This window comes from Acipenser ruthenus, chromosome 2 (genome assembly GCF_902713425.1).
Source record: "Acipenser ruthenus chromosome 2, fAciRut3.2 maternal haplotype, whole genome shotgun sequence".
NCBI classification, from domain to species: Eukaryota; Metazoa; Chordata; class Actinopteri; order Acipenseriformes; family Acipenseridae; genus Acipenser; species Acipenser ruthenus.
Genome location: NC_081190.1, coordinates 32,916,700 through 33,205,057, shown reverse-complemented (window position 1 = coordinate 33,205,057; position 288,358 = coordinate 32,916,700). Strand labels below are relative to the sequence as shown.

Sequence of the window (288,358 nt, the reverse complement as noted above, 5' to 3'; positions counted from 1 at the left end):
TAATACACCACTATTTATCTAACTGGTCTAGTCATGTAGATTGGTTCCATAATTACCTTACCAATCAGGCCACTGTTTTCCCCCCACATTCCTGGTATTCTCAAGCTAGCAAACTGGGACACTAGACAGGGAACTCTCTGACATATGTTTCAATCCAGTCACTTAGTGAAATGCGCGATACAATAATAAACAAATATTGAAACTGCTGTACCTGTATTTTTTCCATTTAGGCTCGTTTTTCTGTGCTTTATTTAACCTGTAAAAAGTAGTCAAGTATTTGTTATTCTAATTATTATAAACATGTATTATTTTAAAAAAAATATATATATATATATATATATATATATATATATATATGTATATATATATATATATATATATATATATGTGTATATATATATATATATATATATATATATATATATATATATATATATATATATATATATATATATATTACAGCCCCACATAGGTCTCTGTCTCTGAATATGGGTATTGTAGTGGCCCTGGGGGTTAGCCTCCACAGAACTACAGTATGTGACAGAATTTAGGGGTGACCAGTCATGGGTTTGACACTAGTTCATGGTCATGTTCGCGGACCAGCTGGAGTGTTTGGGCTTGTGTAATTGTGTGCTAAATTAATCCCAGTGTTTTTCTTTTCATTGCGTTGCTTTGAGAATCATTCTTGTTCTAGCACGTGTACAATATAGGGGGGACCGAAGGCCATTGCTGGCTGGGCCATGACGTCAGCGATAGTTAGATAGAATCTAATGGAGCAGGAGAAGAGGGTCTATGGGTGCAATACAAAAAATGATTTAGCTCTGGTCTGGAGGGCCTGTACCCTCAGCTAAAAGCTCCATATATTCTGGGATCAATAAGCTACTAACAACCAAAACAAGCAAGATGGGCCGAATGGCTTCCTCTCGTTTGTAACCTTTCTTAGGTTCTTATCTCTAAATATTTTAAGATATCTTAAAATGCAATTTTTTTGCTATTATGCATTATTCTACTATGCTTAAAAAAAACTTGTCGTGATAAAAAATACAATTTGTTGTCTTCAGAACAATCCAATAATAAAAAAAAACATCACAAGTGCACACTGTTTTTTAATGCAGACTATGTGCCAAATATTCTTGATAATTCAACAAGTTGTGAAAACAAAATTGTCCATAATATTTAGACCAGTTAAGTATAAAAAATATTTAAATACATCAGATATTAAATATATATACATTGTTTCAAACTAAACAAACCAGACCGATTCCGTCTGAAACGGACCCAGTGTGAATGCAGCCTAAGTGAAACACTTACATGTAGAGATTCTTTACTGTTTAATGAGATGATTTTACTACAGTCTCCTCAGTAGGAAACACTGGACATAAAAACTCTCTGGGCTCTTCAGCTATGTGCACCTATCAAATCTGGTGTCTGGTCTTCATGTTTTTGAGGATGAAATTATAATAATGTCTGTTAGCTATTTATTAAAGTACTAAAGCAATGTATATTATGTACAGTCGATTATTTTTCCATCAGCAATCTAAAGCACTGGCAATACAATTAGCTTGTGTAACACATTTTGCTCCTGTAACCACCAAAGGCTGTACTTGGCAATAAGATAAAACCAGCTACAATGACATAATGCATTTTATCATACTGTTTTCTGAAATTGGTATATTCCTTTTACTTTGTAAAAATAATAAAGCGGGATTATAGAATTGAGTGTTCAGTGTGTGCAAGTGAATTGGCCTGGGCTATAAATTGATATAGTCTGAGATACTCAAAGATGCAGTATATATATATATATATATATATATATATATATATATATATATATATATATATATATATATGTAAGACTCAAATGCATGAAATATTGTTAATACAAAATTTAGATCATATATCAAGACATTCTACCTCCGAATTCTCTCTGTTTCTATTGACTGCTCCATCACAGTTCTGTTGACCTTACAGTGGCTCTAATTAAAGTTAAGGATCTAAAAATTCTACAGTTTACTGTTCCACTAAGCCCTTGGTCCTTGATATGTTTCTGGTCAGCTTGCTGTCCCCAGGGTCCAGCATGAATCTGTTTTACAGTACATTGAGTTGTTTATCCTTTATCAGTCATATTATTGCTACGCTTTGGGATGATGAGTACAGCGCCTTGGGATATTAGTAAATAAAAGATGCTTTTTAAGTAAAAAGTGGTATTGTACTATACAATATACAATATATAAATAACATGTTTTTTATTAAATGCAACAGCCATAGAACATTAACCAGTAAGCACTAGATCAGAAAACATATTCTGTTTTGTATCAGGGCCAGTATGAACTGTATTTAGATCATTCCATGTCAGCACAATGGCTGCTGCTGTAACTTGAAACCTTAGACACAATTTTAAACTGAACATCCTGGGGCCTAAGTATAAAGAAACTGGTGGAAGTGGTGATTTGAAATGTATAGTTGTATTTAGTCACGGGGATTGCACACTTCACTTCACAAGCAAATAAAATGTGTATTAGTATTTGGGCATGGGAGTGCACAAAGTAGTTCACGTGCAGACGGTGCCGAGATTCAATTGAATGATTGAAAGTTCACCCAGAGTTTACCAATGAATTGACTTTTAAAAGTCAAGAGAGCATTGCTTTTAAACACAGGAGCCACGTGTTCAAGCTGCAGGTGACTGACTAAGCATTTCATTGCTAATTCTTATTGTATTCTGTACATTCTCTTAAACACACTGGTAGCTCTAATTTTGAATTTACAGTCATGGAGGGGATGCATGTTATTGACATACTTGGCACATTTTACTAGTGTTTCTGTGCAGGGACTCCATGTTCTTTAATTAAAACAGACGAGAACAGACACCTTCCCAGTTCCAAATTAAAGGTAAATGTGGGTCTATTACTACATACCCCGTACTTAGACCATCATCTTGGTACTGTATTTATTTCTAAAAAAGAAAAGTTTTTCTTTCATATAAATCTATATTTTTTATAGCAACAGTAAGTATCTTTCTGTTCAATATTGTACAAATACAATTTCTGCATTGTACCCAATGGAAGCGCCTGTGGTGGGATGTATACCTTAATGGAAAAAAAGAATGCTTTTTTTATTATTATCGAAAAATCACATAAAACACGTGCACAGTAAGAGGTATTCCACATTAAAGGGAAAGTCAGTTTCTTTTGATTTGAAAACCCTTTCTCCCTCCCACTTTCCATAGATTGACCAGCGGCAACAAAATCATGCCAGCGTCCAGCATTTACTCTGTTCAGAATCAGAAATGGCTGGACTCAAAGCAAGCTAGCTTGAGTTTGCTCATTGCATTCCATTTTTTTGTGTGTTTATCAAAATTGGGCCTAGTGTGTTTTAAGTTTAGAAGTGTAGTCTGCAGGATGTAAACATTGAAATTTAAAAATGACAGAAACAAAACTTGGCTCAACACTTAAGTAAGGGCGGCAGTGTGGAGTAGTGGTTAGGGCTCTGGACTCTTGACCGGAAGGTCGTGGGTTCATTCCCAGGTGGGGGATACTGCTGCTGTACCCTTGAGCAAGGTTGTTTACCTAGATTGCTCCAGTAATATCCCAACTGTATAAATGGGTAATTGTATGTAAAAAATGATGTAATTGTATGTAAAAATAATGTGATATCTTGTAACAATTGTAAGTCGCCCTGGATAAGGGTGTCTGCTAAGAAATAAATAAAAAAGTAAGTATACATTTTTTTTCTATTTTCTCTTTAAATTTGACTGTATTGGCTGATGAAAACCAGTTGCCAAATTTATATTCACCAGTTATACACTGTTAATAAAATGTCAATGGTGATTGACAGAAAATCTATGGGATGTGTGTCTTCAAGTCAATTGGTTAATTTTATTTTAAAACATTGTATAATTACACCATTTATTTTTAGTTTCCATTTCCACAGAGAAAATGTAATGTATTACAAAATAGCAAGATACATTAATTAAAATTGCTTTATATACCATATTTCTTCTAATTTAAGACGCAGGCGAGTACAGTAGTGGTGCGTGTATTAAAATCAACAACAAAAGACTACCCGAGTACACAAACAGCAACGTGACTGACTGCCGAGAAAAGACGAACAAAGTATTACTGCCCCATCTCGAATCATCCACATCCATTTTCAAAGAAGCGTCATTAGCTTCCTGAGGAATTCAAAGAGAAGCTTTTACAATTTCAGAATTTCTAACAAACAGTACCAGCTTAGACAGGAAATGCTGATCAGACCCCTGTTTTTTTTGACATGTCAAGCAATACCACAGTTCTCAAACTGGGAGAAAAACAGGTGTGAGTAATCACGACTGGAAATGAGAAGCAGCACATAACTGTAATGTTCTGTGTGATGGCAGATGGCTGCAAACTGCCTCCATATGCGTAACTGAGGTTGTATCTTTGTAAATGTATATTTATTTGATGTTCTATTTTTTCCTCAAATTGAGGGTGGGAAATTCGGGCTGTGTCTTAAGTTTGAGGGATACAGTACATCATATGTATCTATGAATCTGTCATTATACAAAATGAATATGTTTAATGACAATTTAAAACTTTCTCTACTACTAGAATTGCTTCTGTGAGCAGTTTTTTTTTTTTTAGATTTAATAAATATTCGTTTCAGAATATTATTGTGTATGTGTGATGGGGTGCCCGCCCCTTTTATTTATTTATTTATTTATATTTATTATTATTATTATTATTATTATTATTATTATTATTATTATTATTATTATTATTATTATAGTTTGGTGTATATATTTGCATTATGTATTATTATTTTGAATTGTGTGCTATGGCAAGGATGGGGTTAATTCCCCATCCAATAAAAAAACCTTGTGAAGAATGTGGCTGGAGCCTTAATGAGGTAATTGATTGACTGATGGGTAGTTAAGGCTCCAGCCACAGTATAAAAGGTTGGAGAAGGCGAGAGACTCACTGAGACAGAGTGTCAAACAGATGATTGCTGTAATTTGTGTGAAATTGTTACAAAGGTACTCGTTTGATTTTTTTTTTGTATTTTGTTTTGTGTGACCGCTTCAACCCCGCACCCCTGGTTGTTTGTGTGCTGCTTCCTGGATGCTGACGTCACCACCCACGCCACTCAAGCCATCTTTAACACAGTATGTAATTGATATTATATGTGCACTTTAATACTGAAAGGGAAAACAATTATATCCGTTTTACAGGAATGTACAAACATTTAATAAGACCACCTTATAACCCTCACTTGCATATTGGTAATTAACTAAAATGATTTACTTTTCATGAGCAGCCTTGATAAAGTATAATATTATTTCAATGGCTTATTTCAAGTAATGTGTACTTGCATGTATTTTTTTTTAAAAACAGTTAAACTGAACTAAACCCAGTGCTCACATTTGCTTTCCAATCTGTTATACTTGAGCTTGGGCCCAAAGTGAATTCTGAAGTACATTAAGCTAAATATATTTACACCTGCTGTAAACCAGACCTTTACAGACACTATTTGGTATTCATGTCAGTGTAGCCAGGCTGGAAGATACTGATGATCAGGACCCTAAAATGCAGGTCATGCTTTAAAGCAGTTATAAAGACATACAATATATACATAAACCAAACAGTTCTTTACAAAACCAGTTGTTATCAGAATATAAATCACACACTACTGTCTAGTATGTGATACTGTTCATTGATTTACATTGTACAAGGGATAATACAAATGAATAAAACATTTAAGGGACTAAATATGACTTTTATAGCACTACCTTGACCATAAGAGTCTATGCCCAAATATTGCTGCTCATAAAATGTGCTTTTCCCTTCAGGTAAGGCCTATATATGTACTGAGTGCAACAAGACAAGGTTGTGATTTGATAGGTCGCTCAATGTATAAAAATACCATTGTATCATGATGTCCCCTTGTAGAAACATGAATAAACCACAGAACACAAGACACGTGTCCTGATGTATAACCACAATGAAATTCCATTATGATGCCAATGGTATGGTAATGTAAAAAAATTAAAATATGATAACTTTGATACAATTCATTATAACTGTCCTTGTCCAAATTATTATTTTTAGACTGTTACAAAAACAAGAAATACTATATGTAGTAGCCAATATCCTTAAATGCTTATATTTTGGCTTTTAACATTTGAATTGAACAGGAGCAAATACTTATCTGGCTCATCATTTTTAATGAGCATGCTGTTTTTCTTTTTTCATGTGTGGGCTACCTACTGTATCCGTCAAAGCCTCACCTACTCGTACTAATGTTCTGTAGCTACATGTACAGACTATCCCCAGTGGTTTATTTTCAGTTGCAGTGTAATCTGAATGTGTTATGGCAGTAGATATATGTTTTCTGAATAACCCCACAGCCACTACAAACAATTAGGCAGAAGTTTTATGATATTGGTGGTATGCCTTAACATCCTGGGAGCGATATACACTGCACACATGTGGCCATTAAAGCTGTAAAGCACCCCCGGTAATGAAAGTGTGCTCCTAATTGGAAACACTTACATTGTATCAATGTGCAGGTCACATGTGATGGCAAGTGCTGTGTTACACATGTTGTAGCCTTCAAGTTCCTTTTAATGTTTATTACATAGTTACAAAATTAATCTCTAACAGTTAATTGACAGGGAGGTAATGGAAGAATCGTGGCTATACAGTAGGTCCCTTTTTACTTAACTGAGTGACCACATAGGGTAATCCTTTATATACAAATTATTTGCTCGAAGGTAACATGGTTCATGATTCAAGTTCAATGCATTTAATCAGCCTGAAAAGAGAATATATGCCAACATTCTGTATTTCTCTAGTACAGTATTATAAAATGTTTTCAAAGTGCTTCAGAATATAAAAATATTCTGCATTGAGTGCAAAGATTCAGCCCTAAAGTTAAATTATCAATAATAATGTATAGTGAAGTTTTAATTTCCTTAACTGCACTTTTTAACATTTATTATCATTAAGTATTTACTTAAATGCTGAGGGACACTAATTTACAGTAATAAACTAGTTTATTGATCCCTTTTGATGATACATTTAATTACTGTACATTTGTTTTATTGATTAAGCCGATGCTCTGGGGAGTTCTAACTTCAAACCTTATCAAATACGCTATTCCCGTCACTGCTACAAGATGGCCATTGAAATATGAATACTGTATTCCTATAAATTTAAGATGCATTTTAAACCAATTTTTCTTAAATGTCCTGCATCTTAAATTTGAGTATTAAAATCGCCAACAAATGAAGTGACTGCCTGAATACATAAACAGGAACATGACTGACTGCCGAGCAAAAACGTCCCTTCCCGATCTCAAATCATCCATGACATACAGGCAGCCATTTTCAAAGAAGTGCCATTAGCTTCCTGAGGAATTCGAAGAGAAGCTTTTACAATTTCAGCGTTTCGTTATTAGGCTCCGTTCTAACAAACAGTACCAGCTTGGACAGATCAGAAATGCTAATCAGACCCCCATATTTTTCGACATGCCAAGCAATACCACAGTTCACAAAAAGGGAGAAAAACAAGTGTGAGTATATCACAACTGGAAATGAGAAGCAGCGCATAACTGTAATGCTCTGTGTGACAGCAGACGGCTGCAAACTGCCTCCATACGTCATTTTCTTCTATGCGTAATTGAGGTTGCATCTCTGTAAATGCATCTTCACTTGATTTATTTTTTCCTCAAATTTAGGGTGGGAAATTTGGGCTGCGTCTTAAATTTGAAGGAATACGGTACACTTTGGAACACCCACACGTGTTGTATAAAGTCACCCTTAAAGGCATCAACAACTGGCCACTATGTAGGAAGCAGAAACTGTAGGTAAACTTTAAAAAAAAAAAAATAATGAGGAACATTGCATTTGTTAACAATTCTTTTCAGCCTTTATCAAATGATATGCTATGTTTAAGAAACAATCAAAGCGGCAGCATTCTGGTTTCATTTATTTTAAACAATCAGTGCTTGTTCTGAAGGCAACATGCCAACCTTTTAGGAAAAAAAATATATCTATTTTTTTCTAGTTAATTTATTCCTCGGAAGAATGAATTATGAATTCAGGTTTTTTCATCTTGCTTACAAGCAACACATTCTGAACAGTACACTTGAACATCTGTTCCTATTTATTTTAATTGTTTTTAACTGCTGCTCGTGACACAAAGCAGAGACATTGAAAAACAACTTATCTCAGCATTGAAAATGCAATATAACAATTACCTGATGGTGTCATTTCCCTGCTCCAGCGATTTCGATTTGTATACCGTATGCAAGACCATTTTAAAGGAACAGTGAACAAAGAACACCTTATAGTTCAGTGCTCTGTCAGGTGTTATCAATGGCATTGTCAGTCATGTCGATTTCTTTTCAGACGGAGTACAGTTGTTATTTTTCTTAAGCCTGAACAAGAGCTCTTTAAACTTGCAACAGTCTCTTCTTCTATCCATGTTTGTGCAAGGACACAGTCTGAAAAAATGTGTCTAATGAACCACAACCATTGGTGAATCAATTCAAGGAACACAGAAATGTTACAAATAAAATGAAATATTTATAAGAAATAAAAATCAATATAGAAGTAAGATAAAGAAGCCATGGAGAAGGGTCCTGGACAATTCTTGCCATTAAGGTGGTTTTTGAAGTGTATCCAATTTTAAATAAATTGACATTCGCATGAAGATACCGAGCAATAAATTAAAGAGATTAAATAAATAAATTCATGTTAATATAGTGTCTGGGATTGTGTCTGATGTGAATAAGCAAGATCTTCTTGAACACAATGCTGTATTCATCTTAATAACATTGCTTATTTTAATTTGTCTTCCCTGCTGTGCATCTTGTGTAGCTACTGTAATTGATTTACATTAGTGCTCATTCTATTGAGTTGGTAGATGTTCTTGTTTTAATTAATGGTTTTAACACATCCACCAATACGGCAGTACCAATCATTGAGTCTTTGATACAAAACTTAGTTTGAACCTGTGGCAGGGCTGAGGCCTGCCTCTATAAATAGTGTATTTGTGGTGGTGGTTTATAAATAAAATATAGTTGAGCATAAGTGAACATTTTTAATTTTAGGAAACAAAGTGTGACGAGATATGGCAGGGCTGGGAGGTTAGACTTCCTTCCCTGCCTAATTGAAATGGAATGTGCAGCAGCAGGTGGCAATTACATAATTGATGATCAATTACCACTGATCTGGAAGCCAGTCCTTTTTTTTTTTTTTTTTCGCATGCTCTGCTTTTGTTTGGTGTTTGTTCTGTTCTCTGTGTACCAGCATGAGGACTCATGACTGTGCGGATAACCAGGGAGTGGGAACCAAAGGCACGACGGAGGACCACAGTGTGTTTCTGGTAGGGATTAATTTAGGGGAATTTTAATCCCTCCTAAATTTAGTTAGTTTGTATAGGGAGCTGTTTCCTGGTGCGGGACCTCCGTTTTAGTGGGAGCAAGGCACGACCAGACCTTGGCCACCTTTTGTTTGATAGCTGTTTTTCCCCACTGTTTGGCCTTTTTGTATTTTGTATTATATACACTGTGATTGTGTATTCTCCAGCACTAGAGATACCATTGCTGGTACCCAAGTGGTGGCCACGTACAACTGCAACTGCCTGTGATTGTTAATAAAACCTGGATGTCTGAGCGGCGGTTTCAATCTCAAACCCTCTGTGTCTTTCTCGTCTATCGGCAGATACTCACACAGTAACAGAACACCCCTGTTACAGAACCCCACAAACTTTTTTTTGTTTTCAATCCTGCCAAGGCCAGTTAACTGTAACCTAATTATACATAAAAGAATATGACAAAATGCTCTGTATCTGCAAGAACTACTTGACAAATATGAGCCCCTTATGATACATCATTTATACCATTAATTGTCAGTACATCAAAGGTCAATTATTTATAATACAAGCAGGGTCGGCCTTACCTCTTTGTGGGCCCTGTGAGGTGGACAAATGGGGAGCCCTCCTTTCAGCCACGGTATGAGTGGCTAAACAATGGCTTAAAGGGGTGGTAGCCTAGACTTGCAGTTTTATTGTAGTTTATTGTAGTTTTTCTGGTTAGTAATCTAAAGCAAAGCAGTCTTGCATAACTATGTACAAATAATAAGCTTGTGTTGCACCTGAAAATGTTGCTATAAATTCAGTACTGTAAGAAATTAACTTTTGCTTTTTGTGCTGCAAAATTGTTTTCCTGTTTATTGAGGATTTCATTAACTTTTGCTTTCCTTTTTCTCTTTGGAGATCAAGAGAGGTATTTATGACCTTTGTTGCTCTTTCTTCCACTGCCTGAACTCATAATTAAGGCTACGATTTTGGCATGGCCTTAACAGATCGGCAAACCTTTCACCTGGCATTCTACCTGCATCTCTCTAAATGTTTGAAATTCTCCCTTGGGTTCTCTGTTGGTTGAGAGGATGGAGCAATGATGTCGCTTTTGATTTTATTTTTAATCCTCTTGTATAGAGGTACAAACTCAGCACATCTACTTAAATGAAAATGTATCTAATTTTGCGAATGCAGTCTGTATTTAAAGTATGAACAACAGCTGCAACCACTTTGCGCAGTTAAAAGGGCTGATTTTTTGAGCATTTTATTAACTTCTGCTCTCCTGTTTCTCTTTGGAGATCCAGAGAGGCATTTATGCCCTTTGTCGCTCTTTCTTCCACTGCCTGAACTCCTAATTAAGGCTACGATTTTGGCACGGTAATTGAGTACATTTCACAGGCGAGGTGCAGCAAAAAAAAAACAAGATTTCACGGAAAGTTCACCAAATGTAGTTTTAGCTACATCAACATAAGAGCTTTTAAATAGTATACCAAAACCAACATTTATTTGCTTGGTGTCCAGTTCCACTCGCCCTAGTGAACCAGACGTCGCTGCAGAGTCGCCAGGGCTCTCACCACGCCCATCCACTTCACCTGGGTCTCCTGTCGCCAGTTCTCTGTCTCTTGCTGGAGGCACCGGCATGTGGGCCTACCCTCAAGAAAAGGACAAGATGGAGAATGTGGGGCATGAGGGAAGATGGTTGTGTTTTTAAAGGGGGAGGTGACCGGTAAACAAAACACTACAAACAAACACTACAAAACACGTCCAAGCTTTGCTCTCATATTAACTTGGTAATAGCTGTAGTAGATATGTGCTTTAGCAAAGCACATTAAGGTATCCCTTTTGGGCTACAAGGGAATCTTAACAGAAACATTTGACAAATAGAAGATGACCAGTAGAATGCTCCAGTTACATCTGCTGTAAACCCAGGTGACCACTATTCGTTAAGTAAAATTGAAACATTTCTGTAATATAATTTTAAAATATAGAAATTTGTTGTAAACTTCTCTGCTCGATCTCCAATCGTCCATGACATACAGACAGCCATTTTCACAGACGCGACATTAGCTTCCTGAGGAATTCGAGAGAAGCTTTTATAATTTCAGCATATTGTTATTAGGCTCCGTTCTAAGAAACAGTACTAGCTTGGACAGATTGAAAATGCTGATCAAACCCCTATATTTTTTGACATGCCAAGTGAAGATGATCTCAAAGTAGTGAGTTGTTGTTTCTTGATGTGACCTAGATGCAAAGCAATGCACAGTCATTCTCTTCAGATATTAGTTTGGTTTATTCAGTATATGCAGGGAATCGTTTTCCCAGTACAGAGCAAAGCAGATTCAGAAATGCAGACAGAAACAAGCTCTTTAATATCCATTTGCACCTGGGCTTCCACTCCCCAGTTCCTTTTTACAATAGGTATTTGTTTCAAAGTCTCTGTCATGAATTTCCAGTATAAATTCATGAAATGCTGATGTCCCCACTTATACAGAATGAATGTTGATGAGCCCAGCACATTTATACTATTAGAAATGCTTTACATTCCAAATTAAATGAGGACACACTTCATTAACTTACAAGTATACCCACTCAGCTGTTTTAATGGATTTTGTTCATTCTCACAAATCACTTTTAGCCCTGTGACATTATTCAAGCCTGCTTGGTACACGCAAGGGACGCCTGTTACAGCACAGGACTTGGGGGTGGTGTTGGAAGAGCTGACTTTTGGGATGAAGTGGGAGCTACGACACTGTGCAGCAGTAGAGAAATCACAGTGCCTGTGATGTGTTTGTTTGACTGTTTTATTTTATACAAGTGTTTTCTGTTTACCCATCTTCACACAGACATGCCGCTTCTGTACTTATGCAGTGCACTTGATACGCACTTGCCACAGCTGTGGTTGTTTGTTTCTGTCCCAAAATGTCTCATCACTTTCACTGTCATGATCACTAACCTCATTCGGATCAGAGTAAGTTTCATCACTGTCTTGGTCTGGCGCATTTTCGTGTCCAGATTGGCCTTCCGATACGTTATGTTGGACTGTTCATTTTCACTAGGCAATAATAATTTTTGTTGATAGTAGTTCATAAATCATGTATGAAGAACTCTTCAAGGTCAGCAGCTCGATCATGTGATCGATCTCCCATGCACTAAGCCAAACCCACTGTTTTTACTATGACAGTCAAAATGACCACTCTGGTAGTTCTAGGTATAACGTATTATATCTCCATAAGTTTCTGCAACCTGGGTCTACTGATGCTTTGATGTTTAATACATATATTTGGGGCAGCAGTGTGGAGTAGTGGTTAGGGCTCTGGACTATTGACCGGAGGGTCGTGGTTTCAATCCCCAGTGGGGGACACTGCTGTTGTACCCTTGAGCAAGGTACTTTACCTAGATTGCTCCAGTAAAAAAAAAAAAAAAAAACCCAACTGTATAAATGGGTAAGTGTATGTAAAAATAATATATGTAAAATGATATCTGTATAATGTGAAATAATGTATAATGTGATACCTTGTAACAATTGTAAGTTGCCCTGGATAAGGGCGTCTGCTAAGAAATAAATAATAATAATAAATAATAATAATAATATATTTAGGAAAAGTTAAAGAGGCACAGGCTGCCTGTGCCAAAACACTATCTAACAGCGTTTTCTTTTTATGAGTAGAAGAAATAAGATACTTGCAAAAAAAAGAAAACGCTATTAAATACAGTTTTGTCAAGGTTGTCAAAGTTTTGATTTGGTCCCGGCCCTAGTATGGTTTCACTAAAATTTATCTTTTGATTCATTTATATAGATTTTCTCGATTATAGCAAAAGACTACACCTTATTTTACAGCATAGGCATTGTGTAGATAGGTGAATTCCACTTAAACTTTAAATAACAGTTAATATTAGTTGGAGTCAAGTTGGTGATAAATATACATTAAGCTTTGATTTGTTGATATATTAAGGTTAATTATGTTTTTTTTTTTTACCAAAACCAATGAATTAATGTATCAATTTAATGTGTGATAGTTTTATTAAATATAATTGATCAGTTAAAGTTACAAATGCGAAAAGAAGCAATATCTGTACTTTATAAAATGCATATCAAACATTCTAATTTGAATTACTATTTGTCCTAAATATATTTAAATTAATGATATTTGATGTAACGGTACTACTGGTACTGTTATTGTAATCAATACAACTGTAACTGTATCATTGCACCGTAATTTCAATAACAAGAAACATAAACATCAGAGGGAAAAAAAAACAGATTTATCTAATGGAGACATTCCCTTTGATCCGGGTCAATACAATTCAGTTAAGAGAAGTACTTATTAAAATATTTATGTATTTAACAGATCTCACAGCTATAACTACAAACTCTGTTAAACAGTAATCTCCACTGCTCCCTGCCTGATATTTAATTTGTTGCAAAACATATTTTGTCTGAAATATGTTAACACAACTTCTAACAGGGGGGTCCAGGCAATTTGACATGCAATTTATATTTATATATTTTATTGTCACAAAAAAAAATCCATTCATAGGACAGGAGCAAGGGCTACGTGGAGGAAGAACCTCAGGAATTGAAATAGTGCGTGTGAGATATATGCTTGTGAAAAAGGAGAGGGTTTCCCCTTAGCTCACAGAGCTTGCCTTGCGGAGGTAACACCGAACTGATCAGCCTCCAAGGTGAAACAAAAATAGGATATATTTACTCTGATGGGGAATTGGAGAGAAAAAAAACCCTTCTGGGAGGAAACCTCTGGCCCCCACTCCGAGCATACTAGCAGTACTCTGATGCTCAATTGCCTCCACCAACAGATGATGGAGGGAAGGGTATATGGGCATGACTTTGAATGCATTTGAAACGTCTGCTTTAGTGAATCAGGACCCCTGGAAGGTTGATTTAATGGAGTGAATACCCTCAAATAGTGATATAGTGGAGATAGGGTTCATTTGGAATTGAGAGAAGGGGGAGCTGGGAAGGGGCCCTCCATGAAGCCCTTGGAAATCTCAGAAAATATGAGGGAGTCAGACTTCTGGTTTCTTTTGTGTGTTTTCTTACTGTATGACAGACATATTTTGAGGTAATTGGTTTTTACATAAAAAAATGTAAGCAGATTTAAATGTGCAGTTGTCTATAGTATACTGTGTGTTTTCACTTGCGTTGGGAAATGATTCCTCCTCCATTAGTGTTTGTGTGGTGTTTGTGATTTTCTTGTTATCCGTCTCTTGCAGGAATCACCTTTTACCAAACAACTTTATAAACTGGTCTTAATATTATGTATAAGCCTATACTTGGGGGTAGCAGAAAGAAGGCAGGAAAAGTTAGATGTATTTCAGTTAAAATCCTTCAAATTCCAGTTAAACCAATCGCACAATGCAGCACCCTCGAGTGTGCTGCAAATTCTGCTGGAAGATGTTGTGTCACTGTGGTCAGAACATGCAGTTTCTGCTGTAGTTTTACATAACTCGCCCTTTCAGCTGCCAAAATGAATTCATATGTAGTTTTTTGTAGTAGGTTTACCACAATGGACCACATTCACAAATGTATGATTTAATAATTCATTGATTTTGTTTGTCTATTTTAATGGAATACATAAGGTCTGATAATTATGAAACACATCACTGGAGAACATACCATGAGCTCCATGAAAGGCACATTCTCCTGATGCTATACAAATGAAAGATGAACTAGTCTTACACATTTTATTTGGAATTTTGTTCATCGTAATAATAAGAATCGTGTCATGTAGTGTGCACCTGAAAATGGTATGATTGCTAGGTTTTTCCTTTGTGTTAAATTAGTAGAGAATTCTTAATTCATGCTTTTAAGCAGAGACATTTTCACTTTATTTACTCACATCGTCTCTGAGTATCATATTCTCCCATAATATTCCACTGTCATGCCATTTAGTGTGAAAAGTGAGCCCTGATGCCATGTCTGACAATAGCTTGACAAATATATTTTAAGACTGTGTAATCATGGCTACTCCTGGGATGAATGACAACACAGTAAACACTCTAATTGGAGTCTTAACAGGAATATAGTTTTTAAAGGGTCAATTTGCACTTCATACTGTAAATAGGGGGAACAATCTATAATGCAGACCTTGAGTGCTCAGTAATGTAAACCTTTCAGGAGCTTTCAATATTTCTCATTCCAGAAAAAAACAACTGTGAATTAATTAGTAGTTTGTTGTATAAAAACTAATACGGTGACTGGTAGTCCGAAATGTTTTCGTGAACATCAATGGTTTGAGGGGGGCTGCAGAATTTACAGAAATATTCTCTTTCAAGTGACCTTGACACCTGACAGGCAATGTTGCCCAGGTAAGGGGAACAACTCATGTACATGAATGTTGCTGTTAGGTTCTTGGGTTTATTTCAAATATATAGAAACTATTTTATGTGACACGGTTCAGTTCAAACACAGCCCACCTCAGTTTCGTTATTAAAGTTCCATAGCTACTGCGGCCTAGCCTTCTTTAACCTGAACTCACAGCATCAACCCTTTCTAAAAACACACAGATAAATTGTTAACTTGAAGATTCAAAGCTTTGCATAAATGAAATAAATCAAGCAGATTCATCTGGTAATCTCAGGAATGACTACACTTGGCCAGTGGGAAAAACATCAGCTCTATCTTATCCAGGGCTTACAATTGTTACAAGATATCACATTATTTTTAAATACAATTACTCATTTATGCAGTTGGGTTTTTTCTAGAGCAATCTAGGTAAAGTACCTTGCTCACGGGTGCAGCTGCAGTGTTCCCCCACCTGGGATTGAACCCACGACCCTCCGGTCAAGAGTCCAGAGCCCTAACCACCACTCCATTCTTCATTTTCATTGCCCAGTATTATTCAGTATCACTCAACAGTGATTCATTACAAAGAAGAATTGTGATTATAAGGAGAATTTCTCTATGGCTTGAGCCAAGAAATAGTGGGAACCCTCGCTCTAACACTATTGTAATCAAACATCCCTTCACCCTAGATCCGCCGAGGCAGTCATTTTGACGGTTTTCATTTTTAAAATTTAAATTGCTCTGCGTGTGTTGCAGATCCACGGTTGTCTGTTCTTGACTTTTCCTAAATACATGTATTAAATACCCTGACGGCGTTTGAAAGTCAGAATCGCACTTCTACCTAGAACTACCAAACAGCTTATTACAATGCATGCTTTTATTGTTAATATAACCTACAACATACTAAATATTATATCCATACAAGCCAGTTTGTTATCTCTGCCTCCGCTGAGTATGTATTTGAATAGAATATTGCTCTTAAAGTCTAGATATGTGTTAACCAAATATCTATTGTAATCCTATCAATTCCTTGGAGAACTGCCGTCTGGCTGTCTACGTGAGCATATATAGTCTGCTGTCTTATATTACTATTACAAGAATGTTTTTGAGAAATCTTGAGATTTTTGCGTTTTGATTTGAGAGCAACATCAGATATATTTTGCCTTGGCATCAGAAATTTGGAACGACTTCATTGAAAACAACATTGCCTGCTTCAAGCTAAACATAAAACATTACATGGACAAGCAGCTGTTTCTGACAAAAGCACAGTGTCACTGGACACAATACATGTCAAACAAACCTGTCAAATTTGGGATAAAGTTTTGGCTGGCAGTGGACCCTACCTCTACCTGTGCAAAGATGAAACTCGCCCAGCTGGTCAGACTGGGTGACAATGTGGTACTTAGGCTGATGTAACTGTACTTGGGACAAAGGCTGAATGTTACCAATGACAATTGTTTTTATTTCACTGTAAACAGCCTGGTTGGAACAGTAAACAAAGCAAGAAGAGCGTTTCCACCATCTGCAATCACTGGTGTCCAGTTGCTGTATTTTACAATGTACTGGACATGGCAGCAGTGTGGAGTAGTGGTTAGGGCTCTGGACTCTTGACCGGAGGGTTGTGGGTTCAATCCCCAGTGGGAGACACTGCTGTTGTACCCTTGAGCAAGGTACTTTACCTAGATTGCTCCAGTAAAAACCCAACTGTAAAAATGGGAAATTGTATGTAAAATAATGTAATATCTGTATAATGTGAAATAATGTATAATGTGATATCTTGTAACAATTGTAAGTCGCCCTGGATAAGGGCGTCTGCTAAGAAATAAATAATAATAATAATAATAATGGCAGCCATCAATTCCTTCATTTTGTACAAGGAATGCACTGGGGAAAATATCATTAGTAGAGATTTCATCTTGATGCTAGCCACGGAGCTTTGGCAGAAACATTTTGATCAGAAAACTGCAAAGCGGCATGGAAAGGCAGCTCAACCTGGATACAGTGCGCATCAAGTGACACACGCAACAGAAAACAATGCCGGGTAACTAAATGCAATACAAATACAGTCATCCGTCGCATATCCGCCTGCCGTGGGACCAGAGTAAGGGCAGATATGTAAAAAGGCAGATAAATTAATCCTGTTTTAAATACCATTATACACAGCTGTAACAATTACTATTGTAGCGACCCGGTTATTATGTGTTGTACGCTCTGTGTGTATTGTTAAGCCGGGAGTGAATGGGGTTAGTCAGATTGCACAGCTGCGTGTGTGAATGGTGGAGGAGGAGCCGTTAAAGTGTGTGACAGTTTTTTGAGTGAGAAACAGTACCTGCCTACAGCGTGAGACTGGAAGCCAGCTATAGTTGTTTGTGGTTAATAAATAAGACACTCTCCTTGTCCGCGACTTCATTGCTGGCGCTGCAAAGAAAAGGCACGGCTGTACATTATATTTACACAATTATTGTTTTGAGATTCAGCTTTTATAAGCAAACTCCCCTAAATTCCTTGTTTAGAAAGATGCAGGGTATTAATGCTTGTGACAGAGTAGCCGTCTGCAGTGTGGGTGCGTGCATTCGCTGCTGAGTGACAGGCAGGAGAGCGAGACGGAGGTTGAAGTTGATACGCCCCCTGCAGATGAAAAGGATTTATTTACATATCAAGTCAACACACTGAACAGCAATAGTTGCGCACAGAGCACATACAACAGTGTACAAAAACTCTGGATCTATAATCTCTGAACTAATCTTCTCTGTTCAATAATAAACTAACGTTGCTGAAGAGCTTGATCATGGCGGATAAACGGGTAGGGCGGAGATGTGACGGGCGGCTACGCGACGGATTACTGTAAAACGTCTGATATTTGTGCCCAGTGTGAAAGAGCAGTATGTGGTAAATGCACACGACAAGTAGATAAACGTTACATCTGAGTGGATTGTGCTAATATGGGGGCTGCTTTGAAGTATGTTTCCCTGAATGCGCATTCACGTTACACAATGGGAATTGAGTTATTTTCTTTTTTTTTTTTTTTTATAAACGATTACTTTGTTTCTGCTATTTTGTATGTACATATACCAGTTTACACAATATTCTATTTTCAAATGTTTATTTTATTATAGTTTTTCATTTTTTGAAGTTATGCGTTATATGTGCTCATTTTGTAAATAAAGCCTTTTGTTTATTTTTCATTTAATACGGTGTTTCTGCTATGCAAATGTTAGATATGATGTTCATGAATACATGTTTTGAGTTGTATCTGAAAGTTTCTTTCATTTTCATATCGAAGCTGTTTAAAATGTACCTCTCAAAGTGACTGCTGCCGGCGGTTCTAGGTAGTAGCATAAACCTGCCAGTTCTAGTGTTAACAATCATATCTGGAAATGTGGGTTTAAAAAACAAATGACAAAATGGCAGAGTAGATTCCCAGCACTTGTACTTATTGCCTTCCTACAGTTTATAAATAAGTTGTCTCATTAACATAACTTAGTGGTACAGATTCTACACCATTTGCACTTTCCATGCGTATTGTTTTAATTATTTATCCCCCACATATGTAAAACCCACACCCACACTAAAGGACTGAAGATATTTAATTGATTTAATGATAATGGCAAGCATGCATACAGAGTGAGCAACTCAGGAAGCTGTGTTGAGAGATTTTGTTTGGTATTCTCTTTAAAAGATGTAAGCTATAGAAAATACAAAATCTGTCTTATTGTAAATCCTTACAGAAGCCCATATAGCCATTGTTTTCAATAAACAGAAAAATACATTTACTTTTGCAGTCTACTCCAACTGTCCATTGGAAACCAACTCCAATCCATATGAATTCTAAAATGTCAATATGATAATATTCTACATAAAAAGGTTATATATTGAATCTAAATGGAACCATTTTACACCATAATTAACGGTTCCCAATGTGAGGCACTGAATCATCCAGCCCTTAGGTTCTACGAAATACAGAAAATCCAATACCTACAGTAATATTAAAAGGCACTTATGCTCATTTCTGTAGAGTAAGGTTGTTGAAATGGGCATTCAGTTAGTATATTAAAGTGTTTCTATATCCTTGAATGGCTGAATAAGACTTTGTCAGAGGCTGAACTTGGAGAGCCTGGGGACATAGTGTAATTCCAATGGTCCTATTCTAAAGCATGTGCCAAGGCAAATTTTCAGAGAGGAATAGTCAATACAACAGCATAAATCTAGCATGAAGCATGAAACAATGGAGTTACAGGTAGGGGTAGTTAAAGTATTGTTCAGAGAAGATGTATTTAAAACTATTTTATTTGTCTCTCAAAACTTGCCTTAAAATAGGGCCCTGAATGCGTATCTCTCAAATCCTACAATTGTGTTTCTGGTTACTTGAATCTATATAATGAAATTAAATTGTTATTTGGAACCTACAGTATATATTTGGTTCCAGATCAATATCTCACTGTATTTCTAACCCAAAGATTTTTGGATGGGTACTTAAACATGTGTGTTACCAAAGTGTAAGGAAACTCTGATAGATCACGCTGGAGTGCTATTACATGAATTAGAACATTGTCCCCAAGCAGTACCTGAACCATGATACTTTAGTTTAGTGGCAGATATGCTACCTTATTTTATAGATGCCTGAAACACATTGAGTCTGAAAAACTTTATTTACCATCCTTGTGGATTTCGATAGAATATTGAGCAAGAGAAAAAAAGGCAGAAAACCATTTATTAAGTGATGATCTGTTCCAAAACTAGTCTGTAGTGATACAACTGTGTTACGAAAATTATCCATTCAGATTAATTAAGTACATGTCTTGAGTTTAATTCTAATTGGGGACTGAGAGAAATGTTTTGCCTAGATGTATGACCCTCTAGGGACTTGGTTTTCTTAACGTTTGTCTTTTTTGTTGTTGTTTAAATGTCAAGGATCCAGTAGTTGAAACTACTAGATACACATAAAAGCTCATTTAAGTTATTAAGTTTACAACTTGAATAATCTTTCACATATTCCCCCCAAAAATAGTGCAGAATTAATGCTCTAGAGCAAAAGCCAATAAAATAAGGGCCATAAGTTGTTTTTTTTTTACTTAAGTTGCCTGTTACTGACCATAATTGCCAAGTATGATACAAATGACATTTCAAATTAGTTAATTAAAAAAAAAATGTTACTGCTCAGTAATTCTGTTGCATATAAATGCATGATCAAATTCAGTGTTATGGTCCTTTGCAGCTGTTTATTCTGTTGAACATAAACAATGCCATAAACACCCATTAAGAATACAATTGTCATACATATAAAGCAGAGTTGAACATTTTATAACATAATAGATTGCAGATAATAGATTGATGGTTATATTAGCTGGAGCTGCTCTTTACACAATTCCAGTCTTACATTCTGCTTTTGCTCCTATCTCTTTGCTCAATTGACTGCCATTGCCCTATTGAGTAGGAAATCGACCTAAGTACAGCATACACTGTGACACAGTGGTTAACAGTGTGCAGGTGCCGGAATGCAGCGGTAATCAAACAGACAGACAAGGATAATCCAGGTGCAGTGATGTTTTATTTGTACAATCCAATTGGTCTGATGACAAACGGCAGTAAATAATAACAGTGGCGTGTATTGCTCTGTTTTTATCCCTGGGTTGGTCCCATATTAATAGTGCCATTCCTAAACACCCATACGTAACACAAAACAGTGAGTGCTATAGTGCTTGTGGTGTAAATACAGTTGTTCGTGAACAATGGTGCAGTGTTGTCTGGGTAAGTGCTGGCCTTTGGTGACAGCTCCGGATCGTGTTAGCCGTCTAATAATAACAAATAAATATTCTTTAGACAGTAGAAACAAAACACTCACGATAACGATATGGGGTTTCCTTCCGGTTCAGCATTAACCACACAAAGGAACAGATCACTTCGCTACGTACCCTTTTGTACCATCAATCATGATGTTGTTTTTATTTAGCAGATGCCTTTATCCAAGGCGACTTACAGAAACTAGGGTGTGTGAACTATGCATCAGCTGCAGAGTCACTTACAATTACGTCTCACCTGAAAGCGGAGCACAAGGATAAGTGACTTGCTCTGGGTCACACAATGAGTCAGTGGCTGAGGTGGGATTTGAACCGGGGACCTCCTGGTTACAAGCCCTTTTCTTTAACCACTGGACCACACAGTTAACAAGTGGAACCGCTCCTCCAATCCGCGGCTGCCACATAGTTTCCCTTCCGGGTCGATGATTTAGTGTACCGTAGCTCCGCCCCCTTTCTAGATGTCCGACTTCTGTCTAACCCTGGGAATGAATTCCCTTTACAAAGAGCCCTCACAGTTCGGGAGAGATTTATCATCAAGAATGATTCTATCTCTGTCACAACACCAATAATCATATATATCGAAGTGCATGTTTCACAAATGAACATGGGAAAAAAAGGAACAATTCAAAAATGCCTTGGTTTTTAATGTTTTGTGTCTTAATTTAAATTATTGTATAAGATTAACTAAATTAAATGGTTTTATTAGTAGCTATGAACTTATGAGGGATCACATTGGCGGTTTCAATATATAATGGGCATAGAAATAATTAATTTGCATGCTGCTGTGTGGAATCAGTGAAACGGCTTGTAGTGTACAATTGGTGGAAAAAGTGGTATCTGCTTTGAAGTAACATGAGCCAGAAAGGAAAATAATCCAGAAAGTTCAACCTGTGATGAGCTGCAGTACACCTGTAATTATCTGTTATCTACATGTTTAAACTGGACAAAAAACATCTGAAATGTTAAGTGAAAATAAACAAATGGGCAGCGGTGTATTAACTAGATGTGCTGTTTGCATAACTTGGGGAACCCTCACCATATGAATATGATTACTGTTAGACATTCAAAATGCATGCTTACATATAAAACGTGTAGACACTGGAGGAATAAGGCCATGAATAAGTCAAGAATCTGTATCTTTGAGCTCCAGCTATTATTCAAAAACAATTAACAAATAATTATTAGGTGATATTTCAATTGATAACATTATGTTAACTTAAGTCTTCTGATAAATGTTATAATGTAAATTAAAAAATTAAACAGATTTAATTGTTAGTAGAGGACATTGAATACTATCTTTCAAATCTCTTCCAAATCAATTGCTAAAGAAATATAGAAATATGCAGTATATACTGTAACATCTATTTAGCATGATATGTAAAATAAGCTCTGAAACAAAACAGACAATCCATTCAAAATCTGAAAGTGAGTGAATGTGAAAACCTATCGTAGCTCAGGTGATTTCAATGCATTGTGTTTTGTTTTTGGATGCATCGTTATTACAGCACACTACAAAAACAGCCTCTGTGTCTGATTTTGACAAAAAACAGAAAAAAACAATCAAACAAAAAAAGCCTAACAATATCAGTCCATCTCGCAGTTCCTTTATTTAAAGTGTCTCAGTTCATTACAGTTGTACTATGCAGGCACGACTCTGCAGTAGGAAATAAGCCTTGGGCTTCATACATTTTAGTTATGCTTTGAAGATTGTAGGGTTCTTAAATATAAAACCCAGTCACTTACAATAAGTTTGTGTATGTATTTAAAAACAAATCTTCTTGTTTCATACAAACCTTTATTTTTCAGAGCAGTAACAGTTATTGAAGGCACGTTCAACATCACGGTTCGCAAGGTTACATTATTTATTGTTAGAAGTGCAGAGCGGTTTCCAAACATTTGTATTCTTTGATGAACCCAAACTGAAATGAGCTTGTAGAAGGGGTGTGCTGTTTGAAAAAGTGTGTTTTTTTTTCTGTTTATGTTCAATATTAAGATGCTCTTTATTTAAGTGCTCCCAGTTATACCCTGCATTTAATACAACCACCCTTAACTAATTAATATCCTAAGTATTATAGACTGCAGAGTATCTTTCAAGCAGTCAGAGTGCGACACACATTGTGAGTGAGGAGCAGGAAGACAGTGACAGCAGTGGTGGGGGCGTTTTGGAATTGTTTACAGTGTATACTGTGAGTGAAGGGGAAAAGGGAATCTCCATTTCATTGTGCTTAGAAGATACCCCAGTAAATATACAGTTAAACACAGAAGCAATAGTAAGCATTGTCCCAGAAGCCCAGTACCAGAAGTCTGCTGCACAGGCCACTAGAAAGTAGTAACTTGCAGCTTAAGACCTACTTTGGAGAGAAAATACCAATACTCTGACAGGTTAAAGTCAAGGTGAAATACCATGAACAGTCTGCCGTATTGCCTTTGATAGTTGCAAAGGGGGATAGACCTGCACTGCTGGGGCGAAATTGGCTGAGGAATATAAAACTGAACTAACTGGTCAAACATTTTCCAAGTGTCTAGAGCGGCGAGTACCTTGAACAGCACAGTCAAAGAGCTGTTAGAGCACCATAAGGCAGTGTTTGTGCAAGAGCTGACACCTATTAAAACTTTCAAAGCTCAGATTAAAATACAGCCTGGAGCAGAGCCATTGTTCCACAAACCCAGACCAGTAACGTATGCACTGCGAGAACCCGTTGAGAAGGAATTAGACAGACTGGAAGCTCATAACATACCTTCAAAGGTCTACCATAGCAACTGGGCTGCACCAATTGTAGTGGTGCCCAAGCAAGACAAAACTATCTGAATATGTGGGGATTACAAGGTTACTGTCAACCAGTGCATATCCAAAGAAACATATCCTCTACCAAATGCAGAAGATTTATTTTCTAAGTTAGCTGGGTGAGTTTACTTCAGTAAACTTGATTTATCAAATGCATACCAGCAGCTCAAGTTAGAGAAGACCTCAGTAGAGTTTTTGACCATAACCACACATTGGGGCTTGTACATGTATCGTAGACTGTCCTACGGTGTGTCAAGTGCTTCTGCTATATTTCAGTCTGTCATGGACCAAATTCTACAGAGACTAGATAATGTAGTTAGTTGCTTAGACATTCTGATCACTGCCAAATCGGACCATCTGAAGACACTAAATGAAGTCTTAAACTGCTTAGAACACCATGGTGTACATGTTAAGTCATCAAAATACAGTTTTATGCAACCTAGTCTAGAATATCTGGGTCATGTGGTAGACGCAGAAGGTTTACAGTCTACAGAAAAAAAGGTGAGTGCAATCAAGAACGTGCCTAAACCTAACAATGTATCAGAACTGCTTTCGTTTCTCGGATTATTAAATTATTATGGTCGGTTTTTAGAAAACATAGCCACTACACTGAACCCATTACATGAGCTTTTACAAAAAGAACGGCACTGGAGTTGGACAAGCAAATGCGAAGAGGCATTTCAGATCTGCAAGCAACAGCTGCTAACTAGTAACATACTAGTTCATTATGACACGGGAAAACCGCTCAGATTAGCCTGTGATGCATCTCCATATGCAGTAGGAGCCGTTATGTCCCATGTCATGGAAGATGGAAATGAATGTCCCATTGCATTTGCATCAAGAACACTAACTAGCTGTGAATAAAACTATGCGCTGATAGAGAAAGAGGCGCTTGGTCTGATTTTTGGAGTTTAATAAATATCTAAGAATATTTTAAGAAATTTAATAAATATCTCTATGGTCGCAAGTGTACACTAGTTACCGATCATAAACCATTATTAGGTATCTTGGGCCCAAAATCAGCCATTCCCACACTGGCCTTTGCCCGAATGCAACATTGGGCACTATTACTGATGGCATACAAATATGACATTGAATATCGAAGGTCTGGAGAACATGCAGATGCATTATCTCAATTGCCATGTCTTAGTACAGTACCAGTAGTAGAAGATGCTAAGTTTCATCTAGAGACATAGCAGAAGAGACACGAAAGGATCCTGTCCTTCCCAGAGTTTGGGAATTCACCTTAAATGGCTGGCCTACTACAGTGAGTGACTTCCGAGTTTATTTCAATCAGAGAGAGCAGTTATCAATGCAACAAAATTGCATATTGTGAGGGTTAAGTGCAATCAGACCGTCCACATACAGAAACCGCTTGCTGGAAGACTTGCACAGAGAACATCCAGGTATGTGCATGATGAAAGCAATAGCAAGATTCTATTTTTGGTGGCCGGGACTAGACAAGGAAACTGAGCAGAAAGTTCGAAATTGCATGGTGTGTGAAGCAGTGCAAAATTCTCCTACAACAGCAGCGTTACATCCATGGACATGGGCCACGAGAGCTTAGCAGAGAATCCACATTGATTTTGCAGAAAAGGACAAGCAGTATTTCTTTGTGGTGGTGGACATCCATTCTTAATGGCTGGAAGTGATCCTGATGTCAAGCATCACAACACACAAGACAATTGAAACACTCCGCCATCACTTTGCAGTTTATGGATTACCAGAGGAGGTGGTTTCGGATAACGGACCACACAGAGTTTCGACAGTTTATGCTGGGGGATGGCATCAAGCACGACACCGGCCTATCACCCTGCGCCAAATGGAGCAGCAGAGAGAGGTGTACAGACTCTCAAGAAAGCATTAAGAAAACAAGTGCTCAGTGTTATGCACAGAATTATTCATATTACACTGAACCACCGCTTGGCAAACTTCTTATTCCAGTACAGAAACACGGCACATACTCGCATAACTGGCTGCTCGCTGGCTGAATTATTTAAGCGCCAGCTAAACACTAAGTTCAACCTCTTACGACCAAATATACACAAGAATGTGGAAGCAAAACAGATTAAACAAAAAGCCCAGCATGATAAAGGCAACAAGACACTTCACCAGTTTATCACTGGAGAATGTGTGTGTACGTTGTTTCCAGCAAGGGAAGGAATAATGGGTACATGGAACGGTCATCCGCGGATGTGGACCACTAGTGTATATGGTCCGCCTCAGAGACAGGGTGCGCAGAGTGCACATTGACCATTTGCTGTTGTCCAGGGCAACACATTTACCAGAGAATGAGGAAGAGGCACAGTTTCCCTGCTTTCCAGGAGGTGCCCAACACCCTAGAGGAAAGGGAAGCATGTTCACCTGCCTCAGCTGGAGATGGACTGGACACTCCTAATGGACCTGAACCAGCTGTTTCTGTTGATGTTACTGCGAGAAGAATACCTTCGGAGATTGATCCTATGAGAACCACTGCAGAGTAGAAAAGTTTTCAGAAACGCTATCCTGTGAGCAAGAAAACCACCAGACAGGCTAGACTTATACTAGTTTGTTAGGAACAAGTTCAGTCCAGGGGCCAGAATAATGCCCAGAAGTTGTACAAGGACAGGGTAGTTCACCCCTGCTTTGTTAGCTAGTTTATGTTATAGTTACTAGTAAGCTTAAAATAAATACAATAACAATAATAATACAATAATAATAACTTAGTAAAAGACTAAAATGGGAGGGATGTTGTAATGTAGTAGGTGGGAACCTTTATTACAGAGAGATGGGGTCTGGTAGGAAGGTTATTAAAACGTATTCATAGAAGTAACACACTTTGAGTCTAATCATTTGTTGAACCGCCCCCCCCCCCCCCTCCAATCTACAGCAACGGCCTTATAATATTATAACAAAGTTTTAAATCAATTCAAAGCAGTGTGATCAGTAGGAATTAATACAATTCAAACATTGTTTAATGAAGTAAAACATGAGCAATTTATCATTTCAATAATGATAGTGTCCTATGTTGTGTACCTGCCATTTACAGGATTGCTTCTTTGCTGGTTTTATTATTTCTTACCTGCTGCCTATTTTAAGTTTTTTTTTTTTTTTTTCCCCTCTGAAATAGGTGACTAATGCAGAAAGTAATTTAAGAGTGTATCTCCATGGGAGGTCTAGGTAGACAATTCTGATTTAAGTTCATACACAGTTTCTTTTACCTTCAGGATAAAACCTATTTTAATCCTGTAATTTGTTCCCAACTTAAATTTGTTGCGCTAAACCACCAAAACCATTTATCTCCATATGCGACCATTAAAAAGCCAGGGTAGCTTTTAAGTACATTCTGCAAGCCACTCTCAGTTCCTGTTCATCATAGGATAAAAATCTTTGGAAACCACACTGCACTTTCATGCAAAATGTAGTAAAATTAGGCTAAACCAAAATGATATGTTACAATACCAAAATATTTGGGGAAAAACACATTACAAAATGCTGACAATTTTATGAAAAATGAAAGGGGATATTTATTTTCTTCTCTATTACTTCAGTCTTATCATTACATTCAATTTTGTTATAGTCAAATACATATACTGTATTTAAATAGATTAACCCTGCAGGCCATGTGTTTATATCTCTTTCCAAAATTTCCTTTCAAACGTTAGGACTCTCTTTTAAAACGTCTCATAAGAATTATTAAACAATCTCCATCTAAAAAGTCTGGCAGAATATATAGACATTTTCTGTACCATTTAAGTTCCAAAGATCAGGGAACAAATGCCATGGTTTCCAAATACTTTATTGTACTGTATCACAGCCTAATCATTTAGGATACTTTGCATAGACAGCAACATCTTCTGTGTGTTGTACATATTTGTGTGAATGTTGCCTTCCCTGTATGTAGTCTAATATCATTATATTCTGTCTCATTTAAAAAATAATGAAACTTTTAGTCAGACATCGAGAAAGACAGCTTGTCTAAACATTTATAGGCTTAATTTGAAGTCTTGTAGTTATCTAGTTATTGACACATGCAGGGGTGAAATTCTGCAGGTACTCTGTACCGGGACTTATTTTAATGCCAGTACTGGGACTTATTTCGTCTGCTTTTCATCCAACGTGCATGCATTCCACCCACTCACACAGTCCACTAGTGCAACGTTCTCAAATGCACTTTCATTAAGCACAGTTCATGCTGCTTGCTTGCTGTTTCCTCATACTGCTTCTGTGTCTGTTAGCTGCTATTGGCCACCATTAACGTCAGTAAAAATCATTCTGAACAGATTTAATTTTGGCATGCGTCACAAATCTCTGCACATTTCGCTTTGTTTCAGAGCTCATTGGTTGATCAGTGAGAGAAGACTGTAGCTGTGCGAAATGAAAACAGTGGCGTGGAGTAATTATTATTTTCTTAAGTGCAAAGAAACTGAATATTCTAATGAACACATGCTGCACATGAATTTGAAGGCAAACATCCATGTCAGAGTCCGCCATAAATTACATAGTTGATACATATTATAAATAATTATCACAGCACGCTTTGCACCAATTTCCTTGCCAGAATGTGTGTGAAAGTTTCTAAAATGGCAAAACATTAAAGACATGATCAACAACGTGCTGCTTTAGATTTGGCAAGCGAGTCAGAATCGGGATACAGATCCAAACACTGGCCCAATTTGCAAGGTAAATGCTAAGTATAGTGATTAAAGTGTTGTTGTGATCCTAGTTGGAGGTGTTTTTTCTTAGTAAAATGCACCATTTTCTATTTGTTTATTTAAGTTAAATTTGAGTTTTCACTTGGCATAAGGAAACCACAGTAATAATATTACTTTATGAAAATGTGGCTCTTGCCACGTTGCTTATTGTGTAGGAACCACAGTGCCAGGTTTTTTTTTTTAAATCTGCCTGAAATACACTCTTCTGGAATTGTCACAAGGATGGCTTGAGTGGCGTGTGTGTGGTGACGTCAGAAGCAGGAAGCAGTACACCTCAGACAGAGGTACGGGCTGAAACTGCCTCAGCAGTATATTTATTAAATATAATAAAACAATACTTTTTAAACAAAGAAAAGGGCACGCGGACCAAACAAAAGGTTCACAAAACAAACAATAACAGAACTTTACAAAACTGTTACCTTCAAACTTAGCAGTCTTGGTAGCATTCGCTCTCTCTCAGTATTACCTTCCTTCTCCTAAGCTCTCTCCAATAAGCCCAAAGCGGGTCCTTTTATATTCTGTGGCTGGAGCCTTAATTGCTTATTACTCAAACAATTACCTTAAGGCTCCAGCCACATTCCCACAAGGTTATAGGGATGGGGATTTAACCCCATCCGCGCCAACTAAACATTGTCATGCCGGCTTTTCGCCTGTCTCAAATAATAAATAATAATGACGGGCGGTTTTTGGCTGCCCGCATATAAATACCCACAATACTATAGATAATATATACAGTATATATCCATAAAAGGGACGGGCACCTCGCCAAAGAGTAGATCATGATAATTAATCTACATATAAACACAACAGAGAAGCACACATACTATATTATTGTAGGATAAGTAATAAGTAAAAAAAAAAAGAAAAAACAGGGATATATGTTCTAATCCAAGGCTGTCCTGGTCCTGTTGTAGGGGATTACCCAGGTTCTGGAAAGGGATGATTTCAGAGAATACTGGCGAGTTAAGTACATCATTTTTCTAAGAGTAGTGCTTGGTACATAAAAAAATTAGAGGGATATTTTAGCCCCTATTGTGCATTGTTTGATTTACCTTTTTGTATAATTTTTTCATAGCACATTTTTTATACAATTATTTATTAAGTCATCTTGAAACAAAACTATCTACAGCAGTTACTGCATATTTTAATATTTCCTAGTATGTATCGTTTAAGGTTTAACTTAAGTGTTATATTACAGTACATGGCTGAGTTACATTCAGAGGGTACAAAGCTTTCAGTATGTTCAGCTTCTTTGTTTTTGGTGTTATTTTTAAGGCTTATTTTGTATTCATAAATGTATCGATACATTTTAAATGTTTATTAACTGTCACTCAAATTGCCTCCATTTTTTAAATGTTTACCACTGGCTGCGCATATGAGTACCTGCACTTTTTTGTTGAGAATTTCACCCCTGGTAACACAATGTGTTTTGAGTAAATAATTAGTAGGGGTGGGCAACGATATGAAAATGTTATATCGATATCGTGCATGTATTTCAATATCTTCCAAAACACAGAAATATAATAACACAATTGAAATATCAAACATATGGTCTCATTTACTAAGTGGTGGTAATTTGGCCAGAATTGCAGGAGGAAAATTGAGATGACTGTGCGTGGCATTTCCCAAAGTCTCACGCCCTATTTACTAACTAATTAGAAGCAAAAAAATTCTAATTAACATACACATTGTGGGTGGTGAGTTGCGCATGGTATTTATTCCATTGACAGCAGGTGAAGGAGCTTACTTACTGGTGGTGGCAGGGATAAAAATATGAGAAAATATTCTGAAATTTAGTTTCAATTTAAAATAATTTTATTATGTATTTATTTCTTAGCAGACGCCCTTATCCAGAGCGACTTACAATTGTTACAAAATATCACAATACATAGTATCACATTACAAAATATCACATTGTAAAGTATGACATTTCAGAATATCAGCAGTTGTAAAGTACAATACAATCAGTAGCAAAAGATCAAATTCAAATAAGAGCAAAGGGTAAATGATACTGTTGACTTTGAATATTAGCCAAAGGATTTGTAAAAAATAAATTAAAAGAATAAAACGTTAACTAGATTCACACTTGTCTTTTTTACTGAAAAACACAAAAACATTAAAATCTTAAATATGATACTATGATAATCATATGCATAGGTTTTTGTGGCTCCGGAGCTGGAGCACCAGTGTGGAGCAGCACCGGAGCGGCTCTGGAGCTGGAGCAGAGGCTGCTGGAGCCAGCCTGGAGCTGGAGCAAGAGGTCTCTGTCAGCTCTGGAGCCAGCCAATCCTAGTGCACAGTGTGGAGTAGTGGTTAGGGCTCTGGACTGTTGACCAGAGGGTCTTGGGTTCAAAACCAGGACACTGCTGCTGTACCCTTGAGCAATGTATAAATGGGTACCTGAATTTGTGTGAAATAATTAATTGTAACAAGCTTTGTAAAAAAGCGTCAACCAAATAAATACATTATTATTTTTATTATAAATAGGCGAGAGTGCCATAGTGCTGACGAAAAACCAGCCGAACCGACCTTTATTTCACATACCTTACGATAAATACCTACCTTTATTCATAAAACTGCCCGGAACTCTGTTCCGAAGTTCTATTTGGGATGAAAATGATGCACTTAATAAAACTAAGTGAGTATAACATAGGACCCAAATGACCCCCAAGCGCATTTATCTGTATTTTAGTTAGTTTGTTTGTCATGTATTTGTATATACAGGTAGTGGACAAAAAAATGGAAACACCTGGGTAAATGAGGGACACCAACTATATTGAAAGCAAGGGCTTCCACGTAGGTGTGGCTCATGCGTTAATTAACATCCCAGCATGCTTAGGGTCATGTATAAAAATGCTGGACAGGCCTGGTTGCCTATAATTATGGCTAGCATGGCTGCAAGAGGAGACCTCTGACTTTGAAAGAGGGGTGATTGTTGGGGTGCGTTTGGCAGGAGCTTCAGTGACCAAGGCAGCTCAACTTGCTGATGTTTCACAAGCAACGGTGTCTAAAGTGATGTCGGCATGGAACTCCGAGGGAGAGACATCATCAGCAAAGGGCAACAGTGGGTGGAAGCGCATACTCCAGGATCGTGATATCCGTGCATTAATTCGAAGTGCAAGGCAAAACAGACAAGCAACTGCAGATCAATTGACTGCAAATTTCAAACTGGGGCACGAGCAGCCAGTTTCATCAAAAACAGTCCACGAGAACTCTATGGGATACCATAGTGGCCCAACGCCTTAAGTGACTTTACATTGGTGTTTCGAATTTCTTTTGTCCACTACCTGTACATATATACTGTATATGGGCACCTGGCTGGCTAATAATTTTTATATACATATATATAAATATGCTCTCTTACTGCCACATGGATGTGCTGTCTTGGCTGGAGCTGGATCCTTTTCAGGAGGTTATTTTTGCTGACTGTTGAAGAGACGGCTTTTAAACCGCAGATACAGGAATGTTGACATCTGAAAATGAAGGTCATTCTCATAGATTGAAAGCCTTGTTGAGATCTGACTCAAAAGGTAGACATTCATCTTTGTTCCAGGTTCAGACTTCACTTCAATCTTGCCAAGTGCTCCGCGAATTCCAACCAGTGTGGGCATAATGAGAGATGCTGTAGGATACTTTGCCCCAGAAAGAGGTGGTTGCTTCCTGAAATGGCTTCAGCATCTCACTCACTTCTTTCAGAAGCATCTTATCCTCAGCAGCAATGTTTAGTGCTGGTCTCTTCAAATTCAAGGCTGCAATTTCTAAGTGCTCGCTTGTTGGATCACCTTTTCAATCATTGGCAAGCTTGAGCTCCATCTTGTAATGCAGTCTCTCGCAATCTTCACTGGTTCAGATCCAGTTTGAGCCAGGTACACCTTTGAATAGGCATTTCCAAACACTAGGTGACATTTTAAAAAGTGTGGCTATGGATCGACATCTTTCAATCACTGCAGATATTTCCTCTAGTAACACTTGCTTTCCTTGCCTGGGAAAAATAATCTCCTGCAGACAGAGGTGCAATGTATGAGCTAAACAAGGGTGCCGTTTCACTTAAGAAGTTGTTTTGCACTGAGAAGGCAATGTTCTCCCCAGTATGGGCTTCATCAGCAGGAATGCAGCCAATTAATTTTGCAATCAAATTCCACTTCTGGTCAACAAAGTGGCACGTTACTGCTAGAAATTGCTTCTGATTTTTGGTAGAGGTCCACAGATCAAATGTAATGGCAATGTGTGATGCAGACATTAGTTCATGCTTTAAAGTAGCTACAATGACTGTCTTTCTTGAGGGGGGTTAGTAGCTTGGACAAAGCAGATTCAGGATCTATATATATATATATATATATATATATATATATATATATATATTGGGACCGGATCCAGTTAGGAAAAATGAAAGTTAGGATCATCAGGAGAATACACATTAACTGTTCAATAGTCAGCAATAAAAAATTTAAAAAATCAGAATCGGTAGAGTTTCTCATTGTTATTTTAATGTGCAGACAGCTGCGTAATGTTTAAAACAGCTGAGCCATGCGAGAAAAGGAGCAAAACATCCACCACTTATTTAAATTACAGCATATGAAAACCTTAGTTTTAGAAAACAATACCGGTTTTCTAATAATAATAATAATAATAATAATAATAATAATAATAAAGCTTAACGTAACAAACTGGCAATTGAGTAAAGTACTGTAGTAAAACTGTACTCACGTTTATAAAGACTGGAAAAAAAAAAAACTGCTGCTCCAAGTACTGTAAGCAGTGGTTGCGTGGATTTGACATCAGTACTCAGTTAAAAAAATAGGGTAAAAGCACCGTTTAGACTTTCTAGCACTCATGGGTCCATGTGTTACACGAGACATTAAAAAAAAAAAAAATACATTTGGAGAAGCCATGCCATCAGGGTGAGCAAGTGAGTAATAGCGTTTTCGTGTGATGTTGTTTACATCAGATGATTCCTTACTTTTGGTAAAAACGTATGAAAAAAAAAAACAATCACGAAACAGAGTAGCCTAGTGTTCATGTTTGAATTCATGTTCATGTTTTTGCTTTGCCAATGACTCTTAATGCAATCTTGTGCGTGCCTCTGGCATTATACAGTACCGTGAAAGTATTTGCCCCCTGTCTGATTTTCTGCATTTTTGCATATTTTTCCCATTGAATGTTATCAGATCTTCAACCAAAACCTAATATTAGATAAAATGGACCCTGAGTGAACAAATAACACAAGGATTTGATACATATTTAATTTATTTATTAAAGTTATGCAACACCCAATGCCCCCATGTGAAAAAGTAATCGCCCCCTTAGACTCAACTCTGTTTATATGAATATTTTTGTGTTCTTGTGACAAAGGGGTTATTAATTCCAAAGGCTGCCTTTTTTTATCTGGTTGGCTTGTTTATCTGTTAACAGTATCACTATAGTTTATGGATACCTCATGTCTCTCCAATACAGCTTTTTAGGACGTCTCCAAAGTGACACTATAGAGGTACAATTACTTACACTGTAGTGCTGTTCTGAAAAATTCTGATAAACAAAAACTTTTCTTAAATAATATGAAGCCCATACTTAAATACATGTGTGAAAAAATGTATTCCAGATCAGGTTTTTTTTAAAATAATCTTTTCTTGTCAGTTTTGCAAAATAGATGTATTAATTGGAGCATTGAAAAAGTGTGTTCTTTCTTTCTCTCTCACTTGCTCTTTCTCCTTCAGCACTTGCTGTTTGATGGGATGGGGTGAGTAAGCACTTCAAGTAAACCTCCCTGTACCTAGTTAGTTTGAGATGCAGTCAACCCCCCTCTGCACCGTGCAAAGCGAACATGTACACAAGACCACACCTCTTATGCTGACCACTGGCACAAGCACAGACGGAAAAACGGAACATCTGGAAGTAATCTCTCAGTTCCTATTTTACTGAATGCTTTTTTTCATTCATAAAACTAAATTGTGTTCTCTGCAGAACAACATGATCACTCATGAATAGATTTGTTTGCATATGCGCAGTATTTAGGATGTCATTTTTGCATAATGTAGCATCTCTGAGCGAACATCCACAAATGACCAGCGCTGGTGTATACTGGTCAGAGCCGGTGGTTTGTTACTTTTCAGCTGGTCGTGTTGGTTCAGGAAACTTGCAGCTTGTTATAGAGCTGTTTAAGCCAATCCATTTAAAATCTATTTACTTTAAATTCTAAAGTCAACAGCTCACCAGTTGATTCTGGAAATTTTCAGAATGATCAAAACACTTCAAACAAATATCTGTAATGTAGGGCTGTACATTTAAGGACCAGCGACTGAAATGGGCATTTTAATTAAAATGCAGCAATAGATGCAAATTGTTCAATTTGTCCCAGAGACCAGAATAATAGTTAAGGATGTATTGTATAGCTATTTAATGTAAAATCTGTTTTTTACAATTCTAGATTGTTGCATTTTCATTTTAAATTCCCATTTTGAGCTATGGAACAAGTTAAGCCTTTGTGAAAGGTGGTATTTTCAGGTTCTATATCCACATTCCTAAAAAAAAAAAACTACACTGGTGTAACTCACTAAAGGACTGGACATTTCTCACTGTTAGACAGGTGGCCTCTTAATGTATTGGTATGATTTAAAATAGATATCGAAGTATTTCAGTCATTGTAAGCATACCTCTACTCCATGCTTCACTGAATGGGTAATGAACCAACATCACTTATTAGATCAGCTATCCTATATATGACGGATGCCATCAATATTTACCCTTCATGGTGAATGCTCAATTGTCATTTGTTTTGGCACATTCCAATGACAGGAGTACAAAAATTATGATTTTTTTTATTGATCAAAATATCTGTATTGTTTTATTAATAGTTATGTTATGACATTCCAAACTCTCAGTAATTCATGATTTAACTGCTGTATTTGCAGTACAGGAGCTTTTAAGTCTTTTTGTCTAAAAACAACTGAGAACAATAAAAAAAAAAAACTTTCATAAATATTACCAGAGCTTAAAAACTTAAATCTAAGCCACGTGACATTTTAATAAACACAGTTGACTCAAAGTAGCTAATCCACATCTAAAATATATCTGGAATATAATAACCACATTTGTAACGCAGAGAGACAGAATCACTGACTCAATGTAAAGCTGAACCAGTCAGTTAACATTTCAGTTTATTTTCCAGCTATAAATAGCTCAAACATGAGTTTTAAGCCTTGCTGGCCATAACCATTATTCAGTGTTGATTTAGGCTTGTTCTATGGGTCAAGGGTTTAGATCCTTTACGGGCATTTAGTGGGGTAGGTCCACTGGGATTAATTAGCTTTACCACATTCCGCACATGGTAAAAAATATGAATGAAAAAAATGAATAAAGCGCTGCCCTGTTTACACATTCTGATTTCCATTATTGTTGTGTTTAAGAACATTAAAGTGGTTGAAATGTCACACCATGTTGACGATTAATCTTAATTTTTAGCTGGAGTTATGCTGATGAGTTTGTTGCTGCTCAAACATATCTTGGTTGTTGATAAATGTTATCACCTTACCAATATTTGACACTAATGAACATAAATTGGTTGATACATATGAACAGTCAGACAAGCGTTTATCAACTCCAATTGACTGATTTGTGCAATAATCATAATCTCATTTCTATTATGCAACATCATCCCGTTTTGTTATACATTATTAATATATATTTTAAGTGTTTGTTTCACTCTTGTCCTGTATAGTCATTTGGTGTATTTATAAGATTACACTGGCTTTTTTAAAAATGTCATTTTACATTTAAGTAAATATATGGTTTACCGTTATTTGCACCCAGTGTAATGTTACAACCAGGAAATTATCAATGCAACTGTATCTGAATACGTAAATTATATGACAGCTGACCTCTACTGTAGATTTTATTTGAATTACACAAATAAAAACCTAAGAGTAATCATGAGATGTTGGTTTAGAAAATGGCATATTAGATATTACATTATTATTATTATTATTATTATTATTATTATTATTATTATTATTATATATTTTTTTATTTATTAGCAGATGCCCTTATTCAGGATGACTTACAGTTGTAACAAAATATCACATTAAACAATATCGCATTACAAAATAGAGTAGTTATAAAGTACAGTAAAATCAGTAGAAAGTAAGATCAAATTCAAATAGGAGCAAAGTAAAGAATACAGTAAATAATTACATATAAGAGCGAGTTCGACTAAGAGCAGTCAACTTATAGTAAAGATATTTGCTTATAAGAGAACTCCATTAAAAGCATGTAGTAAGTACGATAAATGGATAAGAATGATTTAAAATAAGAACAATTACAAAAAAGCGTGGATACGGATACCTTTAAGAGTAAAATCAAGTGCAAGATGCAATAAAGTTTCCTTATGTGATTGCGGATTTGCAGTGTGTCCTTAGCTTTTAACACCTGTGTCTAATCCACACAAGAATGAACAGGCGTACAGTAGGACACACAGATGTTCATGTACGCCTGGAATGTGATCGACATAATTGACATGGATTGACGCAAGTGTTAGCTTCTAGCTTAAAGTAGCGGGGGGGTTGCGCCCATTGAAACACATGGGGGAGCATTGCCTCATTAACAGTTATGATAATATAACGCAGCTAGTGATATACATTTAAGATGAGAGAATGCATAACATTTCTTTTTATTTATATAGATGTGTATATATACAATGGTAAGTATTTAGCAAATACTATAGTGCACAGCTTTTTCTTCTGAAATGTTTTTATGACTTTTTTTTGTATTTGTGAACCACTAGTCTGTAGAACTCTGACAAACATTAAAGTATACCCTCCTGTATTTTAATATTAATGAGATCATTTGCATTTGGAAGTAGAATCTCTCTCACTAAAAGAACTACATGGAAACCCAAATTACCCAAAAGGTAGTAACAAAAAAGCATGAGAAAAAGGTGAGACTTATTTTTACTGTTCCATGGAAACCCTGCCAGTGATAACAGACCCTGCCCACATACTGAGTAAATATCTGCATGAGTGATATTCTTTGGTTTTGCAATGCGCACATTTTCTCGATTGAGCATACATTTATTAGCACAAATATTATTGGATGAACATTAGGTGCAGTTACTATCTAATGCATGCATTGTATTTTTATTGATTGCCTCTTTTCTGTGTCAACCTCTGGCAAACAGACTGTCAAATCCAGTATAAGGATTATGTACAATATTGGTGTTTGTTTGGTTTTCCATAAGCTCCACTTAAAGTTGCACATGAAATATGAATAATGCAAAACATTGATAGTTTGTAACCTGATGGAGACACTGATGTGTCAATGTGTTCTACGCTTTTTGAAACAAATGGATATCAATAAAGATTGGTTTTAATGAGATACCTTATTGAACTGTTCAAAATTTAAAGGATCTACAGGAGTGTGCTACTGGGGACAAGTGGATATTACAACCAGCTGTATCGGAGACAATTTTTTATATATATATATATATATATATATATATATATATACAGCTCTGGAAAAAATTAAGAGACCACTGCAAAATTATCAGTTTCTCTGGTTTTACTATTTATAGGTATGTGTTTGGGTAAAATGAACATTTTTGTTTTATTCTATAAACTACTGAACATTTCTCCCAAATTCCAAATAAAAATATTGTCATTTAGAGCATTTATTTGCAGAAAATGACAACTGGTCAAAATAACAAAAAAGATGCAGTGTTGTCAGACCTCGAATAATGCAAAGAAAATAAGTTCATATTCATTTTTAACACACAATACTAACGTTTTAACTTAGGAAGAGTTCAGAAATCAATATTTGGTGGAATAACCCTGATTTTCAAGCACAGCTTTCATGCGTCTTGGCATGCTCTCCACCAGTCTTTCACATTGATGTTGGGTGACTTTATGCCACTCCTGGCGCAAAAATTCAAGCAGCTCGGCTTTGTTTGATGGCTTGTGACCATCCATCTTCCTCTTGATCACATTCCATAGGTTTTCAATGGGGTTCAGGTCTGGAGACTGGGCTGGCCATGACAGGGTCTTGATCTGGTGGTCCTCCATCCACACCTTGATTGACCTGGCTGTGTGGCATGGAGCATTATCCTGCTGGAAAAACCAATCCTCAGAGTTGGGGAACATTGTCAGAGCAGAAGGAAGCAAGTTTTCTTCCAGGACAACCTTGTACTTGGCTTGATTCATGCGTCCTTCACAAAGACAAATCTGCCCGATTCCAGCCTTGCTGAAGCACCCCCAGATGAGTCCAATTTTCAGCTTTGCCCAACACCTGGTCGTCTAATGGTTAGACGGAGACCTGGAGAGGCCTACAAGCCACAGTGTCTCGCACCCACTGTGAAATGTGGTGGAGGATCGGTGATGATCTGGGGGTGCTTCAGCAAGGCTGGAATCGGGCAGCTTTGGCATGAATCAAGCCAAGTACAAGGTTGTCCTGGAAGAAAACTTGCTTCCTTCCACACAGCCAGGTCAATCAAGGTGTGGATGGAGGACCACCAGATCAAGACCCTGTCATGGCCAGCCCAGTCTCCAGACCTGAACCCCATTGAAAACCTCTGGAATGTGACCAAGAGGAAGATGGATGGTCACAAGCCATCAAACAAAGCCGAGCTGCTTGAATTTTTGCGCCAGGAGTGGTATAAAGTCACCAAACATCAATGTGAAAGACTGGTGGAGAGCATGCCAAGACGCATGAAAGCTGTGCTTGAAAATCAGGGTTATTCCACCAAATATTGATTTCTGAACTCTTCCTAAGTTAAAACATTAGTATTGTGTGTTAAAAATGAATATGAACTTATTTTCTTTGCATTATTCGAGGTCTGACAACACTGCATCTTTTTTGTTATTTTGACCAGTTGTCATTTTCTGCAAATAAATGCTCTAAATGACAATATTTTTATTTGGAATTTGGGAGAAATGTTGTCAGTAGTTTACAGAATAAAACAAAAATGTTCATTTTACCCAAACACATACCTATAAATAGTAAAACCAGAGAAACTGATAATTTTGCAGTGGTCTCAATTTTTTCCAGAGCTGTGTGTGTGTGTGTGTGTGTGTGTATATATATATATATTATAGTAGCTTATTACTGCCAAAAAATGTTTTAGGACAGTTTCCAACATCCAGAATACAGAGATGACCTTGAAATCTACACATCCAAAAAATAATGTTTGTAAACTATTTACGATCATCATCTTTGGAGTTGAAAGCACTTGAAAAGCAAAATAGATTTTGAAGGTGACTGCCTTAGGGGTGTTTCATTGAGTTTATAGCAAAATAAATTAAAAATACATCTTGTGTGCACTGAAGATGAATTATGATGATAATATTAACATTTTAAGTGGCTTGGCTACATGTGTTGTATATCAAATTCAATTTAAGGTACCAGTGGAACATGTGATATAATTGATGAACCATTAGAAGCACATTATGAATTATAAACTGGAACTGGCAATTTATTGATCTAGACAAAGATCAGCCACAAACCCATAAGAATGACATACAATATAACAGTCTACTTTTCTTGCTGAGAAATTATATATTTCTCACACGTTCTGCTTAAAACAACGCCCGGCTATTGCATTTGAGGTGGAAGTTGAATCAGTTTGTTCTATGCCTCTGAATAGTGGTAAGCACTACCTTCCAGTTTGCTTCAAAGCAATAAGGGTCAGGTTCACATTCTGAAAGAGGTTCTCGTTTCTATCAGAAAGTGCATGTTTATGGGCTAGTGCAGTGAGTCACTCAAAGTAATTGAGCCCCCTGTTTGCTTTGATAGTTGCTTTAAAAGATGCGAGTTAAAACTCCTGTGATCAACTGAGAAGAATTCAAACAGATTCTACATCTTGGAGCCAGGTCAGTAGAGTGGACCATGCCAATCGAGGAGATTGCGTGAAAATAAAGGAGTTTGAAAAAACAGAATTGTCAGAAGCAAACAGGGGAGTTTGTCTGATGTTAAATATGTTTTGGAAGATACATCAATTAGGAAATAACCATGCTCACCATTAAATTGCAATGTTGTTGTGTGTGGTTTTTTTTTTTTTTTTAAATGTCAACTTCTCCAGTAATATTTAACATATATTCCTTAATAATAATAGTAATAATAATAATAATAATAATAATAATAATAATAATAATAATAATAATAATAATAATAACAAGTAATAGTAATAATATAGTTTACATAGCAATGAAACATTGTGACATTTTCATAATGATTTTGTACAGTGAAATTCAGATAGGAGTCAAATCAGCTTTCCCTTTCCATTAGACTTCATGAATGCTTTCCTTTTTGCTCGCAATTCAGAAAATGGGTGCCACATTTTAGGAGCAGCTCATTCCACTTAAAGACAGATGCAACTGGATTGATACGAGACAAAACCTCTGTAAATCAAACCCCAGGACAGAGTTCAAGAGGTTAAAACTGGTTGGTCTTAAACTAAATCTCTAGATATATCTGCATCATGGCCTGTCCACCTTTTTTCAGTAATTTTGTGGGGTAGTTCATTTGACCCGGTCAGTGACATACTATAAATCTGGTTACAAAATAGAATTGAGCTGTTCACACACTAAAGTGTTTATTAAATCAGCCATCACAGATATGACAGATGTAGTCATGAATTGCACGTGTGGAGAATACGAAACGTTATACTTTTTTTCAAGCTCTTTATAAAATAATCCTGCACCCAAATACGAAGTTCAATACAAGTTTCAATTAAATGAAGATGTTTCTAATGAAGGTGTTTCTTTGGACATATTACTTGTTTGTATTTATGTTTGTTTATATTGAGTCAACAAACCAAACCATTACTTGCTGAAGAACGGACAATGGTTTTAAGCACATTAGTGCTTCATTGACTCTCAGACATGTTAAAGATTTAAAGGATTATTGGTTTAAAGATTAAGCTTTAAGAAATTATTTTAATAAAGATTTTTTTAAGCTAAATGCTCATCAATAACACTCATATGATGGGGGAAAATGTAAAATAAATGCCACATCCCCTAAGCAATGTTTTGCAAATATCCTATTTAAAGAATTTGACAACAAAAAAAAGTAATTTATAAGACTCGGAGTCAAGAAAACTGCACATTTATTGATCCCCAAAATGGGAACAAAGGAAAAATAATTAAACAGGAACAGCCAGCCAGCCAGCCAGCCAGCCACCCACAGGCCAGGCTGAGCCACACCTTCACTGGCCTATCTCCTTCCACACCACCCAACAAATGATTTTCTCCTCTTTATATACCATGTGGCTGTAGCCTAATTAACTATCAATCATTAAATTAAGGCCCCAGCCACATTCGCACATGTATTTTGGCAAGAAGGATTTTAACCCCCTTTCTGCCAACCCTAGATCTCTCCCCCCCCACCACCACCACCACCACCACCACCACCACAAACACACACACACACACAAACACTATTTACATTTAGGGTTTTCACACTCCACACTGCCCATGCAACCCGGTCTTCCTTAAACACATTGATTGTATTGCATCAAGACAGTCTCCCGACTGTTCCTGGAATGTCAGCATTTACTGAACCACCACCGGAAAACACAATTATAGTCGCAAACAGGTCATGATGGATCAAGTCCACGGACATGTGCTACACATTGTGACAAACAACAGACACACTACAGTGACACACATCACAGAAAATGTAAAACACTGGACAGGACACATCTGTTTCCACTCGAACAGTGCACTAGAAGCAATTTTGTGGTCAGTCAGTTTGTAGTTATAAAACAATCTGTAATTAACATTTGTAACAAAACTGCTAATGCCTTTTAAATGGATAGCGCTGTTATAAAAACTATATTCCATGCTAGGTATACAACCTTGGAACTGAGATTTAGGTTCTGGTAATCTGAAATGCCGTATTTAAATGAATAATTAAACACAAAAGGGTTAATTTTCTAATTTGCCACATATAAAGCACTACTTCAAAAAATGAAAAAACTATAATAAAATAAACCTTTCAAACAAACTAGAGTGTAAACAGGTATATGTACATACAAAACTGTAAAAACGAAAGTAGTTTTTAATTTCAAATGAAAGTAACATATGTTTTCTCTTGCGTGTGTGTCACTCGGTGCAGCACAGAATCCAGGTTGAGCTGCTGCAGCCTGCAGCTTTGCAGTTTTCTGATCGAAATGTTTCTGCCGAAGCGCTGAGGTTAGCTTCAGGATGAAATCTCTCCTACTGAGATTTTCCCTGGCGCATTCCTTGTACAAAACCAAAGAATTAGTGGCTGCCAGGTCCAGTACAGATAACAGACCTTGTATATAAAAATAAAATAGAATATTGTAGGCTATATTCAAAATAAAAAACATGTATTGTAAAAGGCAGACAAAATGACTACTCTGGCAGTTCTAGGTAGAGGGGACTAACTTTTTTTTTTTTTTTTTTTTTGCAATCAAGTGCCATCATGGTATTTAATACATGTACGGACAACCGCGTATCTTTCACACACGCAGAGACTGTCATGGCGGTTCTAGTGTTAAATCAGTCAATATAATTAGCAAAGGTTTATATTCAGAATATTTTTTTGTTTGTGATTTAACAGGGTTTGTTCTCATCAATGGTATTCATCTGCATATCGAATGTATTCACAGCTACTGGTTGCCTTTCGAACTGTTGTTACCTTTCCAAATGCTGTCCATTGAATGTCACCAAATATAAGCCTTTCAGACTTGGCTAATGATTTTTTTTTTTGTTTCTGCAGTTGATAATGGACAGCCCTGTTTCGTGGTCTAAATGGGATATAAAGCCAATTGTCTAAGGCTCTCTTGCATTAATTCCATTCAACCCCAAACAACATGCTAATGCAGTATGTTACCTGTTTGTATTTCCAGTTCTATGCACACTAGACTCAAAAAAGGATCAATAACCTTGAGATTGTCTGAACTGCATTTATCTATTCTTAAACCTCCAAAACCATGCTATAAGTAATACATGGAAAGGATTGCTCCACAGTCTGGTCAATGAAAGGTAGTCAAACAGGTATTGTAAAACCTTTACAGTAACCCTTTAGAGGACAGGCTAATTCCAATCCTCAAGAGTCGCATCCAGTTGATTTTTCAACCACTGGCCACTATTTTAAACAGTCCACAGTAACGTTGTGTAATTTTAACTGTTCTGTAGGCCACACTGCATTAAGGGGTTTTACTTGGATTACAATGTCTGTAAAGGTATTCAAATTGTTTGTGGACAGCTCCCTTTTAGATAAATTACTTTTTGAAAAGTGAGGTAGGACAAGTTAAGGATGTTTAGTATATTCTGAAGTAATTTTAATAAATCAAAACAAGCGTAGCATTTCTGTTTGTCTCTAGTAATTCCTGACACATAATTACTGGGGGGGAAGGGGAATCAGTCATGCTGTAGTTGCTGAAACCTTTTAAGGTGTCAATAACAATTGAGCTCCTGTACTAAATTACTTAAAATACTGATTTAGATGTATACTTTTTGGTACATTATATATTCACCCTGCATAGTGCAGAGCAACTATTATGGCTGGCCTTGATTCAGAGCCTCAATTTATGTTTCATTTCAGTACAAGTATTAATATTTTCTTATGTTTAAAGTACATGTTGAAAATACCTGAAACACATACATATTTATTAATTTACAAGAAGTACTCCATTAAAGTATAAACATCTTACTGATTAACATGATCACGGTTTAAGCTCTGCTTTAAAAATCTGCAAGCAAACAACAAAGGACCAACACTGCCAAGGTGATCAGAAATCCAGAATCCCACACAGAAATGTTGGCAGCTGCAAACCCCAAGGGAGAAAATGCAGTATCTGGAATAAAGGTATTGCTCTTCTATCGTTGCTTTTAGGATTATTCAAATTTCAAAGCTGTGTGTAAAGTTAGTCAAAACACCTTTTCCTATGACTTGTTAACAAAGTCCCAATCTGGTTTATTGAAGTTAAAACAGAAAAAGATGAGAAAGTACTGTCTGGATGAACCCACATTTAATGAACATCTTTAAAGCTTCCGGTACACTTACTACATTGTTATCAACTCAACCTGTTTGAAATCCCAACAATGACTAGAACTGATTTATCCTAGTTTATACTGTTTTTCAACTATTTAAGCTGGTTAAGAATGTAATGTTGATGACACAGCAAAGAGCTATACAAACGCTAATACCACTGTATACAGCACTCTTAAAAAGTTTTCATTTGTCTGGCTAAAACTGCATTTATGTTGACCTGTGTTTTTAAAGGGACAGTACACACAAGACTTTAAGACTGAGTGCTGCTGAAAAGTCATAGAGGTCAGAGCACGGCAAAACCACCAAAGGTGTCTAATATATCCTGCTGCTGAAGGACTAGGTTTAAGGAAATGAAGCGACCAACTCTTGCGACGTCCAGGTGTATCTCCAGGGTCAGGAGTTGGTCAGGGGTTTGTCCCGGAAGAAGAAAGCCGCAACAACCAGCGACCATGTGTATAATCCAGGGTTGGGGTTGGATGAACTGCCTGAGGGACAGGGAGTTTGTTTTGGGATAGTAGATCCCGCCCAGTATAGCAGACAGGTGTATAAGTGGGACCTCCATTATTTAACGGAGCAGTGCTCGCCGTATTCACAGCACCTTTTGTTTGTAGTTTTTGTGCTGTGTTTTATTCTGCATTTTGAACGCCGGACCGTGTGTCCCACACAAGCTACCATTGTTGGTAGTGTCTCGTATGAGTCTCAGTGTCTGTTTATGTCAATCCCAACCTTCTGAGTCACTCCTGGCATAGCAGTAAATATGCATCCACCTCTCCACTGTTATTATTTGGGGCATTTAGCTTTGTGAAGGGCCTTCATCAGTATGATATTCTAGGCTCATTATAGTTGTCCTATCACCACATAAAGCTGTGGAAAGTAGTGAAAGGTGTTACCAGTTAATAAAAATATTCAAATTAACCACTTATCTTTTACTTAGCTTATTTACTGGTCAGGGCAGCAGACCACTGAGTGTGATATATATATTTTGCCATATGTAAAATAATATAAAATTAACAGTTAAATAAATGTACTATTTGGGATAATAGTTGAATTCAAGAGATTGATTGTGGATTACATTTTACTTGAGCTTGTGTTTTTTTTTAAGAATTATATCTATCTATCTCTCTATGAGAGAGACAGAAGGACATTAACCCTTTTAAGTACAGTACCTGTTCTGACTTGTAGTACTGTATGTAAACTGATTATAAAGTTGTAGTGAAATACACATTTTAGGAATATTTATTTTTTTCCTATTTAATGTCCTAATATGTGTGTTTTGTAGAAGTTTTTTCCTAATTTGTGAACAAGGGATTTCTGTTTTTCTCATTTGTAACCAATATGATCATTACAGGACAGGAGAAAAGCCCAAACCATTGACCAACACTGGTTCATTGGCAAAAATCAAAAGCCACTTTTCAAAATGCTACAATACATGTACACTACTTTATAGGCTGGCTGTCATTTTAGCACCACTGATAACTTTCCAGACCGACACATATTAATGGTGTTCGGTAAAATAATCAGTTCTGTCTTCTGCTTAAGAAAAGTAGAAAAACAGTAAAAACATTTCTGATATCCATTAAGTTATATGTACAATATAACTTATGAATAAGGTTTTCGAAGACAATAAAGCGACTAATATATCAGAAAATCTGGTAATAGGAAGACTCAGCTGTAACACTTGACATTCAGGGCTCCCAGAACCTTATGAATTTGGTGGCACACCCTGTCTTCTAAAAATGATGGGGGGCTGTGTTCAGCTGGTTGCACCCCTTACAAGAAAATACTGCAGTAAATTACATTTCGTACTGTGTGGTAGTACTGCAAAATGTCCATAATAATCCTTCAATAATTTACTGTGCTCAGTAGTCTGCAAAATAATATGACTTAGTTAAGTTATGCTGTAGTAGTTTTTGTAAGGCTCCAAACTGAAAATAAACTGCAAATATATACACTGGAGTTTACCAGAGATACCTGCTAGCATATCATAGAGAATAAGATTACAGTTTATTTGCTTGAGCAGTCATTATGACACGTAAAGTACAGCTGATTGGCTTTACTGATAGAAAACTATAACCATACACATGTAGAATATACAGTACCACGACTTATAAATAATGAGAGCATATAGAACAAAATACAGGCACCTCAGCAATACAGAAAATAACATGCATTCAAAAATCTCCAGCAAAAGTGCAAAATATATTGCTGCATAGTGATCCAAAACCCTTTTCAGGTAGACATGGCTGGTATGAAAAGCCACGGACTGGAATTAAGTCTTCACTATTAAGCACTTTTGTTCTGCCTTCTTAAAAACAGCATCATTTTATCATGTGTCCTGTCTATTGTGACTTGTTTTTGCTCACCAGTAGGAAACATATACATGAAATGCTAATACAAGTCTTCTAGCTCTCAAAATACATATTACCTTTTAATTATTTAGTGTTCTCAAAACATTTGCATTTGAATTATACACATACTTTACAATCTCAATAGAGGACCATACACAAACATAGTTTTGTGGGTTGCTTCATAAGTCATTATCTTAAAACACTGAAATATATGTACTGTATAAAGCACAAGTAGGTTACTGGTAGATCAAGTATTTAAAAATAATATATTCTTCTGTTTAATAGAGGATATACAAAGAGTATGATTAGGATTAATGTTTTCTGTTGCTCCATACATTTCTTTCACAATATATATAAAAAAGTGGGGGGTAAAATACTAAAGCTTTTTAACATCTATGATTTAGTTCCAAGCACAAATGATATACAGTTATTTACAAGAACAAAACTTTTGAAAAAAAAAAAAAAATTAAATACGTTTTTGCTCAGAGCCAAATATATATATGTGGTAACGTGACTGGCAGTCAAGGCACACTTTTATTTACACAAAATAAACAAAACACAGAAAAAAATAAAGGTTTAAACCAAAACACTACAAACCTTTAAACACAAAACAAAACAGAAGCCTATCTTCCCTTGAAGATACTAACTGTAGAACCGGACGGCTAAGTCGTTTACCGGTTACAAAACACTTTTCTCACAGTACCTTTACGTCAGACTACACAGGTCTCCACACGGGTCACTCTTCACACAGCTCCACAACAAACATTTCGACCTGCTTTTATACACCTGCTTCGCTTACCAGCAGGTGTCCGTCATTATCTGCTTAATAGCCCTGAGGCCTTTTGGGGAATGCAGTCTTGTACTAAGCTCTGGACTACATTTTCACCCTCCCCCTACTCTTTCACATATCCTCCCCCTTGCGTGCAGCACACACGGCCACTCCAAGCCCCCACCCCCCACCCCCTTTAAAACACAACCATCTCTCCCCCGAGTCCATTATTGTCCACTTCCAAACTCTCTCTTGTGGGTGGGATGGATGGCAGGCCAGTCCACCTTCCGGCGCCTCTTGAAAGGGACCGAGGACTGGTGACGGGGGGGACCCAAACGGGGTGGCAGGGGTGACTGGAGCGCCGGCCGGTGACCGGGCGTTTGTAACGGCAGGCAGAGGCAAGAGCCCTGGAGCTGGCGCAGTGATGTCTGAAGAAGGAGACCAGGTGAACAACTGTGCCTGGTGGTGCATCGACCTGGGATCTAGGCCCAGCAACAAGAGGTCCAGATACCACAGCAGGGTGTCTAGGAGCACGGGGCAAGGAACCTCACCTACTGGTCTCTCCTAATAATATATATTATCTTCTGTTGATGAGTGCTGCACATTTTGCTTCATCCATGCGGTGTACATCCCTCACTCCACCCCTCACTTGGGGTTGGAAAGACGGGAGCACAAGCACATTTTTCCAATATTAACCATCAAAAAGATTGCATTGATTTTGTAGTTACAATTTATAGCTAGTGTATGGCTGGCCTGCTGTATTTTAAAATGCAATCCTAGGGTTACTTTGCAGTGCTACTATGATGGATTGGCAGATGCTGCCTAATGTATGCGCCAGGAAACATATTCTATTAAGATTGATCACCACTATGCTGCACAAACAACTGCTTGGCTAAAAGAACGATTGAAATCCAATATACACGTTGAGCTAATTTGACTTGCCATTATCTCTGCTTGTAGAGTACCATTTAATGCAAAGCAAGGGCCCTAGTCTGTGTATTTGTTTTAACCATACCATACATTACTTAATTGAATCAATTAAACATCTAGCCAGGTTCTTAAGCAGTTTTATGATAAACTATAAAACCTGGAGTGGAATGAACCAGAGCATTGGGGTTATGAAGGTAAAAAATAAGTTAATTACTTATAATAAATTAGTTGTAATACAAATGTACTGTAGAATGTAAGAACATAAGAACATAAAGTTTACAAAGGAGAGGAGGCCATTCGGCCCATCTTGCTCGTTTGGTTGTTAGTAGCTTATTGATCCCAGAATCTCATCAAGCAGCTTCTTGAAGGATCCCAGGGTGTCAGCTTCAACAACATTACTGAGGAGTTGGTTCCAGACCGTCACAATTCTCTGTGTAAAACAGTGCCTCCTATTTTCTGTTCTGAATGCCCCTTTATCTAATCTCCATTTGTGACCCCTGTCCTTGTTTCTTTTTTCAGGTAGAAAAAGTCCCCTAGGTCGACAGTATCATTGATGCTATGACAAAAGTCTAGTCAGAGTTCATTAACATTGTTTACAAGATTTTATTCCACATCATAACTAATAATTCCGTATTTTATTGTAGGAAATGGATAACATTAGTGATTTGAATTGAATTATCGTATTATACAGTAAGTAGTTTCATTACTAGATTTTTTTCACATTACTTTCAGCACCAGAAGATTCAACACCAGATTATTATTATTTAATATTTTTATGTTATTGTTAACTATCAGCAGCCTCAATTAATCGTCAAAAGATAGGCATCTGTCATGGATAAGAATTGTTACCAGACTGCCATATATGAATTATTATTTTATTATTATTTATTTCTTAGCAGAAGCCCTTATCCAGGGCGACTTACAATTGTTACAACATATCACATTATTTCACATTATACAGATATCACATTATTTTTACATACAATTACCCATTTATACAGTTGGGTTTTTACTGGAGCAATATAGGTAAAGTACCTTGCTCAAGGGTACAACAGCAGTGTCCCCCACTGGGGATTGAACCCACAACCCTCCGGTCAAGAGTCCAGAGCCCTAACCACTACTCCACACTGCTGCCCTGCTTGTCTTTTATGTTTTGTATTTGTTTAAACAGTTTGTACTCGGAAATTGTCCCCTTTTTATGATATCTGCAATACTTCAGATTTTTTGTATTGCAATTACTCAAATAGTGAACATGTTTCCTACTGTATTAATATACAATACATAGCAGAGCAATCGATGATGCTGTCACTGACAATATTATAATTACTATTGGCACCCCAGAATAGAACGTTCTTTTTCTAGAATTGTACCGTCAACATACTATACTTTTCTAGATTTTGGAAATGCGCGTTCCAGGGGGTTGGCCAGTGCCAGTTTGGTACAATTAACAACATTCCATGGGTCAAAATGTCTCAAATTCAAGGGACAAATTGAAGAATCATCATCTTACTGAGACAGAAATACACCTCCTTGTCCCCCTTAAATCTTGTGTTAAGAAATGCATAACACAGAACATCAAAACAAATAACGCAAGGGCCAACTCGCTGTCAAAAAAAGTGTGCCAACCAAGGGAAGGGCACAGAGCTACATCAGTGCTTCCCCGAAGACTGTCAAAAGTACATTATTAGCAATTTCACAACATACAGGTACTTCTCTGAATAATCTCAAAACAGGTTAATCTATTTTACTCTACATTCTTATACATGTAAATGATAAATACAGTATAGTCGAAATATACATACCGCCAGACTGTCGCTGATAAAACCATCAGCCCCATGCAGAACTCTCCGTGGAGCTTAGTCAGTAAAAAGCCTTCGGTATCATCGAATCCGCTGTTGGAAAGAATGTTAATACAAAGGTACTACTCTTACTATAAGTCTAGTAGTTACAACCTCCCTCTGATTTGGTGTTAAGAATTATATGCCACATATTTTGTTTTAACGTAAAGCTGTAAAAAATTCACCAAGGTTTTATTACATTACAGTGAAGCTATTGGCCCTGATGATTGCATTGTTGACAAGAGAACCTCAAGAAACATATATTAACAGTGCATAGTTAAAAAAACTTTCCTACTAAAGCAATTAGTAGTATCAGAAACATTTAACAAATAATTACATTCAATCCTAACTCTTGGAGACAAGTAGAATGATCCAGTTACACCAGGACAGCCACGTGATTAGGTAAGTAAAATTTGAATGTTTTGGTAATATCATAGTAACATCTTAAAGTTGTTGTAAACACCCTTTTTAATACAAATTGTGTTTAATTTATAGCACAGATCTTTTTTATGATTGTCACCCAAAATATGACACTAGCCCATCCTTAATTATCATAAAATGATAGAGCAGTTTGTTGTGAACCCATACGCATGTCATAATAAAAAAAGTACAGGGTCAACTATATTTTTTTCACAAATCATTTTGCTACAATCATAACGTGCTACCTCTTCTTTTGTTGTAAATGTTGCCAATGTCTATCAATTATTATTTATATCTATATTCTCTGTGGCTGATCATGAACTCTGGTAAAAGCACCTTAACACAGATTACAATAAGAAGCATTCATAAAGGTAACAGAACAGTAAAGATGAAAATATATTTTGAAGCTACTTACTGTTTACGTTATTAACTAAAATTGTGATAACCTCTGTGAACTGGTTTCACGTTGAAAGACTGAACAAAAGAAAGGAGCAAAAATATAAATTGAATGAGGAATTTGCACATTTTCTAAAGTGTTATACATTTTTAAAGAATTGGAAGCCAACTTTATATCTAGGTTTTACTTTGCTACTTGACATCGGTGTGCTCTGAACAAAAACCCTCCTGTAGTGCAGTGCTGCGCAAAATGTGGAGCATTTTTTTCCAGATTGAATTGTCATGCTGATTTTAAATGTTGAATTTGTGATACACGTTTTCAACATTTATAAATGATATCTGAAAGTACAAATTTCTTTGTAAGTGTGTTTGTTAAAATTTCTGTAGCTAAATCTGTACTTTTTTGTCACTTCAGTGTTGGAATAGCAATATTTTGCTGCTGAGTGACAAAGTATCTGCATTTCGCAAAAAAAACTTGTGCTGTGGAAAAATCAGTTTGAGAATGCCTTGAGGAAAATAAGTTGAATCATAGTCTTATTCATGATGTTTAATGAGTTGAATCACAGTCTTATTCATAATGTTGTTTCTACTCAAAGATTCAGCGTTAATTTGCAGATCAATTTCAAGAATCGAAGAAGAATACGATTGGATCCGGAATCCATTTGATGCCAGCTTAGCAACAACTTCCCATCTGCCAATGGCAGCTCATGAAAAGCTCATAGAACTATCCAGTGATAGAAGTCTATGTTTAAAGTTAAGTTGTAAGGTTTTGATATGTGTGTCACGGGGGAGAGCTGGCCTATTTTTAAACCTAATTACAGCAGTTCATATCTGAGCACAGTCAAAATAAAACAGGTCATTACTATACAAGCTAATTTTATGAAACCTAAAGACTTGTGGCATTAGCAGTCAATATTGTAGACATAGAAGATATTGGAGCACTTATAAGGTCAATGAAAGTGCATTACAAATAATAATTACAAACTTGTATTTTTATATTGATGCTCTCTCTTGCTGTGAGATCTGTGGGATTAAGGTCTGGCCTTGTCAGTTCCTGGATCACTGTGTCTTTGTTAAACAGCTATTGAAGGCACTAGTTTAGCCTTATTAGCACTAATTGTAAGTCAGACCCACTAGCAACTACAACTGTCTGTGACCTTCGGTAGGTTAAAGTTCGCATGTTTCCCAGCAACACTACACTGGCTGAAATTACCAGAATGTCTGGGGGGATTAAGGTCTAAACTCTAGGGTAATATAACAAATTATTTTATGGTAAATATATTATTTGTGTATTTGTTGGCTGTAGTCTTATAGAATTAAGTCAATAGAGGCAGCCAATATGAATGTGCACTTCAAGCATATTTAACAAGGCTTTTCCTGTGAACTTTTTTTTCTAAATTAAAATAAATATAAATGCATCAAGGGGTCTTTGTTGGAGATGTCATTAAAGTGTCTATTTTAAAGATCCAGTATCAATACAACTAACCTGTCATTCAGATACTGCCACCTGGTCAGTGGGCTAGAATGACAATCAGATTCTAAAACGAATAGTGAAGGTATCATTTCTTTGAATCATGTTTGTTATAAATATTTGCAAATTATTTATTAGCTGAGGTAGGGGATTTATTATTCTAGGCACCACAGCTATTACAGTGGAGTCAATAATAATAATAATAATAATAATAATAATAATAATAATAATAATAATAATAAAGGAAACATGAAATGCTGTTCTGTTTTATTTCTTGCCGCCTCAATATACTGAAAGATAGTTTTAGTTCATTAGTGATTTTCCTTTTTTCTAGACAGGACCAACTTCAAGCAGTGCAACATTCACTAGTTCTAGCATTGCAGTTTACTGTGAATTCATAATTAACTGAAGCTTCCACTTAAACGATATTATAACAATGAGCTAATTATTCATTGGGCAAGTAAACAACCTTGCTTGACAAGTATCTACACCAAGTAAATATGTGATGCATATCCTGCATCAAAATTGATTATGGGAAAAGTCTAATGATACAACTGCAAGCCATTAACACCATTAGTAGCAGAGGAAGAGGCAGAGTGCATAGTCATATTTATTTTTCCTAATTGAAAACAAGAGCCGAAGTCCTAATAGAGCAATCATTGACTGTCAGTAGAACAAGTATGGCACTGTAATGCTATGGGGTGTGTTTATCTTATTGTCTGCCTTTCAGAAAACAAATGGTTATACACTCACTGCTATATAGGGGGATCCTGGGCTTCACATCGGTTTCTGAGCAACAAGAGTTAGTAACCGGCACTGTGTGCTGAGAGAATGAAGCAACCATCACTATCCTGAGATGGACAGATTACGCTTCGATTCTAATGTAAAATTTCTAACAAACTAAGTCAGGTAAACACATGTTTCTGCTAGTTCCTTCATCAGTGTCTTTTTAAAGTTTTACATTAGATTTAGTTTTACTTTTTGAAGTTATGGACGGCTCTTTTAAGAAACATAAAGCAGATGGAGCCAAGCATCAAGCAAGTGTATGTACTTTCTACAATAATAAATATACAAGGGTATCCTAAATGAGTATGGCAATTGTGTCGTTTGTTTACGTGCATCAGGGTTTAGCCATGCTCACTTCCAGCATTCAAAGATACACATTTGGTCTTCAAAACTATCAATTACATTCAAACAAGTGATCACTTTGTGAGTGGCAGAAATGTGTTTTTACTTTATGCAACTTGTAACCTGAAGTATATTGATTGTGATTTGTGTTTGACAACTTTACAAAATCAAAATGTTCAGCCTGGGAAACAGTATCATACTGCATATGGTATGGAGATAGTTAAATCATACAATCTATGCGATAAAGAAATTATAAATAATATATATTGTCATACTTTTTTAAGCTTGCAAGCTCTGATGTATATTTAAATATACAATTTATTGAATAAATGTCAACTGATTAGAAGCTTTTTAAACAGAATGCTTCAAATGACTATTGGCATTTAAATCATTTGAAATCCCCTGTAAAAAGGTATAGATTGATTTTAGGAAGGATTTAGTTTTTTCTTATTTCATAGATTTCACAAGTAAATACATTTATTTATAGTTTGAATACCTTAACATTGTACATAAATGTCATTAAAAAAGGTTACAATTTGAATTGAAACATTGTGCATCGAAAATGATTTGCCAAATTCTTATTTAAGATACAATATTGCAATTAATGGTATGGAAGTGCTGCATGTATATTTATAGCCATCACTAAAAAACAGTTCCAAAGTTCAACATCCAGTAAATGATGCAATGTTTTCATCTTTCTGAACTTCTCATACATATGCAGTAAACATTAAAATAATAATAATAATAATAATAATAATAATAATAATGAAAAGTATGCTAACATAAATAACCAATATCCTGTATGGTATAGGCATTATAATCATTTAATTTGACTTTAGTTTATGGAACAGAGAAATTCTTAGCCGTGTGCAGAGAACCCATTACTCGTAATTGTACATGGAAACCAATGCTCATACGGATGCTCGTAGTCAGACTGTACTTGGATGACATCATCAGAAGCGGGTAGGGCTAAAACCGGAAGTGACATGAAATGCATCTCTAGCACTGATTGTCAGCCAGACAGTGATTTAATGTATCTTTTTGATATCCTAATGTGTTATTATATATATATATATATATATATATATATATATATATATATATATATATATATACAGTACTGTGCAAAAGTTTTAGGCAGGTGTGAAAAAATGCTGTAAAGTAAGAATGCTTTCAAAAATAGACATGTTAATAGATTATATTTATCAATTAACTAAATGCAAAGTGAGTGAACAGAAGAAAAATCTAAATCAAATCCATATTTGGTGTGACCACCCTTTGCCTTCAAAACAGCATCAATTCTTCTAGGTACACTTGCACAAAGTCAGGGATTTTGTAGGCATATAGTCAGGTGTATGATTAAACAATTATACCAAACAGGTGCTAATGATCATCAATTCAGTATGTAGGTTGAAACGTAATCATTAACTGAAACAGAAACAGCTGTGAGGGAGGAATAAAACTGGGTGAGGAACAGCCAAACTCAGCTAACAAGGTGAGGTTGCTGAAGACAGTTTACTGTCAAAAGTCATACACCATGGCAAGACTGAGCACAGCAACAAGACACAAGGTAGTTATACTACATCAGCAAGGTCTCTCCCAGGCAGAAATTTCAAGGCAGACAGGGGTTTCCAGATGTGCTGTCCAAGCTCTTTTGAAGAAGCACAAAGAAACGGGCAACGTTGAGGACCGTAGACGCAGTGGTCGGCCAAGGAAACTTACTGCAGCAGATGAAAGACACATCATGCTTTTACTTCCCTTCGCAATCGGAAGATGTCCAGCAGTGCCATCAGCTCAGAATTGGCAGAAAACAGTGGGACCCTGGTACACCCATCTACTGTCCGGAGAAGTCTGGTCAGAAGTGGCCTTCATGGAAGACTTGCGGCCAAAAAGCCATACCTCCGACGTGGAAACAAGGCCAAGCAACTCAACTATGCACGAAAACACAGGAACTGGGGTGCAGAAAAATGGCAGCAGGTGCTCTGGACTGATGAGTCAAAATTTGAAATATTTGGCTGTAGCAGAAGGCAGTTTGTTTGCCGAAGGGCTGGAGAGCGGTACACGAATGAGTGTCTGCAGGCAACAGTGAAGCATGGTGGAGGTTCCTTGCAAGTTTGGGGCTGCATTTCTGCAAATGGAGTTGGGGATTTGGTCAGAATTAATGGTCTCCTCAATGCTGAGAAGTACAGGCAGATACTTATCCATCATGCAATACCATCAGGGAGGCATCTGATTGGCCCCAAATTTATTCTGCAGCATGACAACGACCCCAAACATACAGCGAAAGTCATTAAGAACTATCTTCAGCGTAAAGAAGAACAAGGAGTCCTGGAAGTGATGGTATGGCCCCCACAGAGCCCTGATCTCAACATCATCGAGTCTGTCTGGGATTACATGAAGAGAGAGAAGCAACTGAGGCTGCCTAAATCCACAGAAGAACTGTGGTTAGTTCTCCAAGATGTTTGGGCCAACCTACCTGCCGAGTTCCTTCAAAAACTGTGTGCAAGTGTACCTAGAAGAGTTGATGCTGTTTTGAAGGCAAAGGGTGGTCACACCAAATATTGATTTGATGTAGATTTTTCTTCTGTTCACTCACTTTGCATTTTGTTAATTGATAAATATAAACTATTAACATGTCTATTTTTGAAAGCATTCTTACTTTACAGCATTTTTTCACACCTGCCTAAAACTTTTGCACAGTACTGTATATATATATATATGCACTGCACAAGACCGTGAACAAAATTGTTATTTGTTTTTTAAAGGCAGTTCAATTGTTTTGAGTTAATTGAACCACAAGAACTTCAGTGACAGACTGACAGTGCTCAAGACTGGAACACACACTGCAATAGAACAGGTCCAGCACTGTGGGGGTCTTTGTGTTTTTTTTGGCTCGATTGAACAAACCTTTAATTCATGCATTATAAATAGGCTAATATTAAATATCTTACAAAGTATTTGCAACTTTTCAAAGCGCATATAGCCTGGTTAATGGCTCAATTGCTTGATTTCACTCTACAAAAAGAAGTATTTCAATAATAGTTTTGAATGTTTAAAGCATGCATACCTATTACTGGATATTCCAGTTAAACTAGTGCCTTTCATACTAAGTACACTGGGCCATCACAATGATTATTGAAGCATTTTTGTAAGCTTAAAAGTAATGCTATGGAACAGTAACTGAACCTTTAACCACTGTGAAAAGTTGGCAATAACTTAAACCTCTTGAAGAGACTGAATACCTAAATAAAGTAAATGACTGTAGCAAGTTGAAAAGGTTAATGTGGATTTCTATCAATAAAACATAAGCACCCATTAAAAGAACTATCTAATTGAAAGAAAGTACTGTTATGCAACATGCTATGATTTGTAATACATAACACTGTCATGTGCAGTTATGTGATAGCTCAAATAAGTGTTGGGCACATAGTGAATGATTTGATCTAATATTGATTACTATTAGCTTTGGTGTCGCGTGGGACCAGAAAAAAAATGTGCCAGATAATGGTGTGCTGGTTTATACAGGTAACTACAATAAAAGACTGTCACCTAGACAAAAATATAATGATAAACTATTTTAACACTTTGAAAAATTCTCCAACCGTATATACAATAGTAATACTATCCAGGTATACCCTGCAATTCAAGGATTGAATTAATGTCAGTTTTACCCTCCATTATGTAAACAAGTATTTTACTGCAGACGCACCATACCCTCAGGACATGTGTGTAATTACACAATATAGTATAAACTTAGAAAAGAAAAATCACAGGAGTTGATTGCAGACAGCACAGGTTTGCATTGGTTTTAGACATCCAAGACTTACAAATCATTTCATTCCATAATCGACAGTTTTCAGATTGTAGAGGGTATCTCGCCATTATTTTCAATAGGGATTTGGTTGAGACCCCAAAATTATCGATACAGTATGTAAAGGCACTGTGTATTTGGTTACTGTCTCTTTAAATAATAAAATCAAAACAGAAGTACAAAAGTCAATGTATATTCTTTAAAATGTTATGTTTACACTTGTGTAGTCCATAGTTGTGTTTGCTGGTATAATATACTGCCCATTTTATAGGTTGTGTTATTGTTTTTTTAATATGAATTTTCAAGTGTGCTTTTATAAGAGCAACTTCAAAGCTGTCTTTAAAAAAAGGCAGAAATAATTAGTGGACATTTGAATTCCAGACTAAAAAGGCTGCAGTACCAAAAACTGGCATTACAATGGCAATACAATGGTTCTGGTAACACCAATTGGAGCTACAATGTTATGACCTTCAGAATCGTGAACATCCAGTTTGGATTTTGACATATCCAAACTGTGCAATCCATTGTGTTGCCATAATAATATTAATGTGTCTGCTGTTTTTTAAGGTTAATGCAGGTTAAGGCCTGTTGGCAGAGGTGATCAGTTTCTATGAGGTGTTGAGAGTGATCAGGGGCATTACAGAGGAAGTTCAAACTCCTGAATACTTACACAACAGTAACTTTCTGTTCCTAGTATACAGTACAGACTTAAAGACAACCTGGACAAATCTGAGAACTGTGAGGAAAACTCCCATCGGTTGATTTCTTACATCTAAAACAATTACATTTGAGATATCACACCAGTGTTCTGATTTATTTCAAACTATGTGAAAGGGATATAGCTTACTGACCCAACAAAGTCTTGTTTACCTGCATGGTGAGGTGGGCCATTCATTGAACCATCTATAAGCAGTTTAGTATCTAATCAATCATGATTTATCGGTCTGTAATCAAAGAAGTTCTTTCCCATGGATGGATAAAACCAAAAGCCATAACAAGCTGCATTAACAAAGCCCTTTTCCATTTCCTCAACAGTATGTTTAGGAGGTGAAGTAGTTTTATGGCCACTGCCCTTTAACATCATTAACAAGACACAATTGCCCATTGACATCTTGAAGGAGAGCAACACATGTAGCTCAGACCCTTGCGGATGGTAGTCCACAAGTATGGTGCTGATTTCCTTTTCCTTTCCTACCCCAAAAACTACCCAAGGGGGCTGTAAAACTAACAGCAGCCACATTCCTTCTGGCCAAACACACTTTATCATTTCTTCCAAAACAACTTTGAAGCTCTCCTGTGAACAATAAGAGCTATGGGTATCAGGCAACCTGACAGAGTCATGTCTTCCTTTGGGCCCCCTTTCAGCACCATCAGTGCTGACTTTACTTTGAGTATACTGTCTATCTTCAGTCCAAAAGAGTAATTAGGTCTGATAACAACTCAGAATTCTCACTGGGCTTTAGAGAGTGCTACCAGATCAATGGCAAGTGGTGAACTGATACAAAATGCAATGCATATATCACATATATCATATTGTCTTAAAAGTACATGATACTTTCTAATGACAGCTGTACATAGTTAAATGTATTTCACACATATATCTGCATTTACAACTATTGGAGTGAGTCCACATCACATTATCTGCAAACAAAGACAAGGTTATATAAATGTTGCAGTGTGTATATTGTGACAGGGCAGAGACCATGCACATGTAAATGTTTTGTATTTTTTTGTTGTGTTAATAAAGTGACCAGGAGGAGAACTGCAGAAAAAAATTGAAGAAATGTTGAGAGCATTGATACAGGCAACTGCCAACAGCAAGAGAGCAATCAGTGACTGAGGGATAAGTTGTTGTTGCCAGAGCGAGAGTTGCTGTTGCCATCCCGAGTGCCAAAAAGGGCAGACTTGCTGTTTCCAGAGCCAGAGGGAGAAGCACTGCCATCTATAGAATCAAAGGTGGAGGAGCCGCTGTCTTATTGTATTAATTGTATTGTAACACTTGAAATGTATTTGCTTACAATTGTAAGTCGCCCTGGATAAGGGCGTCTGCTAAGAAATAAATAATAATGTGGGAGAAGCCGCTGTCATCCCGAGATGTGGGAGGAGCTGCTGTCATCCTGAGAGGGGGAGGAGCTGCTGTCATCCTGAGAGGGGGAGGAGCTGCTGTCATCCTGAGAGGGGGAGGAGCTGCTGTCATCCTGGGAACCAGAGAAGGAGGAACCGTCATTTACAGAGCAGGGAGAGGGAAGAGACCTGTTAAGTGCTGTGTTAATAAACATGTTTTAAATTAATGTTTGGCACGGATGGGATTAAAATCCCAGCTCTGCCAGATCCAGGTGCAGAATGTGGCTGGGGCTTAATTGAAACATTGGTGATCAATTAAGCCCAGCCACATACTATAAAATAGGAACTAGAGAAAAAAAGAGATGTTCAGTGACGGCGTTGCCCAGCCTGAACAGAGGAACAGAGAAAGAAGGTTAGACAGGGTTGTTTATGCACCGTGATGGCTGACCTTGGATGCTGTATTATTGTGTTTAAATGATTTGTTTTGTTTAGTTTTGTTCCTGCCTCTGGGTGTGCTATTCTTCCTGCTAACCAGCCTTGGCCGCTGCCACTTTACCATAACATATAAAGAGTAAGTATCTTAATTTTCCTATTCATTTTTTTTCTTACTGTCGCCTTCACCTTTTTCATTAAGTTTCAAATTATTTTCCAATATGTTTTGTTTTGCTTTTTTTTTAATTTTTAATATTGTCTTGTGATAGGGGAGTAGGTTATTCAAGGCTAGTGGTGGGAATAGCAGAGATGGGAGTTTACAGTTTCAGCGCTTCTCGCGCACCTTTATTTTACAAACAAAATGTTTGAACAAACAAGATCAACGAAATCAAGCACCCAAGCTAAGGCTATCTTGGTGCAGCAACAGGGAGCACAACCTGCTGCTCCCAGTCCTTTTTCTGAAGTAACCACTCTCTGGAGCTATCTCCCAGTTCCGCTTTTATAGCATGTGGTCAGGTGTAATTGATCCTCAATTAATCAATTAGCACCTGGCCAAGTACCACACGTGTTTGCAGGGAGGAGATTCTAACCCCAGCCTCGCCCTATTGAAAACATTTTGTTTTTCAAAAAAAAAGAAACAACGAATGTTTACCATAATTACATGTACAGGGATCCTGCCCTGTCACAGGTCTGTACTATGGTGTTTTGGCATTTAGAGTTTAGAGGTTGTTCTTCAGTTCCAGTTGGAAGTGTGCCTTGTGGTTGATCAGAAGAAATACAACTGAATAAAAATCTTAAGTTGTATTTAAAAAACACATTTAATCAATTAGTAAAACATTTCTGTGACATCACCCTTTGATCTTTGGATTGCTTAATTCTACAAATTGTCTAACTACTGTACCTCTCTCCCTGCTGGTCTCCCTGCTACTATAAGCCCCCTTCAGCTCATCCAAAGTTCTGCTGCTCGTCTTGTATTGTCCCAAACTCGCTACTTTCATGTTACCCCTCTGCTTCACACCCTCCACTGGCTACCAATCTCTGCTCGCATTCAATTCAACGATCAATAACTTTACTCTCCATTCCTGGTTCACATTCCTTTGTTTTTTTATTTTTCTATGCCACTTTCATGTTCTGCATCTAAAACATAGTCCTCACTACTATAACTACTATATTCATTTACAACAGAAACTTTTATCTGGGTAAGTGGGATTTCAAACTCAAACTCTGAGGAACTCATGACAATATTCCCACAATGTGAGATACAAACATTTTAACTGTTTGAACTAAGCATAACAAAAGAGCAAAAACCAAACTCTAGGAGAAAAAGTGTACCTAGCAGTGCAAACAAGAATTTCATAAAAAGTATATTTATTTTGCTCATAGCCCATAAATAATTGTTTTGTTAATTTACTTACTTAACATGTTGAACTTACTAAATGTATTAATGTGTACTTACTGTACTGTATAAATGGCTAAATCACTTGCAAAATCTAAAAACAGCCCTTTATTAAATCACAGGGTTCCAGTATACAAATCACCATGAAAACTTTCTTAACTGACCATTTTTCTGCCCTACAGGCTGATTTATTTAATCAGTTTCCTGTAAACTTATTTCCAGACAGCATTGTGGTTCTCATAAGACTTTATGGGGTAGAAAGAATTTCTAAAGTGTTGCGCCTGTCGCAATAGTTGCAACCCGTCGGAACTCTGGGGTGGAATGTACTAAACAAGCGCAATGCTATTTGCGACATTGTAGAATGCTTTGTGTATTAAAATAGTATTAAAATAAGTAAAATGAAGACAGAACAGAATGCATTGTACAGATGATGTTTACATTTAACAAAATTGCACCCTTGCATGTATAGACGTTATCTTTTGGGCACCCTCTGCTGCAGCAAACCACAACTCAACTCCTGCTATTTATTTGAACAATGTCGCACGACTCTCGCAATATAATGCTAAAGATCTCGCTAAGAAGATACAACAAATGCAAACTGTGGTGTATATATATATACACACACACACATATTTCCAAATATCATTATTGTGCCTGCATTAGCAGCTATTGAGAACAGAACAAAACAGATGGTGCTGTTTCTGGGGAAGGCCATCGTGACATCTCCTCTAGTATGGCTAGCTTTTCAGTATAGAGATTAAGATCCCAGTCAAAATGTGTCACTGAATAAAAATAGAAAGTCAATTACTCAGAAAACCACATCAAAACATTTTTTTCCTTTTCTTCACAAAAAAGTAAAGGGAAAATCAATACCTTCTGTGTATCCACACATGCACCACTGTGCCATTATTTTTTCTTGCGGTTCGCTTCAACAACCATTTCCTTATTGAAAAATATATAATCCTGCGCCTTTCTAGGTCTGTTTCACATAGACTTGCATCTGATATGATTTCAAAACAATCCTCTCCTACATAATGACACACCACTTCACACAAAGGCATATGTGCAAGAGGATTGTCTTTCCACTGTTTAGACCATATAAGGGAGGCTATGCCATATAAAAAAAAAAAGAAATACTGTATACTGTTTAGTTTTCCTGATTTACAGCATGGCATTGATTTTTATACTGGAGAATTGATTATTTTGTATGCCAAATATAGTGGAGACAGAATCAATCCCAACTAATTGGGATTGACATATATGTACCTAATAAGCAGATAGTGCATACAGCTTTAATGTACTGATATTTTATTAAAAATGAAACATGCACTACAACATGTAAGACAAGTGAAGTACCACATTAAGAGAATTAGGAAACCATAGAAATAAGAGCAAGATATCAGCCTTTTGAAAGAGACTGGGAACATAAAATGTGCAACTTAGCAAATGGATTGAATTAAAGTCTCTTTGTTGCACATCTGGCCCATTAGACAAGATGAAGCCAAGAGTCTGAGTTCACATTTCAGCCCAGTGTATGATCTTTCACACTGTTAAGCCAGCTTTAAGTGATTGATAGTGTGTTGATAGAAAAAATGACATGTCTTCCTTTTGAATGGAAAATGGCATCTGTTAACTGACAAGTCACAAACAAATGTTTTAACTGACAAAGTAGGATGTGGTCACTAACAAATGTAGGGATAGCTAGAGGTCAAAGAGTTTGTACACTTTCCCTTTCCAAATCTCTCTCTGTGTGACAAGTGTGTTCCAGTTAATAGTTGTCCGAAAGAAAGTTTTCCTTCTTAGTGCTTTTTCTAAGGTATTGTTTGAGTATTAATTACATTATATGATAGTAAATGGGTTATCTAAGTTCTATTGACAACTTCTTAAATTGTAGTCAAATCTGATACTGTCCACATAATTATGTTCATGTGGCATGACTTTTGTGAAGGGATATGAGCCCATTCCTCAACTATTACTCCAAATTCCTTTAGTTTGAGAAGCTAGCTTTGCCCACAAAATCATCATTTTTCCTGTGAAATATCACTAAATTAAGCAGTCATGGCCAAGAAGACACATTGTGGTATATATTGAAGGCCTTCACAGCTTTTTATCCAAATAAATTAATAACATTTAAGGTTCTTATCTTACAGCCCTTACAGAGTAAGTAGCGGGGTTCTGAAAAATAAAGTGTTATACGTCCCCAACTGTTTAAATAACGTACCTGTATTCTTTCTTTTCATTGTTAACATCCTGACAACTTTGTACACTCATAAATTGAAAGTCTGTTTCAAAGCTTTTCAAAATGGCTGCTCTAGTGCACCGGGGTTTGAGATCTGTCAGGAAGAGTGATTTAAAAGAAAAAAAAACAACAAATGTGGACAATAATACTTACACTAGCCGTGCAGTAGAACGGCCATTTTGAAAAGAGCTTTGAAACAGACTTTAAAGTTTCTAAGTGTAAAAGGCTGCGAGGATGTTAACAATGAAAAGAAAAATTGCAGGCAAGTTATTTAAACAGTTGTAGCAACACGTGGAGAAGTGTAACGCTACATTTTTCGGAACCCTACGCTACTTACTCTAAGGTCAATGAGACCACCCACAATGAAGATCAGTTTTCCAACACAAACCATGGACATGTTTTATTTTCTCCTCATAATGCGGTTTGTACGTAGAACATAATTGCTATTTATGATTAATGGGTTGCTAAAAATGAATCAAGCACAGCCCTGTTTTTATCATGTTTCCACATATTGAAGTTAACAAAATCTGTTAGAAGTCAACAGCCACATGAAAGGAGCACTTGCTTATGCATTTGGGAAAACACTATGTCATGTTGCTGAGTATGTACTGCCGGCAGCCTGTCAGATGAATCTGAAGAGGACGGCATATTTTGCCTTTACTGTCACAAGCCTGCCTGTATAGAATTATACAAAATGGCGGCGTTCCACAAACACTCCAATAGCAAAGAAAAATTGGCCGGCGACTTGTAACAAACAACTTTTCTACTCTGTCGTAGTAAGCCCCACTTCTCACTTTTCTTGATTTTAATTTCTTTCTGTTTTAACTATATGAAATGCTCATTTGTTCAGTTTATGAACATATTGTTTTCAGACGGCGAATACAAGCCGTTGCTACATTTAATTTATCCGAGGGTCAATTGTACGACTTACAGCTCTGGGTAAGCAGCTTTGCAAGTTTGAATTATTCTGAATTGTATGTTTTTAACTTTGTTGCTAAAGCCACTATAAAATCATGTGTGTGGGTTATTTTGTTTGTATGTGTTTTTGAAGATACTGGGTTAATGTTTGGTGTGTTTTATCCACATTTGGTGTGTCTGCTCAAACTAAATCATTCATGTGTACAGGTTGGTAATCATTTTTAAATTAGTCAGACTGTAAACTTTGAGCTGCTAAACAAAAATGAAATATTTATGCACAATAGTTCTGGCTACCGGGGTCACAATCCCATATAGTGTGAAACCTTTTACCCGGGTTGATCAGCGTCGGCAGCGACCCACCTCCGGATGTGGGTTGACACTCTTTGACCCAGTCGAGCGAGACCAAATGTATGAAGTACAAAGTAACAAACAGCTATGCCTGCGTGAAGGTTTCCACAAGGAACATTTGTTTATTCTGTTTAGCCATATTTCTGTTGATTGAGACACCATCAGCCAGCTGCTCTAATCAACATTTGGGCCGACGATTCAATCCAGAGATGCTTGGATGGAAGCGTCCCTAACAAGCTGCTTCTGGGGCTTCTGTCACCTGGGTCAACCCTGCATCTTTAAAAAGGATGCCAGTGTGCAAAGGGCTCTAGAAATACCCCCAGTTGAAAACCCCTGCACTAAATAAAATGGTTATATAATACATCTAAGCACAATGTTGTAGTGCACAGAAGTAATTAAATATTGCTTATATAAAGAAGTATTATAATAACTATCCACACTTGTGTTGGGAAGTGTATGTGGACGTGTTCACTATAAAGTTTAAAAGCATGGTTTTAAATGTGTCTCTATGATGTGTTCATAATGCATATATAATTAGGAAGAAAATGGATTTTAACATAGGTAATGCCTATGAATAGAGCCCCGTTTTTTTCACAAATACTAAATAGCATGAAATAAAACAAAATGTAACATATAAAATGAAATGAAAATATAAAACAAAATAAAACGAAAAATCATTACAAAGCAAACACAGAATGACATTTTTAAATTGGGAGGTTTATACAAAAAATATTTGCAATCGTAGTTGTCAAGGCTCAGCCGTTACCACAGACACGGTCTGAAGGGAAACATCTTTCCTCCCCCTACTCTGCCACACTATGTAATCACAAAATCTTCTCTCCTAATGGTAACCTTAGGATTCATTGACCTTGAGCATTTATCTCTACCTACTAGGGCCTATATATACAACCTATATGAAAACCCCAATCATGTTGCCTTAAGTGCTTTCAAAATAAAATAACTATTTTTCTTATTACAATTGTACCCAAGTCTCATTATTCAATCTTTAATCTATGTGCCCTGTGACACCTGGTTTATTGTGTGTGTAAATAGTTAGAAACTCATAAGAACTGAATTGTAATAGTATATTTCATGGACTTTGGTTCTTCAGAAGGTGCAGATTTCTTTAGGAACGGTACAGTCTCTGTGTCCTACCTGTGACCTTCAATTTCTTCTTTCTGTACCACAGACACGGACGCTATGCTTCAGTGAAAAGCTCAATGGCATCTGATGATGATGATGATGATGACGGGCCACAGACAGCTGAGAAATAAAAAGGAAACAGAAGATGTTCCTTCTAATAGCAGTGTAGTAGCTGGGGTCTTATTATTAGAAAATAAAGAATCCATTCTTGAGTAAAAGAAAAAATACAATACGTGTCCCTATGTGCAAGTCATGATATGATATGTATCGCGATAATGTTTGTAATAGTATTTTGTTAAAAGGCACAGCTTAGAAGAGATATGGGGATCATGTATACATCACATGTATTCATTATTCAAGAATCATTTGGATCAAAGTAGAGGCAGGATGTTCTTTCATCATCCATCACCATACAAATCTATATCACAGTACAATATACTGAATCATGTAAGGAGGGAATATCATCCTTTTATCAAAAAATTATGAAACACAACATGACTACCAACACGTTATCCATACCTGTACTTCACAATATCGGTGCTAGAATAACATAATACAAAGACAATACTGTTAAAAGCATGCTGTGTATTTACTACTTATAGACTCATTCAATAATGATTTTTTTAACTGAGGAATGGTCATTTGCCCTTTATTCGATTTTAAAAGAATAATATATTTCTTCTTGCATTTAAATGTACTGTTCTGTTTGCAATTTATTAGATGTTATTGCGTCTTCAGAGCACTCTATAAAAGTCCCAAACACAGTATGTAAAGTCTGTTTTCAGTAACAAACCAGAGGCGTGTGCGTTTTTTCTTACTTATTCAGCAGGGCAATTTAATAAATCTCAGTTTTCTCTATCTGCAATACTTGTTTGTTGTATTTACAAGTAACTATTTAAAGAATTCATCTAATAATTTCAAAACACATTGGTGACACCCCACAATCCATAGTCGTTATTTTTTTTAAACTTTCACAACATTGCTAATTATAAGCAGATTCAATATTTTTAATTAGTAATTGATGATACATTGTTACTCAGGAGCACTGAGGAATTCTACATTACAGTGTTAGCCGTATTGAATTTCCATTTCAACGATGTTTAAACTTGCCATTCTATAGCAGGACAGACGGTGTGCAAGGGTAGCTTGACAGGCGAGCAGCAAGAACACATAGATTCAGGAGATGTGGCTAAGCTTGGTGAGTGCCCTATCATCTTAAAAAAATGAACTGCCCTTTTAGGTAGTGTCAGGAATTTTAAATATGTACCCAAGCAGATGGCTATCACGATGTCCAGAACAGCGAGCACAGGTAGCTACTTTCTTTGAGTTGAACTGAGGAGCTGTTTCTCAGCTCCTCCTTTGTAGATGTGGCCAGGCTAAACTGGCAATCAATTATCTAATACAGCCTGCACACATTCACGCCTGTTTCTGGTTCATTAATAACACAGCAAAAACTGAAATATTTACATTTGCAGAGCGTCTGCCCTGTAATAGAAGACTTCTTCTTTCTCTAATGTTTTCTGTAATGTAAAGATATGCAATTGCAAAAAATGAATTTGGCTTTGGCTATTGCACCACTATACATTTCTTGTAATCAGGTGTTTACAACAGAAAAGATAACCATTCCAAATACAGTACTTCTTTTGAAACAATTGTTCTACATAATAATACAATTGTACAGGGTGCATATCGTACATGGATGTATCAGTTTTGTCAGGTAAAATCCACGATACAGGCAATGTTTTTGTAGTTATAGCTATAACTGTATAAATGCTTTGATCTTTCCTTTTCTAAGGTCCTGGATTTTAATTAAAAAAAGGTTCCTGCTTCTCCTTAGAGTCTGGCTAACTGCTATGCTATCAATGGGAGCTTTTGTAACGTTTATTGAAATTTCAGAATAATAGGATTTGGAATCAGGGAGCTTCCACTTGTCATGCAATACTTATGTACATTTCAAAAAGTGTTATTTTAAATGCATGAAACATTCATTTCCAGCACTTGGATGACATGTTTTTTTCTTTACAGCAGGTTCTTAATGATTGATTTTGTCTTTTTAAATTGTTATGCCACCAGCAAACCATGTCAATTGCTTTATCATGTCACTGAATGCCAGTGAGATACTTATAATATTTCTTAGTTCTGATGATCACTAATGAAATATTCCTGAAGATAAATGAAATGCAAATTACATCTCTGAAAGAAGTATATTTTAATGGGTTTCTGATTTGCAGGTGCTGATGCGTAGCATACTATAAGGGGACGATTCTCGGTCTTTTGGGTAATTTAGTTTGGATGTTGCAAATTCTGTTTCATGTAGACATATAAAATGGAAGCAAGTTATCAAAATAAGATTAAAGAAATAGCCTACTGTGAAAAAATCATCAAAACCATCAGGTAGGTGCTAGGTGGCGTTAGTAGGTGGATAGAATACACATTAAAATGGGTGATATTATATACTGTACGAAATTAGGTAGACATCATCCTTCAATACTAGTCAATATAGCATAGGTAAAGTGCCTTTACTAAATGATCCTCTGTGGCAATCAGTGATTTTGTTGACATTGCAATGATATAACACTTAGAGCTACAGCAAGTTATTCTTCAGAGTTTCAAACTCATGCAAACAGTGCTCTGTAGGCTCACTCTGGATATGCAGCCTTTTTGGCAGCATTCACAGAACTTAAACTCTGAAGCTGCCAGTGAGTGTAAGCACAGTAAGAAGACATGCAGGCCTGAGAATCAGCTCTCAGTTACTGAAAGAACTGAAAGCCAATTAATGAAACAAGAAAGAATGGAATCCCAATATAAAATAAATTATATATACATTCATTTTTTACTGAACTGATCCTTAAAGAGAGTTTTTCCAAGCTTGTACAGCTCTAAAAACAATGGTATGAACCAAGACAAACTAGTATTGGTCCACTGCAGTGCATGGGGAAGTCTGAGGGGAAGCAGGACAGAACAAATCAGTACCCTGTGTGCCTCCAGGACAGTTGTTCAGTATTTGTTCCAAAATCGCTGTGTTGTCATTGCTGGTAATGGTGGAAGTAACACTCCTTTTTCTTCAAGGTAATACATTGACATTATAATAGTACGCCAAAGTATCAAATCTTTAAAAGATGATCATTCTTCAATGAAGATTAATGTTTTTCAGAAATTGTAACCTATTAACTATCCTTTCATTTTAGTGTGTTTAGGTATAAACTACACTAACCACATACTCTTCAAATTCCTTGCCAGTTAAATATATACTGTATAGTACGAAACATACCTTTTGTGTAATGGTCTTGCAATTTTAAACAGTATTGCATTTTCAACAAACTGATTTAGCAAACAGAATACCACATTATTATTAGTTTATTTAGCAGACGCCTTTATCCAAGGCGACTTCCAGAGACTAGGGTGTGTAAACTATGCATCAGCTGCAGAGTCACTTACAATTACGTCTCACCCAAAAGACAGAGCACAAGGAGGTTAAGTGACTTGCTCAGGGTCACACAATGAGTCAGTGGCTGAGGCGGTTCTTGTGTCTGGTTGCTTTATCATTTTTTTTTTTTTTTTACACTCTTATTAAAGTATCATTTACAGCTGGTTTCACAGATCCAGATTCACATTCACATTCATTCTGGACCACTTTCTCTGGGGTAAAATTAGGTAGTCTAAGATTAGTGCTAATTGTGGCCTGTGGAACCAGCCATTTGTGTTTTATTTAAAGCATGTATTACAAAAGTAGTTGTATCTTGCTTATCAAATTAATTTGTATTAATTTATCATAGTATCTGACACAGCGGTGCATGGAATAATATAAGGTTATATAAGGTCATTTATCATGACTGAAGCAGAACATTCTGAAAAATACATCTTATTATTGGTAGAATTCCTAATGTATTCCTCTACAACTCCACTATTTCCACTAAGACATATTTAGAATTTTAAATCCACACTACAGCAGGTTACCAGGCAACGGGAACAATAATACGTGGTCATAGTTGCAGTAATGGAATTAAGCAATACTAACTGACAGGCAGGTCGTTTCCTGGCCTGGAGGTCATTATAAACTGTTTAAACCTTTAACAGCAATAACATTAAGATTTTTAACTTTTTTTTTTTTTTCTATGTGTCCTGCGGTGCTCTTGTCCGTGCTGCTGCAGTGGTTCTTCGACGACGGCATTTTTTCTCAACAAACACACCAAACATTAAAAAAAAATGAAATAAAGTTTATTTTTTAATTTACTTGAGATAGGGAAAACATTTATACAAAAGACAGTTGTGTTTCATCTGCTATTAGCAAAGAACAGTAACAGTTTTAAATAGGTAAATATAACAAACTGATTCTACAAAGAACAGTATTAAACTAATTAATTTATTACTAAAAGAAAGGAATTACATTCGTAATTTCAATATTTTATTTATGTATTTTGTAAACTTCATTTATTTATGTATTTTTTTTAATTGCAGGTTTCCTGTGAAAGCGGAGTTTTGAAACATAGCTGGTATGTTTGGGGCTGCGATTTCTGGGGGTGGAGCAAATCATTGAGGCTTTGGGTCTTGAATGTGCGGTTGGGGGGGGGGGGGGGGAATCTTATGTAAGATTCAAAACAACAAGACAATGTATTAACTAGGTTGCAAATCAGATTTACTGTCCTTAGATGTCTTTTTAAAATAAATACAAATAAAATACATTAATCTTTGGCACTAAAATGCTTTCATTCTATTCAACACATTTATAGGTCTATTCACACATTTTAAATTGTGCTGGTCTCTAACTTAACACAGATCACACTTGAAAATATGTTACAGACACCCATGCTGATCAGGAAAGTTTTGCCTTTTGTACATTCGTTGTGTAGACGCATTGGGAAACAAAGTTACAATTTTAAAGGCAGTGCTCTACTGCTTGGCATTTGGTAGCAACTGTTACTTTTTAATATAGGGTTGGTAGATTTTTACATTTATTTATGTTCTCTCTACCTGTCTTTAAAGCTGTAATTAGCATTGTTTAACCATGGGCTGGATTAAATTGAGCTCAAATATTTTGTAGCTCTACATTCCTTAATGAAAACTGGTGGCTTTCCTTTCACTGTGAGGAGGATGTATTCACTACACTACAGACTGCTGATTTCGTAAAATACAGATATCCTGTCTGGATACACACGGCTTGTTAAACTTCACAAATGGCAACCGGGGATGCAGAGCAATGAACCTGTTAGCAAACGAGCTAGTCGCGTGAGCTTTTATCTGCGAGTAATTCTTTATTGTGAAAGAAAGACTGAAGTCAATATCGTTGTAAATTGATTTGTATAGATTTTGTTTTTAATTGAATTGTTTTATCTCTTAGTAGTTTCACCCACTCCCTCCTTTATAAACGTCTTGCATCCCTCCCTGCCTTCCTCTTATATACATCTTGCATATCTTTTTTACATTTTGAAACTCCCCCATTACATTGCAGTCAATTACAAAATATTCACCTCAAAATGTAACAATCAACAATGGTCAATGAAAAAACTATTTTCTACTGGAAGCTAAAAATGAAAACAGCATTTATACATCCATTAAAACAGACGTAAGCTTACCTTGTTTATCTACCTTACTTAATGATTGAACGTCTCTTCTGAGTTCCAAAAACATAAAATGTTACCAAAAACATAAAATGTCACTTTCAACTTGAATCCATACTAAACAAAATCTCAAATTCCAAATACAGTACTAGTATGAGCCTACTAATGGAAATTATCATGCCTCACTGGCCTGGGCTGTTGCAGTAACAGTTATAAAAGGGCATAGTGAATAAAAAACAAAGGACACGACAGAGAAGACAGCACCACTAATAGTACAGTTTAGAGTACGATTTCTTTGGTTTAATTAAATTAAAGTAAGTGGCATGCAGAACGTGGACTGGTTGTTACTACTAGTAAAAAGAAACGCAGGAAGGTTATGATTTGTTTATTGAGAAATATATTGACACATGTTAGCTGTTAAATGTCCTTTATTCTCGACCGTTTTAAATGTGGTTCTGGAAGTTACAGAGAATAATTTTTGATGAATCTCTGTAACGCTGTCTCTAGCATGACAGTGGTTGGTGCTGATACTATCAGTGATAGGTTGGAACAATGAACACCGCCTCGCATAGCAATGCTTAGTGCTAATTGGTTGAAACACTAAAATGACAGCACGCACAGGGCAATACTAATTGGTTGAAACGTTGATTCATGACTTTCTTGCAGGTAGTGCAGATGCTCATTCATAAACTAAAGTTAACAAGAAAAGTTTCCGGTGAGGCCGTACCACCACCGCATCCCTTCCTCAGCATGTGGGGGTGCGGCTGCACCACCAGCACCCCACTTCCAGCGTCCCTGATATAAACTGGAAGATATAACAAGATACCTTGATGTCTTCAGTATCTTCCATGACAGCAGGTATTTTGACAGGTGTTTTCGTTGATTTTGGTGGCGCAGTGATACGTGGTGAGCACAGGTGCAGTGATTTGTCTTTGTTCCTACGTAGTTCCTAATCGTGACATTGTGCTTGATATTGGAACACTGATGGATCAATCAACATGCGGCATTCTGACAATCCGTTTTATAATTATAAGTATAGCACTATTAAGTGAAATAAATATATCATAGAAATAAACAAAAGAAAAAACATATTTTATGTCTGCAGTATTTGATGGAGCCTACTGTAAATATTGCATGCATTTTGGTAGAAAAACACACCTTCTTTATAAATCTGGGGTTCAGCATACAAAACTGAAAGAACGTCAAGAAAATCAGAATTCCACAAAGCAGCTGTAATAGTTGGCAATGAATATGTGTCTGTGATGCAACAAACTAAAACACCTGTACATCAGGAGTTGAATTCAGCTTATAAAGAAAGAGTGGAAAAAAAAGCAGAAGCTATTTTTATATTTTAATAACTTCCAAGTACTTGTACTCTTAGTATGTTACTTAAAATGTACTAGCAAGTGTGTTCCAAACTGCACTGAAAGAAACATTTCCTTAAAGTATGTTATAAATTTGTTGAGGTTTTTCTAGCATTTTGTCCCTTGGACAACAAGTTTTCTTTTTAGAAATTGGCCACCCCTGTAGATATATGCTATTTGAAAGAAAAAGGTAGATCACCACAGAAAGCCAATCTTACATTCATAACATGATAATTTATATAAAGTAATAGTCACCCATAGTTTGTTATATTAGTACAGCAAAATACCAATGTTTTAATTGAAAGGTCGAACACTGGTGCGGTAGGAGAGGTTTTTTTTTGCTACAATTGTTTGCAATTTTCTATAATTATTTGTTAATCGTTTAGTTTGTTTATATCTTTGTTTCATTGTTTTTGTTTGCATTTTACTGTTTACTGGGTAGAGTTTTGTGTGTGTAGATCGTTATGGGGTCTCACTCTGGGGTTGGGGGCTCTCGGCCGTCGACACAGGGTTAGCTGCTTGCCGGATACTGGTGTGTCGGTGGAGGAATGCTTGCTGGCGGTAGGGGAGGGAGTCGGGTATGAGAACGTAGTGTCGGCATCCCGCATAAATAAAAGGTTTGTCATATTTTTAAAAGAGGCATCGTTGGTCAATCAACTAGTGGAGGAAGGTTTTTCAGTCAAAGGAGATTTCATTCAAGTGTCCCCCTTAGTAACCCTTATTACCAAGGTAATTATGTCTAACGTGCCACTGTTTTTAAAAAATGAGACCCTGGAGAATGAACTTGCCCAATATGGTAAACTGGTGTCCCCAAGTAAAAATATTCCGTTAGGGTGTAAGAATACCAATGTAAAACACATCCTGTCTTTTCGAGAGGCATTTTTACTGCTGAATAACCCGGGGCAGGTGATTGATGTCACTTGGAGCTTCAGTGTGGAGGGTACGGGTTGCGTTGTATTTGTTAGCTCTGATACAATGCGGTGCTTTAACTGTGGGAAACAGGGACACCAAAGGAGAGCCTGCCCGAGGAAAACTAGAGATGAGGCAAGGCAGGAGCAGGGTACTGATGGCAGGGAGGAGGCTGGGGATGTTGGGGGTGAGCGGCAGCCGGAGTCTGTAGAGACCAGGGAGACGCTGAATGGGATGGAGCTGTCGACACCACAGCCGAGGCTGAAGAGACTCAGCCGCGGTCTATCGCAAAATAAAGTTACTGAAAATGATGAGTCATTTGTGGTTGTAACTAAAAAAAAACAAGGGAAAAAATAAAGAACCTGCAGGTCTGCCTAACAGCGAATGGGGAACGGAGCAGAGCCCCAAGTCTGTGCTGGAGGGGAGCCTGCAGTCTCAGGCAGGGGTGTCTGTCCCTCCTGGCATAGAGGGAGAGGAGAGCGGCATGGCGACGGGCTCCAAACCCGACGCCTTGCAGCGCTCTTCTCTCTCTGAACCCCAGCATGCAGAGGCAGCAGTGACGGCTGTGGCTGTGCTGGGAGGAGAAGAGGAGAGCGGTGCTGTGAAGGTGGAGAGAGCTGCGGAGGAGCTGACAGCCGTGGACGGCAGAGCAGACAGTGAGGACGGAGCAGAGGAAATGGAGGGGGAGCTCTCTGACTCCTCGCTTATGTCTGACATCCCCGATAGCCAACCCATTAACAGAGGGAAAAAAGTTTATACCCTTGAACAATTTAAACAGTTCATGGAGAATACAAAAGGGAAAAGGGGGGTTGAAATTGAAAACTTCTTTCCAGATTTAAGATTTTTCCTCCACTCAGCACACATCGTCACATGAAAGGCAACATTAGAAGAATTTGACCATCAAAAAAGGTAACGTCTGTGTTCAAATATTAATTAAGATCGCTAATGTTGCTAAATAATCATTTTAAAATGGATACTTCTTTTAAGAATTTTTTTTATTGTTGCTTGTTTTACTCTGTCAGTTTTATTTGTTTTAGCTGCTATGGAAAAGTGAATTTTTATTTTAACGTGAATGGCTGCAGACAGTCTTTTAAAAGAGCGCAGCTGTGTGATTTTTTAGAGCAGAAGTGGGCTGGGGTAGCACTACTGCAGGAGACACACTCAGATAGGGAGAATGAGGCGGCATGGCTGGCAGAGTGGAGGGGGCCATGTGTGCTGAGCCATGGCTCAAGCACTTGTGCAAACCCTGAGTGAGCAGAGACATATGCTGAGCAGTCTGCTGAAGGAGAGAGTGAAGGGGGCGCTGGTGTCCTCTCGCTTCATGGAGCTCAAAGACATGGACACCCCTCCAGCTTCTTCTTTGGCTCCGAGATAAAGAACCTCATCTGCAAGAGGGCAGTAATCACACAACTGCCCAAGAAAGGAGACCTGTGTTTATTAAAAAAACTGGAGACCTGTTTCGCTTTTATGTTCTGATTTTAAAATAATTTCAAAATGTCTGGCCAATAGACTAAAAATGTGTATAGGAGCTGTAATTCACATGGACCAAACTTACTATATACCGGTATGTTCCATTTTTGATCATTTGTTTTTTAATTCGAGACTTTTTATCAATAGCTAATATATGTGATTTGAATGTTGGGCTGGTCTCTCTAGATCAGGAGAAAGCGTTTGACAGGGTCGACCACACATACCTATTTAAAACCCTTCGGGTTTGGCCCTGCTTTGATTTCTTACATCCAGCTTTTATACTTAAATGTTTTTAGCATTTTAAAGATCAACAATGGGCTGAGTTAGCCCTTCCCAGTGGGCAGGTGTATTAGGCAGCGCTGCTCCCTGTCTGGCATGTTTTATTCGCTGGCCAGAGAGCCCCTGCTGCACCTGCTGAGGGGCCGGCTGGGCAGTGCCCTCCTCACCCTCCCCTGTCACAGTGAAGGTGTCTGCATATGAAGACGATGAGAACGTGTTTGTGTGCAGTGACGGAGACATCAAGGCGCTGCAGCAGAGCCTGCACACATTCCAGAGAGCATCTATGGCAAGAGTTCTTGGCAAAGTGTGATACCTTCCTGTCAGGCAGTTGGCATGATTGCACACCCCCTGTCCTGCCCGAGGCACTGAGATGGGACAGGACAGGTATAGAAGTGCTGGGGGTGTTTTTCAGAGTGGAGATCTATATCCAGAAAAACTGGGAGGGCCTAGTGGACAGGGTGAGGGGGCGGCTGCAGAGATGGAGGGGACTGCTGGCCCAGCTGTCCTTTAGGGGAATGGACCTGGTGATCAATAATCTGGTGGCCTCCATGCTGAAGCACAGGCTGGTGTGTCTGGACACTCCCCACAGCATGGTGCTGGAGTTCTTCTAGAGCGGGAGACATTGGCTGATAGACAAACACCTGTGAGGGAGGCTGTGAGGGAGAGGACAGGGACAGAGACAAGACTTCATCTTTCCAGGTCCGCTAGTGTGTCCAGCAGTAGGTGAAGGAGAGGGGGATGGAGGGAATGAGGGAATGCTACTAAACTTAAACAAAGTTAAAGACTTAACTCTTCACACAGCAGGCAGTAAGACAATCTACCAGTTGTGTGTGAAGGCATCACATTTTCACCAGTTAAGGGGGTTGGTGGATTCAAGGTGGAGGGGATGTCTGGTGGTAGAGGAGGGGTACAGGCCAGTGTGGCGGGTGCTGTATAAACTGCCTCTCACCAAGAGAGTGGGGGACCTGCAGTGGAGGATCCTGCACTGTATTGTGTCCACCGGCAGGTTTCTCCATAGAGTTGATTCTAGTAATAGCCAGAGTGCTGTTTCTGCTCTGCAGAGAAGACAGTGTTCCACATGTACATCTCCTACAGGAGCTCCTGCAGGGCCTAGGCGAGGAGTTCACTAAAGAGCTTTTTATCTTTTGGGTTCACTATCGTTTTAAAAGAGAAACAGGCGTGTTTTAATTAATTTTATAATGGGTCAGGCAAAACTGGCCATTTTAAAATTCAGAAAGAACATTATCTCTGGGGCCGGGCTGACTGATGTTGTGGTGCAGTTCAGGGTGTTGGTGGTCAGCCGGATAAGAGTGGATTTTGAATTTTTTAAACTAAATAATAACCCAGACCACTTCCATTGGTGTGTAGGAGATGCCTTGTGTGCTGTGAGTGAGGAGGGGGAGCTCCAGTTTTTGTTATAGTTTATTTTTTTATTGTTTTACAGTGTTTTTATTAAACTTTGGCTTTAATCTGTTTTTAACAAAAAGAAAACACTGTGTTTTTTATTGTTTTTTTTATGATCCTTTTAATTGTTTAAAATCTGTTTTTAAGGAGAACATGGTGTATTTTAGGATTGTTTAATACTGTCGAGGCAGTAGGAATCTCAATTTTGTTGTGTTTTAACTTTATTGAATTTTAATGGATTTTAATTGGAATGTTTAATAAAAGATCTTAAAAGACAAAAAGTCTCTCTCTCTCTCTCTCTCTCTCTCTCTCGCTCTCTCTCTCTCTCTCTCTCTCATCACAATGCCCTCAAGCTTTCACACTCGTGCTGACGTCATAGAGAAGGACCAATCAAAACGCGAGACTGTTATGCGGTTCCATCCCAAAAACCGGGCCTGTCTTACCTTCGAATGCTCTGTCATTTTGGCAGTTAGATGAAAAGCTGCCCGAGAGCTGCGTTGTCCCTCCGACGCTGTAGCTCTTGGGTGGCTGCATGGTGAGTCCGCAGTGTGAAAAAAAGCACTCAGCTGACGGCACACACTTCGGAGGACAGCGTGTGTTCGTCTTCGCCCTCCCAAGTCAGCGCAGGGGTGGTAGCGGTGAGCTGAGCCTAAAAATAATTGGCCATTTCCAAATTGGGGAGAAAATAATAATAAAAAAAAATAAATAAATAAATTATTAGAATCTCAGCTTCCCTGCAATAAGCATACATAGTTCAGAGAGAGAGAGAGTGTTAGAGAAGCTACAGACCAGACAGAGACAGTATAGGGCAGCAATGTAGAGTAGTGGTTAGGGCTCTGGATTCTTGAGGGTTGTGGGTTCAATCCCAGCTGCTGCTGTAGCCTTGAGTAAGGTACTTTACCTAGATTGCTCCAGTTCAAATCCAACTGTATAAATGGGTAATTGTATGTAAAAAAAAAAAATAATAATAATAATGTGTAAAAAAAATAAATAAAAATTAATGTAATTGTATGTAGAAATAATGTGATATCTTGTAACAATTGTAAGTTGCCCTGGATAAGGGCATCTGCTAAGAAATAAATAATATACAGCAGTGACCAAACATTATTTATTTGGAAACATGTTTTTTTTTTTACATATATTCTCATCTCTACCACATATAGTATGCCTGATCCTGTTTCAACTTACATAATATAAAAGGAAGTTGTGGCCTTTCATTTTATATAAGTTACATGCATGCAGCACAGACTATCCAGTAGTTACACATACAGAAATGAAAACTGTGAAAAATAGGCGGAAATAGGTGTAGTAAAGAGTTAAAATCAATGTCATGATGTATTTTTCATTACAAATCATTATAATAGTATACATGTCATAAATATCCTCAACACAATATTAAAACTGTCAAGTAGAACTGTGGTCAGAAAATTATGAGTTATATGCGACCACAAGCCAGGAATCATCTAAAACAGGTGGGCCACCATAATAACACAATCACTAGGGATATTCTGTGCTATTAAAAAAATGGCATTTCCCTGTTGCAAGTCAGTTCCAGTGCAGCAGATCTGGCATACTTTGATTTGTGATGTACTTCTGTATCCACTAATTAGGCGATGGTGCTTGCTGATGAAGGCTCTAACATGTGGTGGAATGGGAGTTGTGTTCTAACCAAAGACAAGGTCAACTACAACACCATAGAGCCTTCATTGACAGGGCACTATTGCTATTAGAAAAAGATTGGTTTCATTTATGTTTTGTAAAACAACACTTTAAACATAGATTTAACTTCTGGACACCAAGAAAAACTCCTGCACATCCACCATTACATGAACCTAGATAATCTGTAACTTTCCACTGAGGCCCATCACAGATAAGGGTGTGTTGCTAATCATATTTGTATAGTATAAAACCCAAAGCATCAGGCACAAAGAGTTTAAATGATTTCCCATTTCTTACCTTTTTAAGGGTACACAACTGTATAAAAACTTACAACATTCAAGGTCCTTTACCAGAGATTAGGGACATCATATTGACTAATCAGGTTAAAGGAAGTCTCTGATACATGTTCTAATTACTAGTATTGTCATCTACCAATCAGGAAGCTGCATTTTAGTGGATACAGTACTGACCGTGTAACATTCAAATATAATGTCTAGCTTTATAAAAGCAAAATGAAAGCCAAACATTGAAAAAGTAAAAAGATTTAGATAAAAACAACAACAATAAGGCACTTTTTACCAGCTTCTAATCGCAGTAAAACCCTGATTATCAGGCATTACCTTGGTAGTTGACTTTGTACGTCACTACTCTTACCATCACAATGTAATCAACTACTAATGCCGTCTAATCAGGGCCACATTGCTTAACTATTTCTTTAGGAACCATCTTCTCCATTTTGAAATATACAGTACATTTCATTGCAGATTTCCAACTGCAATTTCAATGACAGATTACAGATGACAATTCAGAGTAATGTCCTACACATTTATATTATGAGGAGCTTTTGACATGCAATGGATTGAAGAAGTGTTCTCATCCTAAGGCTAGAACAGATTAAAATTAGTCATGAGGAGATGCAAGAGGTATATTCTTCACTATCAGTAGCTGTAGCCTGTGTTGGTCTGCTTGTCCTCCTGCCCAGTATATCCCATAGATCCTTCTGTCGCCATCTTGTCTAATTGAGGGCTTGGATGTTGGAATGTGTCTAGAGGCATTCTACACATCTGTTTTTGTGGATAGGGTTGTTACCATCTTGATCCTTATGTGGACCCAAGCCAGCTTGTGTGGTCGCTGAATTGTCATTTTTTATATTTTTTTTATTTATAGACCTGGCTACTGCTGAACTTACTATTTTATTACTACATGTGAGATGTTCCATTAATTATAAGCAATGTCTATAATTTGACAATTAAGCCAGTTTTCATATCTGCAACTATATTTACATTGCATGTCACTATGTTAATGAGTGTTGGAAGTTACCAGAGAAATATATTATAACATAGGACAAGAACAGTCTTTAAAAAATACTAGTGTAGATGCTATATTATTCTTCAAACACTATACAAGATAAAGATGTGCAAGATATAACTAGACTAGGCAACTGGGAACAAGTTATTAATATATCTATCATATGGAAAAGATAGAAAATATAGAAGGAACTATGTAACTTTGAAAAGTTTATTCAAACCATTGAGTCACAAAGATAGGAAATGCAACACAGAGAGGAATGTATACTTTAATCTATGTTAAAAAATTAGAATCCAAAATGTGCACTTTGATTAAAATGAAGATGGTGTCTGTTTTTTTAACTAAGCAATTTTTCAAAGTGTTTTTAAGTGTACTTCTAATACATATTATATATATATATATATATATATATATATATATATATATATATATATATATATATATATATATATATATATATTTATTTAATTATGCACTTTTAGCAAATGCCTAATTAGCTTTCTTACATCTTTTACTTTGATGTACACTGGAATGATAAAATATTTCAAAGTAATCTTTCATTGTTTCTTATTAATGCAAGAGCTACATATTATAAAAAGGTCTTCCTAATCATGTATTTTACCCAGCACTCCAGATAAGGTTTTGGGTCTGGGAATAACTTACCAATTTTAACACTGAGAGAGTAAAATGTATTTTCAGGGGGTAAAATGCAACATTACCTTGAAGTCATGAGTAATCTCGATAAATACTCATTTTTTTTCAAGGTATCACACTGACTCTGCAAATTAATTACGTTACTTATATAAGGAAATGTATTAATAAGTTATAAAACAGTTTGTTTAATATTATAGTCACCTTTTTTCAGCGGTTGCCTCTGACGATTTATAGCTGGACTGGGGTGTTTTCACTTCAACCTGTGTAGCTTCAAATTTTTCTTATTCTTACTGTGAAAGCCAGTGGAGATGTCATTTTGCTTTGTCTGCACATGACGGTAGATCAAAACATTTGGACGATCTTCCGACCAGAAGGCTGATGGAAATGACTTGAGCGGTCTCCAAATGACTGGATAAAAAATGTACGCATGTCTAAGGAGTCGTATGTGTCTTTGTCATTTACTGAGACCTTTCCTTGGAGTACCAAAACACACAGATGAGAAGTTTGGTATCAGGCATTTGGGGACACGAATTGTCCCATATTGTTTTATTTAAGTTGCACCAGAATATTATACAACTGTACTTTGATTAAATAAAAAAAGTATATTATATGTATTTACTGTTTTACTATTGTTATGAATTTACTATTCGTCAATATTACAAAATCAACTTGGCTCATCAGGTACCTATTTTTTTTTAGCCATGTTTATCACTCGGAAATGTCTGATAAACGATGACATAATTACTTGTGCAGAAATCTACCGAGCACCTACTGCGGTTGTTTTAGTGCAGTTAATACACACACAGTTGCTGCGCACTAAGTAACCAAACTGAATTAATAACCAAACTCGCTACTTGTTCCGAACAGGATTAATTAGTATGGTTGTTGCTGCCTTTTGCAACTGAACTGTGTGTACTTAAACCGTACTAAGAGCAAAAGGTGAACTCGCAACCACATTTGAGCTGTGTGTGTACAAGGCATTAGAAGTAGACAAACATTTTGGCAAGTGATTTTATCAGTTTAATGATTAACAACCACATAGTGCTTAATAGGTACATTGAAGTCACTAGTCAAAATGTGTATCTACTTAACACAGTTTTTATAGTTTTATCATGTATATTTATATGCTAAATAAAGTATTGATGCAGTGGATGAATCAGTGGAGCATATGCATGACCACTGTTGGTGGGTCTCCGAATCCACAACAGTGCAACATTTGAGAGATAAAGTTATACATAGCTGTGAGTACACAGTTAAGTCTTTCTTTCAAGGTTATGGTATTTTGTATTTAGTTCAGCATTGATCATTTTTTATGACAAAAAGTTTTCAGTATTCCCTAACTTAAATGAGTTTTGTTTGGAAGATTGCATCTGCTACTAATTTTCTCATTTCTACGATAAATCACCAGGCTGCATCTGTGTTTACAATTTTTTTTTTTTTGTATTTTCATCAACAGATGATTAACACATTTATCACAAGATACTTCACACCTGATAATGTCGCTGCCAGTCAAAAGACAATACGGTGTGACTCAAGAATATAAAATGGGAATGAAAACTGCATGGCCTAGACTTCCATTTAATGAATGTTCCCAGAATGTACAAACAACACATTCAGATAGAAATGGCATACATTGAAATGATACAATGTATTTGAGACCATCATTATACCAGCTTGTATCACACAGCACCCCAAAACAGATATTTTTTATATATAATAGATGGTCTGCTTTGTATCCATTATATAAACATCAGAGTTTAACAATCCCCAAAATTACATTTATAAAGACTGCAAATGTTCAGCTTTTTGATGTCAGCTTTTTAAAAATCTTGTGTATGGCAGCTAAAATATTACATATATGGTAAACAAGTACAGCTAATATTGAGAAAAACGTATAGTCATTTTATAACTTACTCAGGGCAGTGAAATATATAGTCGAAGGATCCCACATCAACCTACACAACCGAAATGCAGTATATGTCAAACGCTTGGTCCAGTGGCTCAGACAAGCTGCATGCTAGATTTATAATATAGATTTCAAATACAGTAACTGACTTACCAGAACACCGCAGGTGAAGTGAACGATGCAAAAATCGTAATTCTGTGTGTTTCTGTTCAGTTTGCGGCCAGTGAGCATTGGCCCTTAAGTGTTTGTTACTCACACCATTCTCATGCTTGACCTATCTGAATAGGTATGTTAATTGTTGTGCATTTGAATGAACGACCAACCAAGGAAATTAAACCACAACAATACAGCAGACTGGGGTATGAATGCGCTGCTTGTGTGTTTATTATCAAAATAAAGAGGTTTACACAAAACAGAACTACCTAAAGCAAAAGGCCCAAGGGCCTAAACAAACAAACAAATAATAATTATAACAAGTATCCTGCTGGTAGTTCCAGCATGAGTAGCAATTGTTTTCTTCTAATTATTATTATTTTACCTCCTCTCTCTCTCTCTGACTCCCATTCTCCACTTCTGAACACTCCCTGTGCAGCCAAAGCTGCAGGTCTTTTCTATTATGGCCGAGGGATTAACTGGCTATTAATTATCTTATTAACCCCTCAGCCATAGTCTGCGTGACTGTCAGCTAATTAAATAATCAGTAGCTGATCAGTCACGCATTTTCACAAGGTATAAAAATAACAATAGTGGTGGACGAGTTTTCGCCCGTCCTTCAAAACATAATACATAATAAAATACAAAACATAATATGCACAAGAGCGGGGAGTACCCCATCACAGTTACATAAATACCAAAATGAAAAAGTACAACTTGCCTCCTAAACAAGTGCCAGTAGTAGATTTTTCATTTACAGCCACTGGCAACAAGCCATATTGCGCACGGTGCTTGTTCTTTCTCCTCTTGCAGAATGCAGATAGCTCACCACACACAAAAACCCAGCAGCTTTTTTAAAGGCTACCGCAGCATTAAAACAGCTGTAGTGTCGTTGTATTAGCACATTTGTATTGATATTTCTGTCATATACACTCCCGCAAGTATGTATTCTATCTAAACACGCTGCTTTCTCATTAAAAGCCCTGTATATCATTGTGACAGAAATACAATGATTCTTGGTAGTAAATCTCCCTCCCGACCTGTGAGGGCGCTAAGCAAAGAGAACAGAGTACCTTGGACGGTCTGGCCTGACAGTTCTTTCCCAGGGTTCAAGGGAAGTCAGCTAGCCAGAAAGGGGGCAGAACTCCGGTGCATTAACTCATCGACCCGGAAGGGAAACGATGTGGCAGTCGCGGATTGGAGGGGCGACAGCACTCATTTACCAAGGGATCATGTGTGACGGCATAAAAGGTGACGGAGAGATGCAATCTGGTCCTTCACTTTGGTTTGTGATTTGAACCTGAAAGGACCTGTGAGAGACCCAGTGAAAAAAAATAGTAAGTGTTTTGTTTGTTTGTCTTTAATTGTCTTGTTTGTTATTATTAGACGGCTAACACATTCCGGAGCTGTCGCCAAGGGCCAGCACAAAACCCTGAACAGCACTTCACTTTTGTCATGCATAAACTTGTATCACCCACCACGAGCACTACAGCACGCACCCAGGACTGGTGTCCGTGTTTGTATATTGTGAGAAATATACATGTGTTTATTATTTGGGACTGCAACCCGTTTATTTATTCCAGTGCATTACACATTGTTGTGTATTGCCTGGAGTTATTGTTTGGTCACCAGACCAGGATTTATAATTAAAAACCCTTTCCAACTGGATTACAAATCTCTGTCCGTTAATTACGCACTGCATCACTCCTGCACCTGTACACAATCAACCACGTTGCCAAAGTCATGTATTTATGTGGGATGACAAACATGTCCCTTTGAAATTAATATGTATTGCATTATAACATAATCATCATAATGCATCCCTGTAACATTTCAAAACTGGTTACTAGACTAAATGTTTAAGTAGCCTAAATCTTAACAGTTGCAGGAAAACTACCCGACTAAAGACCGCTCCTTATTCACGTTCATTTAAAGAGATTTTATCCCCAAAAAGCTTTTTATGCATTTTAAATAAATTAGATATTATATGACATGGTTAAAATTACACATATGTAGTAATGCTACAATTAAGGACACTGCATGAAGCTTGTCTGTGAGTTGCAAATGAAGTGGAAGTAGGAGAATAACAGAGAATTGAATACAGACGAACAGTTTGCTAACATTTGTACAAATGATGTCATCACAAAATATATAAAGTGGGGGTTCCTTCACTCTTTCTTTTGTTTAAAGCCACAAGTACCCCTTTGCAGAATTCTACCAAAGTATACAGTATTATTAATTTCTAAAAATCTTCTGTTCTGCAGATTACTAAATAAATAATGGTGTAATTATATGAGTATACCCTATATTGGCCTAGTTTGAATGTGAAACAAAAATTAGAAAATACACTTAAATTATTATTTATTTTATTTTTTAATTTTTTAATTTTTAGAAATGTCCTCATAAGTGCAATTTACTGATCTCCTACTTAACATATGTAAAGTTACCAGTGGTAGCCACAAACCTCAAGATACTGAAATACATTTTTTTTTTAAAAATATTATGTATGGTCTTGATTTTACTCAAAATAGTTTGACAGGTGTGCTTTTTTACCTTTTTGAGACGTGATTGGCAGGGTTTTAGCTTATTATGCGAGTTAGAGTATATATCCTTTTAAAGCAAGGCTGTGTGACGAAGTGGCTGAGTGGATGCAGGTGCAGGAGTGATGCAGTGCGTGAATGAAACAGACAGAGATGATTCTAATCCGGTTTGGAAATGATTTTATTAATGGTTTCCAGGTCTGGCGACCAAACAATAATCCCCCGGCAATAAACACCAATGTGTACTGCACGGGGTAAATAACAATAGGATTGCAGTCCCAAATAATAAACAATAATATCCGCCCCACAATAATACAAACACAGTCACCAGTCCTGGGTGCGTGCAGTAGTGCTCGTGGTGGGTGACACAAGTTTATTTCGTGACAGTGATGAAGTGTTGTTCCGGCTTTGTGCTGGCCCAAGGTGACAGCTCCTGGAATCGTGTTAGCCGTCTGGTAATTCAAAAACAAGACAATTACTAACAGACACAAAAACAAACAAAACACTCACAAAACTGTTACATTCATTTGACAAAGTCCAGCATAAAAGATTAATTCTCAAACTGAACGCAGTAGGGATTCAAGGAAATGCATGCACATGGATTAGGGAGTGGTTAACATGCAGAAAACAGAAAGTACTGATTAGAGGAGAAACCTCAAAATGGAGCGAGGTAACCATTGGTGTACCACAGGATCAGTATTAGGTTCTCTGCTATTCCTAATCTACATTAATGATTTAGATTCTGGTATAGTAAGCAAACTTGTTAAATTTGCAGATGACACAAAAATTGGAGGAGTGGCAAACACTCTTGCAGCAGCAAAGGTCATTCAAAATGATCTAGACAGCATTCAGAACTAAGCAGACACATGGCAAATTACATTTAAAAGAGAAAAGTGTAAGGTACTGCATGCAGGCAATAAAAATGTGCATTATAAATATCATATGGGAGATACCAAAATTGAAGAAGGAATCTATGAAAAAGACCTAGGAGTTTATGTTGACTCAGAAATGTCTTCATCTAGACAATGCAGGGAAGCTATAAAAAAGGCCAACAAGATGCTCGGATATATTGTGAACAGTGTTGAATTTAAATCAAGGGAAGAAATGTTAAAACTTTACAATGCATTAGTAAGACCTCATCTAGAATATTGTGTTCAGTTCTGGTCACCTCGTTACAAAAAGGATATTGCTGCTCTAGAAAGAGTGCAAAGAAGAGCGACCAGAATTATCCCAGGTTTAAAAGGCATGTCGTATAGAGACAGGCTAAAATAATTAAATCTATTCAGTCTTGCACAAAGAAGACTACGCGGTGATCTGATTCAAGCATTCAAAATTCTAAAAGGTATTGACAATGTTGACCCAGGGGACTTTTTCGACCTGAAAAAAGAAACAAGAACCAGGGGTCACAAATGGTGATTAGATAAAGGGGCATTCAGAACAGATAATAGGAGTCACTTTTTTTACACAGAGAATTGTGCGGGTCTGGAACCAACTCCCCAGTAATGTTGTTAAAGCTGACACCCTGGGATCCTTCAAGAAGCTGCTTGATGAGATTCTGGGATCAATTAGCTACTAACAACCAAACGTCCAAGCCCGTACTAGGACTTATACGAAAGAAGAGGACATTGAAGATATTTTGTTTCCAAGCACAGGAGTCCTTGAGAAAATTAAAGAAACCACTGAAGATATCACCCGTAAATTGAAATCACTATCGCTGAAGGAAACAAGAGCGTTTTTGCACGGGACAGAGAGAATTCCTCGGGGCCTTCGCATACAAAAAGTACCGACTATAAGGTGTATTAATGAAGAATTCTGCACTAAATGGTGCAAAATATTAAACAAGGCATCCCTTGATTTAACAGTACTGGTCATTGACTTTGTACAACAAGAATTAGCTGCAACTCGACAAGAAATTGATCATACGAAAGAGAACCTTAAGAGTACAATTGAAACAGATAAATACAAAACTATACAATACGATCTGAAATCGCCAATCGAGAAATATAAACAAGAAGTGCGAAAAAGAAAAATCAACAAATTCAAAAGGGACTCTATTGACTACCGTGATGGAAATGTTTATCCCTGGTTGTCAATGAAAGCAAATCGTTTCAGACCCAGGAAGACTGTACATTTTTCTGAAAAAACCTACACTACCTCTGGTTCTAGTACATCTGAGTTACCCTCTGATTCTCATGGAGATTTTTTTAGATCAAACTGCACTGTATAGCGACCAAAGAAGACCTACATCACATCGGTATCCTATGCGAGAACGAAGACACGGAGGAGGAGGAGGGGATCAGGAAAACTCAAGATATCCAAGTAGACACCAACCAATTGATTTTTAACCTTACTGAACAGATTTGAACTGATTCTGAGAAGTCTATTCTTAACAAAGGACTTTCTTATGTACCAACACCAATCACAAATCCTTTCAAACTTAAAGTGGAACTTTTTTTATTTTTTCGCTCTATTAAATTTAAACTAGAAAGGAAGGGGGGAGAAAACAAAAAAACAGAAGGGAGACTACATCAAAACAAGAGCAACAACTCAGGTAAGACCACTATTAAATGTATTTATCTTAATGCTAGAAGTCTCAGAAACAAAATGTTAGAACTTGAAGCTACAGCACTAACAAGCAACTACGATGTGATAGGTGTTACAGAAACTTGGTTGTCTGAGAGTGATGGAGACGAATATAATATTAGTGGGTACACACTGTATAGGAAAGACAGGCAGGACAGAAGAGGCGGAGGGGTAGCGCTATACATAAGAAATAGCCTTGAAGCCCAGGTGTTAAATCAGGACAAAGAAAACAATGCAGAATCAATATGGGTCAGAATAATGGACACAAATTCAAAGGGCATAATAATAGGAGCATGCTATAGACCGCCAAATTCAGACGCTGAGCAAAATAATCTGTTATACAATGACATTCGAAATGCGTGTAGAAAAGGAGAAGCCATACTAATGGGGGATTTCAACTTCCCCTGTATAAAATGGGAAAACCCAATGGGGGGCACGACGGACGAAATTGAAATGGTGGAAATTACAAATGACTGCTTCCTAACGGAATTTGTCAAGGCACCGACTAGAGGGGAGGCATGCATTGACTTAGTCTTTTCAAATAATGAAGACAGAATAACTAAAACAGAGGTCAGAGAGCCATTGGCAAACTCAGACCACAACATGGTCTCATTTGAAATATTTTTTAAAACCCCAAAAGTAATGACTAAAGCTAAGGTTTACAATTTTAGAAAAGCAAACTACGAAGGTATGAAACAGAGACTAACAGAAGTAGATTGGAGTAAAATAGAGAAAACATCCACAGAAAAAGGGTGGCTGTTTTTTAAAAATGTAGTACTAGAGGCACAAAACAATTACATCCCAAAAGTAGACAAATCTAAATCTAAAACAAAATGGCCAAAATGGTTTAATAGATCAATTAAAAAAAATATTCAGCGAAAAAAGGCACTTTACAGAGCGTTTAAAAGGGACCAAAAACAAAGCACACAGAAAGAGTACTTGGAACTGCAAACACAAGTCAAAAAGGAAGTTAGAAAGGCCAAGAGAGAGATAGAAATCAATATTGCTAAGGGGGCTAAAACCAATTCCAAAATGTTTTTCCAATATTATAACAGCAAGAGAACATTCAAAGAGGAGGTTAAATGTCTAAGAGACACAAATGGCAAAATCATAGATGAAGAAAAAAAAATAGCAAATATATTAAATGATTACTTTTCACAGGTTTTTACAAAGGAGGACACGGACAACATGCCCCACATGTCGACCTGTTCCTATCCAGTTTTAAATAACTTTAGCATAACAGAGGCAGAAGTGTTAAAGGGACTAGGAGCTCTTAAAATAAACAAATCCCCTGGGCCGGATGAGATCCTCCCAATAGTATTCAAAGAAATGAAAGAAGTTATTTACAAACCGCTAACCAAGATCATGCAACAGTCTCTTGACACAGGGGTTGTACCAACAGACTGGAAAATAGCAAATGTAATACCAATCCACAAAAAGGGAGACAAAACCGAACCAGGTAACTACAGACCAATAAGCCTGACTTCTATTATATGTAAACTTATGGAAACTATAATAAGATCCAAAATGGAAAATTACTTATATGGTAACAATATCCTGGGATACAGCCAGCATGGTTTTAGGAAAGGGAGATCATGTCTAACTAACCTACTTGACTTTTTTGAGGATGCAACATTGAAAATGGATAACTGCAAAGCATACAACATGGTTTATTTAGATTTCCAGAAAGCTTTTGACAAAGTCCCGCATAAAAGATTAATTCTCAAACTGAACGCAGTAGGGATTCAAGGAAATGCATGCACATGGATTAGGGAGTGGTTAACAGGTAGAAAACAGAAAGTACTGATTAGAGGAGAAACCTCGAAATGGAGTGAGGTAACCAGTGGTGTACCACAGGGATCAGTATTAGGTCCTCTGCTATTCCTAATCTACATTAATGATTTAGACTCTGATATAGTAAGCAAACTCGTTAAATTTGCAGACAACACAAAAATAGGAGGAGTGGCAGACACTGTTGAAGCAGCAAAGGTCATTCAAAATGATCTAGACAGCATTAAAAATTGGGCAGACACATGGCAAATGAAATTTAATAGAGAAAAGTGTAAAGTATTGCATGCGGGCAATAAAAATGTGCATTATAAATATCATATGGGAGATAGTGAAATTGAAGAAGGGAACTATGAAAAAGACCTAGGAGTTTATGTTGACTCAGAAATGTCTTCATCTAGACAATGTGGGGAAGCTATAAAAAAGGCTAACAAGATGCTTGGATATATTGTGAGAAGTGTTGAATTTAAATCAAGGGAAGTAATGTTAAAACTCTACAATGCATTAGTAAGACCTCACCTAGAATATTGTGTTCAGTTCTGGTCACCTCGTTACAAAAAGGATATTGCTGCTCTAGAAAGAGTGCAAAGAAGAGCAACCAGAATTATCCCAGGTTTAAAAGGCATGTCGTATGCAGACAGGCTAAAAGAATTGAATCTATTCAGTCTTGAACAAAGAAGACTACGCGGCGATCTGATTCAAACATTCAAAATCCTAAAAGGTATAGACAATGTCAACCCGGGGGACTTCTTTGACTTGAAAAAAGAAAAAAGGACCAGGGGTCATAATGGAGATTAGATAAAGGGGCATTCAGAACAGAAAATAGGAGGCACTTTTTTACACAGAGAATTGTGAGGGTCTGGAACCAACTCCCCAGTAATGTTGTTGAAGCTGACACCCTGGGATCCTTCAAGAAGCTGCTTGATGAGATTCTGGGATCAATAAGCTACTAACAACCAAACGAGCAAGATGGGCTGAATGGCCTCCTCTCGTTTGTAAACTTTCTTATGTTCTTATGTTCTTATGAAATATTTCTATCATAAAGAAAGAACAAGTTCCCCTTTGAGTATTGATCACATCATTGTGAAACCAGCAGATAAGGATGGTGGTTTAGTTTTAATGCCTAAAATAGATTATGATAATGAAGTGAAAAAACAATTATCTGACTCTGCGTTTAATAAACAGTTACGAGGTGATCATACTTCAATTTTCACATTAGAGAAAGATTACTTCCTGCAGACTGCATCTGTGTCAGATTGCCTTTCAGACTCTGAGCGTAAATATTTGACATTATATATATATATATATATACACACACATATATATATATATATATATATATATATATATATATATATATATATATATATATATATATATATATACACACACATATATATATATATATATATATATATATATATATATATATATATATATATATATATATAGTCAAAAGTTTATATACTCCAATGGAAATGTATAATTTCTAGAAATTTCTAAAAAAAAAAAAAAATTCTAGGAAATATCTTTTGTAGCAAAAGTTTTGCTTTTGTAGATGAGGAAAAAAAAGGTACAATAAATAGATGTCTACAGTTATTTATTTCATATATATTTATATATACATTATATACATTTTTGAGGGAAAATTAATTACCTGCAGATGGAAGACCCACTTGTCCTCCACAACCCATTATACTCTCCCATTGAAGGGTGGATGAGGCGATCTCCTCCGCAGACGTCAGTGGCTGGCTTGTGCAGTGAACAGATGATAATTTGTGTTTTCTTCTCTGCCGGACATATTCAGCACTGTTGTGCAGTTCTTCGGATGCTGGAGAAAGAAACAATCAAAGATGCAGCTGTCTGTTCTCTTGCCTCTTTCACCTTATTTGCCCTGGATGCGTGATGTTTTGTGCTATATAATATTGTTCTCCTTGCCTCAACCTCATGCAATAATATCTAGTCCTGTGGTGTGAAGCATTCCTTTCATTATCTGTGAGTTGCTCATGTGTTGCCAAATGCCACTTCATGCTGCGATGGTGTCTCTTCCATGGTGGATACAGATAACATTGAGCTAGCGCTGCTTATTCTTTATCTCAATTTAACATTGCTGAGCAAACAACTTCTTAAAGGGAATGTTACTGACTCACGATTGGGCATCAGATTTCACCTCCCGCTTGGAAGTGATTGGCATAGCGCAAAGACATTGCGTTGGATTACCCTTGTGCCAGGCGCTAAAACTGATCCAGGTCACCCTCTTAGGACACCTGACTGTGTGCGTTGCGCTTGTGTTTCCCCCCATGTTATCAAAATCAGGCCCCTGGAGTAAATAGGTGGTGTTTGTGAAAACAATATAATTTTATGAGATGCTTTCCATAATAGTAGTACAGTATTTCATGTTAAATTTTGAAATGTCAAATCTTTCAATTTTTGTCAGTTTTGCGTTAAGTATATGGAAAACTACAAAGTGGTATGCAATTCAATATGTTAACGTAACATTATTCAGCCCTTATGCATAATAAAGCATCTCAGTAATTATTGTCACCATAAATACTTTGTGGTTGAAATGGCAAGGTTGTCATAAATACTTTGTGGTTGAAATGGCAAGGTTGTCATATGCTCCCTATATACGTACATGATTATATGATAGTGTGGGAATCCCCTCAAGTCTAAAAGGACTTAAGTCTTTAAAGAAGACCACCATGATCATCAAGCCTTTTACTTTGGGGTTTTTTAAAACCTCACAGCATGGTTTGTTAGAGTATGATAGTGGAGATGGATTTTATGAACATTTTGTTAATTGCTTATAAAGGAGAGACTACAGCAATTTCAGCAGTCACCACAGAAGGGTTATAAAATTAGTGAGACATTTGGCAGCATCTGTTGACATTACTGTAGTGGTAAATCTATGGTAATTATTAGTTTGCAACCATCAATGGAGAATCAGCCTGCAGTTATGGGAAATGAGCAGGCAGGAGGTCGCAAAGACTGTACAAAGGGAATTACTGAACACAATGATAGCAAATTGTGTTTCTGATTAAAAAAAAAAGATATGCAAAGATTAATCAATTATCAATCTCCACTGTGAAGCTGAGTTCACTAACTTTATTTTTAATTGTCTTTTTTGCCTTTTAATAATAATGCTTTCTCAAAGCATTCATTAATTGTCAATCATTACCTGTCAGATATTTGATTAGCAAATTGTTTGCTGATTGTACCTCTAAAGCTTTCAGAAAAAAAGTGTTGAATATTTGCTACCTGACTGAACCCTTGAGACAGCTGATTTCATTTCAAGGGTATCCTGAATAAACCATGTGCTGGACGTTATCACACTGGTAACTTTTTTATATTTTTACATACCAATGGTATGAAGTATTACGTACTGGTAATCTGTTACAGTACACTGGTACTAAATCTGTACCGGTATAAAACCAAATCAAGGCGACTGTACATTGTTTGTTCCAGCCCTTGTGTGTTGCCATTGCTTGGTAAGAGTTATACACTGATATTATATGTTATCCCAATGGTTTTTAAACTTTCCTGTCAAGACAGGTCTATTTCACACTGCGCAACTGAAATGGGTTTGCCCTTCAGACAGGCACAGTTCAACAATGGGAATGTGAGCAAAATGTGAAATTAAAAAGGAGTACTGTATTTGAATGTGAGATTAATTAGGGAGTATTATAAAATCAAATATTTAAAGTATAAAATGCACTTGCACATCATCTTCTCGCACATGACAAAGGATGAAAGCTCATAACACATTAGAGTCCTCATTACCATATTAATATCTTACAGCTCGCTGCTTAGTTTAGGAGCTAAGTCATTATGACCTCAAAACTTCAAAATCAAGTTTTGCTTCATTACTTTTTATACTGAAAATGAAATAGTCACTGTAACATTGAAAAATGTTATTGAGTTCTTAAAGCACAGATTTTCAGATCAATTTATATATATTATTTTTTAAAGAAATATTTTCTCTTTGGGGGTCATTTTCAATAAGAATATTGGACAGAAGCCCGTATTGGTTGAGCTTATCAACTATTTTTCAGTATTTGTGAACTTTGTATTTATGTTGTATTCAATGTTAATGTTTGGGCTCTCGGCCATTGTTGCTTAATTACTTTACAAACATTTTAAAGCTGAACTCCCTTATATACTGTATATTATAACCTTTTAATGCCCTTATATATTAAACCTTTTCATTCCTGTTGAAATTCACAAGATTTAATTAAAAAGTGTTATTTGAAAAATAAAATCTTACTATAACAGATTGATGTTACATAGATGTGTGGGTCTGCACTGAATAATACTGAATCAGACACAGAGCAGTAGGTGTTGACACGATGCACAGGTGTGAAGATTTAATAACAACACAGGCCTGACGTTAGGGTACCAACAATGGTAATCCTAGCGCCGGATTTAATAAACAAAACAAAACAAAGCTACAAATAAAAGTTTGCCACTCAAGGCGAGCGCTAGTGCCACTAAAAGAAAGATCCCGTTCCAGGAACCTACTACACTACGAAACCTCTCTATACTTTTCTTGGGATCAGCATCCCCTAAACTGACCTAGGGAAGTCCCAGCATCCTCCAGCGACTCTGGCCTCTTCCTGACGGCCTTTCAAGAGGCCTCGGCTGGGCAATGCCTTCACGAGCACCGTCTTGCAGTGGAAGGGTTTCGTGTAGTTAATCCTGCGGAGCGGACGCTCTCCTCCTTGATGTCAACAAAGCGCCCCTCTGTGTAGCATGGCGGTGCAGTCATCTCGAGCTGTAGTGCAGATGCCTTTTGAGCTCCGTGCAGCCTCCCCGGGCACCCCCCCCCCCCAGCCAATCAACACCTCTCGACCAGCCCAGCGCCGGGCAAGGCCATCTGCTCAATTGGTTGCTTAGCAGCACGTCTTCTGTGCGTGTCCCAGCTGCTTCCATAAAGGCTCATATGGACTCACGAACCAACGACAAGGCATTACCAGTCACACTTACGTACTATTGTAATGTTTATTAATGAGACTAATATTGTTATACAGCATTGTGATGACATGTGCACCCTTGCAATGATCTTAAATTATTTATAATTTTCCATTTGAACAATTCATAATAAACAAAACACTGGATGTTTACTTAAATATTACAAATGTTTTAAATGTAAATGCATAGTGCTGCATACATCATTACTAAAAATACTTTGATTTACCAATACTGGAAAACTGAAAATGAAATCATTCAAAATACACAAGGTCCAGGTATGTCTTCTACATTCCAGTAATTTCTTGTGAAAAGGATATGGATTTGCTTTATAAAAAGAATATGTTATATGTGAGTTTTTTTCAATATCTTGAGACAAAATGACAGAACTGTACCGGGTAATGGTTGTTTCTGACGTGGGTTTATTGGTCTGACCTTACACAGCATTCAACTTCATGTATCTCTAATGGCATATTTAGCCCTAAAAGAAATGTTTGCATTATTCCATTTTCTCTAGGCCAGGGGTCTCCAACCCTGGTCCTGGAGAGCCCCTATCCAGCAGGCTTTCTAGGCGTCTTTACATCATCAGTGGCTAAAGATGTGGAACACCTGTTAATCTTGACTAATTCACTCACACATGTTTCTTGTCTCATCCTTTTTAATTTTGAGAATGCTTGAAATTAGAAATGTACTGAACAACCCAAATGTAATCCAGCATATCATTTGCCACCCACTGCTGGTTGGTCAGACAAAAAAGTTGGTCAGACAAAAAATTAAATAAATGTCTTGAAATACTAATGCATTTTTTTTGTTTCAACATAGAAACATTCCTCTTAGAGGATTATGTTGTCCTTTTTTCAGTATTTGTTGTAATTGCAGTTTTTAATGCATTATTTGTTGTTTGTCCAACAGTGTTTTGGTTTTAATAGTCACCTTTTTGACAATCTTGAGGCAGTTAAGTTCTAAGTTAGATCAACAAAAAGCTATGTAATTAAACTGAAATAATACATGATTAAAGTATTTAATGTTTTTTTATTGGCCCATCAAAGAAGTTGCAATGAATTATTTCCAGCAATAACTGTTGGTAGTTAATTACCAGCAGTTTTTCTGTACTAATCATGCCAACTCTCAATAAGAGTATTCCCGCCAATATTAAAAGCAATTTCACTTTAATTTAGGTTCCATCCAAGGTTCCTGCTGCTTTACCGCTGTATTATAGTTTGTGAAAGAGAAAATGATCCACAACAATAATAATAAAAGGTCCTGGTTATTTTATTTTTTATTGTAATTCTATTTAAGACATCCTGTTTTACTGAAATTTGTTGATAACATAAAATATCCTTCTTGCTTGGAAATTACATCAGTTTCTCTGTTTGTCTCACAAAATTCCACCTTAAGTGAACAGCCTTTTGCAAATAAGTATAGAATATAATGCTGACCTTTTGCATCCAAACTGTGCTCAACAACTATGTTCCAGTTTGAAAAGAAATGTATTTATTTATTTTTAATTGTATTTCTTCTCAGATTAACCTTTACCTGGTGAAGAGGCCCTACATTATGTGCTCTTGAAATCTTGTAAAATGCACTCTTAATTTTCTATGTTGGTCCAGTAAAAAGTATTAACTTTAACATTGTTTCTTCCAAATCAAAACATTGAAATTAAGTATAGAGCAATTTCCAAAGACTAATGTCCCTAACAGCTATTGTAAATTGTTCTTTTATGTTTCAATTTGCTAGATGGCACCGGTAACTTAAATAAATGTCCATGCATACATATTTGTACCGGTCTTTGTTAATCCATCAGTCTTTGTATTACTACAATATATTTTATATATATGTAACTGTGACAGAAAGACAATGATTCTTGGTGGTAAATCTCCCTCCCGACCTGTGAGGGTGCTAAGTAACGGGAACAGAGTACCCTGGACTGTTTGGCCTGACACTTCATTCCCAGGGTTAAAAGGGAGTCGGTCATTTGGAAAGGGGGCGGAGCTTTGATGCACTAACTCATCAACCCGGAAGGGAAATGATGTGGCAGCCGCAGATTGGAGGAGCGGCTGCAATCGTTTACCAAGGGGTCATGTGTGACGGTATAAATAGGGAACGAAGCGACGTAATCTGTTCATTTTGGTTAGAGAACAACCTGGAAGGACCTGTGGTTTCTGTAAGAGAAAATCGTGAGTGTTTTGTTTGTTTATTGTCGTGTCTGAATTATACTTGTATGATTATTTAGACGGCTAAACACGATCTAGGAGCTGTTGCTAAAGGCCAGCACGAACCTGGACAACACTTCACTTTGTTTACACTAAAGTACTGTATTTTCACCACGAGAACTAAAGCACGCACTGTAGACTGCTGTTTGTGTTTGTGTATGTGTTACGTGTGGGTGAATTAAAACGGGACTGTTATTATTTCGGGGCCAACCCACTGATTACAGATAAGCAATACACGCTGCTGTATTGCTTCTCATTGACATTGTTATTATTTACTGTTGTTCGCCATCAGGTATTTGGATTGCAAAATACAACCATTAAACAACATTGCACCTGGATTATAATTGTCTCTCTGTTTACTGATCACCTGCACCTGCACACTGTTAACCACGTTGCCACAGTAACAGAAGGACATCTTGCTATAAGGATGGATAATGATTAAGTTATCCCTGCAGTACAAGCAAGCATTTGACAGAGGATGCCTGTCCCTAAAAATACATCTAGTCATCCGTTACGGTTGCAACTATTGGCAACTATGATATATGACATCAAAAAAGTAAGGGCAAAGCCTGTGGAATAAAGATTGAATTTATAGTAAGGCCATTGAATAGCTGTTTACTTTTGAAAATTGAAAGAGACACCAGCAATGCAGCTGAGAACAATTCCTACAGCCTTTACCAAACTACTCTTTTAACCTCCCATCTCCCTTCCCCCTTCCTTCATCAATTTTGACTCAAAGTCATTTCATGCATATTTAGTTCAATGCTTTAACCCTAATTTTTTATGATGGAATATTCCAACTTGAATGTCCTTCAGTCAGCTGCACCAAGTTCAGGAGGATCTTTTGTATACCTTGTAGGAGTGTTCCCGAATATGAATTCGTATTAGGCTATGCACGAATAATGGTCTTTTCCTGAATATTAGTAATGGCTGAATAGTGTCTTTCATTTTTACAGATATTAGGCAATATTCATTGCAAACAAAGTGTTTGAAATCAATGAGAATTGGTCTCTCATTTCAACCATGCCTCCCTCTGCGGCCTGTGACACTGGCAGCCAATCAGTGTGGGGAAGAAGGGTACAGAGTCAGTGCTTCAGTTCATTCGATTCGAGAGGGCTGTATAGGGAAAAGTAAAGTGGAATTGTGCTTAAATTTGTTTCAGTGTCAAGATAAAGGACTTGTGTTCTAATTTAAATAAAATCATTTTTTTGGAGGGGGTAAGAATTTTAAAGTTTTTTTAAACGTTATAATTTAATATTTTTGTAAACAGCTTAGCAAGACAATTGTCTCTGTGTATCGTGCACAGTTGCAGCAAAAGTCTCCAGTTAGGAGCTGCACTGCAGGCTGTGTTAAAGAGGAAAAACGCTGTCTCACTGAGGGTTGGGATTTTAGAAATGTGTTTATTCGATTTTAAAAAACATTTTTTTTGTTTGTTTAATACAGTTATGGCGGCTCTGTGACCGCCTGTGTTTAGAGCTTGCAGTCACTCCATGTGGTATTTCTATAGCATAGTGTAGCTCACAGTGCTTTGCCTACGCTTGCCTCAGTAAATTCATTGCAATTTTTTTATTATTATTTTGATCACTACATTTTGATTGCTATGTTTTGATTGCTACGTTTCACTTGCTGTCTGATTGTGAGATAAGACTATTGTAAATAATAAGTTAAAATAATCATTTCTTACGATGTTCTAATACTGTAGTTGCTTTAGTGGTGTATAATAAAAAAAGTCTTGATTGCATCTTCTGTTTGATATTGGTGCTGCTTTCTCTGCATTGCATTGTAATCGTTTGACAAAAAAAAATTGCATTGTCGTTCATTCCACTTTGTTGTTGTTAATGGTTACTGTAAATAGTTCCATTGTTTTTAGTAGATCTTTGTAGAAAGTGCAGTAAACTGGACAGAAGTGCACATTTAAGTGCTGCTGCCTTCTTAAACAGTCATAAGCTTGCCGGGCACACCCCCAAATCAGGACCGCCAATCAGCTCAGCTCTGGGCAAGCCTTCCTATTTACCAAAGCAGCAGCACAGCTGAACCAGCGACAGGGTCCTCCCTGTCACAAGCACCCTCTTACAAAAATAAGTGACAGCCAATATCAATATACATTCAATGAGATACCAGCCTTGGCAGCCGGGATTGCACTTGTGGGAAGTCTTGCTTATTAAAATCTTTTTTCCAGTTTTTCAAGAGGGGCAATTATATATTCTGGAATACCTGAATATATGATAAACAAAGGGTCTGATTTGGGTTAATGGGCAACAAATGACTGACCCCTCAGCACCATAAACCAGTATAGATTTTTGGTAAACCATAGCATATTGCCGTGCCATAGCTGGAACTGGTATGAAAGCAATCTAACAAGACCCTAAGGCATAGCCTGTGTGGAGTTACAGTATTATATGGCACCACTTCCAGTTGAGCAGTTATATGAATATGATACAAATTATTTAAAACAATTCCACCCTTATCCAACCAAGATAAAATGAATTACATAAGGGTGGTAAAATTGCTCTGTATCAAACAATGTGGGTAAACTAAACTGGATAAAAATATTGACTGAGGTTTAGTCCACCGTCAAAGGGCTTTATTTGTTAGCAAAGTGAGGGCTGTTTGCTGGCCTGTAGACTGATTAGTAACAGTCAAACCTGTCATGAGTAGTCATTTGACATGCTTTCACCTATTCCAGTACTTGTTTAAGAAAAAAAGGATAGGAAATAAGGTATAGTTGTTTACAAATCCCCATAACCCCCCCCCCCCCCCCCCCCCCCCACACACACACACACAGTTTAAGATGACAGCTGCACAACAGTTTCAGGGCAATTCAAGGCAAATTAATTACCACAAACTTTTTAAATTTGATTTTATTGTGAATTATTTGGCACTATACGTCTATGCTGTGGTCCCTCTCCTCAATTGACATTCTGCATATTTCTGTACTGAAAAACATTAATCGTTTGGCCTCGATATATCTTATTGGTAATTTTAGCTAAGTAAATGCAGTACAAAAACAACAATAATAATAATAATAATAATAATAATAATAATAATAATAATAATAATAATAATAATAACTCTAAAAATTGTTTTTACTGATGCTGCAAATGTCTGTGCAACATTCTTGAAAGCACCATATGAAATACCACACACAAATGTTACCACAGGCACATAAAATAATACCACTAAATCGGCAACAATCTTACTTTATTGTCTATTTACTCATGCAGTGAATCACATACATTAGCAATAATTGGTCAAATCTGTCAAAAATAGCCCTGTTTGGTTATACTGTAGCAGAAGTGCCCTTGTTCCCTGAAAAATTCCCTGAAATGTGTTCTGCATCTACCCAAACACACAAAGCATTACAACTGCTACACTGCATGCAACACAACAATCTCCCTGCCTCCTAACATCCTAGTTTCAATGAATCTGACTAGTGCCGAAAATTATGAGATGCGCGTCATCACTGCTACAAAGTAACCACATGCTGACATTTGCAATTACAATGCATGTGTTCTCAAGAACAAAGTGTGTTGCCTTTTAATGGAATATATTTTCATAATTTATAATTATGTACGGTTTGGTTCCATGCTGGTAGTGATATGTGGAAAAAACCTTAGAAAAGGTGGGAGCCACTGACTTTGAGGTGTGCTTGATAAACATCATCTATAAGTCTACATGGTACTGTACGTGTGCATTTGTTCTTGCAATGGTCATTAGAGTAGATTGTATGTAAACCTTAGCAAAAATGGAGCTTCAAGAGCATCTGGAGAAATGAGATATTTTGAGAAACACTTGAGATTTCAAAAGTTGTTCTTTCAATGTTCTCATGATGTTGGGTTAAAGAAGCTACTGGCAAACAGCCCTCTGTACAGCTTGTTATAATGAATCTGTGGAATGCCCCTCAGAAAGTAGGCCATGCAGGAGCACAAACAAACATCTGTTGTTTTTTTCATCTGTTTTGTGCAATAATTGGTCTTGTTATAAATCACCTGCTGTGCCTTATTTTGGTCAATGTAAACATGTTTTTTAATACAAAGGTGGATGGCTTTTTTCCTAGGTTATGTATAGGAAGTTTAATGGAGAAACTGTACAGTATAGCTTCCAGATACAATTATTTGGTTTTGCGCTAACCATCTACCACTGAGATCTTGTCAAATACATGTTTAGATTTATATTTACGTTAGCTTTCAAAGTAGATAATTACAATCCATCAAGTACTGTATTTTGATCCCCATCTTACAATCAAAACGCCCCTCTTTCTAGGAGCTTTTAATTCCAATATTTCTATAGACAACCATAGACATGCATAATAAAGGTCTGGTTCGATAGGGATTCAGTAAATACACTGCATCTAGCATAATGTTGCCCCCTGTGACCCCTTGTGCCAAAAATAATTAAACAGAAGACGATGGTGAGAGAATAAAACAAAATCATTGTTACAAGTGCAGTCCTCAGTACTGTGTAAAACAAAAGTGACTATCAGCATTACAGAGATAACTATTAAACTCAATTGTTGTGCATGTCCACAAAGCATTTAGACAGTAGATACATTGCAGTGTTATACAATTACTGGACTGGTAATGCATCATGAATTAGGTTCTATAATGTTAAAATGTGTCCCTGGCAAAAGCCCTGAGGGCTGGTCTAGCCCAAGACAGCTGTAAGACCACACGAAGAGAAACATTCCTGAAGGATCACAATATAAACCCATGATCCTTCTGGCTTTACCACTGAAGTGGCCAATGTGGTGGGTCCAGAGAAAACTGTCTAACACCCAGACCTCCCCAACAGTTTCAAATGAGAAAACATTTTCTAGCCTTAACTTTCAACTTTTCCCCCTTAATGAGTAACCCATAAGGACCACTTTTGACAAACTATAAATCAAGCCCCAATTACAGCTTACATGTGCAGTGCAGCCTGTGAAGATTGCTTCTGAAAGCTGTTTGCTGTTTCACAACATTCTATAGGGAAGCTTATTTTTGTTATACGCATTACTAAGATAGAAATGTTAAACCTGTAGTGGTTTCTGCATACGTAGTTTTAGAGCTTTTAACCACATCCCATCTCACTGACAGCGGACACAACAGAATCTGTAATGGCTGTGTGTGAGACAACATAAGCAAGTGGAAAGCATGTTAAACTGCAAAGTTACCATGCAAATTTAGGACCCATAAGTATTGATAATCCAATCAATCATTTAGCAGTTTAAATGAACTTTTACTGGTATTTGGCATAACCTTTAATTTCAATATATACATTTATCATTTAGTCCAAAATCAAATTAACTATAATGTGGGGGTCCCCACTGGCTCAGTTAAAAGAAGCACTACCAGAAGAAACTGGCTGCCTCCAGGGAGTGCTGCCCTGGCTTTTACCCACTTCATTGGATTAGGGAGGGAGGAAACTCGGCTGGGAATAGTTAACCTCATCAGATAGCCAGACTGGGCCTCTCCTCCAGGGTTCAGAGGCTGGGAGTTGGAATTTCAAATTACATTTTAGATATTGCACAGATTTAAAGCTGAGAATCGTGCATTTTATTTAACATTTCGGGATAGTGGAGTTGAGAATGGACATTTTATAATATACCTCTGTGGATCACAGTGCTGTGGATCACAATCTAGTGGACGGCTCAGGAAAACCCCACCTCAGACTGCTTAGTCATAACCATAACATGACTTTAAAATCGATATTACTGGTTTTTTTTTTCATCAGGCTCATAGGAATATACCATATAGAAGTCTAGCACCTAATATCTTTAAATCTAATCTTCAGGTCAGAGTTTACATTTGTGTCAGTAAAGTTGTTTGCAAAAATGGGCCAAAATCCAAAATGCAAATCTTTCTTAATTTATAAGATTGATTTTGATCAGTGGCATTTGTGGCACAATTAGTTTTGTATTTAAAAATACTGTAGGAGCTGCGTCCCATCATTGGCTTTTCAGACACATGTGTACCTGCAGGAAGAGGCAGATGCTCTGTGTGAGGTTTACATTCCAGCCTTGTGATTATTCAGAGCATGTCAGCCAGGGTTGGCCGGCTGCATATCCCTAACAGGCTGGTGGGTGTGCCTCAGCAAAGCACCTGGCTTTAAAATGGGACTGTTGACCTCCCTTTGTAAGGTCAATAGCACTCGATACAGCCAACTTTTAGCAGTGTTTTGTTTTTCATTTTTGTTCTATATCTTGTATTTGTGCAATCTGTATTGTGTAACTGCCTGTGGGTATTTACCATTTTTGGCATACACCACGGCCCTGCTGAACAAGCACCACCACTCTGAGTGTAAATAATAAATCTGTGCACCTGGTTAGCATTTGCAACCTCCACCCCTTTTACCCAAATTTAGAAACCTTTAGGCCCCATTGATTTATTGTTTTACTTTGAAAACAAACCATTAACCTTTTATCCATTTGCATTATAATTATACTGCCAGTTTTAAACCAGATTATGTATTTTGGGATTGCTTCCTGGATAAATAATGTTAGTAGTTTAACAATGCTAATGGTCTATTATTATGTACAATCAAATATTACTACTAACAGTACCAATACAAATAAAATAATCCAGATAAATAGCACTACTGTCACAGACATTTAAACTGTAATATTATTTATAACAACACTAAAGACAATTGATAATGTTTTGCAGTTATTTTAGCAATTAAACTTCAGTTTGACTCTGGCAAGCTTCCAGCAATCATTTGCTTTGCATACACATTTTAACTCAAACAACATGTTTCATATTAGTTTAAATTATGATTTTTGCCATAATGCTTATATACACTGTGTGGATCAGATATATAAAACATAAAATTAATTTAATCACATGTTGCTTTTTTATTTCGTTGTGAACACCAAGATAATGACATTGCCTGAGGCTACCTCCTTTACATTGCACAAAGCCTTACAGGGGGGTATGGTTAGTAATTTGTAATTCCTTGTTCTTCAATTGTATTTTCAAATGTAATCTTACAATAATAAATAGATTTTAGTACATTAATTTGCTATACGGGCACTGTGGGTGTTTTCAGATCTATTTGTACGTACATTCCCTATTGCAAATTTTACTACTTTTTAAATCAGAAGTAATTTTTCAGAATGTACGTGTAACATACAGTACAGGAACTAGCTTCACTTTCCCTGTGAACTAGCACAAGTCCCTTGAGCTCTGAATCAAAATATTTTATACATTATGTTAATGTACCTATCTGCTCTTCAATGTCAATTGATAGTCGACCTTCATAGAAAAGAATCAGGGTGATACAATGTCCAGAGCATTGTACTTGAAGCTTAGCTAGGCAACATGGCTTTTACATTGGTTCAATGGGAAAAACTGCATAACTGAGATCCTGATCTACCAGACACATCTACAAAAATCTGATTTGTGATATCCACGTAGTGCAAATCTCACTTCAAAGATATTCAGTTTTCTCCCATGCAATCAATGTAAATATACGTACAGCATGTGTCACTATGACCTAAAGGAATGACTGCGTCGCAGCCATAGGGAGTGAGTATGGCCTTCGGCACTTCACCTCCTTGTAAGTGGGTTTAGGGAAGATCTAATAACATCCCAGCTGTTTCTTGGATAAAAAGGAGAAATGATACCTCTTGGGTATTGTGTGTTAATCTAAGGTCTCCCACTGACATCACCAGCCCTAATGCTTGTTTTAGTGTTTTGAGGCTTCTCATAATGTTTGTAATATCTTAAATTAATAGTATTTATTCAGATTTTAAATACTGGTACTGATGCTACAGATTGTTAGCAATTTCATAGGAAGGAGCATGCATAGGCAAGTTTGATTTTCAACGAGCAGATTTTCTTCCCAATGTATATTTTTAGGAAAGCATATAGTTGTACATGTCATAGATTAACTGATTTTCATTATACATGTATAATGCATTAATGCACATACAATTAAGAACCTGATGAGTATGTGCATAGTTTTGGATCTTTGGTGGAAATGTATGTGAATATAGTTAATGAGCCACATGAATATGCTATTCTGTTTCACAGGTATGCTTATTCTGTTTCCCGAAGGAGCTATGAAAAGGTTTCTTTACTGAGACAATGACCGTTGGGAAATCTGCTTCACACATTGAACAGTAATTATTGAGAACTTCACGGGGTGTCCGCTGGGGCTGTAAGGACAGAGCAGAGGAAGCAGAAATGAGCTGTTAGTAAGACAGTATTGAGTGGAGGATGCTCGGCCAAGGACAGAGTGACGAGCCCGAAGCTCGGAATTAGGTGCGGGCTTAGAGAGGCCCTGGCTTGAAATTAGGATAGAAAAGAGATCCCAACCGATGAGTTCTCCTTTGTGCGAGGACAGAGCTTGGTCGAAGGTCACGTTTCTGAGGATCTGAAAACATATAAAAGGGCTCTGCTCAGCAGAAGTGCCTCTTGGGGCGATAGGAATAGTCCAACAGCTTAGGACTGAAAGGAGTGATAGTAAAGGGTTCCCTGACTGGTCTGGTGCTGCCCTCGCATGAGGTGAGGCACAGGCCGCCGAAGCCGGGAGCAGGAAAGCATCCCGCAGGGAACCTGCAACAGAGAGAGATGGGTTAGCCTGGGAGTTGGGCACTGAGAGTGTAAAGTGGGCCACATCCCGAGCGAAGAAGGACAGCACCTCGCGTGGTGAAGTAGAATAGGTGCATGACAGGAAAGGAAGGGATATACGAGACAAACTGAAGAGGTTAAAATAGTGTTAGTGTGGTATGGTTATGTGATTACCTGCCGCTCAGTGAAGAGGAAAAAAACCCTTCCTAGAAGGGGAAAACCTCTGGTGGCCCCAGCGGTCAGGTAGCCCCCACTCCAGGCATGCTAGTTAGTCTTGAAGGCTATTACCTTGTCGGTAGGAGATGAACGGTTGTATGAATTGACTGCAGCAGAGGACCAGTGCCCTGTGTTTTGATTAGATGGAGATTGATGTTGGCTTTGGTTGCAGAAGTAACTGCTCTGGTCCGAAATGAATGGGGGGGTATAAGACTGGGGAGAAAGGCTGGTTCTGGAGACAAGAGTGGTGAGACCATCCTATGTGTTAGTTAATACGGGATCAATCAGCGGTTTGCTACTATCATGCCTGCTTGGAATGGAAAAGCTGAACTCACATTCAGAGAATTGGGTTTCAGAACTCCAGTCATTCTCCTAATAGTGGAACTCCTTAACTCATAATCAAGACAGATTTCCAGTCTCGTTCCACGTCTCTCACCATGTATTAATGTTTGTAGTATTTGAAAGATTTAGCGGACATATGACTAGATTGCTGAGGAAATCAAGCGGAAATGGCTGCCACGATCTGAGTATAAAGAGGAAAGGAGGGGAGGTGCAGATTTAAATGGTAAACTAAAGCAACTTTTGCCTGCTGCAACAGTGAGCAGATCTGAAGAGGGAGCCAAAATCTGCTGTAGTGAGGAGCGATTAAGAGTAGAGGGTGGGATCTGCTGAACAGAAGAAGTAGTGTGCAGTGGCCCAGCTGTAGAGCGCAGAGATCTGCTGAATGCGGTCGTGTCACAAAGACGGCCAGAGTGGGTGGCGTCAGACCAGAAAGGAATTCAAACAGACAGACGGTGGTGATGATGAGCTGAGTGCAATGGCTGCACTCAGCGTTTATTAACAAATAAAAGGTTTCAAACAGCACAATAACAGGACACGGCACTATAGCCAAAATAAACAGACAGACAAAACGGATTAACACTAAACAAACGATGCACGGAGAGACAAACAAACACGGTGAGTACAAACAAAACACTTCTCTTTACTTTTACGATCTTAATTACTCCTCTCTCTCTCACCCGTTCTCCTCTTCCGAACACCCAACCCTGACTGAATGAAACGTGCATCTATATATACTGTTGTGCTGGGATTCAATTACTAATTAATTATTCACTTGAATCCCAGCACGTGAATTAATTCTGTGCAACCCCGTGCTCGCATATTATATTTTAAATGCACGTGCGTGATGTGCAATCCCGTGCCTAAATACAAATATACAATTTAAACACACGTGAAACACAGACCTGTTTATATCCCGTGTACCAATCTATACACCAACATTAACATACGCACGCATACATACAACATAGAACACACAAATGCACACAGGGGCGGGGCACTTTGCCACATAAACCCCCCCTTGTGCGCAGCACACATGGCCTCAACGGCCACCTCCCCCCTTAAAAATCCAGCAGTCCAGGACAAAGTCTCGGGCTGGGAAGGGAGGCTTCAGTAGGCCCATGGCTGGCAATGCTGTCAGCTCCCCTGCCGGTAGTGGCACGGCTGACAGCATGCTGGTCCCGTCCTGCAGCGAAAAAGCTGCGGGGGCAGGTGGTCCCCCGACCTTCCCCTTCTTCGTAGCCGGCAGCTCCCTTTGGTGGGGCTCCGACCACAGTACTGCCGGCAGCGAAGAAGCTGCAGTGGGAGCAGGTCTCCGGACCTCCCCCACGATCTCCGGCAGCGAAACTGCTGCAGTGGGAGCAGGTCTCCAGACCTCCCCCACGATCTCCGGAAGCGAAACTGCTGCAGTGGGAGCAGGTCTCCTGACCTCCCCCACGATCTCCGGCAGCGAAACTGCTGCTGGGGTTGGTGGTCTCCAGACCTCCTCCCCCTTCTTCGTGGCCGGCAGCTCCCCTTTCTGGGGCTCCGGTCACCGTACTCCCTGCGGAGGTACGGGCAGCAGAGGCAGCTCCTGCTCCTCTGCTCCGGGTGGTGGCGGAGGCAGAGGCAGCTCCAGCTCCTCTGCTCCTGGCGGTGGTGGAGGCAGAGGCAGCTCCAGCTCCTCTGCTCCTGGCGGTGGTGGAGGCAGAGGCAGCTCCAGCTCCTCTGCTCCTGGCGGTGGTGGGACCAGCAGGTATTCACCCTCTGCTGGTGGAGGTGGGAGGGGCAAGCAGTCCTCCCACTGCGGTGGAGGTGGAACCAGCAGGTATTCACCCTCTGCTGGTGGAGGTGGCGGAGGTAGAGGCGATGGGGCTGATGCTGGCCACTCAGAGGGAGGCTGTGGCGGTGCTGGCTCCCTCTGCTGTGGCGGCTGGGCATGTGCGCGCCGTGCTGCCTTCAGCAGCATAGCTAGAGGCTGCTGGGGGACACCAGCATCCTGCCCTTCTCCCCCCCAAAAATTTTCAGGGGGTTGAGCCTGTAACCCCTCCCCTTCCGGCTCTTGGGGCTGAACCAGCAGGCATTTTCCCTCTGCTGGTGGCTTGGGTCCCAGGGCTGTGGAAGCCCCGACTTGCCTTTGGGCTGTGGACGCACCGACTCCTCCCTTTTGGGCTGTGGACGCACCGACTCCTCCCTTTTGGGCTGTGGACGCACCGACTCCTCCCTTTTGGGCTGTGGACGCACCGACTCCCCCCTCTTGGGCTGTGGACGTTCGGGCTCCCCCCACTCAGGCGTAGGACGTTCGGGCTCCTCCCACTCAGGCGTAGGACGTTCGGGCTCCTCCCACTCAGGCGTAGGACGTTCGGGCTCCTCCCACTCAGGCGTAGGACGTTCAGGCTCCTCCCATTTGGGCTGTGGACGCTCAGGCTCCTCCCGCTTGGGCTGTGGACGCTCAGGCTCCTCCCCCTTGGGCTGTGGACGCTCAGGCTCCTCCCGCTTGGGCTGTGGACGCTCAGGCTCCTCCCGCTTGGGCTGTGGACGCTCAGGCTCCTCCCGCTTGGGCTGTGGACGCTCAGGCTCCTCCCCATAACTGCGGAAGGGACAGTGAGCGAACAGGTGATCCTGGTCGCAGAGGAGGCACCCCGGCGATGGCTTGTTACATCGCCGTGGATGCCTGGCCCTTAGGCGGCACTCCTCCTCCCTGTCCTTCACCTTTTTATCCGTCTCTGCCTCCCGCTTGGGCTGTGAAGGCAAAACCAGCAGGCATTCACCCTCTGCTGGTGGAGATGGGGACAGCAGGTACTCACCCTCTGCTGGTGGAGATGGGGACAGCAGGTACTCCTCTGCTGGTGGTCCTGCTACCTGGGCTGCTGTTCCGTTTATGGTTGCCTCCAGGTAGCTGAGGACAAACTCCACACCTTCCTCCAAGGTGTTTGGGGTGTGTTCCTGCTGATAGGCCTCCCATCTCTCACTGTCCATCATCCACAGGGCCCGGACGACTATGGGCAGAGACTGGGCCTCCAGCCCAGCATTCTCCAGGAACCAGCCCCGCAGTTTGATGGCGTCTTCTGCCATTGACTTTTTTTTTTTTTTTTTTCTTTTTTTCCCCAAAACAATATTTTGTAATCCTTTTTTTTTTTTTTTTTTTTTTTTTTAAATCCAGACCCCTCCTGGTCTGACGCTTGGAGGCGCGGCTATCCCTCTTCTGACACCACGTGTCACAAAGACGGCCAGAGTGGGTGGCGTCAGACCAGAAAGGAATTCAAACAGACAGACGGTGGTGATGATGAGCTGAGTGCAATGGCTGCACTCAGCGTTTATTAACAAATAAAAGGTTTCAAACAGCACAAAAACAGGACACGGCACTATAGCCAAAATAAACAGACAGACAAAACGGATTAACACTAAACAAACGGTGCACGGAGAGACAAACAAACACGGTGAGTACAAACAAAACACTTCTCTTTACTTTTACGATCTTAATTACTCCTCTCTCTCTCACCCGTTCTCCTCTTCCGAACACCCAACCCTGACTGAATGAAACGTGCATCTATATATACTGTTGTGCTGGGATTCAATTACTAATTAATTATTCACTTGAATCCCAGCACGTGAATTAATTCTGTGCAACCCCGTGCTCGCATATTATATTTTAAATGCACGTGCGTGATGTGTAATCCCGTGCCTAAATACAAATATACAATTTAAACACACGTGTTTATATCCCGTGTACCAATCTATACACCAACATTAACATACGCACGCATACATACAACATAGAACACACAAATGCACACAGGGGCGGGGCACTTTGCCACAGGTGGATATTGGTCTTAAGGCGGTTTAGATGGAGCCGAAGTCGACAAAATGGTTATCTGCTGCTGAGATGGTGGAGGCTTTAGCGGAGAATGTTTTATAGTACTCATAGAACACAGTACCCCTATATCTAACAGAGCTCAATAATGTAGAATAAATATTGATCTTGGTGGCAGTGTGGAACTTAATGTCGCGTGACTTGAGTGTAACATTGATATCTTTACCGTTGATTATTTATTTGGTTTAAACTATGTTTCCAGTTGGTGGAAACAGATATGTTCTATGATTTGATTTTGAATGTTTGGAGAGAGTGTGGTGCTTAATGGTAGAGGCTGAATGAGAATCAGATGCAATTACTGATGTTAAATTGTACTCTGGCTATGCTTGATGATTCCTTGCAGTGTGAGACGGACTGTTGGGATAGATAGCAAGATAGGGGAAAAACTGCCAATGAACGATAGTGATACTGGATCCCACTAATGTATGATTTGATTGTGCCTACAGCCAGATGGATAGAGTCTCTTGCGTGTGTGATGAAAGCGAGGATCCAGTCTTGATTAAACTGATAGGAAGTATCCAGTTTTGAGCACAGAAGACTGATAGCAGTTACAGCCTGTGGTGCAAGACAACCTTGTTGATGGAATGCCTGCAATGGGACTGTAGCTGCTTCTGGGATCAGCTTGCGGAATCTGGTGATTCATGAAACCCCTGAATCCTAGAAATGAGGCGTCTGTGAAAAGGGACGAGTCGTGGGGGCTGAGATGTAGTCTTCGTAGAATAGTGAAAACCCGTTCCTTTTGTGAATTAATAATGCACACATTTTGATGTCCTTCGTGGATTCCGCAGATATGTTTTTCCAAGCTTCCTGGCTTTATGCTGTAGAAAAAGAGCGAGGAGATGTGAAATCAAGGTTCTACCCTGGGGGGGATGATGTGAATTGAAATGGCCCAGTAAGGATAGCAGGTCCCGTTTTTCTGATAGAAATTAAGGATCCGAGGTTGCTGAGTGTAAGTTATTGTGAATGTGTGATGATACATTATGAAAATATCTTTAGTTCAGCAGCAATGAAAACTGGAAGTGTATAGGATGGGACAGCCCAGTACAAATAGCAGTGTGAAGCCTGTTTCCAAAAATGAACTTAACAGAAACAACATCTCAGCCATTTTTTTTAGTACTTGCAAGCAGTCTTAAATTAGAACTATACTTGAAAATGCTCCCTTTCAGCTGGAAAAATAGCTTTGAGAATCTAGCCCTTAATGTTGCAAAAGTATCGAAAGTAGAAGCCATACGTGGTCGCTAGACTTGATTTCTAAATACAGGCGCATGCTATGGACCATTGAGAACGGCTGATGCTAGGTTGCAGGTGGGAACGTCTGCTGTAGGGACTGGAAGTGCTGAACCGAGATGGCGGCCATGACTGGAGTGGCGAATGAAATAATAGAGATTGCTGCAACGTTAGAAGTGACCTGTTTGTCTATATCGTTGATCCATGTATTTATTGAAGCAATTGAGACGGCAATGGGGTGAATGAGGGACTTCATGTCTTCGAAAATGTTGTTTATGAAGCTGAAGGGTGGGATCTGTTTCGTCTGCATCTCCTGGTTGCTGCGCTGGGAGGAGAGAGTGAGTGAGCTCTGGGTGAGTGAGTTTGCGGAAACGTGCTTGAGAAGCAGGCAGCATGGTGTAGCAGATATAAAGTTACAATAAATATTGAACGCCATACTATCACTTCCAGCCGGGATGTTGATTGTTGTTGTGCAGGGTTTTTAAAAGTTAGGCGAATGGCCAATCCTTATAGCTGCTTCAGAGGTTGAGTCTGCTGGCGGGGGTGTTTTGATCTCCATAATACTGGGACAGCAGGTCTGGTTGCTGGGAGAAGTCTGCATTAGAAGTAGACGGTACTGAGTTTCCATCGGAGAAATGAACGAGAGATTGTTGAGGAGAATCGGGCAGGGAGGTTTCCTGATATGAATTGGAGTTGGTTCATGCTGAAAATTAAGAGTTTTAATTTTTTGCGCAGAAAATGGGTCACAGTGTATGCAAGAAAGCAAAACACTAGACAGAGAAGTAGTGTGAGTTTGGGGTTTAAATAGGAGGTTAATGATGATAGGCGTTAATTAATTAAGCTGCTAAGCAACCACTACCTGAATTTCACCCTAAGGCTTACATTAATTATTAAGTGTGCATGCTAAAGGCCACTTTTTATAGTGAGCAAAATTAACTTTGTATATATCCTTTGTTAAATATCCATATTTAATTCTTCCAAAGTGAAAAAATAAACTATTGATAATTCATCACAATTAATTATGAAATAATCTCAGACAGAAGAAAGTCTGTCATGCTAAATAGATTGCAGTGAGGCTAAATTAAAAATAGGGGAAGACTACAGTTACAATGTGTGAAATATGCTTACCAATAATGGATTTTTAAGCCTAGAGATTCTGTGGTAAAATTACAACGAAAAAGGCTCTTCTAGGTGCATTATTATGACCAGAGTTGTAATGACTTGAGTCAATGACTCGACTCGACTCGGAATCAAGTTGCAATTTTTCGTGTCTCGATTCGATTCGAGTCATTGCCATCAAATGACACGACTTGACTCGAGTCCCTGCTCACACGCAAAAAAGTCTTCATCTGGCGCGAGTAATTGTCTTTATAATAAAATCAATAACAAACTTATTTCATTTTCAATACATGTAGCCCCTCTCTAACACACACAGTCATCTTGTCATTTTGCACATAAACAGGCTCCTGCCATGGTTGTTAAGACCATTGCTAAGGAAATAGAAAACACCTTTCTAGCCTATAGCACCATTCTGTGATCATAGTGTCACAAGCAGCAGGGAGCCCGGGAATCAAAATGTTAGGCGGGAAGCAAAGACAGTTTTCTGATCACTGATCACAGAAAATCCTGAGGAAAATAGTGATTTTTGAGTTTTGTCACAGACAAGAAAACAAAACAACAACAGCATGGAGAGTACACTAAAAGTACCTGTGGTGGTGGAGTGTGCTTTTAATAACTATACAGTCGACCGGGAGAGAAACAAGCAGGCTGCATCCTGCCAGCACTGTAAAGCGACAATATGAATAAACTGCATTCAAAACACAGCTCCGGTAACTGCCACTAATTTATACCGGTAGGTTTTTAGTTTTTTTCAACAGCTACAATGAGAATCTGAATTAATTAAAAACTCAGAAAAAGCACTGATTAGGAGTTATTTTTCAGGTTTTGTTAGCACACAAATAAAGGTAATGAATGTATGGAAAACGTTTCTATTAAGTAAAATGTTGCCTAGTGAAAGCTTGAAAAGTAAATAATTTGGGAAGTATTTGGTGCTCACTATTCTCTTTAATGAATGTATGTACTGTATATATGGTTGTATGTACTTTATCTATTTATTTATGGGCACCATATTTCTTAAGGGAGTTGGTGCTTTGTAGCTATTATTAAATTTCCCTTTAAATCTGATTCTGAATAAAACATTGCTTACAGTACACTTTTGTTAAGCTAATGCAAACTAATAAAAACTACAAGCATTTGGAGGTTTACCTAAACTCATATTAGGTAGTCCAAGGTCAGTGCTAATCAGGGTCTCTGAAACTAGAGTTTTATGTTTAAAGTCTTAGTTAAAGACTTTTTTTTTCTTTCTTTCCCATCATGTCTTATACTTTAACATACATATACATAACACTTTAACTTAACATTGTATGTATATGTATATTAAAGTATAAGAAGTTATTATTGACTGTATAAATAACATTCAGGACTTATTGACATTGATGTTGCTCAGAGGATGCAGGCGCTCATAACACAGACATGGGGAGACTGAGGCACAAACTTGGTACATTATCCTTACCAGTCCAGATTCAACCACTGTACAAATGCGACAGGATTGTTTGGCTTGGCAGTAATAGACTTAAACTACAGACTTATGCACTAGGTCCTACTAACCGCAGTCAGTTTCTACTCTCACTGCATCGCTTTTCCTAGACTCTCTAAAAGCACAGATGTCATCCTGGGAGTAAATTAGTTTAAGTTTGAACTGTCTGCCATCCGACAACGATTTTCAGGAGAAGGTTTTGTGTGATGGAATACAAAAAAGTAGTAAGCAGTATTCCACAAAAAAAACAAAAACATTGCATAACACAACCCCCCCCCCCCCCCCCCCCCCCCCAAAAAAAACACCCAACTCACTTAAGTTATGTACTAAAACATCATTTTATTTGTAGCTATCCAGTGCTGTTTAGTTTTTTTTCTTTAAAAATATATGTCAGTACTTTTTTTGTTGTTGTTATTGGCCACAGAAGGAAATATCATAATGCAATATCATAATGCAAAACAAACCTGAGGCAATTACATGAAGCCCTGCTGTGGTGGAAAGTGAATGCCTTTCAGACTTCAGAAGATGTCTGTGGGTTCCATCTATATCTTAACCTTTCAATGCACCATGCCGATTTAAATCACATCAAAATAAAATACAATACTGGAGGGACCTTATAGATGTGTCAGCTGACAGCCGTAGACATCACGGTATCTATTAAAGCAGTGTTTAGAATTCCAGTAATGCTAACACAGGACAGAGCTGGTTTTGAAGATTTTCAGCTGGTATTCGGATTGTAATATTTCTGTTCAGTAGCTGGTTACGATACTAAACTATTCATACAGGTGACGTTTTATGTTATAAATGGTAGATAGTTGCACTTAGAGGTACTATATTCAAGAGCATCCAATGTGTTGAAAGTGTGACAGCTTGCTGTATAGCATTGTTGTTTTCTACAGTTAGTTCCTGTGTAAAGTAAGGGGCTTCACACAACAACTTTTAGATTGATTGCTTTATTTAAACGTATACATAAGGTGACAATTTGCATAAGTGATTTTTACATTGTAGTAATTAGAGAGAGCAACTATCAGTTTTATGATTTGTGGAAGAAACGTCTGTTGATAACAGATTATGTTGACAGCTTTTACAGTTGCTGCATCTATTTGTATACAGTATATGATGGACAACTGTGTTCGTTTGGGTTTTTCCAAGTGGGTGTCTGTGTCTTAACTAAATTAGTTTAGTCAAAATACATAGCACTGTGACATTATAAAATAACAGTATTGTACAGAGGTTAAATCCTACAGCTTTCATCTGTCTATCCATGTAGATATGTACTGTGTATTTGCTAGAACAGTCATGCTGTAGCCACACAAGGATCAATTTAATTAAAAGTTGCTGCTTGAGGGATCATTATGGGGAAATTACAAATTTGTGCTGTAGTGTCGGATTTGCAGGGTTTCAGGGTGATATGAATATAAGGTTTTCTGGAATTTTGTTGCGTATTCTACTCACACAGCAGAATGCTGGAGAGTGTACACCCCAAGGACAATGAAGCAGAGCCTGACAGATGACACAACCCAGAAGTTCTAATATGTGCTTAAAACCCACACAAAAATAAAAGACAAAGAAAGGCTGCAGTGGTATACCTTCAAATACACATTTGGTATTTCAAACTGTTTTGCCAGTAAAAGGAGGAATGTGAAGCAATTATTGTCAGGATGTAGAGGGTAGGCATTTTAGGTCAACTGCTTTTTGAGTACTGCATATACTCACAAAAAGACCCTTCCCTCTAAAGACCTCAGACCACTCTATAAAACAGATATAAAACTTTATGTTGTGGTAAAAGATAAAGTGGGGCCACCCAAAACATTTTTTGGTCCATTTTTTTTTATTCCCCAACAATAAATATTTGGTGTGATCTAGCTGTGGTAGAAAAGTTAATAACTCAGTATAGAGGGAACCAGTGATGGGATACACCCCGCCCCTGTGTGTGTGTGTGTATATATATATATATATATATATATATATATATATATATATATATATATATATATTATTTTGTATTTGTATTTGTTGCATTATTTAAATGTATGGTTTGGTGTTTTAAAACACTTTGTTTTATTGCATGGGGTTAAAATTTCCCATCCATGCTAAACTTGTGTAGAATGTGACCGTCTCCAGATGGAATAATTTATTGCTTATCTGGAGACGGTGACATGTATAAATGCCTGCAGCTTTGGCTGAGCGAGGTTGGTGTTCAGAGTGGAGAACGAGAGACATGAGTCGTGAGATAAAGAAAGAATAAAAACAATTGCTACTCGTGCTGGCTATAAACCATGTGACAGAGTGACTTACAGTGCTGCAGGTGTGGTGACGTCACGGACCAGGAACACAAAACCAAAACAAGGAAATAGCGGGGCAGAACTGAAACGCTACGGTGCTCAGTACTTTATTAAATAATAACACAAAAACAAAAGATTTAAACAAAACAAAAGACATAAACAAAAGGGCACGTTGGTCAATAAAATAAACAAATAAGTATCGTGCTGGTGTATAAACCAGCACTCTTAGCAGTTGTTTATATTTTAATCCTTTACCTCCTAACTCCTCACTCATTCTCCACTCTCAAACACCCTCACACTGAGCGCAGACAGATGCAGGCTTTTATATTCTGGCCGAAGTGTTAACTAGCTATTAATTAAATATCCTATTACCCCTCGGCCATAGTCTGCATGAGTTTAATAAGGATGCGTGACTGTCATCTAGTTAAATAATCAGTAGCTGATCAGTCACGCATCCTCACGAGGTTTTAATAAATAAAAAATACAAAATAACAAATAATAGTGCCGGCTTTGCATCTGCACCGCAAACAATAAGATGATAAATAATAATCAAAATAGCGCACATATATATAGGGGCGGGACACTCCGCCACAACCAGCATTCTACTGGTTGTGTGTCTGTTTGTTTTGGCCACCGTGCCTTTTTGTTTATGAAAAGTGTTTTGCTTAAACGTTGTATTTAATAAATAAATACAAGCGCATTAGCGACTCACCCCCACAGTCCCTGTGTGTGCTTGTATTTCATGATCTGCCATGTCACCACCAAGCCCATCTGTGACAGAACCCCATATTTTGCACTATTTGATGAAAACCGCACCACATGAATATGAGTAAGAAATGAGCTTTTAATTTTTTATCAACATCTGTTTAGGAGATGATGGCAATGGATCTAAAGAGTCATTCTTCTGAAAGGAAATCACCCAAAACCACAACCCCCTTAAATCACATTAGACTTAAAAGCTGTGTGCAGGTGATGTCTGTCAACATATCATTAGTGCTGGTAAAGAGAACAGAGAGGAGGATAAATTTACCTGTGGGCAAAGTCTTCAAAAGCACTTGGTCTTAAGGACAGTGGGTCCCAGATTTGGTTACCTTGTTGGTTTTACCGTACATTCTCATGTGCTTTCTTGAAAGATACATTTAAAATCAAGCATACTTTCATTCAAAAACAACCTTGCTTAATGAGAAAACAGGTTTGCATGTTTAGACTATGAGAGTGAACCTATATGAACAGTACTGATTTGCAGATTATTTTGAATCAACTATATAACTGTTACACTGCAAATAACAGAAACTGTTGGCAAAGTTTCCAATATTGTTGTATTCAAATCCAATATTATCATGGTACATACTTTCAGCACTCTTTCCTTTCATTTACACTTTACATTTCAATGTTTAAATATATAATTTGTTTTTAAATATAGAAACTGGCTATCACTTTGTTAGGCATCATTAAGTGTGGACTCATATTCTTTACAGAAAGGTCGTAATGAAAAATAATAAATAATTATTTGAAATGGTTAGGTAAATGGAAATCTGTTTCTGAATATGATTTTCAAATGTTTTATTATTATTCATCCCTTTCGGCAAAAGGCAATTGTTGGGGCCAAACGGAAAAATATTTGTAGGTTTGTTTTGTCTAAAAAATCAGTTGTGTCGGCAATTATTTTGTCTTTTTGGGTTTTTCAAACAAACCCCAGAACAGCATGCATAACATATTAAACAGTAATACAGACCTTATTTCCACTTGCCGTATGCCTGGCAAATTGCCTTAAGTTTTAATGTTCTGGAAAACTGACAATTCTGTGTCATTGTGAGACAAAGACACATATACAGTAGAACAGGGTTTCCCAAACCAAAATATTTGATTGGACATACGATAATTGCTAATATTATTATTATTATTTGTTTATTTAGCAGACGCCTTTATCCAAGGCGACTTACAGAGACTAGGGTGTGTGAACTATGCATCAGCTGCAGAGTCACTTACAATTACGGAGCACAAGAAGGTTAAGTGACTTGCTCAGGGTCACACAATGAGTCAGTGGCTGAGGTGGGATTTGAACCAGGGACCTCCTGGTTACAAGCCCTTTTCTTTAACTACTGGACCACACAGCCTCCTCTGGTAAATACATACATTAAAGCAGTGGGAAGGATAAGAATGAAGTTGCATAGCAGTTATCGTTACCAGCACCATTGTAAGTTTAACTGAGAGCTGCTGTTGGGGGTGTAGGGCTGAGGGGTTACTAGGATCACCCTGGTGGCAGAAATCATAAATAAATGCCATGTTAGGTGATATGGGTGATCCAAAAAATACCTTGACTGTGCGGTACTTTCAGCTTTTCCAGTGCATGAGTGAAAGCTGACAGCAGTTTGAGACTCTTCTATGTACAAAAAATTTAAAATGGGGTCTTACAATTGCCTGGGTTAAATGTCAAATGTTGACAATCAGATTATCATGTTATTTATGATGGCTGGCTAATATTATCCAAATTACTGAAATATTGGCAGTAAAATATTGAAGTAACCTTGCAAAGTAAAGTACACATACAGTAACTGAATTTGTGAAACGAAGGAGGATCAAGTACACCTTGATTTTATTGAGTGGAAAATGTTTTAGCTTTATAAAAGATGTCCTGTTTAAAAAAAAAGTTTGTACCAGGTATCATGTTACAATTATGCAATTTTCCATTGTCGTACATTTTTATTATATAAAAAATGAAACCAATGAAAATATTTGTACAATAGACTCAACAGGGGGGTTTGATTTGTGTCTTGTGCAGCATGCTTACATATAAAAACATCTTAGAGCCACATTATACTGTCCTGAAAGATTACTTTGAAGGATTTATTTTGAACGATGTTGCTTTTCTCTAGTATAAGGCAACAATCTTAAAGTGTTTGTGCATTTATTTACATTTTGTTATTATTCCCTTTGTATAGTGCTTTTTTGTGCAAGTTATAAAATGTCCACTGCCCAACTGTGAAAAACTTAAATAATCATTTGTAAAACTAGTACATCATTTGTTTATGGTCTGTGAATGATAGTGTTTCTGTGGGTTCACGTTAACGTACTGTCTTGTTATTTATGTGGTTTAGGTCTGTAGTACATGGACATGTGTTATCGTTTAAGGCTCTCCCACTGTTTTTTGTATTATTATTATTTCTTTGACATCATGCAGACTTTTCCTGTATTCATTAATAAGGTAATTGTTCTACTTTTTGTTATGTTCAGAGCATGATAAGTACTGTAAACTGTTTTTGTAAAATATATCAATACTTGACAGATCATAGAAAATTGTCTAAAGATGACACCACAATTCTTGAGTTTTAAAAGAGCATACAGTATATACTTTGGTAATGCTATTCTAAAAAGTATGTTTATGGCAAGATATTTTGTGAATTCGATTAGAGGTGTGTATTATAAAAGGTAAGTAACCCAAGGCTACTCTGTCATCTGCATTAAACACAGGTTAACCCTTACTCCACACCCCTTAACCGTGGGCTCAGTGAGTGTTTAGGAGGTTTATTAAAGTACATGGTGCTAAGAGAGTAATTCCAGTGATCTTACCTAATAGATATTGCAACAATGTTGTTAGTATCAGATCTTCCTATATGAAAAACACACACATTATGGTAAAGGGGAATTCAATTTAAAACTGTTGGAGAGGAATATTTATCAAACATTCCTTGCAGATACTTCAGAGCTGTACTTCTGATCAACTTCTTAAAGTCTCATGAAGGAATTAACTCGGCATTGAAAACACATCAGTCATACTCAAATGCAAGCCATGGGAAATTGAGTTATTTTAAAGGAAATAAATGGCAAACATTTAGGAACGTTTTTCTTTTTTTTGTGGAGGAATGTACATTTAAAAATGTGCTCAGGTCATTGTCTAAAAAAAAAAAAACTGTATGTCACAATTGTTTTTCCTACAAGCACTCAAACTCCCAAAAGCAACTGTTGTATGTCTGCTGCGTTCCTTCAACAGGAAGTACAGTATGAAGATTGCAACAGACGTCCGCCAATTTTAACAGCATTATTACATTAGTGGGCAGACTTTGATCCCAATTGCAGCTAGTATTGTATCATGTTTTCAGACTTTGCACACATCAAACTCCTAACCAACATTGCATAGCTGAGGATCACTATATAGGAAACAGTCGGGTGGAAGTTGACAGAAGTCATTATTAGTAACTCACCGGAAAGCATTTTCTTGTTGTGGAACCCTTGGAATAAACTTCATTTGTATTACTGGAATAATAAGTGTAAGCGGGTTCATTTTAAAGAGAGAACAGGCTAGGGAGAGAAAGAGCGAGAGGAGAGAACGAGCTAGAGGAGAGAAAGAGCTAAAGAGAGAAAGAGCAAGGGAGGGAAAGAGCTAGAGGAGAGAAAGCTGAAGAGAGAAAGAGCTAAAGAGAGAACAGGCTAGGGAGAGAAAGAGCTAGAGGAGAGAAAGAGCTAAAGAGAGAAAGAGCTAGGGAGAGAAGGAGCTAGAGGAGAGAAAGCTGAAGAGAGAGAGCTAAAGAGAGAACAAGCTAGAGAGAAGAGAACAAGCTAGAGGAGAGAAAGCCGACTTGTAGAAGCGTGAACTGTGGCTAACAGCATCTTAGTAAAAGAGATTATTAAGGCTAAGACATCACTATTTGTTTGATTGATTGTTGGTAAAATAAAGTGGCCTGAATATACTACAACTACTATGAGTGATGATCTATTCTTCTATTTTTTATGCTTGCATTTTATTTAATTCGGATTATTTTATATTACTGTTTTTGACTGTAGTCTGATAAATCATGGTAGATTATAATTGGATGAATATTAAATTACTTTTTGTCATACTTAAAAAATATCCCGATTAAGCGGCTGTCCTAATTAAACGAGAGGCATTTGCAACGACCTTAGTCACACTTTTTTGTTTCTAAATGAAAAGAAAAAGAATCACATTATAATTAAATGTTAAATACATAACTTATTCCTAAGTAAAATGAATTGCTGTTTTTTATTTCAAAATGAAATGAAAAATAATGAAATCACATCTTATCACAAGGTGAGGCACCTGCAATGTTGACACGCCAAATTTCTTTGCAACAGCAGCCTGTGACTCCAGCTCCTCCAGGGGTTCAACGTGGTTTACGCAATTTACGCACGTCACAGCGTAATCACGTACTCACTGCACTGTGCTATGTGAACCTGTCTTGCTCTGAAAAGCGATCTCTGTTCATCATTTGAAAATACTGTACTTCTTGAAGCTAGCCACAGTGCTTCGGCAGAAACATTTCGATCAGAAAACTGCAAAGCTGCAGGCTGCTGCAGCTCAACCTGGATTCAATGCTGCACCGAGTGACACACGCAAGAGAAAACATATGTTACTTTTATTTACATTTTTTCTATGTACATACACCTGTTTACACACTAGTTTCTTTTGAAATGTTTCTTTTATTATATATATTTTTTTCATTTTTTGAAGTAGTGCTTTATATGTGGTAAGTTAGAAAAGAAACCCTTTTATGTTTAATTGTTCATTTAAATACAGTGTTTCAGCTGTGCAGATGTTTGATATGACGTGTTTGAATAAAACTTTTGAGTTGTATCTGATAGTTTGTCTTTCATTTTAATGTTGATGTTGTTTAAAATGTAACCGTCATAATGACTGCCGCCGGCAGTTTTAGGTATGAGTATAACCGCGGCGTTTCTAGTGTTAAACGAAGTGATGTCCCAGTTAAATAGCATTGGGAAAAATCCTTCTCCCAGAGTTGTATCCCATTTAAGCATACAAGAACCTGATTATCAGTATCCTGATTAGGCAGTGCCGACTATATGTTGAACTGGACTAATCATTACAGAGAATAGAACATGTATCAAATAAATCCAACACTCACTGGCAACACTAAAACAGCTGTAAAGAATAGGGAACCTGGGCAGTTGACCAACAGGCTGGTAGGAGAAATAGACAAATGCCAATTTGCTCTTAATTAAGCATCTGGCTGCTTCTTTCTGATAAACATTTTTATGTGGAATGTGGCTGGTTGGTATTTTTCAAATGGATGTTATAATCCCCACATCTAAAACAGGTCATATAAAACACAAACAGCAGCATCTCTAATTCTAACCAGCTGCTGTTAAAAACTTTACAAGTACTGGATTAAACCATTTCCTATTTTATTTCTGTGGTTTACATTTTGAGCACATGCTGCATAGTGTTTTCTAAATAAAAACATGCAACCCAAAAGACTTGAAGTCTTTACTTTAATACAATGCAACTTCATAAAACCAATAAATAGAATGTTTGCTTGGGCATTTGGAATAAAAAAAAACTTTATTGAAAATTCATCAGCTGTCTGTTAGCCATGCAACCAGAATATGCACAAGAATGTCAGGAAAATACATGCTAATCATACTATAACACCTAACACCAACCTGACACAGCATAATATGATCATGTACCTGTAAATTCTGTAATGTTGTCCCAAAAATGTACTTGTGTGTCTGGGGTCTTTGAATGCCTCATCTGGTAAAGGCATGACCTATGAGTCATACAACCAGGGGAGTGCAGGTTTGTGTACTGGCTGTGCAAAGTTAGGGATGTAAAATCGATTGGGACTCAGTCACCTCACAACAGCGGTCCATACTGGCCGCGCAGCCTGGGATGCTCATGCGGACACTTACAGGGCTGATCGTTGTTCTACAGAAGCTGGTAGTTCGCAGACATCCACTGTTGAGCTAATGCTTGGTGGTGGGTTTGGAGGATGCCCATTGATCTTCAGTTCTCCTGAGCTGTAATATAGTGTAATATAAATTACGTAATATAAGAAGTAAAACAATTCCTAGTAGCATGGTAGGTTATGGCATCCCAGTGCACATTATGTTGATGGTACTAAGTCTCTTTCTTCATAATAATATCAGTCTTCATATTTCAACGTTTGTACTTTATATCTCTCAAACCAATGTCTCTAACTCCAGCTTTTGAGACCATCGTAATGTGTGTGCGGCATGGTAAGTTTAAAATTGCATCCAAAAACTACAAGGGTCAATTTATGTACTTCCGACTACTGACTCTGTTGCATAAATATATTTGTTGTCTATAATTGTCACATGCAGCTCATCATGGGCTTATTTCCATTTAGCATCAGGATTAGTCAAGTAGAAAAAGTATATTTAAAGGATATTAGTAGTCTTGTCAGAACATGCTAAAGTTATTATTTATTTTTATTTTTATTATTCACATGTGTATTGTTTGTTTTCTTATATTTATAAATGTGTATTTTATGTTGTTGTGTAGCACATTATATTTACTTTTGTCACGAATGTGGTTTGATTTATTTTGATTTCACTTATGCACGCCTGTGGCAAAGTGGTGAGTGAATACAGGTGTGTGCAGTGCAGAGTGGATACAAAACAGACAGACAATGATTTCCAGGTGCAAGGGTGTTTATTGATTTATTGAACAATGTCCAGAGCCTTATGGCGAACACATGTAAATAATAATGATGGAGTGATACAGCGGCGTGTATCACTCGGTATTTGTAAATCCCTGGGTTTGACCTGTAACCAGAAGTCCAGTTTTACACACCAACACTAAACACAAAACACAAACACAGTTCTTAGTGATAGTGAATAAGTGCAAGTGGTGTATTAGTTCTCTGTGAAATGCAGGGGTGAAAGTGATGTCCGGGTTTATGCTGGCTTTCGCTACAGCTCTGGATCGTGCTACTGGTAGTTAACAAACACTAACAAACACAAGACAAAACTCACGGTTCACGACACTGCAACACAGACTCCTTGTAGGTTTGAAACACTAACCATTTACCAAGGAACAGATCACTTACACTACGACCCCTATTTATACCCTCGCTCATGACCCCTAGGTTAACGAGCGCATCCGCTCCTCCAATCCTCGGATGCCATGCCATTTCCCATCCGAGTCATTGAGTTTGGTTACCGTAGCTCCGCCCCCTTCCTAAATGACTGACTTCCACTTACCCTAAGGGATAAATTGTCATGCTATTTAGTTAAGGGTACTCTGTTCCTTTTATACAGTGCCCTCACAGGTCGGGAGGGAGATCTAACACCAAGAATCATTTGATCTCTGTCGCAAGGTCCTAAAACATTCTTTCTCTCTTTCCTTTATGGAATCTCCCACACAACTCCACTGCTCCGCTCACTCCACTAGCTCCCAATCACCACTCGCATCCAGTTCAAGACTCTTGTACTCGCCTACAGATGCCTTGACCAGACTGCACCCAGCTACCTCCAGACCCTCATCTCTCCCTACACCCCCACTCGACCTCTCTGCTCCTCCTGCACTAGAAGACTGGCTGTACCTCCTCTACGCTCCCCTGCCTCCAGAGCCCGCTCCTTCTCCACCCTCGCCCCGCAGTGGCGGAATGACCTTCCTACAGATTTCAGAACAGCCCAGTCCCTGACCACCTTCCGGCGCCTCCTCAAGACTCACCTCTTCAGACAGCACCTGTAGAACTCCTCTTTTCCCTCTGGACACTTTATCACTCTTCCTTAATGTGCTTTACTTGCTCTTATCTGCTCCTGATTTTATTGCATTTAATCCTGTACTTTAGAGTACTGTAATCTGTCACAAGTGTTATTTAATCTGTAGTATTTTGTATTTAATTATATCCTAATGTAACTATCACTGACACTGTTATCTGCTCCGTTATTGAATCGTATTTTGTCATATACTTGTACTTGCTAGAAGTTGTTGTATTTTATCTTGCTCTTAATTGTATTAATACTTGTACTGTGATTCTTGAAATGTATTTTTGTTTACGACTGTAAGTCGCCCTTGATATGGGCTTCTGCTAAGAAATAAATAATAATAATAATGATAATAGCGTGTTGGGGTTTCCCGGTCAGTGAGCCTGTTGTTTTTAGTTTGTATTTTTAATGTACGCTGCTATAGTGAATAGCTCTCCTGCTCCTGCAGCAGGGAATCTTCTGTTTTAAATGCTGTAATTGTTTTAGCTTTGCGTGCACGCTGTCCTTTTTTTAATTTTCTTTTTTTAATATTTATGTGGGGGATTTTTGACATTGGTTTTATTGACAATTTAATAGTTTGTAACAAGTTGTCTAATTACTGACGGCTTGCTGTTTATTTGTATAGATACACTGAAAATAGTATAACCTGTTGTAAATTAATTTAATTACAAGAAACTGATAGACATAAAGCTTGTTGTTGAAATACTTGAACATTATGCATTTGTTTGCTATTTTGAACTTAAGGTGGCATTGTTATTACACTGTATACTTGTTTATTACTGAGCCTACAAAACCCCTGATCACATAATATTGTAACACTAGGTTTCTGTAACACCTTTTATTGGTCTCTTGCGCCATCTGCCAGATATTGACTGAATTACATATAATTATCACAGAGAGAGAGAGAGAGAGATTTTTTTAAACACTCAGCACAATTTTAAGGGTCTGAGAAAGATTTAATCTCGATTGTTTTTTCACTTTAAGCTGTTATTTCTTCCATATGGATGTCTTAGAGCTGAGTCTATGGAATGTTATTTTAGGCAGAAACAAGCTATGTAATGTCTGTTATGTCTCCTTGACACACAATTGAATGGCTTGACTATATTTACCTTAGATCAGTGATTCAGAAACAAAGAAAAAGCAGTTTTACTTTAATATTCTTTTTTCCCTTTTTAACACATAGTATATAATACTGGAAAGCAAGACAAGAACTGAAGGAATAGGCATATACATCTTATCCATTGCTTTATCAGCTGCCTAGACATTCTCTAAATGCTTGCCTCAGCAGCAAATGATATTGCTCTTTGTGCAGATTTAAAGAACGGTCAGTTGTGAAGTCTAGGTGCCGTTGCGGGCCATTAGCCTCTGGAGGCTTGGCTTTCAATCAGTTTAGGTCACAAGTGAGAAGAGTTTGGTGGCCTACACAGATGTAGAAAGTTCTCAATTAGGCTATGATTGTATTATTTTAAGAAAAAATATGTTAAAAAGCCATTTAACCACCATCAAAATGATGTGCTATGTGGTATTTAAAATGTATGAGACTACTTTCAAATGTATGAGACATACTTTATAATAATGTTCCTTAAGGGAATGTTCTTCAAAGCTAGCCTTTATTACCAAACTCACTGAAGTACCTTTTCATAACAACTGTTTGAAGGTCAACATCTTAGTCTTTCCATCACTTCAAATATTTTTTAATCATTTATGATCCCCCACAATCTTATTAGAGAGTTCATGCTAGAATATTCCAGTTTGCACTGTAGAGTTTCAGTACTCACCTGAAAAACCGGTACAGAGGCCTTGTGATAATGTTTTCTTTTAAGTTTTTCAAGAAGAGCTTACAAAGAAAACTGATATGGAGGACAGTTTTTATGTTTATTTCTGGTAAGGGGAGGATAAGAAAAGGTTTAAAGGTTGGTCTGCTGGATGATCACAGGCTTAAGCCAATAATAAAAAGCAAGCCTGAAAAATAAACCATTAATTTGTTTTGCCACTGGGGTTGCTTCCTTTATAATATAGAAACTTTTCTTATTAAAAGAGGACAAGCTAAATGTTGGGAAAAAACATTCTGACTGAACAACAAACTCCTTTATAAAAACATTTAATAAATAGATTCATAAATAAATATACATAGCTTTTAACTCCACTTGAAATCTCTGTTGTTGAAATATTTAGTTCGAATTTTACTCTCATAGTTAAATGATCAAGTGCAAAACTACCTGAAGGCACAGTAAGGCTTGCAAGCAAAACTTTCTTTAAAGGGGAACTGTAATGCAAATTAATATTATTATTTATTATTAATTTCTTAGTAGACACCCTTATCCAGGGCGACTTACAATTGTTACAAGATATCACATTATTTTTACATACAATTACATTATTTTTTACACATTATTTTACATACAATTACCCATTTATACAGATCTAGGTAAAGTACCTTGCTCAAGGGTACAGTAGCAGTCCCCCACCTGGGATTGAACCCACAACCCTCTGGTCAAGAGTCCAGAGCCCTAACCACTACGCCACACTACTGCCTACGAGTCCTCCGAAATGTGTTCCTGCCAATTCGTCATTTTTCGCACTGTGGATCCAGAGCGAAGCCACCAGACCTATAGTGCCGGAGGACAACACAGATCTAAATGTATCCACTGGAGACCTGCAGACGCCCTATCAGCCACAGGGGTCGCTGGTGCGCAGTGAACCGTGGATTGCCCTGCTGACTTAATCCCTCCCTACCCGGGCGGTGCTCAGCCAATTGTGCGCCACCCCCTAGGAACCCCCGGTCACGTTCGGCAATGACAGCCTAGATTTGAAGCTGCGCTCTCCAGGCTATAGGGTGCATCCTGCACTCCACGCGGAGAGCCTTCACTGGATGCGCCACTCGGGAGCCCCCGAGAGGAACTTTTAATAGAAGAAGCTTGTAACATCCACATTTATAGAACCCTTAAAGAATATGGAGATGCCCAAATAATAGAAACAGTGTTGGTGTGTATTACCGGTATTCTGAAAAAATAGAAAAGGACTTGAGAGAATGTATAGCCCAATGGAAAAAACTGTGTGATAGATTTGTGAAGAGCAAGAAAACCCTTAAGTAAAGAGTGGAGTTGGAAGCTTGTGGCCACACTTTGCTGGGAATTGCCAGTTACTATGTGCAGTGTGACCTGCAAGTCTTTCTGCAGGTGGCATTGCATGTGTATGTTTGCGTTGAAGCAATGGTCCAAATCTGTTTAACAGATCGTCAAATCTTTCACCGGTCATTCTAAAATACCTAAAATATCACTCACTGTCTTATACCGGCATCTCTCTGTGCGATCAAAAGCGCTGCGACCAAATGCGTCCTTCGTGCAGAAAATAGTGAAGCTGCACAGCTTTTATAGCTGTCTGCAGCTGATGTATCGCATTCATCTGGGACAGAAGTATGAACCAGCCCTAACTCCCCTGAGCTATTTATCATTACTGATACATAATGAAACTGTAATTTAACAAATACTTTAAAACAAGAACATTTCGCGAGCAAGAAATGTTTGCTAATTTCGCGTTTATTAAAAATCCGCAAATTAATGTGCTGTGAAATATATTATTCATACATGTGCCATACATGGAAAGAAAAAGAAGCGCAAATATTTATTGCAGCAAAAATTGACTTTGAAGGCTATTAGCAAAATTAAGTTGCCACAAAAAAATCCTGTTTTACAGTAATCATAAACACAATTCAATATATTAGGCCAAACACAATGTTTTAAAAAAATAGAGGGACTCCCGAGTGGCGCATCCAGTGAAAGCACTTGCGTAGAATGCTGGATGCGCCCTATAGTCAGGACATCGCAAGTTCGAGTCCAGGCTATTCCTTTGCCGACCGAGGACGTGAGCTCCCAGGGGGCGGCGCTCAATTGGCCGAGCGTTGCCCGGGGGGAGGGAGGGTTAGATCGGCCAGGGGGTCCTCGGCTCACCGCGCACCAGCAACCCCTGTAGTCTGGCCGGGCGCCTGCGGGCTTGCCTGTAAGCTGCCCGAGAGCTGCGTTGTCCTCCGACGCTGTAGCTCCTGGGTGGCTGCATGGTGAGTCCGCAGTGTGAAGAAAAGAGGTCGGCTGACGGCACACGCTTCGGAGGACAGTGTGTGTTCGTCTTCGCCCTCCCGAATCAGCGCAGGGGTGGTAGCGGTGAGCTGAGCATAATAAAATAATTGGCCATTGCAAATTGGGAGAAAATAATAAAAATAATTGGCAACGACTAAATTTATAAAAAAAAAAAAAAATAGAATGGAGTTTGTATTATGCATTATATGCTGAAATTAACACCATACAATTTAGTATTGCTAATGCGTAACTAGAAGATATGCTTGTCTAGTTCCCATTGATTTATATGAGCAGTTTATAAGGCCATATCTTTATCATCACTTACAGATAGCATGTTGTCAGTGTTTGCACTGGGGAAATAAATCAAAGTCCTGGCGCAACATAGGAAATGCCATTGGCAATAATCTGTGGAAGGCTGGCTGAATTGTTCAGGTGAGACCATTTTAATGGAATAAAAAAAAAGAACCAACTAAATAGCATTAATCCTTTGTCAGGTATATAAAGCAACCATCATTTCTGTACTAAACCTCTGTTGCTATGCCCTGGAATGGGGTTATTCCATGTTATATTCAATATCCTATTCTGTATATTGTATGATGTTTTGTGGACTAAGAAGTAAATTGTGGTCTATAAAATGTACTTAGCATTTCGAATGAGAGTATCAAAGACTGTGATTCCCATTGTTCGAAGGTCTGCAAGTAGGTGTTGGCAGTATTCACTTTATAATAAAAATATACCATATTCTTGTATAGCTGTGACCTATATATCTGTGTGCTGTATTATCCTATTGATCCATCCATCACTTTATGTATTATTTTGGTTTAGAATGTCATTTTACAAGCCTATCAAAAAATAAAACTGTATGGTAGGAATTGAGGTGCCATTTTTAGACATCATTTATAGCTGTCATACATTTTTTTGATAAGCTGTGACATGGTTGAAGGCCCATATGAAGGTTCTGTGGCCCATGTGTAATCTCAGCTGATCTAAATCTGTCACATTTAAACATGTAAATTATTCTGTCTCATTTACAACTACTAAGCATTTAGAATATCCATAAACTATAAACATTGAAAAATCTGTTGTATGTATTGTTTATGTATCATATTTCAATTGCATATTGTTTCAATTCCTATTCAAAATGAAACAATAACAAAATATACACACAATGTGCCAGCACCAGTATGTGTGTGCATTCAAGCACCTGACTGGGTTCCAGCAACTTCCTGCCAAATAAATACTCTGAGACTCATGTAGAGAATGTAATACAGAGATTGTGTTCCTTGTTTTTCAAGATGCATTCATCAACATTAATTTTTTTTTTTTTGATTTTGTAATACTTTATACTCCTTACAAATTGAAAATTTACAGGTAATGGCTTGGCAACACACCCCTATGAAGACCATAAAAAGGATGATCACCTTTTTAATTGGTTTTTCTTTTGAATGTAACAGAAGTTGGAGAAACAAATGTAATCTGATTGTTGGACAACACAGCTTAAAACCCTGTGATGTATACCAGTGAAGTCTGAGGTTAACTCAGGATATTTAAATTTGATCATCCCGACCCAAGGGCACTGCCCTTTAGAGCCGTAATCCTTAGGAAACTCTTGTCATACGAAGGAGGCCTTCCTCCCAATTGTATCTAAAACAGCTTGATGGCTAAAAACATGCCTGCAGACTTTAAAATGTCTATATCTTAATGGATGTTTTATTCTGGGCACAATAAGCAGAATGTCATCAGGGTTTGGAAGTCAGACAAGGTACTAATGAATATTGCTTAGATAACAAAATAGAGCTTAGAGGGTCATGGCTTAATAAGCTTGGTGATTTGAGCAGTTCATCACCTTTGCTTTTTAACTGGCTTCTGATCCAGGAGATCACAGGCTCACTAAAATAATTAGGTTTTCACTGTATCAGAAACCTTGGAGAGATCAAGAAAAGTCACATCAAGAACCTGCTTACGTAAAGTGACAGCTGAGGTGGGCAGATGTAGATTTAAAGTGGGGTTGATAAAGTTTAATTAAACCTTGTTTGTACAAATCACTAGTGATTTGTGGAACACATCAAGTATCTTGCCAAAAGCCGGAAGCAAAATAAATGAACTGCAGTTCAACACTCTTGTAAGTGGGTGTGGCAGGATGAAAGCCCTAAATGTTAATAGTGTGTGTGTGTGGTATATATATAGGGTTGGGAGGGAGGGGGTTAAAATTCTCCTTGCCATAATACATATGCGAATGTGGCTGGTGCCTTAATTGAATGATTGATGTTTAATTAGGCTCCAGCCACCTGGTAGATAGGAGAGGAGTAACCCTTTGTTTGGGGGTTGGTATTGAGGAGTTTGTATGCTGTTTCAGTGAAGACGGCTGCTCAACTCTGAAACAACAAGGTGTGTTTATTGAAAGCGTTTGTATTGTTTTGTCTAAACCTTTTGTTTTGGTCACCGTGCCTCTGTTTGTTTGTTCCTGTGTTTTATTTGTGTCTATTAAACATGTGCAGATGCACTTTAACTGCAGTTTCTAGCTTCTGAGTCTCATTCTTGATGCTATCCTGATACAGTAGCTTTAGGAATTTTGGGGTCTATTCATAAAGGGTTAAGGCCTGTCGAAATGAGAAAACAGGAGTACATGATCGGATTTCGTCCACAGCCGCCTATTTAACGGCAGTTGCTATTCATAAGAGATAATTCAGATGCACTGTTAAGCCCCAACGATTTTCTACTATGAAGGCATGTTTTTAATGAATTGAGAGATAAGTTAACGATGACCTCATTAGCATAATGTTTTCATCGGTCCAAGAGTGAACGACAGCAAAACACTGTCAATAACTAGGAGTTATTGAACGCTTTCTACAGTCAAGTCTAAACTAACGACAGCTTCGGCAGACTATTTTTGTAAAGACATATTTTATTACCACACGTGCTGTGTTATACAGTTTGACATACCCCTGATTAACACGCCTATTTAAAAAAAAAAAAAAAAACATAAAATCTGTAGCTTTATATGAAGGAACATTTTTAATATAAATGTATTGTAGCGATCTCAGTTAACGCAGGCAGGCGCATCACACAGGATGAGGCAATCGACATACAGGCGGAGCACTACAAAACGATCCATTTTGTTTACAGTGTGCAATGCTGTGTGAAACTTTCACTGATTCATAAACATAACCTCACCCCTGATTGATTCCCTGCTTTACGTGGGGTTTATTATTATTAATAATAAATAATAATAATAATAATAATAATAATAATAATAATAGTTGAGAATTTCAAAGGTAACATTTAAAGTTTTCAAAATGATTATTATTGGTATTATTTAAATGCATTATTATTATTATTATTATTATTATTATTATTATGACTAGAATTGCAGTATTATTCAAACGTCCTCCTACAGTGTTTTCTGTTTAAGTTTTTGTTTTTTGGGTTTTTTTAACAATGGAAATACGTGTGCGAAGCAAAACAAAAATACAAAGTATTTGTTTAAAAAATCCTTTTTTTTTAAATTATGACATGTCCTGAATTTTTGGCAGACGTGATAAGGGCAACAAAATCAGGTTTTGCAAACAGCCTGTGACTGGCAGCTGCAGACTCGGGTTTCGGTAGTACTGTCGGTGGATTCCGTTTTTCTTTTTGCAACAGCTATCGACGGCAACCAGGGAACATTAATAATGCTGATGATGTCATCAAAAAGAGGCGAATTTTCGTTCTTGAACGACTGTATACCCATTCATAAAGTACTTTGCGGCAGTGACTCGTATTCTCAGATCATTTTATGAATAGCAGTATGGACGACTTCTGTTAGTTTTAAACAAAATTTGTTTTATTACAGCAGTCGGCAAGTACTTTTATGAATAGGGCCCTTTGTGTCTTATGGAAAGACACTGCACTGGCTTCAAAGTTTAAATGCAGTAAAGGGGAGTTAGGGAAAACAGCTTTATTATCTGCTTTGTAAAGTTCATACAGGCCACCATGGCTCCTGGTTGACCTTGAACATCTTTAACAGCTTATTTCAAACCTCATTATTATGCATTTTGATCCTCAACCTACAAGGAAGTCTTTATACTGTATAGTGTTGAGAATGTAATTACCAGTAACTTGTATAGTATTTTGACAATCTTTAAAAATTAGGAGATGAGAATCAACACATCGTTATAGTTCAAGTAACCAGCATACTGTGGTTTTTTGATTAATGTATGTTTTTGTAATATAAAAAAGTTCCTGGCAGACACTGAAAAAAAAATGCTTTAAATAAGAGAGAGGAAATAATGTTATGCTGCTACATGGTAATAAGTGGTGTATGTGCTTGTGATATTTACACCACATTTCAATACATTATTTACTAGAAGTTACTAGAAAAACAATCATTTCATACATAGATAACAGAGGAAAATATACCTGACATAACAATACAGTAGGTTTTATTTTAGAAGAGCCATGTTCTAAACAAATGCATGAATATTTTTTTACATATACCAGACTTTGAAAATCATCAAAGAATACAATTCAGTACAACTTTGACACATTACAGAACTTTAGGAATCATTCAACTTCAAAAATGATGTAAAATGTTTTTATACTTTGATACTTGCTTTTTTTTGTCATTTCTACGAAATTTATGTAAATTCTAAACAACTTCAAAAGGTGTATGTGACAGAGAGCAAAGGAATTCGAACCGTAAATCTCCCTCCCTCCCAGAAAGGGCGCTGAGTAAGGTTGGTGGTATGCTTCCTCCTAGATGGGCAGCCTCGACGGTAGGCAGAAACCGGAAGGTGAGCATATTAGGGGGAGCGCATAGCTGCACGTACACGGAAGGACTCCACTGAAATCAGCCCGGGACAGACAAGGATTGGAGAAACCATGGCGATGGGTTGTTTGCAGGGAAGAGTTTTGTGGTACAAAGAGGAAGCAGCTACGTTGCACTGAAAGCAAAACACGGTCGGAGCTTTCGTTTGTGGTTTTTTTTGTTAACTGTTTGTGCATGTTACAGAGGAGGATTGAGGACCCAGGAGCTGCCGCCACAGAGCCAGCACATGACCCTGAGCACAACACCTCCCAAGCACCAGAACCACTTTCCCCGGGAGTATAAGGAGCATAATTTTGTGCAAAGAGGATTGTCGTAGTGGTGTGTTTGTTTTCTTTTTTGGACTGCAACCCGCCATATTATTTCCCCTATATCATCTTTGGTATAGGGGCGATTGGATTAATATTTGTGTGCTTGTTTATTAAATACGGACGTTTTGTTATTGGAATACTGTTTGGATATTCCTTTTGTACACGGCACCACTCATGTCTTATCACAGTGTATAACAAGTTTTAAACCTGCAATTTCTTACTCGGTACTTGTTTACTGCCATAAATAAGAAAACATGTTTAAAAAGTTTAATTTTGCTGCACTTTGAAAGCCAAAGAATCTGGAGTTTGGTACCTACATAGCAAATAAACAAATCATACAATTCAACCTATAAATACTATGCAATGTGTCATCACTAACCTTTTAAATAAAACCTTGAACAGTGATGCCTGGGTCTTTGAAGTTGGAGTTGATCTTTTCATTGTAAGTGCCAGTTGTAATTACCAATGTCAGTGGTAAAGTTTAATGGCTGCAATAATATACAAAGTGAAGGTGGTTTAGTGTTGCTTCCTTTCTTCCGAATAAACGATCATAATTAGGCTTGGTAGTTTCCGACGTGTATTCCTACCAAAACTACTTGCCTTCAAATGGCCGATTTAAAAAAAAATAGATTAACAGCAAGATTCGCTTAATGAGCCTTTTTTTCACTCCAGCACTTGATGCATAGGAAAAAAGGCAGTGGGCTAATTGGTTGCGCTAACAAATTAATTGCTCTATCACCAGATTTATATTGCGCCCTTTTTAATTCAAACACATAATTAATCCCTCTATTGTTTCTTGCTAATTCTGCATTTGTTATGTGCTTCTCCAGGCAGAATGTATTTATTTTATGAAACAAGCAGTCTAGTGTAGTGAATACATCTTCCTTACAGTGAGAGTAAAGCAATCAGTTTTGTTCAAGGAATGGTTTCCAGTTGCTGCTCCTCTCTGCTGCTTCAGACAAGTTCTTCACTACGCGTCACAACTCTTGACCACTGAATCCAATGTTTCTGAGCAACCGGGTTGTGGAGTATGCCACAAATCCTCAACAACCCACCTCCACTGAGTAAACCTGGACTCTCCATCCTCACTGTTCTGCTTCAGCTAGTTGAGCGTATTGAAGTTTCTTCCTTTCGTACGCCTCATCCAAAGCATCCTCCCATGGCACTGTTAACTTTAGGTAAACAAGGCGTGCTGATCCAGACCACAAGACAATATCAGGTCGAAGGTTAGTGGTGGCGATCTCTTGTGGGAAAATAAGCCGTTGTTCAACATCTGCCAGCATTTTCTAGTCTCTAGTAGCTTCCTGTTGTCCTAGACAAGTTTTGGTTTTAATACCTTTTCTTGGAGGTTGCTCCCCTGGACGGAGGAATGTTGTTCTTCGTGTGTCATATATTGCTGGCATTGGTGCAACCTGTTGGAATTTTTTAGCTTGTTTCATCATTGTCAGATATCCATGATGTAATTAAGAAATGGAGATGGTTTAACAATTCTAATTACAGTTTTAAAGGCAAGTAGAGAGGACATAAATAAATGTTGAAAAGTAGCAAGCCTAACCTTTTTAGCAGTCTAGGCCAAAACACAACTGTACATTTAATAACGTATTCCTGCAACGTATTATGCAACAACAGCACTATATCGCCACACAGAGGATAGAGTCCTGTGCGGTTCAGATTTTTACGACCCGCTTCCGACCTGGACCCGCTACTACAGGACCCGACCCAAAGCCACAACCCACTGCAACACCATCTTCTTACCCGAGACCCGACCAGACCCACTTTGATTAGACCTGCAAGTGTTTGTCCTTTACCTACTGCCTGACTCTCTCACGGTCTCACATTCACACACAGATATCTCTACCATTCTCCACAGATTGAGTTTACACAACAGGCTATACAGCGTGGTAGCTTTCTCTAGTGGTCTGGATATATTTTAACATTGTAACATATTAACTATCTCTACTTACTTTTACTATAAAATACCTGTCTATTCCTTTCATGCCACCAGTTGAAAGGGAGCTACACTTGTGCTTTCGCAGAGATGATGTACCAGTTTTGTGGCTGTCGTTCACAAAGACATAATGACAGGTTTTACAAGCAACGGATCCACTCACATGTTTATTATTTTCATTCGCTATGATTCCAAAATAATTCCACACTTCTGATTTACTTCTCGAACTACATGTTATAAACATTTTTAATATCACCAAGCAGACGTGATAAAAAGATCTTGCGACGTATCAAACCAGCGAGAAGAACACTGCTTAGTCAGCTGACTCCTCCCTAATTGGCTCCTGCTTTAGTTCAGGAAATACTGGTACATTTACCTTCTAATACGATATCTGGGAAAGGGTTACAGATGAGTACGCTGAAAAAACATTTTTGGTGATTCAAATTCAGACCCGAATTTTTTTTTTTGACCCGCACCCGAACGGCAAACCGCGAAACAGTTCACATTCCGACCCGAACCCAAACCGTGCTGTGCTGTAGTTTAGATCTCCTTGAATTATAAAGAATTAACTTGATTTACAGTTTCTTACTGTTTGCCAGGGTCAAACTGGAGGACTGACTCTTAACTTTGCAATTATCTGTGATTAAGTTATTAAGGTAAACCATCCATAACTTTAAACTACAAGGATTAAATCAAGTGGCCTTCATCAGTAATGGTAACCCAATAAAGAGTAAATGGTCCAAGTCATTGTGCTATGATAATTCATTTTTGGAATCTGAATTTAGCATGAATTTGTTGTGGAGAGTCACAGCAGCTTGGGCAGAGCCTGTTAAACATATGTTTAGAAATCCAATCAAACAGAGTCACCAAAAAACTATGGATAATAACATTTAGGGTAATTGCCCGGAAAATAAGTGTACATTGTAAGAACTATAGGGCAGAATTTTCAAAAGTTCATAAATGATAACTCCAGTGTTAATCAACAAACCATTATGTAGTATTGATTTGGGCATTTTTCAGAGGTGGTTATGCTTATCTCGTTCTTAAATAATCTTGCTAACGTGATTTCCGAAATGATGTTGATTTGCGAAATAATGTTGTTAATATTTTAACGAGCATTTATTTTGTTTGCTTGGGAATTAAAAAACAAATCTGTGTTAATTGTCATAATTTATCAGGTGTTAATTTACACTTGGAAAAGGAGGGTTTAATTAAAGAAAGAGTATATAACTCACCATGAATATAATAATAATAATAATAATTTATTTCTTAGCAGACGCCCTTATCCAGGGCGACTTACAAGATATCACATTATTTTTACATACAATTACCCATTTATACAGTTGGGTTTTTACTGGAGCAATCTAGGTAAAGTACCTTGCTCAAGGGTACCGCAGCAGTGTCCCCACTGGGGATTGAACCCATGACCTTCCGGTCAAGAGTCCAGAGCCCTAACCACTACTCCACACTGCTGCCCCAATAAAACAGACATTTAACAGACCGCGGCTGACGATACAGAGAGAGAGAGTGTACAGGAGTTAATTTCTTACAGACAACCTAGATAATTCAATATGTGTATTATGAAAATATTTTAGCCTTTTCTATACTTGTGGTTATGAAGGAGATTTGTTCACTTGTTTTAAAAATTTGTAACCTTAAGCCCAGAAAACACTGCCAATAACATCGCAGGAAGGGATGCATGGATGCATAAAGTACGGTGGGAATGGGGCGAATCAATAGGCGTAAAGATAAGGCTATGGCAGTAATAAATATCTACAATTTTGGCTAAAACTTAATGTGACAAAATATTTACAAAATACTTAAAAACTGCTGCTATAATCATGATTCATTTATTATGAACAGCATTATCATTAAATTATACCAAATCATTTTTTTTTTTTTTTACAATTAAGGCAACCTATACTGCGTCACCCAAATGCTTATAAAGTCAGCATCGTTGTAAATAAAAATGTGATTTGGTACAGTTTAATTATAACGCTATTAATAATAAACAAATCATGCAGCATGGTCCTAATAGCAATTGTTAACTATTCTGTAAACATTTTGTCTAATAGTTAAAAAGTGTAATATGGGGCTTGCTTTCAAAATATATCGCCATGGACATGAATGGAATACCTAATGTGATCGAGATCATTGACATGGATTTTGCCTGACATATTTGTAATGTTGTCAGACTCCCCCCCACACTGTATGTACAGTGTACACTCTCACCTTCACACGTCTGTATGCACATATTATAAAATCCTTCTTATAATACTGTAAGTGTTCAATGGCTACTTCTATTCATGTTGAGTTTATTTATCACGGAGGCGAGCAAACAGTACCAGAGAAAATGCATGATTAGAGGAATTCACAAAACAATTAACTATCAACAAATTGTGTATTGGGCTGGGGAGTTCTAATGTATAATTAAGTGTTACATACATGGTATATATGTATATTAACTAACAACTACAAACACAAATGACACTTCAAACATATTTATTTATAGCCTACAATTGTACATACTAAAATACAGAAAAAAGTAGATGTCCAACCAATATACATAGATGGCTTACGGTATTTCTTTTCTTTTTAACCAAAAAAGACTGCAAAATGCACGTTAAAATAGTTGTATATAATAAGCTGTCGCAAAATATCACCCTGAGGATAAATGACTAGTGGTATTTATTTTTTATTTATTTATTCTTTTTTTTAATCCGTGCAGTCTGATTTTTACCCACATGCCAGATAGAGGCGGACAAAGAGAGCCCGGACAGAGGATAGAAAGAGACGATGGCCTGGACTTAGAGGCGTGCTTGGAGGGGCCCGGACTTGAAGTTAGGATAGGAAGAGATCCCAAACCGATGAGCCACCTTTACGTAGGACCGGGCTTGGTCGAAAGCTGAAGCGTCAAGGATCTGAAAACACATAAAAGGGCCCTGACTCGGGATGAATCAGGACCTGAAAGGAGGGATAGAAAAGGGTTCCCTGACTGATCTGGTTCTGCCCTCGGATGAGGAGAGGCACAGGCCTCCGTAGCCAGGAGCAGAGAGGCACCCCACAGGGAACCTGCAACAAAGAGAGATGGGTTAGTCTGTGACTCGGCACTGAGAGTAAAGCGGGCCACATCCTGAGGGAAATAGAACAGAGCCTTGGGTGACGAGGTAAGATTAGCACATGAGCTGTGACAGGATTGTGTGGCCAGGGGTCCCCTCTGACTCACAGCAGTGAGAACCCCCCAGAGCGAGGACGAGGGCACTGAAGCAGACCTGAGGTCAGGGAAGTGAGACTCACTTGCCCCCCAAAGAATGGACCCCCTGCTCCCCACAGAAACCCCACCGTGATAAAAAACAGGAGACGCGCCAGTGGATAACATAAAAGAAATAGCTGGAAAAGACGGGAAAGGAAAGGACATGCAAGACAAACTGGAGAGGTTAAAATAGTGTTAGTGTGGTTTGGTTATGTGATTACCTGCCACTCAGTGGAGAGGAAAAAAAAACCCTTCTAGAAGGGGAAAACCTCTGGTGGCCCCAGCGGTCAGGTAGTCTCTACTCCGGTCATGCTAACTAGTCTTTGATGGGCTATTGCTATGTCGGTATAGGATGAACGGATGTATAAATTGATTACTGCAGTGGACCGGCGCCCCATGTTTTGATTAAACAGAGATTGATGTTGGCTTTGAAAGTAGCTGCTCCGATTTGAACTGAATGGGCGGGGTATAAGGTTGGGGAAAAAGGCCGGTTTTGGAGAGGAGAGTGGTGAGAGCATCCTGTGTGTTAGTTAATACGGGATCGATCAGTGGTTTGCTACTATCATGTCTGCTTGGAATGGAAAAGGTGAACTCACATTCAGAGATTTGGGTTTCATAACTCCAGTCATTCTCCTAATATTGGAACTCCTTAACTCATAATCAAGACAGATTTCCAGTCTCGTACCACGTCTCTCACCATGTATTAACATTTGTAGTATTTGAAAGGATGAGCAGACATGTGACTAGATTGCTGAGGAAGTCAAGTGAAATGGCTGCCACGATCTGAGTATTGGAGGCAAGCTGGAGCGTTGGAAGCTTTGGAGGAGGGCAGTTGCAGATTTAAAATTGTTAAAACTAAAGCAACTTTTGTGTGCTGCAACAGTAAGCAGATCTGAAGGAGCCGAGATCTGCTGTAGTGAGGAGTGATTAAGAGTAGAGAGTGGGATCTGCTGAACAGTGCAGAGCTCTGAGGAAGTAATCGATTGAGTGCTGTCAGTAGTGTGCAGAAGCCCAGCTGTAGAGAGCAGACATTTGCTGAAGCAGTTATCTGTAATAGTGAGTGGTGGACTGCCATCGGTAGTGATATTGGTCTTTGAGTGTTAAGGTGGTTTAGATTAAGCCAAAGATCGGGCTGCCTCTGGGCAGAGATAAAGAATTCATATATCTGAGGCCGCTGTAGAACCTGAGAGGATAAAGAATACGTTGCTCTGAGGCTGCTGCGAGACCTAGTGATTTGATCAGGAGCAGTCTATGACTATATTGTGCAATGCTGGGTAGGAAGGTGCCTTTCCTGAAACGTTGATAATCGTAGGACATGATTTACATATCTGATGGGTGGCTCACATTGAATGAAATATTAACTTCTGAAGTAAAATTGATCCTGATTTGGAAATACATGACTCTTGCAGTGAAAGAGGACCCGCTAAAATATATATAACTTGTGGTGTTATACTGCCATCTAGAGGTTATGATTGGAATAAAACAGTTTTTTTAGAAAGTGATGCAGGGTAAAATATTTGATTATTGTGATTAATAACCCTCACGATTCCCCTTAGCTAGTCGTTGAGTCAGGAAGTGATGTAGGTGACCTGGAACAATTAAGCTTTTTAATGAGAAATGTGTTCATTAACGACCTCATCGACTCAATTTCAAAGCATTAACGGATTGATTTAATTAACACATTTCATTTGAAAATCACTTGCTACTAAAGCTCTCGTTACTATACCACAGGTTCGATACAATAACACTGTTTTTTGAAAATCCTGCCCTTAATTTCCTCTGTTAACCTTGCATAAAAAATGTAATAATGTTTTTAATTTTTTTTAACTTTTACTAAATAATGTGTTGAAATGGAACAAGCACTACATTGTCAACATGTGGTGATTACTTGAACTGTAAGGTTTAAAAAAAAATTAAACAAAATTCCCAGCACTATATAAAGCCACCTTTTAAGAGTTTACTTTTCCTCAATGCATTATGGATTCAGACAGTTCACTTGTCATTCTGAAACTGGCACACCCATCCCTTTAATGCAAATCTTCACAAAGCCCACTGTAGCGACAGGCAATTGTGCCTCTAAATATTAACAGCAGAAGGATATGAGATACCACTGCCTACAGGGGAAACAGAAGCCTCACATTTAATGCCTTGTTTTTAATTAAACATAAGAAAAAGATCACCAACAGAGGCTATAAATTGCTTTTTATTACAAAAACATGTATCCTAATTCAAAAATGAGAAAGTAAGTAGAGTTTCACCTATGAAATCCACCCCTTTAAGCTAATATTTCCTCAACAGATTAAGACAGCAATCACATGCAGTTCTGTGAAAAGAAAAATAGTTTTGTAACCTACATTCCTTTTTTATTTTGCACCTTTTGGTACACAGCAGTTTCCTTTTATATATATATATATATATATATATATATATATATATATATATATATATATATATATATATATATATTACACTCATAGACAGGATTCATTCAATGACCGACAAAAATAACCCTTTCGCGATTTGAACACTGACAAATTATCAAAGAACGAAATAAAAGGTTGTTTCGGTGTTTGAGCAAATTATTTTGCTAAAATTGCGAAATGGAAAATATCTAACAAGCAAAGAACGAAACACAAAAGAAGAGACAGCTTCTTCGGTTTTTGAGTAAAGCGATATAATCAAATTGCGAAATGTGCTTTGAGCAAATGCACGGTGCCGAACAGATTTTAAAGATGCTACTCAATCTGTGAATAGCAATTAATTGCATGGTGTTAAAAATGGTCATCAAGTGAAATACAAACATTTTAATACAATGTTGTTTTACTGAATTAACATAAAATCAGTAAATTATATCTGAAACAAAAACATATTGGAAATGTGAAAAAACACCAAGTTATCAAAAGTGCCCAGCCATTTAAAGTGTAGATATCAAAAACACAAGCCTTGTTGTATCGAGCGTCAGGAAGTTCTTGCGCTTCGCGGATAACTTGGTGCAAGGAACTACCGTTCCTCTCAACTTATAAGATAGACGTCATTGATTCATTATTTATGCAGGAAGTTAACCAGTTGACCGTGCGCTCATTTGCAAGGGGGTCATGGTAAGCAATTTAGGAGGATAGTGACCTCAAACGTTACACTTCAAGCGAGTTTGAAATAACGTTCGTAATGTTCTCGGCTTGTTACTTAGAAAATACAGTTTTAGAGGAATAAACTAACACAATAAAAAATCGATTGTTTTATTCATATTACAAGACTGCTGTATACACAGTATTTAAACTGCAAAATCAAATGCCAATCCATGTTTGTCTAATCACTGTTTTTTAAGCGAAAGAAAGAAAGAAAGAAAGAAAAAAAGAAAGAAAGAAAGAAAGAAAGAATGCTTATTAAACATTTATAATATTCTTATAAATCATGGAAGGGGTGAACTACCACCTTTTAGAAAACAGGTTTTGCAGACCTGATCAGCACAGTGGTGTGCCTTTCTGACAACCAAAAAAGCCTTCTTAAATGTTTTTATTTTTTAACATAAAAATCACTGGTACATTTATATTTGGAACTGGAATGTTTACCTATGTTGATTTCAATGATTGCCAAGTTACTCGTTTGCATTGTAATCATGTCTGTCAGCTATGGTAAAGCGTCAACTCTGTCCTCAGGATGATCTTGGAATATTTTCCATTTAACCAAAATAATTCCATTTAAAAACTTTCTTAGGCTTATGAATCGATAATAAAACTTCCCATTTAGGTTTATATAAATGTAATACAAATCCTAATCTTAAACTTATTTTTGCTCAAAAAAGAATAAAAATGATTAAACTTTAAGAAAACATAAGACAAAGCACATTCCCAACCCAGCAATCTAAATGGGCTTTAATTGAGCTACACCATAAATTGTATTCCTCACAGAGGCAAAAGTTGAGATCTGGATAAAGGCCCTGGACTAAAAGCTCTGTCAATGCATTTCAATCATGAAGGAGTTGCCCTATTAGTCTGGGCTATGTTCCAAACACAGAATTACAAATGAACCAAGTTGTGTGGGTTTGCTGTGAGGACTAATGTCCAGTATGAACAAAGCTGAGACCACCAAACTCATTAGATGAAAGACCACTGCATTATACCACTGCATGCAACAAGGGGTTTGTGGTCAACACTTATATTATTGTTGAACAGGTGTTGTGGGAACACCCATAAAACAGACCTTGGTTTTATGTATATGCTGAAATACCTTTCCAAGCACTTTAATTAAGCAAACAAGCACACACTATTCTGTAACTTTCTAAGTGACGTAGCTTTTGTGTTCCACCAAGCAGGATTTGAAATGTGTCACCTTTTGACCAAGAAGCAAGTGACACTTATTTAATTAGTAATATTAACTTCCTCAGTTCATAAAAGACATTCTGAGCACCCTGTAGAAGTCAGACAAATCCTAATTACACAACAAGACAGCAAACTGTGGCTGTTTAATTATTATTATTTATTTCTTAGCAGACAACCTTATCCAGGGCAACTTACAATTGTTACAAGATATCACATTATTTTGATATACAATTACCCATTTATACAGCTGGGTTTTTACTGGAGCAATCTAGGTAAAGTACTTTGCTCAAGGGTACAGCAGCAGTGTCCCCCACCTGGGATTGAACCCACGACCCTCCGGTCAAGAGTCCAGAGCCCTAACCGCTACTCCACACTGCTGATTATTGTGCTAGCCGCTTTTTCAATGAGGATACAAAAGAGGATTACACTGTTCATGTAGGGATTTCAGGGATTTTTATGGGACCACATGGAAAGCTTTTCATTTGAAAGTACATAATTGAAAGAAGAGATACATATTTTCCAAGGATTTTGCTGCAAATGAAAGATTTTTTATAGCTTTGATCGCCTGCCACTGGACAGCTGCAAACTACATCTCCAATAACTTTCAAAAAGGAGTGCTGTAATGCAAAATCAAAATAAGACTACTACGACTAATAGTAATAACAACAATTGGAAGGGATCAATGGTTTTAACGTATTTAAAATGGGCAGATCTTCAAGGCAATGCCATGTGTTTCATTTTAAACAACAACGTTTTCCTTCTGTGGTTAACGTGTGTTTAACAAACGAATAACAAACAAACTCTGTTATTCTAATAAAGTCCTATACGCTTGGAGCAGGAAAAATTACAATACGTGCACAATTTCAATTGAGAGAATAAATGGATACAAGCTCAAAGGGTGTTTATCTAACACGGCAAATTACATAACTTTAAAACATGCAAATAAAAAATGTTAAGGTAAAATATACAACTTCTCTATTGCAGTTATATCATTGTGAAGGCACAAGTCAAAACATTTGTTTACTTGTATTGTTTTATAACTTTTACCCTCTAATTTGTATGGTAGAGTACTTAAGAAATAGGTGTTCAGGCCCCAGTAACACATTCATGTACAGTATATATGTATGCACTGGCTAATTCAAAGAAACTGAAGACTTTGGACAGACTTATAGTCAAAACCTTTGTCACTGAATTTTCTAAGTTTCTTTTAGAATTGTAAAATGTAATATAAGAACGATTGGTGTTTCTAAATGTGTTTCAAAGCGTGTACATTTCTTTGTTTGCTGAGACATCACTTACTTTAAAGCTTCAATGTCACACTAAAACAGGATTCATGGGTGACCAATGACAACATTCTTCTGTAATTTACCCTTCTGTTCACTGTTGGCTTTCCAGCTGGTTAAGTTGGTGAAAATGTAGTTTCAGCAGTATGGGGTATATGTTTTCTTACCTCTCAAATGCCGCCTTGTCATTTTGTCACTAATTTAAACAGCTATGCTGCTGATACCACCTGCAACAGCATGGGGTTATTTATATCATCTGCACGCTTTGCTGTAGCCCAGGAAGCGTAACACAAATGTAAACAATGTGGGGAAAAAAGGGAATTTACTTTTTTTCAGAATTGTGTTTTTGTTACATTTACCAGAAATATACAATGTTGATTGTTTTAACACAAGCTTATAATATAACAACCTTCCTAAAAACATATAATAATGAACAAATGACTATATAAATAAGGCACTGCAGCTTAAAGGGGCAGTATTGTGGCAAAGCATCCCACATTTGCAAATATGTTCCCTCTAGTATACATTACCTGCCATAGTATATAGGAGTATGCAATCTATGAAGGGGAATGGGACCCTTCAAAATTAGTACCACCCATCTAGAAGAAATTGAGATGTAATGCATGCATAGAGAAACCATTTAATCTAACTGCCACCATCATCATTACAATATGATTCTCAGATATGGACGATTTCTTGTGACCAATTGTAGTTTCACGTAGGAGTTTCCAATAACATTACCTGTCATTAGTAGTTGATCAACAGGAAGAAGCTGTTTATGTTCTGTTCATACCACACATGTGGATCACAGGCACTTGGTTTTGGCTAACATTGGACAAGTCTATATGCAATAAGGCTCAACAGGCCACCCGAATACGTTGAATATATAAATGCCTCAGGGCGTGAGGCACGAGACGAAGTCAAGTTCCACCAACCCCCAAGGGTTGTAAGGGCGACTTACAATTGTTACAAGATATCACATTATTTTTACATACAATTACCCATTTATACAGTTGGGTTTTTACTGGAGCAATCTAGGTAAAGTACCTTGCTCAAGGATACAGCAGCAGTGTCCCCAACCTGGGATTGAACCCACGACCCTTCGGTCAAGAGTCCAGAGCCCTAACCACTACTCCACACTGCTGTAGTACCATGGTTTGTCAAGTAAGTTGAACAGCTTGCGGTTGAGACTCAAAACCAACCCAAGAAATGTATTAATATTCAAAGCTGAATGATAAGTAACTATGAAAAAGTGGAAGATCTCTAAATGCCACTGGCTAGTCAGTTGTTTCAGCTATTGGCAGTAGAGCTTTAATGTTTGGAGGTGATATACACTTACCAGTGCAGCTGTAGTGAATTAATACACACCATATGATGAAGCAGGGCCCATTGAAATGAACACAAGGTCAGTCCTTGGCATTTTATAAAATACTAGTGTGCTAACCTGAAACCCTATCAGAGCTATTGGTAGAGCACAGCATTACCACTTTTCAGAAATGACTTAAGACATGATTATTATCCCTTCAAAATATTTGATGTTTTATTACAAATATAATTGCATAAAAACCACTTTGTATTCAAGACTTTCATTTGTTTAAATGCTTTAATTAGCAAATATTGAATAAACAGGAAAATAGATCAAAGCAAAGTACAGTTTCAGACAGTTTTCAGTCTGCACTTAGTTATGAGTGATTCTTGCTAGAACAAAGAAATTAAAGGGTTCAGGACTACACAGAGAAGAAGGCTGCCAGCCCCAGTCATTTTAAATAACTGCTTTAATCAGGCTTGTTGACTGGCCTGTGTGTGTGTGTCATCTTTCTGCCATTCCTTGCAAAGATAAATTAGTGCTGGGACAAATAATTGAATATTTGGGCAGCAGTGTGGAGTAGTGGTTAGGGCTCTGGACTCTTGACTGGAGGGTTGTGAATTCAATCCCCGGTGGGGGACACTGCTGCTGTACCCTTGAGCAAGGTACTTTACCTAGATTGCTCCAGTAAAAACCCAACTGTATAAATGGGTAATTGTATGTAGAAATAATGTGATATCTTGTAATAATTGTAAGTCACCCTGGATATAAGGGTGTCGGCTAAGAAATAAATAATAATATTTGACAAACTGCTTGAAATATATTCTGTGGTAAAAGTACCATGTTCATATTCATTCATATAACAGAATAACAAAAATGCGTGCCAAAAATTATATCTGAAATAAATAACACAGATGGGTAATTTGTAATGGGATGTCTGGTTTATTTTTTTAATATTTTCATAATATGGTTGGAATAATAATTTTGTTCCAGTTATTTGAAAATGTAAGAATATTTGAATATTTTTTCAAAATTTGAAAGAATTTTCAAACATAAAAAAATTGTTTGTCCCATAACTAAAATAAATGAAGTACCATTAGGTAAGTTCTTTATAGTAAGTACATAAAAAGTTTAACTACATAACAATTATGAGAAGAATACAAAACAGTCCTATCCTGGTTCAGATCTTTTATCAAGCATTATGCTAGTGGGCTCACAGAACCAACTAAAAGCCTCATCAAAACGTAAACTAGAAATTAGGAGTTTGGGGTCATTTTTTATCCTGATCTATCATTTGAGACTCCTATTAGGGAAGTTACTAAAGTATCTTTTTACCATTTGAGAAATATAGCCAAACTTAGGCCAATTATTTATGTATCTGATGCCAAGAAACTAAGGCATGCCTTTGTTTAATTTAGAATGTATTATTGTAATGCACTTTTTTCTGGTGTCCCAAAACATGTGGTATCCCACTTGCAGCTTGTTCAGAATACCGCCACTAGAATTTTGACTAAAACCAGGAAAAGTGAACATATTACCCCTGTTTTGGCCTCTTTACACTGGCTCCCAGTGCAGTATAGAATTCATTTTAAGATGTTGCTGTTAACTTATAAGGCCCTGAATGGATTAGCACCTAGTTATTTGCAGGAGTTACTGACTCTGTATCTTTCAAAGCGCACTCTGGGATCACAGGATGCAGGGCTACTGGTTATTCCTAGAGTCAACAAAAGCAACACAGGAAGCTGAGACCGTTACAGTTTTCAAGTCAAGACTAAAAACGCACTTTTATAAAATGGCTTTCATATATTAGTGGGTTTTTATGTCACTTTAAAATTGCTGCTTTTGTATTATGCGTATACTGTTATTTAAATATGTTATTTAAATGGTCTGATTATGGCAGTTGTAAGTGTGACATGCTATACAAATGTACTGTGGTTTGTTCTTTTTTTCTGTACTGTACAGTGCTTTGTGATACTTTTGTATAAAAAGTGCTATATAAATGAAATATATATATATATATATATATATATATATATATATATATATATATATATATATATATTTAATACTAATAAATATAGAAAAACTTGAAAGTTGCTAGCAAATTCTCTTTTAAAAGGTACAGTAACTAAGGCTTTAACATCAATGTTCTTCCCCTTAATAAACTTTGCACTACACTGCCACACTTCTTTTAACACCAGCTGTTTCCTAATCCATATACTGTGGCTGTCACAGAAATGAACCCAGTAGGATAATATTCTAACAGTGTGTGCCAATTCTGGCCGCTAAAAAAATCACTGGAGGGTGCATTAATTTTCAATTTTTCAGCTGTAAAAGCTTATTTTTTTTATCTATGTTGGATGGACCTGCCAATCTTTTACTTCAACAACCAAGTGCTATATCTATATTTTTCATTGGACCAATCTATAGGAACAAACATGATTGCACATTTTTGTTTCCCAGAGGACCCAAGTGAAAACAATTGGCCCTAGTCACTAAGCTGAAAGATTTAAAATGTAGTTTTTCAAGTCTGTTCTTATGAATAAAATACACTTCAATGTGCAGGAAGCTCTTCTAGGCAGTTATTAATGAAGCAAACTATAGCAGAAACAGTGTCTTGAAACTTCCTTTTTTAATTGTAAAAAGAGCAAATTATTATGTGTCTGATTTATGTCAGATACCTTAACTAACGTATTCCTCATATTGTTTAGATTCACTTTGTATTTTGTTGTTGTTTCAGTCATTACATCCTGGTGTATATTTAAATCTCAGAAGTTTAAAGCACGCATGTGGCCTCAAAAGGGCTTTCAAACCTGTCTTCTCTTAGTTTAGCTGGTACACCAAATTATAACCACTAACCCGCAACATTCTGCCTCTAGTGGATGTAAGAAACACAACACTAAGACAGAGGTCGCGTTAATGCAAAATGCTGTATCCCAGAGGCAAAATATGTCCATTGGACGGAAAAATATTGAGTCTTGCATTCACTGGACTCACAGAATGGAAAGGGACGCAGACATGCATATTCATGGTAATCTACACTGCAGCAATGACCGGAAAATACTTGCTTGTTTAAAAAAAAAAACTGTTCTGCAATGTAACAGCATTGATTAAGGTACACTCCAGTCCTGTAGGTGGCAGCAATAAGCCTCATATTTGGCTTTGCCAGCAATATTAAGAATATTTACTGCCCTGTCCACACTACATAACCGATCTCGAGAACTGTACTCAAAAACGTTTTCATTAATCCAGCTCAAACTTTAGCGTCCACACTGAAGTACCATTTCATGTTTAGTCAGGCGTAATGCGTACACACACTAATGCCATTAGAATAGTTCGGCTAAAGTTCCTAGCAGCACAATGAACATTGGAAATTAATATGATAGTATCCCACCATGCACTGTATTTTATTTTAAAATAATGTGTTCTGCCCCATATTAACAGAGGTCCATATTGCTAAGAAACACGTATTTTGAAAAAAGTAAATGCAAACACACAAGTAGGGCTTGAAGTTTCTGGTTTTATTTTTAATCAGGTGACAAATTTAGCTTATTCTGTTTCATAATTAAACTGTTAATTACAAAACAGTCTTTGCTTTTACCTTCATATCTTGCCTGAGCCTAATTCTGGTCCCTTTCATTTTATTTCAAACAGAGCTGACAAATTATGTGAATTGTTCATCCCCGATCCTACTTTGAACTCGCATTTCATTTTTGCAGTCGCCTAATTTAACATTGTGTTTTTGTTATTTTCCACACTAGTTTAACAGGGATGCCCTTACAGATTTTTTTAAGCAGAAAAATGAATACCTAGTGCAGAGTGTACACACACACATATATATATAACTGATCAACCAAAATGGACCAAAGAAGTGAACAGAAGCCTGCTGTAAGAACATGTTGTTGGAGCTGCTAGCAATTCCTCATCAGTTAAACATATATTTAAGTGATTTGTCTTGCAAGCCCAGATTTATTTGAGATCTCTGATGCATGTTATTTGTACAACAAAGTTAGTTGGGGTTTTAAAGCATATAGAACACAACCAACTAAAGCTTAGTATGTAATTTAACGTGTGAGTAACCAAAAGCAATCACACACTTTATGTAGTATTTATATTTCATTTTCCACAGTAGAAAGTGTATATGTGGCACTTACGCCTGCAATTACTTTAAATAAAGTCTAGGAGGCAATTTGCCAGGTAAAATGCTTTTTTTTTTTTTTAAATAAGGATGAACTGAAAAGTTGGAAACAATGGTCTGTGTTCCTTACATGACTGTTTAATTTGTTATACACTACCAATGGCAAACATGACCTGAACTCTAATGTTTGTAAGATGCATCTACCTTTTGCAAGTCAGTTTCAATCACCAAAGGGCCTCATCACCAAAGGTCCGGTAGTCTAAACTGTGATAGTCCAAACACGGACAGGTCAACGTGGACCGGCTGCAAAGTCTTCTGTAAAGCATTGTATGTGAAGGCTCAAACTCCAGACCAGGTTTGCATACATTTCTTTCTTTTCTTTTTATTAATTAATGCTCTCGCTCCTCCTGTACCTGTCTGTTTTCGCCTCCATCTCAGCACCACCCTCTCCCGTAGCCATTTCTACTTACTTTCCTCTACTGCTCCCAACCATGATTAACTTTAATATCCTCTTGTTCCTGTCCTCTGGCTTCTCCCTGCCTCTACACAAACCCTTCACCCGCCCCCCCCCGCCTCGCCCCCCGCTGTCTCTGGCACCCTCTGGAGTGTTGCTCGGCATCCAACAAAGCTGACTTTATCTCTGCCTTTGCCTCACCTCTCTCTTGACTTCCTAGCTCTCATTGAAACCTGGATCTCCCTGATAACACTAACACTCCTCTTTCTCTGTTGCCACCTTTGAGTTTCACGCTGTTGACATCACCTCCCCTTGTTGCCTCCTCCTCATACTGCTCTCCTGGACCCCTTACTCACTGTCTTGATGAGCTTGACTTCCTCCTCTCCATCCACCCCTGTTGTTCTATTAGGTGACTTCAACATCCACTACTGTCTTTCCTCGTGTCATCCCTCCCCTCCCCCCCACGCACACTGCAGGCTGTCAACTGAACCTTGTCTTCACCAGGGACTGCTTTCCCCCTGCCCTCTCGGTCACTTCTCTCGATATCTCTGATCACTCTCCCTGTAGCGCTCCCTAAAGGCCAGGGTGAGCTGGGGGGGCAGAGATTTACTGGGCTGGTGTAAAAAGACACCGATTGGCTCGTGGGATCAGAGGACGCCCACTGAGCCTCGGGTCCCTGAGCTGTATAGGGAATCACCACTGTGAAGGAGAATAATAATAATAATAATAATAATAATAATAATAATAATAATAATAATAATAATAATAATAATTGGGCATTCCAAATTGGGAGAAAATTTAAATATTTTAAAATTTAAAAAATGATTGGAGATTCTAAATTAAAAAATAATAATAAAATATATTTAGTGCTTTCTTACTGGATACCTAGCAGGTATATAAAACCTTATTACATATTTACACCAATTATATTAGAGGTTTAGACCAAATATTGGTAAGAAGATTTGAGAACAACAATGGACTCAAAGTAAACTGGTGACGGAGTCAGAAATCGCATGTGACGTGTAAGTGCATTAATTTGTTACATATATATATAATAGGGATTGATTTGTTTCTTAATACAAGGATGGTAAAACATGACTGACGTGTATCTGAGTGTCGTATATCTCAGTGCTGACTGTATTTATCTTTTGCCATGGAATGGAGATTTCTGGTTGGTGAATGAAAGTTCTAAGCATTGATTGACAAATCAGTCATTCCTGCTGGATACTGTAATTGACACCAATTAAGTGTCCTGAGTTTTAATGAAAGACAGGGTTAATTATTTACAGGTTATGACTATTATAAATTAAACAAGTGCTTTTGTGTATAAAGATGTCTTTTCAATATATATTTTAGGTCATATATTTGACTGTTTGCTTAGGCTGCTTGAAATGTACATGTATATATCTGTTTTAAATGAGCTTCAACATTCCAAAGTCTTTTGATGACCACTCTAATCAGGCTTTAGTTGACTGAGATAATCCATGAGATATATAATACAGAGTTATAGGACAGCGAACATCTGCCTATGGTGGAATATCAGCACAAGTATAAGTGAACAATGCTACAAGGTCGATATAAACCATACAAAGGCGTTCACCGTCCTAGAACTCTATCCTATAAATGCTTTATTATTAACACACAAGTTTAAAATCCAGTTATAGTTGTTTTCTAATCTTTGTCAATTTCATTGAAAAGCAGGAAACATTTCACTAAGATAATACCTTTAAGTGGCTGATACACACAGGTGACTGTGATGTCACTGCTTTGAATGAACTTTGCAGTCGGATGGAATTCTGAGAGGTGACTCAGGTATGATTGTTTAAAGCAGGTGATGTCAACCGTGTGCGGTAAAAACTGAAAGTGGCATGGCTGATGTCATGAATAGGGTTTCTCTATGATGTGGAAGGCGAGCGCTTTGACTGACTGAAGAATCCTGAGCAGTCTATAATATGCATCACATCATTCCATTACAAGTCCCAGAATACATTTAAACCTAAACTAACCAGTCACCAAAGGACTTAGAATTATTGGATGCTTGAGGCAGGTAACTGATTATGCCTCCCACATTTGCTAGTTGTTTACCTGCTTAATTAGTGTGACTGTTAAAAAAAAGGTTTTACTTGAATTTGCTTGTGGCAGTACAGTCACATTTATATCCCTGGCAGGGGTTATGTGTTTTTCGGACATACTTTTATTTTCATAACCAGATTTAAAATATTTGACTGCAGTAATTTTATTTAATATATTTTACAAGTTCCTTATTGTCCTGCAGTTTTTTTTGTTGCTTTTTTGTTTTCCAGACTTTATCTTCACGTTAACAAGTGAAGCCCATTTCTCCACCCATAGAAAGGCGATGAAATCATTTGCAACCAAAACAATTAAACTAAAACTTAAAGCAAAACTCCCTTATACAGTCGTCCTCTTTCTATAGCAGACAGCTGTGCATCGTTAACATGTGTATCTCATTTCCTGATTTCAAGTCGAGATTTTGCTCTGTTATCAATATCTCTGCATTTCCTGCTGAACATATTCATCAGATATATTTGGTGAAAAATATTATTAATTCAAAACACAATCATGAAGTAGGCAGCAATGGGATTACTGACACTATAAACCAGACACAAGACGGAATACTCTGAATGTTTCCATTTTTCATAGGTATACAGATAAAGATTCAAATGTAATGGCTGTTTATCCATCCCTTACCTTAATCTTTCTGAGAAGCTTTTCTGTTTACTCTAGCATTTTATAGTTGGCTTCAGATTTGCTAGAGGCCTGGTCTGAGCATCTATCCATGGTTCTTGGTTCATCATCATGTGACATTGCCTGCTCTGTGGCTCAGTTTAAGACCAAAAATATTACATGTATATATATATATATATATATTGAAATGGAATATTTGAGCTATATACCATTTAGAATGGTACTGTATAATATACTATATGTATAAGCCTATGTTGGAAACATCAGGTAGCAGAATGTCTTTTTGTTCATATGACAACACAATACAGGCAGATTGTGTACCAACAGTTAAAACGACAAAAAAAAGAATGTCAGCAAGATCTGCTTTATCTAGACACCAGTTATGTAAATTAAATTAAACATACCTTTTTTTAAGTTTAACAATGTTCTATTACTATTCTGGGAAGTATGAAAGCCGTAAGAATAAACACGCTTATCATGACAGCCATGGTGTGCCTGAGAGGTTTAGGAAAAGGCATGTACTAATCAGAACAGAGAACAGATGGGGGAAATTGGCAAAGATTAATGTCAATAAAAATAAATTATAGCTGCAAAAAGAGATTAAAAATGTACATGCCTTTTAAATTGGGCTTATTTTCCAATTAATTACAAATCCCTCCTTTGCCACTGATTAAACTGAATATAGAATACAACACATTATATGTCAACTTCTAAAACCTTGTGCATTAACTGAATGCATGCTGCTGCAGTACCTGTCCCACTGTGTGTTTATTTATTGCATTATAAACCAATGGTGTGCGAATAAGAGACGTGCCATCTGCTGCAATGGACAAATCAAATCAAAACATTACAGAGAGTAATCTGTTGTCTTTTGAATAACTAAAATGTAAAAGGAAAGGGATATAAAAGCACTCTCAAAGTAATTGCATTAAAATACTTCAAAGCAATCATTACTCTATTGATAAATCTATTATACCCCATTAACTTATTTTTGTAGCAAATTGCTAAGGTAAAAATTGTATTCATGAACACTGCAACTTGCCATTAATATATAATTTAAAGACTTTTACATTGCTAAAAAGAGTAGTTTTGCTTGCATTACACAAACATTGTATCGCATTTAAAGATAACTGAAGTGTTATATCTGTGTAATTTGTTTCAAGAGATCAAGTAATAAAATATAATCATATACTATATGATACAACTATCAAGAGAATTCCATCGCTTTAGAAGTTATATATTGATGCAGAAATAAAAACTTTACAATACAGTAGCAATTCTGTTGTGTAGTCAGATTAGATTTTTATATCTGGTTGAATGTTGTCTTCCCTCAGAGCCCCTCTCAGGTCTCCCTACGAGGGTGGCTCTCCTATAAGACAAAAAAAAAATGTCTGATGCTGTGGTCATTACCTGCTGGATAATTGGCTGCAATGGCACTATGTTGTCCCGTGCTGATGGAAAGGGCCTACGAGGTGTCTCATGTCACATTATATTTTGTTTTAGTTTAGCAGGAATAAGGAAGAAATCCATATCTCTGTAAGCAGAGGTTAACTTGTAAAAAGACAGGTACCGGATCTTATAATTAAGGAAGAGGGGTAGTATTTTTGTTTCTAGAATGAATGTACTGACCTTGATTTACAGTAGCTCCCATAATACAGTGTGCTTCAAATTCTTATCTGCTTGTGGATCAGGGTTTCGTGCCTTATTGTTGGTGTCAGTTACCATGTTTTATCATAATCTTTAGGTCTGAACAATACCAGTGGTGGGTCGATTAATCTCATGAACAAGCTCGACAACTGTTGTTGTTAAGGTTAGTTTTTTGGTGTTTTGCCATTTGGGATATAAAAACAAAACTGGTCATTGTCTTATGTATATACTTGCATCCTAAGATGTATTGTTACAGTACACTTTTGTCATGACATTAATGGAATAGGAAAGTTTTTTTTTTTTAATTGTACGTTGTATATAGAGTCCTTTTTTGCAACAAAAAAGGTGTGTATAAAAAGCCGCAGAAAGTCTAGTTAGTAGCGGTAAGGTTAAAGGTGAAGGTGGGCCAGCATTGATTGAAATGTTTGTGTAAAATGTAGCTGTAGCAGGGAAAGCTGTCTTCCCAGTCTTCAAGCCTGAAGGCTGTCTGTTTTTGTTTCATTATTTTGTTTGTTTAATTGTTAACACTAAACATGCGCTAAAGCACTGAAATCAACAACTTATTCGCATGACTGCTGCTTTTGCCTGCCTGACTATCAGGTTATAAGGCCTTTAACAAAAAGTCAATTATCTGAATGCTGCAGAGGCTATCAGTGCTATAACAATTGTTTTTGTGTACCAAAGCTTTTTCATTTGTGCTATATTCTGGACTGGGTCGCTTAGGCTGCTTGAAATTGATGTCACTGTTTCATACTGTTTCAAGCACATTTCAAGTTTCTAGATTCCAAAGTCGTGTTAGCTTTTATAGGGCACCTACCTGTGGGATATTTACAGCGCTATTCAGAACCAGATTGGTTGAGATGATCTGTGAAGTTTATAATACTCAGTAAATAAGGTGCAGAAAGGGTGCTGGTCAACTTGTACCTTCAATATTTTATGTGTATTCTTCAGCCGGCACATACGATAGTTACTTCCTGTTTTGGGGGGTACTAGATGCATCCACCCAAGGTAACAATAATAGGCAAAGACTCCAAATAGATCACAAAGTCACCAACTAGCCTTTATGTTACTTCGGATATCTTCCACAAGCAGGACATTTGAGACTATGTGATTTCATAAGTTGACCTTCAAAGACAATCAGCTACAAAAATTGACTTCATGTTTTCCCCATATTGAGTAGGAGCTGCATAGCTGTGTCTATTCAGTTCCTGGAAACCATTTAATTTACAGCTGAAACATTTTGTTTATATTTGAGTCAGTCTCTTGCCATTCCAATTCATTTGTTATATAAATGGCTCCCCCCTCCTGTGATTGTCTTCCACCTCTGAGTCACCTCTATCTGTGAAGCATGAAAGACAACAACCTCCATCATGTCTGAAGGACCCATTTGGCTCAGTGAAAGTGACGGATATGCTTCATGTGGCAAAGGCAGGTATCATTTTAATGGTTCTGGTCCAGCAGTAACAGTGCAAGATTGCAGTACAGATGCTTCTCAATTCAAGCAGTGAAACCTATGCTTGGTAACTTATTCATATTTATAATTCTCATCGATCACCTCATCTAATCAGATACTTAATTGAGCCGTCATTATTATATGGGAGATGCCCTTGGAACTATAGAAATTTTCAATACAAGAGCAGCTTATCTAAAAACAGAAATAAGAACATATTTATAAATGAATATGAAGAGTCCGTGTCATGCAAGTGTGACTTAATTCCTGGCTCACGCCAAGTAGCTGTTCTTGGCTGTTAACCTGCATTTGTCTTTACACGTTTGTTGCCTTAGGGAGGAAAATTGGCTGGGATAGTTCTCATTGCGCCTTACTGTACTCTAGTACCCCTACTGTCTAGGTGTCTAATGAGTCAAGGCAGTGACTTCCCAGGTTGGTTCCTTGCCTTGTTCAGTTGCTTGGTCAACCTGATAGGTAAGTAAGTTGCTGAAATGAGTCAGTCGGGACACTTAACTGCAGCCTAGATCAGGAGTGGAAATAGCAAATAAAATAATTCTATAAATCTTACCTGTTGTGCACCTCCACTCGTTATGTAGCTCTACCCATGTGTCGTTATGAAAGAAGCACATATTAAAGTACTTTTGTTAAAAAATGTATTATATCTCACACATATTAGATAAAATAATGATCTCAGTTTGCACGTCTTCCAGATAGTTTGTTATACTTGAACTTCACATCAAATAATTAGCAAGAATAAAACATGATAAATTTAAAAACCCTACAATTTGACTGGTAATAGACTAGTTTTAACAGAGGTTGCATTTATGTGTGGGTGCACTGGTCATAAAATGACATATATAACAGTTTGGCTTATCCCCATTGTAAATGGCCACATTGCAAGGATGTTGTTTCACTTTGTAAGATACAGTACAGTACTTCATAGAACACATGAAGAAGAAACCCTAAGTAGCACATTTGAAGAAAAAGTCTGGATTGTCTCAATGTAAATTATGAGTTTACGAAATGAATAAGGAAACTTTGATGCACATTTTTGGTTGTAAACCAAATATAACTGGAAATAAATCCAAGTCAAACAGCTGCATAAGATTATTTACCCTTTGCTTTTTAATGATAAAATATAGGCTGTAGTTAGATATCTTTTGATGGTGACCAGGTCTCATTGCCTAATAGGGATGTCACATTTGGCGGGAGAACAAAGTTAACCAAGTTTTGAAGACAAACTTCAGGTTGTAATTGTAAATTATGTTAAATTCAAGTGGACCTGCTGAACCTTCTCAGAGGATACTACACACTGTTTAAAAAACACAAAGTCTGAAGCTTAGTACAAGAACACTGTTTTTTATGATCACATAGTCCTGTTTTGATATTGTTCGTAAATCTTGGAAGACATTTCAAGTGGGCCAAATTCTTGGGAGATGTTGCCTAAATTATAGATACATAATTATACATAAACCACATGTGATGCAGAAAAGGGCCCTAGGGTACATGTCATGTGCATGCGAGAGATGAGTAACTGATGTTCACATAGTGAGAGTATATCAGAAATGCCTTTGACCTCAATTTTCTCTATGTGGGGGGTGATCTTGTATGATTTTAAAACTTGTTTCAAGGTCTTTCCATCAGTGAATTGATGTAATCTTCCCCCTTGGTCCACTTGAGCTGAATGACCCAGGTAAAAATGGAGATTGTTGTTAATAGTTCACAATGATGGAGATTTTTATTTTGAAGTCTGATTAAAAAAAACTGAACTGCATGTAAGCTGTTTTAATGCTGTTTGGTTGTAAAATGTGTAACCAAAAATATAATAATAATAATAATAATAATAATAATAATAATAATAATTCAAATGTGAAAGGGTTAATGACAGCCATTTTTAACGATGCCTATAACTATAAAGACTAATTTATTATTAATATCGCAATTTTTAAAGTGATTTATAGAAATCCAAATACATAGTAATTGTTTTAATTAAGAGTATTTTTTAAGATGGTAAATATTAAATCAAAATAGAAAATTAAGCAGGACAGGGTAAAAAATAAAATCTTTGTATTCATGAATAACTTCAATAGTTCCATATAATCCCACCTAAAAGGCAATATCTCATAAAAAGCAATTAAAAGGTTTTTAATTATTAGACCCATTAAATGATTTGATTTGAAGATGACCTCCTTTGTATATTTCCCAGCAATGACAGTATGTGAGTGGAACAGCATATGTTGCAATGTGTCCAGATTTACAATTTGGATGTATTTTGTTGGCCATATTGTCCTAGTTTAAAAATCACTCTTGAACCTCCCCAGATAGATCTACAGTACTACTGTAGATTAATCTACTATAGTTTGTAAAAAAAAAATAATGGTGGCTATTTGCTATTGGAAATGAGTAATTGTGGCCTCAGACAGTTTGTGAACAAGTGTTCCCATCCCAAAACAGTCTTTACAATTGAACATATCATCCCTAATTATCAGGAATTTAGACTTTTCTTCCCCATCCTGAATGGTGGGGAGATTTGGGTCTCTGCTGTTCATGAAGTTACCAGTGCTATCAAATGGCACTTTTTTGATAAACTGCATTTATTGGCAATAAAAAAAAAAACACTTGACACTAATAAAACCCTTAGGATTTTGTAACTTTTAATGAATGGTATGTGGAAGCGGGGGCACGTCTTTTTCTGATACGGGTGGATGCAGGGAAAGGTGTCCCTGTTCTTGTGCATACGCTCTGTAAGAATGCATCAGTGCGCTGCTGCTATCCGAGCAGCTCATTTGCTTTCTTTAGCGTTCTCCCTCAAATTGCTTTTGTCTGCCTTTGTTTTGTAGTGTTCCTCTGGCAAGTTCCGTAATCGCTCAGCTGCCTGGAATGAAATTGTGAGAATGAACAAAATAAAAAGTGCAGCTGTTAGTTTTTAACCTTTACAAAAGCAACTGCTTCCCCAAAATGAGTTTCCTTGTAGAAATACCAGCCATGCAGTTCACAGGTACCTATTTTCATTGGAACTTTTTTTTTGCATGTAGTTTTCTACTGTCTTTTAAATGTGGATTCACAAATATGTAGTCAAAAGCCAAAATTGTTACCTGGTAAATGTCAAAAGCAAGTAATGAGATGGGGTTAAAAACTACTGTTTTGCTAGCTATACATTGTTGATATAATAATGGCTCAGTAATTCCTAAACTCTTATGAACAATTAACTCGTTAGTGATTCCCCAGAAGATAATCTATCTCCTATATTGTACATATCTGAATCTCATTGGGTAATCCTAGTATGACGAGGCATTACAACACAAGTGCTCTAATCAGCGACTAGGAACCGTCGAGCTTAGATGAGCTGAATGGCCTCTTCTTGTTCGTAAATGTTCTTAGGTTTTTAAATCCTTTTTGCAAAATGAAAAACAAATCTATCTGCCATCATCCGCCGTCTGGAATAAATGACCAATTCAAATTAAACTGTCTGTCAGCTTTATGTCCCATTCATGTGCAAAATAAGTTATTACTAAAGATAATGGATGGATAAATTAATATAGTTTGAGCCATGTAAGATATTTGCCTGGTATAAAAGACAATGAACTATGCATGAGCTATCTGCAGGCAATGTATCTCATGTAATGTCACACAAGTAGCACAAGCCATATGAATACTTATGGCGTGATGCAGCATCATTGCCAAACTCAAAACAGCAATAAGCATTTATATTATCGGCTTCCATCCCAAAGCTTAATTTCCTATTGCAGTTTAGAATGTGTTTTAAATCATTCCTTTTATTTTATAAATCATTTTGTGTTTGGTTTGCATATTTCATTTCTTCCACAGCATGTTGTACTTACTTTAAAAACTTTTTGCCATCTTTATGGAAGAAGAAAGCAACCTTCTTGAACACTCATCTCTCCTACTACAATTCTGTCTATTGTACCGTATTTCCTAACAAGACTATAATAATGTGAAAGACACAAACACAATACAGTAGAGAGTCAATTATCCGATCTTTGAACAACCAAATCACGTGATGAATTACGTGTGGTTTATTACACACACAGCTTCTGCTGCTAAAACGGCTACGAGATTTAGCTGCCAAAAAAAGGACCAGCAGACTGAGGCAAATGAGAGTTACAGAATTATTCAGACCACCAAAACCTTAGATACAGCATTGTGTGCTTTAAATTGTTGCAGCTAAGCAAATTAAAACAGTCACCTCATTCTTGATTTGTTTTCTATTTCGTCAATAAGGGCTGGAGATCCGGTCTATGTTATTGAGCAGCTAAGAACTTTTATTTTATTCATTTAAATTGCAAATTATTACAATGCTTTAACAGCAAGTATCAAAGTATAGAAACATTTTACTGAATTTTTGAAGTTTAATGATTCCTAAAGTTCTGTAATGTGTCAAAGTTGTACTGAATTGTATTTGATTATTTTTAAAGTTTGGTATATGATGTTTAATTACAGTATTTCATTACCTTAACTGTAGGTGTTAAAGTTTTACTGAATTGCATTAATGTAATGATTTGTAAAGCTTTGGAATTTTTTTATGCTTAATGTGATGGAATAGGTTACTAACTATATATCATCAGAAGGTACTTGTGTATGTTAACTTTATTCTATACATTATTAAAAGGTATTAATAACAATTAATAACATTAATTGTTGTTAATACCTGTTTAATAATCCATACAAATCGATTATGTATCGGTCCCAATTAATTTGTATAATTGACTCTCTACTGTATGTTTGTTTGTGTGTATGTATGTATGTATGCATGTATGTATATATATATAATTCCAATGGGTGGAGGCATGAAATGGTAAGGTGTGTAAAGTGCAATCCCTTCCCCTACCTGCTCTGGAGTGAGGTCCCTCTGTTCCTGAGCCAGCATCTCATATCCCACCATGAACTTCCGAATGGTGGAAGAGCGGAGGAGGGGTGGGTAGTAGTGGGCGTGGAGCTGCCAGTGGCTCATATCTTCTGCCAGCTGATGGCCTGTGGGTGCACCTGTAGAAACAAGGATAAATACTTTTAAGGCAATGGGTTGCATTGACTTAGGAGGGCCTCAAACACAGGAAAGGAACATCACAAAAGGTACAAACAAGAAAACTTCATGCAGAGGGCAGTTGGCTCCGGTTCAAGCCCAAATCCACTCCCAACCTCAAAATAAGAGATGTCATTTTAATGGCTGAAGCACAGATTGTAAATCACAGCTCAGCCACTTACTAACTGTGACCCTGAGAAATAATTTGCCAGCAGGGTCACCACTGGTAATGCGATACTATCTCAACTGGGCTATATTGTCATTCATAGGAACTAACAATACATGAGTACCATAGATGTAATCTAAAAACAAAACAATGCATCACATTTTAAAGTTAATTTGTCAGTTTTACAATTTTAAAATATATATTCTTCATTTTTTTGGAAATCAAATGTCCCTGTACGGTAAGCAGTAAGCTTAATAGACAAATAAAATGTGTTTTGTTATGCGAGGCTCGTGAGAGTTCTACAAACTGTCAGCTGAGAAATTACACACAAGAATTTCTCAAACCCCTTGCAGAAACATGCAACTTATGAACCTGTGATAATAGTGAAGTACATACATGCAAGAAGCTAAATTTATTTGGCAGGAAAAAAAAAACTGTTACCGTTACAATGACAAAGGTACAGTGTTGTCTGTACTAAAGTATGGATTCAATTACAACTTCCAGTGGGGAGAAGAAAAATCTGTAAATACAGATTTCTATCCGCTTTAAATTAGACAGCAGGATTTCTCCTTATTCGATTACACAGTTGACAGGAATTTCATGTGGAGTTACAGTCTGCGTTTTAATATGGACTGTAACCAAGGGAATTAACTGTTAAGTAATCCAATATCTCCCAGTCACACTTCATGTTTTCAGGATATAAATGAGGGTACATGATCACCCCTAGCATAACCATGAGGGCAAAAAAGGAGATCAGCTGGGGGGAGCTCTTGCCAAAAAAAGCAAACACAAACAGTGCTCTTCACATGGCACAGTTAGCTCCAGTTACTGGTAACAGACCAATTAATAATAACGTGAAATCTCATGAAAAAAAAATAAAAAATCCAGCCTAAGAAATACAATAACTTAAAACATACATTTTAAAAAGTAACTGTATTTTGCATTTTTAATTTACAATTATGAGAATAACCTAACGTTTTGTTTAGAACCAGGGTTATTCTCATAACCCTGGTTCCCTGAAATAGAAATGTAACCATTATCGAATGGGTATTTACCTCCTAAAGACCTGAATCCTGAAAATTGTATACTAAAGCTGCCCACCGAGCCTGTGATGCAGTCAGGACTCCGTCCATGAAGTATCAAAAGGACTACGGGGATTAGTTCACACCACTGCATAGCACATGTCTTTGACAGATGCACCTTGGAATAAAGCCCACAAAGTTGTCATGCCCCTGGTGGAATAGGCACTGAGCTTTTCTGGAGCTGTTACTCTGTCAGACTGGAAAGGAGATGGATGGAAAGTCTCCAATTCCACAGACTGGTTGACGTGGAACGCCGAGATAGTCTTTGGCAAAAAGACAGGATTGGTACGGAGCGTGACCTTTATCCTGGCAGGCTTTTGCTGTAGAGAAGGCCTGCATCTCACTCACCCGCTTTGCAGAGGTGACAGCAAGCAAGAAAGCCTCTTTAAATGATAAAAATTTCATCTCAGCTGAATGCAGGTGCTCAGATGAAGGCTTCATGCGTGCATTAGCACCACCTTTAGCCTCTAGCGAGGAACAATGTCCTTCATAGGCTGCCGAAGCCGGCGAGCACCTTTCAGTGAGCTCCTGGGGAGACAGAATCAATCTTAACAAGGCAAGCTAAAATAGCTGCCAGATAGACCTGCATTAGTCTCACCACCTCGGGGTGAATCCTCCACTCTGAGCTGCTGGGGACCCACCTTGAGAGGTCCGCCGCCTAGTTCGTTACCCTGGGCAAATGTACTGCCCACAGTGAGAGGAGGTTCTCGTGTGCCCACAGCAAAAGCTTGCGGGCCACAAAATGGAAACTGGGGGACGCCCTGGTGGTTGATGCATGCCACCACTGTTGTATTGTCTGTACGGACACGCACATGTCTGCCTTGAACCTCCTGCAAGAAATTCTGTAAGGCCAAGTAAACTGCCTGCATTGATGTGGAGACCCAGCCATGTGGGGTCCCACACACCTTGCACACCCGGACCATTCCACACAGCACCCCAGCCCAGGCTGGACACGTCCATGGGGACGACCTCCCTTCTGGTGACACTGCCCAGTGCAAACCTATGCATAGATGGGCCCGCTGTTTCTCATGCAAATAGCCTGTTTTTGTTTCTGTTACCTCCTGAGACACCACAGCGGCATCCTGTGGGTCCGTGACTGATGTTGTTGTCACGCCCTGAAAGGGAGGGGCACCATACTTGAATTGCAGTGAATAGCCGATCTGAATGGTGGTAAGCAAGCAGGTGTCTATGGTGCACTGATGCCTATAGTCCAAATGGTTACCCAAGAAGGGGCACTGGGCCTGTCACAGCAAAATCCTAGGACTGCTCCTTAGCCTGTGTATTGGCCCATGGCTTCTGTCTCTGCGCAGGGCGGTGGAACCTATTATGCTTGTTAGGGCAGGCAGCGCCCTTGGATAGGAGCGCCAAATTAGGCACCTGGACCAAGGCAGCAATGGAAACCTCAACCAGCGGAAAATGGGCCAGGCACAGCTTCCTGCTTCATGCACCCTATATAGGGTGTCCATCGAACAGGAAACAGCAGGAGCTGTTGCCGGATGGTCCCAGGCAGTGGATTTCATATACAAAATTCGGGTGAACTGGGGGGAACTGAGGCGGTTAGTATGATCTCTGTCGACAGGGAGAGTTTAACTGCAGGGATGTACCGTCCAACTCCATATCATTAGATGAGAAGGCCAGCTCCTGTTTGCCCACCTTCTCAGAGAAGGTGATAGACAGTATGTCCTCCTGTGGCCAATCTGCGCTTGCAGCTCCAAGGGGGCAGGTGGTGCCAAACGTTCCTGCAGTAATTCAGCAAGAATAGTTCCTTGATGGGAAAACAGCTGGCCAGACCTTTTCCATCTGCTCCGTCTGCCGATCGCCTGAACAGCGACTCTTCTTCCTCTTCCGAGGGGGAAAGCAGAGGTAGAGCTCAAAGAGGATGAGGAAGAACGTGAAGACGGTTTCCTGCCTGGGCTACTTTCCCAGGTGCATCGTCCACTCTCCCTTGGCGCAAAGCCAAGGGGGTGATGGGGAAGAGCGCTGAGCAGGAGTAAGGGACGCAGAACTCTCCTTAGAGCTGTGGGATAACCTCTTCTCAAGCGTGCGCTCGGAGAAAGGGGCACAAAATTTGCAGAAGCTGCAATTATCCTGAACGGAAGTTGTTGACCTCAGTACCGGTTTGGTACTGTTTCACTGGTTCGCAATCACCGCGGATGGCAACATACTGGGATGCCAACCTGTAAAAGTCACTGGCAAAACCGCTCAGTCAGCACCCACACGAGACTAAGGGAAGCCTGCTTGTTAGACTGGACTAACAGCCTTTGCAATGGTGATGTTAAAAAGCTGTCACCAAAACGGTATCAAGTTACTGGGGTTCAAATTGCATGCAACAACAACCAAAGTGAGTATCTCAGTCCTGCGCAGTGCTGCTGAGCCCAGCAGCTGCTGTTGCTAGACATGTGCTGAGCACCACGTTGCAGACAGGCCTCACATAGTATCAGAAATAATGACAAAAAGACTTTCTCAACAAAAAACAGTAATTATACAATTACATAAATAATATAAAACTTCTCATAGTGCTAAATAGCAAAAATGAAAACAAAAATAAGATCCAGCCATTCACATATCACATCACTTATTATCAAATTAAAATGTCCCCACAACAATATAATGGGAGTCAATGTAAACAAGTTCCTGATAATATCACTTTGGTAATATATACTGTTATTTTAACGGCTTCAAGGTTGCTATGGCGTCAGTGAATTGAAGATTATGTCAACTCTGCTTATTGTCAATTTATGTGCAGTCTATTTGAATTGATATTAAGCGGGCTTGACTGTATATTTAAAAAAAATAATACCTTGCATAACCAACCCCAATAGAGCTTTCCGGTTCAGATTCCTCCATACTTGTATACACCCTGATTTTGAACGAATAACTTGTTGAAAACATATATATGTAAAAAGCTGTGGTTCTCAAACTTTTTCTAGACCCCTTTTAAAGAGACTTTGTTCTGGTTTGACCTTCCTATTGAAAAAGCATACTCACTAATAAATGACAGAAATAAAATGTATATTCATACTGCAGTTTGCCTTATCTGACAGTGTTTAAATACAATGTCAACTTTTTATAAAAGACCAGCTGTGCTGCTCTATAGTCATTACATATCATAGGTCTAGCTTGTACGATTTGGTCGTTTCGTGACCCCCCCATGTTTACCTGTTTGAGGACCACTGTACTGACGTGTCACCAGAGACATCACCAGTGGGGGAGAACATGCAGCAAAGCTACCTACTGGGCTTTTAATATTGAAAATGACCAGTGCTCTGCACAAAAGCTTGGCCGACAGTGTACAGAAAACATGAGTGAGAGTCAGCAAGCCAACAAATGAATCACAGCATGGGAAACTGAACAAGGCACAACGTTACTGATAGAAAAAGATGCTTTTCTTTTTATAAACTACTATTTTGCAACAAAAAGAGGTGTGTGTGTGTGTGTGTGTGTTTATGTCAAGAACTATTTAAACCGGGGTGACTAATGTGACAGCCTGTTGTTTAAGTTGGCAGCTCAAATACAAATACCATTGGTGTAGTTAACAAATGCATTGCAATCACTTTTTATATCTAAAGAGTACAAACATAACAAATTGTATGTGGCTGCCAAACACTTGAAATAGCAAACATAAGGTCCACTTTGTCCTACATTCAAAACATAAACTGCATGTTCAACTGGAGGCCTGTCAAGACATATATGGTTACGTTTAGTATTACTGTTTATCAACATTTCACAGCAGCTTGATTATGTGTGTAATAGGTTTTTACAGAAATATCTTGCTTCAGAAAATACCCGTTGCTGCAGTAAACCATTGATTAAAAGCCAGCCATAGCAATCGTAGATACACATAATTTTTACATTATAAAAACGCAGTACATGTTCAGCATGTACGTTTACAGGGCAGTATTTATCATTCCATTTTTAGTCATATCGTTGCAGTTTAGTTCATTTTTCTGTTTCAAGGCACTGGGAGCAATTTTTTATCTTTCTGTGATTTATAGTCACTATTTCTCTTGTGCTGTTTTTCTTTCAATGTGTTCTATATTTCATTTTGTATGTAATTCCTCTCATGTTATACCTTTGTGTTGCTTTATCTGATGCTTTTTTGTGGTTACATTTCTATTTATTTGATTTTTGTGGCTACTTTTTTTTAAAGTTTTATCTGGCTATTCACTTTAAAATTATATATATATATATATATATATATATATATATATATATATATATATATATATATATATATATATATCTTTATGGAACTGCCAGTATATTCAATTAAAACTTTTTTAAATTATTGAATGACTAATGTGACCTTTCCACTCTGCCTCAGCTACTCTCTGTCTGCATAAATGATAGGTCACATTGTCACATGATTTGAATAGAATTAGGAAGGATGTCCATTCTTAGGATTCTCTAGACAAGATCAAAGCAGCTGAAAGCTGGGTAGAGGCAGATTTTGATCAAAATGATAATAATTTAATATTGGAGCGACAGAACTCAGGATCATCAAGACTGACTGTACTGCGGACACTGTAATAGTAAGGATAAAAAAAACACAACAGTTAATAAGACATTTGAAGCTACTTGCTTTCATATAAAATTAGAAATAATGCTTAATTTATGACCGTATTCATTTTGTAATTTAAAAATGACTGCCTTTAAAAACCTACAGAATGTAGGGACCACTCTGTAGGAACCACATTGTTTTTTTTATTAGATGGCCAGTCTGTAAAACAAGTTTTTCCTTCCAATATTCTCTTCTGTGCAATGTGAGATCTTCAAAAGAACCCAACAGGCATTGTTTTGTGTCTCCTGAAGACAATGCAAAACAATAACCTACTGTGGACATTCATACTGTAGCAGTTAGTGGGAGAGCCAGATGTCATTTTTCTATCCCAATATACTGTATTTTGTAAATATTAATGCATATGGTAATTGTGAAAGCTGGATATATTAAAGCCTTGTGGTTAGAGCCAAGAAGCAGAAGTCAAATGATCCTGGGTTCAAATCAGGGGCGCCACTACGCTGTTTGTTTAGGGGGGTGCAAAAACAATCCTCTCTCTACCAGTGATTTGCTCTTAAGTTTATAAATCTTGCTTAAAAAAGTCTTGTCGCCAGTGTGGTTTTGGCATTAAGTTATTTTTCGGGGTATGAAAAACCTCCTAACACTGAAATATGTACATTAATCTAATAACTCTTCAATGACAAATATGATCATCATTAGTCAACTTCTTTTCTTTTCTGCTTTCAAATAAAACCCGTTAAGCAACTGAGTGAAAAATAATGGTCCTTTTTTCTTTTGTGGTTTTCCCAAAATGGAACATAACATATGATTGAACACAGATTGGAAATGTTTCTTCAGATGGGTTTTATCAAGAGGTATACTATAGGACTTTAGAAAATGAGCTGGAAAGAACGTCTTTCCCAAGTACAAAAATAACACTGGAACTGTACTGAGGAATATTCATCTGATATGCAAATCAAAATACTGATGTCTCATTTGTCTGATTTGAATAAACTACTGTACCAGCATACACCAAGAAACACACTTTTGCCTTTCCTTGTAATATGACAGGTCTATCTCTTGGGGAGATATGGGAGCATAATATTACTGGCATTCCAATACAGGGTTGTAGGAACTATGATATTTTTTGTGCAATTGTTCCTGCTAGTGTCAATAAATACATGACTAAGCCATACAAAAGTAAAGCAATTAGGCCTGTAATCACTCTCATCCCTGAAGTGATTCACAAAATGTCAGTTTACTGCAGGTTTTTGTTTTAATTTTATTATTTTAAATAACGCCTTTGGGTTTTTAGTAGGTCTGTGTAAACATTCCTATGAGGAAGATAAAAAAGAGAGAAACACAAAAGAAAATACTTTTAAAAGTAAAAAGTTTTATTTTAACAAACTACCAGTGGGTCATTCAACGACACATGGACTAAATGTTGTCATCTCCCCCACTTCACCATCTCAGATTCTTTTGAGATCACATATGGAAGTACCTGAAAGTGTTTTAGGAGGAGTTCCAAAATGTTAGCTCTCAAAGTACAGTCAACTCCGCATAATTGCATGGGTTCGGTACCGGTGTGACGCTATGCACATAACCAGAGTATGCAGATAACAGGAGTAAGGGAATACAATGGGATACAATGGCAATAGGTCTGATTGCTTTAGAATAATAACTCCAGGAAAACCAATCGTAATTCAAAAAGGATGACCCTTTTATCAGCAAAACAATTCAGCATAACATCACTCGCTCCGCTCCCAAATCCACTCTGCCCGCTTCTAGCGCGGTGTCACCTTATCTAGTGTCCCGGGCCAACCAATCACCTTTCAGAAAAATTTGCGCCATTTATTCCTAATATGGAACGAATGTGATTAGTAATTTTTAAATCTTAAAAGGACTACATATCCCACATACAGTACCTTACTGTAGATATTGTGACTACAACGTAGGAAAAAAGTCTTTGATAGAACTCTGTACGGTATCTGGCCTGAGTTTTACAGGTTCGCTTCACCATTTTCTTATTTTTTCCACCGTTGTAAATACATATACACATAACAACAGCACGGTGACAGAACACGTGGACTGCATTATGCAATTAGCCGACAACCAATTTCGGGACCACCCAGCTTCATGCAATAAAGCAAATTATGCATTTAGACGACATGCATTTAACCAAATCATATAATCATAGAAAACAATGCATTAAAAAAACGGGACCAGTTGCATGTTATGCAATTAAACGATGTATGCAATTATCCAGTATGCAAATAAGAGGAGTCGACTGTATTCAAGTGTATTCATATTCATATCTTCTTACACACAGAACTGCTGTGTCAACATATTACCTATTGATGGCTACAGATGTTAATGTAATGACGCCAATAAAAATGCCATGTTGTACTTTGGGGAACTCCTGAAGCACTGTGTGTATTACCTTCCCTTCAGCACCACATAACTCAGAAGGGGTAGCAGATACTCATTTGTGCTCTGTGTCTTAAAACTATGTTTCTGAGAATTGTAAATGTATCAATCTACCTAAATATGGCACACTTTATCCTTAAAACTGGCACCATAAGTGTACACTTACCGTTAGTTACCGACAGCAGTAAAATGATGAAACAGAAAATTGTGGTGTCTAAGTAAAATATGTTCAGCTAAACTATGTACAGTATCTACAGTATTGTAAGCAGTTTTTAAAATGTGCATTTGTATCCATCTCTCGTCTTTCTAGGACCATTTGAGTCAGTCATTTTATTTTTTATTTATTTTTTTATTATACAATAATCCTGTACCTGCATTGTGAGCAATCAGGCTCCTACTAAATTTACTCTTAATTTATCCGACTTGTTATAGGTTATCCAACCAGAAATCATTGTCACCTGAGTCTGTATAATATTTGATTAATGTACCTCTTGAAAGAGATCCAGGCAACCATAAAGGGCAAGCAGTTTACTTTAACCTGTTCACATATTTAGAATGGACACACTGCTGGCACATGATTATTTTATCAACATAAACATCCAAGGTCACCAATACGTTAAGCCATTATTACACTAGAAGAGCTGTTCTAGGTGAAAGACCTGACCTCTCAAACAGGGTCCCTTTTCACTACACATTTTCATTCGTCACAGGCACCCCTCACCCCCATCCCCCCGCCCGCCCCGCATTATAGGCTCATATCTTAAAACATGAGAATTGAGAGCTAATATTTGGGGATTCTTCCTAAAACACTTTCAGGTACTTCCATATGCGATATCACAATAATCTGAGACAGAGAGGTGGGGACCATTGGTCCATTTTATGTGGAATGACCCCAGTTAATACCAAGAAGCAGCAGGTAAGTTTTACTTCTGAGGTTTGAAAACAAACAAAACTCTAATTTGGAGGTAGTTCCTGCCTAAAAACACTTGTGGTTAAATGATTTTAAGTTTTAAACTGAGATTCGTTTGTAAGCCAATACAATGAACAAGGAATACAGGTAAAACAGTATGAAATATATTGTGCTTTTCATAGCACGAATGACCATGCCCAACGTTTTAATAATCCCCAGGAAATGCCTTAGGGCCTTGATCACTGTTACTTATAGAATTAAAGTAAACTGAGTATTAAGAAAATGCCACAAAAAAAATAACTAAAGTAAAATGTCCTTCCCTGAAAGAAACTTTTACAACCCCTATAACATGAGACACTGCCCACCAAGGGTATATAAAAATTTCCAAACATTAATTTCCTGATAAACTCTCTAAACGTGATTCACATTTGAAGGACTTTTAAATAACCTGGTATTAATCATTCTTCTTTTGAAAACAATCTAATAAACTCATTAGACATTTTAGAAAGTGCTTATGTAGTCAAGTATTTGGGGAATTTAAAAACTTTTTAGGCCAAGGTCACAGTGAAAATAATGAAAAACTGATAGCATACCTCATCTATAAAAGGAGCCAAGCCTTTATGTTTCCCAGAGATTTTTTTTCCCTAACCAAGGGATTTGTTTTAGTCATTCTACTTCTTGTTATTTTTCATTTGTTTCTTTATGCATCCTGGTACATTATTTGCAAGTGCCTACTCTAAAAAAGTGCATTATGTACTATCTCGGTTGATTTTACTTCTGATCAATTCTGGTATATTAGCATAGGTTCATTGAATAACTATTCAAACACTTCCTGACTTCTCTGTGGTTCCTTATCTGTGAGGTCCTTGTATTACTGGCTAAGACTGACACCTTTAAACGTGTAAACACCTCAGTTTAGTTTATTACTAATAAATGTTTAGGAAATCCATAAACTATAACCTAACATTATGCAACGTGTCTTAGTTGTACATATTAACTTACTGTAAAGAACGTAATCTGTGTTGTTGCTTCTAAAAGTTACTGAGAATATGCGTCTGTGAACAAATACAGGATAATGATGCAGAGATCAAGGGTAACCTGCTTTGTTAATGTATTTTATACTTATTTTTTGTTTTAAATCAGTCGCAACTGCAGCCGTCTGTCTTGAGCGAAACTAATAATATTTAACATTACTACGTTGTCACATGCCTCTGTTTCAGAATTTTTAACCTTTTTGTTTTGAAGCAATGCACTATCTTCAACATTTTTTGTTTTTGATTGCTGTCTGAGTCTAAATGCCGCTGGATCGTAGCTCGACGTATGTGATCCAGTGAAACATTGCAGGTTGTACAAAATAGTTTGCACCAATAGAATGCAAAATTATTGTAAATGATCCGCTGTAGTAATTATTATAATTTTTTTTTTAATTCATTTTTGACACTCACAAAATGTTCACTTGCTTAACAACAATATCAGTTGAGATCTCCTAGGATACTAAACCCGCTCCAGCTGCCCATATCTACCAATCAGTGAGGAGAGCCCAGAGTGGTTATTGGCTGCTGTTAAGTGTTAATCAATATTTTTTTTTAAATTGAAACAAGCATGCAATCACATCAGGAACCTGGATTGATACACATAACTTGGATTTACGTGCAGGATAAAAGTACACAAAATAGACAGTTTTTACGGTGAAGAATTAAATTAATTTGAGGGAATTTTTTTTTTTTAAAGCATTTTAACTTTAATGATAGATAATCTGCTTTAGAATTTGCACGATAATTGATGTCAACGTCAGAGTTCAATTTACAACACTAATATATATATAGACACACAAATACAGTGCTCACCCGTTATAACACGCCTCTAATAGTGCAGAATCGGTTATAACACGTTAACAGCTCCCACTTGCTCCATAATGCTATTACAGTAGCCCTTTTATACTCGTTATAAGGCGGAACACAAATAACCATGGCTCCCCACTATAGCGTTATAAAGGGTGAGCACTGTATATATATATATATATATATATATATATATATATATATATATACACACACACCAACAGTATAGTAGGTACAGGACTTTGTTTACATATTGCCAATTTTCATTGGCCAACATTTCTTCTGTTGCAGCTGAAATGTCTTGGCACCAAAGATTCAGTTTCTCAATCCAGCTGGTTGTCTATAGTAAGCTTGTTGTAATCCTCTATAATTGAGCAGGAGCCTTCGGCTGTGCTGCAGTTCAGTCTGATACTTTGTATTAAAATTCGAAGTATGTCTTTTGTTTTACTCTTTTGTTTATGCATTACCAGTCTGATAACTATAATTGCCTGGCATAATCGAAGAAAATCACTTAAGGGACTGAAAATAAAAATATTAAATCCTTGCAGTATTGTTCTCTCTGATATTGCACATTTACAGTTTGTAAGACTTTTTTTTGTTTTATCCCTGTGTGGGCAAAATGCCAAATGCACTTATAACTAATCTGTTTCCTTTGGGAACAGTTCACTTCTTTATATAAAAAGATTACACTATTCCAATAAATCTCTCGCAGAGATCAACATTGTGTTGAATGAGTAAGAGAGACTCTCCCGGTAAGTGTTATCAAAGGAAATATTAAAGCTTTTTATATTAGGTTTCAATGGTTTTTACCAATGCACAGAAAACAGTACATTTAGTACAATCAATTAAAAAAGTTATGTTTGTACAACTGTTATGTCAAAGACTATGAAACTATTGAAAATATTTCAATAATATGATGCATTTCCACGAAATGTACATGCATTACCCTCCAACAGTAATGGTAAGACATATGCAATGTGAATAACTGGGAGTGAGGCCCTTTTTTACCACGCTCAAACCACTTGCTTACTGAATACTAAGTATCTCTGAAAACATCTCTCCAAAGAAGATGTTATTGATCAATCTGTCCCACAATTACGCCTGGGTGACATGATTATCAATATTATTGATTATTGTTACAACCCTACTGTACACCCTGTCGTGTGTTATAGCTCAGACATAATATGCACATTAGTTTTGAAACCATTTTTTTTTTTAGCCTGTGTGTATTGTTACCAAATAAAAAAAATAAAAATAATAATTCAGATACTGATTTGCTGCAGTGCCGTGTAGGCATCTGTAGAAACACAGTGTGATCCCTTAGAGTAATCTTCATTTCAAGCCCTACTGTTTTTTGGAAACACTGGATAATATTAAGAGCAATCATGAAACATGGCTCTAGAGAATACATAAAAGATATGAAGGTCAGATGCCAACATGAAAATCAAAGCTATTTAAATACAGCATAGCATGTATATTTTATAGCCTAAAGCGATGCATGACCATGTATGTATGTGTCATGCAGAAGTTATGTGCTGCACACCTTGTATTTTGTATGGAAAGTAGAGACATATACTCTTGTTCAACAGTGTTCAAGCGTCTCTTTCCAATTTCCTCCTTCAGTGATTCAACACTTGAAAAAAACATGCAGGGTCATCATCAGAAAGATTTTTAATTTACAATGCTCTGAGCATCACAGCAAACTCTGAGCTTAAAATATTTTTGAAGGTACAGTGTGCAGTACATCAGCATTTTGGAAGGAAAACTGATTTAGAAGTAGGATTCAATTTCTAATCAACTTAATTAGGGGTTGAGCAAATTTGAAACATTATATTGATGAAGGCATTAGTGGAAACATCTGTCTTGCCTTTTAAGTTTTACCTTACAAACGAGAACTCCTTTAGGATTATATAAAACTGTTATCTCTTTGTACACTTGAAGGGTCCTGTAGTTATCGCCTAATTATGGAGTGGAATCTCTCTGCCATTCACTTATATTGGGATTTCAAGTCTGTTATCCTGCTATACAGTTTTAAAAAAAAGGTCACAAAGGCTCCCATTCACATGACATATCCTGTCACTAAATGACTGTCATCAGAACTGATCCAGGACCATCAATATGGAAACAGTTTTAACAAGAGAATGCATGGAGTGTATAGTACCGGGAGAAAACTGTCTCCCTCGCTGATACAAAAACCTTGACTCCACATTGGATCTGATACATTTTGATATGCTGTAGGAAGAGGTAGTGAACAAAGCACACAGTGGTTCCAAAGGCAGCATATTAAAACTTGTACGAAAGAATCAATCCCCCAGAAGGAGTGATTTTTTTTTTATTGACCAGCGCATCACACAAAACAATCCATTACAGCGGGCAGCACTACTTGGAAGAATTCAATAAAAAGAATGCTGGATGGTAGCAGTGTTGCAGGCATATTAATAATGTCAAGTTTCAAACCACAGGAAGCATTTCCAATGCTTGAAACACTGGACATCTCCTAACACCAGTGGAAGAAGTATCTTACCTTCAGACTGAGGCACAGCAGCGACAAAACTAATTATTAATAGGAGAGTGCAGCTCAAGGGGGGTTGCATGATTGTTAATGCAGTCCTTCCATTTCGAAGAGGTGTCACTCTAGAGCAGTGGTCCTCAAAGTAAGGTCAATGGCAAGATATTTATTACCTGACATGTATTTATTCCAAAATGTAAAATAAAATGACACTAAAATACAGATTAATCAAATGCAACAATAGCAGAGATTGAGAGCACAGAGCAGTAGATTGTAATGACTACTACAACAATACTGCAATGTTACAGATTATGTCAGGGACCAAAATCTGGTCTCACAGGCACAACTTTGCCTACGGCCATCACAGATCAGTATGGTAACTGCCAACAAATGGAAAGACAGATCCTTTAAACCATCCTGAACATGTGATGTGTCGGTGTTCGAGTGTAGTGTACAAATGAGTGCCTTGACTATTGTAGAACTCCAATGCTGAGGATATTCATTCCCCTGCAGGGATAACAACCCTGGTATACTTCAATTCCATCCACTAAACCAAGTACAAACCAATCTATCAGCCCTCCTATTCAGCATAACTGCTTTTTCTGTAATCTGGCATTGCATGTGTTTCTTACCGTGCCACCCCATTGAGTATGGAAACGATATCTCAAACAAATTGTCATATTTTGTCAGGAGCCTTTTCATTATAGACGCCAGGCCTAAAAAGGAAAAAGCAAAATATAACAAATTACTTTCGCATTGCATCAATTTAGAGTTACATTATCTGGTCAGATGTTTTCAGGGTTTTGTATTACCAACACAAGCCACTTTGGCAGCTCTGCTGTTCTACATCTATAAGAAATAATTTTCATATAATCTAAGAAAAAACAAATATGAAAAGAAACCAATTTATTTTGCAATAACAGTGTGTATTTTTCTGTAACAGCAAAACACTTAACTGATTTAATAACATTTGCAGTTCGTATCACAGCCACATTAAATGTTTTTCAAGCACCCCATTTATTTAAATCTATTTATACAGGCACACAAAAGACGTTCTAGACATATATTAGGATATATGTAGACCAAAGGTGCTGCTGGCTTTCACTTAAATAAAATACATGTATATATTTTCCCTTTTAATCATTAAATCTTTTCTGCCTGTGTCTCCTACTTCATAGGAACAACACACATGCTGCAGCTTGAACCAGACCCACGTTGTACCCAAAACAAGGACCAGGTCTTTTGTTGTGGTTGTGGCTAACACTGCAGGTGTGTATGTCCAGTGTTTATGCCCTGCCCAGGTGTGAATCGTAACATTAAAGTTGTTATAGCTAACAAAGAAATCCCATAAACCTTTAGATAGGTCTCATGTGTATTTTTGAAAAAAACACACTCAGGAAACTTGGAATGAAATTTGAAACATGTACTACACTTGGAGTACTTGGTTTAAGAATTGTGGGAGCACTACGTTAAAGAATGCTTCCAGTGTTCTTTCTTACCTTTAATGAACAGATAAAGAAAGCATTTGCCAGATAGTGAAGATCTGAAGATGTTAATAAAGAAAGTCAGTGAAGATGCTAACAAGAATGTTAATATATCGATTGTAATTTGCATTTGCAGTTTATGTGCTGGCATGTTAAATTAATCACATTATAAAGTAACAGCTTTTAACAGTTTTAATATGAAAGACAAAAATGACACCCCATAATGTAGAACAGCACCAAAAACATGACAATATAATGTATGTAGAAAAACTGTTGTGCTTAATGTGTGTGGCGAAAAAAAGATGATTGAGCTTGTTCATAAAATACTTGGAAAATAAATACAACTTCCTCATGGATGTAAAATCCATGTATATAATTTGTTTTGACCCCACTTTTGTGCTTGTACTACAGCAAACTACAACAGAATGATTGAGCTGAAACTTTAGAGCTGCAGTGCTCCTCGATTAAGTATGCACCAATTAATCGATTATTGATTGCCGTGGCTTTATTTTGCAAGCCTCAATTAAACATTAATGGCCCTTGTGCCCCTGTGAGGCTCTCATCTCGCTATGTATATATCAAATTACAGGTATCTGTTTTCAGTTGCATTTAAAGTCTTTTGTGAAGAGTCTATATTTTTCTACAATTGTTAATTGTTAATTATTACCTGTCCGATATTCTATTTGCCAAAGGTTTACTGCTTGCCTACCAAGCTTAGAGTCCGTCAAAAAGGCCTGCATTTCTACTAACCTGTATCTGAGTCAACCTGGGATTGTTTTATAAAAATGTGCAATTAAATATACACCATCTTCAGAAAGGGTACAATGGAAGTGATAATTAAGAAACTCAGTTGACTGGCGGTGGAGATCACACCCCTTCCCACCACAATCTTGTTCAGGTGTTATTTCATTTCTCACAATATCAATCTAAGGAGATTGGTGTTTCATCTGTCCAGTGAGGTTCAGTCTGTAAGTGAGTCTGCAAGTATCAGTGGTACCAGAAAGTAAAACTGTGCCAGCTGTAGTGGTGCATTGTATTTCGATTCAATTCTGTTTTCAATTCCAACAAAAAGGTTTAATGAGCAATTATACCGCATTTAGACGAATACTGGATGGGGAACAATGTGGGCAGATAAACCATATTACAGCCCTGTTAATAAGTATCTTTATTCAAAGGTGATTTAACAGAGTGGTCAACATACTGTATGGAAATCGAAAATTAAGCAAGTAACCACACCTGACCCATAACTTGCCTGCAAAAGATACGTCAAGATTAAATCTAATTCTGAGTGGTAGAGGCTAGCCACAAACTTTCATTGTGTAGCCAATACAAATACATTAAAACTTGACAGACAGAGGGTGATTGCAGGTTGAAGACGTACAGAATCCCACTCATTTTGAGGCTACATGAGCCAATAGCAATACATTAGACCTCGGAAAGCATGACGTAAGGTAAGCTTTTTTTTACTTTTACAAAATTACACGTAAGCTAGCCTCTTATGACGAGCCGCCATTGATTACATACTATACGTATACCATTATTTTAAAAAATGATGTACCAAATAAAGTTTTGCTTCTCAATACTATTATGTCTCTTATAAAACATTCACTTGGTATGCAAAGGCTGCATCTGCTAATGCAGGTTTTTCTTTAATATGATTTATTTGATAACCAGATGCGTACATCTCAATTTGCCCTATATACTACAGAGGGTTTTAGTTAAGATAGGATATGGTTTTCATTTTTGTATTAGGGATGGGCATGTGTAATCGTTTATTTGAATAATCAATTAGAAAATGGTTGATTGTTTAGAAAATTACTAAATCATATCATCTATCTTGTATTGCAACAAATATAAATAATCTGAACAGACATATATTAACCACACTAAGCTTGCTGCTGCTGCAGTATTACTATGAATAAATATTAAATACATAATTATTTCTTTCTATGGCTCTAAAAAACAGGTGTTCTTAAAACTGCAGGGTGATACCAATACTGTAGCTATGGGCAACAGAGGTGGTTGGAATGCACCATTGCACATATTAAAACAACATTAAATTATTCAATTTAATTTATACAAGAGACTACAAAATAGAGGTATTTTACAAAAAAGAGATATCATACAATGCAATACTGTCGGCAACCACGTTATAATTATTCATACTTAAACTGCTGTGGTTAATATTAATAAGCAAGACGATACCAAATGGAACATGAACAAGATTGCAGCCAATAAACTTAAAAAAAAAAAAAATTCTAGACTGATTTAAAAAAAATACAATAAAAAAGAAGAGGTTTGAGTATAACAGTGTAAACGTTAAAATATATGGAAATGACCATCCCTATGTTCTATATGTACATGGGTAAATTATATTTAAAAAAAAAAAAAAAAAAAAACCATGAGAATGAAGTCAGAGGAAAATGAATTAAATCCTGTAGCAAATTATATGTGCAGAATAATAACAAGACAGGGACTTGGGCATGGTGTGCATTACAAGACTGCTGGTTATTAAGGGTTTTTCTTTACAGTGTCAGCCAGCTTTGTCAATGCCTTTCCAAATGAGCTTCAGTAGTAACACAAACACTTAACATTTCATGTCTGCTTAGTGGTCACCAAGACGCAGGAGTAATAAATCCCTGCAGCTACAATTTATGTATTAGATGGAAAACAAACGGCAATGCAGCAGTACCCCCATTAAGAGCAGTCGAAAAGTCACCCTGAAGGAATGATTTTTAATTAACAGTCTCTTACTTTGTCGCTCCTCATTGGAGAGGTCGTTCAAACGCAGCACGTGCCTCCTGGGCAGAAGCAACGTTTGGAAAGGCCATGTTGCCCAGTAAGGAACAACTACCAGCCAGTCTTCATTCTCAACCACAACTCGCTCCTGAGAACACAAGAAAATCACTATCAAAATATACAAGTTGTAAAAAAAAAAGGACACAGTACTTGAGTCAACTACAGAAAATATTGGGTTATTATTTGTACTGGGGGTTAGTTGTCATCCAAGAACATAAACAGAGTTATTACAAATATGAGTAAAGAGTAGGGCTGTCAGTTTAATTTGTGCCACATACAATAAACTTGGTTGCTATGTCTGTCTTGTAAAACAACTTGGGACCACAATATACAGTACATCAAAGCTGTTGTGCCACCCAGATACCTGAAAATAACTTGTACAAACACTTCGAATTTCATCTTGTCAGTAAAAGAGAAAACTTGGGAAGACTTTGAATAATATCTTTATTTTTAATTTATTATTTCTTGTCTGTTGTACTGTGCTTGTTGTAGCAAAAGTGATGATGGTGGCAGTTTGTTTTTATATGCTTTAAGAAACATTACAGGCAGTTTAGAAACTCCAAATATGTCTTCGTGCGCACATGTTATGCACATTCCTCACGCTATAGGAAGTGCGCAGCCAAAACATGGTCTGCCTAAAAAGGGTGGATAAATCAATCGCCTTTTCACTCTAAAAAGCAAATCAAATTGAATATGTTTTTTTTTTTTTTTTGGCATGGCAACAACTTTAAAAAGTGTACCATATGTTCATAAGCAGTGAAGATCTAGTTTTTGATGTAACCTTGTGCAATTTTCTATTATAAGTAAAGGCCGTACCAAGCAATTTTTTATTAAACAACTGAGATCTGCTGAAAGTAGCCCTGGAAACCTTCTGTGACCAAATAGAAGAAAAAAAAAGCATGCGTAGGGTTTAGAGATCTCTTCATTTTGTGTTTTTTTTTTTTTTTTGTGTTAATGTGACACCATATATTCAACTTTTCAAATTATTGACATATAAAATGATGCAGCTGTTTTATAAGCAAGGGTTTATCCTTGATTGCTTTAAGCTTAGACTTTTTGGTATAAAATGGTATAAAATAAAATGTAATTCAGGTTACACTAGCTGTTGGTTCCACAAATGTGTTCAAAAAGGCAAATAGGGGGCTTAATATCAGCTTGTCGCAAGACTTACACAATCAATTGTTACAAAAATGCCCAGGTGGATTAGCATCTGCAGAGAAATGTGTTGAACTTGTATGGACTACCGGAATACTGGATCCCCAATAACAAAAAAACATAACAACATTCTACTGGTGAGAGCCTTGCACTGTCCCTGTCCCGGTATTATTATTATTATTATTATTATTATTATTATTATTATTATTATTATTATTATTATTATGTGGGTAATGTGGGCAAGTAGGGTAGCCTAGTGTAGATTTACTATCAGTATTTTGAAAATCTACATTACTAAACATTTTGATTGGATATTTTTTGCATCATTAACTTAAAGTGCTACATTTTAGCTCTGTTTGTAGACTACCATAAGGATCAGAATTGCTGAAGGTCCCCTTCTGTAGGAAACCTTGTATATATTATACTGTATATGTTCATGTATAATATGTATATAAATATATATGCAGTCAAAAATGATTTGCAAATAACGCAGGAAAGCATTGTCTTATGGAATATTAGTATTTCTGGTATCTGTGTAATGTCTGAGTTTTTATTTTGTTTAACTTGCTCTTTTTGTTAAATTTTTTTGGTGGCCAAATGAGACAGGGTGCACTTGCGGTTCTTCAACACAACCTAAAAACTTCTTGTAAACCCAGTTTAAGAAAGCTGCACAGTATCAGTAGTCGCACAAGACCAACATTGAACACTGACAGAAACATTTAAATATACTCTTCCATATAGTATTATTAATTAGGTCATTTTAATTTTGAAGGAGGATTTCTCTCCATAAAAGAAAATTAAATGTAAACTTAAATTCCCAGAAAGGCACTACAAAATAGCATGACAAAAAGGTGAGACTTATTTTTTTATTTTTGAAGTAAACCAAGCCATAGAATAAATAAAGTAAGATATGGGTCAGAATACATTCTTATCACACAATAATATTGTTGGTTTTGAGCTGGTAATGCACTCATGGTGGCGCCACTTACTGCCCAAAACCAACTTCAGGTTTCAGTGGGGAATCTAAGCTTGTATGTCTGCAGCTAAAACTAAATTGTGCACATTTTCATTATAGTAACAAATCTGAAGCCAAAAATCAAGCATAGAAAGAAAGTCACAGATTTTGCAAATCTCATAAAAGTGGTTCTGAAAATACAGCTAAAAAATATGACATAGTTCGTAGATATGAGAATTTGTGCTAATGCATGTCTCATTACAATTGGACAACCAGTTCTATAGATGCAAAAAAAAAAAAAGTAAGTGACATACAGTAACTATAAATGCTCCTACTGTGCCCATTGGCAAGGAATTAAAGAAGACCCAATTCAAGACAAATAAAACATATTTATTGCTACCACTGGCAAGATGATCAGAGCATTTTCAGATCACATCTGCTCTATAAATGCGAAAATGAGAGTGGTTTAAAAAAGGTTTCTAATTTGAAAACGAGATGTGTGTATTCTGCAATGTCTCCCTTTTTTGTGGCATTATCATTTCGAGGAACTGCTCAGAAAAAAATAAATAAAATAAATGACCAACCAAGAGTGCTCATCATGAGTATTCGCTGTCAGTGTTCAATACTCCTTTTCCTGACATTTTACCATTAGAAGTGCTTGAGAAAATAAAAAAGAGTTCAGGCATTCGATATTAAAGATCCTCGAATGTCATCTATCAGTCTTTCCTGCTGCTAGACAAAACCGCTTGTAGCAATCTGTATTGGTGGGAGTGGGGGTGGGAGGGTGTTAGCTGTCACCTAAGAGCAATGCCAAGCTGTGCAAGCTACTAATTATTACACATCTGAAGACTTATGACATGCAATTAAAAGCATTAGCATATTATTTAAGTTAGTCTGCATTCTTTGATGAAATGAACTCAATCTGGCCATCTGGAAGGCCTCCAAATGAAACAGTTTCTTCAAACATGGGCAGTCTGACCAAATATCAACCTGCTTACAACACCCTAGATTTATGTATACATTTCAATCACCAACCGGAAAGAAAACAACCACTTTAAGCAGAAGATACATAAAAATGGGGGTGGTATGTAAACCAAAGAAACCGATGTTCTGAAATGGGAAAATCAAATACGCAAGTCATTTCTGAAAACAACATTAAAACAAACCTTCAAACAAGAAAGTATTGAGGGCATTTCTAGTTTAGGCTAAAAATTCAATATATGAAAGACAATGGATTAAAAATAACTGATTAAGTCGTGTTAGCCACTAAAATAGACACTTGTAAAAACGCTACCAGCAGGAAACCACTTAGTACAGGTTTTACTGTAAAAGTTCCTCCAGCAATGCTCACTCAAGAAAAACCTTCAACCTCCTCTGCCCTTTGAGCTGAACTACCGTATCTGAACAGTCTCTTAAAGAACTGCCTGAAAGATTTTATGTCAGGGTGTCAAAACTCCTAGGTCCATCTATACATTCAATCAGACTCAACCATCACCACCAGCAAACAATCTGGGCAGTTCCAAGCCACTGAGAAAGAACAGGACATCAGTGCAATCAATTGAAAAGCTGTTCCAGGTGAGACTTTCCACAGTAAACTACAGTATAAATAAACACCAGCATGGTGGTGGAGGCATGTACATGGCATAATAAGGGAGACAGCATAAAAAACAAACCAAGAAAAAGGTAGAAGAAAATGCAGAAATCCAACGCTTGTGGTACAGTACGCATTTTAAGTACAGTATGACTGTACACTGCCTTGCCTAAAGTCTTGAGACACTAGCTCATTAAAGCCACGCACTCCCCGTTTTTACTAAATATCTTGGTATCCCTGAATAGATAAAAGTCCCCTCTTTAGAAATAAGCAACATTTTAATTGTTAATATTTAGGAAAAGATTTTATAGCCAAGGTGCTACAAATGTGAAACCAGAACATCCTCATAATTGTACAGTACTAGAAAGGGATAGCTTATAACAGATCGAATTTCCTTATATATAATTTATTACACATTTAATATTGTTTGTATTGCTCAGCGAGGTAGAGTTTGAATGTAAGCACACATGTAAGAATATGCAAGAATGAATGCAATGAGGTGTGAATGAGGGTTCATGAGTGTAGGACTTCCGATCAACACAGGGCACCAGCTTTGAAATCTAATCAGACTTTACATTAATGGTGAATGGGGGGGGGGTCATTACCTGCATATATATATACATAGAGTGCTTAAAAACACCTTAACTGCGAGTATAAAGGGTCGCTTCAAATGTGATTTTATTTATTATTATATTTACTTAGCTCAGGAACTCAGTGTTATGCTTGGCAATCTTTAAAAACCTGCTGTCAACATACCCCCTAAATAAAGACATCACGATCGCATGCTAACCAGTTATAATGCAGATGTTAATCTTTGAAGCCAAAGTTAAGATTCCTGCCTGCAATCTGTACATTGTTCTGCCAAATGTTTTGCTCGCGTGAATGGCTCTATGAAAAAGGTTAGGTAATGATAAGGCAGGAACAACAGGTCATGAAGCAGAAATAAAGGGCTATGTTAAAGTGGAAGTAGCGGGGATATAGCGTTACACGTCCCCACGTGCTGCTACAACTGGTTAAATAACGAACCTCTAGTTTTTTAAAACTTTTTACACTTATAACTTTAAAGTCTGTTTAAAAGCTCTTTTCAAAATGTCCACTCTAGTGCGCTAATAGCGGAAGGATTATTGCCCACATTGTCAAACAGGTAACACAGCAATAACGATCCATAATGTGATACGAAACAGAAAAACTAGAGCACTTGTTATGTTTTTTTTTTCTTATTTTTATCGCTCTTCCTGCAGTGATTTAGAGGACAGATCTTAAACCCCAGTGCATTAGAGCGGCCATTTTGAAAAGAGCTTTGAAACAGACTTAAAGTTATGTGTGTAAAAAGTCTAGTTTGTTCCATTGAATAAAACAGTGAAACATGCACGCAAGCCACTGATAGTGAGACACCTGGCTTATTTGCACTAAACACTTGCAACCAATTTTTTTAGTACACTGAAGGATTGTTTTTGGTGTGTGCTTTTGTCCTGCACACATATTAGATGCAGTGTGCTTTTATTAACATTAATATCATCTTTGGATCGTATGGTTGCATAAGTTACTTCTCAAAATAAAGTGCTCAATTTCAATAAGAAAAAATAGGTTGGTTTGCTGTAACCGATCAACACATGTTTTTCTCCCCGCTCCAAATATATGCACTGTATATTACTTTTCTGTGTAATACGTGTACAGTTTATTGATGTTCAAGTACAGCATTTATTGTGAAAACAATTTCTAGAATCTATACAAAATTACTTTATTAAACATAGGGGAAAATATCATGTGCATTTGGGTGAGGAAATCGCAAAGCAAATCTGAACAGTTCGATCTGCTCCAACTATTAAAATAAGAGACACCCTACACATGACATATTCACTTATATTATACAACAGCCAGACTCTGCTCTCTCATTGTTTTCTATGGAGATCAGACATTCTGGTATTACTCAACAACAAATAAAGCGCGGCTGAGAGAGAACACTAATTAATGGTGCTTGCTCTAAAATCACTGCTTACTGATAAAAATGCTTCACATGGACACTTGAGCCCTTCTTTAAAAAAAGAAAACACTCTTTCAGTGAACTACAATGATGATTTCAGACAAACAAAAGTAAATGAACAAATGTATTCTGTTTTCCCTTCAATAAATCACATCTATTGATGCCAGGAGCTACAGGTAAACATAAAAAGTGTTTTGTTTTTTTAAACTTTCGAATTGAGCCGTACGTTTTATGCACAGGACGACATCTGTACACAGGACAAGACGTACTGGGATTTCTACAAACACTTAAACTAATTTCACGTACGTGAACTGTTATGTCTAAATAATGTGGAATCAACATGTGTTGAAAATATGTGATCGTCATTCACAAGGCAAAGCAAGTGGTCGTTGGAGGAGTAGGCAACTACTTTCTGTAAGTAGTATGCATTGTCTCTTAGTATTTTGTATAAGGACAACAGAAGGATAATCTAGAACATTTGTATCTGTTCTCATTTCAGTACTCCCCACTGAATAATTAGTAAAACAAACGCACAAAAACAATAGTTGCCCCATTAATATTGGCAACATCTGGCCGATCCTGGTAAGGTTATCTCATTATTTCGCAATGGCAGATTGCCTGCTGTATAAGCATGTCATTTTTTTTCTTTAAACTATCTAATTACTTATACTAGGAAAGACATCTCGTTCAAATTTATTTTCTTTATACTATTGTAAAATCCTTGTCAGATAGCCAAAACATTTTTTGTATGCGTGTTACCTAAAGTGGTCTAATGGATTTTCAATGACAGCACAGGGCAAAGAAAAACAAAGGGTGTCAAAGCTGGTACAGTTGCAGACAAAAGTATTGGCACACTACGCTTATTATGCCATAATTCAGGGTAACAGATTAAGGACAAGCATTTAGTAAACTTTAACCACATTTTAATAAAACAAAAAGCAAAATACACAATGTCTAGTAATTTTAACAAATAATCCATCATAAAACAACGTATTGAAATTTAAAGTATTCGTTCATAACAAAAATAGTGTCACCCCTGCTTTGGTATTTACTTTTATTATGGCTTTCAAAAGTTTATGACAATTCTTACCCATTATATTACATCTTGCTGGTGAAATGTGGGCCCATTCTGCCTTGCATATTTATTTCAGGTAAAACAGATTGGATACACATTGTCTGGCCACAGTTTTTTTTCAGATCAGTCAAAAGTATTTCTATCAGATTGAGATCTGGTGATTGCATAGGCCTTACCAAAACTTGTATCTTTGTTTTCTTCAAGAATTCCAGAGTTGACTTAGCCGTATGCTTTGGGTCGTTGTTGTGTTGGAAGACAAACTGTTTGCATATCACCCTACGAGCAGATGGTATCATTGTACTCTGTGGAATGTTTTGATACATGGCTGCATTCATTCGATCTTAAACCACATGAATGCCTAAAACACCCCCATATCATGATCAAATAACCTCCATGTTTAACTGGAAGTACAACTTCATTGAAGGCTTTCCCTTTTTTTCTCCAAACTATGGTCCATTTTTGGGAAAGAAAGTTATATTTTAGTCTCATTGGACCAGAGAATTTTGAATGCTTCAGATTCCTGTTCATATTTCTTGGCAAATTTTAGCAATGAGGTGCACAAAACAGGGTTTAAATTGTATTGACAGGTTGGATCTTTCCTCGTGATACTTGAGAGTCAATCTCAAATGTATTTTAAGAAGAAACCGTTTGAACAACCGCTCATTTCCTTGGTACATTAAGGGGTTAAAAGTGGTTCGCAGAGAGGTCTACGTGCATATGACTCTTCTGTGTTCAGGTGCCTTTGTACAGTTATTTTGTGTACTATTATGCCTGATGCTTCTAAATCATTATTTAAGTCACTGTTAATCTTGGATTTTCTTTAGCTGCTCAGACAATTCTCCTACATGCTATACCTATAATATTCTTTCAACGTCCACTTTCAAGCATTTCAGTTGAATTTTTTCTGTGGTAATAATTGTTTCTTAATTATTGCTCTGATTGTGAATTTTGGTATTCCATATTTCTTTGATACTGGTCTGTAGCCATTTCCTTTGTTGTAGTTTGCTACGAGTGCTTTTCTCAAACATGAATCCAACTTCTTTGTCTTGACCATCATCTGCTGTGTTGCCAAAACATTCTTCTTCAACATATGTTGGAAATAACTACGTTTCTTCTCTGGATATTTTATATTGCAGCTTAGTTACTGTGTATTGGTTTTTAATCAATTCGTAGATTTTTTTAATTAGTTATATTACATTTTGACAGACTTTTAATGTAAAGGTGCCAATACATTTGAAATTGCTTACGTGCCTTTTTCTTTTTTTTTTTAAATAAAGATTGTTTGTTAAACGACCAGAAATTTGGTATTTTGATTTCTGTCATATTAATTAGTGGGTAATGTTCACAAAATGCTTGTATTTAAGATGTTGTCTTGAATTATCTTATAGTAAGTGTAAGGTGCCAACACTTTTGTCTACGACTGTAAGCATTGATACAAAAGAAGTTTTACTGATCAGTCCCGGACTAAGACATTACCTTTGCCACGTGCCAGTTTAGCAACAGCAGCAAACATATTTAAGGGGACTTCATTTATGTTTAAAAATCCACACACTGTGCAAAACTCCATCCTAAAGATATATGTAGGTGAGATTAGATGTGCTCTTGTATTTTGCTATTTGCAAATTGTATGATTTTAAGAATACAAATACAGTAAAATATATGCTTTGGAGTATTTTTTCATCTCAAAAAGAGATTTAAAACGCAGCCAACATTTACTTAATTAAATTAGGCCAAAGCCATTAAAAACAACGGCTCTTACTTTGCATTAAACAGAACATTATTTTTGCTTTTAAATGGCTTGCAAAATGCCAGTGGGCTTTGTTTCTTAATTATAAGGTGGCTGTAACGCAGCTTTTTATATAAAATGAATAGACCCTGCTGTCTGCTATATTGTTAGACATTTGCAAAAGGTTGATGCCAAAAACACAATCAGCTTAGAAGTGTTTGCAGAAGAGAGACAATTTACAGCCAAGCTCCTGTAATGCAATTTAGAGCCAAGCTCCTGTTTGGTTTTTGTATAGTCCATCACTGGCTGGAACAGTAACTAGTCCCTACTTTAAACTAGTCGCGTGGATAAAATCAGTGTGCACTCAAGTGTTTACCTTCAGAGTTTAAATGCAGTCAGTTTGAATTCCAGTGACACCAGATAAGCTTAAATCCTCCCTGTACAAGTAGCTCTCCTTTGGGAGATGTTCAACTTCAGCACTCTCGTTAATATGGATTTTCTTAATATGGATGCCAATCGATTTCAAGTAATATCAGTTCAAATAATTCAGAAATCAGCTCCCTAGTACTGTAGTTCACTCAGCACAGAGTACTCATGCCACTGGGTACCTGTATATCAGATTTCTGAAATTTAGTCTTAAGGCACAAGCTCTTTCCTTCACTTCCTACTTACCAAATCTACTTTCATCAAAAGTACAAGATGGTAGAGGCTTGCGATTGGTTATCAGATTCTCATCTCCAGATAGTACTTACTTGCTTTGATTTGATTACAGGCTTACTTCCTTTGAGTTGCTGTATAGCGCCTTGAAATGCCTTTGGTGTGAGTGACGCTTTATAAATAAAATTTCATTTCATTTAATTCAACGTAAAACCACATTTGAATATACACAGTAAGCCATAGCTTAGGTTATAGCTGGTTCAAAACAGTTAAGATAGTGTACAGCCTCCTGGACAGTTAATAGTAGAACATTGTGAGAGGTTACATCAAAAATAGGATCTTCGCTACTGAAGTCTTGTGCACATATGGTACAGCTTTCAAACTTGTTGCCATGCAAAATCATTTTTACAATGTGCATGCCTTTTTAGAGTGAGGCAATTTACACACCCTTTTTAGCTGTACCATGTTTTGGCATGAGGAACACGCATGACATGTGTGGACTACGTCATATTCTCATGACAATATAGAGAGAATTTGGAGTTTTAAAACTCCATGTAAACCAAGCCAACGAGTCCTTGCCCTATTTCCTTCACTAATACCCATTCTGACCTGTGCTTCTGTTATCATGCATACAGATGCTGAGCAAATAGTAGTACTAAAATGAAACTTAGTTTAAAAAAAAAAAAACAGGAAGTGTTTTTCAATTTCCTCTTGTAAGATATTGGGAAGAACAAAGATGGTACAATAGTGTACATTTTGACATCATATATGGAATTTCTGCTTGAAACAAACAGTATACAAAACCTACATTCTTAATCAGATACACATTCCAAACAAATATATAATTATCAGCATAGGCTCAGGTTCCAATGTAAAAATTCTGCTCCTGAGGATCATCATTTCTATTGCAAGACAAAAAGCCTTGAAGGCAGCACCAGAGTGCACTGGCAGCAAGTCAGACCCATTCTCTCCCAGCAGCAGCTGCTTCAGGCAGTAATGAGCTCAACACTTTACTGATCGGGATTCAGGAGAACAAAAAGGGATAATAGTCTCTAAAACCAAAGGGCTGTCAGTGATGGTGTTATCAAGCGAAGGCTCTGACTGCAGCACCTACATAAATCAATACGTACCACTGGCAGGTGGCAGGATGAAAACACCATCCTCAAGGGTTTGTGAGTGAAAGAGACATGAATCAAATGCAAGCCATTACAGCCTTTCTCTGAGATAGCACTGCGGCTAGAAAGACAACCATTGATACATATTAACTATATTTTCAAATTTCAAAAAGCTGATTTTTCTTGAAAAAGGATTTTTTTATTTACTTATTTATTTTTAAAGTCAACTGCCATTACGTGAGACTTGATTTCTTGTTATCATTACTGCATGAAAAACTTGTCTCACCCCGAGGAACTCTATAGATCACAAGTTTTTACAAAGGAGGATACGGACAACATGCCCCACATGTCGACCTGTTCCTATCCAGTTTTAAATAACTTTAGCGTAACAGATGAATTAACATTGAATCTCTAATATCTAAGTGGTAACCATCCTAATTTACTATATAGAACAATGCTTTAGCAATAGCAGTCTTGATACAAAATATCAAGCTTTTATTATTTACCTGGCTTGCATTTCTAAGTGGCAATCATTATCTAATGTCAGAAACTAGGGTTACTTATAATAAATCCAAAGTAATGTGTGAAGGCAAATACAAATCAATATACTGAATACTGTAGACAATATGGAAACATATTGTACATATTTCTGCACACACTGCACAGCAACCCTTGTACATAAAACAACAACAAAAGTTTTGATTCTATTCCTTGCAAAGTACCAATAAAGTTAAAACCATTTTACTAAAAAAGCACCTTTCTGAATGGTTGCAAAAACCAAAGGCATTAAAAAAATTGCTTATAATAATGTATGTTTTTTTTTTTTAAATACAGCATCTTACCTTGCTGGGTTCTTTTTGAAATTTACAGCCAGGGTAAACTCAGTGCTCAGTATCACAACACTATACTTGCATAAACCCTTTTCCCACCCACCAGCATAGAATATATTGTACAAAAAAATAATATTATGTGGCAGTGGGGACCTTAAGAAGAAATGTGTGTAATCTGAGTTTGTTTTAATAAGAATTGACTATACTTGGTTCAGGTGTTTGCAGTTGCTGAATACATTATTTCAACAGTGTTCATAACATCAGAAGTCTTGGAGGACATCTATATTCCACACTCCCGTTTCAATCATCTGCAGACAGTATATAGCACTGTACATTTGAAGTCCTCTTTTGTGTAACTGCAAATGGCATTGCACTAGTACATTGTTTTGCGTTCATTGTGGCGCTCTGATGCAGTAGTTCAACAATCGTTATGCACACAGACTGAGTCACTGGACCCCTGCATGAAACACCTTCACACATATTCTAAAATGCACTTTGCACATTATTATTATTATTATTATTATTATTATTATTATTATTATTATTAGCAGTAGTATTTATTTCTTAGCAGACGCCCTTATCCAGGGCGACTTACAATTGTTACAGATATCACATTATACATTATTCCACATTATACAGATATCACATTATTTTTTTACATACAATTACCCATTTATACATTTGGGCTTTTACTGGAGCAATCTAGGTAAAGTACCTTGCTCAAGGATACAGCAGCAGTGTCCCCACCTGGGATTGAACCAACGACCCCACACTGCTGCCCTGTTGCTGATGTGTAAAGGTCATGTTTGAAAGGCCACCTTCCTGAACTGATCTTATGTAAATCACACACACTGCCATGAGTTAGAAAGCAATGCAGTGAAATATCCATTTCAAAGTGTAAACTGTTGCAATTTCTATATTTTGTTTTTGAAGAGAGAACTTTTGGTTGTCTGCTTGTAAGTAAATATTTTCTTTTTTAGCTTCTTCTGAACTGACCACTGACATCTTTAAATCTTTCACTTTAAATAAAATGTTGCAATACTATTTATGGAAATAAGGAAGAACTTCTTTACATTAACTTCAAGTTGCAGGGCATGTGATTTTATATGTGATATGAAGCTAGAAAGAAACATTGAAGCAACGCAATTGGGAAACACACAGCACACTTCTTATAAAGGCAAGAATTGTTACAACAATTCAAGTATGTAATGCTTTACTGATAAATACCTAATGCAGAGCTATACAATGATGTGTTATTTTCATTTGTGCCATGAATGCAAACCAAAATGGGGAGTTTATGAGATGAAGAAACATGTGCAACAAATGGTTTGGCATTAAAAATTATACATGTGATCCAATAATTACATTGCCATTCTACCTTTTAATTATGAAAAAGAAAGAAAATTATATATGAACAAGCACCACTGTCCCTTACAGCCTCCCACCAGTAGCCCTCAGAAAAGTACCTTTCTCTGGATCTCCTGCTTGGCATACTCCAGCAGCATTGGCACGCCTTTATCCCTGTAATATTCTCGTTGGCAGCGGTCCGCCAGTCTTGGCTCATTGGGAAGAAAATTACTGGCCCACACCTACAAAATAAAAAAAGTTTTTTTAGATTCAGTCCGGTAATGGATTATGGGTTCAGTTAGAGGTTTGAGGTTTGGCAGGGATGCAGGCCGCATCATTGTGCGGTCAAAAATAAAGACATGCACTATTTAATTTCTTCTTTCATTCATATGGTAATGTAACCCCTTAAAACAAATAATTATATATCCTTGTCTGACTGCAAGGATTTGGCATATATGTATATAAATACAGATTGTGTGCGACTTAGTTTGTACTATTGCCCGCTAAACTGCTCTGTGGTTCCTAGGCACATGCAAGTCAGCAGTAGACCGTGAAGTTAATGAGAAGCAGTCCTATTAACCCTTTCAGTGACGAGCCCCTGTAATTTTATATAGCGTCTTCCAATGTACCAATCACAATAGACCTCAGTATGATTTATGTTGATACAAACAAGTAAGTCAGCAACATACATAGCCTCATTCAAAATTACAGCTATTAGTATGATGAAAATAAATAGTATAGAATTAAATTAAATGTTTTACCACAATCTGATAAGCAATTCACAAGACTAATGCAAGAATGTACGTGTGACATACAGATGGACAGGCAGACAGACAAGCCCCTATATAGAATCTGATATTCTCATTAACGTATGTTAAATAGCGTTAATGCCAAGTTTCATGACGATTGGGTAAGCTGTTCTCCAGATATATGCACAAATGTAAGTGTGACAAAGATGAACCAATGTACAATAGATCTCCCCTCCTTTCTAAGGATGATTTATTGTCTATAGCAGTGGTTCCCAAGCCTGGTCCAGGGGACCCCCTGTAGCCGCAGGTTTTCATTCCAACTGAGATCTCAGTTACTTAACTAGACCCTTAATTGAACTGATAATTGACTAAATTAGATCTTTTTCATTGTTTTCAGTTCTTAAACAGTTGCAGATTTCAAGTTAGCTATAACATTTGATAAGTAACTTGAACTCTGCAACTGTCTGAGAGTTGACAATTAAAAAGGTCTAATTAATCAAATGATCAGTTCAATTAAAGGTCTAGTTAAGTAATTGAGAGCTCAGTTGGAATAAAAACCAGCAGATACAGAGCGTCCCCGGGACCAGGGCTGGGAACCACTGGTCTATAGCAGGGGTGTTGAAGCAGAAAAATACAGTTGGTGCCACATTCTCTAGTCATTCATATAAATATGACTCTTTTAAATGCGTATCCTTACTATGTTGGCAAGCAAATCTGTTGTCTTTTGTTGCACAGTTTGCTCTACTATCACTTAACGCAATGAAAAAATAAAAAAATAAAAAATAAAAAAGGTTCCTCATTGACTCCAGCACTTTACAAAGATGTATTGGAGGCTAATTTCAATACATACCTCTGCTGTCTGTCACATGCCCTCTTCTCACTATTACTGATTGGTTAAACTGCAGAACAGTTCTTGCATTGGCTCATGCACTTGCCTTCCTGACTAAAGTGCAGTGAAATGGGCAAACAGGGGAGATACACCACACGTGTACTTATACTAAACATTTAGCCACTAAACACAGGCATTAGACTTGAAATTCATTCATTACATTATTAATTTTCTTTGTTGTTGCTGGCCAAGTTTATTTTAGCACATTTGGGGAAAACAGTTTCATCAATGCAGAGCTTTGTTACACAACGGTTTGTACTCTACTCTACGGTGTGTCACGATAAATCATGTACCACACTTGATAGTACACTTGAACAAAACAATCATTTAAAAATACTTTTTAAAGACTGTTTACCGTAAACCCTCCAATGAAATTCAAATCCCCATTTCCAAAAATACTAAAAAGAAATAAATAACATTTGATAATTGCTGTAAGCTTTTAGCGCCAAACACGTAATGTAATAAAAGAGTGAATCGCTGGCAGACATATAGGGATAAACCTCAAATTTTTGCCTGTAGCAGTAAGCCACATAATTATATATTTTTTCAATATATTGAGTCTTATATTTGCTTTCACTACAATTTTATACATTTACAACTTATAGAAAGTCTCATTTTTTGACAAAATAAAAGACTATGATTACACTAAAAAGGCAACTTTTTACATTAAATTATCAGGACCTTTTTTATGAATATAGTTCTTATAGAACTCCACAAATTGTTGAAAGTGTCAGACAGAGACGGGGAGACAAGTTCATACTGTTTGGGCTTGCCCCCCACAAAGGTTCTGATTAAAAAAATAATAATAATAAATCATGAGATCTTGCTGGATGTCACAGTTAAGACAAATATTTGGTCTCTTTGGACAACCTCTGAAAACCTAACCCACATGCTGCACTACAACATTTTATACTATTGATATTTTCTGATAGTGTGCGGTAAGACACAGCTTACCCACGTGCGGTACATGTGAGACACAAGGCCATATGCGGTCTTGCCCATCATGACTGAAACTAACTTGCAAAACAGCGATTCTGCTTTAGAAATTACATAATGTCAGAGGTTTCAGTTTGTATAACAAATGAACCAGTCAGGTTAGAAAAGGCCCGCAAAAGTATGTACTATATATGGCAGGGGTTTTATTTGTTTTGTCCAACCTCTGTATTTCTGCATCAGTACCTAGAAGCGGTGTACTGAGAAAAATAAAACAATCACTGAAGTTTATTAGTAAAATAAGCCCTGCTTTAAAATGTGGTTATCATAATAGTAATTTACTGTTTTGGAAATATGTTATGCAGAAGTCCCATGGGTATATTCATGTTGCTGCATGTTTTACTGTCGCGTAATACCACCTACCAGCAGGTGTTTACCAAGCAAACACTAGTTGCAATGTGAAATGATTAACAAATATTTACATGATTTAGTATTATGCACGCCCATTTGTGAAGATAATGATTGAGAAATATAATCATTAGCATAAACTAAAGGCCAAGTGTAGATTATTTAACCAATATAATTCTATGAAATTGGAAATAATCACAAACTATTCTGAAAAGTGCTGAACACCAGAAGCAGACAATCACAGAGGGGGGCAGAGAACATTTCCTTGAGGTGCTATCTAGTTGACAGCAGCTTGATGTAAACATGTTATTATTTTAATAATCTACAATGAAGGATTATGTGTCTGCCATTTAACTATATGAATTCATCTGATGTGTCCCCTCCAGGGGTGATATATTGGCCCACTTATTAAAGTGATGCTGTAGACTGTAGGGTTTAAAACACATTGCTTTCCCTAGCTTGCCACTTTGTTGTACGCATTCATAAATCTGTTCTTGCCCTTTTGAACCTTTGCCGGAGTGAGCAGGTACAAATCGGGAGCCAATTAAATGTTTCTGATTGAACATGTTTAATTCAGCCAGGTGATGTTTTGAATTCAGAAGACATTTTGGCAGGAAGACCTGATGCATAACCGACACTCAAAACTGACTTAGGAACAGAGATACGTTAATAAAAATAGCAAAACAAATCGAAAAAGAATACGTACAACAAAGCAGGAAGCTAAGGAAGGTTATGTGTCGTGTTAGACCCTAAAACCTGTTCAGAAACACTTTTTAAGTGACACAAACACAGTGGAAAGTCGTCTGCAATTGACTTTTAAGGTGTTTGCATTGTGATTTGCAATGGTTTCGATTAATAAATAAGACTCCAAAGGAATTCAATAAATATGTGTCAAACAAAAGAATAAAAGTGAGTAAACTCCTCTACACACCAGACACGATGAGACAAGTGAATGTGTCATACGACACACCGCACCACGACAAAAACAAATAAAACATGTATTTTTTATACGAGCCGTTCACACTGCCTGCGATGCGATGGGTGTCATTGAAGCGACACGAAAAAAATAGGATTGGTGTCTATTTTTGCATTTTTGTCGCGTGGCAGCTAGGGTACTGACCAATGAGGGACAGTTTCCCTTGCGCGCCTTCAGTAAACAACAGCAGAAGAAAAGATCATTCTTGAAGTATCAAAATACCTGCAGCTGTACAATAAAGGACACACAAATGATAAAGAGGCAATGAGAACAGAGAACATCTGGCAGTGCATTTCCAGGGAACTGGATATATATGATTTGTTTACCTTTACTGAAATAAGTATTCTGAAAAGCTATTATGTACTCTACATTTTTATTAGCTGTATAACAGGACTATCATACATGTGATTTTTTCCAGCCGATGATACAATAACATCGTGCACGCCTGTCTCCACTGGTGTGAAAGGTAGTGTCACAGCGAAAGTACCATTTTATCGCAGGACAAATTGCATCACGTCCGGTGTGTGGAGACCTTAACTGTTGTAAAGGTTGGATAATAATGACATTTCCAACTATCGATAATTGTCTAAAAAATGATTGCTACCATTAATTGCAACCTGTTCTCTGTTTTTCTACATTTTGCTTATTGGCTTTTTAAAATAAAGTCGTATCACTGTTTTCTCAACCACCGCTTTTTATGGATAACACGTCTGTCTACAGGAGACAGAAGAATGAGACATCTCTTAGTAGCAGTGACATTGATCCTTTATAGCTTCAGATGACTAAGATACACGATTACTGCTGATAATATGATTACCATTAAGCATTTTTCAGTACAATAAATAATCAAGACTAAACTAATTGTTAATAATTTCACAATCATGTGCTGCTCCAACACTAGATGAGGTCTAAATAGACAGTTTGTATGTTCAGTATGGTTCTTGTATAGTGGTATTTTACAGGTTTTATTGTATTTTTCTGTATAATGGTTATTGACCGGTTTTCAGAAACCAATTTCCACATAAGGCACATTAATGGACTACCCTACTTAAATTGTCAACCCATATAGACATGCTATGTGACAGAATATATAAGGAAAGCACCCTTTTAGATGTACCTTCTTTCAGTCACAGGAATAAAAAGGAATTTCCAGACTGATAGAAAGGCTATTAAACTGAACTCTGCATGACGACTGTGCCATTGAGCTGGGAGGTAAAGCGATATTGGGGATCAGACAGCTTGTTTTCTCCTTCTGTTTACATGTGGGCTCATATCTAAACTAAATTAAATGACTTGAGATGTGACAGGTAACATTAAAGGCATACAGATTGGTTCACACTCATTCAACAGACAAGGAAACTGCTATTTCACACATCCTGGGTGTCTGGCAGTGCCTTGCTCAGGGGAAATAACAATGCTCCAGGGAAATGAGGCCTTGGTACTTGTTATTATTTTTGCCAGTATGAAGATGAAAAAAAAAATTAAGTTAGGAACGAGCGGAATACAGAAATAATTTAAATGGAGATTGAAGGGGAGCAACAGTACAATAGTCTTATTTCATGGACGTCTAGTCTTTGAAAACTCACCACATTTTACAAAGCTGACAAACTTAGCTTTACGCAAGGGTATGAAGCCCCAAACTACAGCAGGGCTTCTAGATCTTTGGCAAAACATTAATGTTTACCACCAAACGTACCATCAAAGAAGAAAGTAGTACAATCTTCCATAGGAGAAGTAATGGGACCATGACTTAGGACATCATAGTATAAACATAAAGAACTGGATATGGTTAAAACTCATTATGTTAGGGTCGTAACATATCACCCCTGTTCTAGCTTCATTGTTGCCTAAGAGCAAGACCTAAAAATGTTGATAAGGCTTTAAAAGCCCTTTCCCCATGTACCTGTCTATTTCTTTCTCCTACTGTCCCTGGCTGCAGTTTCAGTTCTTTGGATGAAAGTCTGCTGCAGCTGCCTAGGGTCAAAATGTAAACAAAGCGCGCTTTGGGAAGATGTGTCCTGAAGGCTCTATATAAATCAAATGCTGTTGTTGTAGTTGCAAATTTCTTTTTAAACACAACTGGGATTGTAATTTCACATATGTTTAGGTACAGTATGTATGTATCTTTGCAGATAATTTAATTTAACCTTTTTAATCACAATTGTGTTTCAAATTAATTGATACATGTTAACTACATTATAAACGTAACTATAAATCAATTTATGGTCAAATGTCAATATGGTGTTGTTGATAAAATTCTGGTTTCAGGGTATAATTTAGGCACCCATTGCAGAGCAGTCTGAACAAGTCCAGCTTTTCGTGTGTGCTTAATTAGACAAACCACACTCTGTGTACAATTAAGGCTCACAGGAAAAACTTAAATGGCTTTAACAATGGGAGTCTTAAATTGTTCCCTGGGTTTAAACATCTTGTGGTATTAAAATATAATTTATCAAGGTCTATACAGCAAAATGAATTTGCACCAATTATCTTTTAAACTAATGTCACACAACTCAGGTGGTTAATTTAAGGATCCAAGAGTGAGATTCATTTGTCTGTTCTTAATCTTGAAACATTAATATCTTTATTTTCCTATTATTGATCAAAATTAAAATAAAGTTTTTTGTTTGCATAGAGAACAAACCTACTATTTACAACAGCTGACAGATCTTTTAAATAAAAAGGGGGGGGGGTGGGGTGAATTTTCCAAAATGAAGACAGCCAGGACAGCAGAGACTGTTCACCATGACTCAACCATCCCTGCCCGAGCTCCATATGCGTTGGTCCCATCCGTATGCGGACCTATGGCAAGCCAGGAATGATCTAACCCTTGAAAATTCACTTTTTTGCCGGTGTCAAGCCTACCATAAGAATATTATGATGCATCCTTGACAGATTAAGTGAACAGTTATTACTTAAAAGAAATAAACAAGGGTCTGCTTTAATCTGTGAACCAATTCAATCACTGTGCATTACTTTATCAAGGATTCAGCAGTGCATACATGTACTGATCTTACTTGTAAGTTGTGTTACACATTAACTTTATTTGAAATATTGTTGCAAAACTGAATTCATGTAAGCAGATATTGTTGAGTTTTGGGAATATTTTTAAGGCTGGTTACATGCGTTAAGGATGAACTATTTCCTGTCTGCGTACAATATGATTTTTATAGATTTGGGGAATGTTTTTTATCTTCTTATTCATTGCTGCAGGTTTACTAGCCAAGTGCTTGAGATGAAGCTGCTGAGTAAATCATTTAAGGAATTTCATGTCTTCTAATGAAAGCTGTGCTTATCAGACACATGTTTATATTTTGGATTCAACTGGAAAACAAAAATCGCAATTCTGGGCTTTTTTTTTTTTGCACAAAGAGAAAATGTGTAGTATTTTTTATACAAGCTGTAAATTCTTGTAAAAATAGATTTTAGATACTAAAAAGACTGTTACAGTACTTTATAAGCCCATGGTGATAGGAATTGCAGTGAGGGATAATAATGTGCTATAGATGATATTTTAGCTATACACTATTTTTGATATATTTGAATAGGTTACATACTGCAATGCAATTTATTGTAGATGAGGAAAACTTTATAAGAAACAGTGGGAAAGAATAGAAGCTTTTGAGACTGGTCTTTCTTTTTTGGCAATGACTGGTCTTTCAGTTTGGCAATGAAACAATGACTGGAGGTTTTTTAGGTGTAATCTTAATAGAGAATTGCACAATGTTAGCAACAACCAACTGACTTAACTTGTTCAACACTGCAGACCACTCCAGTGGTATATGAAATACATCTCCACTCAAAACTGCAGACCACTCTGGTGGTACAGATAGAGGACACTGAATGATTGCTCATGGTATACAGCTGTTATTCTCCGCAGGACGATGTCTCAGTAAATCACGAGCCGTGACAGGGGTGAGTGGTTTATGTTAGGACATCCTCCTAAGTGGGATAAGAAAAATGTATTTCACGCTAGATAAACCAATACTTGTGGTATTAAAAAAATAATCTCCACTCATAACAGCAGAAGCAGTAACTTTCTAATAAATATGTATGCCCATGTTTTTATTTTTCAGTATTCAGCAATGAATCTATTTAATAAATTATCCTAGGGTAGTTTTTCTATTAAGTTACTAGTGCTGAAAGGTTCATTTTGCTATTCAAGTCATGTACTCTAGCATTCAGTTTCCCTATTAATTGCTTCTTTATATTTTAGAGATGTCCGCTAATTGCTTGCATTTCCCTTTCAAAATTGTACCTGATGCAGTTACTACATTGCACTGAATGACAATACTTTTAAGTCTCCATGTCTAGTACAATAACCTTGAGAACCCAGATCACTTAAAAGTCCTCAGTGCATTTCCAGTTCCTACTACAATTGTAAGCCATTAGAAAATTCAGCATGGTTATAATTAACTTCTCCAACCTACAAACAAAGGGCTACTTACACAATTGATTGGTTTGTATTTCACGGTTTAAAGTTATGGAAAACCTGAATAACGGAGAATACCGGTTATAGCATCCTCTTTCATATACTATATCACTGTGCCACCCAGTAGTCATTTTTTATTATTTTTTTTTAAATTGCAACCATATTTAAAAACATGCTTTTAATGTCCCCATCTGTTCATTCCAGTAGTAATAACAAATGGCTGGTAGCATGGGCAGAACAACAACAAAAAATATCCTACAAGAATAATGCTCAGATAAATGTGTGATTTTCTTTTACTCAAAATAGTCCAACTGGGATGTACAAGTCATTTTCAGTCACTGCCTGTGTCCTATAGTGTCTAATACTGGGTTAAGCGGAGGCAAAAAAAAAGAAAGTGACTTAAGAAGTGTTAAGTCAGTCTGAACTTGTCAGCTAAATGGAGTTTGCCGTAGGGGTAGAACGACAACTAATTTGACAAAGTTGAACAGATGAGGTAAAAATACCAAAATATGTGGGCTTGTCACCTTTTTAAATGAATAAATCATGTATTTGATCATATCTGGTGCTCTATTGTCACACTTTGCTATTTGTGCACGGTATTTTAAAACTGCTTAATATGTCGTAAACTATTAATTTTCTAAAATGTATATATTAATGGACTGCAACCCAGGGGCATAGCAACGGCCCACCCAGTTAGCACACAGGCTATAGAGAAAATGTCACAGGCTTTAGCCAATCAAAGCAAAGTAGTCATTGTGATGCAATGTTTGGGTGGGATCTTTCTCTTACACAACGAATCATGTGCAAGCTGCGTTTGATTGACAGCTTGTGAGGCAGATGGCGTGGATCTGTTAAGTCCCAGACGTTTCCATATTCCAACTTTATTTAAAATGTGCAGTTTTTTTATTTTTTTTTTTATTTAGTAGTCGCCAATTATTTTGTTGTTATTTTCTCCCAATTTGGCATATCCAATTATTTTTTAGGCTCACCGCTACCACCCCCGCGCTGACTCTGGAGGGCGAAGACGAACACACGCTGTCCTCCGAAGCGTGTGCCGTCAGCCGACCGCTTTTTTTCACACTGCGGGCTTGCCATGCAGCCACCCAAGAGCTACAGTGTCGGAGGACAACGCAGCTCTCGGGCAGCTTACAGGCAAGCCCACAGGCGCCCGGCCAGACTACAGAGGTCGCTGGTGCGCGGTGAGCCGAGGACACCCTGGCCGACCTAAACCGCCCCCCCCCCCCGGGCGACGCTTAGCCAATTGTGTGCCGCCCCCTGGGAGCTCATCCACAGTCGGCTGTGGAATAGCCTGGAATCGAACCGGCAACGTCCAGACTATAGAGTGCATCCTGCACTCCACGCGGAGCGTCTTTACCGGATGCGCCACTTGGGAGCCCCTCTGGCTTTTTAAAGCACATTCACTGTGCATATTTATGTAAATGTATTTTTGTGTCTACTTCAAACATTTTAGATGCATTTACATGGGAAATATTGGATGTACTCAGGGTTTTAATGGATCTAAATCATTTTTGCAAACTATTTCTTGTGACGTCAGACCTTTAGTCTTTGCCCGTTCACCCTAAGTTGGGGCCCAGCCACATTTCCAAGCTCTGCTACGCCACTGCTGCGACCGCAGCTGCACTTCCATTCATCTGAAACAGCACAATGACTTCACAATCACGTGACTTGCGATTAGTCAACTACAAGTCAACAGTCACTTTTGTATTCGACCAGTTGACTAATTGACCATTCAGTTCTACCCTTAGTTTGTCGAATACCATTGTTACATCCTTAAACACTCACCTGAGAATGAGGGTGTGGATTCGAGCAGCCCATCATGGCCCCTTTATTTTCAAAAATCTGAAAAAAAAGAAAGAATATTACAAACTACATATAAATCAGTGGGACCCATTAGGTTTTTTTTTCTTTTCTTTTTTTAAAGTCGGTTCTGAATGGTCAAAACCCAATTTAGTATTCATTAAATACATTACAGTGTTTTTGTTCTAAAATGTTTTATTTTTCAAAAGTAACAGTTGATTTATTGGGTGTGTCAAGCCAGGAAACCAGAATGAAAATCGGATACCCTAAAACTAAATTCAACAATTCCTCTGCGTCCAATGGGAGTGAAGCTTTTCCTTATAGTATTGAGATGAATGCCGGTGTTGACACATCGGACAGGAATGTCTGACGTCTAGTGGGCTGAGAGCAGACAGGCATCATTCTTGATTGATTAAAGAAGGATGAGATGGAGGGAACAAACATGACAGACTGCTGTAGTGTCCTGCAGGTTCCAGTAGAGGGAGCTGATGCTCCCGAGAACTGACCATGAGGATTTATTTTAAGATCTGATTAAACATTGCTGCCGTTTCCTGGTAAATAATCACTATCTGTGTGTCAGGTGAATAATACTCCAGTGCTCTAGCTAAAAGCAGACCTACTGCACAGGAAGTGAGTAGGTACTAGGAATCAGCAGTTTTTTGTTTTTTTTTTTTACTTTGTACTTAAAAAAACTGTAAATTCCAACTTGCATTTTATTTAAAGTGTGAGAGGAATTAGAGTGCACAGGCTAATAAGACATTATTTAAATGATAACTACAGGGTGCATCACAAGGATAACAGTCCTCTGAGTCTGACTGCAAGGGAATGAGTCAGAGACAGGCAGTGTATTGCTGAGAATGGCCGTTGAGAGGTTTGTTAAATCAAACCTGTCCTGTTATGGTGTGATAATATTACACTTCTCATATAATATTGGTTTGATTTAATTTTTTGGTACCTAAAATGCTGAATTAAATGCACCGGAGAATCGAGTCCTCTTTGTATCCACTTTGTACAGCTGGGGCAAAAGAGATGTTTGATTTGTACTATTCTGTCAATGTGCCTCAAGCCTAATTCAGACTTCATATTCATCAAATCCTTGGTCTCTTTGAACGGCCGTCAGAAAAATTTCCAAAGTACCTATTGGGGCCAACGATGGCATGTTTTTTTCCTCTAGGACGACTAGGCTAAAACCATCAAAATTATTTGTACATAGGCCCCAACGTCTAACATATGGAAATGACTTTCAGTCACAGACGTCCTTGAGATTAAAATCTTCATGTACCATTGCCAATTCTAAACCCTAGCATTTACCTGAACCCACGGGTATGTGGCCCCCAGATCTACCAACAGCTCAGCCCATTTGTCAATGACATTTTTTATCTCAGAGACCTGCATCAGTGGGAGGGTGATATCTGACCAGGGATGGAAGCACATCACTTTACTGAAAAAAAAAGAATTCAGGATCAACTGACAGCTGCAAACAGATGTATTCTTAGACTGTAAAATGATTGCAAAACACTGCTTTTATCCAGGGCAAATACGAAAAAACTGTAAACACTGTAGGTGCAAGCAGGAGTCCACAAAATTGGTCATTGACCAATAATTTTTCAGTAAACAATTTATTTTGAGTCAGTCAGTCATGAATATTTTTGAAGAATCTGATGTAGTTGGGACAGTCTTTGAAATCAAATGTCTCCTCACAGGTTCTTAAAGTTCTTAAGATGGTCTATGGTTATCCTTTATATTGTGCTGCCATCATGTGGGAATGCAATGTTAAACCATTCGAGAGGTTGTGTTCTTTGGCCCATATTCACAAAGCATTTACCACGATTCTTAGTTAACACAGTTTTTTTCCTTAAAAGAAAACAAAACATTGATAAATTTCACTGTCACATAAATTCAGAGATAAAATGGTTTAATAAGGATAAAGACATGATCAACCAAATTCACAGACCAGATACTCAAATGCATTCTATACCCAGCACCAGAGTATAAATGAACACTACTGTGGTTATTTTTAAATGTGATTGTGATTGTAAAAATGATTTTAATTATAAATAGTTAATATAATAAATAAAGCCAGTAAAAATAAACTTTGCTTAAAGCTTTTAACAATATATATATATATATATATATATATATATATATATATATATATATATATATATATATATATATATATTACACACTGTACAATTAGAGTCAAAGGAGGCTTGATTTGCTTTGAAATTACATCTGATGTTTAACATGTGGTTACATTTAGGAGAATGGCTTTTTAAAGGGAGTCCAAAAATTGAAAGTGTCAAAGAAAAATCAAACAATACTTAAAAAAAAAAAAGAGGGTGAAATGCCCTTAAGGCGACGATTATTTACTTTTTGAAGTAATGTCTCAGATCTCTCTGGTGAACTTTCATGCAATAACAACCCACTTATCCTGTTGCGTTTGTTTTGTTTTTTTTCTAATGAGAAATGTAGATTTTTGACAGGCCACTGACTTGTCACTAGGCCTCTGCCTCCTTTTTGAAAGTGAAGATACATGTAAAGTATTTGTCCCTTGAAATTTGGCAAATCATTTGATCAAAGAACTGAAACATACTGGCAAAAATTTGCTTGGAGTGATAACCCCTGTGTCCTTTGTGCTACTTTAAATCATGTCCATTTTAAATGTTATTATATTCCAAAAACAAATTACTAACAAATATGACATTGGAAACGTGCCACTGCACTGTAAAGTATTGTACATATGCTGAACAAAATGATAGTACATACTAGTGATGTTATTTATAACATGGCCTCTAGAAGCCTATTGATGAGACTATATGTTTTATACCATTCTGCTACAAGATTTGTCACTGGTGCCCCCACCATCGCGACCTTAACAATCTGATTAATTGGCTCTCTTTATATACAAGTTGATTGAAACACTGGTATACGTTAATCTACCAAACCTTAACTGGGAAAATTGCTGCTGGAGTACTCTTCTATATTGTATAACTTAAGATTCAGTAATTTTATTAAACTTGTTGTTCCCAGGGTATCAACAGTTTTTGTTCGTCACTCAATTCAGTTTGCAACAGCCAAATGAGTTTCAATAAAAGGAACAATTTGAACAGTTCATATCTGAGGACACTTTTAGCCATAGAGTTAACTCATTGCTGACTGGCATCTGTACCTCCTCAGTTGCTGCTGAGTTTTATGTGTTATGATTGAGTGTGTTTTTTACTCCTTATTTATTGTGTTTTATGTTGTTTGCTGTGGTGTTGTGAGCCTCTTGCCAGGTCATCATTGTAAATGAGAATTTGTTCTCAATTGGCTCATCAGGATAAATAAAGGTTTTGATTGATTGATTGATGATGTACATGGGACCCCTGACATTTATTCTGTCAGTGTAAGGAGTAAGTAGCTTGTAATTACATTTTCTTTAAATGTTTGCTATTATTGTTAGTGGTTCTTAGTGCAATTACTCAATTTTTTTTTTTTATTTAAGCAGTAAAGGTGTTTTTACTAGGATTGAAAGGGCTGAAGATGAGGATTATATATATATATATATATATATATATATATATATATATATATATATATATATATATATATATATTGCAGTGCAAAAGTCTTATACATGTTACATTTTTCTACTCTGATGCATTATGAGCATCAACAATTTACTCAAAGCCTCCACTAGTGTTTTCTACTATTATAACAAACTTGACATAAATAAAGAAGGAAAAACATTGAGAGAAATAGCTTGCACCACTTAATTTTCAATGTGTGGTATCCGAAGCATAATCAACAAGTACAGAGAAACATCATCTGTAATTGACAAACCCAGGACTGGAAGACCCAAAAAGCTGTTGAACAAGGAAGATAATATCCTTAAGAACACAGGTGTCATTGTCCATCAAATCAACAGTACAGTCACTCTTGAAATCAGGACTTAAAGGATGTGTTGCAGTAAGAATAACTCTGTTAAGAAAGGGGAAGAAGACGAAAAGGCTAAAATATGCACAAGAACACAGAAATTGGACTATGGAACAATGGTCAAAGGTGCTTTGGACTGTTGATGGATGGACAACGACACCTGTGCCTTCTGCCAGTTCTGTTGTCGATTCAACGCTTATCTTCTTTCTATTCCTTAAGGATATTATCTTCATGTATTGCTTATCCTTGTTCGACAGCTTTTTGGGTCTTCCAATGTTGGGTTTGTCAATTACAGATGATGTTTCTCTGTACTTGTTGATTATGCTTCGGATACCACACCTTGAAAATCAAGTGATGCGAGCTATTTCACTCAATGTTTTTCCTTCTTTATGCAAGTCAAGGTTGTTATAATAGTAGAAAACACTAGTGGAGGCTTTCAGTAAATTGTTGATGCTCATAATGCATCAGAGTAGAAAAATGCAACATGTCTATATATATATATATATATATATATATATATATATATATATATATATATATATATATATATATATATATATATATATATATATATATATATATAGTGATGATGTGTATGTGCCAAACATTAATCTGGAGGCTTTTGGACCCTGGTGTTAGCCACATACACTTCATCATAGCAAAGGTAACAATCGGTTAATTTATTAATTAATGGGTAAATGCTGATCGGCTACAACTGATCAAGTTGGGAATAAAAAGGTCACAGTTTGTGTGTTTGGTGATGGGGGTTGAGGTGGAGAGATAGGAGAAAACTAAAACAGTAGAAAAGTGTGTTGGACAAAGAAGGATTTTCTGATAAACAAACAAAGGTGCTGGATGGTGATATGGATTTGGTTATTTGTGGAATTGTTTTAAACAAGAGAACAGGCTTACCCTGTCCTGCGTTAGATAGGACTACTGTTACCCTGTTTAGTTAGTGTCCAAAGAAGGGCTAGGCTTTGTTTTGTTTGTTTTGAACTCGGCTTGCTAATAAAAAATATGCTACAGCGTTCAAAGAGCACTTCCAGTGTACAGTGTGTATTTAAAGGGACAGACCTTGTCTGAAGCACAACATAGACTCCTGGTGAAAAGATCTAAATACGTTACTATATATATATATATATATATATATATATATATATATATATATATATATATATATATATAGTGGTGTGTGGGACGTATGGTAAAGTGTGTAACAATGCATGCATAAGTAAAAGAATGAAAACAATCCTATTTCCACAATAAATAACTGTCTGTATACTGGGTACTGTGTGTAGTGGGGTAAAATGACTGCTGACTAAAAGACTATGTTTCCCAGAAGGCCATAGTTAAACTGGTAACAGGACACAGGTGTGTCTTGTTAGGGCAGGATCCTGGCTATATAAAGCCAGCCTTGAATCCAGTTCAAGGGGGAGACTACCAGGGAGATGGTTGTAGAGTGAGACAGATGGTGTTTATTAACTGTTACTGAGTGGTACAGTTGTGCTGTTCGTAAAGTTACCAATTGTTTTCTGTACAGGGAAACAGCTTAGTTGTCCTGACCTAGATAGGGACTTGTGGTTAGTTAGCACTCCTTGTTGGAGTAGGTTTTTGTTTGTTTATTTTTGTTTTGCCAACCAACGAGTGTATATAATAAACGTACGCTACGGCGTTCCACTGCAACTCCTGTTTTGTGTATTTCCTACCGTGGTTTGCCTTGGCCATCGGTCTGTGTGTCTCTCTCTCTCTCTCTCTCTCTCTCTCTCTCTATATATATATATATATACAATGTGTGTGTAATATAAGCTTAATGTTAGTAAGCAACAGCACCATCTAGTGCTCAGCTGTGTATTACCAGCAAAACTAAAGGAAATGTGTTTCCAAAGTGGCAGATCACAAGACGGCACTGGTTCTTACTTCTACAAAGACACTTAGGATGATTTTACATATTTATGGCAAGAAAGTAGAACTAAATAGGGGGCTGATCATAGTTGACACTAAGTTGGCGGGTGATTAAGTATCCAAGATAAAGAAAAAGAACAGTCTCAACAGTGATGTTTGTTTAGGAGACGTCAGCAGATTTCCACTAACTTTCATGAAGACACAAATCTTTAAGATTCATCACGTCACCTCTGTGCCACCCTCGCTGCCCTATCCCATGACTATTTTGAATAAGAAAACCTTTTTTTCCACTGAATGAAATAAATGAAACCTACAACATTATGATGTTTTGGTTACTACATGATTTGGGCTGTGACATTTCAGAAAATGGCCAGCAATAAGACTATGCTTCTGGATATCAATGTCTCAAAACCCTGCCAAAATACCATGTAACTAAAATGAGCAGCAAGCTGCAGAGGTTTGGGGGAACTACTGGGTCAAAACTTCTGAAACTTGTTGCACAAAATAACAGGTTTCATAATGAGGTATCCAGCTCAAAATACATTCTTAAAAAGTGATTGAGGATTTGGGCACACGTAAAAAAAATACACATATATCAAATACAAATATCCATCTCTAAACATACAATAACACTTATTATTTTGCAGTCCTAAAGAGATGACTCTGTGAGCCATTCTCAAGATCAGAAATAAGAGGCTGTTAACATTAAGGAATGGTATTCCTCCTCTATGTTATTTAACTTGAAAATACACATGTAATTAGCATTGCTAATTTAATAAATTAATTTCTTATTACCATACACCCTTGGCTGCTTTTGTTTGAAACAGTGAATGGTCGCTGACTCCTAAAAGAGAAAAAAATGATTCAAATAAAACATATTTGAATTAATGGCTGCTTAAAAGATTGTCATCTGCTTGCACAAACTATCAAACTAGAAATAGTTAACAAAAACATAGCATCCCAGCTAGCATGATCTAAGGGGTATGTTGTATCAAATAGAATGGTTTGTAACATGAAGCAATATGGAAATATGAAAAAGATTGAAATCATAAAACAATACCAGACATTAAGACAATAAATCAAAGTGTTCTTTCTCTATGCAGCGGTACCTTCAAAAGCCCCATGACCTCAATGTGTCAGCCATATTTGGTCAGAGGTCAATTTCATTGTCAGCAACACATGTAACATTACAGTTTTATGTAATCCTGCAAATATGAAGTTAATATGTCAAATTGTTTCTGAGATACAAGCTTTTGACACTGTGGAGGCAGTGGCTTTGCAAAAAAAACTATCTTAAAAAGGGCTAATGGCTCTTGTACTTGACCTATACATTTACAGAATGGGTAGAGGCAATATCTTGAAGCGTTGACCCCAATATGGTGGCCATCTTAGGTAATTTTGCCCGCATAGTGTCCAAAACACTGAAAATATTAAATTGCCAGCTTAAATGCTTCATGAGATATCAGCAGTAGTAGGTGTGGCAGTGGATTGCCAACCCCGTACAAGCTCCCATTCCAGGGGTGCTTAATAAACAGCATGTGTGACTATATGTGCTATACGTTTTATCAATCAAAATAGACTGTAAAGTGCATGGTGGATATACACTGCTTTGCCACTTTATTTCGACCTGTCTACCCAAATGGATTTAGCATTGCTCTGGGTGGGACGCGGAATGACCTGGATCCCTTGATTACTCTAGAAGGCTAAACGAATGTTGTATTTACTTGTGGGTCAAGTCCACCCAACAATGTCGCACTCATAGCCTGATGGCTGCTTTCAAGACGATAATGCGCCCATCCATTGTGTCAGAATTGTGCGCAAATAGAGCAAGGACTTCAGACATCTTCCATGGTCACCACAATCCTGGATCTCAATAGAACAGCATGCTGTGATGCATTCGTCATCACAATTATCTACCAACCTCTCTGCACCAGTTGTATGACATATTGTCAGTCTGCCACTTGGGGACCCACCAAATCTGTTTTTGTTACAACGTTTTACATTAAATGCAGACATAGCTGACTTTTAAAAAGTATTTTCCAGCCATGTGGGACGCTACATATGTACTCCTATTCTCCCTAGGTCACCATTATAAACAAAAATATTGTAGCGTTCTGTGCTATGGGGATGAGACAGACTCGGGAGAGGCCAGATGAGGTTCCACGTACTTTTATTTTTTTAATTTCTCTAATAACACAACGAAACCCTGTTTGGGCCGGGGTTCACGCCAAAATAACAAATAGCTGTCTCTCTCTCTTTTACACCGCAGACTCACCGACAAGCACTCTCTCAGCCGGTACTCTCTCTCTCGTAATCGCTCTCCAGTCAGACATTCACACGCATTCTCCCGCTCGCGGCTTCCCCCCCCTCCTACTTATAGCCTCTGGGGGAACCGCCCACTGCACACACACGCATGCACTCACGCAGACACACACCAACGGCGTGCCCCGTACCCTCACAATACATGGAACCTTAAACAGGACGTAACAAACAAGACAAACACAATGTCCAGGATGCTGCCATCGCCAGGGTCGTTACACAGCCCCCCCCTTAGTCCCTCGTCCCCGAGGGAAGAACAAAGTCTCGAAAACGACCCGGGAGGCGATGCTGTCTTTGCGGGCGGGAGCCCTGCGTGGAGGACGGGCTCCTGTCAGCCACAGGGGACAGGGAAACTGAACCGTCGGGGGAGGAACCCTCAGCCCTGGGGGTGGGGGGACTGTTAGGGCGGGGTGGATCAGGAGGGGGCAGGAGAGGACTGTCAGGAGCTGCTGGGTCGGATGGTGCTGGGTGTTGTCCCAGGTAGGGGGCCAGCCGATCCCGGTGTAGCACTACCTTGCGTCCTCTGTGAGGTAGCTGCACCCGGTAGGCCACGTCCCCGATCCTCTCCAGGACATGGCAAGGACCAAGCCAGTGGCTGTCCAATTTGGGGCAACGGCCCCGCTGTCTCTTGGGGCTGAAGACCCACACGAGCTCCCCGGCGGTGAAGTGGCGCCCCCGTACTCGGAGGTCATAGTTCCGCTTCTGCCGTACCCCAGCAGCCTGCAACTGGTCCCTGGCGAAGCTGTGGGCTGATTCCAGTCGGTCCTGTAGTCTCCTGGCATACTCAGGGCCCGGGGGTACACTGGGGGCATCTGGGGGACGACCAAACGCTAGCTCCGCAGGAGTGCGCAGCTCACGCCCCAGCATGAGCAGGGCAGGGGTGCAGGCGGTGGAATCCTGGACAGCAGAGCGGCAGGCCAACAGCACGACAGGCAGGTGGGTGTCCCAGTCCCGCTGGTGGGTGGCGGTGGTGACAGCCAGCTGTACGGCCAGCGTGCGGTTGAACCTCTCCACCAGTCCGTCGCTCTGAGGGTGCAGAGGGGTGGTCCGCGTCTTCTTGATGCCCAGGCGCCGGCACATCCCGGCAAAGACCCGGGACTCAAAGTTGCGCCCTTGGTCGGAATGCAACTCTTGAGGGACCCCGAACCGGCTGAAGAACCCCTCCAGCAGTGCTTCAGCGACCGTCTCTGCCTCCTGGTCTGGCAAAGCGTACGCCTCTGGCCACTTAGTGAAGTAATCGAGGGCCACCAGAACGAACCGGTTCCCCCTCTCTGAGCGTGGAAAGGGGCCTAGTACGTCCACGGCAACCCTCTCCATAGGCCCCCCGACCTGGTACTGCTGGAGTGGGGCGTGCGACCGGCCCTGGGGTCCTTTCCGGGCAGTGCAGATGTCACAGCGTCGGCAGTGGTCCTCCACGTCTCGCCTGCACTGCCCCCAGTAGAACGACTGGCGGAGCCGCCTCAGGGTCTTCGTCACTCCAAAATGACCAGTGCCTGGGGTCCCATGATGGGCCTCTAGCACCTCCTGGCGCATCGCCCCCGGGACAACCACCTGCCACCTCACCTCCCCCGTGGCGGGCACCTTCCACTGCCGCTGAAGGACTCTGTCACGCAAGGCCAACCCGCTCCACTGAGCCCACAGCCCCCGAGTGGCGGTGGAAAAAGGGGCCACCTCCTCCCAGGGAGGCCTTCGCTGCTCCTCTAGCCAATGTAGTATGGGGCGGAGGTCCGGGTCTCGGTCCTGATGGGCTCTCCAATCCACCCTCTCAGCCGATACTGCCACCCGGCATTGCTCTTCCCCCCGGCGGGACAGCTCTGCTTCCCTCTCCTCCTTTCTGCTGCAATGGGCGCATCCCTCCCGGGCACAGGGACGACGGGACAGCGCGTCCGCATTGGCGTACTTCTCACCAGCCCGGTGTTGGATCCGGTACTGAAACGCCTGGAGCTGCTCGATCCAACGGGCGACCTGTCCCTCCGGCTCCCGGAACGTCAGGAGCCACTGCAGGGCAGCGTGGTCTGTGCGAATGGTGAAGGGGAGCCCGCAGAGATAGTGGCGGAAGTGGCGGACCCCCTCCACCACCGCAAGCAGCTCCCGTCGGGTGACGCAATACCGGCGCTCTGCCTTGCTGAGCGACCGGCTAAAATACGCCACCACATGCTCCCCTTCTGGACCCGGCTGGGATAAGACAGCCCCGATCCCCTCGTTGCTTGCATCCGTGTCCAGCAGGAAGGGAGAACGGACATCCGGGGGAGCCAGCACCGGGGACTGGCACAGCGCATGTTGCAGGGAGGCGAACGCCTCCTGGCACGCCGGGGTCCACTCAAAGGGCTCGTCTTTCCTCAGGAGGCGGTGCAGGGGGGCAGCGATGGTGGCAAAGCCCTGCACAAACCTGCGGTAGTAGGACGCAAGCCCTAGGAAGCTTCTAACCTGCCGGGGATTGACGGGAATAGGCCAGTCCCTCACTGCGGTGACCTTGTCCACCTCTGTCTGGATCCCCTCTGCTCCCACTCGGTGCCCGAGGAACGAGACCTCCTGGCGCATCAGCTGGCACTTTTCAGAGTGCAGTTTTAGCCCCGCTTTCCTCACTCGCCGGAGCACCTCATGCAGGGAGGCCAGGGCGTCCTGGAAGGTCCCTCCGTGGACTAGCAGGTCATCCAGGTAGACCAGGCACTCCGAGGGGGGTACTCCGGCCAGCACCTTTTCCATGAGCCGCTCGAACGTTGCGGGGGCGTTGCAAAGTCCGAACGGCATCACAGTAAACTGCCACAGACCCCGTCCAGTGGAGAAGGCAGTCTTCGGCCGTGCAGAGGGATCCAGCGCAACCTGCCAGTAGCCGCTGCGGAGGTCCAGCGAAGAGAACCATCTAGAGCCGGCCACCAAGTCCAGGGACTCATCGATGCGGGGAAGGGGGTAGGAGTCCTTCTCCGTCACATCGTTCACTCGCCGGTAATCGACGCAGAAGCGCCACTTGCCGTCCTTCTTCCGCACCATGACTACCGGCGAGGTCCAGGGGCTGTCGGACGGCTCAATGATCCCCGCTGCCTTCATCTCCTCCAGCACCTGCTCTGTGGCTTCCTGGAGGGCGAGTGGTTGGCGGCGAGGGCGCTGCTTAATGGGGCGGGCGGCTCCCGTCTCGATCTGGTGCTGCACCAGGTGTGTCCGCCCCACGTCATCCGAGGCGGTAGCGAAACTGTGGCGATACTCATACACCAGTTCCCACAGCTGGCGACGCTCTTCTGTGCAAAGCCCTTCGCAGCTCCTGAGCCAAACTGCATGCACTGCGCTGAGAGCTGGGTCTTCAAGGGAGACTGGTGGCGGAGGGGAGATTGCTGGGGACGCTGAATTACTCCTGACAGTAGGGCGTGGCATGGCGGTATCCTCCCGCAGCCCTTGGGTAGCGGTTGGCGGCGCCGGGCAGGGTGGCGGGGCTGCCTGGGGGAGAGCTGCATTCCCCTGGGCCACGCTAGAACTGCAGGAGGGCGGCTGTACATGCTGGCGAGCATTGCGGCCTGAGAGTGGCCGTGTTGGCTGGCGAGCGTTGCGGCCTGAGGGTGGCCATGTTGGCTGGCGAGCGCTGGCACCTGAAGGCGGCTGTGCAAGCAGTAGCTCCTTCCGGAGTGGGGGCCGTCGAGACGCTGTATTGTCCCTGATGAGACTGGCGCATGATGGAGCCCGGGGGTGTGCTGAGGTCTCCCGTCTCATGGCGGCGGTCCGTTGTGTCCTCGGCAGATCCCGAAACTGTCGTGCGAAGGGGTCCCGACTCCGACCCAGCGGTCCAAGGGGTGAGGCTAAAGCTAAAGCCGGGCTCCCCTGTATGTGCAGTGTCCCGGTCCGGAGGTTTAGCTGTCCGCCTGTGTAGCGCAGGAAGTCCAGGCCCAGTATGCAGGGGTCCTGTACAGCTGCTACCCAGACAGGGTGGTGTACTGTCCGTCCAGCCACTTCAATAGCAAGGTTGCCCTTTCCTTGCATGGGGGCTAGCTCTCCAGTCACAGTGCGCAACTGCACGGTGGTGGGCTCCAGCCGGACCCCTGCAGGGAGCACATCGGGGCGGATGAGAGTCACCGTGGAGCCAGTGTCTACGAGAGCAGTGCACGGGACCCCCTCAATGCGGACGGGGACATGGCAGAAGTCCCCGGCAGTGGTCCTTCCTACCGCTATAGCTGGCTGGCACTGTCTGTGGTCGGCTGTTTCCGTGAGGGGTGACGCCCTGCTCTGTCGGCTACACGGGTTAGTACTGGTGGCGGCCGCTGCAGCTGGGTGGTCCGCGATTAATGGGACTGGACTGGGGGCACGCGTCGTCCCGTCTATGCGGGCCCCTTGGCGTTTCCCTGCGGTTGCTGTGTCAGGTGTGGTGGTGGTGCAGCAGCTGCTGCTGGGCAGTGGCGCCGTAGGTGGCCAGGCTGTCCACAGCCCCAGCACAGCTGTGGGGGGGTTTCAGGAGTCCGAGCTGGCTGGGTGATCGCCGCCCTGATGAGGGTGGTAAGCTCCGGGGGCCAGGTGGGGTCAATGGTGCGGTACGGGGCCTCCTCTTCTTCTGCTTGGGCCATGCGAGCTCTAGGTGGTGTGTGGTCAGGCCGCCTCTTCTGCTGACCACTCTCGCTCCCAGGGGCATGGTCCCGCTCCCCCTCCTCGAGCACCGCCTCGACTCGTTCGGCGTGAGCCACGGCAAGCTCTAGGGAGGTTGGGGCAGCAAACCGGACCTGCTGACGTAGAGCGGTCGGGGTCAGTCCGCGAACAAAGGCCTCGACAGCCAGGTCCTCCTGGGTGGCTGGCGGGAACATTGGGTACCCCCTCCGGGCCAGGTACCGGACATCAGCAGCCAGTACGCCCAGTTTCTCTCCGGGAGCTCTAGTGCGGTTGGCCAGCTGCAGGCGCAACCCGACTGCGGGCTCCACTCTCCCAAAACGGCGTTCGAGAGCTGCGGTTAACACCTCGTATTGGGCCACCTCGTCTGGGCCCAAGTCCAGCAGAACCTGCAGCGCTTCTCCCTCTAATGCAGCCGCCAACTGTCCTGCTTTCTCCGTCGGCCCCCAGTCATTAGTGAGCGCTGCCATCCTGAATTTGACGTGGTACGCCTCCCACGGCGATCTACCGTCATATCGGCCTGCTTTCACTGGCTGCCGGCTCGCCCCTGGCAACATGTTCCCCCCACACCGCATATTCTCTCTCCCGTGATCGGCACGGGGCCCATATCGGGGCTTAACGTCACGCTCTCTTGTCAGACACACGCTCAGTTCAGCAACCAATGTCCCATAGCTACTACAGCCATTTAGATCGACGGTGGTTAAACAATGTAAAGCCTCTTCTTCTAAACAAGCAATTAAATTACTGGCTTTCTCTCTGTCTGTCCAGTTGTTTACCATTGCCATCATTTCAAACTGCTTTACAAAGTCTCGCCAATCGGCCTTACCGTTGTACTGCAAACGGCTGTAATAAACCCCCTTGTTGACATTCTGCTGCAGGGCGGGCGTGTCCGATGGTGACGCTGCCTCCTCCTTGACGCGCACTTGCGCTCCTCCTATCTCTGTGGCTGATGAGGTCCTTGCGGCGGCCGAAGAATCTCCTTCTCCCTCGATGACGATGGCGCAGTGCCCCTCAGCCTGCGGAGCAGTCTGTCTGTCTTCCAGCTCCGCCATCTTGATCCCTCTTTCCTCTTTCGCCCAAGGGTTCTTGCTCCTCCCTCGCTCCATGTTCTCTCCTCCCCATGCAGCGCCCATTCTCGGGTAGCTCCTGACCCTCAGCTCAGCGACCAGCTCCTCCAGTCTGGCTCGCAGCTCGTCTTCTCTCATCTCTCTCGCGTCCGCCATCTTCTCCCTCTTGCTTCTGTTTCACCCCTCGTGACAGGCGCTGTACAAATCCCACTTCTGAAACACCAATGCAGCGTTCTGTGCTATGGGGATGAGACAGACTCGGGAGAGGCCAGATGAGGTTCCACGTACTTTTATTTTTTTAATTTCTCTAATAACACAACGAAACCCTGTTTGGGCCGGGGTTCACGCCAAAATAACAAATAGCTGTCTCTCTCTCTTTTACACCGCAGACTCACCGACAAGCACTCTCTCAGCCGGTACTCTCTCTCTCGTAATCGCTCTCCAGTCAGACATTCACACGCATTCTCCCGCTCGCGGCTTCCCCCCCCTCCTACTTATAGCCTCTGGGGGAACCGCCCACTGCACACACACGCATGCACTCACGCAGACACACACCAACGGCGTGCCCCGTACCCTCACAATACATGGAACCTTAAACAGGACGTAACAAACAAGACAAACACAATGTCCAGGATGCTGCCATCGCCAGGGTCGTTACAATATATTAAAAACTGGTTCTAACAAAAAGAAAGGATTTCACTTTTGATTTGACCTTGTTAACAATTTATTCAGCGATCCAAAAATTATCATTGTTTATCTAGGATAATTTAGCTGCCCACATTACATCCAGAACAAAAAATATCAAAACTATAATAAAATGCTCTTTTTATTTCAAATAGACCACAGGAGGCCGACTTTATGGACAATAAGACATCTTGTTGTGAGAACATTAAAAAGAAATACAGAGTTGTATAATGAGTTCTGGGTATAACAGAGATACTAAAAGCAGTTGGAGATTGACTAACATTTCTACTTCCCCTACCAAGAACCAATTGCTACAATTTGAAAAATTAGAGATGGTGATTACCTGATATAGCAAAACAGAGAACATTCACTGGATAGTCATTATTCTGACCTTATGTAATAAGCCTACCAGATAATTACTTCATTTCCATGTATACAATAATACAATGCAATCAACAGGCAGGGTACTCTTGAGGCAATAAACCAGAACCTTCTTTTAACAAATCACTCCAATAGTATAATTTAACAAAACTTGTTATATTGAAAATAAGTGAAGACATGGGTGTATGTATTTACAGACAGACAGACAAACAGACAGACACAGGGATGCATATCCCTTCCAAGGGATAAGTAGAGGCAATATATTGTACATACTTATAGAGTTTTGCATATAGCAAGATAACTGCCTGGTTAAGGACCTTCTTTGCAGTTAAAAAGTATATAAAATACCTAAATAAGCCTCTGCTTATGGCAGGCCATATACAATGTAATTAAGTCATTGACAAAAGTTAACTCATTCCAGTAACCTCTCAAAAAATAAACCTATAATAATACAGAAACAACAATGACCCACCTGGCTCAGGGGCATCTGGCTGCAGTGCAGGGAAGTCATTATCAAACAGAAAAGTACTGTCATATTCTGGGTTTACCTGAGAATAAAACATGAAAGCCACTCAAATTATAAGAAAAGGTTTTGCAATGTTGAAGAAAGAACAGTAAGAGTAAACATAATTTAAAATCTCAGTTAAGATCAATGACAAGATTTAGTTTTCTAATTATAATGTTTCTGTCTTTATAGGTTACTATAACGACTTAATTATTATTATTATTTGTTTATTTATTTAGCAGACGCCTTTATCCAAGGCGACTTACAGAGAGACTAGGATGTGTGAACTATGCATCAGCTGCAGAGTCACTTACAACTACGTCTCACCCGAAAGACAGAGCACAAGGAGGTTAAGTGACTTGCTCAGGGTCACACAATGAGTCAGTGGCTGAGGTGGGATTTGAACCGGGGACCTCCTGGTTACAAGCCCTTTTCTTTAACCACTGGACCACACAGCACATGAACAGCTTTCTCAGATGACTCATGTATGCTGCAAAAACTGCATTTTTTTATATGGGACAGGACCTAACGGCAAAAAGACAACAATTACTTGGCCACTGCCAACAAAAGAATGAATCTAACCACCAACACAACAGTACATGGCTCCATATCAAGCCCCTTCTGTATACCCAACCATACTGAGGCACAGGAAGGCATGATTAGTTAAGTTTACTGTACCATCCCATTTGCCCTTGTGGCTCCAGGACAGAGTGGGTTAGAGGGATCATGTCGGGGGACATATTCTTCTGAGGGCTTCTCTACCTGACCCTTCCAGGGTCTTTTCATCCGATGAGCTGAGACGAGGACCCACATATCCCTCAGGGGGTTATAGCGAATGTGCTGGTGCTCTGTAAATAGGTAGAGGAATACATTGTTGGAAAAAAAAGAGAGACACCTGCTACCTGCGCCACCACTGATTAATCGTAACAAGGTTTTAAAATTGCTTTGGAGAGGTTGTGTGATCATTGGTGAATGGCCTCTAGTCTAATTCCTATAAGGAATGTGGGTTTGGAAACTTCCGCAAAGTCTTGTCCATTGGATTTGACACTGACTTGAAACAAGGAAAAACGTTTAGTTATTATATCAACTCTAACTGAGTTAATATTATTATTCCTAAATTACGCAGGAATTGTTTAAACTGTTCCAACAGCAGATTAAACTAAATGGTATGAACATGCTAAATTTCATTACTAGATATAAGTATGTACGTGTGTCAGGTAACATTTTTCCATCTGAGAAAATGCTTATGTAACTGTAATGAAACTTTGGCGTTAACATAATTTAGCAAAACGTATTGCGAGTATTGGCCTGTACATTGTCCATCTGTATGTCACACTTATATTTGTGCATATACCTGAAAAACTGCTAATTCAATTTGAATGAAACCGGTCTACATTTTCAAGTACAGGTTATATTGGTAGTATCAGATTGTGGGGATATAGGTGTCTCTTTTTACATCCGTTTGTATGTTACACGTATATTTTTAAATGTATCTTGAAAACGCAAATTTGCATTGCCATTTCTTATGCTATACAGTTCTATACATAGTGTTGCTATACAATGTCACCATCTTATAATGATTATTTTAATACTGGGCAAATGTGTTACTGACATACAGGTACGTATTGTTCTTGAATCGTTGCGCGAACCTCTACTCTGAATATTTTGGTTCGGTAACTTCCGCATTTTACTCAAGATACAGTACTTTTTTTTTTACTTAGTTCCCAGCATTCCAAGGACTACACCCACACCACAGTTGCCAAGATGTTTATAATACGCGGGATTGGGCTTGTTTTTTTTTTTAGTCGCGGGTTGGTATTTGCATAAACACCCATACAGGTTGCGCTTGTTTTAGGCAGTGCCGCTTTGTTTTTTTTTCGCGAGACTAGGCAACACTGACACACATCACGAGTTTTACAAGAACAAACGTATGCATAATGTAAGACTGAAATCCATAACGATAAACACTTTGAAAAAATACCTTTGCCCATTGCTGATTTTGTGGGTGTCACTAATTTCTCGAGAGATTCAGAGAACCTTAAATGCAAGCACTTCTTTATTGCACTTGTTTAATGTAAATTAAGGAATTTAGCGTAAATTTTAAAAAAAAATACGTACCTGTTTGATCAAAATCTGGTGTTTGCTTATTGCCGTCCATGTCTTGTCTCCTAAAGACTATATAAAAGTTACTCATAAAACGTCTTTCTCTCGTTAATAGCAATTTGAAGCCCCGTGTAACACGACTGCTAGATCGGTTATCTTATCGACGTATAGGAAGTCACTTGGCTTGAACCAGTTTGTGTAGTGTGCAAAGAGGCGCTGGTTTTGAACTTCTATATTACAGTAAACAAGTGGGGCTTTGCAGATAGATTGAGCGATGTACTCTAAAAGTGTAGCCACTACATACGATAGTTTTAGACCATTTTACAGCACCGGAGAATCCCCCTGTAATACAGCTGTATCGCTAGAAAATGTCCTAAAGGCTCTAAATATAATTTACGGTATTGTGCAATGAAAAAAAAAACGACTAGGTCAAGACACCAGGTGATTAGTCAAGCTACCTGACCATTATACAAATAATGCTACACTGTAATTTAAAAAGGTATGGAATTAAATACATTGTATTCAATCAATGTATACACAGAACTGTCCTCACTTGATTCGTATAAAACACCGTCACCACTGCTGCTAGACTGCATAAGAAGGTAACATTACTGGGTACAATTTCAGGTACTGTGTGCCAACTGGCACTTTAAAAAAAAAAAAACACTATAATTTACGATTGATAGCAAACTTTGTCACTCAATAGCACTATTTTGCTGATGTAATAATAATATAACAAGGGCTTCTGATTTTCGGTTTAACCGATAAAACACCGAGACAAAAAATAATTAAATCGGTGGATAGCCAAAAAACACCGGGAAAACTGTGGAAATTGTTATAATCTATTCACGTTGACTTTACCCGTTTCCCTTTAAAAAATAAAACCAACTACAAAAATAATAACAAATACATTTCCCAGTGCTGGTGGGCAATGTCCCGCCTTCCTGACTTGTATCTATCATTGATTGGTTTGTTCTGAATACTTTAAACCCGCCCCAACTACTGAGTGACAGCACATGCCTACATTTCTATTGGAGACTCCGCTTGCGAGATTTAAAACGAGATTACAACCAGGCTTGTTAGTAGGATTTAAAGATGTATTACAGTTAAAATACGGATGATTAAAACAGAATTGTGTCGAAATGTACAAAAAATTCCTACACACACAAACACACAAAAAAAAAACAGCTCAAACTTTTGGAAAGTACCAAAGACACCAATTTCATACATTATATCAAAAATGAAAGCCCCAGAAAAAAACGAGTTACATAAAACTCGAAAATAGCTAATAAATAAGCACCGAAAAATACAATAAATAAAACCCGAAAAACAGAAGCCCTATATATAACTTATAGATTTAAAGGGGGGAGGCAGCGTCCCTACAGCTAGATCTACATTTGGGGAATGTTAACAAACTGGACTGTCAACAAGAAGTTTTGGGATAAACTACATTATGAACTCAAACGAGGAACAATGCAGTTTTTAAGCATTTAGCTAAAGCTTGTAATGCATTCTTGAGTTGCCCAAAATTGAATTTCAATCATTTCAACTTCATTCTTCTGAATCGAAGCGTGTTGCAACTTCGGATACGAATTTGTTTGGCCTTCCAACCAGGAAGAGAAAGTTGTCGCATCAGGTTCAGGGCGCTACCATTGGAAGAACTCTCATAGGAGCGACCCGCTATTGGTGGTTTGAGAAATCAGTCTCGAATCATGCTTCAGAGGCAATCGGCGTGTAGGGGAGTACTGTAATGTTGCTCAATGTTTAGACTGAAGAAGTAGCCTTTTGTGATACTTAAGTGTTTTATACTTTTGATTAATTACCTCCCCCTCGCTATTTACATGTGACTTGTCTTAGTTGCAGTCATGTCTTTTGTTTCAAAAGTGTTAAAACTCGTGGTGGTGCTCGGAGTACTAGCATTGCTTGTGCTGTACATACAGTACTGTTTGGGGAACAAACAGTATGTGTTCAACAAGGACGATGTTGCAAAGCTGGCCAAGCAATATGCAGGCAAGTATTTAATTTAACAAGTTTAGAATATGGGTTAATTTTAATATGGTCGACATTTAAATAACACAGAAACGTAACACAGTTTTTAACATGATGTTGGGTGGTAGCCTAATCTCACAACGTTTAGTTTTTCAAAGCAAGTTATATTAGCTACTGTATCACATTTTTGCTACAGACTAGTGGAAAATGATGTATCTGTACAGAGTGACAATACTGCTGCAACTAAGTTGTATCAGTTAGGATAATTCTAAGCAAGTCGACTATTACAATCTGTCAACATTAAATAAAAGTGTTCATCTGTGTTTCAGTTTAAAAGATTTAATCGTTTTAATTCTGCCAAAATTTAAATGTATTTCCCATCACAAGCGATGTACATAGCAGATCGTAACTACTTCAACATTGACTGTTATTAAGCAAAGTCAGATTTAAAAAAAATAAATAAATTGAATTGTGCACATTATAATTATTTTGACCTTAAATCAATACCTGAAAGTGTTATTAATATATATATATATATATATATATATATATATATATATATATATATATATATATATATATATATATAGCCTTTGCGAAACCAACATGTGAAAAAATAAATTGAAATGTGTATAAAGTGATTGAAAACATTTGTTGGGACTATGTTCTTTTTAGGGTGCTTTTAAAAATAAATAAATAAATAAATAAATAAAAATAAGGACCCAAATACGCAGATCGTGTCCATCGGTCTGTCACACAATAACGATAACTGCCTCGATTTTGCACCAGTCTTCACAGACTGTTCAATTATAGCAACGTATATAGCTTTATTTTCTAGTCATTAAAGGGTAGACTGCTGTAGTATTCAGGTGCTCTACTGAATTGTTTCTGACGTGAATCAATATGTTAATTAGCTGAGTAGTCGTTGCAGTCCATCAGCTCAGAGTAAGATATCATCCTGCTAAATACTGTGATTTAAAATGATCAATAAATGCTTACTTGTGCTTTGGGTTGTATGCACTGTTTTATAAATGAGCACAACAATCTTATAATTGAATCAGTTTGCAGTGCAAGTGGTCAAAGTGGCCAGGTCTTTTATGAGCTCCCATTTAATTCACTCCAACATTTCTGTATTTTAATAGGACTGGATCATGAGCTGGCTTTCTCCAAAGTTGTGGTTGAGTTGAGGAAGAAGTATCCTGGCCACATACTGCCAGATGAGGACCTGCAATGGGTATTTGTAAATGCTGGTGGTTGGATGGGCTCCATGTGTCTGCTCCATGCTTCCCTCACGGAATATGTCTTGCTTTTTGGAACTGCAGTGGACACTGGCGGTCATTCAGGTAGGGTTGCCAGAGGCTGTTTCTCAATCAGATTTATTATTGGCTGGGTTCTCCAAGAGCTGACAAAATGTCTGGTCTAGAATAAAGCAGAAGTGCGCTTATATGGCCCTTTCTGGATTATATTGGGTTCAAATAATAGTGCCCTCTACGTTTATTTTAATAATACAATTTTGTTTTGGTATTCCCACTTAAGTCATTGATTTTTAAAGACGCGTCCAAAAAAATAAAAGTAAAACGTTTTTTGTTTATTTAAAATGTATACGTAACATGACGTTCTGTAGATGCTGCAGGTTGATTCTATGGTATTATTAAAGCAGGTTGATTCTGTGGTAGTATAACCCCCCCCCCCCCATGTGCAAAATGTCTAAGACACAGCAGTGTATATGGGGGGAAAATACATGACTTTCAAATTAATGAGGTCATTATTTTCCAGGTCGCTACTGGGCTGAAATCTCTGACACCATTATCTCTGGTACTTTCAGACAGTGGAAAGAAGGGACGACAAAAAGTGAAGTTTATTATCCAGGTGAGTTTTATGATAACACTTTAATTCATATGAGTTTCATGGGGTTGCATAAGAGTAACATCTGAATATTTATTTTTTTTGTTATTTTTGGTAATGATTTTTTTTTTTTTTTTTTTTTAAAGTCCTAAAGATAATTTTAAAAATATATAATTAATTCAAGTGGATCACCACTGGAATAGCAGGTAATGCTTTGGAATTCACAGGAATTTCCGAACACTATTTTAATGTGTTTTTATTGAGAGGTGCTTGACCTGTGAAGTCAGGGTGCAGGAACGTACATGCTGAGTGTATTCAGAGTGTTTGTGACAGACATTCTGCATGCGAGCACATCTACAGTAATAAAAAAAGGAATTCTATTACATTCAAAACTAGCTTTCAAGTAGGAGTTAACCAGCCAAGGTTTTACACCAATGTTAAAGTCCATAAAGGGGCGGGATTGCACTCCAAGTCATTATTATAAAGTACTATGTTTAAATGCTTATGCCTGGTAAACTGCATAAAACATACAATAAAATAAACACACGTGAACATGAGTTTTGAAGACTTAGTGAGCCAGAAGCAGGGATGCTCAACAGAATCTCATGCTATTGCATTCCTTTTTGTCTCTACAGGTGATACTATTGTGCATGCAGTAGGTGAAGCTACATCAGTCCAGTGGAGCTCTGGTACATGGATGGTGGAATATGGCCGAGGATTCATTCCTTCCACATTAGGATTTGCACTAGCTGATACAGTCTTTAGCACTCAGGACTTCCTCACTTTGTTCTACACGGTTCGGGTTTATGTAAAAGGAATGCTGCTAGAAGCGAATACATTGCTAACTGAGACTGGGGTCTTTTAATCTTAATTCTGTGGTAAAAATAAGTATCTAGCAGGCAGTGGTTTGCAGTGTGTATGATAATTATTGGTATTCTTGGGATCTGCGCATTTTGTAGACAAACCTGGACAGTCTAATTGTTTTCGAGGGGAGTATGATGAACACCCTACTCTGCCACACAATACATTTAAATACAAATTAAGAATGTTTACAACTTCATTTTTTTAAAATTTGAAGTTTTAGTTAATTTAGTTAGTCAATTAAAAATGTTGAATGTGGAGTATCTGGCATATCCAAACCATAAAACTGGGTGTAAATATGGTAAAAACCTGTACAGCAGGCCTCGTGAGCACATATTGTGTCACTTCACACACACTGGCTTGAACTCAGTTCAGCTATAAGTTGTGTATGTGGAAATATGTACTATGTATTTTCATCTTAAATTTATACTTTGGATATGCAACATACTTTATTTTCTGGAGCCTGTGCATTTCTGGGTTGCTTTAATAACATAACTGGTAACATTGTTTACTAATTTTAATCAATTGTATTGCTGTCTGTATTAGTATACGTAAAAGTATTACTTCACAGTAACAGTTTGACAGACTTGTTCTACATAAATCAAAATTGTAATATTTTACTCATACCATGACGCTAATAAAATATTTTTTGTATTACTTACAGTAGGTAGTGCATTAATGTGGTTTTACATCTGGATGCCTGAGTTAAAATTTAGAAACAAATTAAATCTGTATCATGGTGTTAAATAACACTCCACATAATTCTTCATTGAATGAGCATGGAAAGTAACCCACAAGAAGGTTTTCTCTGGCATGCTCTTGTAGCAATGTGGGGAAATCCCAATGGCAGCGCAGTTATCCCTCATACATATTTAGAATGATAACACTAAACCCACGGTAATTATAGGGCTAGAGGAAAGTTATTGTGAAATATGTTGGCTTGCAACAAATATTTTATGGGGAAAAAACACAAAGAAATTGGTGGTGCTCATCTGATGACCCCTAAAATTACCGCAGACCTTGAAAATGTCTAGCAAGGGTAGATGGCTAGATAGACAGGAAGCATCTATGTAGAGTGGTCGTGTATGATAAAGATGGTCACTTCCATAAGCCCTCTGTGTATTTTTTTCAAGTATTTATTTTTAAGATATTAAAAACAAATCCTCCTGGATTTTAAGCAGTTTCATCAATCAGATCAATTACTCAAGTAAAAGAAAAAGGATTACAATTTGTCAAAGCACTGCAATGGGTTGTCTTAGTCCAACAGAAACATTGGTGCAGTTACTGTCAGCAATAAAACTGTAATAACCATGAAATATGGAGCTAAAGTAAAAGGTCAACTCTTCAATTAAGAAATTAGATTGGGGGAGGAGATGGTTTCAGCTTTTCTGAAATGTGTTCCCTTTACAGGAATATCTGACATTTTTATATTTTTTCTGTCTTGTAAAAATTAAAGGAACACTAAAATGAAAATAGTTGATTATGGCACTTTTTTGAAGTATACACTGGATATGTCCACTGAGACATATCATTTTTAGGCAGTCAGGACATGTTTATATGCGAGAAGTTGGGTAACAGAAAAACTTACTGACAAAAGCCAATATGTAAACCAATCGTATTATTTCGTCTGCATGTTACAAATGTGTTGTTGACAACAGCTGTTTTCTAAAACCTTACTATAGATTAAAAAGTACAACAAATATTTAAATATCTTAGAAAATAATTATACACACCCTCAAAGATTACTCAAGTGTAGTACTCTTTTTATGGGATGACTTTAATGAAAAAAATAGTTTATTACAACAGTACCTAACAGTACAAACAAAGTTATCTACATGTGTCACCCCATATTACTTCTCAAACTAAACTCAAAACTAAAGCAAATATGTACCTAATATCTGGGAGACTCATTCTAGACAAACAACACATACATATTTCTACACTATGTTACGGTATTGTGTTACAGAAATGAAATCTGGACAAATTTATAATGTACATTTATAATTTAAAGATGTACAGTCTGTTTTAGAACACACCTTTTATTGCAATTCCATCAGGAATCAACATGCTTAATAAACACATGTTGACGTATTTTAAAGTGTACGTAGTGTTATAAGAAGCACAAACATTGGAAATGGGAACACTTAAATAAAAAAAAAAAAAAAAATCAGGCCTAAATGCAAAAATCCTAAAGCAATTCCCACAGTTCCCACATGCTTGGTTTTCACTAGATGGCAGTGCTGCATTCAAATTGGTTTCCTTACCAACAGGTATTGTGTGTTGCTGGTCATTGGTTAGTAACCGACCAACAGTGTTCCTTGACAAGTGTTATTGTGTGCCTACGCAAATAACGCAAGTGTATAGTTCCAACAGTGGTAGCATGCGTAACTCTGATGCATACAAAAGGCTACGTTCCGAGCCAAGAAAAAAATATCAGATTGTCGCAAGTTTTCACCTGCTACATTTGAAATTATTGTAAGGTATTTAATGTGACTTCAAAAAGGGCAAAATGACTATGGAGCTTTCGTATCAAGCAATGAAAACAGCCAATCAAGCGAGAGAGGCGGTGAGTAACCAGTAAGTACCGCTGGTACATTTAATTTTTTGTCTAAATAAACACATAGGCATTGCATCGGATAAAATAAAGAGTAATGACTAATGTCTTTTTTTAACTACTGTACATCGTGTATCACTAGCGCAGTTGCAGGCACCTGTGAAAATAATGTGTTTTCTTAAGTGAATTAAACGGGGTTTTACTTTGTAGTTAATAACACATGTATTCTAGTATTAACATATTTAGGAGCTATTATTCCACGGAGACTCGGTGGTAAATCGCTGACCTCAGTAGCACATAAACACAGGGTTGTGTGAACTTTAAAACCGCTATATTATTAATAGAAAATACATTTGTTTATATTGCTATGTTTTCATTTGCCGTGAATGTGGAGTCTCACGTTGCCTTGGAGATCAGTGGGCGCCACGTGATATTTTAGCAGCCATACAGTTGCTAGGAAAAAAAAGACATGATCAGTACAGACATTGGAACAAAAAATGATAAGTCTAATAGAGAGTCATTAATAGTACTGTATTCCAACAACTGTATTTAAAGTGTTATTCCACAACACTTATTTTTAGGTCACCCACTATTATCAAATACGGTTTTGTTTGAAAAAAAAAAAGTATTTATTGTGTACCAGTAAATAAATTCAGTTCTGAATAAGCTTGCGAATGTAAATGACCTATATAGTTAATGTTTTCTGACACTTAAAGTGTGTGCTTTATTTGTTTTGAAGGATGAAATGAGAGCAGAAGCCAGGCGGAAGAATCTGCTGATTCTTATTCTCCACTACATGACACAGGAAGGGTAGGTACAGTATTAACTCAGATGTGGCTGTCACTGTACATTAAGATACTTAACTACAACTCCTGTAACATATCGTAGGACATTAATATCAGCACAATAGAAAAATATATTGAGAGAAACAAACTGCATAGCAGCTAAACACAATCTTTCTAAGCTGCTTTGTAAAGCACTGCAGAGCCAGATTGTCAAGGTGTTAATTCTGGGTTGCTCTAACTTGGTAGCACCAAGTGTGAAAAGATTAGAAGGTGGAATTTGCGAAGTATCTGGAATGTTGCCTTTTTAATAGTCGGAGCAGCTCAGCGATCAGTGACACTGTTCATACCACTGTAGCGACTGTGTGTTTTCAATTTTTTTTTATTGTCACAGATATATGGATGCTGCCAATGCCCTTGAACAAGAAACCAATTTAGGTTTGCGTTGTTTTGAAGTTTGTGACAACATAGACTTGGAGACAATCCTGTTAGAGTATGAGAGCTACTACTTCATTAAATTTCAACGGTACCCAAAGCTTACTAAAAAGGCAGCGGAATCTGGTATGTACTGTGTTTGACCAGTCTAGTTTGAGAATCAGCCTAGAAAGAAATGCACACACAATTCTAAATCGTTAAACTTGTTTGTTTGTTTTTATCCCCCTCTGAATTTGCCTTTTGAAAACTTAAAATAGGGCCCATTAAAAAAAAAAAAAAGTATTTTGTTTACCTTAATTATTGATGGGTTGAGTGGTTGGTTCTGAGATTTCTTTCCTTTTTTTTTTTTTTTTGCTAAACTAAGTGCTGATTTAAAATCCTAACAAACGTATTGTTGTTTTATTTTTTTATTATGAGGCTAAGCCTTTTTAACATTTGTTTAATCCACTTGCTCATTGCCACACTACAGATAAAATGGAGCCAACAGATAAGTATAGGGACACATTAATACAACCCTGCCAATAACAGAACTCCAAACCACTCAAAATGTTTGTAAATATCAACATGTAAACGGGGGCACATTGTGATATTAGATGAAGAAGTCCAGGCATGTTTTGCAAATGACTGACCGGTGTTTGATATATTATAAGGTGCATATTTTGGGGGGTTTCTTGGTAGAGTTATTGAAGCCACTATTAGACAATTGCATATAAAAGGTTTTACAGTAGATAGTTTGGAATTAACTGGTTAAATGACATTTTATGCTATTAAAGGATATATAAGGACCTTTTATTTTATTGTGTTACATTTTCCCATGTGTTGCTACAACTGTTTAACTAAGGTGTGTGTATTGTTTAGTTTTTAATTTTTTTTTTACATTTTGACCACTTTTTTACATTTTTAAATTGCATTCCCTGCCTCAAGATGGCTTCACATGTACCTGCATACCTCTCAGAACTACATTTCATATCACCCTCCTGCTCACTGGTAAATCCATCTCAGTTACATATGTGAGCAGGAGGATGATGGGAAATGTAGTTCTGAGGGGTCCATGCGGGCACATGTGAAGCCATCTTGAGGCAGGGAGTGTAATTTAAAAGTTTAAAAAAGTGGTCAAAATGTAAAAAAAATGAAATTAAATTAAAAATTAAAACAGTACACACACCTTACCTAAACAGTTGTAGCAACACATGGGAACATGTAACACAATAAAATAAAAAGGAACTTTTTCCACTGGGCTGTATTGATATGACTGAACATTTGCAATAGTGAAGTGATCCAACTACTTGGTTGGCATTATCAAAAACATACAAAGGTTAGCATCTAGCTAGTGCAGTATCAGTACTGTTTAACTGTATTTGAGTCTTCATCAAACCTTTTAAACTTTTTAGGAGAAAAAAAGCACCCAAGAAGTGGGGGAAAACTAAAGAGGTAAAATATTATTATTTTCTTTTTTTTTTTACTGACATTGAACAGATGTAGAATACAGCTGTTTGTTTTTCTAGCTTATTTTGTATTACTAGTTTTATTTTCCCTTTAGAAACAAGTGGTGCAAATGCTGAATTGGACTAAAGTGTAATGAATACATCCCAAACTTCCTTCTGCTTAAAACCTGTTAGCCCCTCTGCCACTGTGATCAATATAGGCATGCTCCTAGTAGAAGACAATAAATGACATGTTTAAATTCTTCTAGCCCAAGAAGCAATAGATTTAAAAGTGATGACATTTCTTTCTAAATGTTGTTTTTGTTATACTTATTACATTTTACAGGAAACACCTTTTGAGATGATCATTTCAACATGGCATCATAGTTCCTTCAGGAATCAATTATTTTTTCCATTTTATATTATATCTCAGAACCCCCAGCTGTAACTACCAGACTCTTCCCAGGATAAATCAGCCCCAGGCCACTCAACGTCCTCCATCAAAATCTAGTGGAAAAAGAACAGCTCCAAAGACAGCTGTCAGAGAAAGCCCTAAACAGGTGATTGGCAGGACCCTGAGTTCAAGATTAACAGATTTTCAGACACAAATGATACCAGTTGAGAATCCAAGGCAGAAACTCTAATTATCTCTTATTTTGCAGTGGTCAAAGTAGTACATCTCTGAAACCACCCTTTTCCTAATTTACAGCTGTAAATTCACATATCTTTTTATCTAATTTGATGTGGTCTTTTACTGTTTCTGCACTTACCGGTATTTGTAATGTTTAATAAGGTCATCAGCATATTCTATCTGAGCAAGACTGAGCAAGGTAGAACATGAGCAATGAGGCCAGTATAAAAAGGACCCCAGGGGTGTATCAGAGATTTCAGTTAAACAGTGAGTTTGTTAAAATTGCAATGGAAAATATCCAAATGAACAAAGTCACTGTTTCATATGGAAAGAAATTACTAGTACACCCCTAGTGATAATTTTTATATTGGACTCATTTGTCAGTACACAAATTTCAGGCTTGCTCAGATATTGCTCCAAAGGTAAAATAAGCTGTAAACGTGACAAATATTCACGAGTGGGGAAATAAATAGTTTTTATAATAATAAGTATTACTTTTTGCCATTTTGGCCATGTATTACGCAAACAATAATTTAAAGGGTACATAAAGACCTTTTTATTTTATTGTGTTACATGTTACCATGTGTTGCTACAACTGTTTACGTAAGGTGTGTGTTGTTTTAATTATTATTTTTTATTTTACATTTTGACCACTAAACTTTTAAATTGCATTCCCTGCCTCAAGATGGCTGTAGAGTTTGGTTTAAATGTGTCATCTCTCACCAAGAGTGACGGAGGGGAGGTATCACAAAAAAAGAAACAAGGACCAGGGGTCACAAATGGAGATTAGATAAAGGGGCATTCAGAACAGAAAATAGGAGGCACTTTTTTACACAGAGAATTGTGAGGGTCTGGAACCAACTTTATCTACCCTTTAAGCCTCTAGTTAGCAGTTGTTACATTTTCTTGCTGTCAATAAGTATATACATTTAATTAAGTTTAGATACTTAAACACTTAACTGACGTTATTGAAAATTGATTGCATTTGTACCCATTTGCATCAGATTATTGAGTACAGTGGTAAGTGTTACTTTTAGAATCAAGAGGAAAGAAAACACGGTTTTGTCTGTCAAGTACCTTGTGATTGATACAGTTTACCATATTGTGCAAATTATTATAACCTTTTTATGCTAAAAAATGTTGCCTTCATTTAAACTGTAAATAGTGTATTCTATAAGACCCATTCAATACGTCTATTTGTTATTCTGTAAAATTGTACAAATACCCATTTTCTTGTAGGAGAATGGCTGTTCAACCCCTCCAGAAACTGCAGAGTTTGGTTTAAATGTGTCATCTCTCACCAGGAGTGGCGGGGGGGAGGGAACACAAATAAAAAAGGTAAGGTGTATTATAAATGTTTCTGTACACAGAAGTCACCTGTGTGGTTCGAAAAACAAAATCTGCCACCTTACATCTATTTCTTTGTCCAGGCAGAACCTGTAACCAGATCCTATTTGCATGCAGGTTAAAAAGGTTTTCCAAGTCCTAAGGTGATCATGAGCCAAAGCTTTAACAAAACATGGTCTATTCCTAAAACACAAAGAACTATTTCTAAGCTTCCATTTCCATTTTATTCTGTGTTTGTATTTTATCTTTTTGCTCAAATCTTTGCAGAGACTAATTTCCATTTATTATTATTATTATTATTATTATTATTATTATTATTATTATTATTATTATTATTATTGCTTTATTCACTTGCTACTCTTATATGGTTTGTTTTCTCATACATAGGCTATTTTATTTACTTAAAGAGACTCTGGGCCATATTCATAAAACATTAATGTGCCAATGTAAAAAGCACTTATAGACATGTTAACACATTGCACATACAGACATGTAAGATTATGATGATTGAAAATACCAATATGATAAACTATCATTAGAATAGGCTACCACTTGTCAATACACTTTTTTTTAATCAAAAATACACAAAAGAGGCTTGCATACACATTAGAAACATTGTTTTAATGCGGTCACATTTCTAGGTCCGCTGCCAGTTAAACTTTAGATCATGAGGATATCATGAGTCGTGTGTAATGTATTGCTGTATAATAAAAATGTGTTGTCTTCCACTGGCTTTACTCAAGGAGCTGAACCTCATTGACAGGGCTCTCTTATTTACACAGGGCCAAGTGATTGACTTCCGTGGATTGATCCAAGATGCAATTAAAGGAGCTTCAAACGATGTCAACGGCTTAAACGCTAACCCAGATCCTTTTGTAGGTTATAATAAAAACTATTTTATTCGATATATTATCTAAAACCTAATATAAGGATGAGGTAGCAAATGTAGAACTGCTATTTTGTTTTTTGGTGGTGGATGTGAGTAGATTGTTAAAACATGTGTTACCTCTCTTTTTAATGTATTTTATATATAGTTAGACATTTAAATCCATAAAAATACTTGTTGGGAAAAGCTTCTGTTAGTCTTTCCAAAGTTTCTGCCTATCTTGTAAATTCCTGGTTTAGCATGGTGTAGCATTAACCATCTTTGAACCAGGAGGCAAAATGTGTTTGCGTGACATATCAAAGTATCAAGTTTATTTAGCTATGTTGAATCTAAAGCCTAAAACTGCAGCTGATTTACGGTGCCTGAACAGTTTATTACGAAGCTTTACTGGATACTTTTTTGTATTTGTTTCTAATTTCTATAGGAACGTCTTATTAAACCTCTCAGTGCCTTTAGTGGAATGAACAGTGAAATGAGAGAATTGGCAGCTGTAATAAGCAGGGTAAGAAATGCACTGAAAATGTTCCAGAAACAGAGTGAATCAAAGCAAGGTAACATGCCATGTGAAGGAATACAGACTTTTTAAACCTTGTTGACTGTTTTCTAAAGAGACTTTACAGAAAAGTGTGCTTGCAAACATCTGCTTTCAACCTTACCAACTAAAACTAGTAGAACACTAGCCAGCAATATAATAATATAACTGTAACATTACAGTGAGTAAAGCATTTGTTTAAAAAGTCATGTTTTGAAAGTGTACATAGGATGTTACGTATTATGAATCTGATTCCAAGTTTTTAGATTGGTGAGCACACGTTTGCCACTAGGCTGCAGCAAAGTTCTGCTTCTGCTGTCAAACCAATTAATCTTTGTTATGGTGGCATAATGTTAAAACTATCAGCATGTTGTCTTCTTTTAAAGGATATATATTTGCACAATCCAAATGTGAGGTGGGATGACATTATTGGACTTGATGCAGGCAAACGATTAGTCAAAGAAGCTGTCTTGTATCCTATTAAGGTACTGTGATAGCAAATTCTGTGGTATTTCTGCAGTTCTTTGTGATGTTCAATCATAAATGCATTTCTGCTAAGAGCTATAAGGAAGGAAACACAGGTTATATCTTCAAGGTGACATTAAATCCATACCAGTATCATTCTCAGATTCAGGGTAGTGCATCTTCTCTAGATTGTGTAGTTTGAATGATCAGGAATAAAGATGTGTGGCTCAGCCCTTGAATACAAATGAAAACATTTTCTTGGGTGTTATTTATTTGGCTTCATACTTTTTTGACAAAAATGGTGGAAAGATCAAAATGGCTAACTGAACCTCAACTTTATTAATGATACAGTAGAGTGGATTTCTACACATTTTTAATAGTCACTTGCTTATGTCCTCTTCCATCTAGTCAAGTACAATTAATATGCATTATTATTTTGAACTGATGATGATGACAAGAGCATCTCTGTCCCCTTTTAGGGCTTTTTTTTGCAATGCAGCCCTCGACAGAAATAGGAGCTTATTTTCTAAAACATGAATTCAGATGGTCTCATACTAGATAATAAGATCTACGTTAACCATCTAAATAAACACACTAGGTATTTGGAAAAAATGAGTACTTTACTCATAATAATCATTTGAAAATCAGACCCACGCTTTAAACCTAAGTTTAGCATTCCAGATATATCTACTGGTGGTAATGTCATACTCAAGTTCCTGCCTTAAAGTGTATCATATTTTTCATTTTACAGTACCCCCAGCTATTTACAGGGATTCTTTCTCCTTGGAAAGGGCTATTGCTCTATGGACCGCCAGGCAAGTAGTCACCATGTCTCTAGAGGTTAATCAATGCAATACTACAAGACTTTTAAATGCACTACATTATCATTTTAGATTGGAACAGCCCAGGTCACACATGGTAAAAGTAATGCATCTTTGTTTTTATAGTAGTCGTAACCAGTGAGTTAAAGACTGGTAATGCTGAATCCTTCTATTTATAATTATTTTTAAAAGAAATGCACTTTAGGACCTACGGCTAACCATTTAAATATAACATACTTCATAAACCTACTGTAGATGGATTGGCTTGTATTCATTTTTGAAGAGACCATCTTTGAATTTACAATACATTACAGCCCACCCTTAATTTGCATGTCCTCTATCAGTCATGGCACAAGAATCAATTAAGTCTTTATAAGGGGGCTAATGCTATTATACACCCACAGCTTTTAATACAGTCTTCCTTTCTGTTTTAGGGACTGGCAAAACGCTGCTTGCTAAGGCTGTTGCAACTGAGTGCAACACAACATTTTTCAATATTTCAGCATCCAGCATTGTCAGCAAATGGAGAGGGGATTCAGAAAAGCTGGTTCGGGTAAGCTGTCTGGTAACTCCTAGTAATCCACAAACTGGCAGTGGGCACCATCACTGCACAAGAATTGGATGGATATGGGCACTGAAGTCATGAGACATGCCTGGTTGGGCAGTGGGTGGAATGTTTACATTACAGCTGTCTCTGCTTGTCCAGCTCTTAGGACTTTAGTCTACAGTGCTGCCAGTCCAACAAAAAAAAATTACATTATGATTCAGATTATTTAAAGTGTAGTTTTTCCCCTCTTTGCTCAGGTTTTGTTTGAACTTGCGAGGTACCACGCCCCTTCTACTATTTTCTTGGATGAGTTGGAATCAGTAATGAGCCACAGAGGAACTGGCCCAGGGTAAGACCCTTCTACAGTTCTGACAGTAATACCAGAAAACGGGAACCAAGCAATTAATATCCCAGAGTCATCCAGTAAATTTTGATTAGCTTTGATTTCCTGGCTAACTGGAATCTCACTAGAGTGAGCTCAAGTTTGGAATAGATCAAAGCTAAGGTTTTCTATGATTGTTTTTAGTCATATAGTTTTTATTTGTTTGTTGTTGTGTGTTTTTTTTTTTTTTTTTTTTTACTAATAACTAACTAGATAGGATAGTAGTTAAAATGCACCTGTTTGTTTTCACAGAGGGGAACATGAAGGCAGCCGGCGAATGAAGACAGAGTTGCTGGTTCAGATGGATGGCTTGGCACGTTCGGACGATCTTGTCTTTGTGTTAGCAGCTTCCAATTTGCCATGGTTAGGAAGTCAATTAGTTAACCTTTCTGGACATAAAAGCATGTGTTTTACATTCATCTGGCTCTGCCACAGTTTGAGGGTCTGAATTATAATACCCTTAATTTGCAGGTTTTATATTAATGTAAAGTGAGATTACTTTATATGAGGCTTTGCAGAATAAGAACTAGGAAGGGGGGATTATATTATATGTGATTTGTTTTACATTTCATATTTTTTTGTTTGCAGGGAACTAGATCATGCCATGTTGCGAAGATTAGAGAAAAGGATCTTAGTGGGTCTGCCAGCCAAAGAGGCAAGACAGGCTATGATCAAACACTGGCTGCCCCCATTAAGTAACACAGGAGGTGTGGAGCTATGGACTGACCTGGACTACAGCCTTCTGGGACAGGTAAAGAGGACATTTACTGACACTCTTGCTCTAACAGCACACCTAAACACTATATATATCTATATATATCTATATATATATATATATATATATATATATATATATATGCACACAGTCGCAAAAGTATTGGCACCCTATACTTAATATAAGATTATTCAAGAAAAAATTAAATACGAGCATTTAGTGATCATTAGCCATCAATTAATTTCAATTTTTTTATTTTTTTAACAATTTGTTTAATTCATTTTCCAATTTTCTCCCAATTTTTGGAATGTCCAATTATTATTCAACCTGGCTCACCACTGCAGCCCCCGAACTAACTCATATAGCTTGGATTCAAACCGGCGATCTCCAAGTTATAGGGCGCATTCTGCACTCCGAGCGGAGTGACTTTACCGGATCCGCCACTCGGGATCCCCCTAGCCACCATAAAACAAACCGTCTAAAATTTGACAAGAAACATGAAGAGGAATCTAAAGCATTCTTCAACAAAATTATCTGGTCCAATGAAACTAAAATATAACTTTTCCAAAGAGAAATCCTTTAATGAGAAAACCTTGTACCTACAGTTAAACACGGAGGTGGTTCGATCATGACATAGGGGTGTTTTAGCAGTTCAGGGACTGGAGACATTCATGTGATTGAAGATTGAATGAATGCAGCCATGTATCAAAACATTTTACAAAAAATAACGATGCCTTCTGCTCATATGCTAATTAGCAGACATTTTGTCTGCCAACATGAATTCTTGAAGAAAACGAAGACAAAAGTTCTGGAATGGTCTTCGCAATCACCAGATCTCAATCCAATAGAAATGCTTTGGACTCATCTCAAAAAAAGCTGTAGCCAAGCATTGTGTATCCAATCTGCCTCAGCTGAAGGAAATCTTCAAGACAGAATGGGCCCAGATTTCACCAACAAGATGCCATAATAAAAGCAAAAGGAGGACACATGAAATACTAAAGCAGGGGTGTCAATACTTTTGTCATAAGCAAATACTTTCAATTAAATATGTTTGTTTTTTGATAAAGATTATTTGTTAAATTACAAGAAATTGTTTTATTTTGCTTTTTGTTATTATGGTATAATAATTGTACGGTGCCAATCCTTTTGACTGTGTGTATATGTATTTGAGGTAATATAAGAAATGAAAGAGCGGATTGTTTTAACTGCTGTTTTGTGTATATATAGTACTGTTATATATATATATATATATATATATATATATATATATATATATATATATAAAATATATATATATATATATATATATATATATATATATATTAGCTCAAAGTGCCAGCTGCCCAACATTTCGATATGTTGTACATGTCTTTCTCAAGGGAGCATGCACTATTATATATATATATTGCACTGTAATATATATTTTTTTTCTAATTTAAAACATATCTAATATAAAAGAAAAAAATGGACTGCAGTTTCAGAAAGGGACATTAAAGCACTATAGGTATGAAAAAAAACATGTACAAATTATTATTTGTGAAAAACATATAACATGCTACATGGTGGCGTAATCTTGTAATTGTTGTTTCTGTTTGCAAGGCTTTGAGAAAAGTGTAATCCTAATTCCCTGTACACATATAAATGCATGTGAGAACATCATAATGACATTTACCGTGGTGTGTGTAAACTGGCCATTATTTTTCAGCAAACAGATGGTTACTCTGGCTCTGATATAAAGCTAGTGTGTAAGGAAGCAGCAATGAGACCTGTGAGGAAAATCTTTGATGCTCTGGAAAATCACAAAGGAGGTAAGCAAGTGCATCTTCTGTACATTATAGGTGTTAATTAAAAAAAGTAATAAGTATATAATACCTTATAATTAGAGCTTGAAGTTTTCGGTAATCGATAATAACCGAAAAAAACACTCCCGAAGACCTATTTAGAAGATTCAGTGGTTACGGAACACAAGTCGCACACTAAAAAATGTAAAATTCTGCCAAATGTTTTTGTCGTTAAGCATTAATGTGTCATTTTAAGAAAAATAAGCTGCACGAGCACAACGAGAGCCATAGTATTATAATTAGGGTTTCTAGTTTTCGGTTTTAACTGATGAAAAACGATAAAGCAACCCCCGATACAAAAAAATGAAACAAACATCGGAAAACACAGGAAAAGCAGTGGAAATGGTTAATCATTCATGTTGACCACCCCTTTCCCATTAAAAAATAAAACCTACTACTACAAAATAAAATACCTTTCCCAGTGCAGCTGGGCAATGTCCCTCCTTCCTGACTTGTATCTATCATTGATTTGTTCTGAATACTTTAAACCCACCCCAACTACTGAGTGGCAGCACATTCCTACATTTCTATTGGAGACTCTGCTTGTGAGATTTGTTTGCAGGATTTAAAACTGTATTACAGTGACGATAGAGGATTTGAAACAGAATTGTAAATTGTGGCGAAATGTAAAAAAATGCCTACACACAAAACCCCAGAAGAATGTGCCTGTGACCATAAGGATTTAGTTGTGGAAGTCAGCACAGTTAACGTTTGTATATGTATTAGTGAAATGTACATTCAGTGTATTATAGAAACTGAAAATGGGTGTGGTTTGAGTGGTGTTTAATTTTTAATAACCAAATTTTGCAAAATAATAATAAAAACCGTTAATCCCCCCCCCCCCCGATCTGAAAAAATATATAAAAATTTAAACCCTACTTATAATAACTAGTAAAACTGCTGGTAATACTGATCTTATATATTCATACTGTCTAAATTTTGTTCTAAAAAAAATGCCATACAATTTCTGTTTTCTTTTGGCCAAAAATACTGTACTTTCAAACCTGAAGTGTCCATTTTGCACTCACATTCATCCATACAGATGCTTTATAATGTTCTGCAGCCACTTATTTTGTTGTAGTTTGCCATGAGTGCTTTTCACAAACATGAATCCATCTCCTGTGTCTTGACCATTATCTGCTGTGTTGCCAAAACATTCTTCAACAGATGTTGGAAATAATTACCTCTTTTTCTGGCTATTGACTTCGTAAGGCAGCTTAGCTACTCTGTAATGGTTTTCAATCAATACATATATATTTTTTTAATTAGTGCAATTAATTTTGTACACACCTTTAATGTAAAGATGCCAATACCTTTGTCATTAACGAATATTTGAAATTGCTTAAATGCTTTTGTTTCTTTTATAAAGATTGTTTGTTAAACAACCAGAAATTGTGTATTTTGATCTTTGTCGTATTAGTTAGTGGCTAACGTTCACTAAATGCTTGTATTTAACATGTTTTCTTAAATTATCTTATATTAAGTGTAGGATGCCAATACTTTTGTTGGCGACTGCTGATGGTGTTGGTGAAATAGTACTGTCTTTAGATCATTGTGAGTTATTGTTTCTCAGCATTATTTCTGTACCTAGTCATGTTTGCAACTTTTTTTGTTGTTGCTAAAGGTAAAACAGAGTTGCCCAAATTGGAGACAGTGACAACGACAGATTTCCTAGATGCGATTGCTCATACAAAACCCTCTGCTAGAAACCTGACTGAAAAATACACAGCTTGGCAGAAGGAGTACGAGTCTGTTTGAAGTTTCTGTGGTTTGAGCTCTACAAATTTCAAAAAGTGAACCACAACAGCATTGATCCCAAGGACTGAAATGGACTTCACAGAAAAGTCAATCCTTTTTTACTTCGTAACTGAGAAAGAGGATCAAGGGACCATGAACTTTAGGAACACTTTAAATCTTTTGTAGTTTTCAGTAACAATGCTCTACTGATTTGTAACCTGGCATGCACTTCACATCACAGTAATAATAATCACAAAACAACATTGTTCTGTCGCTGTTGTTATACAATGACCATAGAATAATGTAATGTGTTTTTTTTTTTTTTTTAAACACATGGAGTGGATGACACTCTGTACCCTATGAATTAAATGGGAAAACTAGAACAAATGCAATATTGTAAGTCTGCCATTATGTAACTAAGCTTCTATTTTATTTTATTTATTTATTTATTATTGCAGAAACTATTTGATTTATAGATCTCTGGTGAAGGGAAGGCAGATAAAGAGCTTTTCCAATATATTTTAGGATATTTTTATAAATATCAACTGTACAAATTGTATCCCTACATTATAATTTTGCTACCTTCTAATTTGCATTGCTCTGGGACATATACATGTTCCAGGCCCTATCCGTGAACCAGTTAAGAGGCTTTTGAACTGGATTGTATTAAGTGTAGCATTGAATTTGGAGTCTGGACTATTGAAACATGCTCCCTTAGATGTGCTAAACAATATTATCTTTACATGTAACCCATTGCTATATAAGTCCTAGTTATTTAAACCTACATATGTATAGCATGGGCAGATAAAAACTAACACAAGTATAACAAGTATATACAATTGGTGTTAGCTTTCAGCGACAAAAGAAATAGATAAATCCACTTTACAATATGCCCAGTACTGAAATAAAGTGATTCCTGTTCACCAGTGGGCTTTATCTGCAAGGATATGCAGGTACTCGCAGCATCTTTTACTGCCCTGTGGGTGTTTTCTGATGTATGTGGACTGTTTTTTCTTCATCTGTACACAAAGGTTGCATTTTTTAAAATGAGTTCTTGTGATGAAGTGCCATTTTCCTATTGATCTTTTGTAACTCTAAATGTCATGGCAAAATTGATTTCACAGAGAGCACCCAACTCATAATACGGGTCCTTCTTTCAATTTTGTTTTCAAACTATAATTAAATAGGTAAAGCTACAGTATTAATTAATAAGTTTTGGTGTTTAGCATTATATCTGTCTTTATCTGTTTCACTTTAACTTAAATACCTATTTAAGACAACAGATTTTCAGCTTATAACCAGTTTTATACTTAAAAAAAATGGGTGCATAGTTAGATGATTTTGTTTCTAAAAGAATACGCTGTAATTTGTTGTTAATCACACAACTACAAACTTGTAATACTGTTAAAATAAGGTCAAGACAGATCTCTGCACCCTCTGTGGATGGCAACCTTTAAATACATCACTGTCACGTGAATGTCCCCATTTAGGTGATAGTCTGCCGTCTAACTCATTATTTCCACTGCCTAGCGCTACAGGCTTCAGCTGCCCACGACTAGCCGCTGAAATCAAGAGTATTTTAGTGGGTTTTTTTGGGGGTTTTTTTTCCCCCAAACCTGGCCAACCTCAGAAATTCTTGCTGTGTGTCAAAGGTCACAGGAGGATTGTACTTTATTTTAAAGATGCTGGCGGTAACAAATACATTTAACCATAGACTAATTACAAGTAAAAAAGGAATCTGGTTAAGAAGGAGAGCATAGCCACACAAACAGCCAGGTTTTGTCATTGTGTTTATCATGAATAAAAACAAAACGCAATGCGACTTCAGACTTGTCGTGTGCCAAAGCAGGATGAACATTGTGAAATTTAACAAAGCTCTCCGCTTTCGGTGAGTAAAAGAAAGCTTAAAGAAAAACAATAAAGAAAACATCATATGTATACTTTACCTAAATAAAAGAAAATAACACAACTCCGGGCTACGTGAGGACGCACTTCCTTTGTAGCCAGGTTGGCTACATCGAGTACGAGATACAAACCTGACCAGACAGCAGTGCTCAGCCGCTCGGGCGAGCTGTGGAAACACCGTTTTGTTGCCGTGGGCAACCATAGCTGAAAGCGCCAGACAGTGGAAAAGGGGCTTTATAATAGAAACTGTTTTCTGGCAAGTTGAAACTCTGCTAATGGGCCATTACTATATAAAGTTAATTGATAGCTATTGACAATTGCCCCAAACCAGAGGTTCCCAGCAACACCACTTCTGAAAATATTTTATAAATATAAAAGAAAAGGAAAATATTTACTTGGGCTGGATTTTGCTAGAATATTAGTTACATATCTATAGAGCACTCTTCTTGCTACTTTAATGTAAAAATTCTGCTAGATTCTAAGTTTAGTGTCTGAAATGTTGCTCAAATGATATCAGCATTCATAACAACAAATTGCTTTACAATTAACACACAACACAACCCAACGTTAAGCAGCGACGATCCATGCCCACACCTTCATATGGTGTTAAACACCTTTATTTAACATTAGCTTTTGAATTAGGCACACAGCGCAATTCTAAGGGTTAAAAAACAATACCACCAATACAATGTTTGCTTTTGTGATTTATAAGTTAAGAGGTCAAGTCATGTGTAGGATGTCTTATTATAAGAGACATCATTTCTCACAGATTGAGCAGGCAGGATCTTACAATAAAAGATATGCTACACACTTGTTGACTTATAAAATAGTTTTACATGTTTTTTTTTTTTCATAACAAAATAATTACAGCTTGATTATTATTCTTGATAAATACATACTTGTCTTGTCCCAAGGTATTTGTCTACTAATATTATTCAAGTATTTAATGCTGTCCACTATTTCCTCCTGTCAAAGAAGGTTCTCAATTATATGCTCCACCGCTTGGGGAAAGCCATCACAGGTCAGATAGGGCAGTGGATTTATTTTACCTTCATCTCCTTGTCGGTATTTACCTGAAAGACAACAGTTTAAGGTCATGGTAGTGCTACAGGATTGTCAGTAGTCTCGCCTTCAAAGGTCATCTACAGCAGCTTTTCTTCTAGCATAGTAGAGTATTCTTTGTTTCTAGCTATTCCCCAAATAAGGTAGCGAGCATGCACAAACCTGCTTGCATTCATTAGGAAGTTCTTGTGAACGAGATGCAAGTCAATAACTCTTTCCTGGGCACACCCACAGAACGTTTTATACATGTTACCCCCATTCCTCAGAAAGAGGCATATATACAATCCAGGGTACTTACCAGTTCTCACTAATATTCCCAGCATGCCAGCATTTTGTGCACCACCAACATCATCTCTTGCATCCTGTGGTTAAGCAAATTCACCAAAATCAAAACCTACAATACGCTATGATTTTGTAAATTGAATACAAAAGACTAAACAGGAACAAAAAAAAAAAGGATTTAAAAGTGGATTCTGCCTAAACTTTTTATTTGTTTATTTATTTATTTTTAATTAAGCTTTCATCTAATTGATGAGTGATTGTTAATTTCACAGTATACACGAGAGCTTGTCACTATTGTTTATGTGCAATAGCCAAAAAAAGTCCCCATCCTCAATTTTAGCCATCTTCATGCAACGGGTTAAAAATGAATGCAAGAAAACCATTTAGACAGATGCACGTTGGTAAACTCCCTTGTATACTGTGATTTCTTTTTTTAACAATTAAGCATTCTGTAGGAGAACAGATATTATATTGGCAGGTAATGCTTTTGACAAATATACACTGGTACTCCATTCAATTAAAACATGTGGCCCTGAACAGCCAGACACAGATAATATAAATAACACAGTGATAATACATAAACTGTATTTTTTATATTGTTATATGACTGCGGCAGTTCAGGTTCAGGTGACACATACATCACCGATCATAACAGCCTCCTCTGGAGAACAGCCAAGGTCTCGGAGAGCCTCAAGGAAGAACGTTTTCTCTGGTTTTCCCACTACAGTTGCTTTTGTGTCCGCAGCGTATTCCAGACCAGTGACAAATGGCCCCGGTCCCAGCGCTAAACCATCTTTCCTCTTATAGTACCTGGCTTTGTGTATTGCAATCAGTGGAGCGCCATCAAGAATTAATCTAGAAGAACAGATGAATGGTCAATAATCTTGCAGGTAATACCTGCTTTGGAGAATGATAATGCTAAATAGAAACTCTATATTATTTGAGATGCTGCAATGGGAGTTTGTCATCTTTAAAAACTGCTGGGAATTCCATTTATTGTATGCTAAAGTGTTGCAATTCCAAAATAATACATTAACAAACACCTGGTACTACCAAGCACATGGTACAATTGTATTATGACACAGCCCTCACGTAGCAGTTTATAATTGACTTTGGGTGTAATAAACCACATGGCATAAACCTTGAAAAATAGATTCACACCACATATTTCTTCATTCTACCCAAAGCATAGCACAGTATTATGGCTTGATCATAAAATTCATGAGATTTAGCATGTCCCTGATGACAGTTATAAAGTGAAAGTGTGTACATAAGACCATTGTAGTTTACTTTCTCAGCCCGTGGTTGATCTGGCTTACTTACAGCGGGAGATATTGACTAAAGCTTTGGTCCAGGACCAATAATAAAAACAACTGCATTGCCTTTTTTTTTTTTATTTATTTAGTGTGCCCAATTAGTTTTCCCCAAACAGCTCTTTAACACCCAGGAACTCCAGAGCAGAAGGCCAGCCCTGCAGGTGTCCGCTTTTGAGATCACTGGGCACCTGGCCAGCAGAGTTCGCTGTTGCATGATGAGGACAAAGTCCCTGCCAGTTTTGCCTCCCTAACCCACGGGAGCACCAGAGTCAATGTGATGCTCCCCTGGGAAATCCCCAGCGATGACCACATTTTACAGCCAGGAAGCGAGCCTGCGCTACATGACATCCTGCACACCATGCCGCTGTGCTTTTACCAGGTGCGCCACTCAGGGACCCCAGCATTGCCTTTAACGCACTATGGTGAGGAGTCTCCCTGGTACACATTAACACGTTCATTTGTGGTACATCTGTTCAGCTGCACTGTTTAAGACCGGTGAATTTAACACCAAGGAAAATATTAGCTGAAACATTACCCTTCCATCATAAAACTGAATCCTGGTGTATTTAAGTCTTACCTAAAGGCACTGTTCATTGTCTGATAGTTGAAGTGCTCAGGAGCTAATCCTATCACCACGGCATTGGGATCACTAGTGTCGATTCCTAAAAGTAGTATAAAAGTATTTTAATTACCAAAAGTGTTATCCAACTTTAAAACATGTCTGATGTCACCCTTTGATCTTTTGATTGATTAATTCTACAAATATTCTAACTAATGTCTGTGTTGCTTTGAAAAGAAGGGGAGTGCGAGTACATATATTGTTGACTAACGAATCCCCAGTTTGTGCTACGAATCCACAGAAAACTGTTGATTCGTCAACAAAACCACAGTCAGAGCAATTCAACAGAAAAGTGAGTACCATTTCATTTAAAGGGCTTGCGATTTCAGTTTAGAATTTCACATTTCATGTTGCTTTTGCATTTCTTGTTCAAACAAAAAGATCGCTGGCAATGATATTTAGGTCTTCATCTGTTTTAGGTTTGGCAAAATGAACAATAATTTCTCTCCATTCCTAGTTCACATTCCTTTGTTTGCATTAATTTTTCTAATGCCACTTTCATGTTCTACATCTAAAACAAAGTCCTTCCTACTATCTTCACTTACAACAGACACTTTGTAAGTGGGACTTCAAACTTAAACTCCGAGGAACTCATGACAACATTCCCACAATAGGAGAGATAAACATTTAAACTGTTTGAACGAAGCGTAAATAAAAGAGCAAAAACCAAATCCAATTATCAAATGAACAATCAATTGAATCTCAATCGAACAATTATCAATTAGGAAGAAACGTTTTAAGTGGCATAAACAACTCAAAGTACTGAATCGGTAAAAAAAAGAATCTACAGTTTCTCGTGCCTAATGGCACTCGAAACAGTGAAATATTTTTACTGATTCAACACTTATCGTTGTTTAACCCTTACATATCGTATTTATCAGGTCATACATATCTATGGACTACACCCAGATACTGTATTTGTCGAAGGTAATTATTATTATTATTATTTTTTTTACATCACTCCTTCGCCTATGCTTATCAACAGTAATGTGTGTTGATAAGTGTTCAGTGGCTACCTGTTATCAAGCTGATAGCACATTTCTCTCACACTTTGTTGCGTCAGGCCCGCGAGCAAAGCAAGCCGGGTCTGTCGGACAAAGACTGCAAGATAAAATACACTCTCAACTTGATTCGAGGTAGCCATCAAACACTTAAGCATATTAAGTAATTAAATCTAAATAAAAAACAGAGGAAAAGCCAATATTAACATACTTAATCTGTTTATGTAGATTCTGTTGTGGATTAATGATTTAGAATTTGTCATTGACCGTGTGATCTATATTCTCAGCGAAATTATAAGTGTAGTTGCTACTAATAGATTCCAAAGGGGGCCTGACTTACAATAGTAAGTATCAGCAATTCATTAATTTTCAATGACAATACACCTTCTCCACTTTGTAATCACCTTATTATTATTATTATTATTATTTATTATTATCATAATAACCTGCCTACTAATTCAATACAATCTAGCTACTCATAAATTAAGCACAGTTCCAGCTTCCAAATCTGCATTGTTAGGAGAATAATACCAGAACATGCTGATGATTTAAAAATAACATTTTAACTTTAGGCACATTTGCTGAGTATAATTCATCTGCAATCATTCACTAGCAAATATCAAAATATGGATAGGAAACAAAGCACTATACTACAAAAGCAAGAAGTTCATTTTTTTGCAAACAAGGGTGTTTTAATACCTTGAAAGTCCTCCAGGGCGCTGTCCTCCACCAGCAGCACTGGTCTAAGATGCTTATGCTCTAACAGGTTTCTGGCAGCAGTCAGGGACGTAAAAATCTCATCTTCGGCGATATCAAACTGCAGCTTTTTCAGCCTCTCAAACAGTGTCCTTTTACACTCTTTAGTGGTATTGGTCACAAACTTAACAGCAACTGGAGCGCTCCGCAGTCTATAACATAAACAGACAATGTACAGGTATATGCAATAAAAATAAGCAATAATAGCCTAAAAAGGTCAACCAATGTTATACAATAAAATGTTTTTGTCCCCGAGGGGTATATAATATACCATATACCGTATATGAACTTTCTATGACATCTTCCAGTACAATTAAAATAAGTTCAAAGTGTATTTTCATTGGTACGGAGTGAAATTACAGCTTTAATTCCATTGTGTTAGTTAGCACAGCTTATAGTGTACATGCTTACTAATCTAAGTAAACCAGTTTGTTCTTTGTTCCTTCAGCCACTATTTGATGCTATAGCCTATTACGAACTGAAATGATTTATGTGGCCTTTGTATGCATTTCTTTTAAAGTGTTACTGGATCTACTGCAAATAACTACCCCATACAACCCAGATTGGCTGAAACAATCTGCAAGGTTTTTTTTTTTTTTTGTTTTTTTTTTTAATATCAGTTCAAAAACATATTTTAAGGTCTTCACACACAAACAGATCACTACACCTGACCCAAACATACTACGATTAAGTGTGTACACCATGTATTATGAGCAGACAATAGTGGTTTCCCAAACTAACCTTTTGAGAGCTTCTTGTGCTCCAGGTATGGCAGAGTCTTCAATGTGCAGAGTTCCACTGAGATCAACCAGTACTGCCTTTAATGCACGCCGAGCTGCCATACTGAGCGGAGGAGGGCAACTCTATAATATATATACAAAGTCAACCTGGATATAAAGTCCCATTGTAGATCAGTGAAGGGTATACTATACTGCTATATAACTTCTCATCTTGTGTAATCATCAAAACCAAAATGCATAATCTTGTACTGCTGCAAGTGCAACAGAAGCATGTTTGTCTCACAGTGTGGAAATAGTTAGCAGATTTAAATGGTTAAACTACGGGAACATATAGTAAATGATTATGAATTTCATTAAGTGGAACCTTCCTGAGATGTATTGTTAAACAGGATATCTATTCTATTTCCTTTCCAACATCAGAAACCAAATGAACCTAATCTCAATGTTATATGAAATAAAAACAAATAACGAGTATTAAAAACAATGTAAAGAATAGATAGACTTGTTAATTCAATTGGATGGTCTTGAATAACCCCCCCTGGATAAGCCATAGCTGGATTTTATTGCATCAACCTCCTGTTTTTAGGGGTAATCCTAGCAACACCAGGGATGTGTGGATTACGCAATCCAGTGTTGTAAAATACTCTTAACTGGGAAGGGTATACTGTACGTTGATTAAAATGGCCACAAAGTCATTAATCATTGGTACACCAAACATACTGGTCAACAGGAGCAATAAATCATCAGATTTTCCTGAAATTCTGTTTTCGGAGTTGTCTTATTCTGGCATAAAATCCTGCTCCAGACAGGGATGCTACCTGTACGAATGCAGTATAGAAACGGTTAAAAGTCTCAATACTAATTTACACACTAAACTTAAAACATAACAAATAAATAAAATAAAACATTATGCGACTGTCTCTGTGCAAGGACAGTCATCATACTAATTTTCATCATTACAGTACAGAACTGCAGTGAACACCTGATAAGGGGTCACTACTGTAGTAGTTAAAAGCCAGATCAGTATCCTGTTTTTATATATTACACACACTAGTGTTCAAAGGTTTGAAAACAACACATGATGTACGACAAGGCAAGGGGTGGGGATTGTATTGCCCATTTTTTCCTCACTTCACTCTGACTACTTGCTCACTAAATATCTTGGTACCCCGGAATAGATAACTGTCATCCAAAAAATGTTCTAAGAGCAATCCAGTTCACAAGATCAGTGGTACCCTAAATATGATTCATTTACTAACAATGCTGAATGACTAGGTGGAGCATTTGTTCTCATGTTAAAATAGCCTGAGCACCTCCTGGCATACAGCCACAAACCAGTCAAACAGAGACTGACTATTGTGCTGTTATTTTTTGGTGAAGTAGATTTGTAGTGTACAATATGTAAGGGCTCTGCTCATTTCCATCTACTAAACACAGAGATAAAAGACTTCTCAGAATATTCATTTCATAATAATCTAGCTGCTAGATGATACACCATAAACATTCATGGAGGACTACAAATGCAAACAGTTATTTCTTGAATAAGTATGAGATGTTTACCGTCACACTCATGAAAAATTTTGGAATGAACACGTGCATAATATTTATTCAGCAGCATGGAATATGAAAAGTTATTCAATGCTCGCTCTCAACACTTGTACATCTTCACATATTGTCCAGGTTGAGCCCAGCAAATTCATTTCACCTGTAACCTGCATCAGACACAACCATCTCCAATTGTGAAGTTTTAACTGGTTAACAATATTCTTAGCAGATACTAGTTTTCTGTTAGCAACGGTCACAGCATTTGGTGCTTTCTGATTCACACATGTCAGAAGTCATATTTTTCTAATACATATTTTTTAGCTGCAATATACATATGGTTAATGCATGCATTTGGTGCACTTGTTCCACTTGCAAAGGGTGTAGATGGGTATACCACTTTTACATTTATTTCAGATAATTCTTTGTTACGGTGGCATTAACAAGCGCCTGTTTCGGAAATCTAACAAACATTTTTTTACCATTCAAATATATATTGAAAATAGTTTAAAAACAAACAAAAAAACCCCCACAATATTACATAACATACTAGCTAGAGCTCAGCAATTGGCCTGACACCATAATGGTGCGTGGTGTTTACTAATCATATTTTAAATGCTGGTGCAAATTATTTCATGCAATGTTTTTTTTTCCATGTTCCCATAACAACACAAAGACTTGGAAGTAAATCAATACGTTACTGTTGTTCAAAGACAACAGTAAACCTGAAGCAAGACTATCCATACATGTAGTACCATATATAATGCAAAATAGTTTACCCGGTATATCACCACATCAGAGCTGCGAGGTGTTGTGTTCACAATTGCACACAAAAAACTATTTTTATAATTGTATATCTTTCGAGTGGTTAAAGCCCATACTTGTTAAATGATTATTCAGAATCTTACACACAATAATACACTGTCTCTGCTTACTTTCCCTTTGCGAGGTCCTCCCTTGTTTTTCTGGAGTTATAGTTGTCCTTCACGTTGCCTGATTATTTTTCTCTCAAACCCAGTCAGCCCTACCTATGGAGACAAAACAATTCGTCCAATAGATTGGACACCACAGCTTTATTTCAGGCAATCTCAGCACATGAAACTGCAAATTAACGGCAACGTTCACCTTTTACATCCTTCACCAGCAAACTTACAGCTTTTGCTGTTCCTGGTAAAAAGAGCAGCTTTTAAAATAACAAAAAAAAAAAAAAAAAAAAATGCAACAATGTCATTTGAAATGTTTTAAATACTTCTGAATTAATTCAGTAACTAACTGTTGGCCCTTATACAGAAACCACATTTATTACAATATTTGTCACACTATATATTTTACAAAAAAGAAAAATATTATGATTTGCTTTTTGTATTCAAGGGAGTCATGTATTGGGGAGGAAAAATCCATAAGGGCTAGCTGTACTATAAATTACCCAGTCATATTTTTTCAGTGCATCCCAAATATAGTATTGTATTAATTTAATACTGTAGAAATAAAATTAAGAAAAGCATATTTGTATATAGGAAAAGTCTAAGGTATTCACCCTCATTGCAGGGATATGACATATTCATAATATTGAGAGGTCTTAAATATCTGAGGCACTGGGTTAGATACCTGCAGTGTGCAGGCTCTGCTGCTAATAGGTTTAACATCAGAGTTGGGTCTGGGACCATGTCTAGACTTCCATACTGTCTTGTAGCAGCTTGCTGTGGATGATAGCCCACATTTGTGCCTTCTCCATGGGGTGCATGTCTGTGCTGGGGTCTTTAGTCTAGCTTTGCTTTCCAACATTACAGTTAGAATGCATGGGGCTAAACTATATGGCTTTAATCTACTACACTAGTTGTAGTTCAAAATGATTGTATTTGGAATTAGGTGGTTGATTCAAAGTATACTGAAAATAATGTTTTTCTTGTTGATTCCAGCGGCATTACAATTTTGTATTTTGCAGGCTGGTGTGTGAATGTCAGAGTTGACACACACTGTGATGAATTGAAAGCCTTTGGAGGTTTTCTCCAGTGATTGCTTTTGTGTCCTTAGTCCACAGGGTGCACATTACAAAGTTTAAAAGAAAGGGCACCCAATGCGCATCCCTTACAGTAGAGCCACATCACTCTGTGTGCTCTGCCTTACAATGAGAAGTAAATAAAACCAGTCTGCATAAAATATTGCATTATAACAACAAAGGCCGTCTGTACCGTACCTCACTAGCGCATTTAATTACGTGGTACTTAATGACACATACGGTACTGTAGAATAAATATGAATTTATAGGTTTTACTATTGCATTGGAAAATCATTTCAGAGGGTTATCCTGCACATAGCGGAACAACTTTGCTTTAACCAGATAGATTTATTTAATGTCATAAGAAGGGTGTTATTATTACACATTTAGCTTTTATAAAATACCAGAGATCCATTATAGAGCACTGCTGGCAGCGACCTTGCTGGGTTTAAAGCCCCCCAAGTAAATAATTCTGGAGCTGCTCAGATGTAATTCTGCTTGTAGAATTCAGGGTGTTACGCAAAGCATAGGGATTGTTCTTGCAAACATGTCTGTAAGTACCTGACATAAGCACTGAACACATTCTAACACTGCAGACAATCCACAGTATCCTTTGGAATGACTCTTACCTGAAAGAAAGACACTTCTAGGTTACAAGACTTTTGGCCCAACCTATTTATAATTTTATAAAAAGTGGCCAGTAACAAGCTCTATAAATATTTTAGGTGATGAAAAACAATGCAACATGTCTTAATTGTGGCTGTTTTTATCTACAATAGATATTTATGAGGCTGACCTAATTTGTTTTTTGTCAGATTATGTAGCATACATAATCTTTGGAAATAAAAAACTAAAAACATATCAAATATATTTTTTAATTACAACCAATCAGTGACTGTGTGGCACAGGTACTGAAGTCACATCAAATTCTGCTTCACCAGAAAATGCTGCAGTTCTCCCTTTGTATTTTTTTTGACCATGTGTACAAGTCATAGAACTTAATTCAAAATTGTCCAGTACCAGTATTTTGATGTGTACTATCTACTGATGGAAGTTGAGACCACCAAACTCTTTTGACCCAGGATGGATTTAACCCCAGATTTCCAGATGTGAAAAGCTTCTGCACTAACCAACGGCATCAAATTGTCATCAAGGTTGTTTCCGTTTTAATGGGACTCAGTATTCCTTCCAGAATATTCCTTCTGTCCCCAGTGTCAAATACCATATGGTCCATTTAGAGAATAGGCATGTTATGTATTGAATGATTAATGCTTCCCGGACTGAAAATATTCTGACATGTAATGCATTTCTGCAAAAGATAAACCTGTGTTATCTTGAAAGATTAGGGAAAACTAATCTTAGATTAAAGTAAGCTCAATTTGATCTCCCTGATAAACATATGGTTCTGATTTAGCAAATTCTCATACTTTATATATTTAGGATAAACTGTGTTAACAAATACTCAATAAAAAATGTAAATGGAATTCTGAAAAATACAAACCAATTTTTACAGGAGACCTGGATTTAAAAATGTCAAATAATATTATACAAATAATGTGCAATAGAAGTTAACTGTCAGCTGTTAATAGAATTATTATTATTATTATTAATAATAATAATAATAATAATAATGCTTTTTCACACAAACTAATTTCTTTGTCTTTGTACATACAGTAGTTTGACAAATATAAACACCTACTACAGTATGTATTATACTACAAAAATAATTCTTACACCCTTTTTATGATTTTTGTAAAAAAAAAAAAAAAAAAATGTAACTAAAATATGTGCCAGACAAGTAAACCTAGTGGTGTAAATAAAGGTGCATTGCACATGCATGAAGTCTTTTTGAATGTATGCAGATACAGGTATTATTTATACTGTACATGTAAGAAAAATATATACATTTAAATAAGGCATTGTGACAGGGTAGCATCACGGCCCTTGCTGGCTACCAACAGGAATTAGACACAGAGACAGAAAGCTGCAGTTTAAGTGCGTATGCACACGATTATTAAACACAAAAACAAACAGATATAAACAAAACATGGCAGGAGGGCCAAAATAAAAGGTTTAAACAAAAAAACAACACACATGTAGGCTGGGCATTAGCCTTCACTACCACATTGCAAAAACAATATGCACAGCACAGCACAGCACAAACACTCACCCCCCAAACTCCTTCAACAAACATGTGGCCACTCCCCAATTAGCACCAATTCCCAAACACACTGTTTACACCAGCAGGGCTTCTGCTCTGTGGCCCTCTGGCAGTGGCAACACAGGCCGTAGTGCGGGGCACTCCGTCAGTGGCAACATAAGCAGTGGCGCGGAGCACTTGTGCAGGGGCGACACTGGCAATGGCGCAGGGCACTCCTGCAGTGGCGACGCTGGGAGCTGCGATGCCTGGGCACTCCAGCAGTGGCGCTGATAGCAGTGCGGATGCCAAGCCCTCTGGACGTGGACATGAGGCTGGCTTTCGTCATGCTCCCCTCAGCAGCAGGTGTAGTGGCCCGGCAGTTGCCCTGCTGATTGGAGCCGGGGGAAGCTCCTCCCCTTCCGGCTCTGAAAACGACAGCGGGGCCTCCCCCTTTTTGCACTGGAGACAGCAATGGCTCCTCCCCTTCCGGCTCTGGAGATGGCAGCGCCTACTCCCCGCTTTTGCACTGGAGACAGCAACAGCTCCTCCGCTTCCGGGACACAAGGGGCACTATCTCACTTCCAACACCACATGTGACAGGGTAGCCTCCAACAAAGGATTTTGCTTCCTTTTTATACATGTGGCCACTCCCCAGTTAGCACCAATTGCTCAATTGGGGAATGGCCACACAATTGCTGGCAAGGACAGATTTAACCCCATCCCTGACAACCTTACATTCCCCCACACCAGCAGGCATGTTATGGTGACATTGTTAAACTTAACAGCTAAAAAACACACATCTTATAGATGAAAATTATTACAACAATGAATAACTTACAACTTTTAATTGCAAACTGTTTTACAATCACAATTACATCAGAAAAAAAGAAGTAAAAAAATAACTTAATTTGCATTATAATTTTTTTTTATGAGTAGTCTCATATAACTGCTTTCGAGAATAATTTTCTTTCTTTATCCCTTTGCCCTCATTTCCTTCCATTATTTATTGATGTTCATGGTACAGTAATACGTTATGACAGTGGGATGTAAAAGCTTGCTGTAAGACAAACCTATGGAAGAAGTAATAGAAGTGTTTGGTTAAATGTATGCTTGCTACCATTCGATTTTAATTTTTTTGCCAAATCGATAATATCGACGTTTATTTTAGAAAAAATTTACTGTTTTTTTTATCTTTATTTTTCAATTCAAGCAGAGAACGGATGAAATCGACCTTTATGCTTAAAAGGAAAAAAAGAATACTTTTTATGCCATTAAAAAAGTCTCATATGCGAAACCCCTTTATCATATTCAACATGCAACAAAAGCAACATTTCCAAAATTTTAATTGAAATGTTTGGTCACAGCGGAGCTATACCTTGTAAACATAAAGATCCTACACAAATAAACCGTAGAAAACGCAGCATATAAAAGCGTATTACACAGACTTTTATAGAATAAATTTACGAGTAAAAATAATATGCACAGAACAAAACATTAGATAGTTGAACAGAACTAACTTACACTTATTATTTGGAGTCTGAGCTCCACCCCTCCTGCTTCAGCACAGCTGGACTCTGGAAGTCACTGGAAGGCAAGATAGACGGGCCCGCTTCGTCCTGCCGCGGAGACTTCAGCCGTTCAGGGTATTGTGCACAATATTCATTAAGTGTTTTTCTCTTGCGCCCCATTTTCAAATCAAACTAGTAACTAGTAACAGACAGCAAGTATAAAAACTACACAAACTAGAAAGGATTTCTAAATGATTATTTTTGGTAAGAAAATAAAAAACAGCGAGTGGTTTTACAGATGTTTATCATATATAAATTTATTTCAAACTCATATTTTTTAGGAATTCGACATTTAACAAGCTTTACCGATTAGTATCGAAAAGTAGCAAGCCTAATTATGAGCCCACTGCTGCCCTCAAACTAATACAATGTGAAGCAAACATACCTTTGTGTCTCTGTGTCATTCATTATACTGTTTGTGGCGGCATTTCCAATTGCCTAAACAAACGTTTAAATGTATCGAGAACCTAGGTAAACGTTTAAATGTATCGAGACCCCAGCTAAACGTTTAAATGTATCGAGACCCTAGCTAAACGTATCGAGAACCTAGCTAAACGTTTAAATGTATCGAGAACCTAGCTAAACGTTTAAATGTATAGAGAAAAGTTGGTCTCATTGAGACATGGCCTCTTACTATATACAGGAGATCCACTGTGGGCAAACTGCCCATTTACTATGGTGGGGGAAATCTGCCTGCGTTTTGTCCATGGGGGAAAAATATTGTATGCCAAGAGGATTCTAGTACAACATTCACCTACTGAAGTCAGGATTGAGGTGTGCTGACAGAGATTTGAGGGGGTGCCTACTGACCCAGTCCCTCAACTTTCACAAGCATAAAAAGATGTACTGCCAACACTGATCCAATCAAATCATTATGCATGTTACATTTATAGTTGATAAAAAGTACAGTATATTGATACAGTGACCTTCTAATATAAGGCTATATCATGAATAAGGTCATTATCTTGAATATTTATCCATAATTAATATTAAAAACACACATCCCAGTTGAAATTGCAAACTGTTGTGTAATACTTAATGGCATGAGACAAATGCAATGTAACGTGAACAATTTGTGATACATTATGTTAAAACCATACAAAAATTTAAATGAAAATTGGACAAAACCAATGCAGCACAGTGAATGGTAAGAAACTATCTGGAAAAAATTGCTTCACACATTTTCTTTTGGGACTGAATATGTTCTTAACATTTTGTACACAATGAGATAGTTCCTTGTTTAAGCTGTTAGATTCCCTATCCATATTTTTCAAGTGAATAAAAATAATCCCCTCAAGAAGCACTCAATTTGTCTAGGCATTTAGTAACTGGTATCCCTGAGAGCTATCTGACAACATAATAAAACATTATACTTGCGCTTTCAATCTTAACCACAAATCTAAAAGGGATTTGCTCAGTGTGATGTTTTTACTTAAAATGTTGTTCATGGAAAAAAAAGCTTACTGCTGCCTTTAAAATGAAAATATTGACAATGGTATAAAAATATAATACCAGACTTGACATTTCATGACAAACTCACAACACCTCGGGACTGGAGAGCTTCTGCATTTATCTGACAGGATAAAATACTCATCTAAAGCTCTCAGTATATTTTATTAGCCCAAGGGCCAGACACCATATTTAAGTCCCACAGTAAACCGTTTCTCCATGAACAAAATTTAAAATGAGAAAAACAACAATCTGAATGAATTATCCACAGCAGAGCCATAAAAAGTGTGTCAAAACCGGTGGGATTACAATGCACAATTTATTTCTGCAGGAGCATTAAAAAGAAAAAGCCAAATGGTACTTTCAAGTTGGTTATTATTATCCAAGCTATTTGAATGTACCATGCTATTTATTGTTCGCCAAGCTGTTCCACTACCAAGCTCGTTTTGATTATATACAGTATCTTGAATAAGACATAATAGCACAATCCAGCTAGTCCTTATTGGCTTGCCAATACACTGCTACTTTTTACTCTCAACATTGTTGACAAAGTATTGATTACTAGAAAAAGGAGCTGGTTACTGCTGAATGACTAACAAAATAAATCCTGCATTGTATAATATTATTTTTCAAATACTTATTTTAATCAGGGTCACAAAATGTTACACACAGCTTACTGATCCCACTCTATATTAAAATAAAAAGGCTGGACAAGGTTACAGAAGAAGAGATGTTGACTGTATCAGACAGTCAAAAAAAAAGTAGCCTTAGGTTTCCAGATTTCTGTTTTTAAATGGAGTCCAAGGTGCTGGCCTTTCTCCTCTTCTTGATCTCATCTATCCAAATAGTAGCAGTAAAACAATAGCCACAGTGTTCACAATTATTAAGGGTACTGAAAAGAAAGAACAAAATATTGCCTTTAATATTATTAAAAAAAAAAAAAAAAAAAAAGGATGACTGAGGAAATGCTGATGGCAAAAATGTGGTGTCCTCTATATGAATTCTTCAGGTACGGTCAACGATTAATCAAATTACATTTTATGGTGACTTTTAAATTCAGTATTTTACATACTGTACACCCCTGTAACTACTGTAACTACATAATTGGACATCACCATGACCTATATAATGTTTTTCTAGATAAACATGTGTGTGGTATATGGACGGAACCAAGGATCCTCACAATTAAGTAAGTATAAAACATGGATGTACAGACAGGTTGTCTCCTTATACCTTAAGATTATTACTGAATAAGCAATTTTCTAGATAGATCAGCTCCATATATCCCGAGATACGCTCAATTGCTTGTGTTAAAAGATATCCTAAACAAGTTTCTTAACAACTGATTAAGTGCGACATTCAAACAGATAGGTCGCTACCATATACCCCTAGATTATGAAATGATTAATTAATTGAGCTAAATAACATTTAATCACAACTGGTGAAGCGTTTCTCTTCAGTAGATTAAAATTGTGACACATCCAGTATGTTTATTTATGAAAATATTTTGAAACTGTTTCTTATGCATTGCCATAATTATTCTATAATTATTTTGTACAAACTGTTGATAATATACATCATGGTCATCAACTTTTTTCATTATAATGCTGGATGTGTGTTACTAACATACTTGTTTCAATTGTAAATGGATACATGTATATTTAAAACAATATGAACATAAACAAATAATAATAACTATACACCTTCCAACTGGTTCAATATCAGCATAACCATTAAAATGTTTTCACATGCTTTTCATTTCAAGATATTGGCATATTGATAACTTACCTCTCATGACTGTCCTTACAGACCGAACAAGGTTCATAAGTTGTGATTTAATTCCTGGTTCATCGCCAAATCCTCCAATTCCATGATCTGCTCCCCAGCCAACTAAAAATATGGAGAAAGAAATAATAATTATAGATCTTAGTGCATCATATAAACAAGCAAATGTAATGGTTTTAGCTCGTTGAATGCAAAAATCGATTGATAATCCAACTTTGTTTCAAGACATCATTCTCATTGGCATCGTCCTGCAACATTTTTACAGAAATGCCTCTTGTTGAATGAGAATATAGTGAAAGACTGACCAAAATCGAATACATGACGTCCCATGTTTTTTTTCTTCTTTCAAATATGGCTAAATTAATAAGAAGAAGAAGAAGAAGAAGAAGAAGAATCATCATCATCATCAGCATACTGGGCAAGATCCCAAGCATACCACCCAAAACATAAAAACTTGTTTTGTTTTTATAGAAATGGAAATGTACAGCTAATCACCAAAAGTTTTGCATTACCTATAATTTTAGGATTTAGACACAATAAAATAAAAAAGTAGTATATGAACATAATTTAGATCTTTTATTTAACATCATGTTATCAAAGAAACTACAAAATGATATTGCAAGAGTCTACCGGAAGCCATATTAGTAGTACAGTATTTCATGTTATTAATAATTATTAATTAGTCATTTAGCAGACGCTGTTATCCACAGCGACTTACAGAGACTAGGGGGTGAACTATGCATCACAACTGCTGCTGCAGAGTCACTTACAATAGGACCTTGGTTTTACGTCTCATCCGAAGGACGGAGCACAAGGAGGTTAGGTGACTTGCTCAGGGTCACACACAGCGAGTCAATGGCTGAGCCGGGATTGAACTAGGAACCTCCAGGTAACAAGCCCCTTTCTTTAACCATTGGACCACCAAGCCTCCTAGATTTCAAAATGTCACATTTTAAATTTGTCAGTTTTTTGTTAAGTATATGGAAAACTACAAAGCGGTATGTAATTCAATATGTAAACATAACATTATTCAGCAGGTTTCATTCAACTTTATGAAGCAACATTTGTTAATTCTATAGGGCGATGCAAAACTTCTGGCCACAGCTGTATCTTGAACAAATTAAAAGGCATCAAATGACAGAGGTTTTGTTCAAATATATATTCTGGGATAAAACAGATCAGAATAAATGTGTTACCATTTATTGTACTCATATGTTTGTTTTGTTCTATATAATAAAAAAAATAAAAATGTGTGCTGTATGTAGGGTTGCCACCTTTTACACAGACCAAACCAGGACATATTTCCCAGTCAGTCTAGGTCTATCAGAACTGCAGTATACTGTAATACGGTTTAACACAATACCACCAGATCTCTGTATAAATCAATAATCATGCCGTATACACATTATTGTGCTCTTGATATTTCTAGCTATTAGTAGCTATATCATGGTACCTTGCTAATCTTACCTGAGATAAGTAGCTGTGGTGAGGAGTAATGCTGTGGTAAATCAGTGCAATTTCTGAAGCAACAATGCTTGTCTACCTGCTTTTTTCACAAAAGCAGGAAAAGCCCGTTTGTGACAGTGTGGCAGAGCAGAGCTCTGCCCTTTAGAAATTGGCAGTTATGGGGTTAAAATCCCCTACCTGCCTGGGTTTATTGTGTTCAGGTGGCTGGGGTTGATTGGTTGATTAGTTAATTAGAGTAATTAACGATCAATCAGCACCCAGCCACCTGACATAAAAGGAGGCCTCAGCTTCCCATTAGGAAGAGGGAGCTGAGGAAGCAAGTTGGTGTTTGATGTTTTTGTGAATTCTCATCCAGTGAAGGCATCACCCAGCCTGGAAACCTTTATTTTTGTAAGTTTTGCTTTTTTGTTTTGTGTTTATTTTATGTTTGAAACCTTTTTGTTTGGCCCTCGTGCCTGTTTATTTTTGTTTAATAAAGATTGTTATTTTGCCCTTTTCACTGTCTCTGAGCCTCAAACCTCTGTCATCCTGTCACATTTGGTGTCAGAAGTGGGACAACGCCACCTGGAGGCTCAGGGCAGTATTTTTTTTGTTTGTTTTTTGTTTTTTGAATTTTGAGGTTTTTTTTTGGGGGGGGGGGGAATAATAAAATGGGAAAGAGCAGACAGCGGCAAAGGCAGGAGATGCAGCAGCCGAAGAAATGTAAGATGCTGCAACATCAGCCACCACTGGAGGACCCGGCCAGCCTCTTCCCCTGGTGTTCCTGGTGCGGGAAGGTGGACCACTGCTGGAGGTCCTGCCCAGAAGTGCCACCGGCAGACTGGTGTGGCCGTTGTGAGGAAGACGGCCACAACTGGGCAGGATGCCCCTACAATCAGGCCCAGGAAGAGGTGCAGTTTTCACCCCGGGCATCAGGGGCCACCCCACTACCTCCAGTGCCACCACCTTCACCACCATCCCAGGAAATATGGGACTGGTTGATGCACCCTGAGGCGGACCTCTTCCACGACCTCCCCATAGTTATCAACACGCTGTGGCGTCGAGGTGGGAAAAGTGGGAGGAACAACATCACCCGGCGTCCTTCGCAGAGCTTGCCCTCATGGTCGTTAATTACCTGGCGGTAGATATGGGAGAGGCCCCAGTCATTCAAACAAAGAGGGTGGAGCTGCCTTCCCGAGAGCCAGAGAGGGAGGAGCCGCCGTCCCGAGAGCCAGAAGGGGAGGAGCCGCCGTCCCGAGAGCCAGAAGGGGAGGAGCCGCCGTCCCGAGAGCCAGAAGGGGAGGAGCCGCCGTCCCGAGAGCCAGAAGGGGAGGAGCCGCCGTCCCGAGAGCCAGAAGGGGAGGAGCCGCTGCCGTCGCCCAGAGAGGGAGGAGCCCGAACGCCCACAGCCCGAGAGGGAGGAGCCCGAACGCCCACAGCCCGAGAGGGAGGAGCCCGAACGCCCACAGCCCGAGAGGGAGGAGCCCGAACGTCCACAGCCCGAGAGGGAGGAGCCCGAACGTCCACAGCCCGAGAGGGAGGAGCCCGAACGTCCACAGCCCGAGAGGGAGGAGCCCGAACGTCCACAGCCCGAGAGGGAGGAGCCCGAACGTCCACAGCCCGAGAGGGAGGAGCCCGAACGTCCACAGCCCGAGAGGGAGGAGCCCGAACGTCCACAGCCCGAGAGGGAGGAGCCCGAACGTCCACAGCCCGAGAGGGAGGAGCCCGAACGTCCACAGCCCGAGAGGGAGGAGCCCGAACGTCCACAGCCCGAGAGGAGTGCCAGTGTGAAAGGGGCTCTAGTCTATCACTGTCTGTGTCTGCCCAAGAGTGTTTTTTTTTTTTTTTTTTTTTTACCAAAACAAATTTACTTTCATCTGTTTGTGTGTAGATTCAGGATGAGGTTTTATTTATTTTTTTTACATTCATTACTGTGTGTGTGACTGAGGGTTTGTGAATTAAAGGGATATGTACATGAGTATATCGTTTTGGTTTGAGGTTTACAGGTACCCATTTTAAAATATTTGTGTGTGTGTGCTAGACTTCCGCAATTCAGAGTTTTCAGAAAGTGGAGAATGTACACAATTTAAAGTCCCAGATGTTTCTTTTTAGCTGTTAAACTAATGAGTTTTGCTTTTGTTGAATAGCAAAAATAAGTATTTTTTTATGGGTAAGAAAATAATCGAGAGCTATATAAGAGTTGTCGGATTGATGTGCAAATGTGCACAATAATACCTTTTTCTTTAATGTTCGCTATGCAAGTTTTTACTGCTCTGAATACTCAATATGTACTGCAATGAAAATACACTGACATAATTGTAAGCTACTACCACATCCTTAGCAGTGTTTTAAGCAACTACATACCAGAAACACTGCCATACTCTAATTACTTTTTGGAGAAAAGTGAGCAAATCTGCGAACAATTTAATGTAATACAGTAGTAGGTCTGATAGTGATAATAATAATAAAGTACACTGTTCCTTAGAATGACACCAGTTCTTGAAATAGTACATTGACACATTTTCAAATAACACTTCCTTAAATATGCATTGCACCTACACAATGTATGCAACTTTCAGGCGTAACAAAACAAGGACTAAAAAGTTGGCCGTTCTCTGTGTCGATAACGATATGATGATGATACACACCCCTGTATGACGAAGCCTGTGTGCATCTGTGGGAGTTATTTTCTTCCAAAAAACAAACAAACAAACAAGTACTGCACTAGAACATGCACTTACTTTTGCTGAGGAACCTCTCTTCATGAAGGACAGCAACTGCATTTACACACAAAATAGCTGCCTGGATAAGGGAATACAGAGTAAACGCCATGTTGGCACTGTCTCGCTGTCTCTGACGTGTTTCAATCAGCTGGAACAGTGGCTCGAGAAGGACAAAGTTAGTTACGAAACGTAATTTTCTAAACGGTGATTTGTCATTCATGAATCATCATGTTCTCCAGCGGACTAGAGCCACGTAATGCCTTTTTTTGTTTCTTCACAGTACCAAAGTGAATCTAGTTCTTTGTGGTTGTAGTTTATGTGCTGTTTTCTTTTTTTTCCTTTCTAAAATGTGGCTCTGTAGATTAGAGCTTTAACTATAAAAAGGATCACACATGACTGCAGCTGTAATATACATTATTGTTTATGTATTTTTTTTTTTAAATGATTTGCCATGTGCAAATATTGTATACATGTCATCCATCTATGTTTACAATCTACGAGTGCATAAAGTATGAAAAGTGATAAAACGTCTTTTCCATACCGTGGTTTAGTTACATATACTTATTTAAATCATTTGGTAAATTGAAATGGACTGCAGTTATCTAGTTTAAATTTAATACACTTTTACAAAATTAATTGTCTAAACATATTTTAATGTCTTATTTAATCGGTTTTTCATTGGTGGTCTAATTAATTATAACGTACAACCCCCATGTCTAATATAATAATCATTAGCCATGATTTTTTTTTTTTTTACTTTTTAAATGGGTTTTATTTAAATATATACAAAAATATACACAAATGTACAATACATTTTACAAAACAAATAAATACACAGAGGTTATGGCAAATATTGAGACCCATATCAAGACCAAACACCAATCAAGACTCACAAATAAAGCAATGTGTTGTGCATTGAAAAGGGTATTGTCTGAAATGTTTAATGTGATTTTTAAATTATGCTTATCAAGTAAAATGCATTGAATCACATTTGAGTAAACTGTTACTTCTGTATTATCGCAATAATAATTATACCAATACCTTGAATATATAAATAAACCATACATTCTCACATGGAATGACATATGTAAGATGGAATATTCATGGCCTCTAAAGTAAAATAAATGTACCATATCACATCCTTTGTGTATTACAGCAATAATGTAATAGTGAGCCCTATTCAGAAAACTTTTACTGTTTTCAACAGTTTACAACAGTTACATGATTATCAAACTTATTTTTTGTGTTAATGGAATAATATTACAAATAATATTACTAAATAAATGTGTTGCAGGGCTGTTTTTATAGCCTGTTCTGAGATGAATTGTATTGGGAGCATGTGATAAATGGCATGCTAAGCGGACTGGTTAGGTTTTATCAAGAAAGGAAAAGCCTTTAGCCTAAATGAAGCGACTCAAAGGTCAAAAAGGAATTTGGTTGAGGTGTCAGGCAGGATAATGCTGGTTATAAATTAAATGTGCAGCTGGGCAGCTTCACCATGGAGAGAGGCTTCTCTGATTGCTGTCATTACCAATAAGTCAATATGGGAAAAAGTAAAGAGCTATCTGAAGACCTTAGTCAGAAAATTATTTATGGTCATAAAGCTGTGTGTTTCTTCACTGCTTCACAGTTAAAAAAAACAAAAAACAAACGTGTGCTTCCTCCACTGGACCTGGTTCTACTAGCCCCACTGTCGAGTAGACTCCACAGATACATTGACCCATCCACCTCAATGCGCCGGGTCTTGATTAAAAAAAAGTATCTCTCTTTCTTTTTCTATTTCCTACTGTCTGAAGGCTGTGCTCCACTCCGCTGTAAGCTACGCGCTGCTCCAGCCCCAGTTGTGTGACTGCACGCGGTCTAGACTAGACACTCAGCCCACTACCCTCGGTGCTTGTGCCCTCGGTGCCTTGGTGCTTCGGCACCCTCAGTGTCTCGGTACCCCAGAGCCTCGGTGCCCTCTGTGCTTAAACGCTTTGTGCCTTCATGCCTTCATTAGGCACAAGGGGCCTTGAGGTTGCACGCTCACCACACAAACATTAGTTTGGCGGTAGCGTGACGTCCCTTGTCTGCTGACTCCACTTACGCTCCCTCGCGACGGCTTTGATATACTTTCATAAAAAGTATTGTTGTTGATTGTCTTCGAATTGAAAGGGAATGTTAGGTTACGGATGTAACCCTGGTTCCCTGAATGAGAAGATGACCAACAAACCTTGCGAGGTTGCATCACTTGCATTCACAGGTTCGATGCAAAAGAGAATGTGATCTCCGTGGAGTGACTACTTATTCCCTCAGCAGGCGGGACCGAGGACGTCACTCCCCGGAGGGGCCTATCGGCAGCTCTGACATAAAATGCTCAGTAAATACCTGACCTGTGGTAGGCATATCCCAAAAGTATTGTTGTTGGTCGTCTTCTTTTTCAGGGGACCGGAGTTGAAATAGATGCAACAGACGCTACTAATTTAAAACAAAACAAAACTGCTCTTGTTATAATCCTTTTTATAGACTTTATTTATCCACATAAATAGTAAAGAAACTACAATAACAGATTTAAATACATTTGTGGTAACAGTTCATCATAATGCTTTTAATTACACCCCAAGTATCTGACAGGGGACCGTTCATTTGATTTATACAGCAGGCAGGCTACCAGAGAAGGGATAACAGTACATACAGTATGGAATACCCTTCAATAATACTGCAATTTCAGCTAATCTTTAAACAAATGAAAGTGTCTCATTTTACAGATATTAGTCTGAAAAAGAAAAACAAGGCTTTATTGGTTGGACTAAATGTATGTCTTCATATCTACAGTTCCCAGATTTTACAACCAATTACTAGACCCATGAGGGCCGAGATTTGTTAGAGAAAAATATACACAGCTGAAAAAAAGTGCCATCAAACAGCAGTGTTTTCAATGAGTCAGTGTTATCGTTCCTACAGTATCAGTTACATCCTTTCTACGCTGCTATTTTACATTGAAGTCCATGGATTGGTAGGTGGTCACAGGCCTGGCTCCTGACACTGAGAACCCTGTACAGGGTTAATGTATGATTTCTTCCAGATCTCTGAATTGGCCGAAGCTCTGAGGTGGGTGATTGTATCTTACAGGAGGTGAGCTGCAGCAGGTACAGAACTTCCTGTAAAGAGAATAAAAGGGAAGGTAAGATCACAAGTCCACATTTTTCTTTTCAGAAGAAAGATGCTTAATTAGTAAGCAGCGAGGTACCAAAAAATATAGCGTTACACGTCCCCATGTGTTGCTACAACTGTTTAAATGTCTATTTCAAAGCTCTTTTCAAAATGTCTGCTGATGTTCTAGTGCACTGATAGAGTAAGGATTATTGCCCACATTGTCAAACAGGTAACACAGCAATAACATCGTTATGTTTCTTCCTGCAGTGATTTAGAGGACAGATTTCAAATCCCAGTGCACTAGAGCAGACGTTTTAGAGCACTAGCAACACATGGGGACGTATAGCGCTATATTTTTCGGGAGCCAGTTACTTACTCTTCAAGAAAAGGTTGGGAACAAGAACAGGCTGTTTGGCCCATCAAGACCATTTGACTTTAAGGGGCAATGCTTATCTGACTCATGCATACTTGATGCTATACAGTATAAGCAGAAAATGAGCTTGTATATACTTTGATTAACCCCACCAATATCTTGTCATTTTACTGCGTCCTCATGGGACCTCAGTCATATAATGCCAATTATAAAACGTATGAGAAATCAACCAAATTCCAGTACATCTTAACATGTGAACAGTTGTCTTCCTGTACGTATAACATATAACATAATACATTAAAAAATATAACTTTTTTATATTTAATAGTAGTTCCTGAGTATGATTGTCATTTTTGTGATTTATATTATGTTAAAATGTTGTGTATCTTATTATTACAGAAATCTTTTTGCAGACTTTCTGCAGCTCAGCTTTACGAGATATCTTTTAAATGTTTATCACAGCATGGTACAAGCATAGCAAAATTTGTTGTAAAACAAACTATATACACAGTAACCTGGTGATAAAGCACAGGTAAGCATGGTAAAATCAGAGACATGCAAGGTAAAGCGTTGAAAAGCATGGTAAGGTGTGATGAATATGTGGTAAAAACTATGTGCAAATTTTATAATTAATGGCAATACAGGATTCTATTCAACTGATAGCATATATACGCTCCCATGAAATATATGCACGCCTAGGTGGTGATTAGGTGTGCAGCGAAGCCAAGGGTCTTTAACCACCCAGAAGTGCATATATTTCTTGATAACCGCACAGCCCGAAGTGGTTTATACTGAATATAAAACGGCTACTTCAAAGTTAATTGTCGTTTGGGGGACGAAAAATAATTAAAACACTTTTTAAATAAAAAAATACACTTTTATTATGTGTTCATCCACAGTGTTATATAGTCCCAAAAGACAAAACATTTAATTTGTATTCAATAATTAGTTTTAAGTTTTACTGCTTTCAGATCGATGTTCGGCTACAGACATTATTTCCCTTGATGCCGGCCTGGCTTCAGAAAGTAGGTGCAGTGCAGTGCTTCTCAAGCAGCGTTGTGAGAGACTGGCTTTGTTGCTTCATTTAGGCATAATTTCACCAAGGAAATGTATTCCCATTGATTCACGGGAGTACCAGTAGGGTCCAGTGTTCAGGATTTGCTGAGGAGCTCTGAGTGGGTGCAGGTAACAGGCTGTTACATCGGGAGGGCATTTTGATAAATGGTTTTTAAAGCTCTGCACCGGACAACTGGGGTCTCAGTGTTAAAAAAAAAACAAGAAAAACTGGAGACTTGAATACTGGTCGTCAGTTGAACTTCTTGCACTGGCATAAAATTCCCTCAAAATGTTGTTGTAGTTTTCTGGACTTATTTCCTTAATTAATTAACAGTAGTAGTTCTTCTATTTCATTTAGCTGTGCCTCATGTAATCTTATGTGTCTACTGTTGACATTTTCTGTAGCACTTAATTTTTTTCTCTTTTTCATGTGGATTACTGTCTTCACTAGGAAATGTATTACATCAAATGGACAGTTGTGGCAGTGGTTTTATAGCTAATAAATAAAATGGCAGTTTGTCATGAAATTTTGTCATGGAATTTTTATAATGTCGTGTATTTATTTATACAGTGTGTATACGAGCCGTGCGTATAAGCTAGATATGCGCACGGTCATGTGATGCTTTAATTGTAGGGCAGCAGTGTGGAGTAGTGGTTAGGGCTCTGGACTCTTGACCGGAGGGTTGTGGGTTCAATCCCCAGTGGGGGACACTGCTGTTGTACCCTTGAGCAAGGTACTTTACCTAGATTGCTCCAGTAAAAACCCAACTGTATAAATGGGTAATTGTATGTAAAAATAATGTGATATCTGTATAATAATGTATAATGTGATATCTTGTACCAATTGTAAGTCGCCCTGGATAAGGGCGTCTGCTAAGAAATAAATAATAATAATAATAATAATGCTGTTTAACCAATCAGAGGTTGTTATTTTTCCAAGTTGTATATATATATATATATATATATATATATATATATATATATATATATATATATATATATATATATATATATATATATATATTACTGTATATATATATATATATATATATATATATATATATATATATATATATATATATATATATATACATATATCAGAGGTCCACATGGGTAGAAAATGTACCCGCCATGAAAAAATACCCGGGTACCCAGGTATTTTTTTGGGTAGTGATTAAAAAAAAAAAAAAACATATATTAATGTTTTAAGTGCATGATACATACGGTATTTAAATACTATATAGTACACATACATTTAGTCCCTTCAGCTCTGTAGACTTGTGTAACCTGGAAACATCTAAATAATAATAATAATAATAATAATAATAATAATAATAATAATAATAAACATCTCCTCTTAAATACAGTTATTAAGTTAAATGCGCTTCATGCTGAAGGATTCTTTGCAACATATATTCCGCTGTTGTTATTGTTGTTGTTGTTATTGTGGTTGTTAACATGGCTATTATGTTCAGTTTTAAAACTAATGCAGTCGTACAGCACCGCTATTACATTCTGAACGGTCGCAATAGCTACCGTAAATTGAGCCAGCTGGGTTTTGACGGCAGCCGCAAAACAGTTAGTGGGTCTGTTTGGTTGTAACAATAAAGTGCCGTTCCATATCCCTAAATTCTGTCTTGTGAATACATAACAGTGGCATCCAAGCAAAGCATTTGGTTGGATTTCTTTACCAAGCAGGAGAAAACAGAATTTGCAAACTCTGCCAAAGAAATAATTAATTGAAATATATAATAAATGGGCTTCAGTGAGTTACAGGAAAATAAATTCCATCTTGGGTTTCTGTGACGTCTTAAATACGAGACCGAAGGTTGAGTAATTTATAAACTGTCACAGAAACCTGAGATGGAATTGTTTTCCTGTAACTCACTGAAGAGGCCCATCTATTATTTTGTATAATACATGGATACCCTTGTGATGCTAATATTAAAGAAGACGAGATTCAGCAGTACAGTTGGTTTTTTTAAAAAAACATAGTGTTTCAGTGCTATACATACGTTCTATGTTGTTATCCGTTAGTGTTTCAGCTTTATTTGGATGATTGCCTTTACCTTGTTTTAATTTCCTGTTCCTCACCAGTTTCTCCAGGATACAAATGTACCAGCTTTACATCATTTTTTTATTTTTTAACGTATTCTCAATTTGTTGATCATTAACGTTCTGTACAGTGGGTGTTGTCGAGTGATTGAAAATGAGACATTTTGTATTTTATTAATTGAAAGTGATGTCTCGAGGAGTCGAATTGGTCAAAGTTGAAGTATATTTTGCTCTAGAGGAATTATCACTTTTTGACGTCACTACTGGTATTATGCCTTCTTTTTCAATGGGCTCAGGGTGCAAATATAGCCTTCATGTATTTTATATATATATATATATATATATATATATATATATATATATATATATATATATATATATATATATATATATATATACTTGTAAAAAGCTTATATAAAGATTTTAATACAATATAGAGTTGCACACCAAGGGGAGACGTTTACAGTGGCACTGAAAATATGAAGTAGAAACACAGCATGCCATGGCCATTGCCTGCTAGAGAAATGAAGGTTGCTGCAATTAATCTCCCTAAGATCAATAACCATGCCTGCTACAGAGAGTTTGTTTTCTGTCATAAACCAGAAGACTGTTTCGTATCTGACAATTTTTAAATGTGTTTTTTGTACTTCACATTTGGATGCTTGAGACTAAGTTTCTGACATGAGCAGATATCTACCAGTTGGATAATGACAGTTTTACCTGAACTGGCTTAGATGATCTTATAATATCTCATCCAATTTCTATGAAGGCCCTGCGACATGCTGTGAATGGCAATTCAGATTTCATTACAATTTGCTGTGTGATGGCGTCACTGTGGTTGCTGTTTTTCTTATGCTGCTGGTTCAGAAGTAGGCTGAATGTACTGGTCGGAAAATCTTATTAACATTTTGCAGACATGAATCCTCATTATTGCCTATAGAATAGACATTTTGCTCATACCTACAGAAATGTGCCGTCTCTTTGTTTATGTACTGAACTCAACAGCTATGATTGACAGGTTCTGTATTTGACATTGTATTGTACTTGTTTGTATCAACTACTGTTCAATGTATTATTTGTATAGCTTTATAGCTTTTTGTAAAACTACATTTCAGAATGCAGCATTTTTAAATAACTACTGTGTCAGTTGTGACCACAAGAGGGAGCAGGGACTTCACTAAAGCAAAAAATAAGCATAATTTGCCTAAATATGGACTACTAATGTAGAAACAGATTGACAACCGTAGAAAAACTGTACTGTATTACGTGTTATTGCTGATACATGTATAATTTTAGAAAATATTATATTTTTCTCGCAGGACTTAGTTACTGACAACTTAAAAATGTTCACCTGATTGAAAATATAATAAACTACAGCATATTAATATTGAAATAATTTAAAATGTTTAAATAAGGGTAGATTTTCAAAAAGTCTCAATGTTATTATTAGTAGTATGGGGTGTGAGTGTATGTGTGTATATTCACATTGTCAAACAGATTTTCCAATTTAAAATAGAAGTAAGCTGATGACATTTATAATAAAAACATATATGTTTTAAGGCAATGTGATTTTTTTATCATTCCAACAATGCCATTTTTCTTCACCTCAGTGTCGCTGGATTTTCATAATATGTCAATAATTTTACATTTCAAATATATGGCTTGACAAGGACTTATAGTTTATAGTGCAACTTCATTAAAACATTTAATTTTAATATGCATACGTGTCCTTTTGTGTACATAATTAACACAGGATACATTTACTGTGTGTTTAATCTTCCTCATTTATTTAACCAACAAACTATAATATTATTTGACACACAAAAAAATTTTGTTCCATTTTCGTACACATCATAATTCTTCTGAAATATATGATTTTTGCTGGTTGGGCATGCATTTGTTACACATGGAAACTGCTGTAACTGTTAGAGACTAATATTAAGCCAGCTGTTACAGGCAAGGCAGTATACAATCATTATTTGGGGGCTTTGACCAAAAATGACACACTTGCGATGGGATTCACCACCGCCTGTTGAATGAGTTCTCTCCTGACCACCTGAAGTAGCGCTATACCCTATTCACTGTGCAATGGCTGTCCACCAACTCTGCCATTACATGACTTTATTAGATTACGTACCTTTTTAGGACTTGCTGAGATGTGTGCCGAGTTTTTCTTTCCGTATCAAGTTTGCATAGGGAATCTGCAACAAAAGACATAATGAAGTTTTGTAACTTAGGTTTGGGAGGAGGGACATCTTCCTACACATGATAAGTCATCTAATTTGATCCATTCAGAAAACATGCATAAGCAAATAACTTGCCCCTCCTTGTGTTTGAGTCTTCCCCATCTCCACCCTTAAAGCTTGGGGGGGGGGGGGGGGGGGTCTCTTGTCTTATTCAAATTCACTAAATCAATATGTGAAGTGAACCCTATTCTCTTTACCTATAAATCAAGATTTTTTGTGGATTATAATGGAGAGTGTGGAGAGGAACAGGTGATACCTCAAAGCAGCAGGGCAAAATATGGCCATTTTGGAGGGTTTGTGTAGGCATAAGCATTGATGGATAAAAACAGTGCTCAATAAATATACAGATGAGGCATTTATACTTTAATCTCTTTAAGGACTTTTCCTACAGAACATAAGTGGGGATGTTCTGGAATGTTTCAAAATCAGTTGAATGGCCTGTTTAGCTGCCACTCTACAGACTGCATACCAGCATTTATGGTTACGTCCATTGGAATCGTTCTGTTATGACAAATATTAAGCTGGTCAAATGCGTTTTTGACAAAATGCTTTCTGTACCCCAGAATGTTAGTGTCTCGTACCATTTGTAATTGTTGAACCATCTCTTCTCTGTACGCTAACTCTCTCTTCATTTGGTCCTGGAAGTTATCTGTTCAGATAAAGAGATTTAAGCTATAAAACTCTTTCCACAAACCATAAGATGTACTGTACATGTTGAGCATAGAAAATACTGCACTTATTACAAGGATTTGTTTAGGTGAACACAGCATGCCTAACCAACAAGCCCACTGGACCAGAAAAAGAAAAAAAAAGGTTCCTAAGCCATGTTAAATTACAAGGCTGTATCTTTTGTATAATCTATGGTTTATATACTTTAAACTATTTTCTATTCATGGTTCTAAAGCTAGTTTCAGATCTTTGCCGTGTTAAATGTTGCTGACTGGACTTTATTCTTTTTTCATAGGGAGTGGGCTTATTGGCGCTGCACTCATGTTGCCAGTATGCTCTAGTCTTGGTCCTCCCAGTAGATGTCACTGTTATGGTAGGTGGCATTGGACTTCAACACAGGTCACTTAAGGAGGTATTGCTAGCTTATTGTTAAAGGCAGTATTAAACCAAATAAATAAAGGCATGGGACTCTGACTACAGCTCTGTACAAAAACACCTATACAAATATCTTTGTAATTATTTAAACTACTATTTGTAATAGAGAGGTATTATGGTATTAAAGTGTATTCTTCATATAGTTGCTACTTTTTCAAAAGATTTGTTTCATTCTTTTTTTAGCTTCTGGCGTTTAAATGTATTAACAAGCAATGTCCTATTCAATCAATACCGCCTTAAATTATCTTCATGTCAACTATTGATGCTAAAATGGGAGTATATGGCATTTTTGTTGAATGGTATAAGAATATTGGGAGGATAATGGACATAAATGCTGAATATATGAACTATTTCCAGCTATAACATTGATATTTGCTATTACCAGCAGGCAGGCATTTTCGTATCTGTTAAATGAAAGTGTTCTGAATGAAGTCTTTATATATTACAACTATGAGCTGTTATAATCATCTTTACCGACATGATCACCCTAAATCTACATCTCTGATGTAAAAGTAACTAAACGGGTTACTTACTGAAAACAGGGAATGCAGCAGTGCCCTTTAACACATGGAACTCCTGCTCCAATCTTCTTCGTAAATCTATTTGTTCTAAAAGCACTTTCTGGAGCTCTTCTGCAAAACATAAAATAAATATCCCAATCATAATAGAATTATGTTAAAAGGAATTGAAAAATGACAAGAAATAAATACACTGAAATACAATGCACAATGTAATCATACCAAACATGACAGGATGACAGAACAGAAAACAGCACTGCTTGAGAGTTTATGAATAAAAAAGCATTGCCATATGTTACGCATTAAGATTAATAGAGTACACAGTGTCACGGAATGAGTATCCCATTTTAAAATGTTTGCATTTATCTCAATTATAGTTAATTGGGAGTCCATATACTGTATCACCAAAATGTTGTGGTATCAAAATATACAAATCAAAAATGAATTCTTGAATATTGCTATGCAATATAATAATAAAGCATATAAATGCATCTATAAATGCTAAGTTAGCATACCTTTTTCCATATTTTCTACATCTTTTTTTAGTGAAACAGGTGGAGTTGTTTCTTGCCCCTGGTCACCTAAATCAAAATATGAAAATTATTATTATTATTATTATTATTATTATTATTATTATTATTATTATTATTATTATTATTATTATTATTATTATTAATATTATTATTATTATTATTACAATATACTGTAATTCAACCTTTCACTCGCTGAAGAAAACCAAACAAGGTTACAGTGTGACACAAACAAGAAGTGATTAGCATACAACTGAAATAATAAATGATACAAAGATTGTGAGCATAAAAATATTTATACAAATTATATCTCTGAAATGTATGGAATATTATTATTATTATTTATTTCTTAGCAGACACCCTTGTCCAGGAATATATATAGAAAAACAATATCCTAGATATATCATGGATAGATGAGAAAATAACTAAATATGTTATCTTTATAAATAATATTCAATTACAGTATTGCTGAAATGTAATGAAACACTTTTTCAGTAGGCATATTTTTGGGGACTGACAACTATACTATTATAACAGTTATATTATGTGAGTGATATTAAACATTATTGTAAAATAGATATTGATAGACCACAACGAACAAGTACATGTTATTTTACAAAACACAAAATAAATAAAAGGCCCAAACAAAGAAATTCTGTTGCAATTTATATAATCTGCCTTTTCTTTTTTCATCTCCCTCCCTAAGCCGCTCACATTTTCTTCATTTCAAACCCCAGTGTTCTTGCTCTCTTCCTCTCTCTGTCTCATTTGACAGGCAAATTTGCAGACTTTGCCCGAGGATAACAACCTCGTTTGACAGTCAATTAACCGTGAATAGTCAAAGCCAAAGCAGTTTGCATTACATAAATGGGAAATTAGATTCCTTTCTCCCAAGAAACAGAACTCTCCTTAAGACACGGCAATAGACACTTTGGAATCCAAACTTCTAATCACGTCCTCCCTTAGCCCTTAGAGACATGCAGCAATCAGGGAAAGGTGCTTTCATTTAATTTGTTTCATGTAATTTTAAAAATGTATTATACGTTATGTGAAGAGATCATTATCATGTAGATGATATAAATGTTGGCATATATGTCATAAAACACTTTTAATGTATTTTTGACATATATTAAAAGCAATAAGCTGTGATCTTTTTAATGGAAGGTTTCTTGGAGGAAAATGCAATTATTTCCATGTTATACCATTCAAATACTGATTGCCATATTTGTGTTAGCTGATATTCTTTTAGAACTGTTGTGAGTCCCAATAGAATTCACATACAGTACGTGACGGTCATATGTTCTGCCACTGCTGTATTTTATTATTTTGATGCATTTAACCTTAAAGACCTTGAAAGGATTTTTTAAAATGTATTTACAATACTTAGGTGTTGCAAAGTCATATGATTTTCTAGCATTCCATTTAAGTTGTATTATTATTATTATTATTATTATTATTATTATTATTATTATTATTATTATTATTATTATTATTATTATTATTATTATTTGTATTTAGGGTTGTTTCTATTAAAAATACTTTATGTTTAAAATAGAAGCTGAAGTACCTGGAGTTTCTCTCCAGAATTCTGTTCCAGGTGTGTCTGTATCAGAAATGAAGAAGGTGCTCTGTTCCTTACTTTCTTCTGTAAAAGTAACAATAACATATTATCATTTCTGTATCATTTAAAGAATCCTCTGCTTAAATTATTATTTTTTAAACACTGAACCACTGAGCTGAAATTGCTGTAATCTGCAAAACATTTGACAATAATATAAAATTATTATTATTATTTATTTCTTAGCAGACGCCCTTATCCAGGGCGACTTACAATTGTTACAAGATATCACATTATACATTATTTCACATTATACAGATATCACATTATTTTTACATACAATTACCCATTTATACAGTTGGGCTTTTACTGGAGCAATCTAGGTAAAGTACCTTGCTCAAGGGTACAACAGCAGTGTCCCCCACTGGGGATTGAACCCACAACCCTCCGGTCAAGAGTCCAGAGCCCTAACCACTACTCCACACTGCTGCCATAAAAACATAAAAAACATAAAAGCTAAAGAAACTGAGGGGTTTACAACCCTGTTATTTTTGGCCTGGCCCCAGCGTAACAAATTATTACATGTAAAAGTCATCAAAATACCCCAGAACGTTTACGATTATGGCTTATAATAATGTCAACTGAGTCTATTGACTCAGAGGGTTTTTTTCTGAAACCATGATACATGATATAGGAAAATCTGTTTATAATGAAACATTAGAGAAGAGAAAAGAGGTCAAAATAAAAAAAAAGAAAACACTTACCTGAAAAGGTTCCATTTTCTTTGGTAGTAAAAGTTGTCTGTGTGTTCGCTGTATTTTTGTGACCCTGAAACACAACCAATAAAACACATTGTGATATCCTACAATACAATTAGATGAAATTCTGTCTTTTCATCCCCACAGGCACTTGAAAAAGCAACATCTTTTTTTTCAGTTTTCCCATTTACTCCTATTAAAAAAGAATAATCAAGGACTAGATTAAATGGAAAGAACTATTCCTGCTACAGAAACAGCTGTTACTAGTTCCTTCAGCAATCACAGCTGATGCAGTGTTACCAGAGGTTAAAGATTAAAAAGGCTAATAGGAAAAAATGACAAAGCAGAACAAATATAATGTAGCTGTTAAACAATACGCGATTCGGCTTATTAGGGAAAATCAAAGAACACTGAATATTTCATTTCTGCAGGGAAATGGGTTATCAATCTTATTATGCATATATATATCAACTGAGCCTAAAATTGCATTTAAATAATAATTAGCTAAACAGCCTAAAGGGAATATTTACATCTTTGTAGCTTGACTCCTCCGATGAGACATGAATAGGACTTCTTGAGTCTTTGAGATTAGCAGGTGAATTCTCTGTGCTGCCAGTTTTTATATTGTTGGTTTCTGCTATGATGCTGGGGAAGTGGACTCTCTCTTTAGCCCTTTGCTCCCCATTTTCTGGAGGGACTATGATCTGGGTGCACTGGCCACTGCTGAAATCCTCTTCCTCTTCATCCTGCTGTTTGTTGGTCTCCACATCCACCTCCTGCTCCTCATCACTGTCCCCACTGTCGCTCTGGTAACTGCAGCTGGTCCCGGGGGAGAGGTGCCTATCAGAGCCAAATTCCTCCAGGTTACCATGAAGCTTGGCGATGCTCTCCGCATCTTTAACTACAGGCCTGAAGGCAGAGTGGTAGCTCTGTTTCCTGGCCTGGAATGAAGACATGTCCATGAGCTTCAGCCTCCCGTCGGACGCTGGCCTGAGGTCATTAGTTGTCGGGGTACATTCATTTTCAAACAAGCCACTCCTGGAATTGGCCATGCTGGCTGCTTCGCTTTGGTCCGAGAGGTCAAGGAAAGCCTGCCTCAGTGTGGGGTTTTCAGAAAGAGAGGTGAGTGCGTTGGGTTGAGGTTGGAGGTAGGTGGGGACCGGAATACCGGCAGGGGTCCGTGGTGGCCAAAACATACAAAAGGGTGGATAGAAAGCATCCTTCCTCCCAGGCCAAAGAAGTCCAGATAGTCCACTTGGTTTCTGCCCATTAGCAGGTTCGCTGTCATCTTTTTTCTGACACAGGCTAAAAGCCGGAAAGGTGTAAGGGTTTGGGAAGAGAGAGGTGGCGGGGAACTTTTGCAGCATGCCAAAGCTCTTGCTTGGAACTGGGATGACTGGGTAGCTGCGAGGGTTTTTCCGAGGGGACAGGCTTGTTCCCTCAACATCTTCATCCTCTTCAAACCTGGTCCTTTTCTGAGATAGATCTGGAGTTATCATGTGAGGGAGTACACTATTGACAGCCTTCATCTGGCTGAGAGAAGAGCAGTTCCCCTGGGGCAAGGCTCTCTTCCGACTTCCCCCATTAAACATGGCTTTCACGTCCTCCCATGCAAAGGCCAGGTCATCGGGTGGGGTTTTATCAGTCAGTTTGAGGTGACGCCTCCAGGAATTGAAGTTGGCAGCATCAGGCTGGGTGTATTTAGCTTCTGGGGTGCGGTGGGAGTGGAAAATGAACTTATTTGGAGAAAAGTACATATTACAATAGGAGCATTTGATGCATTTAGCCCTGGAGCTGTTGTATCGAGCTGGAATAAAGTTTCCCCTGGAACCCCAGGCGCATTCATGAGACACGTCAAATGCAAAGTTATCTGGAAGCTTTGGGGGTGAGTTCTCGCCCAGGAAGGACTTGCAAAGTCTCTCTGCTTCCCTTTTGGTTATCATGCCACATCTCCTGGAAGAGATAGGCATGGCTCCGGCTCGCCGCAGGATTTCCAGCTGTACAGGTGTGCACTGAACACAGGTGATCCCCAAAGCAACCCTCCTGTTGTGGATCTCATTGTAGCTGTAGTGCTTCAAAAGGGTGTTGGAGATCTGTGCCAGACATAGCCTCTCTTGGCCATCAATTACCAGGGAAACAATAGGAACACCATACAGTATGACCTGACCCACTTGATTGGGCTTTAAAACGGAATGGTTAGCCCTTGGTGGAGTTATAGGTTCTTGCAGGTAGGTGTTTGTCGGTGGAGTCATTACAATATCGTCTGGTCTAGGTAGTGGGGTTTTTTCCATCTCCATACGAACGTAAAAAGAATGTCTTTGGTCCTTTTCCCCCTGCAAAACCAAAAAAAAAAAACTAAATTTAGAAAAATTAAAGATTAAAAAAACTAAATAATGATTAATGATTTACGCAAATATGTCAGCGTCCTCTCTTGGTGAATATATACCTGTGTTCTATTAAAAACTTGTAGAGAATGTCTTCAATGTGAACTGCTCGAATATAAAAAATGTTTGATGAATGACAAATGTTCACATTTGCATCAAAACATAAGTTTAACATAATGATCTTAACATAATGATCTAATCCAATATTGTAAATGAATCTAAATTAAAAAAATGCATTCGACATTTCATAAGCTGTCTGTTCGTAACAATGAAAATGTAATGTTTTTTTTGTTTTTTTTAAACACAGTACACCCTTAGCTTGTGAAGTTATTAAAGTTAAAATAAAATGTATCTACTGTAACACTAACAACATTATCTGTTTCCTTTCTACCATAACTGTTATCAAGTGAGAATGCGTTTTTCTTCACATCGAAGAAGCCTGGTTTTTGGTTGTATATCTTTCACATTGTATAAACCACAGATGTTACTTGTCTTCCAGTCCAGAAATATTTCAGTTTTAATCTTATAGGTATGCTTGTTCGAAATATGCATTTAGGCTGCAGCACACATTTTAACAAAACTGGTTATTAAAAAATTATTTATCACGCTAAATATTAACAATCTGGATATTTGAGACGCGTTACGAAGCGCAATAAATAAATAAATAAATAAATAAATAAATATCCCTCTCCCTTTAAAAATACATTTCTACATTAAATCTACCAGTTGATTGAATTATGATTTGAATTAATGCTTTTTATTTACATAATGTTCAAACTTGCTAACTGTTGTATATGTGTTATATATATATATATATATATATATATATATATATATATATATATATATATATATATATATATATATATTCTGCTGTTCATAAAAGCAGCAGCTATATATTTTTCACTCCTGCAATTTAGTTTTCGCTGTTTTTTCGGTGCAATCAGCAACAGGTCTGTAATGTAAAATGCACAATATGAGCATCTTTGTATATTACCAAGGAACGCATCTTTAACCTTTGCAAAAAATGTTCCCCGCTATAAAGAGAGGTTGTAATATTAACACAATTGTGGGCTATAATTACATCATGCATTCCTGGTTAATAATTTAGAATACGTGTATTACATTAATCACACCCGTTTCTTAGTAATATTTTACCTATTTTTTTTAACGCTGTACTATAACCTCACAAAATATTGCTTGTAAATTGACTGCTTTCGAAATTAAATAGTGTGACTCCCATGACACTTATATTTTTTCGTTAACGTTAAACGTAAACTTCACGGCACACTAGCCAGCATACCGTAAAAAAATAAAAATAAAAAAATAATTAAAAGAAAATGCAAATTCAAAAGTCAAAAGTCACTGTGGAAACATTAATGTATCGAAGATTAAATACAATATTCTTTAATGGGGTATTATTCTTCCAACTTGTTTCATACACAAGATCACATGATTTTCATGAACTGTGCAAGGTCTTGAGAGCAAATTATCTTAACATCCAAAATTGAACCTATATTATGTGAGTTTGAAACTGAGTTACACTGTCTTTGCTACTACTACGACAACTACTACCAGGGCTGATAATAACAATTATATAAAAATAAAAGAAACTACAAAAAATGAAATAATTACAATAATGCCATTATATATATATATATATATATATATATATATATATATATATATATATATATATATATATATATATATATATATATATAAAACAGAAAACCAAATTAAAACAAACTAACCAACTAACAAAGAAACATGTTTAGATATTTTTTTTTTTACAACGCTCTACCCTCATATAGTTATGAAGTGCTTTCTATATAATGCACCGTACTCTACTATATATTGTACCGTACCTCCTGTGCAGTATCCTCTAAAAAAACACAGTGTTGCACATCTTCAAATCGCAGAAAGGGACCTTCTTCAAACAAAAATACAAATCTGATTCAGTCAGTTAAAAAAAAAAATCTAGGCTCCAAGTATTTTTAAGTTAAGCATACAGTTTAGAGAGCGGATGTATTGCGAGATGAATCATTCCCTTTAGCAATCTGTTTGTGGTGTGTGTGCCTGCCAATGTACTGGTTGTAAGTTGATTGGTGAAGCTCTGCCTCTCAACTGGCCTCGCTGCTGAAAAGCTTCACCTCGGAGCCAATGACGTCTCTCACTCACTGCCACTCAACGCGTTTTACTTTCTAAAGAGGGGCTAATAAAGGAGCCAAGCCCCAGGCAACCCGAGACGAGTCTCCCGCAAATCTGGATGAGGAAACACTACAATGAACACCCGCTCTACAGCCTTTTTTCGTATTTCAGGAGAAGGAAGATGTCATTTGAAATAGACATGCAGTGGCATCCTCTAATACAACAATCCCATATAATCCTGCCATGGTCTCTACTGAGTGTTTTTATCCGCACTTACCCAGATTTCTCCAGTCAATTCAAATCAGCCATACATCCTTACATGTGTCACATGCATCTATTATTTACATGTTCGCTTATAAACATCGTTGAATTGCAATAATATATATTCTATTGATTTGGTAAACGTTCTGCTCTAAAGGTGATAAGAAAGCTCGCACCAACCGTTTTATTTCTAATTTTCAGTCAACAATTTGTACTTATTGTACATATATGCAAAGAAACGTTTAAACATAAATGAAAATAAAATCTATAACAATAGACAGGACTCGTTGCATAGAAAAAATGTTATATAGCACATGTTGTAAAATTCCATTTAAATGTATGTCATTAAAAAAATATATATCCTAATTGACATGTCAAATGCTAAATGTCTTACATCATAAGCATTGCAAACACCTCTAAAGTTAGTTGCCACGATATGATGATTTTCAAATAACTGATACATCTGGGTTTAAAGTTTTATATATCAACAAGCTTACCTGATAAAAAACGGACTGTGTTGCATTTAAAATAATAAATAGATGATATTCTATAAACGCAGAATCTGGTAATCAAAGTGCGCAATGCATTTATTTTTTTATGCTGTTTGCAATTTTTAATATAACCCAATACAAATATATGCCAGTTAAAAAGCGTTTTTAGGTAGGCTACAGAATTTAATTGATTCATAGATTAATTGCGTTGTTATATTTTGCACCGAAAAATAATTAAGTTAATAATAATAATAATAATAATAATAATAATAATAATAATAATAATAATAATAATATCTTGACATAGTTGATGTGGTTGCTCTAAACTGTAAAACAAAGTATAAAGTATGTCGGTTGGTGTCTGGATCAATGTGCAAAGGTACAGTGAAATTAAATTAAACTTATGTGCATTTCTTTTTACAAGGGCGTTTTAAAAATACATATTTAACATGAATTGTAATATTCGAATAAAGATAGATATTTAAAAATGCAGCACAGGGAACAAAATCTGATAGTATATATGCATAGATCACTCAAATGTCAAAGCTAAATTTATCAATGCGCACTAAAAAATCCTGATCCTGATTGGCATATATATATATATATATATATATATATATATATATATATATATATATATATATATATATATATTCTCAAACTCTCATTTGCGTACTAATTGGATAAAATTGCTTTAATGGTTAAGTCAGTGACACACATTTTGTTGATAGGCTAGCAATGATGTCTGGGGATTTGGCGCTCCGATCTTAACTGAAGTCTTCCTAGTTACAGATCGAGCATATTGAAATAAAACTATCTATTGATCCTTGATCAAGTAAAAGCGTTAAATTAATATTTCGGGGAAGACACATTATTTATATCTCTTTTTTTAATTTTAATTAACTGTATTTTTACTCAAGTTTCTCTTTAGGCCAAGTAGCTTTTTTATTTCTTTCTTTATTTATTTATTTTATAAATATTGCGTCTCTTTAGTGTTGGTTTGCAAAATAACCATACTGTAAATACTGTAGCTTTTCTGAAACATACAAATCCATCCCACAACCACACTGGCTGTCCAGTCTTATAATATTAGTTCCCATTTACCTACTTGGTGCATGACGAACTAATATGTATTATAAACTATACATGTTTTTAAAGATTTGGTAATATTGTCATAATTTCAGCACTTCTTATTCTGCAAGTTTCTAAGTATAACAGATGAACTTATAATTTAAATACATATAGAAATTACAGTAACGATATACAATACATATCTTTTTTTCTCTCGCATCATTCAAATAGTGTAGTATTTTTTTCCTTAGCCACTATGATAACATATATTCCACATATCTCATATGCATTTCTGCAGTTTTGCTCGGAACCGTTGAACATCTATAACGCTTGTGATCAAAACGCTGGTAATATTTCACGCTGAACAGTCTGTTATACGTGCACATTTTGTACAGTTACTAATGTCTTTAAATACGTAACGCCCAAAAGCTTGTAAAAGGAGTTTGTTGTGATTTAGAGTTTACTGTGGGAGGAAGACTGGTACTTTTTCTGATTATTCCTGTGATTATTAAAAAAAAAGAATCTGGAATAAAAAGGAAGGCTTCGTTGCTTTGAGAGCCAAAGGGTATTGATGGAAGAGTAAAAGAGGGTCCCATCTGGACGCCCCTGCAGTTCATTTAGATCACATCACTTGTGCTTTTGTCTCAGCTCTTTACTAACCAACACACAACAGCACAAAACAGAAGGTAGCTATTTGTAGACGTTCATTTACAAAAGCAAGAAAAAACAAAAACGTTGGTGGACATGTTAAGGCTTTACAATGTAGCAAGAGATGAAAGAGAGAATAAAATAAAACACGTATATATATATATATATATATATATATATATATATATATATATATATATATATATATATATATATATATCACACACACACAATTCGGAAGCAAGTCTGTGACCGATACAGATACAGAGACATACAATATGGACTTGGTTAACTGCACTGTGCTTTTATTGTAAATTGTGTATTGTTTCTTTTTTTAAATATATTTTCTGTTTATTGTACTATAAATCCGGAAATCATATTGTCTAACTGTTTTATAATCAAGGATTGAGGAAAAAATAATTGAACTCTTTGATTCACACATGAAAACGATCAAATGATGTTGTCGTTTCGGCACGACACTGGGAATCAAATTGTTTATATTTTTGGATGTGTGTTAGGTTAGATATGTACATTTGTTTAAATACGATGCACATCAACTTGTATATATTACAGTATCACTATTCAGGGTCATGTTTTGCCGAAACAACTGTGTGTTTCTAAGCTTTACCAGATGAAACAGTGTAAGACTAAAACGTTTAACATCAAACCAGACAACAACAAATCAAAGATGCTCCGGGCGATTCATTTGAATTTTTAAATATCAGAATGCTCTCTGCCAGCTGAAATGATACATTAGCCCTGCGAATTCATACTGCCATAATTCCTTGCACAGCATGACATAGAATTGTAGGCTTTTCTGCAATGCCGCAATTATACAGCTATAATTACAATTTTGCTCTTAATGAGTCTAATGCCTATGTTTTGTATGAACGACTATACAGACAAATATACTGTGATGCCGGATATTTTTCCAGTAGGTTAGTTGGGGTCATTTTCACCTTTTTTCTAGATTAAGGGTTTTCATATTTAAATGTATAGTCATCTGCGTAAAAGTGTTTAAAACCTTTCTTCCTGATAACATAGATAATCTTTATTTAATGCAAGTGCTCTTTAATAAAAGTAAAAACTCCAATACAAATGTGTTTCTTCAATATTCTAAATACTATGCTTATTTTATAATATAATTTAATGTACTTAAATCATACACTTTTCATTAGAAAATGTAGACCTGTGTTCAATCGTTCCAACATTTTCCACTTTAAGCTGTTGTAAAACATTGTGATTATATATATATATATATATATATATATATATATATATATATATATATATATATAAACACACACACACACACACACACACACACAAAGGCGTGTGTGCTCACATGTTTAGGATCAGGGTTATTCTAATGACGTGAAAAGTCACATAGGAAAAACAAAATCAATTAGTTCACTGCCAGGTGAGTGACTAGTCTCCTGTAAATTTGTTTTTGCAGGCTTTGTAACGGTATGAACCACAAAAACATAATTCAAACCTGTATTATGGAAAGAAAGATAACCTTGGCACAACCATCTAAATTAGTTTTACTGGTCCTGTACAGCATGTAACTGGGTTGCATGGAAAGTGTAGCCCATGCTGTATTTTCAGTTACAACGTAATTGTCTCGATATTACTACACTGGCTCAAGTTCTGTGCAGAAACTTACAATAGGCCTATGTCAATTCAAACAGCAGCACGTCATCTGAGACCTGAGCCACACATACACATTTACTGTCAGGGGGACCATTTCTCAAGCACACACTGACAGAAAAAATATGGTCTTCAACAACTCATCAGCTCTTGATGCCCACCCACTGTTTTATTATTGCTGTGTTTTTTTGTAATAGAATTACGGGATTTCTTGATTGAGCTAGCTTGATTTAGTGAAAACAGAATTTGTGTTTAATATAATTAAGGACACATTTCTATTTAAAGTGTTGAGGACCTAGACCTGCTCATGAAGACTAATGCGCCATTTTTATGTACATGCAGTCGTTATCTGTGCATTATGATTAGAGTTAGGGTTAGGGTAATACTTGTTTTATAATAACTTAACATTTTTGGAAAATACTTTATGAATATGCAAATGGTCAAACACATGAATTGTTTATAACTAAAACTGCCGGGCTAGTTTCCAAAAATTCAAAGCTTACAATTGGCACTTTCATTGTTCAGCTTGTGAAAGCAAAACATAATATGCATAAAACAAGCTGTTTATGTTAACTATATACATAGAGAGAGAGAGAGAGAGAGAGAGAGAGAGAGAGAGAGAGAGAGAGAGAGAGAGAGAGAGAGAGATTTCACGTTTTATGCTTGCATGTGTAAATAAGGCCACTGTATGGGTCAAACAACACAACTGCCCTATGAACCTTTATTATTTGGGAATTAAACATCGGACACAATGGTGCAAACTTTAATGTTATGGTCATATCTGAGCATAATTTAAACAGTGCTATAAAGTGCTAAAGAAATCATTTGTAATTGATTGTGCTCAGAGAGCTATTCATCTATTAATATGTTGGTTTTCATGGATGGGGGGACCACTTTGTTTTAAGAATCTGGAACTGTGAAGGCTTACATACATACTCAGATGAATCCAACAAAGCACCATAGGTGCCTAAAGCCTGTATACAACTTGACTTCCAAAACCCGCCAATAACATTGATATCATGAGGATATGTTGTTGGTGTAGTGCAGGTGTTGGGGTTTTGGTATTCACTCTCCTCCAATCAGAATGCAGGATTTATTCCCCTTGTGATGGGATTGTGTTTCTTTGTTTTGTAGGGAGTGGTTTCACAGTAAGGTGTAGTGTCCTATCAGAAATGCGAGGTGCATACATAATTAAGAACATTATCAGCTTTTATTAGGGGACATAGAATAAATGGATATATATATATATATTCTATGCATGTTTCTGTTATTGAAATGATACAGATAACAGTCCAAGTTACTATGGCACCACAATACCTATTACTGAAGTAATTCAATCCATTCTTCTATTTTATTTGCCCCTTACTTATAAACACACTAATTGTGCTTGATGTGTTTTTTTTATTATATACATACCTATCATACACAAATTCTACAAGAATGTTTTTGTGGGAGGACAGTTTATCTTCCGTCAAGAACACTGAATTAAGTCTAGGGACTGACAGTGGGTATTCTCTTATGCTGGCACCTCAACTGTTCACAATTAAATATGTATTGTTTTATTATTTTAAGACAATATGTGGACAGACAGGTCAAAAATACTGTTATTTAAATAAAGAGAAAATGTAAATTGGGATTCATCTTTTTGTTGCCACTGTGTGTAGACACTTGTTTCTCACCAAGTTCCTCAATGAAAAGTGTGAAACTATCTTGACAACACTCACAGCTGGTTATAGGACATTAAGACCTGAAAAAAGAAAAGCGTGGGGCAATACAAATGAAGTTACAGCCTTAGACAATACAATAGGACACTAGAGAAGTTCAGACAAAATGTATGCTAAACCATTCATGCAAAGCATTTGATTAAGATGTGAGGATGCATACTCCACAGAGAAGGACCGGTGTAAATAATGCATGTGACTTAGTTCTTAACATATTGAACTATACACTCTATATTATATTTAGTTGACGTTTCATGTTAAGTTTCATTTTACATAAACTGTGTTGCAAAACGTTGGAGATTTGCAAAACCTTTTTACTCCAATCACAATCCTAAAACAAAAAAGAAACTTCAAGCCTCAAAATGTACTGTACATCTCTGATTTGGTGAGTTTATTTCTTTATTTACTCTTAATGGTTTAGGGTAAAGAGCTTGATTATCTAAACCACAACATGTTGTCGCTTGTGAAAGTGTAGTTGTTTTTATTTGAATCAGTAATTTGCAGTCTTCTTTTCCAACACCAGTTTGTGGCAACCACATCTAGAAGTTAATTAAAAAATTATAATATGTAGAAAAAAGCATGTGCTTTTCAACCATACAAGAAACATATGTGAAAATGCTGTATGTATTTTAAGGCTTTTACATTGACTGATTTTGTCATTTCATTGTTTACCAGTATGATTATTATCTATGCATACATCAACTGTAGGCCTATTACTCTAAAACAGAAATACAACATTACTAATATACTACATTAAATTAAAGATTGTTGAGAAAATACAATGAAAATACTAAACAATATGGAATCTAGCATGTGTAAAATAACCAGTTAACTAACTGGCTGTGAAGAACATACACAACTTAGTTTCCCCTAAGATGTTTTTTAAAAGCCAATATAGATATAATAACTTGTTACAAAGTAGAGAGTATTGCATTTACAATTAGAATACATTACTTCTTGTTGGTGTTGTTTTACAAGTTTAAAACGTGTTGTCTCTATTAGAGCACAGCTTCATAACTGTGGTGTCTTGCATTAAAAAAAAAAAAAAACTCTTACAGAATGAAAATCATATCATTGTTGCCAAACCGTTACGTTATTGTCATGCATTGCAATTCCACAGAATACCCTAATACTACTCTACATGAAGACACCATACTTCCAAATCATTTGTTATCTTTACGTATCCTACTAGATCAAGGACCTGGAATACTACAGGTTTAAGAAAAAACATAAGAAAATAGAAGCATGTGCAAATGACACAATAACACAGTAAACATCCATCAAAGACCAAGCACCTTCCTCAGATCGACCCGCTCTTAGCAATTCATCTTTAGTAACAAATTATACACAATTAGTCCAATCCGGCGGGTCATTGGGGTGCATAGTTGTTAAAAGCCATCCTCAATTAAAAACATGTTGAAATAAAGAGTTCAATGAATCCAGTTAAATATCTTATCTGATTTCCAAACATACCCGCCGCCCTAACAAGTCACCAAAACCCGTCAGTATCAATTAGGCAAAGTATTGCTTACCTGTGACTGTAGACTGTCGCTTTAACGCGAGATCATGCGCAACTTCAGATTGGTTCGTGCGCTGTGAACTCGGTCTTTAACAGCTGGAAACGACGGTGCGATTTGTAAATGTGTTTGTTTTGTAGTCTGCTGTTCTTTCTGATCCCGCGAGATAGAAATCTGACGTCCCTGTCCTGGAAGTTTTTGATGTGGATCGCTATTTCCTCTCTAGTTGCTCATGTAATGTATGTCTTCTTTCCAGCTAGGCAGTGCTGTGTAATGCAATGCAATACGTAACCCTATCAAATACAATTACACACTGTATGCGCGCACAGACAACGGGTAAACCTGGGGCACAAGGATCAATCATAAAATGATGCACAATACAGGGAATGGAAACACAGCTGATTGTACCCATATATGTACAGTATTAGTTCCAGCTTTCATAGAAATAATAATAATAATAATAATAATAATAATAATAATAATAATAATAATAATAATAATAATAATAAAGCTGTTAACCTACATGTTTTACAAATGTATCAAAAAATACTAACATTGCAAAACATTAGTGCTGTTCGCTTAGGGATATAATCACTGGGTAAAACAAAGCAAGAAAAAGTAAACGAAATCATAACAATATTTATAACTTTTTACAATTTGTATGAAAAAAAACCCCCCAAAAAACACAAAAGTATACAACACACAACTGGAAACAGCATTATATTAATACCAGCATTTTAAACAGTTTATTAATGGTAGAACATTAAAATAACTGTTTGGTAAGGAAGACATTGTTAAGACATTACTTTTATAGGCAGAAGTAATATACTTAACTTAATGTTACCGGCACCCGTGTTAGCCTTATAAATTATCGTATTCCGGTAGAACTATTTCTGTTGCTCAGCCGTGTAAACTGTTTAGAAAACTAAGATTAAAATAGTCTTTACATTTCAGAATGTTTTTCATTTTCCATTTGCATTCCCTTATTCAGAAGCATTACTTCTGAAAACGTAAAATGTAACGCGCAAAAAAAAAAACCAAACAAACAAACAAAAAACCTAAATGAACATAGCCTACATATCAACTAGTTTACGTGCACCTCTGTGTAACCTAAATTGGGTGTTCCATTGCAATGCGCAACACCTTGTTGAGAGGAGTCACGCACCTGCTATATTATACATTATGCATGTGTGCGCTGAACGGGACTAGCGCTATAAATTAAATGTGTGTAGACTGTTACAGCCTGTTACTGTGACAATGTGGCATTTATTTTAAAGCAACTGCTATTAAAAATAATTACCAATCCGATTAATGTCACTTATAATAAAGTACAATATAGGTTACATTAACATCGTTAAATACATGCACACAATGAAACAACCACACAACATTAGCAAATATAGAAGAATTGTTCGATTATATCACTTTCTTTATGCAGCTTGTAATGCTTAAATACCGGTGGCTTCAAATATTGAACTTTTTATAATACGTTTAATAACTTTAATGGTGTGTATTAATTTCAGGGTACAAAGCTCTAGGTCTGTTGACGTAATTGATTAATAT

The 288,358-nt window shown here is 37.4% G+C and overlaps 6 protein-coding genes across 12 annotated transcripts; 2 read left to right on the top strand and 4 right to left on the bottom strand.

Annotated features, from left to right (window-relative positions):
* Positions 1–159,218: 159,218 nt before the first annotated feature.
* Positions 159,219–220,413, bottom strand: LOC117972401 (galactose-1-phosphate uridylyltransferase-like). Of its 2 annotated transcripts, XM_058994371.1 has the most exons (12): positions 219,995–220,412; positions 219,457–219,513; positions 218,017–218,186; positions 217,306–217,381; positions 208,594–208,642; positions 203,290–203,419; positions 201,964–202,020; positions 191,893–192,015; positions 179,294–179,426; positions 175,688–175,771; positions 161,431–161,585; positions 159,219–159,456 (listed from the first exon to the last, which is right to left on the bottom strand). In XM_058994371.1, the coding sequence occupies exons 1-12, from the start codon at positions 220,035–220,037 to the stop codon at positions 159,364–159,366; spliced, it is 1,170 nt and encodes a 389-aa protein (XP_058850354.1). In that variant the 5' UTR covers positions 220,038–220,412; the 3' UTR covers positions 159,219–159,363. The 2 variants fall into 2 exon arrangements, with proteins under 2 accessions (XP_058850354.1, XP_058850362.1); XM_058994379.1 differs by lacking the exon at positions 219,457–219,513 and having other exon boundaries at positions 219,995–220,413.
* Positions 220,414–221,104: 691 nt separating this feature from the next.
* LOC117408942 (sigma non-opioid intracellular receptor 1) lies at positions 221,105–224,793 on the top strand. 2 transcript variants are annotated; one of them, XM_058994358.1, is made up of 5 exons: positions 221,105–221,451; positions 222,573–222,773; positions 223,207–223,299; positions 223,911–224,141; positions 224,280–224,793. In XM_058994358.1, exons 1-4 carry the CDS (start codon positions 221,307–221,309, stop codon positions 224,138–224,140), a joined length of 669 nt encoding a protein of 222 aa, XP_058850341.1. In that variant the 5' UTR covers positions 221,105–221,306; the 3' UTR covers position 224,141; positions 224,280–224,793. The 2 variants fall into 2 exon arrangements, with proteins under 2 accessions (XP_058850341.1, XP_033870305.1); XM_034014414.3 differs by having other exon boundaries at positions 221,106–221,451; positions 223,911–224,793.
* A 1,577-nt stretch (positions 224,794–226,370) lies between these two features.
* Positions 226,371–241,558, top strand: LOC117972444 (katanin p60 ATPase-containing subunit A-like 2). Of its 2 annotated transcripts, none has more exons than XM_058994325.1 (16): positions 226,371–226,702; positions 227,430–227,500; positions 227,867–228,033; positions 229,299–229,338; positions 229,765–229,891; positions 231,202–231,300; positions 232,092–232,184; positions 232,620–232,697; positions 233,114–233,212; positions 233,944–234,007; positions 234,448–234,566; positions 234,818–234,909; positions 235,195–235,305; positions 235,531–235,693; positions 237,363–237,465; positions 239,123–241,558. In XM_058994325.1, exons 1-16 carry the CDS (start codon positions 226,646–226,648, stop codon positions 239,254–239,256), a joined length of 1,617 nt encoding a protein of 538 aa, XP_058850308.1. In that variant the 5' UTR covers positions 226,371–226,645; the 3' UTR covers positions 239,257–241,558. The 2 variants fall into 2 exon arrangements, with proteins under 2 accessions (XP_058850308.1, XP_058850313.1); XM_058994330.1 differs by having other exon boundaries at positions 226,380–226,713.
* A 149-nt stretch (positions 241,559–241,707) lies between these two features.
* Positions 241,708–249,512, bottom strand: LOC117420802 (haloacid dehalogenase-like hydrolase domain-containing protein 2). 2 transcript variants are annotated; one of them, XM_034923532.2, is made up of 7 exons: positions 249,394–249,512; positions 246,918–247,039; positions 246,120–246,328; positions 244,378–244,462; positions 243,123–243,339; positions 242,501–242,564; positions 241,708–242,213 (listed from the first exon to the last, which is right to left on the bottom strand). In XM_034923532.2, exons 2-7 carry the CDS (start codon positions 247,016–247,018, stop codon positions 242,110–242,112), a joined length of 780 nt encoding a protein of 259 aa, XP_034779423.2. In that variant the 5' UTR covers positions 247,019–247,039; positions 249,394–249,512; the 3' UTR covers positions 241,708–242,109. The 2 variants fall into 2 exon arrangements, with proteins under 2 accessions (XP_034779423.2, XP_034779421.2); XM_034923530.2 differs by having other exon boundaries at positions 249,238–249,511.
* Positions 249,513–255,173: 5,661 nt separating this feature from the next.
* LOC117409234 (immediate early response 3-interacting protein 1) lies at positions 255,174–261,747 on the bottom strand. Its single transcript, XM_034014932.3, has 3 exons — positions 261,587–261,747; positions 257,403–257,504; positions 255,174–256,506 (listed from the first exon to the last, which is right to left on the bottom strand). The coding sequence occupies exons 1-3, from the start codon at positions 261,675–261,677 to the stop codon at positions 256,451–256,453; spliced, it is 249 nt and encodes an 82-aa protein (XP_033870823.1). The 5' UTR covers positions 261,678–261,747; the 3' UTR covers positions 255,174–256,450.
* A 2,319-nt stretch (positions 261,748–264,066) lies between these two features.
* LOC117409592 (SKI family transcriptional corepressor 2-like) lies at positions 264,067–287,025 on the bottom strand. Of its 3 annotated transcripts, none has more exons than XM_058994310.1 (9): positions 286,811–287,025; positions 275,432–277,234; positions 274,908–274,971; positions 274,153–274,230; positions 272,571–272,636; positions 272,071–272,169; positions 271,015–271,082; positions 270,325–270,388; positions 264,067–264,708 (listed from the first exon to the last, which is right to left on the bottom strand). In XM_058994310.1, exons 2-8 carry the CDS (start codon positions 277,196–277,198, stop codon positions 270,329–270,331), a joined length of 2,202 nt encoding a protein of 733 aa, XP_058850293.1. In that variant the 5' UTR covers positions 277,199–277,234; positions 286,811–287,025; the 3' UTR covers positions 264,067–264,708; positions 270,325–270,328. The 3 variants fall into 3 exon arrangements, with proteins under 3 accessions (XP_058850293.1, XP_058850290.1, XP_058850301.1); XM_058994307.1 differs by lacking the exon at positions 286,811–287,025 and adding an exon at positions 279,154–279,527; XM_058994318.1 differs by lacking the exons at positions 272,571–272,636; positions 286,811–287,025 and adding an exon at positions 279,154–279,529.
* Positions 287,026–288,358: the final 1,333 nt, after the last annotated feature.

Excerpts from the sequence above, each read along its gene's own strand:
- LOC117972444 (XM_058994325.1), top strand. The coding sequence starts at position 226,646 with ATGACTATGGAGCTTTCGTATCAAGCAATGAAAACAGCCAATCAAGCG. Across the intron at positions 232,185-232,619 it reads ACGCTAACCCAGATCCTTTT|GAACGTCTTATTAAACCTCT; the intron begins GTAGGTTATAAT and ends TAATTTCTATAG. Across the intron at positions 234,910-235,194 it reads CACAGAGGAACTGGCCCAGG|AGGGGAACATGAAGGCAGCC; the intron begins GTAAGACCCTTC and ends TTGTTTTCACAG.
- LOC117420802 (XM_034923532.2), bottom strand. The coding sequence starts at position 247,018 with ATGGCAGCTCGGCGTGCATTAAAGGCAGTACTGGTTGATCTCAGTGGA. Across the intron at positions 243,340-244,377 it reads ACAATGAACAGTGCCTTTAG|ATTAATTCTTGATGGCGCTC; the intron begins GTAAGACTTAAA and ends CTGTTCTTCTAG. Across the intron at positions 242,565-243,122 it reads AGGCTGTTATGATCGGTGAT|GATGCAAGAGATGATGTTGG; the intron begins GTATGTGTCACC and ends GCTTAACCACAG.
- LOC117408942 (XM_058994358.1), top strand. The coding sequence starts at position 221,307 with ATGTCTTTTGTTTCAAAAGTGTTAAAACTCGTGGTGGTGCTCGGAGTA. Across the intron at positions 221,452-222,572 it reads GCTGGCCAAGCAATATGCAG|GACTGGATCATGAGCTGGCT; the intron begins GCAAGTATTTAA and ends GTATTTTAATAG. Across the intron at positions 222,774-223,206 it reads GGACACTGGCGGTCATTCAG|GTCGCTACTGGGCTGAAATC; the intron begins GTAGGGTTGCCA and ends ATTATTTTCCAG.
- LOC117409234 (XM_034014932.3), bottom strand. The coding sequence starts at position 261,677 with ATGGCGTTTACTCTGTATTCCCTTATCCAGGCAGCTATTTTGTGTGTA. Across the intron at positions 257,505-261,586 it reads AGAGAGGTTCCTCAGCAAAA|TTGGCTGGGGAGCAGATCAT; the intron begins GTAAGTGCATGT and ends CCATATTTTTAG. Across the intron at positions 256,507-257,402 it reads TGTAAGGACAGTCATGAGAG|TACCCTTAATAATTGTGAAC; the intron begins GTAAGTTATCAA and ends CTTTCTTTTCAG.
- LOC117972401 (XM_058994371.1), bottom strand. The coding sequence starts at position 220,037 with ATGCAGTCTAGCAGCAGTGGTGACGGTGTTTTATACGAATCAA. Across the intron at positions 219,514-219,994 it reads CGGTGTTTTATACGAATCAA|TCTTTAGGAGACAAGACATG; the intron begins GTGAGGACAGTT and ends ACTTTTATATAG. Across the intron at positions 179,427-191,892 it reads AGCAGGAGATCCAGAGAAAG|GAGCGAGTTGTGGTTGAGAA; the intron begins GTACTTTTCTGA and ends TTGTGTTCTCAG.
- LOC117409592 (XM_058994310.1), bottom strand. The coding sequence starts at position 277,198 with ATGGAGATGGAAAAAACCCCACTACCTAGACCAGACGATATTGTAATG. Across the intron at positions 274,231-274,907 it reads AGAAAATGGAACCTTTTCAG|AAGAAAGTAAGGAACAGAGC; the intron begins GTAAGTGTTTTC and ends TTACTTTTACAG. Across the intron at positions 270,389-271,014 it reads TGGTTCAACAATTACAAATG|ATTCCCTATGCAAACTTGAT; the intron begins GTACGAGACACT and ends CTTTTGTTGCAG.